The following is a 288,358-nucleotide window of genomic DNA, read 5'->3' as shown; positions in this document are numbered from 1 at the left end:
TGAAAGATAAAGAGAGAATTTTGAAAGCAGCAAGAGAAAACCAATCCATCATATACAAGGGAAGTTCAATAAAACTATAGATTTCCTAGCAGAAACTTTGGAGGTGAGAAGGCAGTGGTATGATATAGTTAAGATTCTGAAAGAGAAAAAATGCCAACCAAGAACTCTATGCCCAGCAAAATGTTCCTTCAAAAACGAGGGGAAGAGTAAAATATTTTCAGATAAACAGTCACTGAGAGAATTTGTGACTAAGAGACTAACTCTACAAGAAATACTAAAGGAACCCCTTCAGGTAGGTAGGAAAATACAGAAGAGAGAAGTCAGGAGAAGAGTGTAGAAATGAAGACTATTAGTAAAAAAGAGGGAAAAAATAAGATATAACATGTAAAATCCAAAAGACAAAATGGTAGAAGAAAGTACTGTCTTTACAGTAATGTTATTAAATGTTAGTGGATTAAACTCCCCAATCAAAAGACATAGACTGAAAAAAAAAGAAAACATAGACTGTCAGAATGGGTTAAAAAAAACAGGACCCATCTGTATACTTTCAAATGGATTGAAAGTGAAAGGTTGGAAAAAAATGTTTCACACACACACACACACACACACACACACACACACACACACACAAAACAACCAGAAAAGAGTGGGGCAGCTATAATATCTGACAAATTAGACTTCAAGTAAAACAAAAGAGACAAAGAAGGACATTATGTATTAATAAAAGGAACAATTCATTGAGAAGACATAACAATCATAAATATTTATGCGCTGAGCCACAGTGCCCTAAAATACATGAGGCAAACACTGACAACACTGAAGGGAGAAGTAGACACCTCTACAAAATAGTTGGAGGCTTCAATACATGGCTCTCACCAATGGGTAGGACATCCAGAGACACAATCAATAAGAAAACAGATTTTGAATATTATGATAAATGAACTAGACTTAACAGACATTTACAACAGCAAGATATACATTTTTCTCAAGTGCTCATGTATCATTCTTGAAGATAGACCATATGGTGGGTCACAAAGCAAGTCGCAATAAATTTAAAAAGATTAAAATTACACAAAGCACTTTCTCAGATCGTAATGAAATGAAGTTGGAAATTAAGAACAAGTGGAAGGCCAGAAAATTCACAAATATTTTGGAAGCTAAACCACACATTCTTAAAGAAACAGGGGTTAAGGAAGAAATTACAAGAGAAGGAAATATCTCAAGGCAAATGATAATGAATATATAACATATCAAAACTTATTGGATGCAGCAAAAGTGGTGCTGAGAGGGAAATTTATTGCCCTAAATGTCTATATTTAAAAAAACAAAAATAAAAACAAAAAAAGCAAGAAAGAGCAATAATCAAACAGTTAAGTTTACCTGGAAGAACTTGAGAAAGAACAGCAAACTAACCCAAAAGCAAACAGAAGGAAAGAAATAATGAAAATTAGAGATGAAATTGATAAAAATTCACACACAATGGAGAAAAATCAATAAAACATAAGTTGATTCTTTAAGAAAATCAACAAAATTGATGGAACCTTAGCTAAGCTGATGAGAGAGAGAGAGAGAGAGAGAGAGAGAAGATGCAAATAAATAAAATAAGAAATGGGAGAGGGAACATTACTGACCCTACAGAAATAAAAATGATGAGAGGATACTATGAGCAACTATATGCTAATAAATCAGACAATGTAGATGAAATGGACAACTTTCCAGAAAAGCATGAACAACAAATACTGACTTGAGAAGAAAGAGATGACTTCAACAAACCAATCACAAGTAAAGAGAGTGAATCAGCCATCAAAAAGCTCCCCCAAAAGAAAAGTCCAGGATCAGATGGCTTCATGTGAATTCTACCAAGCATTCAAGAAGGAATTGGTACCAACCCTGCTCAAACTCTTCCAGAAAAATAAAAGAAGAGGGAAAGCTACCTAACTCGTTCTATGAAGCCAGCATCACTCTCATACCACAGCCAGACAAAGATACTACAAGAAAATAAAATTATGAAGCAATCTCTTTATGGAATATAGATGCAAAAATCCTCAACAAAATACTTGCAAATCGAATCCAGCAGCACATTGAAAGATTTATACACCGTGACCAAGTGTGTTGTATTTCAGGTATGCAAGTCTGGTTCAACACAAAAAAATCAATTAATGTAATACACCATATCAAATAAAAATCAAAGCAGAAAAACCACATGATGATCTTGATTGATGCAGAGAAGGCATTTGACAAAATTCAACATGGAAATTCTTCAAAGGATATGAATAGAAGTTTCTTACTCAACATGATAAAAGGAATATACAAAAAACACACAGCTAACATCATACTCAGTGGGGACAGACTGAAAGCTTTCCCTGGACATTCTAGCTAGAGCAATTAGACAAGAAAAAAGAAATAAAAGGCAACCGAATTTGAAAGGAAGAAGTAAAACTATCACTGTTTGCAGATGACATGGTACTATATGTCAAAAATCCCAAAAAAGCTACAGCAAAAGTACTAGAGTTCATAAATGTGCACAGCAACATGGCAGGGTACAAGATCAACACTCAAAAATCAGTGTTTCTATAAACTAGAAATAAACAATCTGAGGAGGAAATCAAGACAGAATTTCCATTTACAATAGCAACCAAAAGAATCAAATATACAGAAATAAATTTAACCAAGGACACAAAAGACCTATACACAGAAAACTACCAAAAAAAAAAAATGTTAAAAGAAGTCAGAGATGACCTAAATAAATGTAAGGGCATACCATGTTCATGGATTGGAACTATATTTAGTTAAGATGTCAATTCTACCCAAATTGATTTACAGATTCAATGCAATACCAATTAAAATCCCAACAACTTACTTTGCAGAAATAGAAAAACCAACAACCATATTTATTTGGAAGGGAAGGGTACCCCGAATAGCTAAAAATATCTTGAGGAAGAGGAATGCCCCAGATTTTGAAAGTGTTCTTGGCTGATTGCCCTTAACATTCTTTTTTTTTTTAACATGGGCAGACACCAGGAATCGAACCCAGGTCCTCTGGCATCGCAGGCAAGCATTCCTGCCTGCTGAACCACCACAGCCCGGCTGATTGTCTTTAGCTATCAGTCCCTTTAGGGGTTGCTTCAGCTGCAAGGAGCTTCCTTCCCTAAGGATGTATTTCTTCTTGGCGTGACCTTATCCAGAAAGACTGAAGTAGGAATACAAATACCTAGCCATTTCAGCCCAATTTGGGACAAGCTGAATGACCATTCTAGCTCCAGAACTCCCTGTAAGTGTTGGCCAAGCCTTTCATGAGACCTACATTGGAGCTTAACTTATACCTCTGCCACTCCTCCTGTCTCTCCCTCTTTTCAACATGTGCTGATCCCAAGGGCACTCCTTAATAAAACATCCTGCATGCTAAGCTCTGTCTTGGAGTTTGCTTCCCACAAAACCCAACATGCAAAAGTTGGTACCAGGGTTGTCCAAAAAAATAGCCACTCAGTTGGGTTTTGGAGCTGGATCACTCTCTCCTCAGCTTTGGCCAAGAGGACCCCATCACGGTGTAAGGAGAAGCACAAATAGTCTCTGGCACAACCTGGGGCCCAATTCTAGAAGATGATGTAGGAGAATATCTAGGTGATTGTGCTGGCTTGAAGCTGTTATGTACCCCAGAAAAGCCATGTCCTTTAATCTTCATTCAATATTGCGGGGTGGGATCATTTTTATTGTTTCTATGGAGATGTGACCCACCCAATTGTGGGTGGTCATTTTTGGCTAGATGGTCTCCATGGAGATGTGTCTCCACCCATTCAAAGTGGGGATTGCTTACTGCAGCCCTTTAAGAGGGAACCATTTTGGAAAGAGCCACGAGAGCCAACAGAATTGACGGAGTCCCGGGGAAGCCATTGTAGAGAAAGTTAGCAGATGTTGCCATGTGCCTTTCCAGCTGAGAGAGAAACCCTGAATGACACTGGCCTTTTTGAGCCAAGATATCTATCCCTGGATGCCTTAGGTTGGACATTTCTATAGCCTTGCTTTAATTAGGGCATTTTCATAGCCTTAGAATTGTAAACTTGCAACTTAATAAATACCCCTTTTTAAAAGCTATTCTGTTCTGGTATATCACATTCTGGCAGCTTACAAACCAGAACAGTGACCGTAGTCACTTAGATTTGGAAGTGACTTTTTAGATACAAGTCTACAAGCACAATCTATGGGGAAAAAAAGACAAGTTGGACTTCATTAATAATTAAAAACGTCTGCTGCTAAGGTCAGGGACAGGCTAGTACCACTAGGGCAGGCCTCTGCTAATTAAGCTCCATCACTACTGCACCCTTTCTGTGATGTAGCCTGTGGAGCTATGTGCTGTATATCTAAATTCTCCAACAGAAGAAAAAAGGAGAGTAGCAGCAAGAAGAAAAAGAAGCAGGATGAACTAAAATGGGTTGTGAGAGTATTGGCAGAAGACCAAGCTGGCAGCAGATTACATGAGAGATTCTTGGGAGCCTAATTTTCTCCCAAAACAGTAGTGGATTGTAGGAGATAGGATTAACATAAGACCTGCGGAACTACTTGGGAGTAGATGGCGTTAGGGTGGTGGCGGCAGTAAGCTGCTTTATGTTATCTGATTTAAGTAAGACAGTCTAGGAGGAAGAGAATGTTTGTTTACCCCAAATGGTTATTTAAGTATGAAGGAAGAACACTGAAAGATCAGAACTTTGTTCCCTCAGGAAATGCATGCATGCCTATTGTCATCCTGTGGTATATAATCAGGATTTGGTTAAGAATAAAATTGTCTGAAGTCTGTCTGAAGTAAACTCAAGCTTCAGACCCTGTGAGCCCGTCTGTATCTTTCTTTCTTTCTTCCTTTCTTTTTTTCTCATCATTCCTTAATATCCTTCGAGCTCCGTTTCAATAGGAAGCAACAGTGGATGAATAAAGCTTTCCACTATGTGCAGGGGGGTGGGAAGGGATTTTTAAAAATTCTTCTGTGTGAAAGACACTGTTAAGAGAATGAAAAGACAGGCTACAGACTGGGGGGAAAATATTTGCATGATACATCCGACAAAAATGTACAGACAACTGTTAAAACTCAACAATAATCAAACAAGCAACTCAATTTAAAAATGGGCAAAAGATCTGAACAGATACCAAAAAATATATACAGAAGGAATAAACATATAAAAAGATACTCAACATCATTTGTCATTATAGCATCACTAATTAAAGCAATGAGATAGCACTACACACCTATTAGAACGGCTAAAATCCAAAACACTAATACTACCAAAATGCAGGCCAGGATGTGCAGCAACAGGAATGTTCATCCATTGCTGGGGGTAGGCAAAATGGTAGTCACTTTGGAAGACTGTGTGGCAGTTTCTTACATACGTAAATATAGGTTTACCATATGACCCAGCAATCATGCTCCTAAGTATTTACCCAGATGAACTGAAAATGTATGCCCACACAAAACCTGCTTGTGAATGTCTATGGCAGCTCTATTAATAGTCACCAAATACGGTAAGCAACCTAGATTCCCTTTGATACATGAATGGGTAAACAAATTAGAGTGCATCCATACAATGGAATATTATTTAGTGATAAAAAGAAATGAACTATCAAACCACAAAAAGACATGGAGATCTTGGAGTAGCTAGTAATAAAAACCTAAAATTGTGGCATTGTAATCCATACCAAACTCTAAAATCTGTTCTACAATTAATTGTTGAGGTGTGCTTTGACATTTATTGCTTATATATATGTTATTTTTCACAAAAAAGAAAAAAAAGGCTATTGTGATGTTAAATGCACAACTATGATACCATGAACCACTGACTGTACACTTTGGATGATTACATGGTGTTCTAGTTTGCTAACTTCTGGAATGCAATATACCAGAAACAGAATGGCTTTTAAAAAGGGAATTTAATAAGATGCTAGTTTACAGTTCTGCGGCAAGGAAAATGTCCCAATTAAAGCAAGGCTATAAAAATGTCCAAATTAAGGCACCAAGAAGAAGTTACCTTCACTGAAGAAAAGCATTTCTCTCTCAGCTGGGAAGGCATATGGTGAACATGGCGACAGTCTGCTAGCTTCCTCTCCCAGCTTCTTGTTTCATGAAGCTCCCCCAGGGGCGTTCTCTTTCTTCATCTCCAAAGGTCACTGGTTGGTAGGCTCTGTGGTTCTCTCAGTCTTATGGCTCTGCTTGGCTTTGCTGTGGCTTTCCATGGTTCTAAAAAGGGACTCTCTCCAAAATGTTTCCTCTTAAAGGATTAATGGGTGGAGTCACAACTCCATACAAGTCACCACCCACAAGTGGGTGGGTCACATCTCCATGGGAAGAATCAAAATGCTCCCAGACAGCAATATTGAATGAGGATTAAAATACATGGCTTTTCTGGGGTCCACCACAGATTCAAGCTGGAAAGATACAATAGAAAATACTGAAAGATGAAGTAGACGAAATTAGAAATATAGTAGACACACATGATAGCAGATTCAAAGAAGCAGAAGGAAGAATAAATGAGCTAGAAGACAGAACAATTGAACTAGAGTGCACAAAAGAATAAATGGCAAGAAAGATGGAAAAAATGCAACTGGATCTTAAGGAAATGAAAGACAACAAAAGGTACACAAACGTAAGAATCACTGGTGTCCCAGAGAAGAAGAGTAAAGGGCTGGGAAGGTTAGTTGAGGATATAATCAGGGAAAACTTGCCAACCCTTATAAAAGACATAAATATGCAAATCAAAGAGTCCAGCACACTTCAAATAGAATCAATCTGAATACACCTACTCCAAAACACATGCTAATCAAACTGTCAGGTGTTGAAGAGAAATACAAAGTCCTGAAAGCAGCATGAGAAAAGCAATCTACTACACACAAGGGAAACCACAGAAGGCTGAGTTCAGACTACTCAAAAGGCACAATGTAAGCAAGAAGGCAGAGGTATGATATATGTAAGATCCTGAATGTAAAAGACTTTCAACCAAGAAATTTTTTATCCAGTCAAGTTATCCTTCAAATTTGAGGGAGAGAAAAAATTAAATTAAAAATTTAGGGAGAGGTTAAAATCTTCAAACACAAATAAAGATTGAAGAAACTAGTCAACAAGACACCAGCTCTCCAAGAAATACTAAAACAAGTCCTATCAACTGGAAAAAAAAAAAAAGACAGGAGAGAGAGATCTTGAGGAGGGCACAGAATTGGAGGATATGAGCAACAGTAATATAAAGGATAAAAAGAGGGAGAAGGAAGGGAATGTGTAGATATGACAAATAAAAACTAAAGGAAGCAATGGTAGAGTCAAGAACTGCATTTACAATAATTTCTTTGAACATTAATGGACTAAAATTACTAATTAAAAGATACAGACTGGCAGAATGGATAAAAAACATTATCCCTCTATATGCTGTTTACAAGAGATACATCTTACACTCAAGGACACAATTAGATTGAAAATGAAAGGATGAATAAAAGATCTTCTATGCAAGCTGTAACCAAAAGAAAGCAGAAGTAGTTATACTACTATTAGACAAAATAGACTTTAAATGTAAAGGCTTCATAAGAGACAAAGAGGGGCACTATGTTTCAATATATAAAATATTAAATATAAATGTAAAAAAGGACAGTTTACCAAGAGGAAATAACAACCATATGTGTATGCTCCCAATCAAGGAGCTCCGAAGTACATGAGACAAACATTGGTAAAACTGAAGGGAGCTAAAGACATTTCAACGGTAATAGTGGGAGGCTTTAATACACCACTCTCCACTGTAAATAGAATAACCAGACAGAGGATCAACAAGGAAATAGAGAACCTAAACAATGGGATAAATGAATTAGAACAATAGATATATAGAGATCATTACACCCCCCAAAACCAGGATATACGTTCTGCTCTAGTGCTCATGGAACATTCTCCAGGATAGATCATGTGCTGGGACACAAAACAGGTCTTTATAAATTTAATAAGATTGAAATCATCCAAAGCACTTTCTCTGATCACAAAGGAATAAAGCTGGAAATTAATAATATCACCAGAGAACCAGAGCTTTCACAAATATATGGAGAGTAAACAACACACTCTTAAATAATCAGTGGGTCAAGAAAGAAATTGCTAGAGAAATTGGTAAATATCTAGAGACAAATGATAATGAGAAGACAATATACAAAAATTATGGGGACTGTTCTAGTTTGCTAGCTGCCAGAATGCAATATACCAGAAACGGAATGGCTTTTAACAAGGGGAATTTAATGAGTTGCTAGTTTACAGTTCTAAGGCCGAGAAAATGTCCCAATTACAACAAGTCTATAGAAATGTCCAGTCACAGGCATCCAGGGAAAGATACCTTGGTTCAAGAAGGCCGATGAAGTTCAGGGTTTCTCTCTCATCTGGAAAGGCACATGGTGAACACGGTCAGGGCTCCTCTCTCAGCTGGAAGGGCACATGGCAAATACAGCATCATCTGCTAGCTTTCTCTCCTGGCTTCCTATTTCATGAAGCTCCCCGGGAGGCACTTTTCTTCTTCATCTCCAAAGGTTGCTGGCTCGTGGACTCTGCATCGTGGTGGTGCAGTATTCTCTGCCCTCTCTGAGTCTCTCATTCTCCTTTTATAGGACTTCAGAAACTAATCAAGACCCACTCAAATGGGTGGAGACATGTCATCCCCTAATCCAGTTTAACAACCATTCTTAACTAAATCACATCAACTAGGGAGATGATCTCATTACAGTTTCAAATATACAGTACTGAGTAGGGATTATTCTACCTTTACGAAATGGGATTTATAGTAAAACATGACTTTCTTAGGGGGCATATATCCTTTCAAACCAGCACAGGGACCCTTACCTTACACCCTATACAAAAATTAACTCAAAGTGGATCAAACACCTAAATATAAGAACTAGCACCATAAAGCTTCTAGAAGAAAATGTAGGGAAACATTTTCAAGATTTAGCAATAAGAGGTAGCTGCCTAAACTTTATACCCAAAGCACAAGCAACAAAGGAAAAAAAATAGATAAATGGCAACTGCTCAAAATCAAATGCTTCTGCACTTCAAAAGACTTTGTGAAAAAGGTGAAGAGGAAGCCAATACAATGGAAGAAAATATTTGGAAATCACACATTGGACAAAGGTTTGATATCCTGTATACATAAAGAAATCATGCAACTCAACAACAAAAGAACAAACAACCCAATTATAAAATGGGTTAAAGATATGAATAGGCATTTTTCTGAAGAGCAAATACAAATGGCTCAAAAGCACATGAAGCAATGATCATTTTCATTAGCTATAAAGGAAATGCAGATCAAGACTACAATGAGACACCACCTCATACCTATAAGAATGGCTGCTATTAAACAGGAAATTACAAATGTTGGAAAGGATGTAGAAAAACTGGGGCACTTATGCACTGCTGGTGGGAATGTATAATGGTACAGCCACTATGAAGACAATTTGGTGGTTCCTTAGGAAACTAGATATCGAGCTGTACTATGACCCAGCAATAGCACTATTTGGTATATACCCATAAGAGCTGAAAGGAGAGACACAAACAGACATTTGCACACTGATGTTCAAAGCAGCATTATTCACAATTGCCAAAAGATGGAAAAAATCCAAATGGCCATCAACAGATGAGTGGATTAACAAAATGTGGTATATACATACGATGGAATATTATGCAGCAGTAAGAGGAAATGACATCCTGAAGCACATGACAAGATGGATGAGCCTTGAGAACATAACACTGAATGAAATAAGCCAGACACGAAAGCATAGATATTGTATGACTCTGCTTTTATGACCATGGTACAGGTAAAATCAATGACTTATAATACAGAATATAGGGAACTTAGAGATACATAGAAGCTAGAGATGGTGAACAGTTAGCTAATGAGGTTGAACTCAAAGGTAAGGGAATAGAGAGAAGTGAAGGCAGTTCTCTAGTGGGTCTATAAGTAATATTACCATATTGAAGGTGGACATGATTGAAAGGGGTTGTAGAGACCTGTGTCCCACTGATTAACACTAGAAATATTGATAAGTTCTTACAAGAACTACTTCAAAGGTATGATTCATGTACAAAGAGTATTGAAGTCCAGGGTACACGGGGTGTATTAGTTAGGGTTCTCTAGAGAAACAGAATCAGCAGGAGATATCCATACACATAAAATTTATAAAAGTGTCTCATGTAACCATAGGATGTACAGCCCAAGGTCTGTAGGGCAGGCCACAAGCTGGCAACTCCAATGAAGGTCCTCAAAAAACTCTCAGGAGAGGCTGGCTGGACAACCAGGGGAATGGAAGAGTCCAAAATCCACAGGACAGGCTGTAAAGCTGGTGACTCCAATGAAGGGTGTGTATGAATTCCACAGGAGAGACTCACTGGCTGAAGCAGGAAGAGTGACTGTCTCTTCTAAATCCTTCTTAAAAGCCTTCGGGTGATTAGGTTAAGCATCACTCATTGCAGGAGACACTTCCCTTAGCTGATTATAAATGCAATCAGCTATGGATGCAGCCAATGTGATCATGATTTAAGTCCATGAAATGTCCTCATAGCAACAGACATGCTAGAGCTTTCCTGACCAGACAACTGGGCAACACCACCTGGCCAAATTGACACATGAACCTGACCATGACATTCCACCCCTTGTCAACTTGGCAGCTATTCACATCACCTTAAACCATACTTAAACTTTAAATAGAAAATAGCAGACACATTTTTTCCTTGTCTAACAATACTCAACTCTCTCGTGTACAACCAGAAACACATTAAATCTCTCCAGAATAGTGTCCAAGTCCTTGGGTAATATTTAATCGCAAACTTGATGTCTTACAACTTACATACTATAACATGAACAAAACAGTATTACATCCTTGTTTCTGTAACTGATCACGTGGTCGTAGTTCATATTTTTCACTACCTTCTTCCACTACCCATTCCATGTTCCCTTTACCCTCAGCAAGCACTTCAGCTGGCCATGGTTCTTTGCCTGCTGGGGTGACCCAAACCTTCATTGCTGAAATTTCAGAGCCTTTGGTAGTCCTGCCTGGATTGGTTTGTTGCAGTTTTCCACTGATTTTAATCATAGGGCATGGTAGTACTAAGAGACGCCTCAGGGGATCTCCTATATTCCGAGGAAAATTCTTCTTTACCTCCATTGTGTAGTTACAGTCCTACTTCCCCCTTATAGCAGGATCAGTCATCCCAGCCAGTAAAGTAATCCCCTTCTTGGCTTGTTGATCCAGGGGCATGAGTAGCCCAAAGTAACCAGGTGGCAGTTTTAGATTCCAGTTCAAAGGAATCATTGCTGTTTCTCCTGGTGGAAGTGCTCCCCATTCTGGAACTGAAACCTGTAAACCAGAGAGTTCAAGGCCACAGGGACAGGAAGCAAAATTTTCCTAGTGGATCACTAGAGGTAAGAGTAAGTGGTGCCACTCTCATTTCCACCCCTTGGTTCCTGGACCCATGGATCCTGGTTATGGGAGAAACAGTACCATACAGTGGAAGCTGATCCAGAACATACACAGCCTACTGGAGAACATCACCTCAGCCCTGCAAGATACTGCCATCTAGTTGGCACCATAACTGAGTTTTCAAAAGGCCATTCCACCATTCTCCCGATCCAGCTGCCTCTGGATGATGGGGAACATGGTAAGACCAGAGAATTCCATGAGCATGTGCCCATTCCCACACTTCATCTACTGTGAAATGGGTTCCTTGATTAGAAGCAATGCTATGTGGAATACCATGATGATGGATAAGACATTCTGTAAGTCCATGTATGGCTGTTTTGGCAGAAGTATTGCATGCAGCAAAAGCAAATCCATATCCAGAGTGTGTATCTATTCCAGTTAGAACAAATCACTGCCCCTTCCATAATGGAAGTTGTCCAATGTAATCAACCTGCCACCATGAGCCAGCTGATCACCTCGGGGAATGGTGCCATATCAGGGGCTGGGTGTGGGTCTCCGCTGCTGACAGATTGGGCACTCATCAGTGGCTGTAGCCAAGTCAGCCTTGGTGAATGGAAGTCCATGTTACTGAGCCCATGCATAACCTCCATCCCTACCACCATGACCACTTTTGTTCATGAGCCCATTGGGCAATGACAGGAATTGTTGGGGAAAGAGGCTGCCTGGTATCCACAGAACATGTCATTTTATCCTCTTGATTATTAAAACCTTCCTCTACTGAAGTCACCCTCTGGTGTGCATTCACATGGGACACAAATATCTTCAGTTTTTGGCCCACTCAAAAAGGTCTATCCACATACCTCTTCCCCAGACCTCTTTGTCACCAGTTTTCCAATCATGCTGTTTCCAAGTTCCTGACCATTCAGCCAAACCATTAGCAACAGCCCATGAGTCAGTCTACAAATGCACCTCTGGCCAGTTTTCTTTCCAAGCAAAATGAACAACCAGGTGCACTGCTCGAAGTTCTGTCCACTGGGAAGATTTCTCCTCACCACTGTCCTTCAGGAACATCCCAGAAAAGGGTTGTGGTGCTGCAGCTGTCCACTTCTGGTGGTACCTACCTATAGTGTGAACCATCTGTAAACCAGATCCAAGTTTTCTCTTCCTCAATCAATTCACTGTAAGGAAATCCCCAAGAAGCCATAGCTCTGGTCTGGAAAAAAGAAGGTAATGTGTCAGGAGTGCAGACCATGGGCATTTGGGCCACTTCCTCATGTAACTTACCGGTGCCTTCAGGACGTGCTCTTGGCCGTATCTCGTATATACCTGTTCTAGTTTGCTAGCTTCCGGAATGCAATATACCAGGAATGGAATGGCTTTTTAAAAAGGGGAATTTAATAAGTTACAAGTTTACAGTTCTAAGGCTGTGAAATTGTCTAAACCAAAACAAGTCCATGTAAATGTCCAATCTAAGGCATCCAGGGAAAGATTCCTTGGTTTAAGAAGGCCGATAATGTTCAGGGTTTCTCTTGGCTGGAAGGGCACATGGTGAAGTCTGCTAGCTTTCTCTTCTGGGTTCTTGTTTTATGAAGCTCTCCCTGGGGTGGTGTGGGCTCTGGGGCTCAGCATTTTCTTCTCTCTCAGAATCTCCAAAGGTCACTGGCTGTTGGACTCTGTGGTTTTCTTAGCCTCGTGGCTCTGCTCAGCTCTGCTGTGGCTTTCTCTTCATTCTCAAAAGGACACTCTCTCCAAAATGTCTCTTCTTTTATAGGGTTTCAGTAAACTGATCAAGATTCACGCAGAATGGGTGGAGACATGTCTCCGTCTAATCAAGTTTAATAACCACAATTGATTGAGTCGCACCTCCATGGAGATAACCTAATCAAGTTTCCAACCTATAGTGCTGAATAGGGATTATAAGAAACCATTGCTCCCACAAGGATTAAAACGTGGCTTTTTTAGGGTACATAAATCTTTTCAGACCAGCACAATACCATTTCCATTTTATGATGGAGTGGTGCTGTGCACACCCAACTTTATGAACACCCAGCTCATGATAGGTAACTCAGGTCTCATGGTAACTTGGTGGACCATGGTTAAGCTTTCAGTTTCTACTAAGGCCCAGTAGCAGACCAAAGTTGTTTCTCAAAAGGAGAGTGGTTATCTGCAGCAGTCGGTAAGGCTTTATTTCAAAATCCTAAAGGTCTGTGTTGTGATACTCCTATAGGGGCCTGCCAAAGGCTCCAGACAGCATCTCTACTTGCCACTGGCACTTCCAGCACCATTGGATCTGCTGGATTATACGGTCCAAGTGGCAGAACAGCTTGTACAGCAGCCTGGACCTGTCACAAAGCCTCCTCTTGTTCAGGTCCCCACTGAAAATTAGCTGCTTTTCTGGTCACTCAATAAATGAGCCAGAGTAGCACACCCAAATAGGCAATATGTTGTCTCAAAAAATCCAAAGAGACAAACAAAGCATTGTGCCTCTTTTTTGGCTATAGGAGAGGCCAGATGCAGCAAATTGTTCTTCACCTTAGAAGAGATATCTTGCCATGCCCCACACCCACTGGACACCTAGAAATTTCACTGTATTTTTTTTTTATTTATCTCCCATCCTCTGACTTGCAACTGTCTTACCAATAAGTCTGGAGTAGTCACTACTTCTTTCTTACTAGGTCCAATCAACATGATATCATCAATATAATGGACCAGTGTGATGTCTTGTGGGAAGAAGAAATGATCAAGGCCCCTGCAGACAAGATTGTGACATAGGGCTGGAGAGTTTATATACACCTGAGTTAGGACAGTGAAAGTATATTACTAACCTTGCCAGCTGAAAGCAAACTGTTTCTGGTGAACTGGGCCAACATGGCAGCTTAGTAAGGTGTGGGATTTAGTTTGTCCTACAGAGTAGCTAATAAATATCCAGGAACAGTACAGAACAAGTGCTGGGGCCATGCCAGTGACCGGTCTGCACAAGCATACCCCAGTCTGGACAAGCTGAACTGGATGTGAGCCCAACCAGAACCGTGAGTTCCCCAAGCTGTGGTGGCCGGTACCCCTCCCCCACAGGTTGCTTCCCAGAGGGGAAAGGAAAGAGTTTACCAACAGCAGGGGCTGAGCACAACAGAACTCCAATTGTGGAATTAATTAACAAATCTGACTACTAAAAATAGGTCCCCAGCTCAGCTGAACCTTGAATAAAAGCGAAGGTCACTGCTTTTTGCCTGGGCACAGAGGGGGCAGAGCTGACAGAAAAAGAAAAAAAAAGCAGAGGCTTTTTTGAATTTGAAAAGGTCTGGGCCCTGAAGGAAAGGAGGGGACATGTAGGACCTGGAGATACACAGAGCAATGTACCAACTTAATTAAGCTCTTGATTGGCAAACCTGAGGAACAGGGGTCCTGCTCTGAAAATGATTTTTCCCTTTCATTTTGGTGACTGTGTTTCTCCACCTCCACTGCTCTTTGGATACAGCTGCAAGGCTTCTTGGGCTCCAGTGCCCCAGGCATAGGCAGAATTAAGCTTGTTTGAGTGTTTGTCTGGAGCCTGTGCCTTCCCCAAGAGAGGGGTGGGGCGCAGCTCAGGTGGAATCCCTCTCTCAAGGAGTTCGGACCCCAGGGTCTGAAACAGTGAAGCTATTAAAACCAGACTACAACCTCTCCTCTGTCTCCAACATGTCCCCAGCAGGGAGAGTCTGCTGATGTAAAGGTATCACATCACCTTATGCTGGAGGGACCTGCAGGCAGACAAGCACCACGTACTGGGCAGGATAGGAAAAATGCAGAGTCCAGAGACTTCATAAGAAAGCTTTTCAATCTGCTGGGCCTCATCCTCAGGGAAAACTGATGCAGATGACTCTTTCCTCTTGACAGGAGGCTAGTTTGGTCTCATAAAATCTAGCTGGGGTCTATAATACTTGAGTAGACTCTCCTAAGTGGGGGGGAAAAGGCACCATACAGGCAGGGCAGGCAACAAGAAAACAAGAACTGAAAAATTCTGATCTGCTTAAACAAAACCTAAGCTAGAGGTCCAGAATAAGCTGAACTGAATGTCAAAGAACAGATAGACAACAAAGTCATCCAGCAAGAAAATCCTAGGTAAAAAAAGGTGAAAACAATCTCCAGAATAAACTAATTAAGGTAATTAAAAGCCTAGATTCCAGCAAAAAATAACGACTCATACTAGGAAAACTGAAGATATGTCCCAGTCAAAGGAACAAACCAACAATTCAAATGAGATACAGGAGTTGAAACAATTAATTCAGAATTAATTCGAACAGACATGGAAAACCTCATCAAAAATCAAATCAGTGAATTGAGGGAGGATATAAAGAAGGCAAGGAATGAACAAAAAGAAGAAATCAAAAGTCTGAAAAAAATCACAGAACTTATAGGAATGAAAAGCACAGTGGAAGAGATTAAAAAAACAATGGAAACCTACAATGTCATATTTCAAGAGGCAGAAGATAGGATTAGTGAAGTAGGAGGATGGGACATCTGAAATCCAACAAGCAAAAGAAAATATAGGGAAAAGAATGGAAAAATATGAGCAGGGACTTAGGGAATTGAATGACAACATGAAGCGCATGAATATACATGTTGTGGGTATCCCAGAAGGAGAAGAGAAAGGAAAAGGAGGAGAAAAACTAATGGAGGTAATTATTACTGAAAATTTCCCAACTCTTATGAAAGGCTTAAAATTACAGATCCAAGAACTGCAGTGTACGCAAACAGAATAGATCCAAACAGATGTACTCCAAGACACTTAGTAATCAGAATGCCAGATGTCAACGAGAAAGAATCTTGAAAGCAGCAAGAGAAAAGCAATCTATCACATACAAGGGAAGCCTAATAAGACTATGCATAAATTTCTCAGCAGAAACCGTGGAGGCGAGAAGACAGTGGGATGATATATTTAAATTACTAAAAGAGAAAACCTGCCAACGAAAAATTCTATATCCAGCAAAATTGTCCTTCAGAAATGAGGGGGAAATTAAAACATTTTCAGAGAAAAAATCACTGAGAGAATTTGTGACCAAGAGACTGGCTCTGCAAGAAATACTAAAGGGAGCACTGGAGACAGGAGCGAGAGGTATGGAGAAAAGTGTAGAATGAAGACTATCAGTAAAGGTAAAAAGAAGGAAAATTAGACATGACATGTAAAATCCAAAAGGCAAAATGGTACAAGAAAGTACTGCCTGTACAGTAATAACACTAAATGTTAATGGATTAAACTCCCCAATCAAAATAAACTGGCAGAATGGATTAAAAAACAGCATCTATATGCTGTCTACAGGAAACACATCTTAGACCCAAGGATAAACATAGGCTGAAAGTGCAAGGTTGGGAAAAGATATTTCATGCAAAAAATAATCAGAAAATAGCAGGAGTAGCTATACTAATATCCAACAAATTAGACTTCAAATGTAAAACAGTTAAAAGAGACAAAGAAGGACACTATGTATTAATAAAAGGAACGATTCAACAAGACATAACAATTATAAATATTTATATATCGAGCCAGAATGCTCCAAAATACATGAGGCAAACACTGAAAAGAGAAATAGACACATCTACCATAATAGCTGGAGACTTCAATTCCCCCATCTCACCAATGACAGAACATCTAGGCAGAGGACCAATAAAGAAACAGAGAATCTGAATAATACAATAAATGAGCTAGACTTAACAGACATTTATAGAACATTACACCCCACAATAGCAGTTTATACCTTTTTCTCAAGTGCTCATGGATCATTCTCAAGGATAGACCATATGCTGGGTCACAAAGCAAGTCTCAATAAATTTTAAAAGATTGAAATCATACAAAACACTTTCTCAGATCATAAAGGAATGCAGTTGGAAATCAATAATAGACAGAGTGCCAGAAAATTCACAAATATATAAAGGGTCAACAACACACTCTGATACAACCAGTGGGTCAAGGAAGAAATTACAAGAGAAATCAGTAAATATCTCGAGGCAAATGAAAATGAAAACACAACATATCAAAACTTATGGGATGCAGCAAAGGCAGTGCTAAGAGGGAAATTTATTGCCCTAAATGCCTATATCAAAAAAGAAGAAAGGGCAAAAATCGAGGAATTAACTGTCCACTTGGAAGAACTAGAGGAAGAATAGCAAACTAACTCCAAAGCAAGCAAAAGGAAAGAAATAATGAAGATTGGAGCACAAATAAATGATGAGGACATGAGAACAATTGAGAAAATCAACAAATCCAGAAGTTGGTTCTATGAGAAAATCAGTAAGATTGATGGACCATTATTGAGGTTGACAAAAAGAAGAAGAGAGAGGATGCAAATAAATAAAATCAGAACTGGAAGAGGAGACATAACCACTGACCCCACAGAAATAAAGGAAGTAATAAGAGGATACTATGAACAAATTTATGCTAATAAACTCGACAATGTAGATGAAATGGACAACTTCCTAGAAAGGTGTTCTAGTTTGCTAGCTGCCAGAATGCCACACACCAGAGACGGATTGGCTTTTAATAAAAGGGGATTTGTTTTGTTGGTTCTTCAGAGGAAAGGCAGCTAACTTTCAACTGAGGTTCTTACTTACGTGGGAAGGCACAGGGCCGTCTCTGCTGGCCTTCTCTCCAGGCCTCTGGGTTCCAACAACTTTCCCTGGGGTGATTTCTTTCTGCATCTCCAAAGGCCTGGGCTGAGCTGCAAGTGCTGAGATGAGGTATACTGAGTTGCTTGGGCTGTGCTACATTGAGCCCTCTCATTTAAGCACCAGCCAATTAAATCAAACATCATTCATTGCAGCAGGCACGCCTCCTAGCCGACTGCAGATGTAGTCAGCAACAGTTGAGGTTCACATGCCATTGGCTCATGTCCACAGCAATAGAACTAGGTATCTTCGCCTGGCCAAGTTGACACCTGAATCTAACTATCACAAAAGGCATGAACAACCAACATTAACTCGAGAAGAAATAGCGACTTCAACAAACCAATCACAAATAAAGAAATTGAATCAGTCATTAAGAAGCTCCCCAAAAAGAAAAGTCCAGTACCAGATGGCTTCACATGTAAACTGTACCAAACATTAAAGAAAGAATTAGTACCAATTCTGCTCAAACTCTTCAAAAAAATTGAAGAGGAGGGAAAGCTACCTAATTCATTCTATGAAGCCAACATCACTCTAATACCAAAGCCAGACAAAGACATTACAAAAAAAGAAAACTACATGATATAGCTTTCACAATGTGACTGTGTGTTGTGAAAACCTTGTGTCTGATGCTCCTTTTATCTACCTTGTCAACAGATGAGAGGAACATATGGAATAAAAATAAATAATAGGGGGAACAAATGTTAAAATAGATTTAGTTTGAAATGCTAGTGATCAATGAAAGGGATCAGTAAGAGGTATGGCCTGTAAATTTTTTTTTCTGTTTATTATATTTTTCTGTTGTCTTTTTATTTCTTTTTCTGAATTGATGCTAATATTCTGGGAAATGATCATGATGATGAATATGCAACTATGTGATGATATTGTGAATTGCTGAGTGTACGTGTTGGGAATGTTTGTTTCTTGTAATTTTTTTTAATTAATAAAAAATTAAAAAAGAAAACTACAGACCAATCTCTCTTATGAACATAGATGCAAAAATCCTCAACTGAATTCTTGCAAATCAAATCCAGCAGCATATTAAAAGAATTATACACTGTGAACAAGTAGGACTCATTCCAGGTATGCAAGAATGGTTCAACATAAGAAAATCAATTAATGTAATACACCACATCAACAAATCAAAGCAGAAAAACCACATGATCATCTCCATTGATGCAGAAAAGGCATGACAAAATTCAACATTCTTTCCTATTGAAAACACTTTAAAGGATAGGAATAGAAGGGAACTTCCTCAAAATAATAAAGGAAATATATGAAAAACCCACAGTTAACATCATCCTCAATGGGGAAAAACTTTCCCCCTAAGATCAGGAACAACACAAGGATGTCCACTGTCACCATTGTTATTCAACATTGTGTTGGAAGTTCTAGCCAGAGCAATTAGACAAGAAAAAGAAATACAAGGCATTAAAATTGGAGAGAAAGAAGTAAAACTCTCACTATTTGCAGATGATATGATACTATATGTCGAAAACCCCGAAAAATCCACAGCAAAACTACTAGAGCTAATAAATAAATATAGCACAGTGGCAGGTTACAAGATCAACACTCAAAAATCTGTAGTGTTTCTATACACTAGTAATGAACAATCTGAGGGGAAATCATGAAAAAAAATTCATTCACAATTGCAATCAAAAGAATAAAATATTTAGGAATAAATTTAACTAAAGAGACAAAAGACCTATACAGAGAAAACTACAAAGAAATTGTTAAAAGAAATAACAGAAGACCTGAATAAATAGAAGGGCATACCGTGTTCATGGATTGGAAGACTAAATATACTTAAGATGTCAGTTCTACCTAAATCGATTTAAAGATTCAATGCAATACCAATTAAAATCCCAAAAACTTACTTTTCAGAAATAGAAAAATCAATAACCAAATTTATCTGGAATGGCAGGGTGCCCCGAATACCTAAAAGTATCTGAGAAAGAAAAATGAAGTTGGAGGTCTCATGCTACCTGACTTTAAGGCATATTACAAAGCTGCAGTGGTCAAAACAGCATAGTACTGGCATAAAGATAGATATACTAAGCAATGGGATCAAATAGAGTGTTCAGATATAGACACTCTCTTTTATGGACAATTGATCTTTGATAAGGCAGTCAAGCCAATTAACCTGGAACAGAACAGTCTCTTTCAATAAATGGTGCCTAGAGAACTTGATATTCACATGCAAAAGAATGAAAGAGGATCCATATCTCACACCCTATACAAAAATTAACTCAGAATGGATCAAAGATCTAAACACTAGATCTAAGACCATAAAGCTGTTAGAAGAAAATGTAGGGAAATATCTTATAAATCTTATACTAGGAGGTGGTTTCCTAAACCTTACACCCAAAGCACTAGCATTGAAGAAAGAAAGAAATGGGAACTCCTCAAAATTAAACAATTTTGTGCATCAAAGAATTTCATCAAGAAAGTAAAAAAAACAGTCTACACAATGGGAGACAATATTTGGAAACGATATATCAGATAAAGATCTAGTATCCAGAATATATAAAGAGATTGTTCAACTCAACAACAAAAAGACAGACAACCCAATTACAAAATGAGCAAAAGACTTGAACAGACACTTCTCAGAAGAGGAAATACAAATGGCCAAAAGGCACATGAAAAGATGCTCAACTTGCCTCACTATTAGGGAAAGGCAAATCAAAACCACAATGAGATATCATCTCACACCCACCAGAATGGTCATTATCAATAAAACAGAAAATGACAAGTGCTGAAGAGGATATAGAGAAAGAGGCAAACTTATCCACTGTTGGTGGGAATGTCAAATGGTACAACCACTGTGGAAGGTAGTTTGGCGGGTCCTCAGGAAGCTAAGTATAGAATTACCATACGACCCGGCAATACCATTGCTAGGTATCTACTCAGAGGACTCAGCATAATGTCCTTAAGGTCCAGCCATGTTGTTACATACTTCATAACTTTATTCTGTCTTACAGCTGCATAATATTTCATCGTATGTATACACCACAGCTTGTTTAGCCACTCGTCTATTGACAAGTGGGCAAAGACACAAACGGACATTTGCACACCAATGTTTATAGCACTATTATTTACAATTGCCAAGAGATGGAAACAGTCTTTATGTCCATCAACAGACGAGGGGCTAAACAAGCTGTAGTATATACATACAATGAAATATTATGCAGCTGTAAGACAGAATAAAGTTATGAAGTGTGTAACAACATGGCTGGATCTTAAGGACATTATGCTGAGTGAGATAAGCCAGAAACAAAAGGACAAATACTGTATGGTCTCACGGATATGAATGAACATTAATGGATGAACTTGGATAATTTCAGTTAAGAACAGAGGTCATCAGCAGATAGAAATAGAGTAGATATTGGGTAATTGGAACTGAAGGGATACAGATTGTGCAACGGGACTAATTGTAAAAATTCAGAAATGGATAGCACAATACTACCTAACCGTAATACAATTGTTAAAATACTGAATGAAGCTGAATGTGAGAATGATAGGAAGAGGAGGCCTGGGGGCACAAATGAAATCAGAAAGAAAGATATATGACAAAGACTGAGATGATATAATCTAGGACTGCCTAGAGTGTATAATGATAGTGACTAAATGTACAAATTTTAAAATGTTTTGCATGAGGGAGAACAAAGGAATGTCATTACTGCAGGGTGTTGAAAATAAATGATAATTAATATTTTAAAATTTTAACTTACGTGTGAGATTAAAGCAAAAAATGCTTATTTGGTACAAAATTTATATTTTGACTAGTGCATTTCCTAACATAACTTGTGTGGACAGTTTAACTGAACATTGTAAATACATGGAACCTTGGCTAGGGCAGAGTGATGCCCCAATAAAACCCAGAGTGATTTGAACAGTGAGTAAAAAAGTATTTGCAACAGCCTCTTGAGGGAATGGAGAGAAAGGGGGAAAATTCAACTTGCCCATTTGGAGAATTCTTGATATTCGCACAAATACTGGGGACAACCAAAGCAATAGGCTGAGTCCCCAATCTTGGGGTTTGTTCATATGAAATTTAACCCCACAAAGGATAGGTCAAGCCTACTTAAAATTAAGCCTAAGAGTCACCCCTAAGAGAACCTCTTTTGTTGTTCAGATGTGTCCTCTCCCTCCAGTCAACACAACAAGCAAACTCACTGCCCTCCCTCTGTCTACGTGGGACATGACTCCCAGGGGTGTAGATCTTCCTGGCAACGTGGAACAGAAATCCTAGAATGAGCAGGGACTCAGCATCAAGGGATTGAGAAAACCTTGACCAAAAGGGGGAAGAGGAAAATGAGACAAAATAAAGTGTCAATGGCTGAGAGATTCCAAACAGTCGAGAGGTTATCCTGGAGGCTATTCTTACGCATTAAATAGATATCACCTTGTTAGTCAAGATGTGATGGAGAGGCTGGAGGGAAGTGCCTGAGAATGTGAAGCTGTGTTCCAGTAGCCATGTCTCTTGAAGATGATTGAATAATGATATAGCTTTTGCAATGTGACTGTGTGATTGTGAAAACCTTGTGTCTGATGCTCCTTTTATCTACCTTATCAATAGATGAGTAAAACATATGGAATAAAAATAAATAGTAGAGGGAACAAATGTTAAAATAAACTTAGATTGAAATGCTAGTGATCAATGAAAGGGAAGGGTAAGGGTTATGGTATGTACAAACTTTTTTCTGTTGTCTTTATTTCTTTTTCTGAATTGATGCAAATGTTCTAAGAAATTATCATGATGATGAATATACAACTATGTGATGATATTGTAAAGTACTGATTATATATGCAGAACAGAAGGATCGTATGTTAAGAATGTTTATGTTGTTATAGTTTTTAAAAAATTTTAAAATTAATTAAAAAAAAACAAAAAATGGGTGGGCCACGATGGCTCAGCAGGTAAGAATGCTTGCCTGCCAAGCCCGAGGACCCGGGTTCGATTCCTGGTGTCTGCCCATGTAAAAAAAATAAAAAAAACTTTAACTTATATGTGCGACTAAAGCAAAAAATGTCTATTTGATACAAAATTTATATTTTGACTAGTGCATTTCCTAATATAACATATGTGGACAGCTTCATTGAACACCATAAGTACATGGAATCTTGAGAAGGGCATGAGATTTTGTAGGCTTGTCCAGAGTGATGCCTCAATAAATCCTAGGAAGATTTGAACAGTGAAAAAAAGTATTTGCAAAGTCCTCTTGGGGGGAAGGCAAGAAAGGGGTAAAATTCAACTTCCCTAAGTGGAGAATTCTTGATATTCTCACAAGCAGTGGGGACAACCACAGCAATAGGCTGAGTCCCCAATCTTGGGGTTTGTTCATATGAAACTTAACCCCACAAAGGATAGGCTAAGCCTACTTAAAATTAGGTCTAAGAGTCACCCTCAGAGAACCTTTTTTGTTGCTCAGATGTGGCCTCTCTCTCTCAGCCAACACATCAAGCAAACTCACTGCCTTCCCCCTCTCTACACGGGACATGACTCCCAGGGGTGTGGACCTTCCTGGCAACATGGGACAGAAATCTTAGAATGAGCTGGGATTCAGCACCAAGGGATTGAGAAAACCTTTTCGACCGAAAGGGGGAAGAGTGAAATGAGACAAAATAAAGTGTCCCTGGCTGAGAGATTTCAAATAGAATTGAGAGGTTATCCTGGAGGTTATTCTTATGCATTAAATAGATACCACCTTGTTAGTTAAAGTGTAACAGAGAGGCTGGAGGGAACTACCTGAAATTTAGAGCTGTGTTCCAGTAGCCATGTTTCTTGAAGATGACTGTATAATGATACAGCTTTTGCAATGCTGACTGTGTAATTGTGAAAACCTTGTGTCTGATGTTTCTTTTATCTGCTTTATGGACAGATGAGTAAAAATATGGATTAAAAATAAATAAATAATGGGGGAACAAATGTTAAAATAAATTTAGTAGATTGAAATGCTAGTGATCAATGAAAGGGAGTGGTAAGGGGTGGGCATGTACGAATTTTTTCTGTTTTCTTTTTATTTTTTTCTTAATTGATGCAAGTGTTCTAAGAAATGATCATGATGATGAATATACAACTATGTGATTAAAAAAAGAATGTTTTGGGCGGGCCGTGGTGGCTCAGCGGGCAAAGTGCTTGCCTGCTATGCCGGAGGACCTCGGTTCGATTCCCGGCCCCAGCCCATGTAACAAAAACGGAGAAACAGAATACAATAAAAACAAGAAAATGTTTCCCTTTCTTCCTTCCTTCCTTCCTTCTATCCTTCCTTCCTTCTCTCTGTCTTTCCTTTAAAAAAAAAAAAAAAAGAATGTTTTTATGTTAAGTTTTTTCAATAAAAATATTTTTAATAAAAAAACTGTGTCTGGTGGTCTTTACTAACAGCTATTGAGAAAAAAAAGCATTTGCCAGATCAATAACACATGCCAGGTACCGGGGATATATTGATTTGCTCAAGCAATGATACCACATCTGGGATAGCAGCTGTTATTGGAGTTACCACCTGGTTGAGCTTACGATAATCCGCTGTCATCATCCAAGACCCATCTGTTTTCTGCATAGGCCAAATAGAAGGGTTGCATGGGGATGTGGTGGGAATCACCACCCCTGCATCCTTCAAGTCCTTAAGAGTGGCAGTAATCTCTGCAACCCCTCCAGGAATCCAATATTGCTTCTGATTTAGTATTTTGCTAGGTAGGGGCAGTTCTATTGACTTCCACTTGGCCTTTCCTACCATAATAGCCCTCACTCCACAAGTTAGAGAGCCAATGTGGGGATTCTGTCAGTTGCTCAGTATGTCTATTCCAATTATGTATTCTGGAACTGGGGAAATAAGTACAGAATGGGTCCAGGGGCCCACTGGAGCCACTGTGAGATGGACCTGGGCTAAAACTCCATCAATCACCTGACCTCCATAAGCCCACACTCTGACTGGTGGACCAGGGTGACGTTTTGGGTCCCCTGTAATTAATATCACTTCTGAACCAGTGTCTAATAATCCCCAAAATATCTGATCATTTCCTTTTCCCCAATGCACAGTTTCCCTGGTAAAAGGCCATTGGTCTCCTTGGGGAAGGCTTGGAGGAAGATTAACAGCATAAATTTGTGGCAGTGCAACAGGGGTCTCCCCCAAAGGGACCTGGCCTCCCCCTTATTCGAGGGGCTCTGGATCTATAAACTATCTCAAGTCTGGAAATTGATTAAGGGGCTGTGACTCTGTTTTTGTAACTCAAGTTAGACTTCTGCTTGACCTAGAACTCTTCTGCTTATACAGCTCAAACAAGAATTTAGTAGACTGCCCATCTATTGTACTTCTAGGTACCCCGTGATCTACTAGCCAAAGCCACAAGTCTTTGCGAGTCAGATTATTTTGACTCCTACGTTGAGTCTGCTGTCTATTATGATAGCCATGCCCACCCACCTTGTCTTTGGCCATTAAGTGCTGTCACTGGCATCTGCCAACTTGGGATCCAATCATTTCCACTGTGTTTAAGGATTCCAGCTCAGTGACAGCAGTTCCCCCAGTAATAGCTGAGCTACAGAGAAGAGCAACTATAAAGCTCTTCAGGGATGATGGAGCTAGTATCACAAACTTATTTCTCACTGTTCTGGTGAAAGGTGCATATTCTGAACATTCCTGGGGTGTATGAGTAGGCTTTCCATGATAAATCCATTCTAGCATTCCAGTCTCTCTAAGCTGATGGATCCCCTCACCTACATTACACTAGGGCAGTTCTGGCATTTCAACCTCAGGTAATGCCAGCCCCTTTTGATCCGTATTTCAGCCAACCATCCAAAGAAACTGCTAATGCCTTTTCTAACCCTTTGAACTAAAACATTGAATGCAGAATCTCTGCTTAGTGAGCCCATATCAATAAATTCATTCTGATCCAGCTTTATATTCCTCCCATACCCTTAAAATCCATTACCACACATATTCCCCTGATCTCTGTCTATATAAATTGGAAAACTTATGTGGTTCTTTTGAAGTATAACATACCTCCTCATGGGTGACATTTTGTACCTCATCTTTTGAGGCCTGTTGGGACTTTAGTCTAGTTATAGGTCTGGAAGAAAATGAGGGGTGGTGGGGGTGGGTCATGAAAAGAATTAGAATTTCTTCCAAGCCAATTGCTTCAGGGCATTCATTTGCAGTTTCATCTGGTGAAGCAGGATTAATCACTCTAGGGTTAATCCCTTCAGGTGGAGATTGGGTGGCCAACTCATCAGGGCAGGCTAGAGGTGGAGCAGCTATGTTCTCAGGGCTAACTATACAGAGTTATCTAGAAAAGACTCAGCATGAACTAGGGTTTTAACCTCTCCATCGCCATCATTATTGATCCATATGTTGCTATCCCATTTTTCAGCTCCCACTCTTCTCAATCAATGTCCTCACTTTAATGGCAGACACCATGCAAAACTGAGATTTCATTTATGTTGTAAAGTTTCTACTCTAACAATGAGATTCTGAGTCTGATTTTCAGAGATCCAACTCTGCAGCTATAGGAAATGAGATTTTCCTTCAGGACACTCATAGAAACATTTACCCTGTCAGACCATGCATAAGCTTCTCATTTTGAGCCTTCAGCTCATCCCTTTACCTCATCAATGTATACAGTGTACCTAACAACAGCCAGTCAACAACTCTATACCTCCTATTTCCACAAAACTCCATAATAGTGTCAAAACATTATCCCCCAGAGCATGGCTTCATATAAACGAAACATCAGAAGAACCCAGTGGTGATATTTTGACTGTCTCTCTTTTTCCAGCTCACCCCATGGATTGGCAATGTCAGTCTGATTACAGGAACCAGAGTCCTTAGTGCCTTTGAGTCCAGTCAGAGTAGAAAACCCATTGTAAAAACCATTTCTAAGATTCTGTTTCTTAAGAACCATTCCCGGTACCAAGCTATGTTAGCTAGGTTCTCTAGAGAAAGAGAATCATCAGGAGATATCCATAGATATAAAAGTTATAAAAGCATCTCACATAACCATGGGGATGTAGCGTCCAAGGACTGTAGGACAGGCCACAAGCTGGCAGCTCCAGTGACGGTCCTCAGCGAACTCTCAGAAAAGGCTGGCTGGGCAGCCGTGGGGATAAAAGAGTCCAGAATCTGTAGGGAGGCTATGACGCTGGCAGCTCTGATGAAGGGTCTGGACAAACTCCACAGGAGAGGCTGGCTGGCTGAAGCAGGAAGAGTGACTGTCTCTTCTGAATCCTCCTTAAAAGGCTTCCGATGATTAGATTAAGTATCACTCATTGCAGAAGACACTCCACTTAGCTGATTACAAATAGTGGAGTTTGGCTGAGATTCTTCCTCTCACTCACCCTCTGCAATGCAGGAAGAACCGAATCGAGCAGACTGTTCTAATGTGACATGTTGGGACGAGTAGAGAAAGGGCAGTAGAACTGAAGGAAGAAAAATAGGTTTCTCTCTTCAACTTTGAAGAGAAACAGGCTGATGCAGAGGCCAAATAAAGGAAAGGAGTTGAGGGGACAGTGTACACAAGCAGAGTAGGAGAAAGCTAATTCAGAATGCACTGGTTTAATCACCTGAAGCTCATAGTCTTCCTTCATCATAATCATTAGAAGTAAAATAAATATTTTTTTTGAAAAAAAAAAGGAAGAACAAAAAGAAAAAGCTCTTAATGAGGGGGAAAAACCCCACCAGTAACCACGCCCCCCTCCCTGTAAACCCTGGGCTTCATTTCTGAAAGTCAGGAGGGACCATGTGAACTGCACACTGAGAGTGGATGTTGCAGGGACAGGAAAAGAAAAATGAGAGCGAGCATCACAGCGGTGACTCCTCTAATGTACAGCCAAAACCCGAAGTCCATGCTGAGAGGAGGAGCAGGCAGAACTGGGAGAAGTTCAGTAGACTCAGCCCCATGCCAGGAAATAACAGCAGATTTTTAACTTTCTGTGGTAGTTAGATTCAGTTGTCAACTTGGCCAGGTGAAGGCACCTAGTTCTGTTGCTGTGGACATGAGTCAATGGTACTTGAACCTCATCTGTTGCTAATTACATCTGCAGTCGGCTAGGAGGCGTTCCTGCTAGCACCAGGTCAGCAGGTGCCCCTAACCTTCCATGTCCCTTAGCATCAACCACAGGACCATGCAACCCTGCTGGAGGAAATGCAGTCAGGAGTTTCGGGAAACAGACATTCACATCCTCTTACAATTCTAGAGGTCAAAATCAATGCAGAAAGGCAAATACAATTGAGTCTCTTTTCCACTAATTGACCCCCTGTCCTACTCCTAATCCTAGTTTCCCAGACTAAAGCCCTTGGACAGGAGAACCACAGGGTGACCAGCTCATTCCCATTTCCCTGGGTCCCACATCTCAGGAAATCCCAGGCAAATCAGGAAGGTTAAGTCACCCTAGTACTTATCCAATTTCAAGGCTTCAGCTTTATTTTTCTTCTCCTCCTTCTGCTTCTCCTGATGGAAACATAGTCTACGCTCTGAGGCAAAAGACGCCTTGAGAATTCCAAGATGATAACGAGTACAGCCATGAGCAAAGCTGGATAATAGAAATGAATGACGAGCAAGGCCGGGTGGTGAGGATGATGGTGTTTGGTGAGGATGAGTGGTCGAATGAAGATGAGGACCCCGAGGAGGGTTGTTCTAGTTTGCCAGCTGCCAGAATGCAACACACCAGAGACGGATTGGCTTTTTAATAAAAGGGGATTTATTTTTGTTAGTTCTTCAGAGGAAAGGCAGCTAACTTTTTTTTTAGATTTTCCAAGAAACTTGGCATTTTTAAAAATTTATTTATTAATTAAAAAATACAGAAACACTGGGTCGCAGCTCGCATGGGGGAGTCTATCCCGCTGGCCGCCCCGGTCCCGGTGGAGCAGGCGGTGCTGGAGACGTTCTTCTCTCACCTGGGCATCTTCTCTTACGACAAGGCCAAGGACAATGTGGAGAAGGAACGAGAGGCCAACAAGAGCGCAGGGGGCAGCTGGCTGTCGCTGCTGGCGGCTTTGGCCCACCTGGCTGCGGCCGAGAAGGTCTATCACAGCCTCACCTACCTGGGGCAGAAACTAGGGGGCCAGTCTTTCTTCAGCAGGAAGGACTCCATCCGCACCATCTACACGTCCCTGCATAATGAGCTGAAGAAGGTGGTGACTGGCCGTGGTGCCCTGGGCGGAACTGCCCCTCATGTGGAAGAGCTCCTTTCCCACCTGTCAGAGCAGCTCTGCTTCTTTGTTCAGGCTCGGATGGAGATTGCGGACTTCTACGAGAAGATGTACACCCTCAGCACCCAGAAGTTCATCAATGCCGAAGAGCTCGTTGGCCTTTCGGATACCATCCTCAGGAAATATAGCTCCAGATTTCACCACCCAATCCTCAGTCCCTTGGAAAGCAGTTTCCAGCTGGAAGTTGATGTCCTGAGTCATCCCCTGAAGGCCCAGGCTCAGGTCTCGGAATGGAAGTTCCTGCCATCTCTGGTTAACTTACACAGTGCTCACACTAAGCTGCAGACCTGGGGCCAGATCTTTGAAAAGCAGCGAGAGACCAAGAAACATCTATTTGGAGGGCAGTCTCAGAAGGCGGTTCAGCCCCCACACATTTTCCTTTGGCTGATGAAGCTCAAAAACATGCTCCTTGCCAAGTTTAGCTTTTACTTTCATGAGGCACTGAGCCAACAAACGACTGCTTCAGAAATGAAAACACTGACAGCAAAAGCTAATCCAGATCTCTTTGGAAAGATTTCTAGCTTCATCAGGAAATACGATGCTGCCAATGTGTCCTTAATTTTTGACAACCGAGGTTCAGAAAGCTTTCAGGGTCATGGCTATCACCACCCCCATTTGTACAGAGAGGCTCCTAAGGGCGTGGACCAGTATCCAGCGGTGGTGTCTCTGCCCAGCGACAGGCCCATCATGCACTGGCCCAACGTCATCATGATTATGACGGACCGCACATCCGACCTGAACAGCTAGGATAAAGTGGTTCACTTCTATGATGACAAGGTTTAGAGCACCTACTTTCTGACCTGCCCAGAACCTCACTTTACCATTGTCATCATTTTTGAGTCAAAGAAGTCTGAGCGAGACTCCCACTTTATTTCCTTCCTCAATGAGCTCTCACTTGCCCTCAAGAACCCCAAAGTTTTTGCAAGTCTGAAACCTGGGTCCAAAGGCTAGCAGATTCTCTGCATGAAAGAAAGGCTTTCAAAGCTGGCAACCGTATTAATTATTCTAATGATCTACAGTGGTCCATCACTTAGTGTTTGCCTCCATTCGTGCTTTCTGAGCTAAATGAAAGACAAGTTCTCCCTGATTGTGTTGCACACTTTATAAGCAATTAAGGTCAATTGAATTAAGTATCCAACGAGTAATCTAGGAAATGATCATGGCTACTGTGTATTTACGTAGTACAGCAAAATAGTTTCACTATTTTCTCCTTTTCCTGTGTTTCATGTAGATTGAATATTTATTGGTCTTTTTGGATTTTATTTCTAGATGCTTTATATTGTTCTGAGCATTGTGTTATAATGTAATCCCAACCATCCCCTCCCTTCTCCTCCTTCCTGGAAGAGTAATTGGGATAAGATATTAAATGGCTTTTTTAGAATTAAAGACTATATGTTTTCACTCTCAGAAAAAAAAGAAAGAAAGAAACAAAATAAAACAACATACACAATCAGTAATTCACAATATCATCACTTAGCTGCATATTCATCATTTCTTAGAACATTTGCATTAATTCAGAAAAAGAAATTAAAAGACAATAGAAAAAGAAATAAAATGAACACAGGAAAGAAAAAAAAAGAAAAGATTATACCTACCATACCCCTTACCCCTCGCTTTCATTGATCACTAGCATTTAAACTAAATTTATTTTAGCATTTGTTCCCCCTATTATTTATTTTTATTCCATATGTTCTACTGCTTTGTTGACAAGGTAGATAAAAGGAGCATCAGACACAAGGTTTTCACAATCACACAGTCACATTGTGACAGCTGTGTCATTATTCAATCATCCTCAAGAAACATGGCTACTTGAACACAGCTCTACATTTTCAGGCAGTTCCCTCCAGCCTCTCCATTACATCTTGAATAACAAGATGATATCTACTTGATGCATAAGAATAACCTCCAGGATAACCTCCTGACTCTGTTTGGAATCTCTCAGCCATTGACACTCTGTCTGATTTCCCTCTTCCCCCTTTTGGTCGAGAAGGTTTTCTGAATCCCTTGATGCTAAGTCTCAGCTCATTCTAGGGTTTTTCTCAATCCCTTGATGCTGAGTCTCCGTTCATTCCAAGATCTCTGTCCCACGTTGCCAGGAAGGTCCACACCCCTGGGAGTCATGTCCCACGTAGAGAGGGGGAGGGTGGTGAGACCGCTAATTGTATTGGCTGGAGAGAGGGGACACATCTGAGCAACAAAAGAGGTTCTCTTGGCAGTGACTCTTAGGCCTAAATTTTAAGTAGGCTTGACCTATCCTTTGCGGGGTTAAGTTTCATATGAACAAATCCCAAGACTGGGGGCTCTGCCTATAGCTTTGGTTGTCCACACTGCTTGTGAGAATATCAAGAATTCAACTTGGGGAAGTTGAATTTCTCCCCGTTCTCACCACTTCCCGAAGGGGGCTTTGCAGATACTTTTCCACTCACTGATCGATCACTCTGGGGCATCACTCTGGACAAACCAGGAAAATCTCATGTCCTACCTGAGATTCCAAGTACTTATGGCGTTCAATCAAACTATCTACATAAGTTATATTAGGAAATGCACTAGTCAAAATATAAATTTTGTAACTAATAAACATTTTTGGCTTTAGTCTCACACAGAAGGTGACATTTTAAAATATTAATTATCATCTATTTTCAGTACCCTGCAATAATTACATTCCTTTGTTCTTCCTCATGCCAAAACATTTTTAAAATTTGTACATTGTACATTTCACTAATATTATACACTCTAGGCATTCCTAGATTATACCATCTCAATCTTTAACATCTATCTTTCTTTCTGACTTCATTTATGACCCCAGCCCTCCTCCCTCTATCATTCTCCCGTGCAGCTTCATTCAGTGTTTTAACGTAATTGTATTACAGTTAGGTAGTATTGTGCTGTCCATTTCTGAGTTTTTATATTCAGTCCTGTTGCACAATCTGTATCCCTTCAGCTCCAATTACCCAATATCTTACCCTATTTCTGTCTCCTGATGGTCTCTGTTATGAACAAAATATTCCAAGTTTATTCACCAATGTCAGTTCATATCAATGAGACCATACAGTATTTGTCCTTTAGTTTTTGGCTAGTCTCACTAAGCATAATGTTCTCAAGGTCCATCCATGTTGTTACACACTTCATAAGTTTATCCTGTCTTAAAGCTGCATAATATTCCATCGTATGTATATACCACAGTTTGTTTAGCCACTCATCTGTTGATGGACATTTTGGCTGTTTCCATCTCCTTGCAATTGTAAATAATGCTGCTATAAACATTGGTGTGCAAATGTCCGTTTGTGTCTTTGCCCTTAAGTCCTCTGAGTAGATACCTAGCAATGGTATTGCTGGGTCATATGGCAATTCTATATTCAGCTTTTTGAGGAACCACCAAACTGCCTTCCACAGTGGTTGCACCATTTGACATTCCCACCAACAGTGAATAAGTGTGCCTCTTTCTCCACATCCTCTTCAGCACTTGTCATTTTCTGTTTTGTTGATAATGGCCATTCTGGTGGGTGTGAGATGATATCTCATGGTTCTTTTTTAACTTTTTTTTATTACTTAAAAAAAATTAACAAACAAAACATTTGGATATCATTCCATTCTACATATACAATCAGTAATTCTTAATATCATTACATAGTTGCATATTCATCATTTCTTAGCACATTTGCATCGATTTAGAAAAAGAAATAAAAACACAACAGAAAAAGAAATAAAATTATAATAGAGGGAAAAAAAGGGGTACGTACCATACCCCTTACCCCTCGTTTTCATTTACCACTATTTCAAACTGAATTTATTTTAACATTTGTTCCCTCTATTATTTATTTTTATTCCATATGTTCTACTCTTCTGTTGATATAGTAGCTAAAAGGAGCATCAGACATAAGGTTTTCACATTCACAGAGTCTCATTGTGAAAGCTATATCATTGTTCAATCATCATCAAGAAACATGGCTACTGGAACACAGCACTACATTTTCAGGCAATTCCCTCCAGCCTCTCCATTACATCTTGAACAACAAGGTGATATCTATTTAATGTGTAAGAATAACCTCCAGGATAACCTCTCGACTCTGTGTGGAATCTCTCAGCCATTGACACTTTGTCTCATTTTACTCTTCCCCCTTTTGGTTGAGAAGGTTCTCTCAGTCCCCTGATGGTAAGTCTCAGCTCATTCAAGGGTTTTTCTCAGTCCTTTGATGCTGAGTCTCAGCTCATTCCAGGATCTTTGTCCCACGTTGCCAGGAAGGTCCACACCCCTGGGAGTCATGTCCCACGCAGAGAGGGGGAGGGTGGTGAGACTGCTCATCGTGTTGACTGGAGAGAGAGGCCACATCTGAGCAACAAAAGAGGCTCTCTTGGTGGTGACTCTTAGGCCTAAATTTTAAGTAGACTTGACCTATCCTTTGTGGGGTTAAGTTTCATGTGAACAAACCCCAAGACTGGGGGCTCAGCCTATAGCTTTGGTTGTCCACACTGCTTGTGAGAATATCAAGAATTCAACTTGGGGAAGTTGAATTTCTCCCCACTCTCACCATTCCCCAAAGGGGGCTTGCAAATATATTTCCAGTCACTGATCAAATCATTCTGGGATCCATTGGGGGCTCACTCTGGACAAACCAACAAAATCTCATGTGCTACCTGAGATTCCAAGAACTTATGACATTCAATCAAACTATCTACATGAGTTATATTAGGAAATGCTCTAGTCAAAATATAAATTTTGTAACAAATAAACATTTTTTGCTTTAGTCTCACACATAAGGTGACATTTTAAAGTATTAATTATCACCTATTTTCAGCACCCTGCAATAATGACATTCCTTTGTTCTTCCTCATGCCAAAACATTTTTAAAATTTGTACATTGTACATTTCACTATTATTATTCACTCTAGGCATTCCTAGATTATACCATCTCGATCTTTAACATCTATCTTTCTTTCTGATTTCATTTATGTCCCCAGCCCTCCTCCCTCTATCATTCTCATGTGCAGCTTCATTCAGTGTTTTAACATAATTACATTAGTTAGGTAGTATTGTGCTGTCCATTTTTGAGTTTTTGTATCCAGTCCTGCTGCACAGTCTGTATCCCTTCAGCTCCAATTACCCATTATCTTACCCTATTTCTATCTCCTGATGGTCTCTGTTACCAACGACATATTCCAAGTTTACTCACTAATGTCGGTTCATATCAGTGAGACCATACAGTATTTGTCCTTTAGTTTTTGGCTAGTCTCACTCAGCATAATGTTCTCTAGGTCCATCCATGTTATTACATGCTTCATAAGTTTATTCTGTCTTAAAGCTGCATAATATTCCATCGTATGTATATACCACAGTTGTTTAGCCACTCGTCTGTTGATGGACATTTTGGCTGTTTCCATCTCCTTGCAATTGTAAATAATGCTGCTATAAACATTGGTGTGCAAATGTCCGTTTGTGTCTTTGCCCTTAAGTCCTTTGAGTAGATACCTAGCAATGGTATTGCTGGGTCGTATGGCAATTCTATATTCAGTTTTTTGAGGAACCGCCAAACTGCCTTCCACAGTGGTTGCACCATTTGACATTCCCACCAACAGTGGATAAGTGTGCCTCTTTCTCCACATCCTCTCCAGCACTTGTCATTTTCTGTTTTGTTGATAATGGCCATTCTGGCGGGTGTGAGATGATATCTCATTGTGGTTTTGATTTGCATTTCTCTAATGGCCAGGGACATTGAGCATCTCTTCATGTGCCTTTTGGCCATTTGTATTTCCTCTTCTGGTAGGTGTCTGTTCAAGTCTTTTCCCCATTTTGTAATTGGATTGGCTATCTTTTTGTTGTTGAGTTGAACAATCTCTTTATAAATTCTGGATACTGGACCTTTATCTGATATGTCGTTTCCAAATATTGTCTCCCATTGTGTAGGCTGTCTTTTTACTTTTTTGATGAAGTTCTTTGATGCACAAAAGTGTTTAATTTTGAGGAGTTCCCATTTATTTATTTCTTTCTTCAGTGCTCTTGCTTTAGGTGTAAGGTCTATAAAACTGCCTCCAATTATAAGATTTATAAGATATTTCCCTACATTTTCCTCTAACTGTTTTATGGCTTGGCCTGATGTTTAGAACTTTGATCCATTTTGAGTTAACTTTTGTATAGGGTGTGAGATACGGGTCCTCTTTCATTCTTTTGCATATGGATATCCAGTTCTCTAGGCACCATTTATTGAAGAGACTGTTCTGTCCCAGGTGAGTTGGCTTGACTGCCTTATCAAAGATCAAACGTCCATAGATGAGAGGTTCTATATCTGAACACTCTATTCGATTCCATTGGTCAATATATCTATCTTTATACTAGTACCATGCTGTTTTGACCACTGTGGCTTCATAATATGCCTTAAAGTCAGGCAGCGTGAGACCCCTAGCTTCGTTTTTTTCCTCAAGATACTTTTATCAATTCGGGGCACCTTGCCCTTCCAGATAAATTTGCTTATTGGTTTTTCTATTTCCAAAAAATAAGTTGTTGGGATTTTGATTGGTATTGCATTGAATCTGTAAATCAATTTGGGTAGAATTGACATCTTAACTATATTTAGTCTTCCAATCCATGAACACGGTATGCCCTTCCATCTATTTAGGTCTTCTGTGATTTCTTTTAACAGCTTTTTGTAGTTTTCTTTGTATAGGTCTTTTGTCTCTTTAGTTAAATTTATTCCTAAGTATTTTGTTCTTTTAGTTGCAATTGTAAATGGAATTTTTTTCTTGATTCCCCCTCAGATTGTTCATTACTAGTGTATAGAAACACTACAGATTTTTGAATGTTGATCTTGTAACCTGCCACTTTGCTGCACTCGTTTATTAGCTCTAGTAGTTTTGCTGTGGATTCTTCAGGGTTTTTGACATACAGTATCATATCATCTGCAAACAGTGATAGTTTTACTTCTTCCTTTCCAATTTTGATGCCTTGTATTTCTTTATCTTCTCTAATTTCTCTGGCTAGAACTTCCAACACAATGTCAAATAACAGTGGTGATAGTGGACATTCTTGTCTTGTTCCTGATCTTAGGGGGAAAGTTTTCAGTTTTTCCCCATTGAGGACGATATTAGCTGTGGGTTTTTCATATATTCCCTTTATCATTTTAAGGAAATTCCCTTGTATTCCTATCCTTTGAAGTGTTTTCAACAGGAAAGGATGTTGAATCTTGTTAAATGCCCTCTCTGCATCAATTGAGATAATCATGTGATTTTTCTGCTTTGATTTGTTGATATGGTGTATTACATTAATTGATTTTCTTATGTTGAACCATCCTTGCATATCTGGGATGAATCCTACTTGGTCATGATGTATAATTTTTTTTTTTTTTTTAACATGGGCAGGCACCGGGAATCGAACCCGGGTCCTCTGGCATGGCAAGCATCCTTGCCTGCTGAGCCACCGTGGCCTGCCCAATGTATAATTCTTTTAATGTGTTGCTGGATTCGATTTGCCAGAATTTTGTTGAGGATTTTTGCATCTATATTCATTAGAGAGATTGGTCTGTAGTTTTCTTTTTTTGTAATATCTTTGCCTGGTTTTGGTATGAGGGTGATGTTGGCCTCATAGAATGAATTAGGTAGCTTTCCCTCCACTTCAATTTTTTTAAGAGTTTGAGCAGGATTGGTACTAATTGTTTCTGGAATGTTTGGTAGAATTCACATGTGAAGCTGTCTGGTCCTGGACTTTTCTTTTTGGGAAGCTATTTAATGGCTGATTCAGTTTCTTTACTTGTGATTGGTTTGCTGAGGTCATCTATTTCATCTTGAGTCAAAGTTGGTTGTTCATGCCTGTGTTAGTTAGATTCAGTTGTCAACTTGGCCAGGTGAGCATACCTAGTCTTGTTGCCGCGGACATAAGCCAATGGTACGTGAACCTCATCTGTTGCTAATTACATCTGCAGTCGGCTAGGAGGTGTGTCTGCTGCAATGAGTGATGTTTGACTTAATTGGCTAGTGCTTAAATGAGAAAGCGCAAGGTAGCACAGCCTAAGCAGCTCGGCATTCCTCATCTCAGCACTTGCAGCTCAGCCCAGGCCTTTGGAGATGCAGAAAGAAGTCACCCCGGGGAAAGTTGTTGGAACCCAGGGGCCTGGAGAGAAGAGCAGCAGAGACCATCTTGTGCCTTCCACGTAAGAAAGAACCTCAGTGGAAAGTTAACTGCCTTTCCTCTGAAGAACCAACAAAATAAATCCCCTTTTATTAAAAGCCAAACCATCTCTGGTGTGTTGCATTCCAGCAGCTAGCAAACTAGAACAATGCCTTTCTAAGAAGTTGTCCATTTCATCTACATTGTTGTATTTATTAGCATAAAGTTGTTCATAGTATCCTGTTATTACTTCCTTTATTTCTTTGGAGTCAGTGGTTATGTCTCCTCTTCCATTTCTGATCTTATTTATTTGCATCCTCTCTCTTCTTCTTTTTGTCAATCTTGCTAAGGGCCCATCAATCTTATTGATTTTCTCATAGAACCAACTTCTGGTTTTATTGATTTTCTCAATTGTTTTCATGTTCTCAATTTCATTTATTTCTGCTCTAATCTTTGTTATTTCTTTCCTTTTGCTTGCTTTGGGGTTAGTTTGCTGTTCTTTCTCTAGTTCTTCCAAGTGGACAGTTAATTCCTGAATTTTTGCCTTTTCTTCTTTTCTGATATAGGCATTTAGGGCAATAAATTTCCCTCTTAGAACTGCCTTTGCTGCATCCCATAGGTTTTGGTATGTTGTGTTTTCATTTTCATTCGCCTCGAGGTATTTACTAATTTCTCTTGCAATTTCTTCTTTGACCCACTCGTTGTTTAAGAGTGTGTTGTTGAGCCTCCACATATTTGTGAATTTTCTGGTGCTTTGCCTATTATTGATTTCCAACGTTATTCCCTTATGATCTGAGAAAGTGTTTTGTATGATTTCAGTCTTTTTAAATTTGTTGAGACTTGCTTTGTGACCCAGCATATGGTCTATCTTTGAGAATAATCCATGAGCATTTGAGAAAAATGTGTATCCTGCTGTTGTGGGGTGTAATGTCCTATAAATGTCTGTTAAGTCTACCTCATTTATTGTAATATCCAACTTCTCTGTTTCTTTATTGATCCTCTGTCTAGATGTTTTGTCCATCGATGAGAGTGGGGAATTGAAGTCTCCAACTATTATGGTAGATGTGTCTATTTCCCTTTTCAGTGTTTGCAGTGTTTGCCTCATGTATTTTGGGGCATTCCGGTTTGGTGCATAAATATTTATGATTGTTATGACTTCATGCTGAATTGTTCCTTTTATTTGTACATAGTATCCTTCTTTGTCTCTTTTAACTGTTTTACATTTGAAGTCTAATTTGTTGGATATTAGTATAGCTACTCCTGTTCTTTACTGGTTGTTATTTGCATGAAATATCTTTTCCCAACCTTTCACTTTCAACCTATGTTTATCTTTGAGTCTAAGATGTGTTTCCTGTGGACAGCATATAGAAGGATCCTGTTTTTTAATCCATTCTGCCAGTCTATGTCTTTTGATTGGGGAGTTCAATCCATTAACATTTAGTGTTATTACTGTTTGGGTAGTACTTTCCTCTACCATTTTGCCTTTTGTATTTTATATGTCATATCTAATTTTCCTTCTTTCTACACTCTTCTCCACACCTCTCTCTTCTGTCTTTTTGTATCTGTCTCTAGTGCTCCCTTTAGTATTTCTTGCAGAGCTGGTCTCTTGGTCACAAATTCTCTCAGTGATTTTTTGTCTGAAATGTTTTCATTTCTCCCTCATTTTTGAAGGACAATTTTGCTGGGTATAGAATTCTTGGTTGGCAGTTTTTCTCTTTTAGTAATTTGAATATATCATCCCACTGTCTTCTCGCCTCCATGGTTTCTGCTGAGAAATCTACACATAGTCTTATTGGGTTTCCCTTGTATGTGATGGATTGCTTTTCTCTTGCTGCTTTCAAGTTCCTCTCTTTCTCTTTGACCTCTGACATTCTGACTAGAAAGTGTCTTGGAGAACATCTGTTTGGATCTATTCTCTTTGGGGTGTGCTGCACTTCTTGGATCTGTAATTTTAAGTCTTTCATAAGAGTTGGGAAATTTTCAGTGATAATTTCTTCCATTAGTTTTTCTCCTCCTTTTCCCTTCTCTTCTCCTTCCAGGACACCCAGAACACGTATATTTGTGTGCTTCATATTATCATTCAGTTCCCTGAGTCCCTGCTCATATTTTTCCATTTTTTTCTCTATAGTTTCTGTATCTTGTCGGAATTCATAGGTTCCATCCTCCAGTTCACTAATCCTAACCTCTGTCTCTTGAAATCTACCATTGTAGGTTTCCATTGTTCTTTTCATCTCTTGTACTCTACCTTTAATACCCATAAGTCCCGTGATTTGTTTTTTCAGACTTTCCATTTCTTCTTTTTGTTCATTCCTTGCCTTCTTCATATCCTCCCTCAATTCATTGATTTGGTTTTTGATGAGGTTTTCCATGTCTGTCTGTACATTCTCAATTAGTTGTTTCAGCTCTTGTATCTCATTTGAACTATTAGTTTGTTCCTTTGACTGGGCCATATCTTCAATTTTCCTGGTGTGATTTGTTATTTTTTGCTGGCGTCTAGACATTTAATTATCTTAATTAGTTTATTCTGGAGATTGCTTTCACTTCTTTTACCTACGGTTTTCTTGCTAGATGAATTTGTTGTCTATCTGTTCTTTGACCTTCAGTTCAGCTTTTTCTGGACCTCTAGCTTAGGTTTTGTTTAACAGAGGGTAATTTTTCAGTTCTTGTTTTCTTGTTTCTTGCCCTGCTTGTATGGTGCCTTTTCCCTCCCCACCCTTAGGAGGGTCTATGTAGGTATTATAGACTCCAGCTGGGTTTTCCCGGACTATACTGGCCTCCTATCAGGGGGAAGGAGTCACCTGCATCAGTTTTCCCTGAGGGTGAGACCCAGCAGGTTAAAAGACTTTCCTGTGAGGTCTCTGGGTTCTGTTTTTCTTATCTTGCCCAGTATGTGGCACGTCTGCCTGCGGGTCGCACCAGCAAAAGATGATGTGGCACTTTTAACTTTGGAAGACTCTCCCTGCTGGGGGCATGGTGGAGATGGAGGAGAGGTTGTAGGCTGGTTTTAATGGGTTCAAATTGCCAGGCCCTGAGGTCTGAATTCCTTGAGAGAGGGATTCCACCTGAGTTGGGCTTCACCCCTCCCCTGGGGAAGACACAGGTGGGAGACAGCCCTGAACCAGCCCATTTCTGCCTATGCCTGGGGCAGTTGCAGCCCGAGAAGTCCCGCTGCTGAATCCAGAGGCTGCCAAGTCTCCGTAGAAACACAGCCACTAAAACCTCTATTTCCTCCCCTTTCCTCTTTTTCCGTGAGCCCAATGAGCAAACTCTGCCTTGATCGGGTTTCAAGTCTCTTTCCTTTCCCTCTGGGAAGCCACCTGTGGGGGAGGAGCGCCGGCCACCTGCCGCCACGGCTTGGGAAACTCACGGTTTTGGGGAAGCTTGCAGCCGGTCTAGCTAGTCCAGACTGGGGTACGCTGTGTGTTCAGTCACTGACGTGGCTCCGGGAGCTGTTCTGTACTGTTTCTGGTTATTTAGTAGTTGTTCTGGAGGACGAACTAAAATGCGCACATTGCTAAGCTGCCATCTTGGCCCCTCCTCTCCGGCAGCTAACTTTTATTTGAGGTTCTTTCTTACGTGGGAAGGCTCAGGGTAATCTTTGCAGGCCTTCTCTCCAGGCCTCTGGGTTCCAACAACCTTCCCCAGGGTGATTTCTTTCTGCATCTCCAAAGGCCTGGGCTGAGCTGTGAGTGCTGAGATGAGGTATGCCAAGCTGCTTGGGCTCTGCTAGCTTGTGCTCTCTCATTTAAGCACCAGCCAATTAAGTCAAATGTCATTCATTGCAGCAGGCACGCCTCCTAGCCAACTGCAGATATAATCAGCAACAAATGAGGTTCACATACCATTGGCTCATGTCCGCAGCAACAGAACTAGGTACCTTCACCTGGCCAAGTTGACAACTGAATCTAACTACCACAAGGATAAAGAGAAGGGAATGGATAAATCAAGAATGAGGAGGAAGAGGAATAGAAGAAAGGGGAAAGGACAATGGGGAGGAGGCTGAGGAGGGGATAGGATAGAGTAAATAGTAGGATACCCAAGCCTAAGATGGCAAGAGTGAAAAATGATGATCTATCTTCTCCTGGGCCCCCTTTCGTTAAAAAGTTCATTTGCATACTTTTATTATTGAAATTCTGTTGTTGACTCCACAAATATCTATTCTTTTTCTCCGAATAATGAACTAATTTCAATGAGCCCAAATAACTTATCAATTACAAGATGGTTGAACCAGTATTAGAATCCCATTAGACTTTTCAGTAGACCCCTATTCAGCATGTTTTTTCTTCTTCAGGAAACAAGCAAGTTCCAGACTTAAAAGCTGAGCCCTGGATTTTCCAGCCTGAATATTACTGTTTAGTATCATAACCTTCATTTTCTTGGTGGCAATCTTTAGACTGTCTAGGAAATTCCTCTTATTTAGCACCCTAAAACAGAGGGTATTGGCTTGAGGCTCTTTATCTGTTCTCCCCTCCTCACTCCAATACGCTATGACAAGCTAATACCTAGCTACTTCTAAAATCCTGGTGTGCAAAATAAAGAAGGGCTTAAGTGGCTACACATTGGCTAATGCCAGATTGCATGTTACCATTCCCAGATGCCTGGATTGCCAGCCTCTCTCCTCTTGCTAAGGATATTCTAAGAGGCAAAGCCACATGTAAATAAAATTAATAGTAATTAGGGCTGGGGCTTTATGTGGACATATGAACACCACCTTGGAGGATAAAGGGATTGGGGCAGAGGTGGAAAGAGTTTGTGAAGAGGATGATGATGGCAGTCAGATGGGGAAGGCTTGGGTGATAAGTAAAAGCAGTTATGTAATGCACCTGCTGGTCTTATCACCCACTGGTGTGGTCATTACGAACATAGATAAACCACCTGTGGTTGAAACCACATTGCTTCCTGTGCTGGTTTGAAAGGAAATATACCCCCTAGAAAAACCATGTTTTAATCAAAATCCCATTTCATAAAGGTAGAATGATCCTTATTCAATACTGTATGTTTAAAACTGTAATCAGATCATCTCCCCGGATGATGTGATTTAGTCAAGAGTGGTTGTTAAACTGGATTAGGTGATGACATGTCTCCACCCATTTGGGTGAGTCTTGATTGGTTTATTGGAGTCCTATAAAGAGGAAAAAATTTTGGAGAATGAAAGAGATTCAGAGAGAGCAGAGCAGAATGACATAGCCACAAGAAGCAGAGTCCACCAGCCAGCAACCTTTGGAGATGAAGGAACATGCTTCCCAGGGAGCTTCATGAAACAGGAAGCCAGGAGAAGAAGCTTGCAGATGAACCATGTTTGCCATGTGCCCTTCCAAATGAGAGCGGAACCCTGACTGTGTTCACCATGTGCCTTTCCAGATGAGAGAGAAACTCTGACCGTGTTCACCATGTGCCTTTCCAGATGAGTGAGAAACTCTGTGTTCGCCATGTGCCTTCTCACTTGAGAGGAACCCTGAACTTCCTCCGCCTTCTTGAACCAAGGTATCTTTCCCTGGATGCCTTTGATTGGACATTTATATAGACTTGTAATTGGGACATTTTCTTGGCCTTAGAACTGTAAACTAGCAACTTATTAAATTCCCCTTTTTAAAAAGCCATTCCGTTTCTGGTATACTGCATTCCGGCAGCTAGCAAACTAGAACACTTCCCTTGTCCCATCTGTCAGTATCATTGCATAGTGAAGTGGAAAGGGGAGAATTGAGGGGCCATTAGTTTCTTTAAGGATATTGTAGTGGTAATAGGCAGGAGTCTAGGGAAGTTGCTTTTCTTTTAATGTCCTTATCAGGCACAACAAAAATTGGCATCCCGATGTAAACTGGGGGGAAATTGGGAGGAAATTTTGCTGAAATCCCAAAGACTGGGAGCCATCAGTCTAAGACATGACTGCCCCAGAAAGTGGCAAAACAGAAGTGAGCTGGGAGAAAAATGGTGAAGCTAACACATTAAAATGGCCGACAACTTGAACTTTGTAGTTTGGATCATAGACACAAAATGAATCCCCTGGACCTAAGTTAAAAAGAAGTTATGAAGATTTCCCCTAAAGACACAAGTAACAATTAAATCCCGGAAGGCGATAACCTTCCAGTGTGAAACCCCAAGGAGATGATGCGTCTGGAGCCCAAGGAGAATTGGGCTCAGCGGGAACCAAGGCAGTGGCTGCACAGTTATTTCTAACAAGGCCCATGGGAGATGGCAAGACTAGCTCTGCAAATCATCCCCGTGGGAAGGAAGCCCACACACCTTTTCTGAGAGTCAGGGAACAGACCCCTGCTTTCCACGGCCGTGGGGTTGTGTGTGTGGTCTCACCCTGCTTGTGAACTTTCTGCTTCTCCTTAAGAGAGGAGGGCCCCCCAGGACGAGGCAGGTTCTCTAGGTGGTGTTGATGGAAATCAGACCAACTGGACAGGTCAGTGCTCATGTGGATAAGAAGGAGGCGTTTGTCGCCTAAAACTCCAAAATGTACCCACCCAAAGACATCTCCTCCTCCTCTCATTTCTCAAAGATAAGCAGAACTTGAGAGCTTCAAAGGACCTGGGAAGGATCCAGGGTGTGGAACTCCATCATTTTACAGAGAAAGCAGACTGCAGACTTCCTAAAATTAAAAGGATTAGGTCCCTGGACCACCTCTCTCAACCCCTGCCCTCCTACCCTACCGTGGAGGCTCATCCAGCCAATAGGGCAATTCTAATTCTTCTCCCAGCGATTACAACCGCTTTAAATGCCTACCCTGGGCAGGTGCATATGAAACATACTGCTGGTGCTGAGACAGACTTAGAAGCAGAGCAAGTGACTGCCTACACAGGCCTAATCTCATATTTTGATGAATGTCAGAATTTAGCAGAGAAAAAAAAACTGAAATTAAACCCCAAAGTTTCCCCATTACTCTCCAAATTAACTCTTTTTCTTGGTCTATCTACAAACATCCTGGTCATCTACATGTGCTTGCCAGCTTGTGTCCTGCCTTAAAATCCATCTCACAAAATCCAGAAATTGACAAGTCCTTTCATTTTTAATATCTGTATAATATTCCTTCATAGTGACACGTCATAGTTTGCAAAGTTATTCTCCCACTGTTCTGAACGTGTGGTTGTTGCAAAATTTTAAAATTTAGGGACAATGCTGCAACAAAATAGCAGAGAGCATCCATCATTGTTTTTCTAGGGAAAAATTTAAGTCTTCTACAAAAATTATAATGTTGACACACATATATGTAGTTCACCATATTTTTAAAAACACCCCTGATGTCTTCAGAATTTAAATCTGTAAGGAGACGGTAAAATAATCTGCCTGCCTTATCAGGATCTAATTACTTTATTTTAATATTTTGTTTGTGATAAAATAGGTTAATGGGTTTACTAAGTTTAATTGCTAATTCTTTTAATGTGCGGTTCTTGGTTTGTAGATATTTTATTTGGGACATTTGCATCTATGTCTATAAATGAAATTGGCCTAAAATATTCATTATACAACAGGTGAAATTGGAGATTAAAATCCAATTTGCTATGAAAATGAACTGACTAATATAATATAGTAATAATTACAGCCAATGTTTGTTGAGTACTTTCTATGTGCAGGCACATAACATGTTTTTTTTTCCATTTAATCCTCACAATAACACCTTTAAGAAGCTATTATCACTATATCCATTTTAGAAATTAATATGTTATCATTTTCCATTATCCATTGTTTATTACTGAATGAATTATTGGTTCTCAGAAAGTTAGAAAATTTTCCTCATTGGAGTCAGATGCCTTTTAGAAACTATTTAATAACTTCCTATTTCTCTATTAGTATAATATTCATCATATCCCTGTTGTATATTTGAAGGATATTTTATATGTTTTGTAACAGTCATCCATTTGTATTTGATGATAAAATATTAGTATAACACTGAAAATACCATTCAATGTATGAGTTTTTATATCAGCTATTAAGTATATTTTCCAACTCCAGACTTAATTTTAATTTTCTTTTCCATTCATTAAGTTAATTGCTTATTATTTTTTTTCCCAAAGAATCAACTATCAATTTCCCACTTAACTGTTTCTATTTTTCTACTCAGTTTATTTGTGTTTTTGGTTTTGTCATCTCTGTTCTGCCAGCACCATTAAGTTGTTATTTGTTTCCCCTTCTAGATTCTTTAAAAAGAGTTAATTATGGGTCAGTGAGTTGGACAAAATTAAACATGAGGTCCCCAAAGTCAAAGACATGCATTTTTTTCTACCCACCCCCACCCTGGGTTTTCCCGAAGGACGTCCAGTGCTCAGGCTGACACAAGCCCCAGAGATGTGGAGGTCACCAAGAGAGGCGCAGAGCTGCTGGTGGAGCAAGAAAGCAAAGTCAACCCTCTCCTGGGTCTAAGGCTCGGGACCAGAACCCACCCCTGAAAGAAGAGGAGCTCTGGATCGAGGTATATGAGGGTTTGTGGAGTATCTCCAATGGTGTGGAGCCTGTACCAGCGGGGGGTTGAGTTGTCATCAGGTGGCTCACAGTCATGGAGAGAAATAGCATCGAGCAGCATTGGAAGAAAGTTGCTCCCTTTGAGTTCCCTCTCAAACCTTCTGATAACCTCCCAGAAAAATGCTCCACTTTGTGCTCAGGTTTCCCTAACTCCTCTCTAATGCCTTACAGTCTGCTCTTTCAACCAAGAAAAGGTAGATTTCAGAATTAGAACGTTCTGCAGTTAAATGGATTTTAGCTTAAATTTAAATTTAACAAGTGTTACTATTGCTTTCTTATTTATCACAGTGCTATCATTTCTTCTTCTACTTCTTTTTTCTTTTGGCATGGGCAGGCTCCAGAAATCAAACCCAGGTCTCCAGCATGGCAGGCGAGAATTCTGCCACTGAGCCACCATTGCATTGCCTCCATCTCCTTTTTTTTTATAAAAGGATTTCAGTGAACAAAGTTAGTGGGTTAAGTATTAAGAAAATAATAGTACAGGTGATGAGTAAATGTGATTGGAGTTTGGGAATCGCTAGGTTGGTATCATGATAAGGAGAACGATCTCTAAGGTTCTGCCCTTTTTTTTTTTTTTTTTTTTTTTGCCTGGGCAGGCACCGGGAATTGAACCTGGGTCTCCGGCTTGGCAGGTGAGAACTCTGCCTGCTGAGCCACCGTGGCCTGCCCCTCCGCCCATTTTTGAAGACAAAATGTTAGAAAGGGGAATAAGGAGAAGAGTTATTCACTCATTCAACAACAATAAAGCACTAAACGTCTCCTGTAGTCACAGTTTTGGAAACCAGGGATATAGTGATACATAAAACAAACTTCCTACTCTCGTGAGTGTATATTCTAGAGATTCAGAACCATAAATAAATAAATAGTTCTGAGAATAAAAATTAAGCAATATAAGGGATAAAACAGAGACAGGGGTGCTACTTCGAGTAGGTGCTTGGAGGAGACCTGAATAGAGATATAACATCTGAACAGGACTCAGAATGATGGAAAGGACTGAGGAAAGAGAATTCCAGGCAGAAGTGATAGCAGATGCAAAGGCAATGGTATGGGATTGGGCTTGATGTGTCAAGGACCAGTGAGCGGGTCAATGTGGCTGGCAAAAGTGAGCAGGCAGTGAGATCAGGTGAGATCAGGGGGACAGCAGAGGTCCACCACAGGCATGGCCTTACAGGAGCTAGAAATGTGTATGTTATCAGCATTTGGGTGGTATTGAAAGTCTTGGAATGAATAAGAACATTTAAGGAATGAGTGTGACGAGAGGAGAGGTGAGATATGGAGAGTTGCTTGGATAGCCCAGCTGCTGGGGGACAGGGAAATGAGGAGGAACCAGTCCAGCGTACTGAGAATGAGTAACTAATGAGGTAGCAGAAGTGCCAAGACAAAGGGGTGCCCTCAGAATCAAGTGGAGAACAGGTTCAAAGAGGAGTGAGCAAGCAGCTGTGCCAACTCCTGCTCATTAGGGTGGAGTCAGATGAGGCCTGAGGACTAACCATCAGATTTGGCAATGGTGGCTTTGACATGAAAACTTTCTGGATTAGTCGGGAAGGCTGGACAAGGGGGTTCTTGAGGGCATGGGTAGAAGGAATCGGAGAATGAGTTCAGCCCATGTTTTGAGGACACTTGCTACAAAGGGGAGCAGAGAGATGTGCTGATGGCTAGAGGGGAAGGTGTGGCCAAGAGTGGATTTTCACAACTGGAGATGTCTGTATGCGGAAAAGAATGATCCAGTAGGGAGGGGAAAGTTCCTGTTTTTCAGTTAGACTTTCTTAGTTTTGGTTTTCATAAAATAGAAGTGCTTGGAAAGAGTGTTTTCCTAACAATTGGGAAGAAGGATGAGAAAATGTTCTTTTCCTATATCTCTGGGGAAAGGAGGCAGCTGGACAGAAAAACCTGGTTGGGGAGGAGGAGTATTAGTCAAAGAAAGCTTTGTTACCACACACAGCATGGCCCCTGTTCACACATTCTCGCCAGGCTCAGAATGTCCACTGAAGCCACCCAAACAGGTCCCCTCACTAGTTCACACTCTCTCTTTCATCAGGTCCCTTCTCTACCCAACTTGCTCATGGTCCCTTTCTCTCTTCCCAACCCTGGACACTCCAGGACTCCCTAATCCTTTTTTCTTTTTATTTTATCCAGCTGTTCCAAGTTAATTGTACTCAGCAGCACTTGTTCTTCAGTCTATTTGAGAAAATCAAAGCAGCGAATTTGAAAGAACCCTGCTTTGCAATCAGACTGACCTAGAGTCAAACCCAGGTGTCTTTGGGGGAACGGGGCAGGGGGGCCATTATTTAAACCCTCTATATTTCAGTTTACAAATCTGAAATGTGAGAATAATAATGTCCACCTTATATAAATTGTTGTGTATGAAATGAGATGCCTGCAAAAGCTTAGCCCTCACATAGGCACAGAGTAGATGCTCAGTAATGGTCCGTTTCCTGGCCTAAGGGCTGTTTTCCTACATGGAATTTTTACATTAGACTAGAAACTTCCTGGGAATGACATTAATGTCTTTTCTTGTTTTCTCATCTCTTACCCCATCAGGAAAGAGCTCTTTAAATAAAGACTGATCAGATAAAAATCTCAACCATGTTAAAATATGTTTATCTGTATTTGTACTTTTCATTAAATAGATTGCGCTCCTCTTAGCCTCCTGCATTTCTAACTCTTTACCCAAAGAGTCCAATCTTTGGATCCCCAAATGCTTGAATCCTTAAAAAAAAATTAGCAAAACATTAATTTAAAATGAGTCATCTATCTTCCATACTAAGGAATAGCTCTCAACAGAGTCCAAGAATTCCACTGGGCCTGGATAGCTGGAATCTCCACCCCTACTATACCCTGCCCAGTTGCATGGTTAAATTCCTTTACTTCAAGCAGTCCCTGCCTCAGCAAAATGGTGGCATGGACAAAGTCAGCCTCCCAAGACCCCTTTCCCCTTTTCGCCTCCTGCCTGGTTCCTAGGCAAGCCCAGAAACCTACCTCCAGAGCTCTTCCAGACGGATTTCCCCCATCCCCTGTCTCCATCCCCTATCAGCATGCCAACTCCAGTCCTTTCCTTCTCTCATTCCTCTTTATGGACTTACAAATCCCAACCATGTGTTGTGAACCAATAAAAAATAAATTCTGGTATGACTAATGGAACTTCAATTGAGGTCTCATTGAACTAGTATGAATTCAAATTTAGTGGGGTCTCTATTGCCCTACTGCTGTCTCTGTTTCATTGGCCAATGTTACCCTGGAGTTTTTTCTTTGTTACCTGCAGGGGCAACTCTTCTCCATCACCAATCACCCTCCGGAGCAAGCCCCTTCCTGGGTAAGTCCAGATAGAGGGACTGGCTGAGCTGTGGCAGCCAGCAGGCTCTTCTGTCCAGCCTTGCCTTAACCTACTCCATCCCACACAGCATCACCACCAGGACCAAGGCATCCCAGAGTTAGTGATGAGTGGCAGCCTGAGCCCCCTGAGCCCTGGGCTTCTCGTGGTTGGGGGAACCAGGGAGGAAAACCATCTGGAGGGGAAGAAGTTTTATTGGGTGCAAACAATACCTGCTGGTCCTATAGCATGTGCCTCGTAATTCCAGAATCCTGTACAGGAAAGACCTGTGGGTGGCAATCATGTTGGAAGTGGGAGGAGCCACATTTCTATTGTTCTTTATTATTTTGAGATAACATCACTTATTCATATGAAAGAATGGGAGTGTGAAGGAAATTAGGGGGTTTAAGACACCTTAAGTTCCCCCCCTTTGTTGCCACCATTGAGTGCCTGAACATTATGTCACAAGGTCTCTCCTCTGAGGGATGGCAGAGGGAGTTTTGTGAGGATCAGCAGCATTTTGGTGGTGAGAAAATTACAACCCTGACTTTGGGGTCTTTGGGAGCCATAGAACTTCCTAGATGAGGCTTTTCTTTTGATGGCCTTCATTGGGTGTTGTATGAAATGTGAGCAGATATGGGTTAAGAAATGCATGTGAGAAGGAGGGAGGCATGGGAAACCCCACCCTCTCTATAGTGATTGGCCTGGACCTCCCAGCAGGATCAGTGGACCATGGCAATTGGAAACCACACAAGTGCCTCTGAGTTCATCCTTCTAGGGCTCTCCAGCCAGCCAAGAAGTCAGGAGCTGATCTTTGGGCTCTTCCTTGTCATGTACCTGGTTGGCACAGCAGGGAACTTGCTCATCATCTTGGCCATTGGCTCAGACTCCCATCTCCACACGCCCATGTACTTCTTCCTCAGCAACCTCTCCCTGGTGGATTTCTGCTTCATCTCCGCCACAGTCCCCAAGATGCTTGTAAACATCCACACGCAGACCCAGTCCATTTCCTATGGTGGTTGCCTCACTCAGATCTACTTCTGCATTTTGCTTGCCAATCTAGACAACTTCCTCCTGACGGCGATGGCTTATGACCGCTATGTGGCCATTTGTCACCCCCTACACTACTCCACCACGATGAGCCTGCAAATCTGTGCCTTGATGCTGGGGAGCTCCTGGCTCATTGCAAATTTCCACTCCTTGCTGCACACGCTCCTCATGGCCCAACTGGAGTTCTGTGCCAGCAATGTCATCCCTTATTTCTTCTGTGACCTCATTCCCCTGCTCCAGCTGTCCTGTTCCAACACCCAACTCAACCAGCTCATGATTCTGCTGGTGGGGGGGCTGATAGTCCTCATTCCCTTCCTTGGCATTCTCATCTCCTACATCTACATTGTGTCCACTATACTCAAGGTCCCCTCTGCCCGGGGCAAGCAAAAGACTTTTTCCACCTGCAGCTCCCACCTCACGGTAGTCATTCTCTTCTATGGGACCATCACAGGAGTCTATCTGAGTCCTTCATCCTCCCACTCAGCTGAGAAGGATTCATTGGCTTCAGTGATGTACATGGTGGTGACCCCCACGCTGAATCCGTTCATCTACTGCCTGAGGAACAAGGACATGAAAGGAGCTCTGAAGAAACTGTTCAGCCTGAAGATTTCATCTTGTGGGCTGTGACACTGCACAGTCCCCCTCAGGCCTTTATGCTGAGGGGGAGTGAACCTCAGGGGTAGACCCACATACAGGGGGACTCATTGTCCTAGACTTTCAACATGGCAGGGGAACCCCACCATAGCGGAAATAACTAAGGGGAATTTGCAAGTCCAAAACTTCTTGGTCCCTGCACAGAGTATTCCCAGACTACTAAGAAGGAAATGAACCCTCCTTTAAAGACCGAGAATCTTGTATCTGGATGCAAATTAGCTTTGTCTGCAAATCTCCTACATCTGCAGGAAATCTGGTTTGCAAAGGTTTTACATTTCACAGGAAGAAGGCAAACTCATAGAAGCCCCTGACCTGTGCTTCTAGTCTGTGCCAAACAGATGCCTTCTGAGAGTTTCTCACACCCACTCCCTCACAGTTCCTCAAATCCCTAACCCTTATGCATCTCAGTAGCCAAACTGGTGCACGTGACTTCTACTCACATATTACCCCTGCTACACCCCACCTCCCCAACCATCATCTCCACATTCCAGGTTGAAACTGTCTCTGGGGACAGGCTTGATAGGGACCCTTGAAGCTTTTCGACTCTTGGCCTTGGATCCTGCCTGATGGGGTTCAGTGACCCTAGTATTTGTGCATGTCTCACCACTAACCCAGCTGAGCACCTAAGAAGACACCCTGCCCACACTGTCCCTCTTATGTGTTTTATTTTTTCTTAGGAAAGAAAGGTCTGCCATCCACATGGTACAAAGAGAAGGGAGGTGTATTAGTTAGGGTTCTCTAGAGAAACAGATCCAACAGGGAACACTTGCAAATATAAAATTATGAAAGTGTCTCACGTGACCGTAGGAACGCAGAGTCCAAAATCCACAGGGCAGGCTGCGAAGCCGATGACTCCAATGGATGGCCTGGACGAACTCCACAGGAGAGGCTCACCAGCCAAAGCAGGAATGCAACCTGTCTCCTCTGAGTCCTCCTTAAAAGGCTTCCCATGATTGGATTTAGCATCACTAATTGCAGAAGACACTCTCCTTTGGCTGATTACAAGTGGAATCAGCTGTGGATGTAGCTGACGTGATCATGACCTAATCCTATGAAATGTCCTCATTGCAACAGACAGGCCAGCGCTTGCCCAATCAGATGAACAGGTACCACAACTTGGCCAAGTTGACACCTGTCCCTAACCATGACAGGAGGCTAGACCTGGAGTCAGTTCCCTAGATACAAAGAATATAAAGGAGACGGGTCTTCATAACCGTTCTGAACGTACCTCTCTGAAAGTTGATTTAGAGAAGGAGACAAGGGATAAAGCCCTCATAAAAATGAGTTTATGGGTGGGCCACGGGTCGCTACATAGGCAGAGGTAGCACCCGCCATACTGGAGACCCGGATTTGATTGCCCACACAAAACAAACAAAAAAAGTTTATGGCTGGAGAAGTTGTATATGGTAAAATTGTCCAAAAAGATAATATCCTAGGCTGCCTGAGTTATTTGCAGTGGTTGTGGTAGAAGAAACAGCACTCCACAGAAGATCATAACACTGGCTTCTGGATTAGGCCCCTCTAATTACTAGCCATCTGGCCCGAGTCAGTCGGAAACTTACCATTCTATCAAACACGCCATGATTTTAGCCCCTCCTTGTGAGTTTCCAGCAGGCCCAACTTACCCATTTCTTTTGCTCAAAATTCCACTGGTCCTTCAAGGCTTAGATCAACTACCATGTCCTTCATGAAGCCACCCTCAAGTCTCCCTGGTCAAAAGAAGGTATTTTCTCCCCACTGGAACTCCAGAGAACTTGAATTCCGTTTCAGCCCATTTCATACTCTGCTTTGCAATATACATGGTTTACCCCCAAGTTCACCCCATACAGGATTATTAGCCCTTTTAAGTTGTATAAAAGATCCTCTTCATCTAAATAACATTCTTCTTCTCCCCAGAATAATCTAGCACAGTCCCTAGTATAAAACAATGACTCAATAAAACTATGCTGCTATAAAAACAAAAACAAAAACAGAAAAACAAAAAAAACTATGCTGCTATAGATGTTGATGGCGAGAATAATGTTGACAATGGCAGTAATGGTGATGGCAAACATTGGAGAAAACAACAGTTAACCTTTCTCCTCGTGATTCTGCCTTAACCTATTCTTTATATGTCTCCCCAACCCCACCCAAGGAAAAAGAATTACTTATCCAGTTGATCAGAGCCCAAGTAGTTCATTGGCCCACATTTTATGAAAGACAGGGTTACTATGCCCCAAATACAGTATCTTCCAGCCCGGTCCCTTCATCTAATCCCATGTGGCTGGTTGGAGTGCCCACTTGGTAGCCAGTTACCTCCCCAACCCCCTACCCTTTCTCTCTGTCTCTCTCTCCCCACCCTCACATACACATGCCTGACCGTGCAGGTCCTCAGATCAGATTTGGGGTGAGGGTAGGGAGAGGGTGGGCCTAAATTGTTTTCCAGCCCACCTTTTGCCAATGAGCCCAGTGATGGAGGATTTGGGATTTGGCTCAGATCCTTCTAAAGTGGTACCTTGAACCCCAGTCTGCTATTATCCCTTGAGCATATTGTTTCCTTCAGGAGTTGGGATGATTGCCAGGGCAGGACTCAGCTTTTCCTGGGTCTCTAACCATAAAGCCACAGTAATGCTAACAAAATCTCACCTCAAACTTGCAAAAATAATGTGAAAAGGAAGATGACGTCAACGTGGAGAAGAGCTCTTTCTTTAATATGCATTTGCTATAATGGTGAATAATGCAATGGTGTGACCCCAATGTAAAAAAACAAATGGAATTGAACTTGAAGAAAAAGAGAAGCTGCTTGAATAGGCTTGAAACACCTTCAAGTAACCTTGCCCACTGGTGAGTCGAGAAGTTTTCCGGCTCAGGGTCCTCTCTCCCAAGGGGGTGCTTATGGTGGGGAACACTTCCCATAGACTCTGGGCCTGGCCTGGAGCCTGATTGCCGAGGGGTGCAGGAGCTGGAATGTTCTCTCTCATCCTGCACATGGTGCAACTGTAAAAAGCGCAGAAGCTCTAGTCACTCTTACATGCTCAGAAGCTTAAAACCAATCCCACAAATACACCAGAATGGTCATTTCTATTTTACAAATTGATAGTTTTAAAAGAAATAGTTCTATGATCCACATCAAAAGAAAAATAACATTGTTAAGGACTACTAGAAGGGAAGGGGAAACCTCTGCAAGAATAACAAGGATGGTAAAAATATAATAAATATTTTGTGTACGGCGAGCAACAAATCTTGTAACAGTTTCTCTCCCATGCTTTTTCTGTCAACTCTGGATGCATCTTCCACACCGCGGGGCCACAGGTACATTCATTTAACAAAAACAATTTGAACTCAAGGGTCTATTATGTTCCAGGCACTGGAGCTACAGTGGCAAACAAAACGAACACAGCTGACGTTAGGGTGTAAGGAAGGAGAGCAGAAAACTAAATAATGACATAACTAACTATCTAGCATATCAGCTAACAGGTGCCCTAAAGAAGAATAAATCTGGGTACGACAATCAGGGACCGCGCGGAAGTGCTGTGTTCCAGTTACCCCCTGCTGCGTAACAAACCAGCCCAAATTTACTGGCTTAAAACCACGACAGTCACACATTGCAACCCGCACAGTTCTGGGGGTGGCGGGGCTCAGCGAGACAGGTCTCTCTCGGGGTCTCTCACATGGTTGCAGTCACATGGGAGCTGGAGCTCGGCTCATCTCAAAGAGCTCCCCTCTCTGAGTGGGCACCACGGCTAGGACCGGTGCTGGATTGTGTGACCTGCTGATGTAGCTCGGGCTTCCTCGCAGCCTGCTGGTTCTGTGCCCAGGGAGAGCATCCCACATACTTCCCACGAGGATCTGGCCCCAGGAGTAAAACAGCATCACTGCCTTCACGCTTAATTATTAGAAGTGGGACTCAAAAGCTGGGCCACACTCAAGAGAAGGAAAATGAGACTCCATCTCTTGATGACAAGAATGTCAAAGAATTTGCAGGCATGTTTTAGCACCATCACGGGCAGTTAGGGAAAGTCCCTCAGCACAGAAACTCAAATGAAGAGAGGGAGAAAGTTGTGTGAAGTTCTGGAGGAAGAATGCTCTGGGCAAAGAGAAGCACAAAAGCAAAGCTCTGGAGTGGGGGCAAGCTTGGCATGTGCTAGGAAGAATGGTCAGCTAAGTAAGGACTTTGGCTTTTCTTCTGAGAATGGAAGACTTTAGAAAGTTCTAAACAGAAAGGTGACATAATTCTGTTTATATTTTAAAAAGATTATCTGGTTCTAATTAGTGTGATTACATAAGTTAATATCCTTGTTTCTAGGAAGTATACATGGAAGTAATTAATGGTAATGAAGCAGGATGTATGCAACCTACTCTGATATGTTTAGAAAATAGATATATAGAGAGAACAATGACAGTGATCTAACAAATGTGGCAAAAATGTTAAAAGTTATAAACCTGGGTATCTGGGTAGGGGGTATATTGGAGTTTTCTGTATTATTTTTGTATTATATTTTCAAGTTTCCTAGAAGTTTGAAATGATTTCAAAATAGAAACATTTTTAAAAGATTATCTGGTTCTTATATTGAGAAGAGGTAACAGAGGGGAAATTTTAATTAGGAGGTTATTAAAATTGTCCAGGATAGAAGATAGTAGCTTGGACCTGTCTGGAAGTGTTGGAGGTACTGAGAAGTTGCCAGACTCTGTATATATTTTGATATATACAGATATATATGTAGAGCCAACAGAATTTGCTGATGGTTTGGATGTGGGGTATGAGAAAAAGGCATCTGGACTTTGTGGCCTAGGCAACTGGGAGAATGGAATGTCAATTCACTAAGATGTGGATGATGGTAAAATAATGAAGAGTCTGGTTTCATATGTGGTATGGTAAGATTGAGACGCCTATTTCATAGTCCAGTGTAATATCTTCAAGTAGGTAGCTGTGTACATGAGTCAGAATTCAAGGGCGAGATCAACAACCCACTGGAATCTGGCTCCCCCCCATTACCCAACTGTCATTGCTCTTGCCAGTGTCACCAATGGGTTTCCATGTTGATAAAGCCAACGGACATTCTTCAGTCTTTATCTTGTTTGACCTCTCGGCCACATCTGACCCTTGATCACTCTTTCCTTCAGAAAGCATCGTCCTCCTTGGTTCTCTTGACACCACACACTCCTGATTTTCTTCTCTCTCACCGGTCTTTATCAGCCTCCTCAGCAGGCTCTTTCTCTTGCCAGTCCTTATATGGGGGTATGATCTAAGGCTGTGTCACAGATCCTCTTCTCTCCCTAGGCATTCATCCACAAGACTCCAATTTCCATTGTGAAAATAGAAACTATAAACTTCACATTTGTATTCACCTTGGTTGAAAGTAAAGAAAACAAGGCACAGTATAAGTTATAAACATTTTGAGGGAAAAATCCTATTATATGTTACATTGAATTTTGAAAATATGGTTTTGGTAAAATAAGGATATTTATATTATGTGAGTTTAGAAGCACAGTAAGCAAAAGAACTGTTAAGACACCAGAAAGTTGGGGGAAATGGGGAATTCTATCTCTTGTGATTGCTAAGAGCAGCAAAGACCTTCCTGATTGGTATGCCTGCTTCTTAGGCTATTTAATACAATGTCCCTCATTACTCTCCCTGAGAGATAATCTCCAACTGTGCTGCACACAGACCATCATGCAGCCATTTGATCGATGGACTGTGCTTGTTGTGGGAAAAGTTGAGTGTTTCACCTTGCAAGGAAAATAAAATGTTACCTCTAGCAGATTCCAAACTAAACACAGCACAAACCCTGCTTCTTCTATAGTTCTGGTCTTGCAATGAGTTTGAGGGCAAATTCCAAATAAAGGTTAATAAAGCAGACTGTGCAGCACTCGTGGGAAGACAAGGACGCATCATCACATACTTCCTGTTCCGGGCACACAGGAAGGCCGCGATTCCCGGCCTCTCCAGCAGCTGTTTGGCTGGCAGAATGCAAATTGAAAACGGTGTAAGTCACTTGAGGTTTGGCACTGAAAACATCTCGTGCAATTTTCCAGTCCCCTTTCCTTTCTGCAGTAAACTTGGAAAACAGGTGTGTTAGGGTTCTCTAGAGAAACAGAACCAATAGGAGAGATCTGTAAATATGAGATATAAAGGTGTCTCATGCAACCATGGTAATGGAAGAGTCCAAAATCCATAGGGCAGGCTGAGAAGCTGGTGGCTCCGATGAAGGGTCTGGACAAACTTCAGAGGAGAGGCTCGCTGGCTGAAGAAGTGAGTCTATCTTTCTCTTTAAAAGCCTTCAACTGATTAGATCATGTGCCCTTCCAACCAAGAAAGAAATCCTAACTGTGTTCGCCATGTGCCCTTCCACTTGAGAGATAAACCCTGAACATCATCAGCCTTCTTGAACCAAGGTATCTTTCCCTGGATGCCTTAGATTGGACATTTCCATAGACTTGCTTTATTTGGGACATTTCCTCGGCCTTAGAACTGTAAACCAGAAACTTCTTAAAATCCCTTTTTGAAAAGCCATTCCGTTTCTGGTATATTGCATTCTGGCAGTTAGCAAACTAGAACAATGACTAAGGAAATGATGTTAAGCTATGGTGTAAGTGAGTGTTTTCTATATGAATCAAGGTAACTCTGACCAGGACATGGTCTAAGCAAGTTGTAGTAGAGGAACAGGTCTCCCCTTAAATGGCTCCTGGAGTCGATGCCATACAGATAAAGAGTAGGTAGGACAATGGAACATTTTTCGTAGGAGGATGTTGGGAAATAGATATTAAAACTGAGAAAAGATAAAAAGGAATAAGAAAGATAAGGACAGTTATTTTTGCCACCTTTGGCATAATAAAGGACTCATGTCCCTTGTCGTGGCCTCTCCTATCACAAACACAGTGTCCCCTGATCCACAAATGTCCCCCCCCTACACTCACACCATTTCTCCAACCAGGTGCCCTCCTTTATTCTTCCTTTTCATTCAACAAATCATAACAAGCTTTCACGTTAGTTGAGCACAAGAGAATTATCAGCCTTACATTTTTTACTTGGGACCCAAGGTGCAATAAAAGAAAACAACTCACTGAAAAAGAAGCAAAAGGGAGGAAATTTTCCCAAAATAGAGATTCCAAACTATCTAGAACCCAGTCACATCTTCCGTGGAACCCAGCTTCTGGGCTGGGACAGATTTTCAGTCTGCCATGGAGGCTGTTCTCTTTCCCAGACCCTCCTTTGTTATCGCCATGGCTTCCCATCAATGCCCTCGCTACCCAATGTGGCCTCCTCGGTGGTCAGGCAGAGCAACGAGCTATCAGTTAATTACAAAGAACATCGTTAAAGACAAGCTTTTGCTGGCACAGATTTCAGAACAACCTACAGATGTCAGGGTCCTGTTCAAGAGTTTCTAATGACTCACCCATAACACCCGCCTCTCCCAGCTCCGTGACTCCTGCTTTGCTGTGCCCTCCATGCCCACTGCATCAGAACTCAAGCCTTTTCCATAGTGTTGCCCTCCTGGAGTGCCCAAAAGAAGGTGGTTCATCTACTGCCCCCATAACGGGGATGCGAAAGTGGGGTAGAGTAACTGTAACCAGGAAAATTATGGAGGAAGGCAGAGAAGGAGATATTAGAAGCTGTTGCAAAGGCACTGATTCCTTGTAAAACCCTTTGTGAAGCAACTTTGTTAAGCTGGGTGTGCCAGTTTGAAAGGATTTATGCACCCTAGAAAAGCCATGTTTTAATCCTAATCAGTCTTGTGGGAGCAGCCGTTTCTTCAATTCAGTACTATAGGCTGGAAAAATTGATTAGGTTACCTCCACGGAGATGTGACTCAATCAATTGTGGATATGAAACTTGATTAGATGGAGACGTCTCCAACTCATTCTACGTGGGTCTCGATTATTTACTGGAATCATATAAGAGAAGAAGTATTTTGGCAAAAATTTCAGAAAACCACAGAACCACAAAGCAGAGAGTCCACCAGCCAGCGACCTTTGGAGATGAAGAAGGAAAACACCTCCCGGGGAGCTTCAGAAAGCAGGAGGCCTGGAGAGGAAGCTAGCAGATGTTGCCATGTTCGCATGCGCCCTTCCAGCTAAGAGAGAAACCCTGAACATCATCAGCCTTCTTGAACCAAGGTATCTTTCTCTGGATGCCTTAGATAGGACATTTCTATAGACTAGTTTTAATTTGGACAATTTCACAGCCCTAGAACTGTAAACTTGTAACTTATTAAATCCCCCTTTTTAAAAGTCATTCCATTTCTGGTATATTGCATTCTGGCAGCTAGCAAACTAGAACACTGGGCATTGTGCTAAGTGCCGAGACATAGTGGCGAATGGATTTATATCACACACAGACACAGACACACACACACACATACACACCAAAGTCCAGTGAGAGCCCAGGATGTAACTATTCTGTATTGTTGAGGAGACTCATATGTTCCAGCTGCCCATTGGAAGTAGTAAAATAGCCACTGTGCTATGAAGATGACGTCTAGCCCATTTGTAAGGCCACTTCGTTCCTGCTCTGGAAACTTCAGAATTCATTCAAATGTTTGAATTAAGGCTCTGGTGACATTGCAGTGTTCCACCCGATACAGTGATTGTTCTCAAAATTTAGAAACACCATCATCACCTGAGGAGCCGGGTAAAATGAAGCTTCCTAGGTGATTCCTAGATCCCAGTGGAAAATTGCTCCATCTGCAAATATATTTTTTAAAAATTCCCCCCAGGCGATTTTGATGCAACTGCTCTTTGGATGACACTTTGGGAACCTCCATTTAAAAACCTGAAGGACAAAATCTTGGTCAGGAGTATTCTTTTCTTTTTCTTTTTTCTACAAAACTGTCCAGTAAAAGAAAAATATGCTGCTCTTCCCATAAGCGGCCCGAGGTGATCGCTAAAAACGGTTTGCTAAGTCACTTGACCCAGAAAACCCTACAAAATCATGCAAATCAAGAGGTTCAAATCTTCGTGTTCACTTTAAGAACGCCCGAGAAACTGCTCAGGCCATCAAGGGTGTGCATATTTGAAAAGCCACCAAGTATCTGAAAGATGTCACCTTACAGAAGCAATGTGTTCCGTTCCGTCGTTCCAATGGCGGTGTTGGTAGGTGTGCCCAGGCCAAACAGTAGGGCTGGACGCAGCAAAGAGTGCTGAATTTTTGTTGCACATGCTAAAAAATGCAGAGAGCAATGCTGCACTGAAGGGTTTAGATGTAGATTCTCTTGGCATTGAGCACATCCACATGAACAAATCTCTTAAGATGCTCCTCAGGACTTACAGAGTTCATGGTTGGATTAACCCATACAAGAGTTCCCCTTGCCCCATTGAGATGATCCTTTCTGAAAAAAGAACAAATTGTTCCTAAACCAGAAGAGGAGGTTGCACAGAAGAAAAAGATATCCCAGAAGAAACTGAAGAAACAAAAACTTAATGGCTCAGTGTTTCTTGAAGATGATTGTATAATGATATAGCCTTCTCAATGTGACTGTGTGACTGTGACAACCTTGTGTCTGATGCTCCTTTTATCTACCTTTTTGACACATGAGTAAAACATATGGATTAAAAATAAATAATAGGGGGAACAAATGTTAAAATAAATTTAGTAGATTGAAATGCTGGTGATCAATGAAAGGGAGGGGTAAGGGGTATGGTATACATGAATTTTTTTCTGTTTTTTTTCCCTTTTCTGAATTGATACAAACGTTCTAAGAAATGATCATGATGATGAATATACAACTATGTGATGATATTGTGAATTACTGATTATGTAGAATGGAATGATTATGTGGGAAGAATGTTTGTGTTTGTTTATGTTTTTTTAAAAAAATTAAATAATTAAAATAAACTCATGGGTCGGGAATAAATTCAGTTTAAAATAAATGCAAATTAAAATTACAAAAAAAAAAGGAAAATACGCCATATCTGGCAAATGGTACTTTTATTCTGTAGAAGACAAAAGAATACACATATAAGATGGTTGGCACTGTGAAAATCAACATTCTGTAGGTTTTGGGCACCTAAAGTAGCTGCTGAAGTCTGTAACTCTCATATCATCCTCTTTTCCCAGATTTGTGCCTTTTCTGTTCCCAAGTTCTTGTCTGAAGTTATAAGTAAAGAGGTGTGGATCTTCATCACACATTTTTCTATACACATCACAGAAGCTTTTAAAATGGGAGAGAAAGAGCTAATGGGGCCAAAGAGTTGGGTCCTTATCTGCCAACCTGACAGTTTTCTAGTGCTTTCTAAGCACTGAGCTCCAGGGAATAACATTCCAAGCCCTCGGTAGCTGTATTTCCTTTGGATTCTGCACAACTTTTTCCACCAGCTTGAATGGCCGTTTGATCTTGGGTTGGACAACGGAATGAAGTAGACCACTCCCACTTCCGCATCCACCTCTGGTTTGGGGACAGATGCTTCACCTGGAATTGTAAAGATGTTCCAAATATTGCAAAGGTATTGGGCCATGACTGTGCTGTTTGCTTCCTGTGTTGGCAGTGAGCCTCTCTGCTACTTCCTCTTGAAAAGCCAAAGTCACCTGGGTTCTACCATAAGCGAAGGATCCATTTCTACAAGAAACATTTGCAAGCCACTTGATAATCAGCCGAGCTGATAGACTAAAAGGAAGATTTCCAATAATATGTACATTTGAAGGATCGCTTTCCCACAGTCTTTTAAGACTTTCTGGAAAAGCCTTTTCTATTTTATATGTCAACACATCTCCATGGACAATTCTCAGTTTTCCAGGTGCTGCATCAGAAAGCATCTGCAATCCAGGAATAAACTGAGTGTCCTTTTCAAGCACCAGAAGTTCAGCAACATTGGCAGTGAGAACAGGTCTGGTGATTCCCCCTGCACTGGGACCCACTTCATCAACATAAGCATTTGTCAGATTGCCAGCTTTTCTTACAATGTTATCTCAGACAAGTCCCTTATTCTCCCTTCACTTTGGTTCCCATAGGAAGGGTAAATAATAGTACCTAGGGTCTGGAACTACCTCCCATCAGCCTCAAGTCAAGGAGGAAATTCAATGAAGGCTGAGCTGCTTCATTGCTTGTAGTCTGAACAATTTAATAATCTCTCGAATCTTGGGCAAAGGCAGGAGGTGGAAAGTTAGCTGAGTGCACCAGGAGCAGCCATTAGCCCCAGCAGATGCCGTTTAGGCTTTCTGGTCAGGAGTATACAAAGGGCAGCTTCCACCTTGAGCATAAAATAAAACAAGGAACTTGCCAACTCCACCATTAAAAAAAAACTGTTCATACACACAAGGCAAACTGAGAGTGGCTCATCCTACTGGGTATTGGCTTTCTCCCAGAGGCAGCAATATCCTCAGCAGTGTCAAGAAGAGTAGGGGAAAGTCCCAAGACAATGGGGCTGGATCATAGCTGGATCCATTGCATTGAGTCTTGAGTCTGATGCCATTATTCTGGGATGAAAATATCTTCTGAAGTCCACCAGGCATGATCTAATTTCCTGCCCTACTGCTTGCTCGTCAGTTTCCTGAAGTGTAAAGGGCTTCAAAGTAGAGGTGTGATCAGAGTCAGGGGGGATTGACTTGAGAGGTATTTTGGACCCCGTTTGGAGTTGGGGAGGGCTCTGGCTTGGCAGGGAAGCTAGTGACAGGCAAGGACTCCGGGGTGATGTGGGCATCTGGGGAGAGCTCTACTGGAGCTCCTGCAGGTATCCTTAAGGACTGGTGTGTGGGTGTATGCACTCTGTGCATACACTAGGGGTGTTCAGTAGATGCTTTTGTGGTGTCTAATTCCAGCATGTCAGCTGGATTAAAAAACAAAACAAACAAACAAAAAAAACCTGGACTTTCAACCCTGACCTTCCTTTGGAAGATCGGTTCCCGATATTTAACAACCTGTTGGGAATTTTCATATGGACACTTGACTGTCACTTCATATTCAACAATTTTAAAATTAGGCTAACTTTTTAAAAACAATTTTACATGATTTTTATTTAATAAAACCACATATGTACAATTCAGAAAGTCCTAGCTTAGTCCACTTCACTAAATAAAATTAAGGGTTAACTTGATTAGAGCAATTAGAAAATGATAGGTAGCAAGTATTATCAGGAGTTGTCTATCAGCAAACTCTTTAAAATAGTGAAAAACTGAGCAGTTAAAAAGTTCCCTTTAGAGAGAACCTTCTCCACCAAAGGGGGAAGAGTGAAATGAGACAAAATGTCGATGGCTGAGAGATTCCAGAGTGGAGAGGTTATCCTGGAAGTTATTCTTATGCATTAAGTAGATATCACCTTGTTGTTCAAGATGTAGTGGAGAGGCTGGAGGGAACTGCCTGAAAATGTAGAGCTGTGTTCCAGTAGCCATGTTTCTTGAAGATAATTGTATAATGATATAGCTTTCACAATGTGACTCTGTGAATGTGAAAACCTTGTGTCTGATGCTCCTTTTATCTACCACATCAACAAAAGAGTAGAACCTATGGAATAAAAATAAATAATAGGGGGAACAAATGTTAAAATAAATTTAGTTTGAAATGCTAGTGGTAAATGAAAGCAAGGGATAAGGGGTGTGGTATGTATAACTTTTTTTTCTCTATTATCGTTTTATTTCTTTTTCTGTTGTCTTTTTATTTTTTTCTAAATCGATGCAAATGTTCTAAGAAATGATGAATATGCAACTATGTGATGATATTAAGAATTACTGATTGTATATGTAGAATGGAATGATATCTTAATGTTTTGTTAATAAAAAAAATTAACATACCAAGGACAGAAAAAAAAAAAAAAGTCCCCTTTAAGGTGAACCTTGTTTCTAAGAAAGAGTCCAGGGATGTATGGGAGACACAGACCTCCACTGTAAACAGCAAGCTGCACAAAGTTCCCAAGTCTGATGTCTTAGGTTCTGGAAGATCAACGGCATGTGAAAAGTGGAAAATGCAGGCTTCCCAAGGGGTACAGCATTTCCATTTTTGTTTCCGGTTTACCTATCCCCTAGTGCCAAAAAGAGCATCCTGGCCATGACCTCGAGCAGCTGTCTGCAGAAAGGGGAAGAGAGAAATGAGACAAAACAAAGTCTCAGTGGCTGAGAGATTTCAAACGACGAGAATCGGGAGATGTATTAGTTAGGGTCCTCTAGAGAAACTGAGTCAACAGGGAACACTCGCAAATATAAAATTTATAAAAGTGTCTCATGTGACCGGGGGAACGCAGAGTCCAAAATCCACAGGGCAGGCTGTGAAGCCGATGATTCCGATGGAGGGTCTGGACAAACTCCACAGGAGACGCTCGCCGGTTGAAGCAGGAATAGAGCCTGTCTCTTCTGAATCCTCCTTAAAAGGCTTCCCATGATTAGATTGAGCATCACTCATTGCAGAAGACACGCCCCTTTGGATGATTACAAATGGAATCAGCTATGGATGCAGCTGACGTGATCATGATCTAATTCTATGAAATGTCCTCATTGCAACAGACAGGCCAGCGCTTGCCCAACCAGACAAACACTTGACCACCACTTGGCCAAGTTGACACATGAACCTGACCATGACAGGAGGCTATTGTGAAGGTTATTCTTATGCATTATAGAAATATCCCTTTTTAGTTTATGGTGTATTGGAGTGGCTAGAAGGAAGTATTTGAAACTGTTGAATCGTATTCCTGTAGCCTTGATTCTCTTTTCTTTTTTTTTTTTTAATTTTACTAGAGAAGTTTTAGGCTTCCAGGAAAACACATGCAGAAAATACACAGTTCCCACCTTATCCCCCTCCCCACCATGCACCCCCATTATTAACACCTTGACTTAGTGTGATTCATTTGGGGAACAATATTTTTTGAAGATAATTTATATCATAGACAGTATCCCCACCTTACTACTGTTGTGGGGCGCACCGAAAGAGAGACCACATAATTCAAAAACTGCAAGCCAATTTGGAGTCTTTATTAGCCGGCCGGCGACTGCCCCAGAAACTTCTAAGAAGGAAGATTCAGAGAGCAGCCCCTAGAGGTTTTCAAGGTGTGCTTCTAAAGGCTAAAATTGTGTTGTGGTTTTGCAGTTGCTAGCAAGCAAGTGTATCACAGAAGCAGAAAAATGCCGTTAGCTGTTGCCAAAACACATCCCATTCTCTGTTTCTTAACGCTGGTTATTGTTTAACTCTCGGGGACATTCTGCCCCAATGGTGTGGGAACTTTCCCTGCTTGGGCCTGATTGATTGTTCCTGCTTGGGCCTGATTGACAGCTCCTGGCCCTCCACAACTACCTCAGGAGATTAATCTTCAGAGCAGATTTTAGCATAGAAATTTCCACATGACCTCTCGTAGCCAGTTTTCACTGGATAGCTATTTAAACAATCCCTTCTTCTCTTCTTCCTCTTCCACCATTTTTTATTAATTATTTTAAAAAAACAAAAAACACCAAACAAATGAAAACTTTTATAACCTTTGATCATTTCGTTCTACATATATAATCAGTAATTCACAATATCAACACATAGTTGCATATTCATCAGCATGATCATTTCTTGGAACATTTGCATCTATTCAGAAAAAGAAATAAAAAGAAAACAGAAAAAAATTCATACATACCATACCCCCCACCCATCCCCGTCACCGATCATCAGCATTTCACTCTAAATGTATTTTAACATTTGTTCCCCCCATTACTTATTTTTATTCCATACGTTTTACTCATCTGTTATAAGGTAGATAAAAGGAGCATCAGACAGAAGGTTTTCACAATCACACAGTCATATTGTGAAAGCTATATCATTATACAATTATCTTCAAGAAACATGGCTACTGGAACACAGCTCCACATTTTCAGACAGTTTCCTCCAGCCTCTCCATTACATCTTGACTAACAAGGTGATATCTATTTAATGTGTAAGAATAACCTCCAGGATAACCTATCGACTCTGTTTGGAATCTCTCAGCCATTGACACTTATTTTGTCTCATTTCACTCTTCCCCCTTCTGGTCAAGCAGTTTTTCTCAATCCCTTGATGCTCAGTCTCAGCTCATTCTAGGGGTTTTCTCAATCCCTTGATGCCGAGTCTCAGCTCATTCTAGGATTTCTGTCCCACATTGCCAGGAAGGTCCACACCCCTGGGAGTCATGTCCCACGTAGACAGGGGGAGGGTGGTGAGTTTGCTTGTTGTGTTGGCTGGAGAAAGAGAGACCACATCTGAGCAACAAAAGAGGTTCTCTTGCGGGTAACTCTTATGCCTAATTTTAAACAGGCTTGACCTATCCTTTGTGGGGTTAAGGTTCATTTGAACAAACCCCAAGATTGGGGGTTCCACCTACGGCTTTAATTGTCCACACTGCTTGTGAGAATATCAAAAATTCAACTTGGGGAAGTTGAATTTTCCCCCTTTCTCATCATTCCCCACAGGGGAGTTTGCAAATACTTTTTTATTCGCTCTTCAAATCACTCTGGGATTTATTGGGGCATCACTCTGGACAAACCACCAAAATCTCACGTCCTACTCAACGTTCCACGTACTTATGGTGTTCAATTAAGCTGTCTACATAAGTTATATTAGGAAATGCATTAGTCAAAATATAAATTTTGTAACCAAATAAACATTTTTTGCTTTAGTCTCACACATAAGGTAAAATTTTAAAATATTAGTTACCATCTATTTTCAGCACCCTGCAGTAATGACATTCCTTTGTTCTTCCTCATGCAAAAACATTTTTAAATTTGTACATTTAGTCACTATCACTATACACTCTAGGCATTCCTAGATTATACCATCTCAATCCTTATTGTCTCTCTTTCTTTGTGATTTCACTTGTGCCCCCAGCCCTCCTCCCTCCATCATTCTCACATGCAGCTTCATTCAGTGTTTTAACATAATTGTATTACAGTTAGGGAGTATTGTGCTGTCCATTTCTGAGTTTTTACATTCAGTCCTGTTGCACAATCTGTATCCCTTCAGCTCTAGTTACCCAATATCTTACCCTATTTCTACCTCCTGATGGTCTCTGTTACCAATGAAATTCTCCAAGTTTATTGACTAATATCTGTTCATATCAGTGAGACCATACAGTATTTGTCCCTTTGTTTCTTGTAGCCTTGATTCTTGAAGACGGCTGTATAATTATACAGCTTTTACAATGTGAACATGTGATTGTGAAATCCCTGTGTGTGGTGCTCCTTTTATCCAGGGTATGGACAGAAGAGTAAAAACTAATAATAAGGATAAAAATAAGTAATAGGGGGAGATAAAGGGTAAAAATTGGGTCAATTGAAATACTGTGGGTCAATGAGAGGGATGGATAAGGAGTAGGCGATCTATGAGTTCTTTTTTTTTCTTTCCATTTTATTACTTTTTCTGGAGCAATGCAAATGTTCTAAAAATGATCATGATGAAGAATACACAACTACACGACGATATTGTGAGCTCCTGATTGTATAATATGGTTGGACTGGGCATGCGTGTTGGAGGCTAATGGTGGAGACTCGGAAGATTGGCTATGAATCAAGAACTCTAAACACTGGCAGGCCATGCTTATCGGCCAAGTGAACAGACCACTGAGGCCAGGTTCTTGAGGAAGTTTACGTCAAGAGTCTGAAACTGTTTGTCCCTGCAGTTCCCAATAAGATGTTTCTTAAGATATTGTTGTGTTATGAGAACTTGGTTTAAACATCGAGCGCTTACCTATGCAGTAAGCAAAAACAACTCAGAGAATGCTTGGTTAAAATACAACTTTACCTCCTATTGATCTGGAGAATAAATATGTTATGCTGAGGCTATTTGTGGTTCTTGTCTCAATAAAGACTTGAGTCCCCTGACCCCACTTTTCTACTGTGTCTTATTTTTCTTCATCTCATGTGGTGCCCCTCTTCTTTCCCTGCTCTCTGGGAAATCACCCGCACATGTGTGGCTATTTCTCAATAAAAATATATTTTTAAAATTCAGTGCATAACAAATGAAATCAGAAAAAAAGATAGACGATAAAGACTGAGATGGTATAATCTAGGAATGCCTAGAGTGTATAATGATAGTGACTAAATGTACAAAATTAAAAAATGTTTTTGCATGAGGAAGAACACAGGAATGTCATTACTGCAGGGTGCTGAAAACAGATGGTAATTAATATTTAAAAATTTTAACTTATGTGTGAGACTAAAGCAAAAAACGTTTATTTGGTACAAAATTTATATTTTGACTAGTGCATTTCCTAATATAACTTATATAGACAGCTTAATTGAACACCATAAGTACATGGAACCTTGGGTAGGACATGAGATTTTCTTGGTTTATGCAAAGTGATGCCCCAATAAATCCCAGAGTGATTTGAACAGTGAATAAAAAGTATTCACAAAGTCCCCTTAAGGGAATGGTGAGAAAGGGGAAAATTTGTTGAATTTTTGATATTCTCACAAGCAGTGTGGACAATCAAAGCTATAGACTGAGCCCCCAATCTTGAGGTTTCTTCATATGAAACTTAACCCCACAAAGGATAGGTCAAGCCTACTTAAAATTAGGCATAAGAGTCACCCCCAAGAGAACCTCTTTTGTTGCTCAGATGCGGTCTCTCTTTCTCCAGCCAACACAACAAGCAAACCCACCACCCTTCTCCTGTCTACGTGGGACATGAATCCCAGGGGTGTGGACCTTCCTGGCAATGTGGGACAGAAATCCTAGAATGAGCTGAGACTCAGCATCAAGGGATTGAGAAAAACTTCTCAACCAAAAGGGGGAAGAGTGAAATGAGACAAAATAAAGTGCCAATGGCTAAGAGATTCCAAACAGAGTCGAGAGGTTATCCTGAAGGTTACTCTTATGCATTAAATAGATATCACCTTGTTAGTCAACATGTAATGGAGAGGCTGGAGGGAACTGCCTGAAAATGTAGAACTGTGTTCCAGTAGCCACATTTCTTGAAGATAATTGTACGATGATACAGCATTCACAATGTGACTGTGTGATTGTGAAAACCTTGTGTCTGATGCTCCTTTTATCTACCTTATCAACAGATGAGTAAAACATATGGAATAAAAATAAATAATAGGGGGAGCAAATGTTAAAATAAATTTAGTTTGAAATGCTAGTGATCAATGAAAGGGAGGGGTAAGGGGTATGGTATGTATGAATTTTTTTCTGTTGTCTTTTTCTTTTTCTGACTAGATGCAAATGGGTTCCAAGAAATGATCATGATGATGGATATGCAGCTATGCGATGATATTGTGCATTACTGATTATATGTGTAGAATGGAATGATCAAAAGTTAAGAATGTTTGCGTTTGTTTGGTGTTTTGTGGTATTTAAAAATTTTTTTAATTAAAAAAAGAATCAAGTTTGCAAGAAAAAAACATAAAAAATAAAAATATAAAAAAATTCTGTGATAAATGCTGCTATCAGAGAGATTTATGTCAACTGTTTGACTAACGACCTTAAGAGCTGAGTTGTGAATACATGTGAAATCCCACTAATGCACTCTGAACAAACTGCACAAAGCCCCTCGTTGCATCAATTACTGTGATAATTGTAGTAAAAAAATCTATACATCTTTAAAGAACAGAGAGCCTACGTCATAGAACAAAAAATTCGGTACATCCACGAGGAATTGCAGGCCACGCGGTGGGGACTGTGTGGTCCATTCCCGCCTGAGCCCACCGGACCATCAGGGAGGGGCCGAGCTGGACGGCTGCCTGGAGCTGCAGGGAAAGCAGAGACTCCCCAAGGAGGAGGCGAGCCTGCGTCCAAGGCGAGGCAGGAAGTGGTGCGGACATGCTGGGCAGCCTCCCCGGAGAGTTCAGGGCAGGAAAGAAAGGATATTCCAGGGGAAACCACACCTGGTACTGTAACCGAGCAATCAGGATTGAAGGGATGATTTTGATTCCTGAATCATCCTGTAGACATCCCTTTTTTGCTTTCTGGTATACTGGAGTAGACAGAGGGAAATGCCTGAAACCTCAGAACTGTAACCCAGCTGCCTTGGTCTCTGATAGTGATCGTATTGTACTCTGTAGTGATTGTATTGTAGCCTTTATCTTGTGCCCCTGTGATTGTAAAAACCTAGTGACTAACCTTCATTTGTACCCATTTATCAGGTTCTTCAACTTTAGAGTCTTGGAATCACTCAAGACAGCCCCTGACCTTTATTAATGAAGGGTCTTGAGTCAGCCCAGAACTAACCCACCCCAAGTCCAAAGTTATTTTGAAAATCAAGACCCCATTTAACCAAAGGGGGCCCCTGACATGCGCAGTAGTTTAGGCTTTCACCTACAAGCCACTTGTATCTCATTATAGTACTCAAAACCACATCCATCATCACATTAAGGTCATTTTCTTACATTATGTCCTGTGACTAAGCATATAATCATTGTGGTCATGCTCAATAATTAGATCAGCGCCAATTACATCATCTAAAGCCACTGTGCTCATTATCTCAAACTCTGTCCATCATTCTCTCTAATAAAACTATCAGAATTACTGCAGTTCAGGGAATCAGATGTTGGGCCCTATAGGCCATCTGCTCTCTCTCCCACCACATGCCTAAAAATTAATTCTTTCTCTCTTTGAAACCCCAGGAATTGGTTATTGGGCACATCAAGCAAAAAGAATCCCCAGCCTTTGTCTGGTGACAGTATAAAGAGTTGGGGTGGAAGGCGGGAGGAAGACCCCTGACTCTCAGACTTGGTACTGCCCCTGGAAGCGTCATTTCAGGGTCTGGCAGACACAGTCAGGTTTTCTGTGCCGCCCCCACCCCCAGCCCACCTCCTTCCGGGCTACGCTCTCAGAGCATCAGAAACCAGACCGGGCGCCAGCACGTCCCCGAGGGGTGGCTGCAAAGGGCTGTACCCACCCCACTGCCCTGGGCACCCTGGACGATCAGCCCGCGTCCCCTAACACCCCAAAAAGCCGGCACCGCGACGCCTGGTTCCTGGGGACCTTTTCCGCAGACATGCGCCTGTCTTTTTGACTGCTCTGGAAAAAGCCTGGTCATTTCTTTGCGGTTAGCCAAAGCTCTTAATACCAAGTTGTCAAAATCAGTCAGGGAGAAGCTACAGCAGACATTTTCCTAATGAACTTGGGAGGAAAATCAGCCCAAACGGGGACAGGCTGAAGGTTCAGACGTTGGGAATCCCGACGAGCTGGGCCCATTGGGTGCGTGGTGCTTTACCCCTCGGTAGGTAGGGCGGGTTGGGGAGCAATTCCCTAAAGCCGGAAGCCCGAGGAGGGGCTCGCGGCGCGGGGAGGCTGCCGCGGGTGTGCGGGGGGGAAAGAAGAGGGGGACAGTCGTCGGCACGTGGAGGGGCAGCCGCCACGCCGGGCCTCCATGGGGCCGCGCCTCCGCCAGGAGCTCCCACGGGACCGCGCCTCCGCCTGGAGCCCGCACGGGACCGCGCCTCCACCTGGATCCCACACGGGACCGCGCCTCCGCCTGGAGCTCCCACGGGAACGCGCCTCTGCCTGGAGACCGAACGGGACCGCGCCTCCGCCTGGAGCCCGCACGGGACCGCGCCTCCGCCTGGATCCCACACGGGACCGCGCCCCCGCCTGGAGCCCCCACGGGACCGCGCCCCCGCCTGGTTCCCGCACGGGGCCGCGCCTCCGCCTGGAGCCGGCACGGGGCCGCGCCTCCGCCTGGAGCCCGCACGGGACCGCGCCTGCAACAGCCTCGCCTCCACGGGGCCGCGCGTCCTCCTGGAGCCCCCACGGGACCGCGCCTCCACCTGGATCCCACACGGGACCGCGCCTCCGCCTGGAGCTCCCACGGGAACGCGCCTCTGCCTGGAGACCGAACGGGACCGCGCCTCCGCCTGGAGCCCGCACGGGACCGCGCCTCCGCCTGGATCCCACACGGGACCGCGCCCCCGCCTGGAGCCCCCACGGGACCGCGCCCCCGCCTGGTTCCCGCACGGGACCGCGCCTCCGCCTGGAGCCCGCACGGGACCGCGCCTGCAACAGCCTCGCCTCCATGGGGCCGCGCGTCCTCCTGGAGCCCCCACGGGACCGCGCCTCCACTTGAAGCCTCCACCGGACTGCGCCTCCGCCTGGAGCCTCCACAGGGTCGCGTGGGTGCGTGCAGGGGCCGGCCAGCACAGCCCCCTCCCCGCGGCTCCATCAACAGGGGCGCAGTCTGGAGGGGAGCCTGGAGCCCGCCGGGCAGCTCCGGCTTCGCGGGGTGATCCCGCCGAGGCGTCGGCCCCAGGGCGGGCGGCTTCCCGGGGAGTCCCGGGCGCCCACAGCCGCCGGCCGCCCTCAGCCCGTCCTCCCTACGAACCTCCCTAGGTGGGCTTGGAAGACGCGGCCTCAGCTCGGTAGCAGAATCACCAGGCTCTTTCTCACCTCGCATCTGTAAAGATGAGCCGCTAAGGAGCAGCTCTCCGGCATCTTGGCCGAGAAGGACGCGGCGGAACCTCCCAGGATCTGGCGTCCAGGCTGGACCGCGTGATGAGCTTGTGCTGAAGCAGCGCAGGGCCGGGAGCCCCCAGTCCCGCTCCCCGCCCCGCTGAGCTCCTCGAGGCTGAGCCCGTGTGCAAGTCCGCGAGAGGCTGTGTCTGTCAGGATGCTTTAAGGCCAACTCCAGTGCCGGGAAGCCAACAGGAAAGTAGCCCCTGCCCATCTCGGCTGCCGGCGTCTTTGCACGTGGATTGCAGCGATGGGAGCGGAGCCGGGGCCGGCCCATGTGGATGAAATCCACCTTAGCCCAGTCCCCGAGCAGTCCCAGGACCCCCCAGGGCCGGCAGACCAGAAACTCTTTCCTGTCGCAGGTCCCTGGACGGACGGGCCAGATCGAGGGGCAGAGATTTACTGTACAAGGTAGATCAAGTCGATGTCTGGAGTTGTTGTTTTTCTTGAAGTGAGCAAAATAATTTGGGGAAGTTTTCTTCAAGAATACCTCACAGGCAACAAAATAAGTCGTAAGGCCATGGTCCACTCGGGGAAAAAAAAAAAAAAACGCCATTTGACATGGTTTATTCAAAAGATTGGAAAAAGCAATCACTAAGGCATCTGCAGTATCTAAGTTCAAAACCATCGCTGCTGCTTGTAAAGGACATGCCCTGAACACAACCCACATTTGGTCGGGAGTGAGAAGCGCCCAAAACACTGTGCAATGGCAAACAGAGAGATTATGGAATGTTCTAGAATGTCCAATTTAATAGGCTCAAGTCTGGGTTCTCCTGTGTCCCAGTAGCCTTGATTCTTTTTTTTTTTTTTAATTTTTATTAATAAAACCAGTCAACATACAATATGAACATTCTTTTTTTCATCATATAGTTGTGTATTCATCATCATGATCATTTCTTAGAAGATTTGCATCAGTTCAGAAAAAGAAATAAAAAGAAAACAGGAAAAAAAAAAACTCATACATACCATACCCCTTACTCCTCCCTTTCATTGGTTACCAGCATTTCAATCTACTAAATTTATTTTAAATTTTGTTTCCCCTATTATTTATTTATTTTTAAGCCATATGTTTTACTCGTCTGTCTATAAGGTAGATAAAAGAAGCATCAGACACAAGGTTTTCACAGTCACACTGTGAAAGCTACATCATCTTTAAGAAATAATGGCTACTGGAACACAGCTCTACATTTTCAGGCAGTTCCTGCAGCCTCTCCATTACATCTTGAATAACAAGGTGATAGCTACTTAATGCGTTAAGAATAACCTCCAGGATAACCTCTCAACTCTGTTTGGAATCTCTCAGCCATTGACACTTTGTTTCAATTCACTCTTCCCCCTTTTGGTCCAGAAGGTTTTCTCAATTCCTTGATGCTGAGTCTCAGCTCATTCTAGGATTTCTGTCCCAGGTTGCCAGGAAGGTCCACACCCTGGGAGTCATGTGCCACGGAGGCAGGGGGAGGGCGGTGAGTTTGCTTGTTGTGTTGGCTGGAGTGAAACATTTTCCATATGGAAAATGTTCGTTTGTTTATCTTCCTGTGAAAACAACTATTCAGATCCTTTACTCATTATATTTGATGAATTTTTTATACTACTTATATATAAAACATTCAATATATCCGATTTTAACTGCTTTAAGTGTACAATTCTGTGGTATTAATTAAAACCACAGGGACAGATTCTGCGAAGATGGCAGAATGAGACGGGTTAAGTCAGCCCCTGCTCAGAGGAGCAGCTGGAGAAGGGGTGGGAGGGGGACTGAGATGGTGATTTCAGTACGTAGGTGACCAGAGGGTCTTCTACACGGCATGGGGAGGCCCTGGTTGCAGTGTTGAGGTGCAGAGAGCAGGAGACCATCAGTTTAGTGCAAACAGCATAATAAGCTCCATTGCAGGTGGAAACCTGGAGCCCTCAGGAGTGCACGGATGGGTAGATAAGGAATAGGAAGTAAACCAAGCCAAATTCTTTCAGTGCACTACATGTACTGGTGTACCTCATGACTCATGACTCACCAGAACACCACACACCTGAATGCTAAAACTCCCACCCCACACTCCAAGTGCCCCAACACCAACCCCCGCCTCACCAGTACCCATCCCCCACCCCCACCACAAGTGCATACCCACATCTAGGGCCCTGGCTGTGGTTTCCCGCCAAAACGGAGGGGACCAGAACCGCGAGGTGGCCGAGACTGCCAGGCAGACCCGAAGCAAACCGAGCAAAGAGTGTATATTGATTAAATGCGGGGCAGCATGCAAGGTGGGACCTTCAGGCCCCAAGACTAGGTGGCCGGCTGAGTCGCATGAGAGGTCCGAGGCCGGAGCCTGGCACCCGACAGGTGCTGCGCCCAGCCCAGGTGCTCCAGCAGCAGGAACGGCACGCACGCAGCGAGCAGAGGATGGGTGCGGGAGCTGGACGAGATGGGAAGGACACCCGGATCAGAGGGTAGGGGACTGGTGAGACGACGAGCTAGGAGGAGAAAACATGCCTGTGTTGGGTAGTCAAGCATGAGTCAAGCTTCCTCCTTGCCCTCGCCTGGCGCGCTCCTGCCAGTCCATGGCCGGAGGGGACCAGGGAGGAAAAGGCAGCCTTTGGGAAGGTTCCAGAGCAGCTGCGCAGTGGCAGGCTGGACCGACCGGCCGGTAGGGGAGTGCTGGCGGTTTTGAAGAGGGAGTTGGGGAATGCGGGAGGACCCAGGCAGCGGCCAGCGGCATGTGGGATGTGCAGGGTTGGGGAAGGGGCGCGAGCCGGAGTGGTAGGAGGGAGCGTGGGGCCGTCCGGGGCCGAGCTGCGCTGGGCTGCAGGGAGTGTCCCAAGATGACGCACCACCGCAACCCCCGCGGGCTCAGGCTCTTGGAGATAACGGTAGCGGGAACTTGGGTATATGCCGTAGCACCCTGAAATCTCCCCATCTCGTTGATCTCAAAAGCTAAAAGGGTAGTGCCTGGTCAGTATTTGGATGGGAGACCGCTTTGGAATTCCGGGTGTTTATAGTGGTTTGTTTATTTATTTATTTTTTTGCGTGATGATGTTGTGACAGTATATTACAATTACTTTGCTTAGTGGGAAATCAAATGATGAAAAACTTGCAACACCTGTGTCTCTGTGCAGGCTAGGAAGCTGAGTTTTGGAATTAAACCTGGATACATGCACCAAAAAAAAAAAAAAAAAAATTCAAGCTTTCCATGCATTCAGATGTTTGTGTGCCTTGAAGATCTTATTATGGAGGAAAAAATGTTGTAACAACCAGTTATAGAACGTTTAACTGGCCCCCAAGCAAAAGCTCATTGTGCTGTAGAGGCTTTGTGGCAGGTTCTTGCCCAGAGAGGGACTTATGCAGTGGGTTTCCCAAACAAGGGTGCTAGAGCTGGCTGCCTACACCGCAACTACCCCAGTTTGGTATAGCTTTCCAAGCCCCCATCCTGAGATTCTATTTCAATAGCTTCTGTCCCTGTTGGGAAATATTATATTTAACCTAAGTGATCTAGGCTGGGGTTTTATGCTTAGCAAGAAACAGCTTTAGTCCCTGGAATCTGAATCCTTTCTTTCAGTAGCTAAACCATTTAGCTTGCTTTAGGTATTATCCTGTTAGCTAAGAAAACTGGTTCTCAGCCTGGGTCAATTCCCTTCTCCCCACACGCCACCACCCCCCACCCCCAGCCCCCCATCCAGGAGACATTTGACAATGGCTGGAAGCATCTTTGGTTGTCACAGCTGGGGAGAGGGGAGGGGTGCTACTGGCATCTTGTGGGTAGAGGCCAGGGACGCTGCTGAAGATTCTATAATGCACAGACCCCACAACAAAGAATTATCTGGCCCAAAATGTCACCGGTGCTGAGGTTCAGAAATCCTGGCAGAATTTAAAAGAGCAAGTAAATGTGAGAGAAGCATGTTCCTGCCAATTATTTCCCTCCTTTCAGAAGTGGATAAAGTCAACCTTGTATAGCGGGGAGGAGAGGGATGGAACTTGCAACCAGCTTGTTCCTCGGCCGGGGTGAGACACATTAGAGAATAATCAGCCTTTACGCAAGTCATTTTGAGGGGTAATTTTTAAAATAAAAATAGCTCCCCAGGGGACAGCTTGGGCAGAAAGCTTCCTGGTTCTGCCACCATGCAGGAGATAAAAACGGATTTCTCTTTCCTGGGCCATCGCTCAGGGAACGGCAGCCTTTCCCCTTCCCTACTGGGGAACCCGCCCCCCTGGCGACAATAGCAGGCACAGGAAGGGCACAGAACTACTGCTGGCTGAAAAATTGCAGACCCCCAGTCACATCCGAGTGCTACATCCAAGGCCACCAGTTGTCCTGGCTCACCCTGGATAATTCCAGTTTACACCGTTGTCCTGGTATAACTGCGAGCACTCCCTTTCCCTCAGAAAAGGGGCAGGAAATGTACACAATGAGCCTGGAACATCTTGTCAGAGCAGAAAGCAAAGAAGTTATCAAAGACAACTAGGGTTGTGCCAAAAGGAATCACCAACTCCAAGAGGCTCCCACTGGCCAAAAGTGAAATGCTTTGCACTTCAGTAAGAACAGTCACTGCAACAGACTGATTGTTATCAAATGTTTAAATCCATGAGTGCATTATGATTAAAAAAATAATCGTTGCTCACCTTTCCAGGAAGCAAAGCAACCAACTCATGATTGTGAAAACTGACAAACAAAAGGAAAGAAGAATCAAGCATTTCTCCTGCTTTTCCTGTATGAACTGTACCTAAGGAACCCAACAGTAAATGAGGGGAAATTTCTTACAGAAGTATTCCAGCTAATAAATAACCATTCACAGAATTAATGGAATAAGCTGATCCAGGCTCCTATCATATGAAGAGAAACCACCAGACATGTCACCACCTATAACGTGCTCTTGCCAACATGTAAAATGCAAATTTGGGCCCAGACCTATGAGTCTTTAGTTAATTTAGAAGATGGAGAAATATGTCAAACAGTGTCCTGGGAAGGCAATGGCAAAATTCCACAGGATAAATAGTCCTGTTCTTTCCATGAGTAAATTTTAAGTGAAAAAAAAAGGAACTCTAGATTGTGAGAAAAAGCAACAAATTACTATGGATGGATCTTATGTGGATCCTAATTTGAAGAATCTTTTAAAATTAATTTTCAAATAAACATCAATAGGATATTCTGCCATTAAGGAATTATTATTTTAGGTATATAACAGTATTGTGGTTAAAGAGTCCTTGCGTTATGGAGGTATATGCCGAAATGTTCATAAGTGAACAATATCTGGGATTTGCTTCAAAAATACTTCAGTAGGAGAGGTAAGGAGGGAAGGAGTGGGGTAGAGATGAAACAAGATTGGCCAAGAGTTTATAATAAAGTTCAATGATGAATACAGAAGGACTCATTTATATAATGTTGGAAATTTTTCTATTTAAAAAAAAATTTAAGAATAGAAAAATACATTAAACAAATAGTTGTTGACATTTTTATAGCGACCAAAAATAGGGCTTCCACAAGTCCAGGATAAAAATTCCCTTTTAATTGAGGTGTTTCTGAGAAATTGTTCCTAAACTTTGGCCTCAAAGCAGACATAAGAGGCCAAGTGGGAAAGACAGCAAGACCTGGCCCCGACTGCAGCTTCTGTGAAGAGATCCCAACTGGCTGAAAATCCAGAGGCCTGTTTGGCTAAATTTGGGACCAAAGAGAACCTACTATTCCATCCAGGAGCCCACTGATGAGCAGCGCCCCGCCCACAGCACTCCCCCTGCCCCACACTCCCTACCCAGCTATGGAATAGGGACCTCCTCAGAGAAGGCCCCGCTCAGAGCAAGTCAGCCCTATGTGCGGAAGCCCAGGAGCCACTAGCTTAGGGGATACAACCCAGGGGGTTGGCTGGCAGGGGGCTGCAGGCCTTGACTGGCCTCTCTGGGAAGTGGGGACAAAGTAGATTTGGCATCAGGACCTCAGCATCGCCAAGGAGTGACAGAAGCTCTTTGTGGATGGCTAAGATGCAGGAAGGCCCTGGTTCCTGCAGCCTGCTGGGGGCAGCTGATGGACCAGAAGGGTCATTCGCTAAATCAAAGTAACTGTGATGGCTGCTGCCAAGAAATGGGTGGTGAAATCTGAAGTCCCAAAGCAGATCAAGTAATACAACTCTGCGGTAAAGTCATTACTGTTTATCTTACTTACAATGGGAAATGGAAAAAAAAAATCTCAGTAGAAGAATATAATATTAAGAGATATGAGACAAACCACATTGTGCAATTATAGTACATCATCAAGGAAAGATAGAATTATGTACTCAGCAGCCGGTGTCCAAAGGCACACCATTACAATGACACTGCGGCACAGTCCATGCTAGATATGCACTTTCCAAAATTTTAAACAGAAAGGGAGACCCTTTAAGTGGCGGTAAAATAATATAAGGCTTAAACACAGCTACAAATACTGCATCTTCCCAATTTTTAAGAAATGTACTTTTTTAATGGCTGCAAACAGTTTGTTTTTCCTGCAAAACAGGAAAACACTCATGCAAGACAGGATGCTACCACCCCATCATCTCCAGCTGGTGTCCAGGACCTCGAGTGTCTCAGATGATAAAGGGTCCAGATGCACCAAGGAGAGACTATCGAATAACAAGAGGTAGGTGGTGAGTGCATCTCAGGACAAGAAGTTGTCAGGACTAGGGCTACAACTCAGCCCCCAGGTCTGGAGGATTCATGGGAGGGTCCACACGTTCTACCGGGTAGTTCTGGAGATCGAATGCATCTGCTAACGTGGACGCTCCAGGTCAGGGATTTTTCTCCCTGGTTTCTCCACTGATGCATTGTGAGTTACATCACACAATACATCACTAAAAGAGTTCCTGGCACAGAGGAGGGACTCGAGAAATATTTATAGGCTGAAGCAAAGGAAAATACAGAGAAAAGCATTTTATATACCATAAATGCCATAAAATATGGGAAGTTAACATTCGCTCATCTTTCAGACTCACTTGATTAGATCTTTTTTAAAAATTCAGTGTTTTAAATTTTAAAATACTCTCATGTTCATCCAGTGATCAATAGCAAAATATTTACTTGTGTTGACAGGTTACTATAGTACAAGAATAATGGGATAGGGAAATTTTACAGACAAGGATAGAGTGTTATGGTTCAGGATAAAGGGAGCTAAAAATAATGTTAAATAAACAAGGCTGCCCGAGCGAAGATCCCAGCCAGGGAGGGAAGGGTCCAGCGAAGAGCCTGCAGCAGGGCAGAGCGGGTGAGCACAGCCCCACCACAAGAGTTCAGACCCTGCTGGTGACAACGTGCTTCCTGGGTACGGCCACCGTGATGCCAGACACTCCGGGGGAACCAAATCTCGTCAGTATCATTCCCCACCAGACTCCCAGTGCTGGCCCAGAGCAGGTGTTCAATAAACATTTGTTAAAGAAAAAGAGAGTGTGGGAGAAAGGGAGAGAGTCTGAAGCCAATGACGCTGCAGACAGAATACGGCCCTCCGAAAAATGAGGCTCAAGCTGCCAACACGTGACAGAATTCTGCCTCTATTACCAGGGTTCCTCAGGAGGCTCAGGTGAGCATCACACTGAAATTCCAGAAATTGCTGCCCCAAAAGATGGTAAGAAAAACCATTAGCACCACTTGCCGTGAGAAGCTGTGCTCTCCGGAAGCTCTAAATAAATGAGGACGCGCCCCTTTCCTCTGTTGGAGAGTGGGTGGAAAGAAGATGGGTCAAGGTGCCCTTTGCACCCCTTCCTTCCCCAACCCCTTCCAAGCCCTTCAGTGAGGAAGGACGGATGACTTTCCTCCAGTGAGGTTTCCCTCCACTTGATGGTCCTGCCTTCTCCAGTACCTTCCATTAACAAAAAGAAAAAAGAGGGAGGAGGGGGCATTTCAGCAGGGTGCCCTTACTGCAGCTGGGGTCTCCTGGCGATGCTGCGTCTTCTGGTGCCGATTGAGGATGGACCTCTGGTTGAAGCTTCTCCCGCAGGCAGGACAGTGGTAGGGCTTCTCTCCGGTGTGGATCCTCTGGTGTCTGACCAGGCGCTCCCCTTTACTGAAGCGTTTCCCACACACCTGGCACCCATATGGCTTCTCCCCTGTGTGCGCTCGCCGGTGCACGGCCAGGTTAGCATTCCTGCTGAAGCTCTTGCCACACTCGCAGGTGTAGGGTTTCTCCCCCGTGTGAGTTCTCCGATGCACCTGAAGATGCTGCCGCCGACTGAAGCTTTTCCAGCAGTCGCTGCACTTGTAGGGTTTCTCTCCTGTGTGGCTTCGCTGGTGAACCTCAAGGTGGTGTCTCTGACTGAAGGTTTTCCAGCACTCGCTACACACATACGGTCTCTTTCCCAAGTGAGTTCGCTGGTGCTTCATGAGGTACTCTCTCAGGGTGAAGCCCTTCCCACACTCAACACAGCCATAGGATTTCTCTTCTTCATGGGTTCGCTGGTGTCTGACAAGATTCGAACTCCGACTGAAGCCTTTCCCACACTCAGGACACTGGAAAGGCTTCCAGAAGGAGCTGTGGGACTTGAGGTCATCAGGCAGGGGTAGGACGCCATGCTGGGGAGGAGGAAGCCCTGGCATGTTTCCCACAGAGCTACTCGGCTGCTGCTCACAGGTTCTTCCAAGCTCAGGGCTCTGGAGAGCAGCGTCCCCAAACCTCTCTGACGTCATTCCAGCAAGTGCCCCTTTAAGGTCTTCCTGCTGGGCTTTCACCCCCTTCTCCTTGCTCCCAAGGCCTATGGGGAGAAAAGAGATTCGGACTGGAGCTGCAGCTGCTCTGAAAGCAAATCTCTAGGCTAGGACTCTGCTTCTAACCGCGTCCTAGTAATAGTTCCTTCTCATTTCTCCTTTGATCAACGACCTTGATACATTTCACTTTCACTGACCCTAAGCCTGGACTTCCCTTTACTTCCTTCCATTTCTAAGATGTTTTACAGAAGTATCCGCCAAGTTTAATGCTTTCTCACTTCCTACTAATTCAGACTTTTGCTTCCTTCAAAATCTAACTCAATTATTTCCTCCAAGAAAAATCCTCTGGTAATTCTGATTATTCTTTTATCCTGAATCCCTATGGCACTTAAATATCCAACTAGCACATTATTTAGTTTGCTCTTGTTTAAATGCAACCTTGTAAGTGCTAAGTCATATGCATCTAGATGTTCTGCTTTTCCCAACTGATTATAAATCTATTACAGTAATGATGAACTACTTGCAGCTCTCCATATTCTCCATACGCTTTCTCAACTCTCTGTCCCTACCCACACTGCTCCTTCTGCTAACCCACGTTTACTAACTTGGGTAACCTGGGAGCCTCATGCAGGCACTGGCTCAGGACTGATGCTCACTACTCTGAATGAAAGAATAACCCAGTATGTCGCTAAGGTCCCTGCACCATCTGCCTCTGCATTAACATTAGGGCTGCAATGACTGTGAATGCCACTGAAAATACTCCTTCTGTCCCCACTCTGACTCCTCTTATGCACTCTCTAATTTGACAGAACAATTGTTTATAGAAGAACAAGAGAAAGAAGGGGAGGACAGAAGGGGAGAAAGGTATTGGGGAGCACAGAGGCAAGAGGGATAAAAAGAGAAATGATGAGCAGTGCTTAAAGGCGGAGAGGTCTGACTTTCAGACAAGACCAGTTCTCTCAGACAAGATAAAAAGAAAACTGATATGATATATTTCCAGATTTAAGAAAATAGGAAGTATACAGCTATCACTTATCATTTGCTCTTGGGCTTTATAAACTTTTTATGAAAGTAAAAGGGTACAAAACATAAAGAAAGAGCTCAAAGAATTTTCATAGTGAATTCAACCACCTAAACAGCATCTAGTTCAAGAAATAGTCACTACACCCTGCTCCAAAGGGGGACATGCTCTCCTGACTTGTATTGCTGGGAAGTACTTTTGCCTATTCTTGAATTTTATGTAACTGATTCATACATTGTTTCTGGTTTCTGCTGTTCAACATTACTGTGGTGCTTTTGAGTTACATACCCCAGAAAAAACACATTCTTAATCCATTCCTGTGGGTGTGAACCCCGGTAAATAGGATCTTTTAATGGGTCTTACTCTGACTTCTGAAGTCCTTATAGGGAAGGTCATAGAGTGAGAAAAAGCCGCAGAAGGAGCAGCCAGAAGCTTAAAGTTGACACACCAAGGATTGGTGGCCGTCAGCCCCAGGACACCAGTTTTTGGGAAGAAAGCATAGGTTTCGTGATGCTTGATTTGGACTTCTCCTGGCCTCAAAACCATGAGCCACTGAGTTCCGTTATTTAAGATAACCCATTGCATGGTATTTGCTTTAGCAGCGAGGAAACCAATACAACTATCCCTGTAAGATTCATCCATATGGTGTGTAGTTTATTATTTTACACTGATATAAGAATATATCAAAAGCTACTAATTTGATTGATGTTCATTTGAGTAGTACTGTGGTGTTATGAATAGTGAACTTAAAATTAAATGTAATACATGAACCTTAACTGGACCCTGAGGAAATCTAAATATGTGCTAGATATTATACATTATGGAATTCATGTTTATTTCCTTAGGTAGAATTATGGTACTGTGGTTAGGCTGAGAATGACATTTTTAGAGATGCATGAAGTATTTAGGGGTAAAAAATGAAGCTGTTTCCAAGTTTGAAATCATTCAGAAGCGCGTATTAGCAGGAAAAATAAATATGGCAAAATGTTAACAATTGTTGAACCTAGGTAAAGGGATAAGTGTGTTCACTGTATTAGTCTTTTAACTTTTCTGTATGTTTGAAAATGTTTACAATCAATGTTCAAAATATAAAGTTGGGTGGAAATAAATAAAAAAATATCTGGACACAAATAAAGATCCCAGGAGAAAAATGCATTAGTGGAAAGAGAATAGACCCAGCAGTCAAAGATCTGGTTTGGGGTGTGAGATTGCCTATAGACTAGTGTGTGATCAGGGAAAACCCAATTAACCTTTCTGAATCTTAGTTTCTTCATCTTCAATGTGGATTTTACATTCATGTAGATTGCTGTTTGCTCAGAGCAGGCATGCAATGGTAGGTGGCATTATTTTAGCCCTTAGACCAGGGAGCTGATTTCTAGCTACTTCCAGGGGCCCTCTGCTTGGATCTCAAACTCAACAAATGGAACCTTTTATTTTCTCTCTCTCCCTTAGGAAAACATTTCCCTCCCTTTCTGTCAGTAGTACCGTTGTTTTTGCAGTCCCCTAGCCAGAATCTTACACTCCTCTCTGACACCTCTCTTTCCTCTCCTTTGATGAGTCTGTGACCAAATCCTTGGAAACACATTCCGGTTAAGTCCTCTCCACTGCCACCATCCTGTTTCCTGCTCTTACCCGTCATGCCCACATGACTTCAACTCAACACCAAGTCAATCTTCCAACCCTCCAGCCTGACTTGTACCCTGCTGCCAGCCTAATTTATCTAAAGTAATGCTTGCAAATTTTTTTTTTCAAGTTCAAATAGTTTATTTTAGGAGGTACAGAAACACCAGGAGAGGAATAAGGCAGAGAGACAGGGAAGGGATGGCAACCAAAAATGGGATGCTATAAAGCCATTTAGGATGACAGAGCCTAATTCCAGAAACTGAGCAAATCTAGTAGCCTTAGTGGCTGTGGAAAAGCCTCAGCAAAGAGATGCAGATACTGTGTTCTTTGGAAGTTGACCAGAGTGTGCTGGGGCCCCTAAGCTCTTGATGATATTGACAGGAAGATTACACTGCTGAAATTTTTTAAAAGGAGAGAGAGCCCACAGTTTCCGAGGCTGGCCTCACTCTACTGATACCTACTTCTTTCTTATAACAGGTTCTGAAGTCTCTGGGCTATGACAAGAACCTGACCTGCAGCTTTTAAAACCCCTTATTTCTTATCCATGGGGTGAAAAAAACAGTCTTACCTGGAGATGAAGCCCCACAGCCCTCGGGCTCCACGTATTCACCGAAGCAGTCTATCTGGGCTGGGGTCACGTGCCTCCATTCCTCCTCAGGGAAAGCCAGGGCCATGTCCTTAAAAGGCCCAAGTCCCTGCAATGAAAGGAGATTGCTATGGATAAAGAAATAAGCCCTAAGTAGGGCCAGTCCAAATGCAGGAGAACACAGGGGTCAACACTCTAGGAAAGAGCAAAACATGAAGACAGAAGGAACCCGGGTCCCTGGATGGCCTCGGGAGCAGAATACCTCTAGAAAGCTTAACAAGAGAAAAGACTTATTTGAACCTCGTATTTCTGATTCTTTCCCGCAGCAGCTTAGCTCGTACCCAAACTACCACAGCACCCAATTTCCACTTTTTAATCACCCTCACTCAGTCCTCAAGCTCAGTGGAGCCTAGGAGGTGCTATTTCTCTGTCATACATAATTGATTTTCCCTCAAGCTAAATAAAGATGTGGGCAAGCCCTGCCTTAAGAAAGACACCATGTTAAAAAAAAAAATGCATTCTTATTCAAAACACCATGAATAAGAACTATTATGGGAGAAGGGGAGGGTCTGATCAAATTTTAAAAATGCTTGATACTACTGCTATTCTTCATCTCCTCCAAACCACGTACGGGGAAAACAGGAATGGGAAATGACACTGTATCAAACTTTGCCCAAATACTGCTTCAGGACATTCGATTTGACTAATTTCTTTTTTTTTTTTTTTTTTTTTTGCTAAACTGCACCTGTTCTCCTTCAAGGGACTCTTCAGTTTGAGACTGAGCCCCTTCAGAAAGGTGCCCCACTGGGCATCGGTGAGCACTAGCTCTCGGGTTATGGTAGAGATACCTACCCTTCCTCCTTGGTAGCACACTCAGCATCCCATGAGAGAGATTTAGCCTGTGGAGAGAGTGCCCACCTCTGCTTTAGTTACCCCCACTTGTAGCAGGAAGTCAAAGGCTAATAAGGCTGAAACTCCTGGTGAAGCAAGAGTACAGGCCACCCTGCTCAATGTACCCGGGAGCCAACAACCCGGAGTCAGTGCTTTCCTGCTGACACCAGCTGGGGTGGGGTGGGGACATCCAGAGGAAGAGTCACAGCAGAAGTATTCAAAAAGGACATCCAAAAAGGGTTATTTATCTCCTGACCAGCCACCAAAGTGGAGATCATACCTGGGGACTTATCATCAATAGTCTTTCTCCTCTTGGTTAACTAAGAGTAACGTCAATGAGTCAACCTATGGCACAGGGTCCAGGCAAAAGGCTCAATGCAAACTTACAACCAGAGACAGCAAAGTAGAGAAAAAATGGAGCTGTCGTGTCCATCAGAACTAGAAAGGGATAATAACCCCATCATGTGACTGGTGCTTTGTTGTACAGAGTAATCCTGGGAAAGGTGAACCTCACTCAAAGCAATATTGTGATCTTTGGAAGGGCAGACTCACAGCTCACCTGGGATCCAGCTGTAAGGAACCCAGCTGCCATCTCTTGGTCTCTAGTGTTCACAGAGGGGAGGCCAGGACCAGCTTGAAGGAGAGGCAGAGCTGAGCAAGGGAAAAAGCAGGTGAAGGATTAGTTGTGTTTTGCATTTAGCTCATTCAAAGGTGTCCACTGGCTGACACACAGAATCTCAGGGACCATAAGGAAGCATAAGCCTGCAATCACTCTGGGTACATACTTTGCCATACCCAGGGGTTTGGGTGTACCCTAACCTGCACTCAGCTAAGATGGTCCCAACCAATATCTCTATCCCTTCAGGACTAGTCATGCTCCCAAGGCACACTCTGGGGAGAAGGCTTTTGAGATTCAGTATCAAAATAAAGTCACATGTTATCCTTAGGGTTATGGTATGTCTGCCTGCTTTTAAAATTATCCCTTCGTAGGTTAGCATATTTCCTGGTGATTTCTAGAAGTAATGTGAGGGAAGGAGAGGAGGGGAAATGATAAGAGAACATGATCCTAGATATCCTCTCAAGAAACCAGAGTCAAGGGACAGAAAGCTATTTTACTTCATCTGTTCCTACTGAAGTGAAGGGAGTAGCCAGGAACTCATAATTATGCCTTTCAAGTAACTTAGCTTATTGACTGGTAGGTCTCTAAAGGGAAACCAGTGGCAGAGGGCAAAGCAGGGTTCTCGTGCTCTCACTTCCCTACTGTTTGCATCTTACCCTGCTCCTGGAAGGCCTGCGTCCCATCTCCAAGGTTCTGACCGAGCTGCTCCTCAGCGCCTGGGTCTAGGCCTTGAACTCCTTCCCCCTGGGGCATCCCCCACTCGGGCTTGACCTCCACTGGCCCCAGGGGGACATCTGGTTCCCAAGGGCCTCTGCAAAGGGCTGTTTCCTCCTGCTCTCCTGGAACATGGCATGGAACCTAAGAACAGTTCCCAACACTGTTAGAACGAGGTCTGGGTAAGGCTGTTTTAAAGGGAACTGAGTTAACACCTAACACAGAACTGAGAAGAGAACCACTCCAGCTGCAGGGGAGAGGAATGAAAAGCAGGCTCAGCTCCTCCCCAGACATCAGTGAAGAGGGCTCCGAGAAAAGAAGCTAAACTCTCTTGATCAGGCTCTGAGCAGCTTTTCTCTCTCCATGGCACTGTACAAAGGTCCCATCTGCCAGCCTTAGCACTGATCAAATTCCACCACAAATAACATCACAGAGCACAAATAATGTGGAACTTCAGCACAATGCCCACACTGCTGTGGGGGAAATTTCCCAATTAGAGAAGCTAAAAGCAAAAGATACAAAGCACAGATCCTCTACCATGAATTAACAAGTAGAAAAAGGTACTCTGGGGCGGGCAACGGTGGCTCAGTGGCAGAGTTCTCGCCTGCCATGCCCGAGACCCGGGTTTGATTCCCGGTGCCTACCCATGCAAAAAAAAATCATATTCTGAAAGTAGCAAGGAAAATTCAGAGGGCTTTCCCACAGAGACACACTCACATGAACAAAGACCTTTCTGGTCCACTTTTAAACTCCTAAATTGGAAGCTGACAACAACCAAAATCCCTTAGAATTATATAGGAAGTCAGCAGGGGATGCAGTGGGACAGTGAGCAGCGACTACAGATGATGGTCACTTGCAGGGAAAAGGGGACTGAGTCTACGTGAGACCTTGAAAACAATCACAACTGTCTTCCTAGGACCTGAGGCTCCCAAGCAAAACAGGGTCAAGCTCTGACCTAATGACCAAAGATGAGGCTAAACGCCCTTCCAGGGCTCTGCACCTTCCCGGGGAATGGCTTTTCTTCCTGGAAACGCCACTGCCCTCCAAAAAGTACCTCAGGGAGTGTGGGAGCAGAGGAGAGAGATACCTCACCTCAGCTACTCCCAGTGCTTCCCGAAACCTTTCAATGCTTTCAAACACCCTTCCCACATGGACAAAACAAAACCTGGAGACCCCTCCTCACCCACCGCCTTGGCCTCCAGTGCTCTCTCAGTCAAGTCTTCCATCATGGCCACCACGGCCCTGCCGCTCTCCGGGCAGTGCTCACGAATCCAAGCATAGAACTCCCGGGGCAGGATGGTCAGGAACTGCTCCAGCACCAGCAGCTCCAGGATCTGCTCCTTGGTGTGCAGCTCGGGCCTCAGCCACTGGCGGCAAAGCTCCTGGAGCTCCCTGAGGGCTTCCTGGGGCCCAGCTGCCTCCTGGTAGCGGAACTGCCGGAACCTCAGACGAAAAGTCTCAGGACTAGAGGCCTCCCTTCCCCTTCCCCATGGCAGCTCTTTCTCCAGTTTCACTACGGGAATACCCATTTGCTGCTGGGGGTCTTCAGCCATCCCTGGATGCTCTTTAAGCATCTTCAAGCTCCCGCTGAGAAGACTGAGCGTCTATTGGAAGAACGACAACGATACAGCATAAATGACCCTTTTAAGAACACAAAACACATAAAAGGTCAATCCATCCCAGTTCTGTTCTGACATGTATGACTATTCTGCAGGAGAACATGGTAATTACACACTATGAGTTATTTTCAAAAGACTGAACATATATACTGAAAGTCATGTCAATTCAATTCAATTAGTATTTTCTAAGCATCTAATACATGTAGAAGGTAAATTTAAACTGTGTAGGATTTAGTTTAAATCCAAAAGTAGCTTAGGATTTCATTGGGGAAATAACACAACCATCAGAAAACAGTATAAAATGAGTTATAACTTGGTTAGTCCCCAGGGCCCATTCCTCCCACACTAAAGGAAATATATATCCAAAACATATATATATTATCAGGCATGTAGAATCCAGAAATATAATAAGACAATCAGAAAGACACGGTGCTTGTCCTCTCGAAGCTTATAAACAAGTGCAGGAGACAGAGAAAAACAAATGTAAGCAAGTAAGCAAACATCATAGATGGGGATAAGTTTTAGAAAGGAAAAAAGTGGGGTGCTCTGATATTGGGGGATGACTGACTCACAGAATGCTTTTCTGAAGGGATGGCACTGAGGCTGAGACCCAAAGGATGAGAATGAGCCAGGCATTCTAAGAGCATTCCCAGGCAAAAGACTAGAGGCTAGAAATTATTAGGCAGGTCTGAAAACAGGCTGAAGTCCATGTGGCTTCAGCACAGTGGATGAGAGGCAAAGATGCATGAGAAGAGGGAAGAGAAGCAGAAACCAGATTATCCAGGGCCTGGGCTATAGTGAGGGATTATGGGCTTTATTTTCGTTCCTTATGTCAGTGGGAGGCTACATGTTTCACAGACATCAATCTGCCTGCTGAGTGTGAACAGAGAATAGATTCAAGGGAGCAAGAAGGGAAGTGGCAGGGTGCAAGGGTCAGCTCAGTGGTAGAATTCTCACCTAACATGCGGGAGACCCGGATTCAATTCCTGATCCATGCACTTCCCCAAAAAACAAACAAGCAAAAACAAACAGTCAAAAACAAGCAAACAAAAATTCAACAAATGGTGCTGTAATAACAAGACACCCACATGGAAAAATAATGAAATGTGACCCCATCATACAGCATACAAAAAAAGAATAATAACAAAAAAGAAGGGAAGTGGCCCTTACAGTGGTCCAAGCAGGAGATGAAAGGGGTTTAGATAAGGGTGGTGGCAAAGAGGCAAAGTCAGGACGTATTGTGGAGGTGGAATTAACAAACTTGCTAGTAACCTGGATGTGATCGTGTGCATGGCCTAAAGAAAACATACATACCATTATCAGAATTGACTGAAAGACTGTGAACTTGTACAGGCTTGATCATTTAGGAAGCATGAGAACACATACTCTCATTAATAGTTAAAACAACTCCGAATCATGAGTACTACTCCCACTCAAAAAAAATGAATAGCGTAAGAGGTTGGCTGTATGGCTCCCAAAATAAAAGGTATAGATAAGAAACATAGGAAGAGAAAAAGATTAGCACGTGTCTAAGTGTTCAGGAGAAAGAGAAGAGGATTATACTAGACTGAAAGATGAGTACAATCTACTTCGGTGGTAGGGGAAGGAGTACCTAGACTGGTGAGACAGACTGGAAGTTGAAGAGAAGAGCCTGCTAGAAAAGGGAAACATGGTCCTGATGGGAACAGAATGAGAACCAGCAAGAACTAGGCAGACATGTCGAAAGCATTTGCTTAATAGTCTATTGGGGGTGTGTGTGTGTTTACCTACCTATTTTATATTTTTAGTCTGTTCATCCTGTTTGCTGCATCAATTGAGATTTCTATTTCACGCTTTTGCAGCTAAACATATCTTCGCTACCGCATTTATCACATTATAGTGCAAACGTTTACCAACTGTCTCCCTCGACCACATGTCCGGAAGGCAAGAAAGGTCCGCATTCATTTTGTATCTCTGGCCCTTGGCAAAAGAACGGTACTCCAGTTATTCTTTAAAGGAGTGTCCTACGCCTTGTTCTAAAATGACTACTTTCACTTTTCAAAGGCATCCGCTTTGGTCCGAGGCTCCCTCGGGTCTGGGAACACCTGCGTGAAGCCAACCCTGGCCGAACCGGATCAACATCGCTCCTACCTGGGACTGGGGCGGCGCGGCCCCTCCGGTTTCCTGCCACCAAGGGCCTCCGGGCCGCGGGAGGAGCTCCCGGCTCTTCTGCAGGCGGCGCCCCACCCCGTCCCCGCCGCCAGCCCGCCGCAGCCCCGACCCGGCCCTCACCCCGGCCCCCGCAGCCGCGCCCGGCTCGCCAGTGCCCTCGGCGGACCGGAAGTGGGCCAGGACGCTGTCAGACAGGTTTGTCAGGAAAGAGCCCCTTCCGTTTCCTCTCTAGGAACCCCGGAGGGCGGTGCGTCTCGATGGTTGCCCGCGCCGGGAGCGGTCCGCGCGCGGCGGGCGGCGGGGGTCTCTCTAGCGGGTGCGAACAGCCCTCGTCAACACCCGCGGCCGCCGGGCTCCTTCCTGCCTCCGTGCCTCTGCACCTGCTTTCCCGCTGCGGCAGGCACTCGGACACGGCCCCTCCCTCGAGGTGCTCTCGAGTCCAGTCGCTCAAGCGCTTGTTCCGCGCCTCGGGTGCGTGGTGCTGGAGGGAAGCGCCGAGTGATGCCGGGTCTCGTAATCGGGGCCCCGACCCGCGTGGCGTGTAGGTGTGTGTTGTGGGGAAGGGGTCAGCGAAGGCTTCCTGGAGGAGCTGGCACTTGGTCCAGGGTGAACCAAGAAATGAGCTGGGGCAGCGGCCCGAGCGGGCGAGGGAGGAGAGATCGGCGGCGTTTCCCCTCAATTCGAGCCTCCAGAGCCGGCTGCTCGTGGGTTTCGGGTGATACCCTAAGGGCGAGATCTCCGAAAGGCTTGAGGGTGGGAAGTAACATTTCAGAAAGATGCTAAGAAACCTGCCAGAAGGCGTGAGGGAAGAGGGGAGGACGGTGAGGAGATGAGACCGCTGCAGTCCAGGTAAAAGGGGATTAAATAATGCAACCCAGGAGAGAAATGAGAGAACTGAGGCCGTCAGTGAGAAGAGGTTAGATATGAAACGTATTCCGGCAGTAAAAGTGGCCAGGTTTGAGGACTGGTTAGATCAGGATTAGAATAATTAGTGAATAACAAAGGCCATATCTCATATCAGTAGCGTAAGAATGAACTTTTGAAAACAGATAACCAGTTATCTGGGCAGAGAAAGTAGTATGCATACCTTATACCACGTACCAGGGCAAACTACAAATGGATCAAAGATTAAAATGTAAAACATGAAACATTTATTAAAGTGTCAAAAGGGAGAGCCCAGGCGAATTCTTTTACAATGTCGAAATGGCAAAGTTCTAATTATAACAGATCCAGAAGCCATGAAAGAAAAGATACCATATAAAAATTTAAAACTTCTGCATAGAAAAACTATTGTGATCCAATTTTTTAAAAAAATCACAAACTGGGAGAAATGCTTGCAACTCACATCACAAAGGGTTAATTTCCTTGGTAAAGAGCGCGTAGAAATTGTGAAGAAAAAGGCCAAAACCCCAGTAGAAAACAGGTCATAGAAAAAAGAAATATGGCTATTAAGCATGAAAATATGCTGTTTCACTTTAGTAATAGGACACTATATTTTACCTATCCAATTTGCCACACACCAAAAAAAAAATAATAATAATAATCCAAAAGTTTAACACAGAATCTCTAGTTTTGGCAGAAGCATTGTGGGCAGGGAAGGCAATTCCATATCCACAGTGTCAATTCCAGTAGGGTCAAAGCACTGCTCTGTGAAGGAAGAAACTCACCATTCTTTAATCAATTTTCCCAAATATGTTAGTTTGCAGTCTGCAGAATGCAATATATGAGAACTGGAATGGCTTTTAAAAAGGGGAACTTATTAAGTTACAAGTTTACAGTTCTAAGGAAGTGAAAGTGACCAAATTAAAGCACCAAGAGGTTACCTTCACACACAAAAAAGGCCAATGGAGAGTCACACGGCTGGCATCTGCTGGTCCCTTGCTCCTGGGCTCTGTTGCTTTCAGCCTCTGTTCCTGTGGGGGTTCCTCACTTTGCTTCTCCAGAGCTGGCTTTCATCTCTTGGCTTCCCTTGGCTCTCTCCAGATTCTGGTTTGCTTACATCTCATGGTGATGTCTTCTGGGCGCCAAGCATCTCCAAGCATCCATGTCTGTGTTCTCCACGTGTCCACATCTGTGTCAGCTCTGCTGTGAAGTTTCAGTTGGTTCTGAGGCTTCTCTCGTTTCCTGACCTCCAAAAATGTTTCCTCTTTTAAAGAATTCCAGTAAACTGGTCAAGACCTACCTGGAATGGGTGAAGTCATATCTCCATCTAATCAAAAGTTAACACCCACAATTCAGTGAGTGGAGATACTCTCATCAAGAGTTCCTGCCCTACAGTATTTAATCAGGATTAAAAGAAATAGCTGCTGTTGTTGTATCAGGACTAAAAGATGGCTTTTCGGCTACCCGGGAGGCGGGGCGGGCCGCGGCTGCCCCGGTCATGGCGGTGGCTGCAGGGGCAGCAGCGGCTGGGCTGGTCCGGGGGTCTGCGGCCCGTGGGGGTGGGGCTGGTAAGTTCTCGCCCTTGGTGGCGGCAGTGGCTGCCCAGGACCGGAATGGAGCTCCGCAGAGACTTCCATCGAAAACTACCATGAACTCCATCTAGTGGAACCATGTCTTCCGCAGATGATCTAGATGAAAGAGAACCACCTTCTCCTTCAGAAGCTGTTCCCAGCTCCCTTGGAACATTAAGAAAACACTGATGTCAAACACAGCTCTTACTCACAACTTTCGTAAACTGAGATTCCCCAAGAAGTGTAGGGGTTGTGAGAGCATTGTCATATTCCATGGCGCTGAATGTCAGGAGTGTCTCATGGTATGTCACCGCAAATGTTTGGAAAATTTAGTGATCATTTGTGGTCATCAAAAGCTACCTGGGAAAATACACTTATTTGGAGCAGAATTCACCCAAGTTGCAAAGAAGGAACCAGATGGTGTCCCTTTTATACTTAAAATCTATGCCTCCGAGATTGAAAATAGAACTTGGGACTACAGCAAATTTACTGTGTATGTGGTAATAAAGTAAAAACTGAAAAACTGTCAAGCGTTGGAAAACGGAATGCACCTGGTAGACATTTCAGACTTTAGTTCACATGACATCTGTGACGTCTTGAAATTATACCTTCGACAGCTCCCAGAGCCATTCATTTTATTCTGACTGTACAAGGAATTTATAGACCTTGCTAAAGAAATGCAACATGTAAATGAAGACCAAGAGACCAAAAGCAATGGCCCTGAGGACAAAAAATGGACAAGTGTGTGTATAGAAATCAACCGTATTCTTTTAAATAGCAAGGACCTTCTCAGGCAATTGCCAGCATCAAATTTTAACATCCTTCATTATCTCATTGCACATCTTAAGCGGGTAGTAGATCATGCCGAAGAAAACAAGATGAACTCCAAAAATTTGGGGTGATATTTGGACTGAGCCTCCTCAGGCCAAGGCAAACCACTGCTCCTGTCAGCATCTCCTCCCTGGTGGAATATTCAAATCAAGCACGATTGGTGGAATTCCTCATTACCCACTCACATGAGATCTTTGATGGGTCCCTACGGCCACGGGATGGGGTGGTGTGTAGTACAGCTGGGGTTGTACCTCAGCTTGATCAAGGCTGTCTTGCAAAGACTCTTTCATCACCGGAAGAGATAGACTCAGAACAGTCCGTGAAGACATTAGTTTTTTCTTCAAAGGAAGATATCCATACTGAGGGTAATGAAAGCAAAATTTTTTAACAAGCCCCATCATTTGAGGAATCAGAGCATAAGAATAATGCATTGGAAAAATGTGATGATTGTCTCATTGATGACAAAGAACATTTGCTTCTAGATAAAAAAATAGAAGTTTTTCAGCATCTCAAAAAGTAGAGGATGTTTATAAAATCCCGAAGCCACTAACTCTGAAATCTGATAAGGAAGCAGGCAGTGTTGAGAGCCACACTCGAAGGACCAAGGTAATGATTAGACCTGTAAGTTTACCTGTAGAGAGGCTACTCCTTGCCAGCCCTCCTAATGAGAAACATGGCAGAAAGATTGAAAATGTAAGTTCATACAAGTTTTGCAAGTACCCTGCCATCCAAGGAATTAGTAGGAAAGACACCTCAGCTATTGTTTATTCAAAATTTAATGTCTATGACCCACAAACTCTACAAAAAACTTGGGACAAACAGTGTGAATCAAACGACAGAACTGTAAAGACTGCTCTGATTATACCCAATGCACTCCAGGAAAAAGGAGTGACAAGCATCAGGGCTAATGGGGACCATTCAGTCAACGCCACCCATCCCAGTAAGCCATGCATAGAACCTGTCAGGTCTGCAAGAGAGTTATCAGAGAGACGGTCCTCTGATTCAGATACTCTTGCTCCTGTCAGAGCACCGAGAACACTGCAGCCCCAACACTGGACGACATTTTATAAACCATGTACTCCCAGTAGCAGTGTAAGGCGGAGCGAAGAGAAGCCTGCTCAGTCCCCTGCAGCGGAGCCTGCTGGCACAGCTCATGCTCCCCTGGCTGATGTGGTGAAATCAGTTTCAAAAGATGGCTTTTCTGGGTACTTAATACATTCAAACCAGCACACCAAGCAAATATTATTCTTATACTAAAATAGGTAGATTTGGATCTTTTTCTTATTTCAGTAAAGTTTTCTTAGATTATAGTTTTTAATAATCTGTTCCATTATTTCAGTTTTCCTCCTCAGGGACTCCAATTTTACATATATTGGATTCCCTTTGCCTGTCTTTCACCTCTTCTCTAATCCTTGTATTTCATTTTCTTATTATCCCTTATGTCCCTTTCTGTTCCTTAGTATCTACTCTCTCTGGTGCTTCTTGTAATTTAGTCTTCATTTATGTTATTTTGTTCCTGGCTCTTTCCTGAGTTCTTTCAGTACATTTGTATTGATATTGCTATTTTACAACCCTATCTGAGTTTTATTTTCTCATGCCAGTTATTTGCAGGATGATACTGCAGTAGGGGAGTAAGGCATGGGGAGGAGTTGCCTCCCCAACACCCAAACTCCCACCGTATTTGCTCCCTATCCTGTTCACAGCCGTTCCCTCAGGGCAGTAGAGCAGGAAGCCTTCCAAACTTCTAAAGGTTAATATTTGCTAATGATTTCTGGAAATCTTCCACCACTAAAGTCTCTCTATATTCTCTGAAAAACCTCAATATACCCACCAGGCCAACCTGCCAATTGTAGTTTTCCATACTGATTCAGCTGGTTTGGGGTGATCTAGGCAAGAATTACATATTTTTGAGCTGGCAAATTTTACCTGCTCCTAGTTTTTACTGCTGATTATGGCTCCAGGATGTTTCTTAAGGCGGAGGAAGACTTGGAACTAGGCTGTCACTATGTCCTTATAAGAAACTCCCAAGGTATCTTTTGGAGAGAAATGTAACACAAAACAAACGAAAAAATCAACATGAAACACCATGAGTGTTAGTTTTTCAGGTGTATATGTCTTCAGTCCCCAACTTGGGTGTTGTGCCAATTTGAAAGTATCATGTACCCCAGAAAAGCCATATTTTAATCCCGATTCAATCTTGTGGAGGCAGCCATTTTTTAAAATCCTGATCCAATACTGTAGGGCAAAAACTTTTAATCAGATTATCTCCATGAAGATGTGGCAAGCCCACTTGTGGGTGTGGCCTTTTGATTAGATGGAGATGTGACTCCACCCATTCCAGGTGGGTATGAATGAATTTACCAGAATCCTTAAAAAGAGGAAACATTTTGGAGAGAGCCAGAAATGACAGAAGCCTCAGAAGCCTCGGAGCTGACAGTGAGCAGATGTACACACTTGGAGAACAGTTGCTTCAGAGAACAGAGACATGAATGCTTGGAGATGCTTAGAGCCCAGCAGACATCACCAGAGATGCTAAAAGCAAGTCAGAACCTGGAGAGAGCCAAGGGAAGTGAAGAGATGAAAGCCAGCCCCATTAGAAGCAAAGTGAGGAACCTCCACAGGAACAGAAGCTGAATGCAACAGAGCTCAGGAGCAAGGGACCAGCAGATGCCAGCTGTGTAACTTCCCAGCTAATAGAGGTGTTGCTGATCCATTGGCCTTATGTGAGTGACAGTAACCTCTTGTTGGTGCCTTAATTTGGGTACTTCCACCTCCTTAGAACTGTAAACTTGTAACTTATTAAATTCCCATTTAGAAAGCCTTTCCATTTCCAAATGGTATATTGCATTCCAGCAGCTAGCAAACCAACACAAGTGTGAAGCTCTGGACAGCAGGCACTGATTCTGCTCCCTCTGTGTACTCCCAAGGTTCACTGCACAAGTTCAACCTTTAATTAACTAATTAACAGTGATGGCAGAGCCCACTTGACTCTAGCCATACCATGATATCCCTTCTTCTCAGGGCCAATAATGATCTTAGGTTCTAAGAGCTCTTTCCACATATGTAGAAAGAACAAAGTGAGGAACCATTGTTACTAGGTATCTCTGGAATGGGGGCGGGGAGGGTGGATTCTGAGGCCAGGAAACTGCCTGGATCACTTAGTTCTAACATCCCTCACTGCCCCATAAGCATCTGGACTTCTCAGCTACAGTCATCCTGGCTGTCAAGGTGGGTGCTCCCCAGACCATAAGCATCATCCGGACTGTGAAGGGGAGCACTTAAAGGATGGAACACCTACATGCTGACTGGCTAGCTTGCCTATGCTTTCTCCAGAGACATCGGCCATGGGCTCAGCTTTCCAGAACTGGGGTCTCAATCCGGGGGAAACCTTCACCTTTAACCACCCCCAACCCATCCCCCAAACATACATTTAAGAAAAGTTTCCTGCACTGAATCATACTCTTTATCTGGAGGCATCACTTCTTTTTTTGTGTTCTTAATGTTAATTCAAACACTTTTGTGGTGGCTATATCCTGTTCAGTTTTTGTTTACAAGAGCAACCTCATCTGATCATCTCAGAATATTCCTGCATCCTCTCCTGCCTGCATCCTCTCTTGCCTTCCAAGCTGAGTTTTTGAGGTATGAATTTAACAGAGCAACCCTTATTTTACTGAAAACATCAGCCTCCAAAAAATTCACTAAGGAAGCTCAGAAGAGTTCAAAGAATTTTTAACAAATTTCAAAATACAAGCAAGTATGGGGAAGTGGAGAGTTGAGTTGACATTCAAGCTCATCAAAGGTAGAATACACTGGAGGGTAGGAGGAGCTAAAAATACATACACACAGGTACTCACACCACTTGAAGAAGGGTGGAAAGACAGAATATCCTGGACTAAATAACTGTCTCTTCTTTCAGTAGTGTCTCCTTTTGTATTGAGCTCAGTTCTCCTCCCAAACTGTCCTGGTTCTCCAGGTGTGGGATCCCCTGGGTCTCCTCAATCTTCTGGGAAATGGGCAACAGATTGCGGCTAAGGCAGGTTGCTTCTTCAAACAGGCAGATGGTACCTGGGTAACAGCAAAAGTTTAGGTCGGATCAGAGAAAGAGAGTGTTCAGCGCCATATCCTAAAAGCCAGTAAGTGCCCCCTCTAATGTGACGTCCTCTGATTCCGTACCTGCCCTCCTAACTTCTCCCCTCCAAGCTAGGGTACCACAAAGACAGAAGGGAAAAAAGATTGCTACAAAGGATAAAGAATACAAATAGATAAAATCACAGAACCATTGCCAGATTGCATAGCCATTAATAGGTGAGAAAAACAAGGTTTAGAGAGAGGAAGGTTAAATGTAAAATTCAGGTCTCTTTATGCCCAACTCAAGACTCACAATAAAGAAAGAGAAGGCACAAATACCTAGGGAAAAAATCAAACAGAAGGGCACAATTACAAAATTTTTGAAAATTATTAAAGGAGATTTAAAGAAAGTAGAAAATACTATGTCCATGGACAGGAAATTGCAATAATATATATTTTTTTAAGTCAGCTTCTCCCTAAATTGACCATAAATTCATTATAATTCCAAATTCCATCAGATTTTTTTTTAATGAAATGTTACAACCTAATTCCAAAATGTGTATGTAAGAATAAAAGGGCAAGGATAGCCAAGATACTTTTGAAGAACAAGTGAGAAGAGTTTTCCTACCAGGTATCAAAATATGTAATAACAAAATATTACAAAGCTAAAGTAATTGCAAAAATTTGGTGTGGGCACTAGGATAGATAGAAATCACCAAACAGGGAAATTTGTTGGATGACAAAAACGGCACTGCAAATCAGTGCAGAAAGGATAGACTAGTCAATAAATGGTACTAGGACAACTGGAAATTCATTTGAAAACCAAAATAAAAGTGGATCCCTACCTCACACCATAAACAATTCAAGATGGACTGAAAATTTAAATATGGAAGGCAAAACTACAAAATTTTAGAAGATGATTGTGCTGGTTTGAAAGGATATATGTCCCCTAGAAAAGCCATGTTTTAATCAAAATCCCATTTCATAAAGGTAGAATAATCTCTATTCAAAACCATATATTTGAAACTGTAATCAGATCATCTCACTGGAGGTGTGATTTAATCAAGAGTGGTTGTTAAGCTGTATTAGGTGGCGACATGTCTCCACCCATTTGGGTGGGTCTTGATAAGTTTCTGGAGTCCTATAAAAGAGGAAACATTTTGGAGAATGAAAGAGATTTGCAGGGAGCAGAGAATGCTGCAGCACCACGAAGCAAAGAGTCTACGAGTCAGTGACCTTTGGAAATGAAGAAGGAAAATGCCTCCCGGGGAGCTTCATGAAACTGGAAGCCAGGAGAGAAAGCTAGAAGATGACACTGTGTTCGCCCTGTGCCCTTCCAGCTGAGAGAGAAGCCCTGACTGTGTTCACCATGTGCCTTCTCACTTGAGAGAGAAACCCTGAACTTCATTGGCCTTCTTGAACCAAGGTATCTTTCCCTGGATACCTTAGATTGGACATTTCTACAGACCTGCTTCAATTGGGACATTTTCTTGGCCTTAGAACTGTAAACTAGCAACTTATTGAATTTCCCTTTTTAAAAGCCATTCCATTTCTGGTATATTGCATTCTGCAGCTAGCAAACTAGCACAATGATATAAGAAAGTATCTATAAGATCTCAATAGGTTTGCAGATGATATGATACTATATGTCAAAAATCCTGAAAAATCCACAGCAAAACTACTAAAGCTAATAAATGAGTACAGCAAAGTGGCAACTTACAAGATCAACACTCAAAAATCTTTGCTAGTGTATAGAAACACACTAGTAATGAACAATCTGAGGGGCAAATCAAGAAAAAAATTCCATTTACAACTGCAACCAAAAGAATAAAATATTTAGGAATAAATTTAACTAAAGAGACAAAAGACCTATACAAAGAAAACTACAAGAAACTTGTAGTTTGAACAAGAAATTTGTTCAAAGAAATCACAGAAGACCTAAATAAATAGAAGGGCATACCATGTTCATGGATTGCAAGACTAAATATAGTTAAGATGTCAATTCTACCTAAATTGATTTACAGATTCAATGCAATACCAATTAAAATCCCAACAACTTACTTTTCAGAAATAGAAAAACCAAAAACCAAATTTATCTGGAAGGTCAGGGTGCCCTGAATAGCTAAAAGTATCCTGAGGAAAAAAAATGAAGTCAGAGGTCTCACGCTACCTGACTTTAAGGCATATTATGAAGCTACAGTGGTCAAAACAGCATGGTACTGGCATAAAGATAGATATACTGAGCAATGGAACCGAATAGAGTGTTCAGATATAGATCCTCTCATCAATGGACAATTGATCTTTGATAAGGCAGTCAAGCCAACTCACCTGGGACCGAACAGTCTCTTCAATAAATGGTAAAAACTGGATATCCATATGCAAAAGAATGAAAGAGGATCCATATCTCACACCCTATACAAAAATTAACTCAAAATGGATCAAAGATCTAAACATTAAATCTAAGACCATAAAACTGTTAGAAGAAAATGTAGGGAAATACCTTATAAATCTTACACTAGGAGGCGGTTTCCTAAACCTTACACCCAAAGCAAGAGCATTGAAGAAAGAAAGAAATAAATGGGAACTCCTCAAAATTAAACACTTTTGTGCATCAGAGAACTTTGTCAAGAAAGTAAAAAGACAGCCTACACAATGGGAGACAATATTTGGAAATATTTGGAAACAATATATCAGATAAAGGTCTAGTATCCAGAATTTATAAAGAGATTGTTCAACTCAACAACAAAAGACAGACAATCCAATTACAAAATGGGTAAAAGACCTGAACAGACACTTCTCAGAAGAAGGAATACAAATGGCCAAAAGGCACATGAAGAGATGCTCAATGTCCCTGGCTATTAGAGATATGCAAATCAAAACCACAATGAGATATCATCTCACATCCACCAGAATGGCCATTATCAACAAAACAGAAAATGACAAGTGCTGGAGAGGATGTGGAGAAAGAGGCACACTTACCCACTGCTGGTGGGAATGTCAAATGGTACAACTGCTGTGGAAGGTAGTTTGGCGGTTCCTCAAAAAGCTAAATATAGAATTGCCATACGACCCAGCAATACCATTGTTAGGTATCTACTCAGAGGACAAGAGGGCAAGGATACAAACAGACATTTGCACACCAATGTTTACAGCAGCATTATTTACAATTGTGAAGAGATGGAAACAGCCAAAATGTCCATCAACAGACGAGTGGCTAAACAAACTGTGGTATATACATATGATGGAATATTATGCAGCTGTAAGACAGAATAAAGTTATGAAGTACGTAACAACATGGATGGACCTTAAGGACATTATGCTGAGTGAGATTAGCCAGAAACAAAAGGACAAATACTGTATGGTCTCACTGATATGAACTGACATTAGTGAATAAACTTGGAGAATGACACTGGTAACAAAGACCATCAGAAGATAGAAAAAGGGTAAGATATTGGGTAATTGGAGCTGAAGGGATACAGATTGTGCAACAGGACTGATTGTAAAAACTTAGAAATGGGTAGCACAATACTACCTAATTGTAATATAATTGTTAAAATACTGAATGAACTGAATGTGAGAATGATAGAGGGAAGAGGGCTGCGGGCACAAATAAAATCAGAAAGAAAGAAAGATGATAAAGACTGAGATGGTATAATCTAGGAATGCCTAGAGTGTATAGTGATGGTGACAAATTTAAGGGGTGTTTTGCATGAGGAAGAACAAAGGAGTGTCATTGCTGCAGGGTGTTGAAAGTGGATGGTAATTAATATTTTAAAATTTTAACTTATGTTTGAGACTAAAGCAAAAAATGTTTATTTGGTGCCAGATTTGTGTTTTGACTAGTGCATTTCCTAATGTGACTTCTGTAGATGGCTTGATTGAACTGAACACCATGGGCACATGGAGTCTTGGGTAGGGCATGAGATTTTGTTGCTTTGTCCAGAGTGACGCCCCAGTGGGTCCTAGAGTGATTTGAACAGTGAATAAAACAGTATTTGCAAAGTCAAATGACTTTGAATGGTGAGAACGGGGGAAAATTCAACTTCTCCAAGTTGAATTCTTGATATTCTCACAAGCAGTGCAGACAACCAAAGCTATAGGCTGAGCCCCCAATCTTGGGGTTTGTTCATATGAAACTTAACCCCACAAAGGATAGGTCAAGCCTACTTAAAATTAGGCCTAAGAGTTACCCCCAAGAGAACCTCTTTTGTTGCTCAGATATGGCCTCTCTCTCTCCAGCCAACACAACAAGCAAACTCACTGCCCTCCCCCTGTCGACGTGGGACATGACTCCCAGCAGTGTGGATCTTCTTGGCAATGTGGGACAAATCCTACGATGAGCTGAGACTCAGCATCAAGAAATTGAGAAAACCCCTAGAATGAGCTGAGACTGATACTCCTTTTATCTACTTTATCAACAAACAAGTAAAGCATACGGAATAAAAATAAATAATAGGGAGAACAAATGTTAAAATAAATTTAGATTGAAATGCTAGTGATCGATGAATGGGAGGGGTAAGGGGTATGGTATATATGAATTTTATTCCATTGTCTTTTTATTTCTTTTTCTGAATTGATGCAAATGTTCTAAGAAATGATCATGATGATGAATATGCAACTATGTGATGACAGAGAGAGAGGCCACATCTGAGCAACAAAAGAGGTTCTCCTGGGGGTGACTCTTAGGCCTAATTTTAAGTAGGCTTGACCTATCCTTTGTGGGATTAAGTTTCATATGAACAAATCCCAAGATTGGGGGCTCAGCCTATAGCTTTAGTTGCCTGCACTTAACATTATAAAAATACAAAACGTTGTTTATATATTTTTTAAAAATTTAAAAATTAATTAATTTAAAAGTCTGAATAGGGAAATATTTCTTAAATAAGTGAAAGATAAAGATAAAAACATAAATGAAAATATCAATAATTACTACCACAACAAAATTAACAATTTCTATTCATCAAAAGACCACATAAATGACCGCATGATTGTGAAAATGGTGTGTCTGATGTCCCCTTTATTGAGGGTATGGACAAATTATTAAAAAAAAAAAAAAGGACCCAAAACAAAAATAAATAAATAATGGGGGTGGGGAACAGGGGTTAAAAAAATTGGGTAGATTATATTGACTAGTGGTCAATGAGAGGGAGTGGTAAGGGATATGGGATGTATGGGTTTTTTCTTTTGTCTTTTTATTTCTCTTTCTGGAGTAATGTAAATATTCTAAAAATGGTCATGATGATGAATACAGAACTATGTGATATTGTAAGCCACTGATTGTGTACTCTGAATGGACTATATGGTCAAGATATCTCAATAAAAAAATAAAAGAACACATAAAGGAAGTAAGGAAGAAAAGATTAGTATCTAAAATATATAAAAAGTGCCTACAAATCCAACATGAAAAATATCCAAAAAAGTAGAAAAAACACTGAATAGGAACTCCTTAGAAGAGGAAACACAAATGACTAATAAAAATATAAAAAGATGTTCAACCTGACTAATAATCAGAGAAACACATGTAAATCCCAACTATTATTGGCAAAAACTTAAAAGCTGGACAATTTCAGCCGATGACAAGGAGATGGAGCAACAGGAATTCTTTTGCCCTGCCAAGAGGAATGTAAACTGTTAATATCTCTTGGGGAATCCATTTGGCACCATCCAGAAAACTTGAAAAATGTGCTTACTCTAGGAGCCAGCAACACCAGTGCTAGGCATGTGTCATGGACACCCTCTTGCACACGTGTAGTAGGAGACATGTGCAAGAATGCTCATAATGGTATTACTTAAAATAAGAAAAAAAATAGGAAAACTGGTAAGTTGTGAAATAGCTATACAATGAAATACTTAGGTGGAAAACACAATTAAAACCCTGTTTCTCTTTTTAGCATGGAAGAATCTCAGGGATATTATGTTGGTCAAACAGCAAACTCCAGAAGAGTACATACAGTATGATTTCATTTATATAAAGTTCAGAAACATGCAAAACTAAATAATATATTATTTAAAGAAAAGGGGTGTGTGTGTGTGTGTGTGTGTGTGTGTGTGTGTGTGTGTAGTAAAATATGACCAGCATAAATTTCAGAATAACTGGTTATCTCTGGAGGGGAGAAAAGAGGATATAATCAGGGATACAATCATATGAGAAGGAATGGGCTTCAAAGATAGTGGTAATGTTTTAATATATTTCACTGATTTTAAGAAGCCAAATTTGAACTTATGTCTTACAAGCTTTGGCATTTTAGAATTACACCTAGCATCAATTTTTTTTTTCAGTGGCACATAAAATAATGATGTAAGGGACAAACAATGCATTTGACTAAGTATGGCTGGTTCCTAAAGTATATGGTGGAAATATGGGTGTGGAGTTTATTTTTTTAACTGTTTGTATCTCACAGACCTGTTATAAGTATTCCTTTTTATACACTCAGTAAACAATAAAAAATTTCAAATACAGCATGATCATGGTTCAGGTCAAAACAAGGGGGAGAGGATTAGCAGTGAGGACCAAATTAGATGGGATTAAGAATTTAGATGGTGTAAGGTGTATGGGATGTGTGAGTTTTTTCTTTTTATTTCTTTTGCTGGAGTGAAGCAGATGTTCTAAAAAATGATCATGGTGACGAATACACAACTTGTGATGATACTGCGAGCCACGGATTATACATCATGAATGGAATGTATGTGCATGAAGATTTCTCAATAAAATTAAAAAAAAAAAAAAAAGAACTTAGATGGTGATGGTCTTTAAAGATAAAGGGGTCAAGGTGAGGAATAAAGTTGTGGATTTCAAGATAAAAGATAGGGATCGGAAGACCAACGGTGGGAAACAGGACTGGGGCTCTAGAGACATGCTGTTCAATAGAGCTTTTTACAATGACGGAGATTTCTCTATCTGCCCTGTTCAACATGGTAGCCACAGGTCACATGGGGTTATTGAACACCTGAAGTGTGACTAAGGAACTGAATTTTTAATTTTATGTCAACTGGGTTAGCGTGAAGTTAAAAAGCCACACCAGGCTAGCAGCTACACTTTTGGGGAGTGCGGCTCTGGAGAGTCCCTGCAGAAAACCTCACAAGAGAGGCTCTGATTTGACACAGACAGAGGGCACGGAGAGGGGCCCCACCGGACACTCACCAGCCACTACGAACAGAAAGATGCCAACGCCCATGACGTAGTAAGGCCACTGTACCGAGAACTGGGGGGGGCTGGGCTGCGTCCTCAGCTTCCGGATCTCCAGGGCATGCAGCAACAAGGCCAAGAGGGCACAGGCCCCTGTGGGGTCACAGGAGGTGCCCTTGCTCTCCGCCCATGATTTCCACTCTCACTCCCCCCTTCCTCAGGCTTATTTGGACAGAGCCCCTGGACTAGAGCCCCCGAGGCTCCTGCTTGGAGGGACCAGCACCCCTTACCCACTCTGAGCCAGTAACCCCCACCCCCCATGCCTGTCCCTCTCTCCTGCCCAACTCCACTAGAAGCCTATGTGCCCCCATCACCACCCTGGATACCCTGTGGCTGTGGCCTGGGCTCACTTCAGGCTGGGCCTTCTGGGTGTGATGCTCTGGATGAAACTCAACCTGGCTTTCCCTGTGGGGGGGAGTCTCCCAGAGCAGGGCCTCTGTCACCCTCTTACAGTCCAAGGGTTCCAAAGGGCAGGGATGGTTCCCTCCATTCATTCATTCTGGAAGGGTTTACAGTGCACTGGGATAGAGCCATTGTTGGTAGAAAGACTCAGGACCACTGACCACAAGCCAACGTGGTGGGCTGTGCTAGCTGGATGCAGGGGTGCCGAGGAGACCCACCCCCACCCCCACCCCCGAGGAGGGTCCGTGAGCTCGGGGAGGGCACGTGTGCGGTGGGTTCCTGGGGAAGGGCTTCACAGGGGGAGGCGACAGAGAAGGGGCCTGTAAAAAGTGCCTCACGGACAGAGCCAGCCACCCACGGGACCCCGCCAGGGGAGTAGGGCGCCCCAGCCCCCCGACTGGGGCTGCGCACCTGTGAGGAAGCTGACCGAGGCGGACACGATATTGTGCCTCCGGATCCTCGGGAAGAGCCGAGACGCGAAGGACACCATGAGGAAGGTTGTGACGAAGGACAGGACGACTGCGGACAGCAGGAACATCCGGCCAAGTAGGATGTAAACTGCAGGGGAGGGAGGCAGGGCTGCAGCGGGGCGCCCTCCACCCTGCGCCCTCACCTGCCCCCCGCCCGGGAAGTCCTGGCCTCGCCACGCTGCTCCCCACTACCCCACAACTCCCAGAAGTGCACGAGGAGAAACAAGGTAAGTTGATCATTTCAGAGGCTGAAATCGCTGATCAGTTCTTACTAATAATATTAAGTGCCGGCGGTTGTAGGGAACCGTCCGGGAGTGGAAGACGGTGGCTTTTAGGAAGTGGAGAGCCGCGTCCACGCGGGTTACACCAACAAAACTCAGCCACGCAGAACCAGACCTGCGGGAGGTCAACAAGCTCTGGGCTTCTCCGGGAATTTCCCATGCCCCTATTTAAGTTTTCTGGTTAATCAAAGGGATAAAACAGATGGGCCCCAAATAGTAGAGCTACAGCCTGCTGGTGGGGATTTAGTCAAGTTCATCTGCAGGCGCGCCGGAGCACGCAGAGAGGGGCACCTGGGGTGGGGGGGACGGAGGCGAAGATGTGGTTAAAGGGGGAGGCTGTAAGTTCTCAATATATTACTAGAATAAAAAATGTTTTAAGCCATAGGTCTGTACTGTACAAACAGCGAACCCTAATGTAAATTATGGACTTCAGTAAATAGTGCGATTATATTATTTCATCGGTTGTAACAAAGGTACCACACTAACGCAAAGTGTTAATAATAGGGAAAACTGTGGGTGGGGGTCGGGGTGGGAAGGTAATATGGAAATTCTGTATTTTCTACATGATTTTTCTATAAACCTACAATTTTTCTAATAAAAATTTTTTTAGTTAAAAAAAAGGAGTTTGTAGGTCACATGTTGCTGAAGACCCAGATACTCTAGAATCCATCCATCCTTGGATTACACCAGTGGTTCTCATCCAGGGACAGTCTTGGCCCCCACAGGGTCATTTAGCAATGTCTGGAGATATGTTTGGTTGTTGCATCTAGGGGTGGGGTGCTCTTGGCATCTGCTGGGCTGAGGTCAGGGCCGCTGCTAACCATTCTGGAAGGCACAGGACAGCCCCCCACAGCAAAGAATTAGCTGGTCTAGACTATCGGCAGAGCTGGGGATGAGGAACCCAGGATGAAACCACAAGGCCTGGCAACCTCCTCCCCAGGCAGCCTCTCCCAATACTAAGAGACGCCCCCTATGTCTTTTCCAAGACAAACATCCTCATGACCTTCAAAATTTCCTAGTAAGACATGGTTTACAGTGCTGTCACAGTTCTCGGAACTCATGTATTTGTGTACATCCCTCTTAAAATGTGGTACCCAGGTCTGGCACAGTACCTACAGAGCTGACACAGGTAGCTGGACAGGTGTGTGGCCAGGAGGATGAATGGGGGCTGAAATCCAGCCTCTACTCTGCTTACAGGCAGTTCTCCCTGAGGAGGAGCTATGTCCACCCAACAGGTGCTGGCTAGAAGGGAACTTTGCTGCTGACTCCAGCAGTCACTGGCACTATTAACCCCTTGCCAGTCTCCTACTTTCCTCAAACCCCAAGGAGTGGGGTTTTCAGAGGAAAGGCCATCTCGGGCTTGTTCAATTCTTCCCTCTCTGCCCCTGACCTGACCCTGTCATCCCCCAGACACACATCCCCCCGCCAACCCTCCTTACTGGATAAGGGTCGAGGCTTCCAGCACTTGATATGGAAGCAGTTCTCAAACAGGCCACTGAAATACTCTTCCTGCGACTCCTCACTCGTGAGCCGTACCCAGAAGGGAAAGATGGAGACCAACAGGATAAGCAGGTAGCCCAGGGAGGTCAAGGCTGGGGCTATGGCCCAGGTAAACCCCTTCAGGTGCCTGTCGTCTAAGTTCAGCATCACCTGGGTATGGGAAAAGAGGTTATGATTAAGAGAATACAAAGACAAGCCACAGATTAGCAGAAAATATCTGCAAAGCAGAGGACTTGTACCCAAAATATACCAAGGACTCTTAAAACCTAATGATAAGGGATGCACCGGTAGTTCAGTGGTTGAATTCTTGCCTGCCATGTGGGAGACCTAGGTTCGATTCCCAGCTGCGCACTTCCAAAAAAATGAGAGAAAAAACAACAAATGGTGTTGCAATAATGGGATACTCGCATGGAAAAAGAATGAAATGTGACCCCTACCATACAGCATACAAAAAACCACAAAGACCTAATGATAAGAAAACAGACAACCAATGACAAATTGAAGAAGTGCAGATGGCGAGTAAGTATATAATGCTCAACATCATGTGTCATTATGGAATTGCAAATTAAAACAATGAGATACCACTCCAAACCAATGAGAACAGCTAACATCCAAAACACTGGCAATGCCAAATGCTGGCCAGTGTGTGCAGCTGCAGAACCCTCCTTCACTGCTGGGGTGGGGGGATGCAGAAGGGAGCAGCCACACTGGAAGACAGCCTGGGCAGCTAAACAGAGGTTCACCATACAATCCAGCAAGCATGCTCCTAGGTGCTGACCCACATGACTTGAAAGCTTGTGTCCACACAAAAACCTGCATGCAAGTGTTTACAGCAGCTTTATTCATGATTGCCCAAAGTCAGAAGCAACCATGTTGCCCCTGGATAGGTGAACAGGCAAACAAACTGTGGTATGTCCATACACTGGAGTACTGTTTAGCAACAGAACGAAATGAGCTCTCCAGCTATGAAAAGACACGGCAGATTGCTACGTGAAGGGAGCCAGTCTGTTACATATGATTCCAGCCCTGACATTGGAAAAGGTAAAATGATAGAGATGGTAGAAAGTAACTTGGAGAAGTTGTTAAAACTCTCAGGCCCTTGGTTTCCCCATCCCCATGTGGACAAGGGGGAGCTAAACCCTCACAGAGAGGATACATGAAATCATAGTGGGGCTCAGGGGCTCACTTAAAGTTGGGGAGGGGGTTTCTCCCCAGTTTAAGGGCAAATGCATTCAAACACTTGCTTTGCCCTCTCTCTGTGCTGAGTGGGGCAGCCAAGAAATGAGTTTTCTTGGGGGGGAGGTTGTGGAGAGGGGATTTGCAGTTGAACGTGCTGGGTGGAGGGGGAGCCGGTCAAGAGGTATCCGGATGCAGTATGAGACCTGCTGCCTGGCAGTGTCCAGGGAGGTGACAGAGACACGCAGAAAGGCAGGCGAGGGACACCCAAGACTGGAGCCCTGTCCACGTCACCCCCAAGGCCAGGCCTAGGGACTCGCAGTCAGGCCGGGCTGTTCCAGGCAGCACCCAGGTTTTCAAGCTGTGCGTGGTGAGTGCAGAAAACAAGGTGCTGGGGGTGAGAGGGTTGCTCTCTCCTCTCCCAACCCCCTGTAAACACCCTGAGACCTGCAGGGCAGCTAAGGGGAGGGGAGGCTTTGAGGGGAGAGCTGCTGATTACCCAGAAAAGCATCATGGCCCTGGGCAAGAGGTGTGGCTCCCTCTCCTGCGCACCCCGCCCTAAATATGCTATTTACAAATGGGTAGATAATTGTTGCCCTCTAAATGCCACCAGAGTGATTTGGAAATCTATTAATGCCCGTTCTCTTACCTTTCCAGCATTGGCTGGTTTCTTTTTTTCCCACCCGAAGCCTTTTCTCTTTCCCTATCTCTACACCTCCCCTTTCCATCTTTCAGCTCCCTCCAGGCCACGGTGGTGAATCACCCCGACCTCAGGGCCTCAGCTCCCTTAGTTCTGTATTGGCGAAGATGGTTGGCTCAGATGGTGCTCAAGGGCTCCTCTAGCCGGAGGACTTGGGAGTCCCAGTTCCATCTCGGGCCATCCTCTAGGGGGGTGCAGCATGCTGGGCATGCTCAGTCCAAGGGCTGCACCCCATGCTGAGCCCTCCATCTCACCTTGCCCTGAATTGACCTCAGTTCTTTCCCAGTTTTGGACCTTCCCTTGCTCACCCAAACTCTAGCCTTGAGCTGATGCAGGATTCTCTCTTTCTCCGACACTTCCCTTGCATCAGCCTTCTCCATCTGTTTTCCTTTCTTTAAGTTCCCCAACCATCCCTCCTTCCTGTTCCCACAGCCACCACACCTGGAACCCTGCCACAGCCCCCAGCAGCCTCTGCCCCCACAACATGGCTCTTTCTCCTGGAGGGCCCTCGCTGCTCCTCCTGGCCTCTTCAATCCCACCTCTCCTGAAAAGGACAGCCATCCCAAGCCACTGGCCATCATCCACTCCCTTAACCAAAATGAACTGTGCACTTACTGGACGTGCCATGCCTGGAAGATGCTAAACGTGAGGATTCAGGGACGAAAAACCAACAGGAGCGCCCACGTTCTTTTTAACTTCTGGGGATAGGGGAGAGAGACACACAAACATGTCACAATGGAACAGTGGCTCCCATCCTCGCCTGGGGTGACCGCCACCCAGGCATAAACCAGGGCTCCACATCCTGCCTTTGCCACCCGCTCATCACGTCTTTCAGTGATGAGACGCTTGTCCTCTCTTCTCCACACACCAGGCCAGGGGTGGAGCAGCCTCTAGTGAAATAGCCCTTAGGATATGCACAGAAGAGGATTACAGACACTTTCAAATAGAAAGGCATTGAGGGTGGAGTGATGGTGGCACAGTGGCAGAATTCTCGCCTGCCATGCTGGAGACCCAGATTTGATTTCCGATGCCTGCCCATGCAAAAAAAAAAAGGCATTTATAGATCCCTTTATACTGATGAAGAAATGAGGACCCAGAGAGAGGGAGTGGCTGGTCCAGGACACATAATTAGTGAATACCCCCTGCACTGCTGCAGGCACGGCCGCCCTAGCCTCTAGGAGCCAGCAATTCAGTTCAGTGATTCCTAAATGTGGAATTTAGTGGATTTTTGTAATAGATATGTATGTGTGCATGTGTAAGGAAAGGAGACAGAATTGAGGGGAACATAGCATCACTAACTTTATGTCTTGCCAACAGTGTTCAAAACAAAAACAGTAACAATTTCCAGCTACTAACTAATTATTATTTTAAAAGGGATATTTAAGTTCTGGTTGACCAAGACAGCAGTGTAAGATGCTTCAGGGTGCCACTCCCCAAAGAATCTTTCAACAATGAGAAAAAAATGGCAATCATCTTCTTTGTAACTCCAGAGAACAGGTACAGTGTTTCAGTAACTGGGTAAGTGCCAGATTAGGAAAATGCAGCTTTAAAAACAGTAGGAGGAGAAAAAAAGTAAAAGAACAACAACAAAAAACTAAATAAATAAAAAGTGAAACAAAATAAACAACAAAAAGACAGTAGGAGGAGCTCCTGGCACCCTTGCTAGCCCCTTCCTTGTCCTCCCTGGCACAGTGTAGAGACACCCTTTGATCCCACTGTAGGTCCCTGGCCCAGTTCTGCAGGGAGAATAACCTCCGTGCACATACTTGGGGGCCCATATGTCAGTGACAATATAAATGGTGGGAGCCTGAAAGACTGAACCTGGACACTCATCCCAGAACATACCCTGTAGGCAGAGGCCGTGTAAAGATACCGAAAGCAGTATGAGAAACAACTGAGGCAAAGATGCCTAGGTCAAAGGATTGTCAGCTTTATGAAACACGAAAGAGCACCTGGGGTGGGGTGCGGAATCTATCTCACAGGGAGTCGAGGGGACATGTGAATTCCTAAGACCACTAAGGGAGCACAAGCCTAGGATGCGACTAAGGATCATAAAAGACAGAGGACCCTGCCCTTCACTTTCTCCCGGTGCCGATCTTCTTGACAGGAGGGGTAAACTCTGAAGGAACCCACTAGCCAACTCCAGTGTTTGTGTGTGTGTGTGTGTGTGTGTGTATAAAAGGTGTTTTTTTGTGTTGGGTTGTTTGTTTTTGGTAGCTCCTGGCACTCAAGGAACTCTCTCACTAGCTAGATACAAACTTAAGGAATAGACAGCTCAGGGACCAAATCTCAGAGTAAACACTTTAAAATATTAAAGTGTAAGGATGCCACAAAAGATTACAAGACAAAGAAACAGGAAATGATGGCGCATTCAAAGGAACACAAGAAAAACTAAAAAAACATCAGCGAAGAAGAAGACCTAACTCTGAACATACCAGACAAAGATTTTTTTTTAATGATCTTCAAAATGCTAAAGGAGATAAAGGACAACATGTAGAAAGAATAAAGGGCATCAGGAAAATGATGAATGAGCAATATGAGAATCTCAATACAGAGATAGAAATTTTTAGAAGGAACCAAACAGAAATAATGGAGTAGAAGACCACAATAACGGAAATAAAAAATTCTCTACAGAGTTTGAACAGCAGATTGGACTGGTCAGAAGAAAGAATCAGTGAATGTGAAGACAAGATCGTTGAAATGATTCAGGTTAAGGAGGAGAAAGAAAAAAAAAACAAAAAAAAAGTGAACAGAGCCTAAGAGACATATGGGCAACATCTAATGTAGAGTATACACATGATGGGAGTTCCAGAAGGCGAAGCAAAAATAGGAAGTGGGCAGTCCAAAGAAATAATAGCAGGAAACAGTCCAAATTAATGAAAGACACGAATATATACATTTAAGAAGTCCAGTGAAACCAAAACAGGATAAAGTCAAAGAAAACCACGACCAGACATGTAGTACCCAAACTACTGAATGCCATGGACAAGGAGAGAGTTCTGAAAGCTACAAGAGAAAAGCAGCATGTTATGTACAAGTGAGTCCTAATACGATCAAGTGCTGATTTCTCATCAGAAGCTATGGGGGCAAAAAGGCAATGAGGTGAAATAGTTAAAATTCTGAAAGAAAACAGATGTCAGCTAAGAGCTTTCAATCCAATGAGACTGTCTTTAATAAATGAAGGACAGATTAAGTCATTCCCAGATAAACAAAAGTTGAAACTGTCTGCCACTACTAGTTAAGCACTACAAGCAGTGCTTTAGGAAGTTCTCCACACTGGAAGGAAAGGACACTAGACAGTGTGCTAAAGCAGCATAAAGAAATAAAGAGCTCCGGTACAGTAACCAACCATATGGTAATTATAAATACCAGTGCTACTGTATTGCAATTTTTGGTATGTAACTCCACTCTTTACTTCCTACAGGATCTAAAGTGCAAATGCACAAAAAATAATGATAAATCTGTGATTGTGGACATACAATATATAAAGATATAATTTGTAGTAAATACAACAAACAGGTGGAGGGTGGAAGGATATAGGAAAAATGTATGGGTATGCTATTGAAGTTAAGTTGTTATCAAATCAAATGTAATTGTTATAGACTTAGGATGTTAAATTTAAGTCCCATGGTAACAATGAAGAAAATATGTGAAAAATATATATATTTAGAAAGAAATGAAAATGGACTCAAAATGGTACAGTACAAAAAAGGAAATAAATATGAAAGCAGGCATTGGTAGAACTAGGGGACAAAAAAGGTATAAGACTTTACAAAGAACAAATAGAAAAATGGCAGAAAAAGTCCTACATTATCAGTAGTTATTTTAAATTTAAACATTAAATTTTCAAATCAAAAGGCAGACTGGCAAAATGGATTAAAGAAAAAGCATGACCCAACTATATCCTATATACAAGAGGCTCACCTTAAATTCAAAGACACAAACAGGTTGAAAGTGAAAGGATACAAGAAAATACACTATCACATAGCAACCAAAAGACAGCTGGGGTAGCTATACTAATGCCAAATAAAATAGACCTTAAGTCAAAAACAGTTACGAGGGACAAAGAAGGTCACTATATACTAATAATGGGGTCTATTTAATAAGAAGACATAACAATTATAAATATATATGTACCTAATGACAGAACCCACAAATACATGAAGCAAATTTTGACAGATTTGAAGGGAGAAATAGATGGTTTGACATTGATAGTAGGAGACTGCCACACAACACTTTCGATAATACGTAGAACATCTAGTCAGAAGATCAACAAGGAAATAGAAGACTTGAACGACACTCTAAACCAACTAGGATTAACAGAGATATGTAGAATGCTTCACCCAACAGCAGCAGAAAACACATTCTTCTCTAATGCCCATGGGTCATTCTCTAATGCAGAATATATATTAGGTCACAAAACAAGACTCAATCAATTCAGTAATATTGAAATCATACAATGATTCTTCTCCAATCACAATGGAATCAAGTAAGAAATAAAAAAAGAGGGAGAACTGGAAAATTCACAAATACCTAGAAATTGAACAACACATTCTTTTTCTTTTTACATGGGCAGGCACTGGGAATCGAACCCAGGTCCCCTGGCATGGCAGGCGAGCATTCTTGCCTGCTGAGCCACCGTGGCCCGCCCTGAACAACACCTTCTTAAACAACCAATGGATTCAAGAAGAAATCACAAAGGAAATTAGAAAATATCTTGAGGCAAACGAAATCGTAAACACAACATACCAAAATTTATAGGACACAGCAAAGGCAGTGCTGAGAGGGAAATTTATAGCTCTAAATGCTTATATTAAAAAAGAAGATAGAGTTCAAATCAGATACCTAACCTCATGATGGGAGAATCTAGAAGAAGAACTAAATCCAATGTAAGGAGAAGGAAAGAAATAAAGATTACAACAGAGATAAATGAAATAGTGAAAAAAAAATTGAATCAATGAAACTAAAAGTTAATTCTTTGAAAATATCAACAAAATTGACAAATCTTTACCTAGACTGACAAATTTTAAAGAGAGAGAGAAAAAGGATGCAAATATCTAAAATCAGAAATCAAAGGGGGACCAGATGGCTTTGCTGGTGAATTTTACTAGATATTCCAAGAAGAATTAGCACCAATCCTTCTCAAACTTTAAAAAAAAAAAAAAAAAAACTGAAGAAGAAGGAACACTTCCTAACTCATTCTCTGAGGTGAACATCACCATGATACCAAGCCAAACAGAGATACCTGAGAAAAGAAAATTACAGGCCAATATCCCTCATGAATATAGATGCAAAAATCTTCAACAAAATATTACAAGCCAAATCCAAAAGACTTTAAAAGAACTATACACCATGATCGATTTATCCCAGGGATGCAAAGGTGATTCAACACGAGAAAATCAACCAATCTGATAAACCACATTAATAGAACAAAGGGGAAAAAAACACATGATCATCTCAATTGATGCAGAAAAGTCACCTACAGCATCCCTTCTTGATAAAAATACCTAGAAAACTAGGAATAGAAGGAAATTCATCAATGTGATAGAGGCATATATGAAAAATCCATAGTTAACATCATACTCGATGGTGGAAAACTGAAAGCTTTCCTTCGAAGGTTAGGAGCAAGACAAGGATGCCCACTGTCATCATTGTTATTCTACATTTACTGGAAGTACTAGCCAGGGAAAGCAAGTAAAAGAAGAAAACAAAAGCCTTCAAAATTGGAAAGGAAAAAAGTAAAACTATCCCTATTTGCAGATGACATGATCCCATATGCAGAAAATACTGAAAAATTCACCAGAAAGCTCCTAGAGCTAATAAACAAACTCAGCAAAGTGGCAGGGTACAAGACCAACATGCAAAAAATTAGAAGTGTTTCTACACACTAAGAATGACATTCTGAAGAAGAAATTAAGAAAAAATTTCCATTTACAATAGCAACTAAAAGAATCCTAAGAACAAATTTAACCAAGAATGCAAAGGACTTAAACTTGGAAAACTACAATTCATTGCCAAAACAAATTTAAAAGACCTAAGTAAATGGGGGACATTCTATGCTTATGGATTGGAAGACTAAATACTTTTATGATGCCAATTCTACCCAAAATGGTTGATAGATTGAACACAATCCCTATCAAAATTCCAAAAGCCCTCTTTGTAGAAATCAAAAAGCAAATCATCAAATTTATATGGAGCAATAAGGGGCCCTGAATAGCCAAAACTGTCTTTAAAAAGAAAAACAAAGATGGAGAACTCACATCTCCTTATCTTAGAATGGAAAGCTATCATATGTCAAAACAGCATGGTACTGTCAAAAGGACAGATGTAAAGACCCACGGAATAGAACGGATAGCTCAGAAATAGAACTTCACATCTGTGGCCAATGATTTGGACAAGGATGCTAAGTCCATTCTATGGGGAAAGAATAATGTCTTCAAAAAATGGCGCTAGAAGGGTGCACAGGTGGTTCAGTGGTAGAATACCTGCCTTCCATGCAGGAGACCTAAGGTTTGATTCCCAGACCATGCACCACTACCCCCTCACCAACCCCAAAAGTACCTAGGCAGAAAGTTTTACACTCTGTCAGGTAGGGCCTACACTCCCCCTGGGAAGCAGGAAGCAGCTACAAAGGACAGATCCCTCAACGACCCTTAAGATTAAGAGGCTAGAATTCTCGGAGGGGGAAATTGAAGCAGGCTGGAGCAGGGATGCGAGAGGGAAGAGAAGATACCATGAAGAAGCCCTTGAGCAAGTAGTGTTAATCAAGGTCAGGAGTGCCTGTCCTGCAGACAACCTGCCTGGAGCTACCTACCTATGCAAAACATCCAGGAGAAGCTGACCATCTACCACAAGGTGCCACCCTAGAGAGAAGGGAAGAGAGGAGGAAAAGCCCTAAACAGGGAAGGGGGAGGGAGGTAGGTAAAGCTAAGCAATGAAAGCAGCCTACCCCAACATTTGGTGCCTCTTGCCTCTATCCTTTTGTGAGAGTGCCCGAATACTCCTTTCACATGTGTACTTAAGAAACTTTCTACTTGCTGAAAAAAAATAGTGCTAGGAAAACTGGATATCCACATGCAAAAGAATGAAAGTAGACCCCTACCTCACACCGTATACAAAAAGTAACTCAAAATGGATCAAAGACCTATTTTAAGTACCAAAACTATAAAACTTCTAGAAGAAATCACAGGGAAGTATTTTTGGGACCTCGTGCTAAGAATGGTTTAAGATTTTACACCAAAGCAGAGCAACAAAAGAAAAAACAGATAAATGGATCTTCATCAAAATTAAGAACTTTTGTTCCGGGTCAAGATGGCAGCTTAACAATGTGCACATTTTAGCTCATCCTCCAGAACAACTACTAAATAACCAGAAACAGTACAGAACAGCTCCTGGGGCCACATCAGTGACCACACACACAGCATACCCCAGTCTGGACCAGCTGGACCTGCTGTGAGCACCCCCCAGAACTGTGAGTTCCCAAAGCTGCGGCAGCCAGTGCCCCTCCCCCACAGGCCGCTTCCCAGAGGGGAAAGGAAAGGACTTTACCAGCAGCAGGGACTGGGCACAATCAAACACCAATTCTGGAACTAATTAACAAATTCTGACTACTAAAAATAGGCCCCCAGCTTAGGTGAACCTGATCAAAGCAGAGGTTGCTCATTTTTGCCCCAGCGCCAAGGGGGCAGGACTGACAAAAAAAGGGGGAAAAAAAGAGAAGGAAACAGAGGTTTTTGCGGCTGTGTATCTACAAAGGCTTGACTGCCTCTGGATACAGCGGCAGGACTTTTCAGGCTGTAACTGCCCCAGGCTTACGCAGAAGTGAGCTGTTTTGGGGGCTTATCTGGAGCCTGTGCCTTCCCCAGGGGAGGGGTGATGCCCCACCCAGGTGGAATCCCTCCATCAAGGAATTCAGACACCAGGGCTTGGTAATTTGAAGCCATTAAAACCAGCCTACAACCTCTCCTCTGTCTCCACTACGCCCCCAGCAAGGAGAGTCTGCCAGAGTTAAAGGTACCGCATCATCTTATGCTGGTGGGACCTGCAGTCAGACAAGCGCCACATACTGGGCAGGATAAGAAAACCAGAGCCCAGAGACTTCACAGGAAAGTCTTTCAACCTACTGGGTCTCACCCTCAGGGAAAACCAACACAGGCAACTCTTTCCTCCTGATAGGAGGCCAGTTTGGTCTTGGAAAATCAGGCTGGGGACAAAAATATCTAAGTAGACCCTCCTAAGTGTGTGTGTGTGGGGGAGGCACCTCACAAGCAGGGCAAGAAACAAGAAAACAAGAACTGAAAAATTCTCCTCTGTTAAACAAAACTTAAGCTAAAGGTCCAGATAAAGGTGAACGGAATGTCAAAGAACAGATAGACAACAAATTCATCCAGCAAGAAAACCCTAGATAAAAGAAGTGAAAGCAATCTCCAGAATAAATTAATTAAGGTAATTAAATGCCTAGACACCAGCAAAAAATAACAAATCACACTAGGAAAATTGAAAATATGGCCCAGTCAAAGGAACAAACCAACAATTCAAATGACATACAGGAGCTGAAACAATTCAGAATGTACAAACAGGCATGGAAAACCTCATCAAAAAATAAATCAATGAATTGAGGGAGGATATAAAGAAGGCAATGAAAGAACAAAAAGAAACTGGAAGTCTGAAAAAACAAATCACAGAACTTATGGGAATGAAAGACACGGTAGAAGAGATGAAAAAAACGATGGAAACCTACAATGGTAGATTTCGAGAGACAGAACATAGGATTTCTGAACTGGAGGACGGAACATGTGAAATCCAACAAGAAACAGAAACTATAGGGAAAAAAAAGGAAAAATATGAGCAGGGACTCAGGGAACTGAAAGACAATATGAAGCGCATGAATATATGTGTTGTGGGTGTCTCAGAAGGAGAAGAGAAGGGAAAAGGAGGAGGAAAAACTAATGGAGGAAATTATCACTGAAAATTTCCCAACTCTTATGAAAGACTTAAAATTACAAATCCAAGAAGTGCAGCATACCCCAAAGAGAACAGATCCAAATAGACATACTCTAAGACATTTAATAATCAGAATGTCAGAGGTCAAAGAGAAAGAGAGGATCTTGAAAGCAGCAAGAGAAAAGCAATCCATCACATACAAGGGAAGCCCAATAAGATTATGCACAGATCTCTCAGCAGAAACCATGGAGGCGAGAAGACAGTGGGATAATATATTTAAATTATTAAAAGAGAAAAACTGCCAACCAAGAATTCTATATCCAGCAAAGCTGTCCTTCAAAAATGAGGGAGAAATTAAAACATTTTCAGACAAAAAAATCACTGAGAGAATTTGTGACCAAGAGACCAGCTCTGCAAGAAATACTAAAGGGAACACTAGAGACAGATATGAAGACAGAAGAGAGAGGTGTGGAGAAGAGTGTAGAAAGGAAGACTATGAGTAAAGCTAAAAAGAAGGAAAATTAGGTATGACATATAAAATCCAGAAGGCAAAATAGTAGAAGAAAGTACTACCCATGCAGTAGTAACACTGAATGTTAATGGATTAAACTCTGCAATCAAAAGACATAGTCTGGCAGAATGGATTAAAAAACAGGACCCATCTATATGCTGTCTCTACTCAAAGGACACGAGGCCAAGGACACAAATGGACATTTACACACCCATGTTTATAGCAGCATTATTAACAATTACCAAGAGATGGAAACAGCCAAAATGTCCATCAACAGACAGTTGGCTAAACAAACTGTGACATTTACATAAGATGGAATATTATGCAGTTGTAAGACAGAATAAAGTTATGAAGTATGTAACAACATGAATGGACCTTAAGGACATTATGCTGAGTGTGATTAGCCAGAAACAAAAGGACAAATACTGTATGGTCTCACTGATATGAACTGACATTAGTGAATAAACTTGGAATATTTCCTTGGTAACAGAGACCATCAGGAGATAGAAATAGGGTAAGATATTGGGTAATTGGAGCTGAAGGGATACAGATTGTACAACAGGACTGAATATAAAAACTCAGAAATGGACAGCACAATATTACCTAACTGTAATACAATTATGTTAAAATACTGAATGAAGCTGCATATGAGAATGATAGAGGGAGGAGGGCTGGGGCATAAATGAAATCACAAAGAAAGACGATAAAGATTGAGATGGTGTAATCTAGGAATGCCTAGAGTGTATAATGATAGTGACTAAATGTACAAATTAAAAAAATGTTTTTGCATGAGAAAGAACAAGAGAATGTCATTACTGCAGTGTGCTGAAAACAGATGGTACTTAATATTTTAAAATTACAACTAATGTGAGACTAAAGCAAAAAATGTTTATTTGGTATAAATCTATACTTTGCCTAGTGCATCTCCTAATATAACTTATGTAGATAGTTGATTGAACACCTTAAGTACATTGAACTTTGTATAGGACGTGAGATTTTGTTGGTTTGTCCAGGTGATGTCCTAATGAATCCCAGAGTGATTTGATCAGTGAGTGGAAAAGTATTTGCAAAGTACCCTTCGGGGAATGGTGAGAACGGGGGAAAACTCAACTTCCCCAAGTTGAATTCTTGATAGTCTCACAAGCAGTGTGGACAACCAAAGCTATAGGCTGAGCCCCCAGTCTTGGGGTTTGTTCATATGAAACTTAACCCCACAGGGGATAGGGCAAGCCTACTTAAAATTAAACCTAAGAATCACCACAAGAGAACCTCTTTTGTTGCTCAGATGCGGCCTCTCTCCAGCCAACACAGCAAGCAGACTCGCCATCCTCCCCGGTCTACATGGGACATGACTACCAGGGGTGTGGATCTTCCTGGCAGCGTGGGACAGAAACCCCAGAATGAGCTGAGATTCAGCATCAAGGGATTGAGAAAAACTCTAGAATGAGCTGAGACCCAGCATCAAGGAATTGAGAAAACCTTCTCGACCAAAAGGGGGGAAGAGTGAAATGAGACAAAGTGTCAATGGCTGAGATATTCCAAACAGAGTCGAGAGGTTATCCTGGAAGTTATTCTTATGCATTAAGTAGATATCACCTTGTTATCCAAGATGTAATGGAGAGGCTGGAGGGAACTGCCTGAAAATGTAGAAATGTGTTCCAGTAGCCATGTTTCTTGATGATGATTGTATAATGATATAGCTTTCACAATGAGACTATGCGAATGTGAAAACCTTGTGTCTGATGCTCCTTTTATCTACCTTGTCAACAGACAAGAGGGAACATACGGAATAAAATAAATAATAGGGGAAACAAATGTTAAAATAGATTTAGTTTGAAATGCTAGTGATCAATGAAAGGGATTAGTAAGGGGTATGGCCTGTAAATTTTTTCTGTTTGTTATATTTTTCTGTTGTCTTTTTATTTATTTATTTCTTTTTCTGAATTGATGCTAATGTTCTGGGAAATGATCATGATGATGATTATGCAACTATGTGATATTGTGAATTGCTGAGTGTATGTGTTGGGAATATTTGTGTTTCTTGTAATTTTTTTTAGTTAATAAAAAATTAAATAAAAAAAATTAAGAACTTTTGAGCATCAAAGGACTTCATCATGAAAGTAAAAATACAACCTACAGAATGGGAGAAGATATTTGGAAGCCACAAAAAGACAAATGACCCCATTAAAAAATGGGCAAGTTCATTGCCCGGTGCCTGCCCAGGTGAAGAAAAGAAGTAAAAAAAAATGGGCAAAAGACCCGAGTAGACATTTCTCCAAAGAACAAATACAAAGGAACAAAAAACAACATGAAATGATGCACCAACATCAATTAGCCACTAGGGAAATGTAAATCAAAACCAATGATTTCAAATATTTATGAATATCTTTTAAAATTACCACATATTATCAACAAATTCCTGGCATCTGATTTTTTTACTCATTAGCTTTCTAAAATTCATCCATGTTTTCGCAAATAGTTGCAGTTCATTTATTTTCATTTTATAATATTCCATATAGTAACTGAACTACAATTTATTTCCCCCATTGTTGTGCTGACGGGCTTCTCAAAAGTGTTTCAAATAGTGAATTCTGTAGTGATTTTGAGACTAGAAAGTAAGTCAGTACAATGTGTTTGGGCCACATTGGCAGTGGATTGTTTAGAGGACATGACTCCTAGAATGGGCTGTGAATACTATTTCTCTACTCTCCCCAAAGAAGCCCATTAAAATTTTGGAGATATTTATTTGCAGTCGCTTTGGCCATATGGGTGAGTAGTTCGTCTCACATGAGCTAGACTGGACTGGATCAACCCATTCCCTAAGGAGGGAATTGGAGGCAGCATAAGACCAGATTTATTTAGTCTTTCTCTTGAAGTCAGGGATGAGAATGGAATAAAAACTCAGGGCTGGTACCTTTATGTGCTTCCAGTCTCCTAGGAAACAATTCAAGCTCCAATGCCCATGGACCTCATTTGAAGAACTTGAGAGAATGTCTAAGGGTGTACCGCATGGACATCAGCAGTGGAAGTAGGGTGGGGAAGTGGGAAAGAAGTCTGCATTCAGACTGACCTGGGTTGGAATCCTGGCTTTGATTACTAGATTTTTACAATGGTTTACTTACTTAACCTCTTTCATTTTCAGTTTTCTCATCTGTAAAATTGGCATTTCAGTACTTTCTTTACTGAAGACTTCTGAGTGTGATATGCCGCATTGTATTTAAAAATGCTTAGCAGAGTTCCTGACAATGTTGGATGCTCAGTAAAAGATAGCTTTTTGTCATGTCAAAAGAAAAAAAAAACATTAAGATACCATTTCACACCCACTAGAATGGGTATTTAAAATAACAACAAAAACAACAAGCAGTGGAGAAGATGTGGGCAAAAAAGGTACACACTGTTTGTGAGAATGTAAAATGGTGCAGCCACTGTGGAAATCAGTTTGGTGGTTCCTCAGAAAGTTGAGTACAGAATTACCTTATGACCTGGCTCTCTCACCTCTAGATGTATACCCAAAAGAATTGAAAGAGATATCTGAGATTGATGTTCATAATGACATTATTCACAACTGCCAAAAGATGGAAGCAACCCAGGTGCCCATTAACAGTCAAAGGCATAAACAAAATGGAATATTATTTATCTGTAAAAAGGATTGAAGTTCTGATCCATGCAACAACATGGATGAACTTCGAAGACACTGTGTTGAGTGAAATAAGCCAGACAGAAAAGGACAAATATTCTATGAGCTCACTGATATGCGATAATTAGAAAAAGGAAATCCATAGAGTCAGAAACTAGAACACAAGTTACCAAGGTGGGGGAGGGGGAGGGAGTCAGGGGTTAATGCTTAATTGCTACAGAGTTTCTGTTTGGGGTGATGAAAAAAATTTGGTAAGGAATGGTGGAAGCAGTAGTCCAACACTGTGAATGTAATTGTTTACTTGAAAGTGGATAAAATGGGAAATTTTAGGTTATATATATCTGTTACCAGAATACAATTTTTAAAAAAATCATAGGACTGGGGCAGGGTGGGGAGGTGGTACAAAGGTAGTTCAGTGGTAGAATTCTCGCCTGCCATGCCAGAGACCCAGATATGATTCCTGGTCTGTGAACCTCCCCCAAAACAAATAAATAAGCAAAACAAACAAATAAAGGGGGCCACGGTGGCTCAGCAGGCAGAGTTCTCCCCTGTCATGCCAAAGACCCAGGTTCGATTCCTGCTGCTTGCCCATGCAAAAAAAAAATGGCGCTGCAAAAATGGAATACTCACATGGAAAACCAATGAAATGTGACTCCACCACACAGCACACACAAAAAAAATCACAGGACTGTACAACGCAATGAACTCTAATGTAAACTATGGACTATGGTTAATAGTATAAAAATATCCTTCCATCAGTTTTAACAGTTACCACACTAAAGCAAGGTGTTAATAATGGGGTCAGGGGAAGGAATATGCCAACTCTACTTTCTGCAAGAATTTTCTGTAAATCTATAACTTTTCTAATTAAAAAGCAAACCAACATAATTGGACCGTACAACAAAGTGTTTTACATTTACATTAGGGTAAACTGTGGACTATTAATAGTACAATTGTAATGATACTGTTTCATCAATTATAACAAAGGTATCACACTAATACAAAAGGTTAACAATAGGGAAAACTGTGTGTATGAGGGTGGTATATGGGAACTCTGTATTTTCTACATGATTCTTCTGTAATCCTGTAATTTTTCAAACAAAAAAATAAAAGTTTTTTTAAAATAATAATATGCAACTATGTGATGATATTGTGAATTACTGATTAATATGTAGAACGGAACGATCAAAAGTTGAGTGTTTGCGTTTGTTTGGTGTTTTCTGGTATTTAAAAAAAATTAAAAACTAATTAAAAAAATAATAATAAAACACCAAACCTCTAACTAGAGGGAATACAGATGATACCCAGAGCTCAGAAGGTAGTGGCCTGGATGGAGGCTCCTCAACCCCAGGTCCCGCAGCTAGTCTCCTTGAAGTGCCCTTTTGTGCAAGCTGGGCTGCAGCACTGTCACCTCCAGAATCCCTGCGCACCGTCCCTGGGACAGCTGGGAACTGTGCCCGGGGATGAAAGAGGCCGGAGAGAGAAAGGGCTGGAACCCGGGAGAGACCCGGGAGGGAACCGTCGAGGCCCCGGGGGGGTGGGGTCGCTCCTTTCCCACTTTCCTCATCCCAGTGATTTGAGGCACCGTGGGGCGGGGGAACGGTGGTCAGTGGTTCTTTCCCACTGATGACCCACCTCGGCCCTGGTCCCCTGCCCGCCAGGACTCCGACCCTGACATTTTCCAAACTCAAAGTTGAGCCCTAACCTGGCCGCCGGCCGCACCGATCCCAACAGCCGCCAGGTTAAGTTTGGCGTTGGGGGGGGGGACTATCTCCCCGCCCCCACCTGGCGTGTCACCTCCGCTTGCCTTCCCCCCCTTACAGTCCCCAACCCCCCCTACCCCCCCCACCCCCTAAGCCTGGGGCGCCCTCTCTGTCTCCGGGACAGGGTCTCCAGCCCGGCGGGTCCCCTTGGCGGAGGACAGGGGCTGGAGAGCCCCAGCTTGGGACCCCCGGGCCGCCGTCCCTGAGCTTCCGTTGGCCCGGGAGGCGCAGGCAGGGGGGACGCTCCAGCCCCCCCGCAGAGCCAACTCTGCCCGCCCGCTCCCCGGACGCCGAGCTCCCGGCCCTGCGGGAGGGGGGTGGGGGGCTCGCCTCCCCGCGCCCCCCGCCACTCACCCGTCCCCGGCTGCGGTCACCTGGCGTTGGGGCTACCTCGCAGCCCGGCCTCGCTCACACGTGGGCCAACGGGGTGGGGGTGGGGGCGCCCGGCTCGGCCATCGCGGGCAGGCTGACTTCGGGTGAGTTACTTCCTCCCGGGCCTCAGTTTCCTCATCTGTAAAACGGGAACAGTGTCGCTCCTCTGCAGGACTGCCGAGGAAAGGGGGCCCCGAGACGGCGCCGAGGAAACGGCGGCCGCGACCCGAGCTTGGCAGAAGACCCGAGGTTCTGGGAAAACTCCGACTCACGAGGACGCGGCGGGCCCCCTCCCCCTCCCCCATCTCCCCACCACCCCTCCCCCCAGGCCGGCGCGCCCCCTCCCAGGCCGCGCGCATGCGCTCTGCCCCCCTGCGGCCTCCCTCCCGCTCGCCTCGCTCGCCCCTCGGCCGGGCTCCCACCGAAAGGCTGCGGGGCCCCCTCGCCCAGCGCCCGCGCCGCGGTGGGTCTACACTGGGCCCGCGACGGCGGCCCGGGCTGGCTTCCAGTCCCGGGGGCGAGAGCAGCCGCACTTGGAGCTGGACGAGTCGCCAGTCCCCGTCGCTGGCGTCCGAGCTCGCCAAGGAAATGCATTGAGCACGCAGGAAATTTTAAAAGGCCAGGGCCGCGTCTGGCACCTCCCCACACCCCTCTACCACCCAGAACCCCTGGGAAACGCGAGCAAATGTTCAGAGGCAACAGGAAAGGATGCGGGAGGATGGGCCATTCATTGATTGACTCGCCTGCCGTCTGAGAGGCACCCATAGGTTCAGAACAAAAGAGGGCCTCTACCGGCTTGGTGGGGCTGGGCAGGACGGCTGGGGAGGCCAGGAGGAGCCCCCATCCTTCCTCCCTTCTCAGAGATTCCGCTTTGACACCCACCCACCCCGGATTTTCTCCAGGAGGCGGGGGAAATAGTCACCAAGAGCTTGCAGGCGCCCAGCCTCACACCCAGCCACCCGAGGGAAAGAAAATTTCCTTACTCCAAACTTAGTTCAGACTTTCCCAGGGAAGTGTTCAGATTGGGCCCTCTTGGGTCACATGCTCATTCAAGGCGGGCCAAAGAGATAAATTAGGATGATGAGCTCAGCTTGAGTCTGTTGCGCCCCATCACCACCCCCCCACCCCCACCCCCCCCCACCCCCCCGCCTCTGGGCCCAGCCAGGTAGGGTCATCTAATATCTAAGAAACAAGCAACTGGGACTTGTCTGGAGCAAGGTAAGGAAAACTTCCCTAAAAAAGATGATGTACTCTGAGAAGGGAGAAATTATGCAGATCATAGGAGCATTTTCATATATGCTATTTTATATAATATTTTAAAATGTATTAATATAATACTTTTAAATGTACACACAGAAACTGCAAAAGACAGATCATTCCCAAGTGAGATTTAAAAAAAACTCTCACGTTAAGATCTTTCCCAAAGGATCATCTGTGGTTGCTAAAAACATTAGACTGCAGATGAATAGATTATTCCGATGGTACTGGAGTTTATCACCGTCAAATTACTAATTGCAAAAAAGGAAAAATATCTTTATAGTGCAGAGATCTGGCAGCCTCTGCCTTAATGAGCAAATGGCAGTATTTAAGAATGGAATAATCTGAAACATTTGCCTCCTGATGTGATGCAACAGAAAGGAGACATTACCTGTAAAGTCTTCTAGCGAAAGATGTTTAATTAACGCTCTAAATCTCATTCCAGTTTACAGGAAATACAGGGAGCAGAAAATGAAGTTAGCCCTCACCACAGGGAAACAGGAATAGATTTTGTGGAAAATTCCAACACAACTTCTCAACTCTTCCAAAAATCAATGTCATAAAAAGGGGGGGGGGGGGGGGAGGAACTGTTTTAAATTAAAAGAAAATAAAGACACAAAACCAAATGCAATGTTTGACTCGACTTTATTTTGGTTTGAAATAAAAGTTATAAAGTACATTCTTGGGGCTACTGGAAGAGTCTGAGTATGGACTACATTTTAGATGCTACTGTGGAATTATATTCTTTTTCTTATGCATGTTAGCAGTATCATGATTGGGTAGGAGACTAGCCTTATTCATAGAAGAAACATGCCATAGTTTTTAGAGGTGAAAGTTGTATCTGAGCCTACTTTCAAATTACTCTTTAAAAATACGTATAGAAAACCAATTTGGAAAAAATGTTCGCTAAATCTAAGTAGACGATGTATAGGGTGTTCATCATATATTTGTTTCAACTTCTCTATTTGAACTTCTTCAGAATAACAAAGTTGGAAAAATAGAACTTGTCCAAGAATACACACATACACTTGGACCTAAACTCAGTTTTATCATTCGGGTACTCAATATCGTTGTACTTTTGCATTGCTGGATGTGAAGCTGGCTGCCCATTCCCTGCCCTCGCGGAGCTTGCCATCTACCACCAAGGACAGGCAATGCAATTTCAGGGTCTTTTTTTGTTGTTTGTTTGTTTTAATGGCCCCTGGTTAGGGATGGGGGAATGAGAGCAGTGCCTAAAGGAAGTGTAGCGTGCTAGGGGACTCACAGAGTAAGGATAATTTAGAAGACCTGCCGAAGAGGTGCCATTTAAACAGAATTTTGCTCTTGAAAGGAGACTGCATTGTACAAAGTCCTAGAAGAGGCTCACGGTGTATTAAATCCGGGTTTCTCAAAGGTTTTCAACTGCCTCTACAGCCAGACACACACTTTACATCAGCACATCCACACCCCCTGTGTGAACTGGGGGAATCGCTCCCTTTCCTTTATTACGTGCGTTGTATACCATTCTAGTCCTGCTTACTTTCACTTTCCCCCTTAATGCTGGTTGCAACTCATTACGATATATTTTACGCCCCACTAGTGGTTTTTGACCTACATTTGAAAAAGACTGCATTCAAAAGTTCAACATGCCTGGGAAAGGGAATGGCCGTGGGAGGGTAGAGAGGTCAGTGGGCAGCGCTGGGAGGCGGAGGGCCTTTACAAGGATGAAAGCAGTCACTATGGGGTGCTGGTACCGAAATTCACCTTTCTCCTCCCATCTCCACTTTACCCAGCGACTCCTACCTCCTCAGCCAGGACAGAGACTGCCTGGAAGCCAGTGTGGCCCCAAGACTGCTAGGGACTTCCAGGCCAGGCCAGCAGCCCATCCTAGGAGTGAAAATGCTTTAAATGCATGTGTACGTTCAGGTCAGATCTTCGTGTGGAAGCATTTTCCTGTCTTCCCAGCTCTGGGGTAGAGAGATAAGCAAGGAAAAAGGGAGTGACCTACTGGACAAAGGAGTGTCCACGAACAGGGCTGGAGTCTATATAGTTCTGATGTAGAACTATATAGATCTCTGGCTCTGTGCTTCGTGGGTCCAGAGATCCAAACAGAACCCCCAAGTTCCCCCAACCAAGGCTTTACTGAGTACCAGCGCTGGGAAATGAGTAGGTGTCTGCTCCCTTGAGTCCCAGCTTCCCTGCCCACGGGCAATCCGTCCCAAAGCTGCAGGTCCAGTTCTTGCTAGCCCCCAGTGACTATGCCCCCACCCATTTGGCCTCTTTGGGGTCCCCTCTCAGCAGCCGTGATGAGCTGATACCCTCTACTGCACTGATTCTCAACCTTGTGGAGCATCAGAATCACCTGGGGATATCGACGCCATATTCTACCCCAATCACATGAAAGCTCTGAGATCCAGAGTGAGGCATCAGTCGTTTTTAACGCTCCCCAGGTAATTCCAATATGCAGCCAATGTTGAGGTTTCCTGCTTTGCTGGGTCCTGTTGAGGAGAGCTGAGCTAAAGAAATGGCTCTGAGTGTCAAGCGGAGTAGACTGGTACACTAGCTCAGAGCTCAGACTTGACCTAACAGAGTAGGTCCATACCCAGGACACCACAGAGAGCAGGACTGTCCAATGGCAAGTGTGACCCTTATTAAGTGTTGACAGCCATCTCTAGGAATGGTGGAGAAAGGAAGGTCAATAGGTGTAGAGAGAAGAGCTGAGGTTAGCAAGAGACTTTAGTTTCCAGTAAACGGATTCATTCAGCAGGCATCCACCAAGTGCCAGCCCAGACATGGAGAAGGCTACAGGGTAGAGGTAACTTTTCATTTCAAGAGTCCACAAAGAAAATACAATTTGTCACTGACTTTTAGATAATCACTAATCCAGACTAACTGGGAAAAAAAGTCTGTTTTTTTTTTTTAACCAAAAAGATAAGTGTTTGCAACAAATAGAATATTTCTCCCAGACATCTAGAATAAATCCAGCAATGTAACTCAGATATTTGGGGATTTCTTTTAATGATTAAAACATTCATGATATATGGGTATACAAACTCCTTCCTTAAGGGTTAAATGGTAGTGAAGTTCTGCCTCATGTTAGAATGGAATTTTTTTGTTAGTAAAATTTTTACGTTTTGTGTGCATCAAAGAACTTCATCAAGAAAGTAGAAAGACAGCCTACACAATGGGAGACAATATTTGGAAATGATATATCAGATAAAGGTCTAGTATCCAGAATTTATAAAGAGATTGTTCATCTCAACAACAAAAAGACAGCCAACCCAATTACAAAATGGGAAAAAGACTTGAACAGACACCTCTCAGAAGAGGAAATACAAATGGCCAAAAGGCACATGAAGAGATGCTCAATGTCCCTGGCCATTAGAGAAATGCAAATCAAAACCACAATGAGATATCATCTCACACCCACCAGAATGGCCATTATCAACAAAACAGAAAATGACAAGTGCTGGAGAGGATGCGGAGAAAGAGGCACACTTATCCACTGTTGGTGGGAATGTCAAATGGTGCAACCACTGTGGAAGGCAGTTTGGCGGTTCCTCAAAAAGCTGAATATAGAATTGCCATACGACCCAGCAATACCATTGCTGGGAATATACTCAAAGGACTTAAGGGCAAAGACACAAACGGACATTTGCACACCAATGTTTATAGCAGCGTTATTTACAATTGCAAAGAGATGGAAACAGCCAAAATCTCCATCAACAGAAGAGTGGCTAAACAAACTGTGGTATATACATACGATGGAATACTATGCAGCTTTAAGACAGGATAAACTTATGAAGCATGTAATAACGTGGATGGACCTAGAGAACATTATGCTGAGTGAGTCTAGCCAAAAACTAAAGGACAAATACTGTATGGTCCCACTGATGTGAACAGACATTCGAGAATAAATTTGGAATATGTCATTGGTAACAGAGTCCAGCAGGAGGTAGAAACAGGGTAAGATAATGGCCAATTGGAGTTGAAGGGATACAGACGGTGTAACAGGACTAGATACAAAAACTCAAAAATGGACAGCACAATAATACCTAATTGTAAAGTAATCATGTTAAAACACTGAATGAAGCTGCATCTGAGCTATAGGTTTTTGTTTTGTTTTGTTTTGTTTTGATTTTACTATTATTACTTTTATTTTTTTCTCTATATCAACATTCTATATCTTTTTCGGTTATGTTGCTAGTTCTTCTAAACCGATGCAAATGTACTAAGAAATGATGATCATGCATCTATGTGATGCTGTTAAGAATTACTGATTGCATATGTAGAATGGTATGATTTCTAAATGTTGGGTTAATTTCTTTTTTTCATTAATTAAAAAAAAAAAAAAGAGAAGGGGTAATTGGAGCTGAAGGGATACAGACTGTACAACGGGACTGGATATAAAAACTCAGAAATGGACAGCACAATACTACCCAATTGTAATGCAATTAGGTTAAAACACTGAATGAAGCTGCATGTGAGGTATAGGTTTTTCGTTTTGTTTTTTTTTGTCTTTCTATTATTGTTTTAATTCTTATTCTGTTGTCTTATTTCTTTTTCTAAATCGATGCAAATGTACTAAGAAATGATGAATATGCAACTATGTGATGTTATTAAGAATTACTGATTGTACATGTAGAATGGAATGATTTCTAATTGTTTTAATTCTTTTTTTAATAAAAAAAAATTTTTACGTTTTGTGTTAGTAGCTTTTTCTGATAGAAAATCTTGAAAATTACTATTGAGGTTCTTTTAAAAAAAAAACAAAACAGCCAGAAGTCAACAGTTTCCCTTCACTTACAATTGAAATAAACATGTACTTGTCATAACAACAGTAAATGTGTATCCATCAGGGTTTACGTAGAGAAGCAGAACTACTAAGAGGTATATACAGACATGTATGTATAGAGTATATGGACACATACCCACACACATGGATTTGTGACAGGGAATTGGCCTTACACAATGGTTGGAGCTAGTTAAGCAGTTTCTGTAAGGCTGTTTTCTCTGTATCTCATGGAGCTTGAAACTTACAGGGAGGCAGTCAAGCGAAGATCACAAGCAGCTCAGAACCCACAAGCGTGAACTGGAACCTACCAGGACAGACTGAAACCTGTGTCAGTTTTGTTGCCTCTGACCTTGGTGACAAGAGTATCCTGCAGAAGCTGGGGCCCTCCTTCACAGGGCTAAACACACTCACACATACACCTGGCCCAATGGAGGCAAAGGAGGAGCCAGGTAAAGGAAGAACAATTTAATTGGAGGCCCAGCTGCTGCTTCGGGCCAAGGAGGTGAGTCAGCACAGTAATACATGTGGGAGCTGCAAAATCCTGCTGCTTTGCTTCTGCCCCCCAGATCTTCCATTAATCTCTCTTGTAGCTCACTTGAACTGAAACATACGAGAAAGGGAGTTCAGACAAAAGCAGTTCAACCTAGCCAGCCTAACCAAGTCATCACAAAGTGTCATACTGAGAAATCTTTGGTTTAGCAAATGCGTCCATTTATTAAGTGCATTTATGCCATACAAAACAAGATATACAGGAGCCTGCAAGACATTGAGAAGTTAAACATTGTCCAAGGTGACCCAATAGCAACTTCCATTTATAATTACAACAAAACAGACAGATGAGACAGAAGGAAAGCTGTTGGGTTCAAAGGTCACCCTCCTGCTTTTTCTGATCTAATGAGTAGAAGCCAGGATTCCCTGATTTTTTCTCTTTGACCCAAGCAATTCCATTTCTAGAGGATGAATGTGGAGATTTGGAAAGTAAACCACATCTCCCTCTGATATAGATCTTCAATGTCAACTAAACACTAAAGATTTCACTTTGGTCATCACCTTTATACATGAAGGCATTAGACCTCTTTCATGGAGATTCTCTAACATATAACAAGGGTTTCTGAAACAAGGCTTCTGCCCTCTTCACAATTCACCTTCAAAGTGCACTTGATGATGCCAAACAAGGCGTCAACTCCATCTGAATGTTTTTGTGTATTGAACAGGCCCATGAGGTTTGTCCACTGTGTGGATCTGCAGGGGCCTAAACAGAGTTGAGCTAAGGCTAAAGGCCTTCCCACACTCACTTCATCCGTGGGGTTTCTCCCCGGTGTGAATTCTCTGATGCTCAATCCAAGTTGAACTCTGACCAAAGGCTTTACCATATTCACTTGGCTCATGGTTTCTCTCTTACATGAATTCTCAGGCGATCAGTAAGATAAAGTATACTTGAAGGCCCTCCCACCTTCTTTACATTAGTAGGGTTTTACTCCACTGTGAGTTTTCTGATGCTGAATAAGGTGAGAGTTCCGACTAAACGCCTTCCCACATTCAATACATTCATAGGGTCTCTCTCCGGTGTGAATTCTATAATGCTTAATAAGGAGTGAACTCCTACTAAAAGATTTCCCACACTCATTACAATTATAAGGAGTCTCCCCTGTATGAACCCTTTGATGTTCAATAAGGTGTGACTTCCGGCTATAAGTTTTCCCACAATCAATGCACTCGTATGGTCTCTCTCTGGTGTGAACCCGCTGATGTTCTATTAGATTAGAGCTCTGGCTAAAGGCTTTCCCACACTCACTACATTCATAGGGTTTCTCCCTTGTGTGGATTCTCTGATGGCGAATAAGACTTGAGTTCCGACCAAAAGCTTTTCCGCATTCGTTACATATATAAGGCATCTCTCCTGTGTGCGTGATCTGATGTTGAATAAGGTGTGAGCTGCGACGGAAGGTTTTCCCACACTCGCTACATTCGTAGGGCTTCTCTTCAGTGTGTATTCTTTGATGCTGAATAAGGTTTGAACTATGGCCAAAGGCTTTTCCACATTCGTGACACTTGTAAGGTTTCTCTTGCAGGTGAATTCTTTCATGCTGAATAAGGTATGAGTTCCGCCTGAACAGCTTTCCACATATGTTACACATTTGAGATTTCTCCTTAATAAGAATCTGTGGTTGTTGGATAAAGTTTGAGATATTACTGAAGTTTTTTCCATATTCATAAGATTCCTCTCTATTAAGGAGTCCTTCATGTTTCTTTTGTTCACAATTGCCTCCTTCACGTATTTGTATTCCTACTTCAAGAGCTTTCTGATTTACAATTAATTGATCCCCAGTCCAGGTGTCACCATCTGACAGAAAATATAAAAAAAGTAAATGTCACAATAAAAATTCCTGGTGGGAAACAGAATGATCAAAGTATTCCAGAGATATGTGACTCAAAAGTGGCCTTGCCCCACCCCTGCTCCTAATCTTTGGAACCTTGGAAAAGGTTACATTACATGGCAAAAGGGACTTTGCTGATGCAGGTGAGGTCACAGACCTTAAAATAGGGAGACTATCCTGGCTTCTCTAATAGAGTCCAATCTAATCAAATGAGCCTTGAACAGCAGAGAACTTTCTCCAGCTAGAACGAGAGAGACGTGGCAGAAGAGGAACCAAGAGAATTGCTGCAGAAGGGGAAGTTGAAGAGATTCTAAGTATGAGGGGACTTGGTCCACACTGTGGAAAGGTGGGTGCAGGTGGAAAGCATATAAAGGAATGCAGACAGGCTTTAGGAACAAAGACCAGGAGAAAATGGGACCAGCAAGGAAATGAGGACCTCAGACCCACAAAAAGTCAATTACCTCAATGACACTGGAAGTGGGTTCATCCTGAGATCCTCCAGAAAAAGACAGCCCTGCTGACACCTTGATTCAGCCTTGTGAGATGCTCAGCAGGGGACACAGCTGAGCCGCACTATATCCAGTGCTCTCACCTACAGCACTGTGTCATGATAAATGGGTATTGTTTTAAGCTGCTAAGTTTGTGGTCATTTGTTTTAGGAGTGATAGGAAGCTAGTGCAGTATGGAGTAATTAGTGACAAAAACAGGAAACTGAGCAAACAACAAAAACTTCATTACTCCCAAGGAAAGCAACCATGGAATACTACCAGGCAAGGCCATCAATAGGGCTTCTGTGAGCACAAAAATGTAAACACTGAATATTGACCTAACTGAAATGATCATTATTTTGAAATAATAGTAGTTATTTTGAAAGGATTGCATGTGGAGGGGAACAGAAAGTGGATGGACTTGGAAGGGGATGCTGTGGGGCAGGGAGTGAGTGTGAAAGAGACTTCATCTTCATATCCCATTAAGGCAATTCTGTAGATAATGCTAAAAGTAACAAAATAAGGAAATTGCAGTTAATCTTGTTATTTTGGAGTAAATTGCAGAAAGTGGTTGTTTAAAGAAGGAGGATATTGGGAGGGGAATTAGCGATTTTTTTTTTTTAATAACAAGCCTTTGTAGGACTATTTTCCTCTTTTAATTATGTGCATGTTTAGCTTTAAGGGGAATGAAATTTAATGTTTAAGGCAATTGTTAACTCCAGGGAAAACAAACAAAACACTTCTCAAGTGAGAAAATACTACAAAATATAATATAATATAACATGACGTAATATATAAATGACTATATTAGGAGAAGGAAATAGTGGTATATGTTTAAAAGGGTGATTTTAAAGAGCAAAATCTTCTAGTCCACAGTAGGAAGTCAAGAAATAATGCCCAAAATTGAAACCTAAGAGCTGTTTCTTTATTTTTATAGAAATGGCTGCATATGCATATTATTTAGAAGTTAGAGGCAAGTAGCAAAAGAAACAGCTAAATTAATTGAAAATAATTGCCCCTAGTGAGGGGTCATCAAGGAGACAATGGGCCGGGGAACTTTTGTGCCTTTTCCATAATAAAAACAGAATTACTTGAGGAAAAAAAAATGACCTTGCAATACAGGAAAAAGATGGAAGCAAGTCGAGCAGATTTAGAGAAAGTGATGGGGAAGGTAAAGCTAGGGTTGACGTATGAAGTAGCCAACCAAAACAGAAATACTGGAATTTAACAGAACAGGAAAAGCAGATACTCGCTCACATAGACACACTCATAGCTCCATACACCTTTAGAAAGAGCGTAAATTGGGATGATTTGATAAAGGAAGGAGAGGGGAAAGAAGAGGAGGAAAAGTTGTTTAAGATATGAAGACTGGGGTAGAGAGAAAGATTTTCACATCTATTGAAACTCTTAAGAGAACATAAAAAAATAATTCTGTGCCCTAGCTGCATCCATGGGAGACATGGCAGAAAACCATCTCCTGTTTACTGTAATACATTTCTCCTCCAAGTTTTACTTATTAAATATGGCATACTGGAGCTAGAGAACTTGTTTGGCAGTGACTAGTAGAAAAAGTAGGCCCTCTTTAGAGAGATATTCTGGGAAAAATAGGGGCTAAGAGACATCCAATACAGCATTTCCATGAGCAGAGAAAGCCTAAAATTTACAGTGCCCTGATTTTATTAGATCATGACCATCGCCTTCACAGGATTAATAATTAAGTATGGTATCCTACCACAGAACCATATTTACAACTGCTCTCCACCCCCATGTATGCCCTCTTCTGCGCATTCCATGTGGATACTGGTCCAATGTTTTACATCCCATTGCACGTGTTTACCTGGTATCAGATATGGACTGCAAGCTCCCGGAAGGCAGAGGCTAGGTCTGAAAAATTAGGTGTTTAGAATGTCTATAACTGCATCAATCAGGTGTAAAGTCTAATTAGGTAGGCCAGATTTTTTCACCAAGAAGCGATAATAAACTGGTGCTACAAATTCCAAGCGCTTACTCATGCCTAGAACAGCACAGCCCAATAGAACATTCTGTGGCAATGGAAAGAAATGTTCTACAGCTGTGGCTGTTGTGGCTAGCACGATAAGGAGCTGGATTTTTAATTGTATTTCATTTAAATTTAAGTAGCTATTTGGGGCTAGTGGCTACCCTGTTGGACAGCACAACTTTCGAGCTTTCCAGATCTTCCAAATCTGTCCCAGAGGGCTGGAGCACCTAAACTTAGAAGCCCTTCAAAATCGGATTCATTGAATAAGATGAAACACGAGACAGAGAAGACAACAAGGGGAAAACCGATCATCTGGCCATGCCGCTATTTGGGTTCGGATACTTCATAAGCAGTAGACTTTCCTTCTGAGCTGGCTTAGGCAAATATTAAAATGAGGGTTTTCTTCTATCTATCACGAGCTGGCCCTTACCTGTCTTTCTGTCTTATTCCAATCTTCTCTCCTCCACAAAATTTCTTCTACTGTCTGCTGAAGCACTCTATTCATTGTCACCTACAACATCTAAGGCTAAAGTTGTTCCAGTCCATGTGCCTTTCACTTGGGCCACTGACAGATTTAACAGTCTGTCCAACATATTCAAGAAATCCTACTACCCTCAGGTCCTGTTCAAATATCATCTTCTCCGGGAAGCTGAAGGTGATCCTTCTCTTATAACTCTTGGAAATACTTCTCATCATTAGGAGTCATATTTACACTTACATTCACATTTCTCACATTTACATTCATTATGTTTTACTGAGCACCAACAACATGCCAGGCACAGTTCTAGGCTCTGAGCTACATCTGTGAACAAAAACAGACAAAACCCTATTCCCTAAGATCTTTCATTTTAGTGGGGGGGGAGGGGAATGGAAAAGAAATTAAGTAAATTACATGCTATTAAAAGGTGATAAAAGGAGGAGGATCAGTGTTGGGGGAGGGAATGAAGAAAAGAGGTGCAATTTTAAATACCATGGTCAGAGAAGGATTCACTAAGAAAATGACATTTAAGTAGAGACATGAAGGAGACAAGGGTTTAAGCCCTACAGCTATGTTGGCAAAGAGCATCACACATAAAGGAAGTGGCAGGCACAAGGCCCTGGGTGTTCAATGGCGAGCAAGGAGGCAAGTGTGATGGAGCAGCATGAACAGGGAGAGAGTGGTAGGAAACCAGGTTGGAGAAATCATAAGGGGACCAGAAAATGTAGGACCGCGTAGGTTTGCTTTTACTGAGTGAACCGGGAAGTCACCGGAGGGTGTTGAGCAGAGGATTGGCATAATCTAGCATTTTACCAGGTTCACTGTGGCAGCTATTCTGGTTAGAGACCACAGGGAGGCAAAGACAAAGGCAGGGAAAACCTTATTCACAATAACCAGGTGAGAGATGACGGCAGCTTGGACCAAGACACTGACAGAAGGGTTAGTAAGAAATACTTGGAGTCTAGAAGAAATGCTGATGGTTGAGTCAACAGTATCATTGACAATGGATATGGATATGAGAGAAAGACAGGTTTCTCTCTGGGTTGATGACGGGGAAGGGTGCGGTGCCCATCGACTAAGATGGGGCATATTTACAAACCAGCTGTAGCACCCCCAATAACCTGAGAAGAAATTTCTACTTGGCTCTCCTACCAGTCTCAAAATCGACAAGTCCCAAACCTGCTCCTTCTCCTGCTGAATGAGAATTCATTATAATATTCTTGCAGCTCTGAAGTAGCCTGAATATATTAAAAAAAAAAAAAGTGGGTGGGAGAGGGGAGTAATGATCTCTGTCTACCCACTTTGTCCCACACCCACTCAGTAAGCAAGAACTGTTGATTCTACCCATAAGAGACTTTTTGATTTTCTCCCTGCCTTCCTGTTTTGCCCTGTTATTGTCCTAATCCATTTCCTAATCACCTCTCATCAAAGATTCCTAACTATCCTCCATGTGCCAAATGTTTGCCACCCCCATAACACACTGAGCAACTGTGTCAGACTGCTGTTCCTTGATATACAAAGCTTATCTGCTATCCTCCCATTTAAGGAAAGTTAGTGTACCCCAATATGTGCCAAACAAAATCTAAGCTCATTGGTCAGCATCTGTGTTCCACAATTTTCATCTATCTTTATAGCCTCATCTCCCATCACATCTTCTCGATGACACAGTTCAACTGAAGCATCAGTTTCCCAAACATTGATATCCCAGGCTTCTCTTTCTCCACTCAACCTTCTCCTCCTCCACCTGGAGCAGTCCCCCTTCTGACATCACTTATCAACATCCTATTCACCTTCAAGACCCAGCTCAACGCCAGCCACCTTCATGAAACCTAACCTTATTCCAACCTCCAACTGGAAGTGATCTCTTATCTTTGAAACTCACGGCATACAGTTCCTCCCTCCCTCAGAGCATTTAACCGTATAGTCTGTCTTTGGGACCTGCATTAGAAGTATTTTGAGTTTGTGTCTGGGTCTTTGTGTTCCCTTTCATTTATATTGGAAGCATATCTAGAGCAAAAGATGCCTTCCATTTCTTTTCCTCCTACCCCAGCATTCTATAAAGCACTCTGCACACATGAGTAGCTTAAAAATGCTCCCAAACCACTTCACACCCACTAGAATGGCTATTATTAAAAAGACTGTAATCAGCAAGTGCTGATTTAAGCAAGTGAGGATTTGGAGAAATAGGAACCCTCACACCCTGTTGGTGGGAATGTAAAGTGGTGCAGCCACTGTGGAAAACAGTTTGGTGGTTCCTCAGAAAATTAAACAGAGAATTACCATAAGGCCGAACAATTCCATTCCTAGGTAGATATTCAAAAGAACTGAAAGCAGGGACTCAAATAGAAATTTACGCATCGATGTTATCAAGGCTTATCTGCAAAAGCCAAAAGGTGAAGGCAACCCAAGTGTCCATCAACATCTGAATGGATAAACAAAATATGTCTATATACACAATGGAAAATTATTCAATCATATAAAGAAATCAAGTACTGGTACAGCAACATAGATGAACCTTGAAGATATCATGTTGAGAGAAATAAGCCAGACACAAAAGGACAAATATTATATGATTTCTTTTACATGAAATACCTTGAATGAGCGAATTCTTAAAGACAGAAAGCAGAAGAGTGGTGACCAGGGGAGAGGGGAGGAATGGGGAGTTACTACTAAATGAGTTTTGCTTTGGGATAATGGAAATAGATAGTAGGGAAAGTTACACAGTATTGTCAGTGTACTTCATCTGGAAGCATTGTCTGCTTAAAATGGTTACAATCTTTTATATTATGCATATTTTACACAACTAAAAACAATTTTAAAAAATGCTCCTGACTGGTTTCCAGTATTCCATTAAAAGGAAGTTGTACTCCACCAAAAGAAGAATCTATAAATCACTGAGGGTCCCAGATAGACTTATAAAAAATCTACAGGACTGAGACTTAAATGGAACTCAGAGAGGTATATCTCCTTAAGGGTCTGAGCCACTTATGGAAGAAAAATCAGCAACTTGGATACAAACTATGGCAGAGGGCAGGACCCCCTGGAATGCCTAGACAGACAGTGGCCTCCCTAAGACAGGGCTAGAGAAGCCCAGGAGGAGAGCAGCTGCCTTCTGGAATAACAGGCAAAGCAAGTGTGCCCCTATGGATGAAGGTTTTATCTTCTGATTGATCTGCTTGACTGCTCTGCTTCGAATTTAAAGTGAGCAAGGCAAAGGATCTCTGCAGTTCTTCAAGTAGAAAGTTATGTGGTGCCAAGCACATTTACTTCTGTTTTAAGTAAACTTCCTGTTTGGGCTCACCAATCAACAAACATCTATGTGCTGCCTTCTATGGGTAAGATACTGATGGAAGGACTATAACGTATCTATATGAGCAACGTGCTTCAAAGCACAAAATTATGAATGACAATTTCTGCCAAGATGACGGGGGAGGGCTTCCCCCGAGAATGACACTGAGCCAGGTCTTGAACTATAAGCAGGATGGACCAGGTAAACAATATTCCAGGTAAAATAACAGCATACACAAAGGCCCAGAAACCATAAGTGGGGATACCACGTTTGAGGAATAGTTGGAATAAAAAATGCAATGTGACTAAGATGTATTGTCTGTGTGAACAGGAATGAGGAGATATGGCAGAAAAAATAGGGCAGAGCCAGATGATAAAGAGAATTATAAATCACACTAAGGATTTTAGACTTTATTCTTCAGACAGAAAATATTATGATCAAATTTGTTTCCAGGGAAGTTCATTCTGACAGGAGGGTGGAGTATTTCCTAGAGTGGGGGAAAGACTACCAGCACAGAGATGTCCCCACAGTCCAGGAAAAATATAATGAAGGCCTGAAATGAGGAAGTGACAAAAACATGCAACAAAATCAGGCCTTTTGGAAGGAAAATTGACAGGATTTGGTGACCAACTGAATATGGGGGGAAGAATGGTAGAGGATGATTCCAAGTTTCCTAGCTTGGAAAAACCAGTTATTGGAAGGTATGGAGGTGGGTGAGGGCAGAAAATGAGCTCAGAAGTGCACCTGTGAACAACGAGGGTTCGGGCGCCAGCTGGAATCAAGAGCAGCCCATTGTGGCAAGTAAAGTCATGGAAAAGGATCAGGTCAACCACAAGAGTGAACAGATGGGAGGGCTCAGAATAGTCTTGGGAAAAGTCAATGTTTAAGAGACAGGCAGAGAAACAGGAGTGGGTAAAGGCCCTGAAAAGGCAAAGAGACAAGGAGAAAACGATGCTTCCAAAACCAAGAAATGAAAGTTGCAGGCAAGCGTGATCACTCTGGCAAAAGACCAAGAGGTCCAAAAGATAAGGCTGAAAAACATGGGCCCAGTGGATGGTTCTTGAAACCACTGACAACTCCGATAATACCAGTTTTAATGGCACAGAAACAGTGCCCGGGGTTGAGAAGTGAATGGCGACTGGGAAAACGGCATCTGGTGAAGGTGATGTTTTAAGAAGCATGATGGTGAAGGATACAAAGGCGACTGGACCCAACTTCCCCATACTGCCCACCCAGCCACGTCCTGCAGGTTTATGTGAATGTCGCTTGTATCTCTTTGTTCCTTCTTACAGTCACAACAGTCTGCTTCAGAAGCTTCAGGGAGGAGGTGGCCCTGCACTGGACCTTCAGATATGGGGCCTTAGGATGTATGGGGTTTGGGCAAACAGAGAACACAGGGACAGCAATGAATGTGAGAAAAGGGACACAAAGGCAGAGGGGTGGGTGGTGCACAGTGTCTTCAGCATAGGGAGTGCAAAACCAGTCTTGCTGGGTGTGTCTCAGGAAACAATGAATTGCTTTTAGGCCACCCATTTCAGAGGACCCTGAAGGCTGGGCGAGGGACCATCATCTGAACCTGGTGGGCACTGTGAGCATATAAATATGAATAAACACATCCTGAAGACTCAGAGGGGTACTCTGCCTCTTAGAAAGACTAGCAGCAAGGAGCCTGTGGTAAGGGCCTCTCCCCTCTTATTTTATATCCTCATTCTGTTCTTACTCTACACTTACCCAAGGCCAAACTCACAATCTTCTAAGTCTTCCTGGTTGATACCTAGTTCACACCAATCTCCCTTTTTGAACTTCAACTTTGTTTACTGTCCTACAGCCTCTCATACATTACTATTCCAACTCAACTCTAAGCTTGGAGGTGGGTAGAGGATGGATTTTCAAGTTAGTTTCAGCACCTAACAGCCTCATAATAATTACTCAGTAAATACATACGAGTTTCAAACTGGCCTGAAAACATAATTGGATGGGTAACTGTGGGAAAGAAAAATCTCCCAAGTATACGCCACCTCAAAAGCCATGATGTGGAGTAACTAAACCCTTGTCCTCCAATTAAATAATCCAAGCCCATTTTTCTTAATGGCCAGATACAACCAGATAATGGTGGGATGGAAGATTGAAATAATGTTGCTATGAATAATCTAAGCTCACTTTCCAGGAGCAGGTGTTTGGCTTGTTTATTGCACTCCACAAGCAAGGCATCCTCTTGGAGTTTGTACCTTGGGTGGAAAATGCATCTTCCCTGAGGACAAAGAGCTTGGGCAGGGTGAGAGGACACGTCTACACTTCCTGGTACTTAGGTAGGTTAATTCACTTATTTATTCACACACCATTTACCGAGCTTCTCCAAAAGCCAAGCAAGTTAACGGGCTGGAATGACAGATCTACATGATGCACTGCTGTAACTGCATATTTAGATTTAATATGTTTGAGGAATGTAAATGTAAACTGCTGCAGGCTTGCTCCACAAAGTCAGAGGGGAAACTGGTTGTAGGCTTTATTTACCTGTGATGAAGCTTCAGTTAAAAAGAAGTGCAACAGCCTTGCACCTGGACGATTTTACACGGAAGGTTGATCTCATCCATCTCACCTGAGACCAGGGCTGGAAGGAGACGGTTAGACACAGTAAGCCTGTTAGCTCTGTTCCTCACCCTTGCTCTCTCGAGGCTCCGCTTTTGGGGATGGACACACGGACTCAGGGGACATCTGCTCAGGCAACTTCTCCATTGGCTGGGTCCTTGGTCTCCAAGGCCAAGATCTTCTCTAAAAATTCTTCAGGACAGGACTCGAGCGACCAGCAGTCACTTCAAGGAAGGAGGGGAACAGGGATTAGACAGAGGGGAAAAGGTGGGTGAAGCTTTCCCAAGAGAGGACAGAGGGGAAAAGGTGGGTGAAGCTTTCCCAAGAGAGGACAGAGGGGAAAAGGTGGGTGAAGCTTTCCCAAGAGAGGCCTCCAGGCTAGGGGAAAGTTTTAGAGCTTCTTCCTTTCTCCAGATACGGTGGGTGAAAGCCGTGACCGCGCCCGGGGAGCGGCGTCTGGCTCGGCTCCCCGCCCCGCCGCGCAGCCCCAGCCCGACCCAGACCCCGGCTGGAGTCCGGGGCGCGGTGCTCGGCCGCAGCCCCAGCTTCCCACCGCGGACCCCTCCACGCTGCCCCCGGACGGGGAGGCGAGGCCTCCGCTCTTCCTCCAAGCCGGCCGCGGCTACCCCCCGGGCCCCGGCACCCACGGGCCAACCTCCGCGCGGGCTCTCGGGGGGCCGCTGGGGCGCGGGGTCGAGGCTCCCCCTCCGGGCCGTGGGCGGGGCGCCCTGGTCGGCGTCTGCCCTTCTCCAAGGAGCCAGGAGGGAAGAGGGCACAGGGCTCTCCGCTCGCCTCGCCACCTGAAGTCTAATTTGGAGGTTCCCCCCGGCCCCCGCCGAGCCCTGGGCTCCCCAGCCGCGCGCCCCCGCGCCCTGCCCACGCACCGCCGCCGCCCCCCGCAGCCCGGCCCCGCCGAGCCGCCGGCTCGAGCTGCCCCGGGTCCGGCCCGCGCTCCGCTGGTCGCCTCCGCCCCGCCGGCCGCCGCCGGGAGATGCTCGGAGCAAGAAGGCAGAGCCGCCCCAGAGCCGGAGCAGGAAGAAAGCCTCGGAGAAAGGGCCCGCTGCTCCCGGACGACCCGCTTGCCAGGAGGCAGATTTCATTTGTTCAAGACGTGCAGGGGGAAAAGCTGGGCTCGGGAGACCCACGAGGGGAGTCGCCTGCTAAACTCTGAAGCAACAGCTACCAGTTCCCGAGCAATGAAGCTGACACTTCCTCATTAATCCTCACTCACGAGCACTGCACGAAGCAGGCACTTTTTAATAACTTCCAAGGCCCGTTCAACCCACCACTGCCCCCCAGGAAGCAAGAGTGGAGGAAGGTGGTGCCACTTGTGACGTGAGCAACTGAGGAAAAAAGAAAAAAGACACTTGTAATCATGCCCACGTTATAAATTTATAAACATGAATGGAAACACAAATCTTAAGAGGTCAACCATTTTCTAAAAGTGAAGAGAGTGAATGGGAAGTGTCAGCCAAAAAAACAAAAATGTTTTGGGAGTATTTCCTTGTTATCCTCCACACAGCATCATCTAAAACCAGTCTTGGTTCCTTCCTGCACTCACGTTTTGAAGGGAGTGTAAAATGTGATGCCATGGTTATGGGTTAGAATGAAATGAGACAGATGACAGATTCTGATGAGTGGGGAGTGCCTCTCAGGACTGCCCAGAACACCAAATCCTTTCCATAGTCATATTTAAGTTTTCCAAAGCCAGGGAACCCCTCTTTGGACAATGCTATTCCTATACTGCAAAATACTTGCTCATTGATCTATCTTAGGTTTTTATGTTAATTATCTCTCTTCAATTATTATTAGCTTTTGTTATTTTAATATTCACAATAGCTTTTTGAGCCGTTACTATGTGTGCAGAACATTGTTTCATTTAATTTTTTCATAATACGATGATCACATTTTATAGACAAACGAAAAGGTTAGGTAAAATTACCAAGGTCATGCAGCCAGACAACAGCAGAGCACAGCTGAGACACAGGGATGTCCAATTCCAAAGTCAGTGCTGTGGCGACACTCTGATCTGTTTTGTCTTTAGTCAATGGAGTGTAAAGCCAGGATTAGGTTAACTACAACCACTGGCTGCGTGAATGAATGGGGTTACACTTTTTTAGATGGAAGAATCCCACTGTGCTTTGCCGAGATGATGTCCTAGGGACCTGCTTTGAACTTTGTCCTTAAACCACCTAAACTACCCGTGTACTGCTTCCTAGGGTGAAGCTTTTCTCCAGAGAGCTCACCTTCAAATTTCAGGGTATTTGTTACCCTGAAAATGCCATACTCTCCATCCGCAGGCAGACCTTGGGACATACTCTCCCTTTTGTCCAAAATATTCTCCCTGCTCCTTCTCCTGTGTTCCTCATCTCTCCAGTCTACCTCTATCCACTCAAAACAAAAACTTAGAAATCCAAGTTGACTCTTCCCATTACTCACTGCTTTGCTCCACTGCAGCTGTAGAAATAACCAGATGTGACAGTAAATCTTGGTAAGGCTATATGTCCAACAGCAGGTTCTAGTTAGCAGAAAAAAACTAAGAGCCCATTTCGGGCATAATATGTTTGAGGAGTGTAAATGCAGATCTAGGGCCGGGAGTGGTGGTGGTCGTGGTGGGTTTCTTGGCAGGAGACGTGCGTTTGGGAGCTTCATCCTCAAGTCTGTCATAATCTAAGGCCTGTTTCAAGAATGGGGTTTGATCAGCTCTTAAAAAAAAATACCTAGATGTTCTAGCTGTTCTCGCCTGGCAGTCCAAAGAGCTCTGGGAAACTTGGGATCATTTGGCAAATTGATATTGAATCCCTGGGGATATAATATAGGAAATGAAGAGCTGGCAAAACTTCTCTGGGTTCTGGGATGTGTCTAATATCATGATGACGATGGAAAGTTTGGAGTCAAACAAATCTGAATTGGACACATTAATTTGCTTTGTGACCCTAACAAGTTCTTTAACTTCTCTATACTTCAGTTCCTCTGTAAAATGGAGATACCACTCTTGCAGAGCTGTTGTGAGGATTAATTTGAATATGTACTTACATACATGTGGGGGTAGGGAGGTAAACAGATAGGTAAATATATAAAATAGATTAGGCACGTCTCAACTATTAGAATTCTTCTCTCCTACTTCCTGACCAAATGCATTTACTAAGAACACAAACTCACATTATATTGAACCAATTAAATAACAGCTTAAAGAGGAAAGAAACTTGTCCTCAAGGATTATTTTGGCTTTTCATTTTTAAAGATTTTTTTTTTTAAGAAAACACATTCTACCTAGTTCCACTGAAACCTCAAACTATGTATCCCTTCCTATTTCATGTACTGTCAACATTCCAACTGGATAACCCTTTAAATCCTAAACTTTCAGTCTCTGCTCCAGAAGTTTGTGAACAAGTAAACTCTGTATCAGTATGAAGAAGAGTGACCCACTCTTTTGGGGGGAGGTGGGGTGGGAAGGAGTCACAGGCAAAAGGTGATTCTAGGATTCCCAAATGCTTCTGGCTGAGACCTTCAGATTTTGTTTGGGACAGATTCTCAGAATATCAAAGACATATTTATTCAAGTTAAAGTACAAAAGCACATTCTTAAACCAAATGAATACAATGTGATTTTTATGTGTTCTGCTTCTTAGGGATTACTTAATACTTGTTTCATAGATACCAGAGGTGACTGCTGGTATCTGTAATAAGAGTACATATACTGATAGGGAAAAAAAGCAAGCATTTTTCATTTAGAACAGTTTCATTTCGATCCCTACCTTGCTCTCATGAGAGGCTATGCTTTCTGAAGGCAGAGATAAAATATAATGGCAGAACTATCTTTCAGGTTAGCTGCAAAAGGTTTGGGACTCAGCAGCAAATTTTTATATATTTGCAGAGGATTTCTAGTATCATAATAACATGTGAACTGTGAAGGCCTCAGTTGCTGGGATGACAACTAGAATTTCAAGTAATACTTGTCTTAGTCACAAAATGTTATTTAGCTTAAGATGGAAAAAACATAATAAAATGCTTTGACACTACCTAAAGAAGCATGTACTCTTACTAGGTACATGACAGTGACCCTGAATTCTGGAGTCAACATCTCCAATCACGTGTTCTTTTATACGACCTATAGGTTCTAGTAAAAAAAATTTTTTAATGTGATAATGAATGAACAATTATACACAAAGCCTGCACACGTCAAGTACTTGTCCTGGGTTGATAAGAGGAAGATTAGGAGGAAACTTTAAACAGATAATAGAGCAATCCTAATGGTTAAAATATTATCAGCAACCGATGTTGCCACTGTCCTGTAATACTGTTTCTAGAGAATTACACAGGAACAGCAACATCTTTGTTGGAAAGCTGCATTCCCTTATAAAGCTTTCTTGACTTTTTGCATATGTTCTTTACATTTTGCCCCCTCTAAAGCAGACCTGAGCATTCTGCTGGTCTTCAGTAGAAGCATATGAAAGAATTCTGAACTTCAGCATGGAGAACAGGCTCTGAGCCAATGCAACCTGGCCATGAGGCCTCTTGTTGGCTCCTGATGTCCTTATCATCACTTCTGGAAGGCTGTGAATGCAGACAAGGCAGCTAAGAACTTGGGCATCACCTGAAAATGTTTTAGCTGCCAGCTGCAAACTCAGGAGAGACAAAATCCTTCCCATTCATGGATAGACAAGAGGCAGAAACCTTATTCTTTTAAAAATATGACACAGAATAGCCACATCAAGTAGGGATATCATACCTGATGGGGAAAAGTTCAAAGTTAGGAAACCAACTTTAAGAGAATGGTCCAATCAACAAAAACCCAAGTGTTATGGCTATAAAGCAACTGGATGTAGGGTCCTTAGAAAAGAGGAGAACTAAGAGTCATTTTGGAGAAAACCTGGGCAGAGAACAGCAAAAATAAATAAATAAATAATAAACTAAAGGAGCAACTACTTTCCAGAGGTCGATGGGCTTGAATATTAGGGCACTAACGATATTTTAGGGAGACTGTAAACATTAAGAACCAATTTCAGAGAAAAATGCTTACGTGACATATCAACATAAAACAGCTTCAATGAGTTCCATAAATAAAGTAAATACACTAACTTACAACACTTGTTATATTAAATAAGAGAATACCATGAGAAAACAGCATTGCATTTACCGAGTCACTCTTCAGATGAGATTCTTCTGCAATGATTAAAACTGGAACTATATATTATAGATTTCATTCCAAATAACCAACAATTTTCTATCCAATATAAGTTTTTATGTTTATTAATATGAAATATGATGTAAGTTTTTCCACTTGCATTACATCAGATTCTAGTGTGGATATTCTGATGGTTGTAAAAGACAAACTTGTAACCAAGATTTGCCATTTACTATACTCAGATGACTTCTCTTGGTTATAGATTCTTTGATCTTGAATAAAGGTTTCAAATATGGCTGATGCCCTCTGACACATACACATTAATTACATTCAAAGGCTGCCTGTATAGCATGAAGTTGATGCCGAATCAAATAGTTACTCTGACTGAAGGCTTTTTCCACTCAGTCCAGAGATGGAATTTTACTCCAGTATGAATTCTGCAAGTGTCTAAGGAATAACTAAGGTATGAAAATAGCATGATGTATTACCATATTCAGTACATTCACAGATTTTCTCACTGATACGCTGTTGGTTGAAAGTTTCATAGTGATTAAAAGCTTTCCGAATATTAAAAGATTTCTTACTATTGTCACATTAGTAGGGTTTCTCTCTGGGGTGATTTCTCTGGTGCTGAATGAGAGCTGAGCTATGACTGAAGACTACACCACATTCAATGCATAAGAGATTTCTCTCTGATGTGAACTCTCAGATGTTGAGGCCTGAACTTTTGACTAAATGCCTTCCCACATTCATTACGCTAAGGTTTTCCTTTGGTGGGAATTCTTTGCTGTTATAGAAGGTGTGCTCTGACTGAAGTTCTTTCCACGTGTACCACAATCAAAGGCATTTTCTATGGTAAGAACCTTTTGTTGCAGCTAAGACCTGAACTATAACTGAAACATTCCCTGTTATTATTCCATTCACTGGATTTCTCTTTCCTGAGACTTTTGTGATGCTGAATAATGCATGCACTTTCACAGAAGGCTTTTCCACATTCATTATATTCATGTGGTTTCTCATCTGTGGTGAATTCTTTGGCACTGAGTAAGATGTGAACTCAATCTGAAGTCTTTCCCACATTCACTACATGTATAGGGATTTTCGCGGAAATGAATTCCTGATGTTTTAAAATGGTCAACCCACATTCACTGCTTTCACAGGACCTTTATGTTCAACTAGGCATGAGGCAGAAGTCACTGCCACACAGTAGAGAGAGGGGGGGCCTCTGAATTTTCTAATGTTGAGTAAAAGACTCACAGTCTTTACAATTCTGAGATTTCACTCTGGTGTGAATTCTGGTGCTGAATTACATTTAAGCTCTGACTACAGGATTATCACATGCATTACATTTATACGATTTCTCAAGTAGAATGCTCTTACATTTAGCAAGATGGGAGAGATCCATTAAACCCTTCTTATATTCCCCACTCTGAAAATCCTGTGTTAGACTCATTTGTTCATGTTTACTAGCAGCTAAAGTCTGGTTGAGGCTCATGTCTTGTCATTGCCATCAGTATTCTGTAATCTAAAAACTCTCTGGTTTGTATAAAAGTTTTAGAGTCCCTACTGAAGCTTTTTTAGGTTCACTGCATTCATTGTTCTTTTCATTGGTGCAGGTTTTCTTGCTGATTGTTATTTCCCTAAACTCTCAAATTTCTTAGGATTCCCTGAAGCCTTACTATTTTGTCCTCAGGTTTATACACTTCTCTAGTCTCAGGAATTAGAGCAATAACCTGTTTGAGTCTTCCTATTCTCACCTTGTGGTACATCTTCAGAGCTTTTCTGCTTAGGAATCAATTTGTTCTCTTCTCTGGTCGCTCCATCTGATACAATATAGAAATAGAAAATGCAAATGTCATCTGTACCCTGTGCTTAGAAAAAGAAAACTAAATAATTTAGTATCTATCAGGATAAGAGAAGTCAATTTAAACTGATAAACAGAATTTGATATAAACTGATGGGAAAAGGAAGGAGCTCTTCATTCTGTTAAAGGAGCTGTAAGTTGGCTTAACAGTTGGATTTTACTTCCCTACCAATTCCATCTGACTGATTCTGCCTTACTCACCTGAGCAGCCAGCTCTTAAGACTTCTCTATTCTTAGTTTCCAGATCAATGATCTGTATATCTTGTTCCAGCTGGGAGATCCCATCAGGCTTGGAAAGTGGAAATCCTACTCTTAGAGAAGAAAATGGGATGTGGCGATTTATGCCCACCAGCCACTTTTCCTTTACCTAATGGGTAATGGGAGAGAGAAGGTAAATCCTTAGAAGACATGAGGAAGGCCACGAGACAAGGAGGGCACAGATCCTCTACAAAGGGCTCCTATTTGTCCTCTACAAAGAAGTGTGGTTGGGCAAATTGGTGACTCGGGAGCAGAAGTATTCATTTAAACATTACACAAATGGATGGGTACTGCCTTCACAGAAATTTATCAATACCACTCCTCATCTGTTGCTTAAAGATCAACCTTTGTATTAAACCTGGTCTATCAGTATCAAAATGGAGATCATCAAAATATAATTTTGCAGGGCTGGAGAAAGGTGAGTACGCAAACACCTGTTGTATGTATGGCTAAAATGTAACAACAGAAGCAGTGAAGGCTGAATAGATATTCCAAAAAACAATCTCAAGAAACAATTAGCTACAGTGCACTTGAGGAAACAAAGAACATGACACCTCTTTACCCATTAGGAGCTTAGTCCTGTTTACTCAACAAGAATTAATGGAGTAGGAGACCACATGCAAAGCATAAAGGGGATAAAGAACCTAAGCAGACAATGGCCTCCCCCCTCAAGGGCTTTGAGGACCTTTCACTTTGCAGAAACAAATATAACAACTAACTATAATATGATATGGTGAGAAAAGGGCAATCAAAGTGTATCTTCACATTACATGGTCTTTCTATGGCTTGCAGAAAGGATTTAAATTTCTTTGAAAGTAAGGGCAACAGGTTCTCTGATTCTGAGGGGGCAGTACTATTAAAGCATCAAAGCACAGTTTTGTAAGTGTCCAGCCTATGACGCTTCCGGTAGCACACGTATAAAATTTAGCTCAAGCCCCTCATCTCCATAAAACTTTACTGTCCATTTGCTGAATGTCTACAAAATAATAAATTTATTATTTATCCTGACACATCATCATAAAATGGAGTTTTTAGCTTTTTTAAAAGTTGGATGCAGGTATTATTGTCCTTACTTAATTTATAAACTCTTCGATAGCAAGGATTATGTATCTTGCACTTCTCTGATTCTTTGCACTCAACACCTACTTACTGAGTGCCAAATTTGTGCGCAAGTGTCAACATATAATGGCTACCCAATTTTTTTATAAAGAGCATTGGGCTTAGAAAATATGATTAACCAACAGGACCCCATGGTGAGAACCAAGGAGCAAGATGACTTCAACAGATATGCGGGAGCCATTTATTGTTTCTGAATTCCTGCTGGGCATTAATAAAGTCGATTCTTGGACATTCATTTAGTTAAGATCCTCTAAGTCAAAACAGTTTTGCAAGCTTTAAAAAAAAAATTAGCATGCCGTCAAATAGCACGTATTGTGCTCAGAATTGATAACACAATTTGCAACTTTTAATTTTGATATACTTAGGTGTTTCTAGGTATTTTATGACTGAAACAAATTTGGTTATTAATTACTCTATATTTGTACTTAAAACACATATGCACACAAAAAAAGTCTTCATGTAGGATGAGGGGTTGTTTGATTTTAGACTTGTGTTTGAGGTAATATAGGAAGGTGTAAGAGAAAATGCCTAACAGGAAGTCAGAAATATAGGAAGGCATTTAGAAATGAAGAAAGGGTTGAGATAAAGATTTAAAGTCACCTATATTACCGATATCATAAAATATTAAAGTTTACTGGGCACTTGGTAAATGCCAAGTAGCATGCCAAGAGCTTTACAAAGGTTAACTCATTTAATACTCACTGAACTTTATGATACAGAAACTATTATTGTATCCATTTTACAAATGGGAAAACATTCAGAGAGGTTAAGTAACTTGCCCAAGATCACAGTAACTGGTGAAGATCAGTTAGGACTCAAACTCCGTACGTCTTGTTTTAGAATATGGCTTTTAACTACTCTACTGGTAACAAATATCTAAAGATTATGGATGAAATCCCTCCATCCCTCCAAAGAAATGTACAGAAAGAGAACAGAAGGCCAACATGTTGACAACAGAGTAGAAGGTAAAAATTAAATCAACATAGAAAAAGGAGAGGCAAGATCCAAGAGATCTGGAGCCACAGAAGTTTTAACTAAAAGTAATCAAAGAGATTATTTAGTGTCAAAGAATTGAAAATTTCTTTATAATAAAAATCGAAACCCCTCTAGGCAATAGTTCAAGCAATATTCAATTGGAGGAAACCCCAATACAAAGAAATAATTTGGGATACTCTCCAGAAATGTGTTTGTTTTAGAAAACACGGTCTACAGCTCATATGGCCTCTGTCCTTTCTAACATATTTAAGTAACTACCACAAGCTAGGTGCTTAAATGTATAATCTAACTTAATCCCCAGCACAATCCAGAAAAGTAAATACTAGTTTTCACGTTTATAGACAAAGAAAATAAATGCACAACTTGCCCAACGTATCACAGCTGGTAAATGGAACCCAGGTCTGATTTCACAGTCATTATTCTTTCCAGTCTATTATACTACCTTTCAGAGAATGTGTAACTTGTGGATTTTCTTTCCACTGCCCTGTATACCTTTTCCCTAATTTTAATTTAATTCAAGATTCTATGCTTTGAAAATATGCATTTGCTTGAAATTTTTCCTACTTGAAGTTACTTTATTTAAACCTTAACAACTTCCTAGTTAGATGTATTTTTATCTTATCTGATTTTTAAAAATAAGAATTAAAATTTATCTTTGCAAAGATTCATTATTTGGTTTGTGGCTTGTACCAGAGTTGAGCTAAGATTTTTCCCATCTGGACGCTTCATGCCTTTCTCCTGGTCCTTAATAAATTCAACAATAAAATCTCTCCTTAGCAATGCCTTTGTACTATAGATACCTGCTGACTGGAATTTGTAGCTACAGAATTTAATTTCTTCCTGAACATAGGTGCTTTCTGGCCCCAAACCATAAGCAGTGTGCCTTTCTCTCCAATTTTTCATGGCCATTGTGAATTTTTCTTATCAGAGTACAAGGAAAACCCACAAAAGCATAAAAAACACCATAAGTGGCTGGACTAATTGTCCTACAGGCACAAAAATATGAGAAGGAACAAGGGCTTCAGAGTCAGATCTGGGCTCCACCCTCCATGGACCACCTGGCTTCTCTGTGCCTCAGCGTCCTCAGGTATAAAACATGAATAAGAATATCTGCTCAGAAGGTTATGGGAAGGATTAAATGAGAGACATGTAGTGCCTAGGACATACTGGCTACTCGGTAAGTAGTAAACAGACATAGCAGTAAAAGACATTCTGTGTGAAATCACTGTCATCCTCCATGACATCAACTGCAAAGAGCAAGGAATATGTATCAAATATTCTGATTTATCAATTCAGCTATCAATGAGAATTTTGATCAGCATGTTTCTGTTCCATGATCTGAAAGGGCACCTGCCACCCTGACCCATGTAAAATGCAACTTAACATCCACACCCAGCCCCCTTTCCCAGTGCTGCTCACCAGCACTAAGCCACAGGTAACCTCCCTTTGGGTATGACCCACAAGCCAGTTACTCATCAGCAACAGGATATGCTTCCTTTTAAATTCGGTAATGACTATTAAGAATTTTTAAATTCTTTCGTACTCTTTTACTCAGTTGTCCATGGTCTGTATATTTATTACTATAGAGGAGACCAAAACTCCAACGCCTGTGACTAATACTACCCAGAGCTCCTGTCACGGGAAAAAGATGTGAAATGGAGATTGGAGCTGCTAATTCGGGGACTGAATTATAAAATGCAATTTTACAGAAGCAAACAAGCTAAATTGCTAACTGTAAAGCTCAATTTCAGGTGGAGTTTGCTGAACTCACAAATAAGAAAATGACTTCCCAAGTACTATAAAAATAGTAATTGCTAAGGAGATACTGCTGACTTGGTCATAAAAAGCAAATTGACCCAGGTTCGATTCCTGACCCATGCACTTAAAAAATAAAGCAAACTGGGCGGGCCGCGGTGGCTCAGCGGGCAAGAGTGCTTGCCTGCGATGCCGGAGGACCCCGGTTCGATTCCCGGCCCCAGCCCATGTAAAAAACAAACAAACAAACAAAATATAATAAAAAACAAGAAAATGTTTAAAGATGTTTCCCTTTCTTCCTCCCTTCCTTCCTTCCATCCTTCCTTCCTTCTCTGTCTTTCCTCCTTCCCTTCCTCCCTCTCTCTAAAAAAAAAAAAAAAAAAAAAAAAAAAAAATAAAGCAAACTAAGCAGGAGGATTTTGTGTGGGGGGGTGGACGCACACATATGCTTAGTCCGTGTGAGTGTGTGCAGAGATGACAGAGGAAATGGGAAAGTTCAGTCTAATAGAAGGCTGTACTATTAGACTGCAGTAAAGTGCTAAGAGATTTCTTTACTCCAAAAAGTAGACAGGTTAACTGTTGGAAATTCTGTAATTATTAGGTAAAATTAACAGTAATTTACAATTATATATCTCTTTACAGTTTACAAAGTTGCTAAATATACATTCAATTTCATACCCTGAAATAAAGAAATAAAGCAAATTGACACTTTCGCCCTCCCATTTCCCCTCCATCAAGGGCAAAGCTAAGGAATGCTTGATCAGGAAAGGAAATATAAATGCATCAATCTGTATAGCACCACAAAGAATAAAGGGGAGGAAGGCAGGACCTTGGAGAGAGCCATAGGGATTTTAAAGGAAGAAGATGGACGGCTAGACTATTACACATGACAAAAACCCAGGGATTACAGGGGAGTTTGGCAATGTGAGCAGCAGGTCATGCTCACTACAGAAAAGGTGGGGTGCACAGCATATGCTCCACATTCTAAAATAACATGATATGATCGTGATTGAAAGTAGGGTTGAACTTCATGGTTTCTTGGAACCCAAGGTTTCTGAACGAACTGGGTTCAAAACACATCTGGTTGCAACCAAGGGATTCCCCGGCCCTTTATATTAGAACTTAACAAAGGTCATTTGAGGATCTACAATTTTACATAGTGCTGGCACCCTGGGGGTGGGAGTGGGAGGGAGGTATCTATTCCATCAATCAAAATTTAATGTCTTACAATCGTGGCAAAGAAGGTTCCGAGCAGGGATGAGCAATATCGATGGGAAGCCGATACTTGAGCCATCTCTTGGCGATTCCTGCTGAAAGGACTGCAAGTGTTTCTCCAGAGAAAGCACTCGCCTGGGTATGACTCAGGGCCGGGCAGGAATTCACACTATGAATCCGGATGGTGGGAAGGCGGAGAAGTATGCCTACAAAGATCAAAGAGCCAGGGATGGAAAACCCACTAAAAACCTTCCCAGTGGGCAGGCTGCCTCCCCAAGGGTAAGACCTCTTTAACGTTGAATGTAATCAAGGAGCCAGGACAATGCCCTGGATGCCACCAGCACAGGAAATGCAAAAAAAAAAAGGGGGGGGGGTGTTGATTAGATAATTAATTAAGGGAAAATAGCAGAAGCAGAGACAGGCAAAACAAAAAAAAGCAGAAAAGGAGCCATGCTCACATTAAGGGGGCCCACTACAACCCCCACTGATGCTTTTCTACAGCTAGATCATTCAAAATGACAAAGAAAAGGTATAGTTTAAGGCCCTGAGTGTGGGGTGATTGCCTGAGCTTCTGGGGCCCTGGATGGGGTTACTTGGGATTACTGCAGGGGGAATGGCATGAGTGAGGAATGACTCACTCATGGCAAGTTAGGCCTGTGAAGTCTCTCAAATGTGGCCTGCCTGAAGATGAATTTGGGGAGCTGAAGAGGTCAGTGATTATTCAACAAGAAGGATTTCAGCCCATCTTTTAAAAAAGACGTTTTTCTTCCTAGGAAAAAGGGAAATTCTCAGATACAGAGGTACCGAGATACCAGAGAGGAAAGTGGCTGAGGGCTGGGAAGCCCTAGAATCTGTCTTATTAAAAAGGAGAAGACTGAGCAGGTGAGAACTTGGGTAAAGCAAGCAAGTTACCCTTTCCCAAAAGGGAACAGAGACCCCACAAAAGTAGGAAACATTAACTGGGAGTAAGGAGCAGAATATCTCTTCTTCAATCATAGACAGCTTAATCAGCCCACTCCCAGATGAGATGACTCTAAAGATGGAGGATTAGGAGATTCTAAGACCTAAAAGCTGAGCCACCCTCTGACATTCTCAGCGACTTCGTACCTACTCAAAACAAGGAAGTAAAGAAATCCTAATAAGTAAATTGAATAATAAGAAAGATAGTCCTTACCCAGTGAGACCACGTTCCCAAAATTCTCTAACATCACTTCTCTGTAGAGATCCCTCTGAACAGGATCCAGGCATCCCCATTCCTCTCGAGTGAGGTACACAGCCACATCCTCGAATGTCACAAAGTCCTGAAATAATACATCCTGGCTGCTCTGGGAAATGAACCCACTACAGCACCATGGCTAGAGAATGAAGGTGATGATACGGAGAGAGGGAGAGAGGGCGCCCAGTGTGGATTTATGTCGGAGAGGAGGGAGAAGAGATTAGGACCTAGAGAACAAATCCCATAACCCTTTAATTCTAATAAGCAAGTGCCCATCACAACATCATGGATGAAGAGCCGACATAGGGAAGGAATATTGTTGGCTTGTGTTGTTGGGGAGATGGGGAGGTGGTTTGTATGAAGTCCAGGTCTCTGAAGATGATTGGTTCCCAAACTGGTGTCTGCTATTGAAAAAAATTCCAGGCAAGGTTTATGGATGGGATGAGGGAGAGGCCACATTCAATCAGCAGCAAAAATCCTTGAGGAAAAGCAGAGGGATCCTCAGCTCACCTGGTACCTGGCTGTCAGAAGTGCAGCTGCCTGGTCTCCTGGGCTTCCCGCGAGGGGAAGTGCAGGCACCTGGGGAACAGGTGGAGCTGAGAGAGGAGAAAGGAGTCAAGAGTGAGAGTGGCCCTTCCCCAGGGCTCCCTTTCAGAAGAGGCCTCTCCAGCCCCAGGGGAGTTGGTGGGGACCCTTCTTCACGTCTACATTCTAGTTATACCAGTGGACCTTTAGCAAGTATCAGGTGTCTGTACTCTGCTCCTTCACAGCCCTCGCATGTCCTATTTATCTATGTTCAGACCTACCTGTTACACAGAATTTTATTATGAAATCTCATATTTCACTTTATTCTTACGACATGACATTCCTCTAACAGATAGATAAGCAGTATACCTGTTTTGCAGATGGGCAAAGCAAAGCATAACGACTTGCAGTGACTCGTCCAAGGCCATGATTATTTAGTAGATTCCTGACCCCTTCCCATGTTGTTCTCTAAATTTCATTAAGGCTTTCTCTTGTGAGCGACAACTGTCTCTGCAACCAGTCTGGAAGGCCTCTAAGAATAAGGAATGTTCATCTGTTTCCTTACAATCCTTCTCCATACACCCACAACACCCCACAGCACTCAATGCACCGTGACACGAGACCTGCATTGCTGACACATGTTATTTCAAGCTCTAGAGTAGGCCACAAGTAATCTAAGACAAGCTCTTACAAAACAAAGGAGGAAGATGACAGACCAATCTATTTATACAGTACATAAAAATGTGATTATACATTGCACACCTAAAATGTATACATTCATACAGGCACTGGGCTTGATCAAGGAATTAAATGGTTGCTTTCTTGACCAAAATTAGTCACGAACACAGCAGTTAGAATCGAATGGCAGGTGGTAAAGCACACAAGTTCACCAAGGAGAGAGAAACTAAGTGAAGGGAACAGGCCTCAATCCAAGGAGGAAGTAAGGAAAAATTTGACACTGAGGGCCAGGCACAAATTGTGAGATGCGGCAAAAGCAGCATGTCTTAGGAAGTATTCAAGAGAAGGGTGTCTGAAGGAAACAGAGTGAGTTACCACTCTGCTCACTAAAGAAAGATGAGCTGTCCTTAATGGAGGGGCCCAGACTCTTACCGAGGGGTCCATGCAGGGACTGAAACAAATCACATTTGTTCCTCCCATCCAGACCTCCATCGAGGGGCCATCTTCTTACCGAAGCTTCTGACCTTTCTCAAATAAGACCCAGAAGCCCCTCTCCACTCCCATGCTCCTGGACGCAGCTCTCTCTCTGCCTTACCCCCAATGAGTCCCTGTTCCGTGTTGGTCTCCTGCATGACCTGAGGCTCTGGGGACAGACCCTCAGATTGAGTCTCCAAAGACTGCAACTGGACCCTTGGTGATCCTGCTTCTTCCTGGGCAGATATTTCCTCCATCCCTGTTCTGGAGGACAAGGACCATCACTGCAGGATGAGATTAGGAGAAATCACTGTAATACGTTAAAATACCCCTGCACTTATATTCTCAGAACTTTGCACCCTGTAGACTCTTAAAAGATAGTTGATAACGATTAAGCATCCAAAATAAACAAAAGAAATACAAACGGACATTATTCAGTTTCAAATATTTAGGAGCCAAATCATATGGTCCAACTATGAAGGCTTATTTGAACTCCAATTACTCAGAATTCGTGATTTTCAAAAAAAAAAAAAATCACGAGATAATTTAGTAGTGCTAAGATCTCTGCGGAAGGTTTAAAAGCTTCTTTCAAGGCTCAGCAGTGTACCCAGAAATATGCTAATTATGATTACTCATCTATTTTTTTCAAAACAGAGCGCCCCCACCACCACTAGGCATTAATTGGTAACACTGTCGGCCTTACTAAATGTCGAACTTACTAAATGGGCTTGAATATAATAAAACTTCTCTTTTGGGTGACAGCTTTGCTAACTCAGACTGGGTGGGCAAGCCTTTTCCCAGTATCGACAGCAACGGAGAAAAGACCTGCCGTTCGAAAGGTTGTACTGGTGCCCTTCAAACCCAAGCACCGGCCAGGGTTCCAGCCTCCTTCCACAAACTCAAAAAGGGCCTTGGCTCGGCTCTCTGTCCTTGGGGCTCAGAGGGCCTCGCCCGGCGCTGCCCTCCTCCCACTTCCCCTTCGGGAGAAGACACAGTCCCAAGGGGTGAAGTGGACCAGAGACCCAGCTCATCCTGGGGGTACGGTCACGAAGTCCTGACAGCGGGGCGTCAGGTGGACCCGGACTGAAGAGAGACAGGCTTGCTCACCCCGGCTTCCGCGCGCCCCTGAACACAGAACAGCTCTGGTCGGAGGTCGATAATCGACTCCTCTCGAGCGAGGAAAACAAGTGGCAGTCTCCGCAGCGCGCACCCGCCGGGCCGCGGGGGGCGGAGCCTCAGAGCCGCTTCCGGGTGACTCCCCCGCGCAGAGGGCCCCTCTAGCCCTCCTGGAGGCCGGTGCTTCTCGGTGGCATTTCCGGTAGCGGAGACCCGGCAGGCCCGAGGCGGAGGGCCCCGCGGGTGAGGATTCCGCGTGAGGGGTCAGGTCTGCGTGCGGGACCTGCGGCCCTGCCTGGGTCGGTGTCCTAGCAACCTGGGCTGCCGAAGCTCGCTTTTCTTTTCCGCACAGTCCCAGCTGGCCACCTCTCTCTCCAGTGTACGGTAATGGCCGCCACGGCCCCGGGCGCGGGAAAGGAGACCCCTCAGGCTCTACCCTGGCCCAGCCGACCCTCGACGTTCCCCGCGGGGCGGTGTCCAGCCTGAGTGGGTGCGTATCCCGGGCGAGGAGGATGGCAGACCTGGGGTCCGACTTCCTCGGGTCTGCCAGTAGGACACTTAGCACAGTGGTGCCTGCACAATGTGCGAAATACGATTCGTTATGATTATAACATGATAATTATGATTATAAAATGGCTGGTATAGTGATTAAGGACAGCAAGCCCCTTAATCAAGTTGGAATGGAGGGGAGAAAAGGAGCTGAGACTGAAAGAGAGCTGTGTTCCTGGTGGAAGGACTAGACTTTGCCAAAATAGAGATAGGTAAGGCATAGGGCATGGGGATGGAAGACCTTAAGGCATTGTGGCCTCTTGATGTTCTTGGATTCTTAGAGAATGTGATGTCCTGCGGATGGGCAAGACTCTCAAAGAATCAAAACGACAGAAGTGGAAGGGATGTAGTTATTAGTCACCCTCACAGATCAGGTGGAATCCTTTGATGTTATTTCATATTTCAAATTAAAGAAAAACCAAAAATGTGGTATTCCATATGCTTTTTTAAACTACATCAGCCTCGCCAGAGATTCTGATATGCTTTTCCTCTCTTTCCTCCTTGAAAATCATTGTTATAACCAAATTTCCTACTCAGTGAAAGTTCTTATTAGTCTACCCTGCCCCTGTCCCAGTGGAGCCAGCATCAGAGTTAGGAAATGCACTGCCTAGTCCGTTGCTTGCTGGACAGCTCCAGTTAGAAACTTTTTCTTGTGTTGAACAGTATACCCCCATAGTATGGTGATATGTAGCCATTTTTGAGGACCTTATTGAGGTCCCTGGGACAACAGATGACATAGTCCTTCCACCTTTTCATAGCAATTCTGATATGCTAAACTAGCTAAAGGCTTGGGGTTCTTTCCCAAGTTTCCATTCTCCCACATCCCAGGTCCCCACTGGTTGTACCTACCAGCAGAGTGGTGGGAACCCATTTCTGCAGCAGAGGTGAGCAAATTATGGTAGCATTGCACATTGTGTCTAAGTTTTAGCTGACTCAGGCAGTTTGCTCCTTTGGTAAGAAGACTATAGGAGGCACCCATTTAAGACACCAGTTCTGACAAATAGTCATTGTTCTTAACAGAGTGGTAAGAAACAGTAGTTAACTGTTTTGCTTTTGAGCAGAATTTTCTTTAAACTCTTTCGATGACATGCTTGGAAACAATTCATGAAATTTGTGATTTTTAACTTGGACAATATTGCTTTAAAGAAAATGTATTTGTAACTATTCCCAAGGTATTGAACACTCAGTCTCTTCCATATTCCCACGGTTGCTGTAGGCATTGTGACAGATGAAAAAGAAGTGTTCCTATCAACTCTTGGAGGGCTTTGGTTAGGGTAGCCCAAGACCAAAGGACATGTCCGGCACGGAGTTAGACATGAATTTTATTAGGACTTCTGAACAGGAGATCTTCCATGGTGGCTGCCAGCCGTGGAAAATGAAGGCTAGGGCTCTGCAAAGATTGGGGAGTGCCGGGGTGGCATATAAGTGTTCAGGACAAAGAAATTTCACAGGGTATAGCAACAGAGTTTGAACTGGGTCTCATGACACAGCAATTTGTTAGAAGTAATCAGGGGAGGGGAGTTTCAATGCGTTGTTTATGATACCATTTGTACATTCTTACCCCCCTGAGAAAGGCTGATGACCTTTAATATCTGTCCTGGTCATGTAGATGGCTACATGCAATGACCTGCTCTCAATATGGAGGGGAATCTCAGGCCCTGGATCCCCCCAGAAGTAAGATATGCCTCTGCTTACAGGTTCATAGCTCGAGATAGAAGCACAGCATTTGCACATAAAAATCAACTACACAGGTTAAGTGCTGAAGAAATGGGATAATTAGAACAGATTGGGTCAGCTTCGTGGTTGGAAAGGAACGTTTTGAGTTGGAGCCTGAATAAAGTCGTGGATTGCTACTTTAACTGGACCACTGGGGAAGTGAAGAGTGGAGAAGAAATGTCACACAGAGAGAAATAAACCTGGTAGGTATGAGGCTAGCCAAGTGGGATCGCAGTTTGCTGTGAATTAGAATCACCTGAGGATCTTTAAAAAAAAATCCCAAAGTCCAGGAATACACTTCATACAATTAAATTGGAATGTCTGGGAGTGGGAACCAAGCATCAGTATCATTTAAAGATCCCTAGATAAATCCAAAACGCATCAAAGTTTTGGGACCTACAGAGTAATCAGAATGGAAGGTCAGACTGGAGAATTGTGGGTGAAAGCATTTCAAGGAATATGGCAGACAAGGTTATTTGGGCCAGTCCTCACAATGGATAAAGAGATGGTCACATTGGATTAAAAAAAAATAAAAACAACCCACAAACCCAATGATATATCATTTCCGGAAGATGCATTTTAAATATGGAAAGTCCTAAGGAATCTAACTCCCCCCCCAAAAAAAAAATAATAACCTACGAGAATAAGTGGATTCCCTGAGTTGTAAAATACCAGGGTGGGTGATAGAAAAATGGCTCCCCAAAGATGCTTACGTCCTAATCCCCAGAGCCTGTGAATATGTCCCTTCCGTGGCAAAAGGGCCTTTGTAGATAGGACTACGTTGAGACACACAGATTATCTTGGATTATCCAGGTAGACCCAGGTGGGAGGAAAGAATTAAGAAGGAGGAAAAAATGTCATAGATTGAGGGTGCTATGCAGCTGGCTTTAAAGATGAAGGGATCACCAGCTGTTCTAGTTTGCTGGCTGCAGAATGCAATACACCAGAAATGGAATGGCTTTTAAAAGGAGGAATTTATTAAGTTGCTAGTTTACATTCTTAAGCTATGAAAATGTCCAAATTAAAGCACCAACAAGAGGTTACCTTCACTCCAGAAAGGCCCATGATGTTCAGGGTTTCTCTCTCAACTGGAAAGGCACATGGCGAACATGGCAACATCTGCTAGCTTTCTCTCCAGGCTTCTTGTTTCAGGAAGCTCTTCCAGGGGTGATTTCCTTCTTTATCTCCAAAGGTCTCTAGCTGTGTGGGCTCTCGGTTCTTGTGGATCTCTCATGTCTCTCTTGTCATTCTTCAGCTTTCTCTAAAATGCTTCCTATTCTAAAGGATTTCAGTAAACTATTCAAGACCTCACCTGAAATGAGTGGAGTCACATCTCCCTCTAATTAATCCCCACAATTGGGTGAGTCATATCTCCATGGAGATAATCTATTCAAGTCTCCAATCTAAAGTGCTGAATAGGGATTAAAAGAAGCTGCCTCCATGTGATGGGATCAGAATTAAAACATGGCTTTTCTAGGGTACGTAATCCTTTCAAACCATCACTCAAGCCAAGGAATGCAGGCGGCCTCTAGAAGCTGGAAAGGACAAGGTGAAGGATTCTCTCCTAGCCTTCAGAAGGAACACAATCCTGCTGGCCCATTTTAAACTTCTGACTTCCTGAACTGTAAGATAACTAAATTTGTGTTGCCTTAAGCACCTAAGGGTGGTAATTTGTTACAGGATTATAGCAAACTAATACTGTCAAAACAAAAATCAGTCATCTTGCTATATACTAGCCATAAATAACTGGAACATGAAAATTAAAGAATAATGCTATTTATAATAACACCAGAAAATATAAAATACTTAGGAATATAGTTTTTTAAAAGATGTTCAAGACCCTGATGCTAAACATTATAGAGGAATATTGAGAGAAATTGTGAAGGATCTGAGTAAGTGGAGAAATACAATGTGGTCATAGATTGAAAAACTCAATATTGCTAAGATGTTAGCTTCTCCCAAACTGATCTGTACATTTAATGCAATCTCAACCAAATCCCAGCAGACTTTTTTGTTTGTTTGTAGAAACCTTTAGCATTTTTAACTTAAATGCTAAAGGACCTAGAATTGTGAAAACAACCTTGAGAAAGAAGCATAAAATTGGAGTACTTTTTTTACCTGAATTTAAGACAGTATAGTATTGGCATGAAGATAACCAAATAGATCAATGGATAGAAAGTGAAGAAATAGATCCAGATATATACATTAATTTTTGACATATAAGGTACTTTTCCTGTAGCTGGGTAGTCGGCTGAAAATTAGGCCTAAAATCTGTTTATAACTGGCAGAAATGCAAAGGAGGCTAATTGGTAGTCTCAGCAAGTCACTGGAGTCAAAGTCAGGGCCTGTTTAGAGTAAGACTGGGATCCTGAGACACCCCCTCCCCCATCACAATAAAGTCCACAAAGCACTCTATCATCTTAAGTTTTACAGACATCATGTTGTTTAACCATATTGATAAAAAAAAAATACAAATTACACTCAGTAAGCAGCAGGTGGCTGGGATCCTAGATGTCTAAGTAAGACATCTTACTAAGGTAGTTGATAAACCTTATAAAGAATCAGGGCCTTGTCAAATTGATGAAGTTTGAGGGGGATCCAATGGTCTGGGGCTTCTAAAGACATCACCCTAAGGTAAAGGACACATTATGGTACCTTGTATCCTCTTATCCTGAAGAAAACAGCATAGTGCTTGGTGGACCTCTTTGTGTTTGGGAGGCAGCATATGGTACTTGGGAAAACTTCGACTGTCATTGTGATAGTTAGATTCAGTTGTCAACTTGGCCAGGTGAGCATACCTAGTCTTGTTGCCGCGGACATAAGCCAATGGTACGTGAACCTCATCTGTTGCTAATTACATCTGCAGTCGGCTAGGAGGCGTGTCTGCTGCAATGAGTGACGTTTGACTTAATTGGCTGGTGCTTAAATGAGAGAACGCAATGTAGCACAGCCTAGCAGCTCGGCATTCCTCATCTCAGCACTCGCAGCTCAGCCCAGGCCTTTGGAGATGCAGAAAGAAGTCACCCCGGGGAAAGTTGTTGGATCCCAGGGGCCTGGAGAGAAGACCAGCAGAGACCATCCTGTGCCTTCCATTAAGAAAGAACCTCAGTGGAAAGTTAGCTGCCTTTCCTCTGAAGAACCAACAAAATAAATCCCCTTTTTTTAAAAGCCAGTCCATCTCTGGTGTGTTGCATTCCGGCAGCTAGCAAACTAGAACAGTCATATATCAAGTGGCCTGGAAATCTGCAAGTTTTTAGTACGGTACAGAGAAGGGTCAAGACAACAGTGCAAGCTGACTTCCAGATACAATGGTTCCAGAAGTTTTGTGGTAGATACAGATGGAATTTTGTAAGCCCCAATAGGAGAATCACAGCACAGATACCTAAGATTCTGTGCTCCGGTTGAAAAAGAGGCTCTCGTATGCTACTGGACTTCAGAGACACTAAGCACTTGGCTTCGGGATGGTTCCTGACTATGCAAACTGAGTTGCCCATCATGAGCTGTGTATTTTTAGATATACCAAATTCATTGTGTGGTGCATGTAGTATATTTGAGATCTTGTTTAAACAGGTCCAGAAATCACAAATTAATTAGAATAGGTGGCCCAAACTCCCATGTCACTTAGCCCTGCTCCACTGCCACCACACCCAACCTACACCTATGACTTTATGTTCCCTACAACTAATTATTCAGGCAGAATCTTATAAGGGCTTCACGGATGGGTTGGTGCGATATGTTGACATTGACCAGTAACAAATTGTTCCTGCATTACAGCCCCACTCAGGGGTGAAGTAGACTAACGAAGAGAAATTCTCTCAGAGAACAAAGGTGAAAGCAGTACACTTGGTCATCCACATCATATTCTGAGGGAGGTGGCCTAAGGCAAAGTGGTGCACTGATGAATTCCTGGGCAGTGACGAATTGCTTTGCTGCTTGATCACAGGCTTATGCAATAGGTTCATGAAAGAGAGGTGGCCGTGGCAAGGATGGAGGCTATGCGTGGGCCGAACAATATGGGCCACCTCTTAAGGCTGATCCAGCCACTTCCTCAGCTGAGTGTGCCACCTGCCAGCACTAGAGACCAACACTGACCCGTGGGGATATTAGCTGCCTGCTGGTTGAGGACATCAGTACCCTTTTGCATTGGAAGGGACCACAATTTGCTCTGACCTGAACTGATACATGCTCTGAACACGGATCTGTCCTCCCTGACCCCTGTGCCTACACCTGTACCATCATCTGAGCGCTTACAGGATGCCTTAAACATTGGCATACTTTAAACCAAGAGAGCCTATTTTATGGCAAAGGTGTGGCAATAAGGTCGTGACCACAGAGTCCATGGCGCTTACCCACCACCCAGAAGCATCTAGACTGACAGAATCGCCTGTTGAGGACAACCACATTGGGGCTGAGATTAAATCCCTCCCGATCTCCTAGAGAGGACCCCCCCCCCCCCCCCCCCCCCCGTCCCCCAGCGCACCGCAGTCCCGGAAGACATGGTGTGACGCACTTCCGGGTTTTGTGTATGGTTTCGGGTGAGCTGAAGGTCCAGGTCTGAGTCCTCCGCCTTTCTGTCCCCAGTCACCTCCCTATTCTATCCCCGCACCCTGGCCTTCTCCGGGGTTCATGGTGAGACGAGGTCCCGGCTGCGGGACGGGGGTGGGGAGACGGGCGGGGCAGGTGACTGCATGCGGCTGTGTCCCGGGACCCCTTCGCCGCGGCGCCTCGCGCGGGGTGCGCGAGGTCCATGTCCCTGGCCTTGGTCCCCGCCACGGCGGGAGGAGGCGCCGTCTCCCCGGAGAGATATCGTGGACCACAGGGAGGGAACGAAGCGTTGGTGAACGCGCTGGGATGAGGGGCTTCTGGCCCTCCTCTCGGGTTTGACCCTAGGTGAGTTTCTGTGTTCCAGAGTTGTCGCCATTTGCTTTCCTTGTGGTGAAGGCTTTTATCTGTGTTCCTCGGGAACTAATACTTGTCCAGAACGGGGGAGAGCGACTCTGCTCCTGAACTCATCCCAGTCTCTCCTTCTCTATTGAGTCCCTTCGTCTTGATTCATGTTGCCACTATGAGGGAAAACTTCTGGGAACAGTTTCCCCCCTCCCCGCCTTTAAAACGTTGACTCAAATGTCAAGAACTAAGATTTTTTTCCCTTGAGCTTAACATATCTGAGACAATGGAATTTTCAGAAGATACGTCACTAAAAAATGAAGGAAATGAGCAAAGAAAATGTAATAGAAGATGATAGGAATAGCAGCACAAATTATGTCAAATAGAATATAAATATGCTCTAAGATGGGGCACACACAAAAAAAGAGGTTATCAGGAAAGGTTTAATAGGTTTTTAAGAAAGGGTAGACTTTTGAGAAATGGAGTTGGCAAAGGGAATTTGTTACAGACAAACGGATGAAGATGGGAAATCATAAGTTGAGGAACAGTGAGGAGGCCAGTTTGGCTCAAGCATAGAGTCTGTGAAGGAGGTGAGACTTAAAGAATGTTTTGTTATGGAAACCCTTGAATGGGGAGATTGATGCTTTTTTTTTCCACATGGGCAGGCACTGGTAATTGAACCCAGGTCTCAGCATGGCAAGTGAGAACTCTGCCACTGCTCCACCATTGCCCACACTATGCTTAATTTTTGAGGAAAGAGAGTGATCTGATCACAGTTGTGTTTTGGTCATGCTGTTCAGACCCTATTGTATATTTGATTGGGAGAAGTTACAGCTAAGGAAAACAAACAAGCTCATTGCAATAGCCTATTACTAGAGATTATGAGGGCCTGAATTCTATTGAAATGAAAATGAATGGAAGAGTCAGTCTCTCTAGTGCTCCTCAGAGATTAATGAATGAGAGAATGAAATTAAATTTGTTGGAATAAGTATCCTACTCACTGCCTTTGAAATCCGATTCATCCTTGATATAATTGCAGGATTTCTTTTCAGGAATCAACTAAGCCATCTGACTAATTTGTGAGGGTTAGTTTAGCAAAATCAGATAATATAATCTGCAAACCCACTAGTAGGCTCACATAAACTATAAAATACCATATCCTAAAAGCAGGCAGGTGAGTGAGGGTTGAGTGAGGGTGCCACTTTCAAAGCCCATGTGTTGTGGAAATCCCATTCTGCTTCCAGAATAACTTGGAGAACTTTTGTAACATGAGGTGTTCCAATATTCACATCATTTATTGATAAAGCTTAATTTATTTGTTATCCTTAAAGCCTAAGTAGAAGTTACAGTTTTTTCAGCTGTACCCCAGTGGATCATCTTGTACATTCTACTTTGATGATCACTTTTTAAGTGTGGCCAGATCACTTTTTAGAGTGAACAGGAGGCAGTGTAGCAGCATAGTTATGACTTGGGGCCTCAGACTTATATTTAACTCCTGGCTCTACCACATTGACTATAAGTTGTTAATCGGAAAGATAATTGTGTGTACCTCACTAGGTTTCTGCGGCTATGAAATGAGCTGTGTATGGAAGGCACCAAATGTTCCTGATACCCAGCTCACATTAATGGCTGTCACTCAGCATTTACCAGGTCTCATCACTGGGTTTAGCGAATTGTCTTCATCAGCAGTTGTAAAAGGCATTAATCATAGCAGCACAACATTTTTTAATACCACTATTATATTTGTCTACCCTGCAGGGAAACAGAAAGCAATCTCATTAAACATCTAGGACAAAAAAGGACAGTCCTGCAAAAGGACATCCTATTTGGATCAAGTAAGCCAGTTCCTTATAATGGCAGCTTACCCAAGGGATACTAAAGGTTTGTCTCCCCATACTCCCCGGGAGATGGAGGGTCTAGTGATACTGAAGGTGGAAGAAGATGAAGACGAGGAAGACCATTTTCAAAGAGAATATAATAGTGTAGAATTACCACCACAATTTTGTAGTCGTTCTACAACTATGAATGAGAGAGCCTTATTATCATATTTGGTTTCATATCGCATGGCAGAAGAGAAAATGGCTCACACAGCTGCTGAAAAAATTATTCTTCCAGCATGTATGGACATGGTGCGTATGATTTTTGATGACAAATCTGCTGACAAATTAAGAACTATACCTCTTAGTGATAATACAATATCTCGTCGGATCTCTATTGCCAAACATTTAGAAGCAATACTTATTACAAGGTTACAGTCTGGTATAGATTTTGCACTCCAGCTTGATGAGAGTACTGATATTGCAAATGTATTACATTCTTGCTTTATGTCAGATATGTGTGGCAAGATGATTTTATAGAGGATTTGTTGTGTTTAAATTTAAATCCACATATAACTGGATTAGATTTATTTACTGAGTTAGAAAAGTGTATTATTGATCAGTATAAATTAAACTGGAAAAATTGCAAAGGAATTTCAAGTGATGGAGCAGCAGATATGACTGGAAAACATAGTAGAGCTATTGAAAAATTTCTAGAAGCAACTCATAGCAATGCTCTTTGAAATCACTGTTTTATTCATCAAGAAGCTTTAATATCCAAAGAAATTCCACCAAAACTGACAGATGTATTGAAAAATGCACTAAAAATTGTTAATTTTATCAAAGGAAGTTCAATGAACAGTTTACTTCTTGAAATATTCTGTTCAGAGATTGGAGCTAACCACACACACTTATTATTTTCATACAGAAATTCGTTGGTTGTCTCGAGGAAAAGTATTAAGCAGAGTATGTGAGCTCAGGAATGAGATTACATTTTTCTCCTGGAAAAGCAATCTCATTTGGCAAATGTCCTTGAAGATGATCTATGGGTAACAAAATTGGCATATTTAAGTGATATTTTTGCAATCCTTAATGAATTAAATTTGAAGCTACAGGGAAAAAACAATGATATCTTTCAACACCTTGAACATATTCTGGGATTCCAGAAGACATTATTGTTGTGGCAAGCAAGGCTTAAGAGTAGTTGCCCTAGCTACTATATGTTCCCAATGCTGTTGCAACATGTTGAAGAAAACATTATTAATGAAGACTGTTTAAAAGAATTAAAATTAGAGATATTGTTGCATCTTAATTCTTTGTGTCAAGCCTTCGATCATTACTTTCCTAAAGAGAAATTTGAGTCATTAAAGAAAAATGTTTGGATGAAAGATCCATTTGCTTTTCAAAACCCAGAATCAATTCAACTTGGTACCTGAGGAAGAAAATGAATTATTGCACCTCAGTTCATCATTCACACTGAAGAATTATTATAAGACATTAAGTTTATCAACCTTTTGGATTAAGATTAAAGATGAATTTCCATTGCTAAGTAGAAAGAGTATATTGCTTTAGTTACCTTTCACAAGTACCTGTTTGTGCGAATTAGGATTTTCCATCTTGACACGACTGAAAACAAAGAAAAGAAATAGGCTCAATAGTGCCCTGGATATGCGTGTAGCATTATCTTCATGTGTTCCTGACTGGAATGAACTTATGAACAGGCAAGCACACCCATCACATTAAATAAAATCTCTACACGATTTTTGTTTAGTACCTTTTTAGGAATTTTTTTGTATGTTATATTTAAATATTATAAGTCATATTTGGAATTGACTAACTTTTTAATTTTTCTATGTAGTAATAGTTAAGTAGTTTCACAAAACTTTTTCAGGTATATGGACACGTGTGTGTATATATATATGTATACAAGGTTATGACATAGGAGTCATCTCTGAATCGTCAAGAATTTTGAAAAATAGTGTTCTTAACAATGTTAATTTTTTTTATGATCCCATTTATTTATTTTTATTAATTAAAAAAAAATTAACACAACATTTAGAAATCATTCCATTCTACATATGCAATGAGTAATTTTTTTTTTCTTTTTTTTTATTTTAACAATGTTAATTTGATTCACAAATCCATAACCCTTGCCACTGCTGCTGTCTTGCTTCTTCCTTTCTGGCAGAGCTCCGTTCACGTTCAGTTACCCTCTATGTGCCTGTGTGCTCTTCCCTTTTTGTTATAATTCCAGGAAATGAGTCTTGATGCTAATCATGGTTTAATACCATCATCCTTTATTTAGGCATGGGTTATTTAGACATTGGCATGGTTACCATTCTAGCTAATGAGATTCATAGAGCAGTCTACTGGGATATTTCTGTGAGGTTTCCCTTACTTTCAACAAAGGAACACAAAAGAGATGATAGTAATGATAGTGACATAGCTTTTGAATCTCCCCAAGTTCCCCCTTGAAAACACACAGAGCAACTAGGATAGCAAAACCAAAATCTGTGGACAGACAGCATATCCACAGCACAGTTAGGTGACAGGCTATCTGCCAAACCCTAAAATACAATTGGTGAGGACAAATCACCAAGAGCTTCAAAACCAGCATAGTCTCAGCCATTGTGCAAGAGGGAGCAGAGGGAAGCAACAGGCATCTGCCAGACTTGAGTACTGCAAAATAATCAACAGATACTCATGCCATATGTATCAGAGGAGGCTAACATGCTGTAACAAATAGGCCCAAAACGTAAATATAGAAGCCTATTTAATTTTCTTAATAGTCCAGGGCAACTTAGTTGTTCCAAGTTGGGAGGAGGTGGTGGGACCTATTCAAATGCAGTCTGGGGTAATACTACTTCTGTCGACTTCAACATACAGTCTCCAAGGTCACTCTGGCTGTTGAAGATCATTCCAGCTTATGGGAAGGAGAAAAGAACATGGAAGAATGGGCACTGGAAGTTTTGAAGGCTAGAGCTGCAAGCTGCATACAGCCTTTCTGCTTACATTCTATTGAAAAGAAATCACAGGACTTTATGTAACCGAAAGGGAAGCTGAGAAGTGCAATAAAGATGTGCATATAGAAGAAGGGAGAATGGATTGAGAAATCTAGAATTCTCTGCCACAATTCTTTCTTCTGGCCACCAATAGCTGTCTTATATATGGTATAGATTTATTTCTTTCTCAAGAGAGACAACCCAAAGTCCCATCCAGGTACTGCATTCAATTCAAAATCCAGGATCTTTAGGAGACAGTTCTCTCCGGCAGATTACCTTTGGCCCAGTGACCTATGAACTAACTAAAAGGTTGTTAGACATGCTTCCCTTCTCCCACCCCCAACATAAACCCAACTTACAATGTTAAAGCAACACCAGTGTCACTGCGATTAAAACTCCCAAAGAAGATAAGCTTGAGAAACAGTGCTCACTGGTCCATAGCAATAATAGAATCCTGCTAGGCAGAGAAGGAAGCTCCTTCCCTTACATTGAACTTCATGGTCTTCAGGTTTGCCTTCTGGGAGACTCTTGTCCTTTGTCCTCCATGGCCCTTGTGGAGTAGATGTGGGGGAGCGATGCTTTCTTACGGCTTCTCCAGCCTCCTGCTCTTGCAAGTTTGGAAACCTAAGATTGGTGTTACAGGGCTTGGTTTTTCTCAGATCAGACTGATTTCTTGGGCTGTGTAATTTGCCCCCAGATTTAGTAGGCTCTGACCTATTTGCTTCCAGTCATTTCCCCTGTGTCAGTTATTAGACCTAGAGTTCTTTTCTAGATAATAGCTTTTAAGCATGCTTTATTTCTTTCCTTTTCCCCATACCTTTCTCTCAATGGTGACTACCTTAAGAGCAATTAAAACATTAGGTTGGACAAAGGAAGAAAGGTTTATTTGGTTCGGAACCTAAATTTTCTGTAGCACATAATCTAACTCAACCTGTCTGGATAGCTCATTTAACAACTGAAACACAGGGGACCCAAAATAAGAATGAGGGCCTTTAATCTTGTATAATGTAATGCCTGACTATATCCTAGAATATATTAAGCAGATGATGAAAAAATATTGGCAAATTCCCTTGAGGGATGGGAGGAAAAAATATGGAACTATTAAACTGTACCATCAAGGAATCCCCTGATACTGTGTCAAACATGAGAGAGACCCAAATCAACAGGCCATGCCCTTGATCTTTTTTTTTTTTTTAGTTTTTTTTTATTAATTAAAAAAAGAATTAACAAAACAATTAGAAATCATTCCATTCTACATGTACAATCAGTAATTCTTAATAACATCATTGCATATTCATCATTTCTTAGTACATTTGCATCGATTTAGAAAAAGAAATAAAAAGACAACAGAATAAGAATTAAAACATTAATAGAAAGAGAAAAAAAAAAAAAACCCTATACCTCACATGCAGCTTCATTCAGTGTTTTAACATAATTGCATTAAAATTGGGTAGTATTGTGCTGTCCATTTCTGAGTTTTTATATCCAGTCCCGTTGTACAGTCTGTATCCCTTCAGCTCCGATTACCCCTTCTCTCTTTTTTTTTTTTTTAATTAACGGAAAAAAAGAAATTAACCCAACATTTAGAAATCCTACCATTCTACATATGCAATCAGTAATTCTTAACATCATCACATAGATGCATGATCATCAATTCTTAGTACATTTGCATCGGTTTAGAAGAACTAGCAACATAACCGAAAAAGATATAGAATGTTAATATAGAGACAAAAATAAAAGTAATAATAGTAAAGTCAAAACAAAACAAAACAAAACAAAAACCAATAGCTCAGATGCAGCTTCATTCAGTGTTTTAACATGATTACTTTACAATTAGGTATTATTGTGCTGTCCATTTTTGAGTTTTTGTATCTAGTCCTGTTGCAGAGTCTGTATCCCTTCAACTCCAATTGCCCATTATCTTACCCTGTTTCTACCTCCTGCTGGACTCTGTTACCAATGACATATTCCAAATTTATTCTCGAATGTCTGTTCACATCAGTGGGACCATACAGTATTTGTCCTTTAGTTTTTGGCTAGACTCACTCAGCATAATGTTCTCTAGGTCCATCCATGTTATTACATGCTTCGTAAGTTTATCCTGTCTTAAAGCTGCATAGTATTCCATCGTATGTATATACCACAGTTTGTTTAGCCACTCTTCTGTTGATGGAGATTTCGGCTGTTTCCATCTCTTTGCGATTGTAAATAACGCTGCTATAAACATTGGTGTGCAAATGTCCGTTTGTGTCTTTGCCCTTAAGTCCTTTGAGTAGATTCCCAGCAATGGTATTGCTGGGTCGTATGGCAATTCTATGTTCAGCTTTTTGAGGAACCGCCAAACTGCCTTCCACAGTGGTTGCACCCCCCCCCCCATTTGACATTCCCACCAACAGTGGATAAGTGTGCCTCTTTCTCCGCATCCTCTCCAGCACTTGTCATTTTCTGTTTTGTTGATAATGGCCATTCTGGTGGGTCATGCCCTTGATCTTGAGGCTTACTCTTGTGAACCTTATGTAGGTAGTGGAGATGCTTAGCCTACTTATTAGGTATGCCTAAGAGTTACTTCTGGAGGACCTCTTTTGTTTCTCAGATGTGGCCTCACCTTCTCTAAGCCCAACTCTGTAAGTGAAATCATTGCCCTCCCCACTATGTGGGACATGACATTCAGGGATGAAAGTCTCCCTGGCAGTGTGGGAGAGGACTCCCAGGGATGAATCCAGACCTGGCACTGTGGGATCAACAATTCCATCCTGACCAAAAGGGGGAAAAGAAGTGTAACTAATAAAATATCAGTGGCTGAGAGAGTTCAAATAGAATTGAGGGCTACTCTGGAGGTCACTCTTAACACAAGCTTCAGTTAGACATTGCTACTTGTCATAACTTGCCAAATTCCAACCAAAACCATTCCATCCATCCTAAAGAACACTTAGGACAATATATATGATTCCACAAGAGTTCCATGAACTAGGGTAACTTTCCAGAAACTTAAAACCTCCAGATAGGTCCCTGGACCAGGTAAGTCCTGAAACCTAGAGGGCCCAGCCTCTCCACAACAACAGCTAGTTCCATCTCCCTACCCCATATTACTGACAGCCCCTTCCAGCATGAAGAGTTAGAATGGTCATAGCCCAAACACCCCTAAAGAGTGAGAGAAAGATCAAAGGTGATAGTGGAATTATACAGTGTGCTGGTTTGAAAGGATGTAGGTACCCTAGAAAAGCCAAGTTTTAATCCAAATCCTATTTTGTAAAGGCAACCGTTTCTTCAAATTCCTATTCAGTACTGTTTGTTGAAACTGTAATTAGATCATCTCCTGGAGATGTGATTTAATCAAGAGTGGTTGTTAAGCTGGATTAGGTGACAACATGTCTCCACCCATTTGGGTGGGTTGTGGGAAGTTTCTGGAGTCCTATAAAAGAGGAAACATTTTGGAAAATGACAGCTATTTAGAGAGAGCAGAGCAGAATGATGTAGCCAAGAGAAGCAGAGTTCACCAGCCAGCGACCTTTGGAGATGAAGAAGGAAAACGCCTCCCAGGGAGTTTCATGAAACAGGAAGCCAGGAGAGAAAGCTAGCAGATGATGCCATGTTTGCCACGTGCCTTTCCAGATGAGAGGAGAAGCCCTGACTTTGTTCATGTGCCTTCTCACTTGAGAGAGAGCTATCTTTCCCTGGATGCCTTTGACTGGACATTTCCAATCAAAGATTAGACTTGTTTTAATTGGGACATTTTTTTTCTTAGCCTTAGATCTGTAAACTAGCAACTCATTAAATTCCCATTTTTAAAAGCTATTCTGTTTCTGGTATATTGCATTCCAGCAGCTAGCAAACTAGAACATACAGAGAAGGTAGGGTTTGACAAAAGAATATGAATTCTGAATCATTAAATTGGTATTTCATTTAGTCTCCAGTATCTTAGAGCAGCTAGAAGTAAAAACCTAAAACTGTGGAATTGTAACCCATGTCAAACTCTGAAATCTGTTTTATCACTAACCATTGTGCTGTGCTTTGAAATTTAGTGCTTTTTTAAAATTATTTTTAAATTATTTTAGTGCTTTTTAAAAATTATTTTTAAAAAACCTTTTATTGAGAAACCATCACATACATACATTCCATACATGGTGTACAATCAATGTGCTCTTTTGTATATATGTTATTTTTCACAAAAAAGAAAAAAAGTCGATTGTGATAAAATATATTCCTTCTAGCCTCCTATATTCTGGAGCAACTAGAAGGAAAAATCTGAGAGGATGGTGTAGTAGTCCATAGACTCTGGGATCTGTCCTGTAACTACTTGGTGAAGAGTGCTTTGAAAACTATTGCATTTTTCTTTCTTTGCTTTGTATATATATTATACAATAAAAAAGTAATATATATATATATTGGCACTACAGTATATCAACATATGCTTTTCTTTAGTTTATTCATTTATATGTTAACTCTTTTCCTGTAAAGGATTTAACAATTGCCAAAATTAAAAAATTAATTTAAAAAAAATTAGGTTTGCATGGCTAGACAGAAGACTGGGTCACTTGATTTGCCTTAATGGAAAGTCTGTTCCCAACTAATGTTTAGCTGTTTGACTCTAAACAATTAATCTGAAACCTTTCCGTTTCCTTAACTATTACTATTAGTTCTCCAGTGAAGAGTGGTTTTCTTTTCTTTGTAAAGAAGTGCCTCTCCCCGACTCCCAGTCCGTGCAGTTCAGGTGAGGTCAAAAACTTCCATCCAGACTCCTGAGGTGGGTCAGTTACTCAGACCTGGAACATTCCATTCAACTGGCCACAGAAATTAGTTCAGTGATGGATATGTGACTTATGCTATCCCAAAGAAAGCCTCAGAATTTTTGCTGAGGTTATTAAAAAGCGGAACCCTCTTTTCACTGGAGATGCTAGGATTTAAGCCGGGGGCTCTGCAAGGAAAGAGGGAGAGTCACTGCCTGAGATTGAAGCCAACTCAGACGAAAGCACAACCAAGAGATGAAGAGGATTCATTATGACATCTTTTGAGCACCAAGATCCAGACACCTCTAGTCTTCACAGTTACGTAAGCCATTGATTCCACCACACACACACACACACACACACACACACACACACTTTTTTTTTTTTGCTTACAATGTCAGTTCTGTTTTTATTACTGTTAACCAAAAGAACCTTAACAAAAGTTTCCTTTTCCCCTCCCTCTTCCACTCTTACCCTCACATACCCTCTATCCTATGTTTTATTTTTGTGGATGGATCTAGGGAAGAGCTTAGGCATCCCAGATGAAATGAAGCTGTCCAAACGGGCGGACTTGGACTCTGTAATTCACAAAGTACAGGTTGAGAAATCAAGTGATTCAGAGTTGCAGTTTTCAATGCCCCAGATCTTTGCTGCGTCACCTGAGGGTCACAGATGCTTGTGAAGAGGCTAGAGTTGCTTCAACTGCAGCAGCCCTGCCTGAGCAATGCAAACCAATTTAATGCACATTTACTAAAGCCTGCTATGTACAAAGTACTGCACTAGGCTGTGTGGCAAAGATGTATAAGGCATTCCTGTCTTCCAGGATCTTCAAATGAGGTTTATAGTCTAAAATGCCTACAGAGCCAGACAAGAAAATCTAATGAGTGAAGCCCGAGTGTGCTCCCAATGATAACTGGTTATCTGAAATTCAGCCCTTCTGTTAGGGAAGAAATGAAGAGGGAACAAAGTAGGCAGCAACTAAGTAATTCTAGCAGTTTCCATGTGGGAATTCAGGCCCATGCTACCAGAGCTGATTTTTCAAAAGAAGTCAGAAAACCAGATATTTAGGTGAAATCTCCTAATCTTTAAATGTTGCCCAGAGATTTCTAAAACATAATGGGAGCCAAAACAAGCCCATCTGTGGGCCACATCAGACAGAGGCCATCACTTTGCCACCTTAGGTGCTTGCAGGGCTCAATGTGCAACCTGGCTTTTTCTAACCCAAATGTATCTCTCCAATTTAGGGGTTTCATGGATGGAGAAGGGATGTTACCCCAGCCTGGCTGGATATAGCCCAGGTACCCTTTCTCTTCTTCCTCGGCCTCACCCACCACCCCCCACCCTGCCCCACGCTAATGCTCATGCTCGCCAGGCTAGGGGTGCATTGGGCACCCCCGGGGTCCAAGCCTTCCCCTGCCACTGCCCAGGGTGGGGACTCCTGCCCCATGGGCACAACCGCTCACATGCCCCCAGGTGTTAGGTGGCTCCTTCACAGATCATGGACAAGGCCTGGGCCTCAAAATTGTCTCATCCAGCCACCCAACCAGGTGCAGGCTCCCACCAGGACTCCTCTCCGCTGCAGACCCCATGGAGTACAGGGGTCCACGCCTGAGTTCCGCCTGACTCTCTAATTGCCACCGGGCTTCCATGTCCCTAGGCAGGCAACTGTCATGGTGGCTGACAAGCCAGAGCCCAGGTCAATCATTGCAGGGAAAAGACTTGACCCTACCACCCCTATCCCTGGGAACCCTGCCAGAGCGGTTGGTCTAGCTGGGTTTAGGTCACAACTCCTAAATGAGCAAAATAATAACCAAGTTCTCACTCAGTTAAGGTTTCAGGCTTGCCTAGACCATAGCCTGGGGGCTTCTGGTTTGGCATGACCCTCTGGGTCTGAAAGGGAAAGCTGGGTCACTGTTATGGGTTGAGGAAAGAGTGGGCAAGAGATCATTTCTCTATGGTATTTCCTCCTGGGACACGTGGGATTCCCTCTCCCCAACCCCACCCCACCCTACCCCTGCCCCCCAAGACTAGCAATCTCAGTACTGATATCCCATCATCAGGATTCACTCTCCAGATGGCTGAGGTTGAGGGCAGAACAAGGCAGCAGTGGGTGCACCTGTTCCCATATAGGACCAAACCCAGAAACCTAAAGGGGCACAGCCATGGGAGAGACAAGAAGAAGGAAGCAATCTTACATTTACAGAGTACCTTCTATGTGTCTGGCCCTAGAGAGAGATTTTTCATTTTCAGTTCTCACAGGAACACTGTAAGAAGCTGTTATTTTTATATTTTACAGATGAGGAAGGGGCTCAGAAAACTAAGTAACTGGTCCATTGTCATACTTACCAAGTGGCAGAGATAGGATTAGATCAAGGTCTACCTAACAGAAAATCTATCTTGTATAGCAATAAAGCACCTCGATATCGCAGTGTAAAAATTACCAGGGTATACACAGTGATATGTGAAAAATCACATTGCAATCATCTTTTAGACCATAACTTCTCTCCAGGTTTTTGTTCTTAACACAGTTTTGTTTAAGAAAATATTGCTTAGTATTTAAGTGAAAAATCAATTGGGCTTATTACTATTGTTAGTTCTATCATTAAATAAAAATAAGTCACCGAAGATCTGATCTATGCAACTATACTTATTCATAAGCTCAGCCTTTCCTTCAATTGGAAGGGCACATGGTGAACATGGCAATGCCTGCTAGCTTTCTCTCCAGCCTTCTTTTTTCATGAAATTCCTCGGGGGCATATTCCTTCTTGATCTCCAAAGGTCTCTGGCTGTGTGGGCTCTCGTGGCTCTTTTCAAAATGTTTCCTCTTTTAAAGGATTCCAGTAAACTAATCAAGGCCTCACTTGGAGTGGGTGGAGTCACATCTCCCTCTAATCAAAGCTATTACCCATAATTAGGTGAGTCACATCTCTATGGAGATAATCGAATCAAGTTTCCAACCTACAGTGCTGAATAGGGATTAAAAGAAATGGTTGCCTCCACAAGATGGATCAGGATTAAAATATTGCTTTTCTAGGGCATATAATCCTTTCAAATCAGTACAGCTGGGCTCCCAGCCTGGGACTGGCAAAACCAGTATTGTTCCATGGTGCTTGAGTTTGCAGTTTCAGAGAAGAGGAGACCATCTATTCTTCAGCTAGTTTAGAAGATACTGAACTCTTCATCTTAAGTACTTAATACACCACTTTTCTCTAGGGTTTCTGCAAATATATACTTGGGCTCTATGAAGAACTCACAGGAATGAGAGGCATGATATTTGGTCTTCAAAATTTGCTTTCTAAGCCTGAGAGATCAAGCACACCCAAACAAGAAGTTTGAAGAGTACAAACCCTGAAGCCATTCTGCCTGGGATGGAATCCTGGCTCTGCCACAAACCAGCCAGTACTTGAGCAAGATACTTAACTTCTCTGGGCCTCAGTTTTCTCCTCTATGATGTTAATAATAATACCTACCCAATAAGGGTGCTGTAAGAATTAAACGAATTAATATATGCAGTGCATTTACATATAATAAGTGCTATACACTGTTAAATTTTTAAAAGGGGATTACAAATGAGTAATTTCAAGTAAATGAGGGACAATGGAGCACAGGAAGGTGAAATTAGCCAATAAGGTCTTCAGCGAGGAAGTACATACAAAACAGACTGTAAAATGAACATCTAGAACCAGTCCATATAATTAAGCCAATGGAAAGACCTTGTCCAGGCCTTGTTTGGACAGGCATCCACCCCCACATATCCATCTGCTATCACTGCCTTTGAGCTCTGCCAATTCCCTTATTCTGAGGAAGTATACTTTAACTTAATCTACTCTATTGTTCCAATTCCAAGTCCTATGTCAAAATTAATGCTTTCACTTCTCACTTTTCTCTTCAGATTCAAAAGTGAAGAAAAATACTGAAAAGGCTTCAAAGCAGGAAATGGTGGAAAAAGCAAAACTGCTGGACATTATTAGGATAAACCCAGCATACCCATGACGGTGGGTGAGGCCATGAAAGGAAATTTTAGAGCAAGGCAATGTGGAGACACACAGAGACATGCCTGGGAAAATGACCCAAGAAAAATGTTTAAATGAAAGTACTGTCCTTGCTGTTTCCATACACCATACAGGGGCGAATAGAGAAAACCTAGAATAGAAGGCAGAGTTGATCTACCCTTAGAAGACCCATGCAGAGGAAAGTCCTATTAGTGGAAGGAATGTGAGGAAAATCCTCAGCCAGAGCACAGCTGGGGTGCACACCCAGGAGAACCCCAGTGTGAGGCAAGTGCAGGAAAAGCTTTAGCTCTAGCTCAAGCCTCACTATGCACCACATCAAGGAGTGGTTGTATCAATTCCCTGATTCTGAAAAAACCATACATGTGCCACTCGGCTGATGTATCAGTGAATTCACACTGAAACAGCAAAATATAGTGAGTGGGAAAAGCTTCAGGTGGCTCTCAGCCCTCATCACTACCTATAAGGAGGAACTGTCCTGTGATGAGTGTGGGAAAAGCTTCAGGTCAAGCTCAAGCTTCACTGTGCACTAGAGAACCCAAATAGGCAGATATTCTCATAGTGCAGTGGGTGTGTGAAGGTGGGTCTCAGTATGGCCTTTGTGGTGCACAGTAAAGAAGCTCAACAAATCTTCAATGTTGGAAAGTTAGTATTATATTATAGAATTCCCCCAAAAGAGAAACCTAACCAGTGCCATGCATGTGAGATCTTTGGTCACAGCATTTATCTTTTAAGATTCCAGTAATCCACCAGCTCAGAAATGGCTTCACAGGGAGAAGTTCTAGAAGTTTACATTTCCTGGGTGAAAAGCAACTATACCCTGCAGAAAAAGAATCCACTACCCCAAATGTGACTTGTCTCATGAATAAAATACCACAGAAGCAAAGCTCTCTGAGATTTTCCTTTACCCCAGGATTAACTGCATGGGTACCAAATAGACAACCCAGCATAGGGGATAGAAGGTCTTCTTACTTTCAATTTCCTATATTTAAATTTCAGCCAGTGGGGGAGAAAAACACTGAGTGGGGTGAGGGATATTGAGTCCAAGGAAAGAACACAATCCTTGAAATTTATAATAGGGTTATCTTATGCATAACCTCTGATTTTTTTTAAGATGAACTCTGAGAGTTTTCTCTAACCTTCCTTTGCCCTATTTTGGCTTTTTTTGCTGTCCCTGGCTAAGCATGTTTGATCCTTCAGGCAAATATTAGCAAAGTTAACAACCACCCTGAGGTTTTTATGAAGTACAAGTGTTTTGTGTGATATTGCTGAAAGATTATTAGGTATAGAATATATATAGTATTAAACTAAAACAAAGATAAACTCTAACTTCCTCCCATCTTTTGGGTTATTCCTTTTGGCTGCCAAAATACACTCCTCTATCTTCTTACTTTTTATGCTGATCCCATACACTGGACTTTTCTCCAGTGTCTCTACTCACTAGAGTAAATACTTTGGACAAGACACTGAAAGAAAAGGCCCACATAGTATACTTCTAGGGGGACAAAAAAGGTGAAAAGGGGGATAGGAATAGCAATATTGGGAAAGGAGGGTAGAGCACGTGCCATCTCAGTGTCAGCCACTGGGAATCTTTTCCTGTTTTAGGCTCTGAGGAGGGAGAAGGGAAGGATAAAACATCTTTGGTTAGCTCTCTGCCTCAGGGACAAGATAGCATACACAGGCTCACAGGGAAAAAGTGATTCACAAAAGACAATATAAGTAAAATAAGTGCTAGTGTTATAACATACACTACGAACACCTGTGTGAAGACAATTCAGGGGACTGGAGTCAAATTAAGCTAGAAGAGGAATTTTATTAACACTCTATTATCTGTCCCCATTTTGTACCTGAACCTTTTGCAGCACCCTCTTCCCCAGGAAGAGGCTTGTAACTTGGGAAAAAAGAGTTCAGGCAAAATCTGGAAAGTTAAGTTGGCAGAGTAGGGTGGAGATTTGGGGAAAAAAAGAATAGGGTTTCTCATGACCTCTGAGGCTTTTTGACTTTGATGATAACTCCTTTCAAAGTGAAGAGATGGAGACTTTTCTTATGCACACCCACAACTGCAAAACTCACCACTACTGATACTGAGTTTCCAGTTTTTAGAACCTGCTCCCACATCACTATGATGCTGAAAGGAGTTATCTTTGTAGGATGCTTAAGCAGTCTAAATTTGATTCAATTCTCTTGTTAGGTCTGTTCAGTTGCTGGCTGTAAAGCCCTTCAGGAAATAGAGTCAAATTCAAATTTGGACCTTTCCCTAGCAGATTATGATTGCTGAGACAGCCCAGGAAGAAGGGACAGAGGGATCTTTGGGGGCTTTTGTATGGACAGCAGAAATAGATATTAACACCTGTATTAGTTAGGGTTCTCTAGAGAAACAGAATCAACAGGGAACACTCGCAAATACAAAATTTATAAAAGTGTCTCACGTGACCACAGGAACACAGAGTCCAAAATCTGCAGGGCAGGTTGTGAAGTCGATGATTCTGATGGAGGGTCTGGACAAACTCCACAGGAGAGGCTTGCCAGCCGAAGCAGGAATAGATCCTGTCTCTTCTGAATCCTCCTTAAAAGGCTTCCAGTGATTAGATTAACCATCACTCATTGCAGAAGACACTCCCCTTTGGCTGATGACAAATGGAATCAGCTGTGGATGCAGCTGACATGGTCATGATTTAATTCTATGAAATGTTCTCATCGCAACAGACAGGCCAGCACTTGCCCAACCAGACAGACAGATACCACAACTTGGCCAAGTTGACACATGAACCTGACCATGACAGTCCACCCCTTGTCAACTTGGCAGCTATACATACCACCTTAAACGATACCTAATTCTAAATAAAAAACAATAAAACACATTTTTTTGTTTCACCTAATAATACTCAACTGTCCTGCATATAACTGGAAACACATTAAATCTCTCCAGAATAGGGTGCAAATCCTTGGGTAATATTCATTCTTAAACTTGATATCTTACAACTTAAATAGTATAACATGAACAGAACAGCATTACAGTCCTTGTTTCTGTAACTGATCACGTGGTCAAAGTTCATATTTATCACTACCTTCTTCTACTACCCATTCCATGTTCCCTTTACCCTCAGCAAGCACTTCAGCTGGCCATGGTTCTTTGCCTGGTGGGGTGACCCAAACCTTCATTCCTGAAGTTTCAGAGCCATAGGTAGTCCTGCCAATGAACTACCTGGGTTGTTGCAGTTTTCCATTTATTTTAATCACAGGGCATGGGAGTACTAAAAGATGCCCCAGGGGATCTCCTATATTCCAAGAAAACTCTTCTTTACCTCTATTATGTAGTTGTAGTCCTACTACCCCTGACAGTCAGGGTCAATCACCCCAGACAATAATGTAATCCCCTTCTTGTCTTGTTGATCCAGTGGCATAAGTAAGCCAAAGTGACCAGGTGGCAGTCTTAGATTCCAGTTCAATGGAATCATTGTTGTTTCTCCTGGAGGAAGCACTCCCCATTTTGGAACTAAAACCTGTAGACCGGCAGAGCTCAGGGTCGCAGGGACAGGAAGCAAAAATTTTCCTAGTGGATCATTAGGGATAATAGTGAGTGGTACCACTCCCATTTCCACCCCTTGGTTCCTGGACCCATGGATCCTGGCAATGGGAGAAACAGCACCATACAGCGGACACTGATTCAGAGCATATACAGCTTCCTGGAGAACATTACCCCAGCCTTTCAAGGTACTGCCACCTACTTGGCACTATAATTGAGTTTTCAAAAGGCCATTCCAGCATTCTATCAATCCAGCTGCCTCTGGATGATGGGGAACATGGTAAGACCAGAGAATTTCATGAGCATGTGCCCATTCCCGCACTTCATTTGCTGTGAAGTGTGTTCCTTGATCAGAAGCAATGCTACGTGGAATACCATGACAATGTATAAGGAATTCTGTAAGCCCACGGATGGTAGTTTTGGCAGAAGCACTGCATGCAGGGAAAGCAAACCCATATCCAGAGTATGCGTCTATTCCAGTTAGAACAAATCACTGCCCCTTCCATGAAGGGAGTGGTCCAATGTAATCAGCCTGCCACCATGTAGCTGACTGGTCACCTCGGGGAATGGTGCCATATCGGGAGCTGAGGGTAGGTCTCTTCTGTGGCAGATGGGGCACTCAGCAGTGGCTGTAGCCAAATCGGCCTTGGTGGCTGGAAGTCCATGTTGCTGAGCCCATGCATAACCTCCATCCCTACCAACATGACCACTTTGTTCATGAGCCCATTGGGCAATGACAGGAGTTGCTGGGGAAAGAGGCTGACTGCAATCCAGAGAACGGGTCATCTTATCCACTTGATTATTAAAACCTTCCTCTGCTGAAGTCACCCTCTGGTGCGCATTCACACGGGACACAAATATGTTCATGTTTTTAGTTCACTCAGAAAGGTCTATCCACATACTTCTTCCCCAGACCTCTTTGTCACCAATTTTCCAACTATGATCTTTCCAAGTCCCTGACCATCCAGCCAAACCATTAGCAATGGCCCATGAGTCAGTATACAAACATACTTCTGGCCAGTTTTCCTTCCAAGCAAAATGAACAACCAGGTGCAATGCTCGAAGTTCTGCCCACTGGGAGGATTTCCCCTCACCACTGTCCTTCAAGGACACCCCAGAAAGGGGTTGTAGTGCTGCAGCTGTCCACTTTCGGGTGGTACCTGCACATCATGCTGAACCATCTGTAAACCAGGCCCGAGTTTTCTCTTCAGTCAATTCACTATAAGGTACTCCCCAAGAGGCCAGAGCTCTGGTCTGGGAAAGAGAAGATAATGTGGCAGGAGTGGAGACCATGGGTATTTGGGCCACTTCTTCATGTTACTTACTTGTGCCTTCAGGATGTACTCTGGCCGTATCTTGTATATACCATTTTCATTTTACAATAGAGTGCTGCTGCACATGCTCAACGTTATGGCTTGGTGGGTCAGACAACACCCATCTCATGATAGGCAACTCAGGTCTCATGGTAACTTGGTGGCCCATGGCTAAGCATTCAGTCTCTACTAAGGCCCAGTAACAGGCCAAAAGCTGTTTCTCAACAGGAGAGTAGTTATCTGCAGCAGATGGTAAGGTTTTGCTCCAAAATACTAATGGTCTGTGTTGTGATTCTCCTATAGGGGCCCGCCAAAGGCTCCAGACAGCATCTCTTATTTGCCACTGACACTTCCAGCACCGCTGAATCTGCTAGATCATACACCCAAGTGGCAGAGCAGCTTGTACAGCAGCGTGGACCTGTTGCAGAGCCTCCTCTTGTTCAGGTCCCCACTCAAAATTAGCAGCTTTTCTGGTCACTCAATAAATAGGCCGGAGTAGCACACCCAAAAGAGGAATATGTTGTTGCCAAAATCCAAAGAGACCAACTAGGCATTGTGCATTTTTGGTTGTGGGAGGGGCCAGATGCAGCAACTTATCCTTCACCTTAGAAGGTATATCTCAACATGCCCCACACCACTGGACACCTAGAAATTTCACTGAGGTGGAAGTCCCCTGTATTTTTGTTGGATTTATCTCCCATCCTCTGACACGCAAATGCCTTACCAGTAAGTCTAGAGTAGTTGCTACTTCTTGCTCACTAGGTCCGATCAACACGATATCATCAATATAATGGACCAGTGTGATGTCTTGTGGGAGGGAGAAATGATCAAGGTCCCTGCAGACAAGATTATGACATAGGGCTGGAGAGTTGATATACCCCTGAGGTAGGAAAGTGAAAGTATATTGCTGACCTTGCCAGCTGAAAGCAAACTGTTTCTGGTGGTCCTTACTAATAGCTATTGAGAAAAAAAGCATTTGTCAGATCAATAGCTGCACACCAGGTACCAGGGGATGTATTGATTTGATCAAGCAATGATACTACATCTGGAACAGCAACTGCAATTGGAGTTACCACCTGGTTGAGCTTATAATAATTGACTGTCATCCTCCAAGATCCATCTGTTTTCTGTACAGGCCAAATAGGAGAGTTAAATGGGGATGTGTTGGGAATCACCACCCCTGCATCCTTCAAGTCCTTCAGAGTGGCAGTAATTGCTGCAATCCATTCAGGAATCCAGTATTGCTTCTGATTTACTATCTTGCTAGGTAGAGGCAGTTCTAGTGGCTTCCACTTGGCCTTCTCCCACCATAATAGCCCTCACTGCAAGAGTTAGAGAGCCAATGTGGGGATTCTCCCAGTTGCTCAGTATGTCTATACCAATTATACATTCCGGAACTGGGGAAATAACTACAGAATGGGTCCAGGGGCCCACTGGACCCACAGTTAGACAGAACTGAGCTAAAACTCCATTGATCACCTGGCCTCCATAAGCCCCTACTCTGACTGGTGGACCAGAGTGACGTTTTGGGTCCTCTGGAATTAATGTCACTTCCAAACCAGTGTCTAATAATCCCCAAAATATCTGATAATTTCCTTTTCCCCAATGCACAGTTACCCTGGTAAACGGCCATCGGTCTCCTTGGGGAAGGCTTGGAGGAAGATTAACAATATAAATTTGTGGCAGTGCAACAGGGTTCTTCCCCAAAGGGACGCGGCCTCCTCTTCATTCAAGGGGCTCTGGGACTGTAAACTGTCCCAAGTCTGGTAATTGATTAAGGGACCGTGACTCTGTGTTTTTGCAATTCAGGTTAGACTTCTGTTTGCTTGACCTAGAACTCTTTTGTTTATACAGCTCGAACAAGAATTTAGTAGACTGCCCTTCTATTGTATTTCTAGGTATCCCATGATTTACTAGCCAATGCCACAAATCTCTGTGAGTCATATAATTTTGATGCTTGTTTTGAGTTTGCTGTCTATTATAATAGCCACATCTACCCTGTCTTTGGCAATTAAGTGCTGCCACCTGGCTTCTGCCAACTCGGGATCCCATCATCCCCATTGTGTTTAAGGATTCCAGCTCAGTGACAGCAGTTCCTACAGAAATATCTGACCTATAGAGAAATGCAACCACAGAGCTCTTCAGGGATGATGGTGCTAGTTCTCACAAATTTATTTTTCACTATTCTGGTAAAAGATGCATCCTCTGGACATTCCTGGGGTGTAAGAGCAGGCTTTACATGATAAATTCACTCTAACATTCCAATCTCTCTAAGCCTCTGGATCCCCTCATCTACATTATACCAGGGCAGTTCTCGAATTTCAACCTCAGGTAAAGTTGGCCACCTTTTGATCTATGTTTCAACCAACCATCCAAACAAACTGTTAACACCTTTTCTAACCCCTTGAGCTATAACACTGAATGCAGAATCTCTGCTTAGTGGGCCCATGTCAATAAATTCAGCCTGATCCAGCCTAATATTCCTTCCATCATTATCCCACACCCTTAAAATCCATTGCCACACATATTCCCCTGATTTCTGTCTATATAAACTGGAAAACTCACACAGTTCTTTTGGAGTATAACATACCTCCTCATGTGTGATACTTTGTATCTCACCTTTAGGGGCCTTTTGGGACTTTAGTGTAGTTATAGGTCTGGAAGAAATGAGGGGTAGTGGGGGTGGGTCATGAAAAGAATTTAAAAAAATATCTTCCAAGCTATTTGCTTCAGGGCCTTCATTTGTAGTTTCATCTGGTGAGACAGGATTAATCACTCTAGGGCTAATCCCTTCAGGAGGAGGTTTAGTGGCCAACTCCTCAAGGCAGGCTGGAGGTGGGGCAGTTATGTCCTCTGGGCAAACTATTACAGGGTTATCTAGAGAAGACTCAGCATGACCTAGGGTTTCAACCTCACCTCTGACATCATCAATCCATATGTCACCATCCCATTTTTCAGGGTCCCATTCCTTTCCAATCAATGCCCTCACTTTAACGGCAGACACCATGCAACATTGAGATTTCAGTTTATGTTGTAAAGTTGCTACTCTAACAATAAGATTCTAAGTCTGATTTTCAGAGATCTCTCAAGTCTACAGCTACAGAAAATAAGATTTTCCTTCAGGATAATCATAGAAACGTCTACATCTGTTAGACAGTGCTTAAGCTTCTTGTTTGAAGTCTTAAACCCATCCCTTTCACTCCTTAATGTAGCCAGTGTATCTAACAACAACCAGCCAACATCTCCATACCTCTTATTTCCACAAAATTCTGTAAAGGCATCAAAAACATTATCCCCCAGAGCCTGGCTTCGAACAAGCGAAGCATTAGGAGAATTGAACGGTGATATTTTGACTATCTCTTTTGCCAACTCACTCCATGGATTGGGAGTGTCATTCTGATTATGGGAATCAGAGTTCTTAGTGCCTTTGAGTCCAAGTCAGAGTAGAAAAGCATTCATAAAACCCATTTTTAAGATTCTGCTTCTTAAGAACCACTCCTGGTACCAAGATGTATTAGCTAGGGTTCTCTAGAGAAACAGAATCAACAGGAAAAACTCGCAAATACAAAATTTATAGAAGTGTCTCATGTGACCACGGGAACACATAGTCAAAAATCTTCAGGACAGGTTGTGAAGCTGACAATTCCAATGGAGGGTCTGGATGAACTCCACAGGAGAGGCTCAGCAGCCGAAGCAGGAATAGAGCCTGTCTCTTTTGAATCCTCCTTATAAGGCTTTCAGTGATTAGATTAACCATCACTCATTGCAGAAGACACTTCCCTTTGGCTGATGACAAACGGAATCAGCTGTGGATGCAGCTGACATGATCATGATTTAATTCTATGAAATGTCCTCATTGCAACAGACAAGCCAGCACTTGCACAACCAGACAAACAGGTACCACCACTTGGCCAAGATGACCCATGAATCTGACCATGACAACATCCCATGGTATTCCAAGATCCACCTGCATTTCAAAGCCATATTTTCCATAACACCTTCTTGACCTGGCTTGACCTCCAGACGTGTTGGAAGATCTCTAGAACACAAAGAGTATGAGATCATTTGGTCCAATTTCCCATCCAATACAGGACCGTTCCAAGATCCTTGACAGATGGTCATCAGCCCTCCCCTTCCAGGGACAGACAACTTGGTACTATGCTCTCTCCAGATCCCACCGATAACATTCTCTGACCTTTTTAACTTATATAACACATAGTTTAAGACAATTCCCTTATAATGCTTTAAGTATAACTGTACCACAGATCTACATACATCTGTGGTTTATCTCCCACAGAACTGACAGGTCCAATGTATACAGTGAACATTTGCTCGAGTGATTTAGTTGGACAGAAGATGTGAGGTAGCACAAAAATTACCTAATGGGGTATTTTTAAAAGCCTGCTATGGTGTCAGGTGCCCAGATTTATAAGAACAGCAGTTTTATAACAGATAATAATTTCACATAGGGAAGTTCTTAATATCCCCCACCTTCCCTTAATCCCACTTTTAGCAGATGATCTCACCTTGTATTTAAGTTTACTTAACTGAGAAAATTAATTGATAAACTGCACATTCCTACCACCAAATTTATAATTTTTGTATCCACATCCATTTTTTTCCTTTTCCCTCCGATCTGAGATTCCTGGTTCCACTACAGAGTTAACTAGTTATGGCCAAGCCATAATATCTCTGTACCTCCATTTCTTCATCTGTGCTTTCCCTGCAGAGCTTTAGAAGACCATATGGCAATGCTTCAGAAACTTAAAGCACTATCTAAACATAGAGTATAAATATTTATAGAAAAATACAATAAAAGAAGGTACACAGAAGGTAGCATGCTGGGGTGAAAGGACTCAGGCTTTAGAGCTGGGCAGATCAGAGTTTCAATCTTTAATCTAACTCTTACTACCTATCTGACCATGATAAATTTGGTTACCTTTTTTTGGGGGTGGGGGGTGGGGGAAGATGCATGGTCTGGGAATTGAACCCAGGTCTCCGTTTGGTAGGCAAGAATTCTACCACTGAACCAAGCACCGCCCTGGTTACCTTTTTGAGACTCAGACTGTCCAACTGTACAATTGGGGTATACTCTTAAGTAGTTATTGTAAATACATAAGGCAGGTAAAATACTTAATCCAACAATAATTACAGTATCAGGTATACAGCAATACAACTTTTGTTTCTCTTATGTCCAAGTTATACTATTGCCCTGATGCACCAGTATAGGTTTGTTAAGCCTATTTATCTAGGGTTAGCGATGAGTTTGTGTTCATCTAGTCATGCTTTCTCCTGGGCGCCCTTATGATCAGTGATATATATACTTGTAATATTCCTAGCCACAGACAAAACCAAGTAGTTGCCATACTGCATCAGACTCAAGATTTATCATGCTTCATTGCTCTACTTCTGTCAGAGGTACCAAGGGACAAATGTGTCGTGAAGAGGTAAAATTGTCATTGCCATCAATTTAAAAACATTGTAGTTTCTCCATTTTGATGCTCACATTTGCATATCCCTGAGTGAATTTTTTTTTTTATCTGCTATATTTGCTGTATCTCTGTAAGTAGTCCTTCAGTTTACTACCATGAGAGCAAGTATACTCTGATTAGGTTACTACCATCAGAACAAGAATGCTTTGATTATCTTCCCCCTCCTTACATCACTCTGACTTCAAAGAGCCTGTGTCTCTTTTTCACTGTCTTACCTTGGGATTTGGCAGATTCAACTGTAGGTTCACCATAACTTCTGTAGTTTCCTTTATCTGGAACTTTTCTAGGATCTGTTGTTTCTCCATAGGGATAGCCACCAGAGCTGCAGCCTTTGTGGTGAAGTCATACCATTATTTTTTTGTACAAGGGCAGAAAAATGCCTCTGTCTTATGTCTTGTCTCCAATGCCTTTCTTCGTAGATCCATCATTTATGTTCATTAAAAGCACCAAGCAAACTGGCTCACATCTATAAAGCAAAATGAAAATAATATATTTTTGTTTAGTGAGGGGCATAATTGTTCACTAAACTAGATCAACAGTGCACTGTTTCTATGGACCAAGGAAATCGTGGGTTTTTGTTTGGTTGGTTTTTGTTGCTGTTTGGTTTTTTAAATTGATTTTTATTTAGATATCTCATGTAGGTGACATCATACAACAGTGGTTATGTGCTTTGCTTATTTCACACACCTTATTTTAAGTTTCATCTATGTTGTAGCATGTCTCAGACCTTCATTCCTTCTTACAGCCAAATGCTTATCTTTCTTCAAACAGTTGACTATTATTTACTACAATGGGATTTAATTGGCTTCCTAAAAGACATGGCTAGAGTAGGAAGGCATGAAAAGTTTTAATACTACAGTGCATGTTTTGGCTGAAGGAAGGATATGAAGATTGGAAATGAAAAAACTTATTTTGAGTTTTGGAGTTGTGTTTCTGAAAGTTACTGCAGGGAAGATTGTAATACATCACAGCTGAGTCTGGAAGGAGACTGGTAAATAAGGGCTGCTGGTGGCCAAAGGCAGCATCTGAAGCCTATGGAGAAACAGCAATTGTAAATACAAAGACAAACAGAAATCACTGCATTTGGCATCATCCTTATGATGAAACGCAATCTTCAGATAATTAGTCTCTGAGGCTTGCAGTCTTGTAGAAAATAAACCTTCCAACTAAGAACATTTTTGTATCACTCATCTCAATGAAACATAAAAGATCATAAAAGGGCAGTCCTCACACAGAAAGCTCTGGAATAGTGTGCTTAGATACAAGCCATATTGCCAAGAGTCCAACTTTATCTATGTGAAGATGAAAACTGAAATCTCTGTCTGAAACCTGTCACATGCCAAAGGCTGGGTTCTTAATTCACTTTATATCAAATGAAAGTAACTGTTGGCCCCATCATGGGTTTTTTGCATATATGAATTACCTAGGTAAATCAGGATCACTACTACTGTTTGCCTCATATTTATTACATTCAGGAGTCTATACCTGACTAAGAGTCAATGAGAAATGAGCCCTATGTGAAGACTTTCTTTCCTCATCCATTACTTTTCTTGTGTTTCTCTCCAGCGTGCTTTTCAGAATGGCGCAAGGAACTCTCCGGTTTTCCCGAAACTGGTCATACACTCTCCCTCCCAACAGATATCAAGAAGGTTAAAACTCATAAAACACTGCAAAGCTCATTACACCATTAAGGTTTCACAAAATAACAATGTGGCTTTCCGAACTTGACTGGGAGCTCTTTGGCCAAAAGCGCTTCCACACTCGTCCTATTTATTGTCTTTCCCTCCTCACTTTTCAGATGGTAATCACCTGAACTGAAATGTTTCCCTCGAACATTACATTTCTCACGTGCAAGGATGATACGGTTACTGAGATGTGACCTCAGTGTGAAAGCTTTCCCATATTCTGTACACCGAAAGCGTTTCTTCCCGGTGTGGCTTCTCCAATGTTGATTTATGATGACTCTTCATAGCCAGGATACCGTGGACGCTCGGAGCAGAAACCCTCCCCTCGCACCCTCACAGTCCCTTCCCGCGCCGGGCCCCGCGCCGGGTCTCTAGGGTAAGAGTTGAGGTCCGGGGCTGGCCAGGGACAGAGGGAAGCGGGAAAGAGCTTCTCTCCACATCGCCCAGGGCGCAATGGTAGGGCAGCGACTCCGCACCCCGCGTTTCCTGGCTAGGGAATCCTTCTCCCCAACCCCCAAGCCCCTGACCTCAACTCTCAGCCTGAGCCACAAAACCTACAGGGGAGGTTCCGGCAGGCCCCGGGGCCCTCACTAGCCGGAAGTAGTTAGGAAGGGAGCGCCGGAAGTGCGTCACCACGCAGCCCCTGCGGCAACTGTGGCGGCTGAGAATCCCGGAGTTCCGCAGCAGGCAGGGTAGCCGGGCATTCATTCTTTTATAGTCTAAGGAAACGCGTTCCTCAGTTGAGGTGGGAGTACGGGGAGACAACATTTAGAAGCACCTCCTCACGAAGAACTAAGGGACTGGTGAGGAGCTAGCCTCCTGGATGGAAGGTGCAGGAGATACTTTTTTAGAGAATAGCACATGGCATCTAATTGTTCACTCTGTAGCAAAGAGCCGAAACCAGGCCGAAGCCTGGCCACATTCAGGTGGCCCCAGTATTTCTGTAAAAACAAAAGGAACAAAAATTGTTGATAGAGTAAGTCATAGTCCCTGCACCAGGGTCTATAGAATTGGACCAACATGCTCTTTATCCATTTGTTGATGTAATTGGAATGCAGGCTCTTTTTTTTGGCTTTTAATCCTTTTCAATATAATGTCTTAAAAAATGAGAAAGTACCCACCTGAGTAAACAAAATAATCATATATGACCCTAATGTTAGGTTTCCTTGTCTTTTGGGGGAGTTTGGAAGGGAATGATGTGATAGATGTCCTGACTGAAAGGCAGCAAAAAACCTTTCACTCAAATATTCACATCATAAAACTATCTTAATTTTATTCTGTTAAATAGGAGCATTGAGACAAGGACATAAGACTACATATCAGCATCATTCTACTCATGTGCCAGTTTTGAAAGTATTATGTACCCTAGAAAAGCCATGTTTTAATCCTAATTCAATCTTGTGGGAACAGCTGTTTCTTTTAATCCCTATTCAGCACTGTAGGCTGGAGACTTGATTAGATTATCTCCACAAAGATGTGACACCCCCAATTGTGGGTATTAACTTTCGATTAGATGGAGATGTGACTCCACCCATTCCAGGTGGGTCTTGATTAGATTACTAGTCTTTAAGAGTGGAAACATTTTGGAGAAACGCAAGAACCGACAGAGCATACAGAAATGACAGAAGCCTCAGAACCAAGAGAGAGCAGACGGAGACGCTATGGAAAACAGTTGCTTCAGAGAACAGAGACGCAGATGTCTGGAGATGCTTGGATTCCAGCACACATTGCCATGAGATGTTAAGCAATCCAGAACCTGGAGAGAGTCAAGGGAAGCCAAGAAATGAAAGCCAGCCCCATAGGAGCAAAGTAAGGAACTCCCACATGAACAGAGGCTGAAAGCAATGCAGCGCAGGAGCAAGGGACCAGCAGATGCTAGCCACATGACGACCTAGCTGGCAGAGGTGTTCTAGACCCATTGGCCTTTTGTGAGTGAAGGTAACCTGTTGCTGATGCTTTAATTTGGACACCTTCACTTCCTCAGAACTGTAAACTGGTACCTTATTAACTTTCCCTTTATAAAAGCCATTCCAGTTCTGGTTTATTGCATTCTGGCCATTTACAAACTAACACAACTCAAAGGAAGTTTCTCGTAAGTAGATCTGTTTTAAAACGAAAGAGACTGCCTCAAGAGTTATGGGAAGAGTTTCATGCAGAAACTTGGAAATTTTTTCTCCAGTTCAACACAGTAAGCAACATACATGTGCCCACTACATGACTAGGGATGCTAAGATTCTGTAATTGTATGAGTTTTATCATTTCTTCAATTAAAACTGTTTCCCACCCAAGTGATAATAACAGTTTTATTAGTTTATAATTTTTGATGTTTGATCATATAAGAGATACTATAGTTCAGTGCTTAAGAGCTCAGTTTTTGGAGGCAAAGTAATCTAGGTTCAAATGCTAGTTCTGCCACATATTGGCTGTGTGACTTTGGGCAAGTGATTAATTCTTCTAAACATCCGTTTTTCTCAAAGGTAAGATGAGGCTGCTAACAAGAGAAACCACCTCAAAATGATGTGAGGATTAAGTGAGATGATTCACATTAAGCACTTAACATGGTATTTACAACACTGTAATGTTCTACCAACATTTAAAAAGTTAAAGGCTTTAAGAATATACTGCATACTGAAGGATAGCTCCCCAATATTACAGGCTCTCATATTCAAGCTGGTGCCTCAGCTGTCCTGTTAGGGACCATTCCACCATTTCATCGGCTAGAAGCTGCTGGATGTGTGAAATAGGATAGGACCAGTGGATCCCATGGTCACAGACCCACTCCTGTACCTCTTAGTGTAATGTGGGTGGTCTGAAGTGATATTTCATGTGATATCTGTCAGAGAATCAGACATTCTATGAACCCTTAGAGACCTCAGTGGTGTTATTCAAGGTCTTGTAGGTAGAAAAAGCAAAACCATATAAAGTATAAGTCAATTCTAGTTAGGATGAATTGCTGCACTTTCAGGATGAAAGGAGGCTGATGTCATCAACTTGCTACCAAGTGGCAGTCGGTCTTCTCACTGGATGGTACTCTCTCAGGGGCTGTGTTGGTCTTTTTTTTTTGTATGTTTTATGGTGGGGGGGTCAGATTTCATTCTTTTTCCATGTGAGTACCCTGTTATTGCACCACCATTTGTTGAATTTTTGTTTGATTTTTTGTGTGTTTGTTTTTTTGGGGAAGTATATGGGCCAGGAATCAACCTGGGTCTCCCGCATGACAGTCAAGAATTCTACCACTGAACTCCCTTGTGCCCCCCTGTGTTGGTCCTTTTTGAAAGATTACACTCCGGAATGATATTGATATACTGCATATTGATGTTTTCCAAAATATTCAGAAAGACCAGGTCCTTTTGGACTATACAATGACAAAGAGAAGAGTTAACATAACTTTGGGGGCAGCAAAGTGAATGTATCTACTGCTATTCCACCCACCATCAGTGATCTTGACTTGAGTCAAGACTGCAAGAATCCCATCCTTCCAGTCTGCATGCTAGTACCACTCATGGTACCAAGTGTCTTCAATCAGGTTCTCTAGAAGCAGAGCCTGAGACAGAGATTCATGGGATATACTGACGGAGTGCCATGTGATATATTGAGGGAGTGCACTTCAGGAAAAACATTGAGGATGGGAATTAGCTAGGAGAGAGAAAAAAGTCAAGCATGGATGCAGACTCAGGTAAAGATTAGCCTTGGCCACAAAGAGAGGGTTCTGGAGCGTAAGCCACCCGCATACTTTCCTCCCCTTGAACCAAATAAAGCAGCCTTTTGTGCCCCTTACCAATAAATCATTGGCTATGTGTGCGGTAGGATGGGTGGAGTGGTGAGGCTGTTCCTGGGTGAGGCTGTTCCCATTATATAAGGGAAACTGTCTGAAGTCTCTGGAGAAGAGGGACAGCTATGAGCACTTTGTAGCCAAAACTCAAAAAAGCTAGGAGATGGTCATGCCACTTTGGTAAAGGGGGTTTGAACAGAACCCCACAGCTTACAACACATGCATCTGACAAATATCTATTGGGCCTTTATGGTAAATGAGGCAGTCAGCAGAAGCCTGGCTTCAGCAGTGCCCAGAAACTCTCTGTCCCTCTAAAAACAGGCTCAAGTTAACTGTCTTAGACATATTTATCTTTTCCCCTCAAACTCCCAACCAGACCTTCTCACAAGGTAGAACGTAGACCATACCCCCACTCTCTTAATTACTGTTCTTTCCATTCCAGCTGCAGCTTGAACTACAATTCACTGTTCATGCGATTGTCCTATTGTGGAGTCTATCACCAGGGCAACTAGGAATCATGTACACATTGCTTCGGCCAAGGGTCTTAATTCAACTTGGTCCAATTCCTTCCACACACTTAGCTACCCTCACTCTTTTGGGTAATAGAATACAATCCAGTCCAAAGTTTTTGCTTTGTCTGTTTTCTCCTAAGCTCCTCTCCCTTCTTCTTAAGATTTGACTGACCACAGAGTTTCTCCTGAATTTAAAAATCTAACTCCTCTTTCTACTAACCTTGATGCTAATAGAATCAAAAGAAAAACATGGTAGAGTGTTTCTTGGAGAAGTTATAGATTGAATGAAGCAGCATACCATCTGGCCCCTGCACTCCAATTTTGCCAAAATTTAAATACCTTGTCAATTTCTTTTCAAAGGATTTAATACTCAAGTTGAAAACAACTGGAACATTCTAGTGACTGGGATAATCACTTCTAGAAAAGGTTCATTGCTGAGATACCAAATCAGATCTCATGCTGAAGAGTTCACCCTCTCTTTCTCTGTGCTCCTTCCTGAATAGATAAGCTGCTGTCAAGCAAGGCAGAAAATACAAGTGAAACTTATTTCTACAGCATTTACGAGGCTTTTCCCAGTCTCAATTTTCCGAGTTTCAAAGATAAATGAGTGCCATCTAAAGGTTTTCCTTCATTGACTATATTCAGAGGTTCTCTTTCATCTAGATTCTCAAGCATGAAGGTGCCAACCAAAGCATTTCTCAGTGGTGAAAGCAAACAGGCCACTATTTTTTTGTATGTGGATTCTCCAATTTCCTAAAAGGCTGAGTTCTAACTGAAGGATTTCAACACATCTGTAAGTGTGATGGTTAAAGTTGGAGAAAATGCCTGAAGTTGTTTTTACATTCATTATAGGAGTAATGGGTCTCCTTCAGGAAGGCTCCTCTAAAACTGAGTAAGAGCTGTTCCATGACAGAAACATTCATACACTTAAGGTATTTATTGGATCTGTCCTCTCATGGCTTCTCAGATGTTTAAAGAGGCTACAACTCCAACTGAAACTCATTCCACATTCTTTACAATGAAAAGGTTTCTCACCAGTATGGATTCTCTGATGTTGATTAAGATGTGACTTCAGAGTGAAGCCTCTTCCGCATTCATTACATTGATGGGATTTCGTGCTGGAATAGATTTTTTGAGGTTGTTTCAAATGGGAACAGTGGCTGTTTCCTCTACATAGATCACATTCATAGGTTTTCTCTGAAGTATGAGTTCTGTAATGCTGAATAAGATCTGAACCATAACTAAAGGCTTTTCCGCATATATCACACTTAAATGGCTGCTCTTGTAACTCAATTTTCTTATCTTCAATCACTGTTAAGTTCCAACTATATGCTTCCTCACGAATGCCATTTTTGTCATTTTTCTGGCCCACGTGGAGCACCTGATGCTCAATTAAACTAACATATTGGAAAAAGATTTCTCCACATTCATGACACTGATGGGATTTCTCTCTCGAGTGGAGTCTCAGATGGCCAGCAAGGTGTGAACGTCTCCCGAAGCCTTTCCCACATTCGTTACACTTAAAGGGTCTCTCCCCACTGTGGACACTCTGGTGCTGAACAAGATGGGACCTCACTCTAAAAGCTTTCCCACATAAATGACAGCTGTATGGTTTCTCACCAGTGTGCACTCGCTGATGTTGCGTGAGGTGCACACGCTGATTGTAGCTTTTCCCACATTCATCACACCGAAATGGCTTCTCCCCAGTGTGTATTCGCTGATGTTGAATAAGATGTGCACTCTGAATAAAGCTCTTTCCACATTCATTACATTTATGTGGTCTCTCTCCCGTGGAGGGTTTTTTGTGGGCATATGCGATTTCATTGAAATGTATCCTCTTTGAAGGGGGCTGTCCTAGTATCTCTTTCATGGGATTGCTTTGTTTTCTGTCCGGCTTGCCTTGGTGTTCACACCGTTCTCCAAAATCTTGAACTTGAGAAACATTTCTTTGAATTTTTCCTGGTATTTCAGTGTCTGCTGCTGAAAATTCTGAAATTTTCTTCTTAACATTCAATTTTACATTCTTACTTCTTTTGTCATTGCCTGAAAAAAATAAAGAGGAAATGCAAATGTAATATTTTCTTTTTCAGAAAAAATAATTGTCAGGAAAAAGAGGACAAGCAGATGAGACTATTATGTAACAGGAATCTGAAAAGTGGATCCATGTATTTATTTGATTCCAACAGGAAGTAAAGAAAAAAACCCCACAACTTTTGGGATTTACCCAGTGAAAAGAACTAGACAAATAAGAGGTTCACTGGAAGGGCAGAGTGATTGGGTTAGGCAATAATAGGGATAAGTAAAAACCTGTATCATATGCGAGGGAAAGTACAAAAACTGGAAGAATGAGAAGCAAAGAATGAGAAGGGGATATGGAGTTAGGAGAACAGATTAGGAAGGAAAAGAGAGAAATGAACCAGCAAAGAAAATATTGTCAAAAGGGTAGGCAATATGTCAACCTCTACCCTCTTCTTCACCCTTAGCCAACTCTAGCTTCAGGTTCCCTTCTATAGAACATTCTCCTTTGGGAATGTCCATCACTTTTAATATCTGATCCCCACCCAACTGCCCATCAGCTCCATGAAGACAAGAACTATCACTCTTGTGTTCACTGCCATATTCTGAGTACCCAGCACTAGAGACTCAGTAAATATGGCTGGGTGAGCAAATATAGTGTCCCTCCTTTGATCTCCCTCAAAAAAAAGGGAGGGAGATTTCTCTCTAAGCCGAACTCTGCAAGTAAAATCACTACCCTTCCCCTACATTGGGCATGACGTCCAGGGGCGTAAGTCTCCCTGGCAACACGGGATCGAAAATGCCTTCTTGACCAAAAGGGGAAAAGCAATGTAAAAAATATAAGGTATCAGTAGCTAAGAAAGTCCAAATAGAACCAAGAGGCTATTCTGGAAGCTACTGTTATACAAGCCTCAGCTAGATATTAATTGTCATGGTTTGCCAAGCCCCAACCAATATGATTCCTGTTAACCCTAAAGAATACCGGGCTTTATCTGAGATCCTACAAAAGTTGCACACATTAAGTTTACTTTTCAGAAAAGCCTTCAGATGGTTCCTAGGCCAAATAAGTCCTGAAACCCAGAGGTGTCAGTTTCTCCAAGAACATCAACCAGTTCTATCCTATATTGTCAAAATCCCTTTCCAACATGTAAAAAGTTAGAATATGCATAACCCAAATATCCCTAAAGACTGGAAAAAGGACCAAAGGAGGAGTTTTAACAGAGAAGTTAGGATTTAACAAATGAGTATAACTACAAAATCATTATATTGATATTTCTTGTTAGTCTCCAGTGTCTCAGAGCAGCTAGAAGGGAAAACCTGAAATTGTGGAACTGTAACCATACTAAAGTTTGAAATCTGTTCTATAACTAATTGTTAAAATGTATTTTGAAATGTATTGCTTTATATATATATAATTTTCACAATAAAAAATGAAAAAAGGGAGGGAGGTAGTAACTTGGAAACTAGTCATAAGAACAATTGGGAGAGGATATCAAAGAAAATATACTATGTTAAAGTAATTGCTTTCCTAGTTCAAGTATCACCAGAGGGTTTTCCCCAGTAAGGCTGTCACCAAGTAGAACAGGACAGAACTAGCTAAGGAGGTAGCTCTGTTCAACTCAGAACTTCAGAAACACCTATTCCATGATGGGAGAGGTGGCAGTGTTGTTACTCTAAATGACAGGTATCTGAGTTTGGGGACTTGAAAGGCACAATTAAGAAAAAAAAAATCTCAGGCCAGTCTGAGTTGTTGGAAGAATATTAACAAGAGCCTTAAGTTCACAGCCCAGTTTATGGTGACCCCACCGTAGTGTTTAATGCCACCTGAACAGGTAAGAAAAAAAACAGAAATAGACAAACAAGAAAATTATTTGACCCTATTCATAACCAAATTAGCAAAAATGGATACAATAAAAAACATCTTCTGCTTTGTCAATTTGTTAAGAGTTTTTTTTAAGAAGTCCTGACAAAAATTTAATACAATCAATACTCTCATATGTGGGACAATTTGCTTGTATGTATCAACAGTCATAAAAAATATTTGTATACTTTCATCCATTAATTCCACTTCTGGGACTCAAGAAAGCAATCCTAAAAAGTCATAGGCACAAAAGAACAAAAACCAGACAAGAGCAAAAGAGCAAAAATTGAGTAAACTATGATGCCTCCACACCATGGCAGGTGACATAGTAAAACTGGGGAACACTGGCAAACGTGTACGTCTAATTTTAATTGTGCCCCATGACTACAACTACATAAAAACTGGCAAATGAAAAAATACACTAAATAATAATAGATTAGATAGGGTGGGGGGATTATGGGTAATTTTTTTCTTCCTCTTTCCCTGTTTCATTGTTATTTAATTATTTTAAAATTAAAATAGTGAAGTAACTAAATTGGGGAAGAGGGGGGAAAAAAGCATGTGAGAGAGCCCAAAATCCCCATTTACTATAACAGAAAGTCAACAGACAATGTCTAAATTGGATCAGTCAAGAAACTGCATATGTTTTTAAACTGTGGAATTGCCAGAAGAAACAGTAATAGGCAAGAGCTAAAGAGGTACCTCTAGGGAAAGGGAAGTTCTGTGTGTGTGGTGGGGGGTATGGACGTCGGGTTTTGTTTTATTAATTTCACAATTAGTTAAAGCATAAATAAGAACAAAATAAGCTGTTATCTCTGCCCCTCTCTACAGCCCCCCAATATCACAACCCATCTTGTGAAATAAAACAAATTTTTGCCTCCACTTATCCCCAAATACAAACTCCTCATGCATACATCTTTGGGATTTTTCTCTGACGTGGCGTTTCAGATGTTCAATCAGGTGTGAATGCCGACCAAAGTTTTTCCCACATTCAGGACATCCGTAGGGCCTCTCTCCACTGTGCACGCTGTGATGCTGAACAAGATGGGAGCTCACCCGGAAAGCTTTTCCACACACCTGACATTTATAGGGTTTCTCACCAGTGTGGACTCGCTGATGTTGAGTGAGGTGCACACGTTGGTTATAGCTTTTCCCACATTCACCACATTTAAATGGCTTTTCGCCAGTGTGGATCCGCCGATGTTGAATAAAGTTTGAGGCTTGAAGGAAAATTTTACCACAATCGTCACATTTGTGACCTCTCTCAACATTTGTGTTTTGCTTATGGTTATTGTCTGTGATATCACCAAGATCCCTTTTCTGCGACGGGTTCTGCCTTGATTTGCCCATAGTGGGGTTGACCTGCCACCTTTCTGCCATGCCCCCAAGATCATTAACTTCTGCAAACTCTTGACTCCTTTCATTGCTTCCTGATGTCATCCAGTGTGATTCACCTGCATCAGAAATCTGCTTTACTATGAGCTCCATATTGTCATTCCTGGGTTCATAATCTGAAATAACAGAAGGAAAATTAAAAGTCAGCTTTTCCTTGCATAAGATGAAAGAACATGATTGAGGAATACATGAGGATTAAATGAAACTAATGTGCTAGGAATGCATGACTTTGTAAAGTCATCTACAAAATGACTTTACAATGCAGGGATGGGATAAAGAGTATTCAAGCAGAAAACTGAGACAGGCTTTAAAGAAGGAAAGCTGGCAAGAATGGTTCAAAGGAATGAGACTGGGAGAGCAGTCATCCTATTTCCTGAAGATGCCATCCTCTTGATATGGTTCTTATATACAGTACCTGTTAGTAACACCTGTGCAGTGTTAAAGATTCTTAATCAAATGCGATAGTGGGTGTGCTGGTTTGAAAGAATGTATGTACCCTAGAAAAGCCATGTTTTAATCCCTATCCCATCTTGTAGAGGAAGCCGTTTCTTCTAATCCCTATTCGGTACTGTGTGTTTGAAAATGTCATTAGATCATCTCCCTGGAGGTGTGACTCAATCAAGAGTGGTAGCTAAACTGGATTAAGTGGAGATGTGTTTCCACCCATTTGTGTGGGTCTTGATTAGTTTACTGGAATTCTATAAAAGAGAACAATAGAGAAAGCCAAGAGACTCTGAGAGAGCAGAACAACATAGCCACAAGAAGCACAGGGTCCACCAGACAGCGACCTTTGGAAATGAAGAAGGAAAACGCCTCCCGGGGAGCAGCATGAAACAGGAAGCCAGGAGAGAAAGCTAGCAGATGATGCCATGCTCGCCACATGCCTGCCCGGATGAGAGAGAACTGTTTCCCATTTGCCCTCTCACTTGAGAAAGAAACCCTGAACTTCATCTGCCTCCCTGAACCAAGGTATCTTTTCCTGGATGTCTTTGGGCATTTTTATAGACTTGTTTTAACTGGGACATTTTCTTGGCCTTAGAACTATAAACTAGCAACTTATTAAACTCCCCTTTTTAAAAGCCATCCCGTTTCTGGTATATTGCATTCTGGCAGATAGCAGACAAGAACAGTGGGTTATACAGCTAACCCAATCTGCACCTTCCTCTTCCTGTTTATTCGCAGTTTAGAGAAGAAAGATGGTCTTTCTAGCTTTTTCAATTCCCAAAGGATCTCAATTTCGTATGAATTAGTCTAAAGAGAAAAAAACATTCGTTTTATGCCCAGGAAAGAACCTACTGCTGTCAAGAGTTAGTCATTCAAAGTGTCAATGGCTGAGAGATGCCAAACAAGAGTTGAGAGGTTATCCTGGAGGTTATTCTTACGCATTAAGTAGATACCACCTTGTCATTCAAGATGTAATGGAGAGGCTGGAGGGAACTGTCTGAAAATGTAGAGCTGTGTTCCAGTAGCCATGTTTCTTGAGGATGACTGAATAATGACATAGCTTTCACAGTGTAACTGCATGATTGTGAAAACCTTGTGTCTGATGCTCCTTTTATCTATCATGTCAACAGACGAGCAGAACATATGGAATAAAAATAAGGAATGGGGGAACAAATGTTAAAATAAATTTAGTTTGAAATGCTAGTGATAAATGAAAGCGAGGGGTAAGGGGTATGGTACATATAATCTTTTTTTTTCTGTTATCATTTTATTTCTTTTTCGGCTATCTTTTTATTTCTTTTTCTGAATTGATGCAAATGTTCTAAGAAATGATGAATACGCAACTATGTGATGATATTGAGAATTACTGATTATATATGTAGAACGGAATGATATGTTAATGTTTTTTTTTATTCTTAATTTTTTAATTAATAAATTTAAAAAAAAGAGTTAGTCATTGATGAATACAGGCGTTTCAATGTTTGCAAACAGTTCCCTTGTACACCCCTATTAGCAACCTATATTTCACCCACAGCACTGAAGTACTGCACAGTTTATAGAGACAAATTATCAGGAGGTATCAAAAAATAGGAATATTATTATTTAAATGCTAGAGGGTCTCATAAGATTGATTTGATTAAAAGAAAAATAATTCTCAAATACTACATGATAATGGTAGTAAGAGTTAACATGTGCTTAGGTCTTATTATGTGCCAGGCACTCTGCTAAGTGCTTTACCTCTTTATGGCATTTAATACCTACAGTGACCCTTTGAAGTAGACACTATCCTTTTTGACAACATACTATCCTTTTTGACAAACTCAGACATTATAATTCTTATAGTGTGAAGACAACTTTAATCATAGTTTACCTTATAAATATTTTTACTGAACTTTCCTCTTCCTAGAAATAACTTTTAGTAGCAGAAACAGACATATAAATAAAACAAAACAACAAGAAAAAAACAATCACAAAACCAGACATTTTACATTTTTCTCTCCCCCATCTAACTAGGCAGGGAATTCCTATATCACACTTGATTTATTTTTCCTCTTTTATTCATACCTACTTAGGCTCACACAGTTTATTCTTAATAGAATTCTCTCCCATTCAATGAATCAAACAAGCGAGTGGCTTTCTTCTTCTAGGGGTGAATTTAAAAAAATCAGATTAATCCAATGCACCTCTTTAGGGCTATTAACAATTATCATTTTTCCAGGGAACTATCCAGCTTATACTAACTGGCTCATAGATGGCGATGCCTGGGCCACAGAGCAATGCAGCAGGGGGAACAAAATTCTCAATCAGGCAGATCTGATGCTTTACAAATTTATAATCTTCAACTTCACTGGTATCCATCTGGCAATTCTATTTCTGAGGTTGGCTCTTTATTTTCATTCACTTTTCTTGGCAGTTATATGAAAACACCTCCATCATAGAAGAGTGTGGACAGTATGCCACCATTTTCATACAAACTTGTGTATACACTGACTGTCTATAAATGCCATCAGGAACTGCTAACAGTCTCTATGAGGAAGGCAAGGGGCCTGAGGATCAGGGACAGGTGACCAACTCTGCATTTTATGCCCTTTTGTACTTCTGGGATATTTTTCACCACATGCATATATAACCAACGCTTTCCACTGCACTCAAGCTTCTACTCTGCCACCTAGGTGTTCTTCATGGGTGACTCTGTATCTCTTCAGGGAAAGTCAAGGCTATACAGCCAAGAACTCTGCATGTTCTACAGCCATACCTATACACTCACTGGCAGCCTTATTCTTTCATCCTCCCCTCTCACAATGGAAGATATGTCTCTTCCTACTCAAGATTCATCTTTCCCTTCCTCCTGTACCTGGGATTCTATCAGGTCTCCCTGCATTACTTATCTACTCTTCCCTGACCCAATGTTCCAAATTCACTCTCTACTTTCTCTATTAGCAATGACACTTATTTAAGCCTTTCCCATTTAAAAAAAAAATCTATCCATCCAACCCACATACTTTCTCAATGATCAGCCCTCTCTCTCTCTTCCCTTTCACAAAGTTCTTGAAAGTTTATCTGCAATAACTTTCTCAAATTCCTCTCCTATATAGTCCTTCAAAGAAATTGGATCTTGTTTCCCAGAGCTCCAACCACTCCATGGAAACCACTGTCTCCACGATTCATTCATTTTTTAAATCTTGTTTATAAATCTGATGGATATTTTTAAATTATTTACCTTCTATGATGTTAGTGGGAATCCACAGGCATGAAAATAGTGTAGCGTGGCCTTCCCAGAGAAGTTAAGGAGGCAGTAGCCACTGAACATGTTCTTAATGTAGGATAGTATACAGAAGTTGTAAAGATGTTGTAATGAGGAGATGGACAATGAGGAAAAGAAAAATCAGCAAGTGAGAATTTTAAACTGCTTGGAGAATTGTATAGAAAAGAAGTGTGCCAAAACATCTACTCTGAAGTCCATGAAACATCTGTAAAATGATTGAAAAGATAAAGCAATACTAATAGACTTAAATTAGATAAGAGTTACCTGAAATTAATTTTAAAAGAGAATGAAAAGAATACTTGCATTTAATGTGATAATATGTAACTTCTACAAATAATTCCTTGCAATAAAGGATCACCACTAAGGTCCCAATAGCTAAATGAGCAAAGGGCATGTAAAAATAAATTATAGAAAAGGAAATATAAATATCAATAGTAATAAAAATGGAAGATTTAAAAGGGCAGAGGTCAGTTATGAACCTTTTAAATAGAAACAGTGAATGAACTAACACACACAGACAATATAAATTAGTGTATTTTTCAAAAGCAATTTGGCACTTCTCAAAGAATTAGTTCAAAAGAAGCTAAAAGTCATAAGCTCCAAAATGTTTGCTACAGCACGAAGATTCTGAAAATTCCTTCAGAAAGCACAATCAATGATTAGCTTCCAGGAATAACTTAGTTGGAATAAGAGGTTCCAAACTTCATCTGGTTTTGGTAATCCAAGAGCAGTAAGAGACAGTGACAAAAAGCAACCATCCATGCTTCAGAATGAAGGAAAATTATAATTAATGCTACTAAGATAGAGGAATAACTCTAACAATAAACAGTTACTCAGCCAAGTCTGGGATGTTTTCATAAATCAGAATTATTCAATAAGAATTATCAGAGTAGAATACAATGACCACTAAAAATTTGTTTAAAAAACAAAAACCCATTTTTAAGCTCTCTCTTTTATTTTAAAATTTTTTCTCTCTTTTATTTTAAAACAATAAAAGACATGATTTGCTGGACTGCAAACAATTGTGCCCCAGGTACCATCGGGCTTTCCAGCATACCCTCATTACGATGGAATAAGGATAAAAAGGTTGCTTTATTCTTTTGCAGGAAAAAAGTCCTAACAATTAAAACATACATGTCTTTGTGATTGTGAAAACCTTGTGTCTGATGCTCCTTTTATCTAACAGTATGGACAGATGAGTAAAACATATGGATCAAAAATAAATAAATAATAGGAGGAACAAATGTTAAAAAAAAATTAGTAGATGGATACATGGGGGAAAATGTACCTATTGCAAACTATGGACTATGGTTAACAGTAATATTTTAATATTCTTTCATTAACAGTTAACGAATGTACCACACCAATACTATGAGGCAGTGGGGGTGGGGGTGGAGGGACAAAGAGTATGGGAGGAGTTGGGTTTTACTTTTTATTTTCATTTCCTTTCTGAAATAATAAAAATGTTCCAAAACTGATCATGGGGATGTCTGCACAACTATGTGATGACACTGTGAGCCACTGATTGTGTATTAAAACTGTATTAAAAACAAAAAACATACATGCCTTTTTAAGATGTGCTAGGAAAATAGCCTTTACAGGATAACAAATTAAGATGTACTAATTCATGCAGACAGATAATTCTTACCCATGGAAGTAATACTCCCATAATCCTCCTTCCTGTCATCCCTATAAAGGTTCTTCTGGGACTGGCCCAAGTGTCCCCACTCCTCCAGGATGAAGGATACAGCCACATCAGCCACATCTTCAATTTTCACCAACTTCTGAAACATGAGATCTCCACTAAGTTCTCATTCCCTATACCCAAGTACGTAGTGACGGTAAGAAGAGGGAACGCTAAGCAGAGAAATAAGGAGAGGGCCTATGCCTCAAAGGAAACAGGGAGGTATCAGATGGAAAGGAAAAAGACAAAAAGGGAATTTAGTAAAAACTCAAACCAGGTCTGGTCTCCAGTTAAAGAAACTGAGAACTCCTTATAAAGGTCCAGGATTAAGGCAGGTCACTGTCAGAGGATAGACACGGGTCCTCGCTGGGGGCTAAGGGACGCCAGCTCACCTGGGACCCAGCCGAGAGAAGTGAAGATGTCAGTTCCTGGTCTCTAAGGCTGTCTTTCAGGGGAAGGGGAGGAACTTGGAGAACAGGAAGGGCTGAAGGAGGAGAAAAAGAGGTTAAAGTAAGAAAAACTTTGGCCAGTTCTTATTGCCATCATGCCCCTCTTTTGTTCAGTAATCTACAATGGCTCCTGGCTGCATCAAGGCCACATCCTTCTGCTTGGCAAGCAAGGCTCTCTACATCCTATCCTATCCTAGTATCTCCCTCTTCCTGCCAAGGACTTCCTGCTTTGGTCAGGATAAGCTCTGCAGATGAGTCTTAGATAGCACCATACCCATACATTTACTACACTTTGCTCTGCCAAAATAAATTCTCATCTTCTCAAAGAACCAAAGCACCCCCTCTTCCCAGTAGCAGCATTCTCATTGCCAGGGCTTCTTAGGCTTTAATATGCAAATACCTGCAGATCTTGTTAGAGGGCATATTCTGACTCAGTAGGTCTGGGCATCATTCACATTTCTAACAAGCTCCCAGGTGACGTCCAGGTGTCACCATTGTGTGCCCAAGATCACACTTTGATTAGCATGATCTTAATTCACATTTTCTCCCTTCAAGGAATTACAATGATGGTCTCATAGTCAAGAAGTGTGTATTAAATCTGCTCAGTGTGTTATAGGAAGAGGGAGATTAAATAATTCATGTCTTTAAAAACTTTACTGTTTAATGGCGAGGGCAGAAATGTAAAGATGGAACTTCACAATTGAACTCCAGCAAGTTCCAACAGGAACACAGAGGAAGGAACACCACAGAGCGGAGAGGGCGAGGGGTGCATGGGGGTGGTGGGATGAGGATGTTTTCCAGGCAGAGTGACCAGCAAGTGGAATGCCTGAGGTTCTGACTTCTGGATGCTGATGACCATCTGACCCTCTGACATCACCTCCTCTAGTTCTTTATCTAAATTTGGGGCTCATCAGATCTCATTGCCTATGTATGCTTTACTTGGACAGACCTTGAACCCCGACCATTGTAGACCTTGCTATGGCTTCCTCAGTCCTGGAGATATACGTAGTTTGTTTATTTTTGGTGACTAGGAAATAACCAGCAATGACACAAAAAGGAGATGGTTAAGAGAAGGGATCTGAAACCAGGAATGGTTAAAGAGACAAAAAGGATTTGAAGAAAGGGTTGATCACAGTCTATATGTGAGCAGACACTAATTTGGTTGGGATAAAGAAACTGGCTGGTGTCTGGCTAACAGGGCAGAGAAGAGAAGAAGCACTTAGGAAAACAGAAGAAAAGAGTAGCTTGATCTGATGAGACTCTGAAAATGAGTGATTACAGAAGGACAGGATTTTGAGCTTAGGAGAAACTGGTGGCAAAGCAAAGGGAGGACAGTTCAGAATGGGTTAAAGTATAAATTTAGAGTCAAACTGCTTGGGTTAAAATCCCTGCTCTGTGACTAAGGAGACAATGATGATTAAATTCAAAACATCATCCTGGAGTGGATCAAATAATGGAGAAAAGGCTCAAAAGAACATTACTGGGACATAGGAAAGAGCTGGAATATAGACTGTTAACCTTTATATCAATAAATTCATTGAACTTGAGAACTGTAAGGTGGTTATAAGGGAACATCCTTGCTCTTAAGAAATGTACCAAGAAGTATTAAGTGATCAAGGAGCATGATATGTACAACCTACTCTCAAGTGTTTAGAAAACAGATAAATAGATAAATGGATAAATGAGTGGATGGATGGATGGATGGACAGATAGATGGATAAAATGATATGGCAAATGTGGAAAATCTGGATGGGGATATATATATATATATATGTTGACATTGTCTGTATGGGTTTTATACTAACCTTTCTAGGCCTAAGCTTCCAAATTCCTAACATGGGGATAATAACATTTCATTGGGTTACTGTGGGGATTAATCTGTTACACCAACAAGGTCTACTGGATATAAGTTTAGTTTTTGAGTTTCTTCTTTGAGCAGTTTTGGCTATTTTTTAAGGATGGCTATTTCACAACTTTTATTCTTTTAGAGGTTTTCTGAAGAATAAAATGAAAATTTATTTCATTATTTTTATAAAGTAGAACAAAACTCATTCTATCTTGTAATTTCTATATGGGTCCACTGGACCCTTTAATAATCTAAGATACATTTCAGGATCTCAGGGATCTTATTTTTCCCGTATCTTGAAATATTTTTCTATTTCATCATTACAGAACTTATTGCTAGTCAGGTTTTCATGAACTATTCCCAACTATGCCCAAAAAAGACTAAAATAATAAACAATTGAAGAATAATAGAAATATTTAGGGATTATACAATAGTGAAATAATCATCATTCTTCACTATTATTATTGCATTGCTCAAAGTACTGTATTATCCTCCAAGAAGGTATAAAGGAAGACTGCTGACAGCTGCTTTTAGCTTCCATTAAACACAGCTGAGGATTCTTCATTGCCCGCCCACATGGGCAAAGAGAAGAAAATTTGCAGAGGAAGACATTTCACTATTAGACAAATCAGGAGATGAATGCAGAGAGACAGACAGCAGCACTCTCCCTAATGATAATGGTGAAACTGAAAGTATAAGTGAAACCTTAGAAGAAGAGTCTTCAAATGATAATATCCCAGATGAATTTTCTCAAACTCAAGAATCGATGAATAAGGTATTTTTAATTTCAAAATGAAAATATGGCATTCTCTCATTCAGTGAGTCATTCAACTGGAAGGGCTTCATTATGCAATTTTTTGTGACAATATCCTGGACGTGAGACAGTATTCCTTCATCTTTTATGGTGTTTGTGCCCCAAAATGTGCTTGACACAAAGAGATTATTTGTTATAACAATGTCTAAAAAAGGTTGTTTTTCACTATATTTTGATTCTTACTTCTGTAAATTATTCATAAAATAACAAAAATACAAAAAATAAGAATGATGATTTGGACACAGATGGTAAATGGTCAGGACTATTTTTCCTGAGACACCAAAGGTTAAATGAGTTTATATAGGTAAAACACCTAGAGCAGCTCCTGACACACACTGAGCAGTGTATCAGTAACAGTGGTTGCTGCTATCATTTTTACTATCATGAAAGGAAAACTGAAAAAGGTTAGGGCGATGGGGCATGTCAAAGGAAAGCCCTGACCACTAAAAGGAGTCTAGAAGAAAGTATGGGGCAAAAGAAAGGCAATACAAGCCTTCAATCCCTTACCCACAATTCTGAAAAGCTCTAAATAACCAAAACTTTTTTGTTGTCGTTAAATTTGGCACTGAACTAATTTTATAGTAAAAGGTGACCTGACCTGATGAGAAGTTATTTAAACTTTTATTTAACCCACTACTGTAAACATGCCTTCATTTCACAGGAGAAATATAAAGGGATTGATCATAGTTTTATATTACTTTACTAAATCTAAAAAATTCTTTACCAAATCTGAAAAATTCTGGATTTTAAAATATATCTGATACCAAGGGTTTCTGATTAGAGATTGTGGACCTGTGGACATATATCATAATAAGTATGATCATCAGTTGTTTTCTTCCTTGAGGTACTTAATTCTGGTTCATAAAATTTTAAAAACTAGAAAAGAGAGAGAATAAATATTGTCAAGGTCACTGGGAAGCACTGCTTCAAATAAGATTTCACGGGGAATGGCGGATGAGCTAGAAATGAATGCAACTAGGGATTGGACAGCTTTTTTTTTTTTACATAAGCATTAAGACAAGATAATCTATGCGGTAGAAATGAAAGAATGTTGCAAAACAAGTGTGACATTTTGTAGATCTGTTAATAGCCCCTGTATCCAGAGCTGTCATAATCTGCATTATTGCTTTTGAAGAACAGCTACAGCACAGTTCTCAGCCACCCTATAAGCTGACTTCTCTTTTAACACCGCAACCTCAGCTCCAGGTCCCCAGCCCTTCCCAGCTGCAGAGAAGCTGCCCCAGCCTAAAGGCTCTTCTGCAGGCACCTCTTCCCACATGGCCATGGCCCTGGCTCTCGAGCCACACTGTTTCACAGAACCACGGGTTCTCACCATTCTCCTCCAGAAGACGAGGTTTCTGTGGCTCTTGGTCAGGCTGGGTGTCCGTAGGGAGGAGTTGGTCACTGAAGAACTCCTGCACAGTTCCAGGTGGCACCATCTTCTGAGGGAGCACATCAGGACACGCCACAATCTAACAACCACAACCACAACAAACCAATCACAGGTTACACAGAGGAGGCTATGAATGAATTTAGTAGATTTGACATTCTTCTTTCATTCATTCCTTTGTCAGATATTTAATGTGCATCTACAACGAGCTAGATGCTGATTATGCAGGAGGTTAATAAACGTGGTTATGTCTAGTTAGTGAAGACTTTCATTAGACACATCAATATACAAATAAATACATAAATACAAACAGTGTTATATGTTAGAAAGGAGAAGGTGGGGCTGTGAGACTGAACCACACGCACAACCAGCTTTAGATTGGGTGGTTAGAGAAAGCTTTTCTGTGGAAGCGTCACTTAAATAAATGCCTAAATGATGACAGGAAGCCAGTTAGGAGAAAAGTAGCAAGCAGAGTTCTGGGCAAAGAGGACAGGAGCAAAGACACTCAGGCAGGAAAAGTTTGGTGCAATTAAGGGACTTTAAGGTCAATGTGAGCAACATTTAGTGAAGGGGGAAGAGAGGTGAGAAATAAGATTGGACAAAAAGTTATAGGACTGACAAAGTCCCACCTGGTTCCCTAGTGGACCAGGTACAAGTAGAACATACCAACACTGAGAGTGAAGTTAGTCCACACCTAGAGTTCCACCAGCCTCCATCTTTCTGTTCTTAGCTGTTGCTCAACTCTAGGGTACACACAATTGCTCTGCCACAGCCATTCTCTATAGTCTGCCTATTCTGGAAGGTACTAGGCTTAGTGGCAACTGGCAGGTAATGAGAATCTGCATTAAGAAAGAGCTGCCAGGACCCCCCCTACTCCCACCTTATGTTTAAATTTTATCCCTCCCAGCATTGGTAAAAATGTGGAATAGGAGTTACATTAAGAGGCAGCTGCAAAATAGTTTTGGCACATAACACTCTGTATGAACATTTGTGTGTGTCTGTGTCCTTGTGGGAGCACTCAGAAAAAGGGTTAAGATGATTCCAAGTATGACAAAGGACACCTGGGCACCAAAGCAGCAAAAAAGCCCTTGAAGCCCACTGAGATCAGAAGAAAGAAACCCAGGGGGGATAAAAGATAAGACTTGAGAAAAGACGTGGAACAGGTAAGAGCTGCTCGGAGATAAAGCTAAGGAAAAATGTAAGGGGTACCAGAAGGCAGCCAGGGAGAAAAGCAAGCAAAGCGAGCTGTGGGAGGCACTTGGGAAAACCCTCTATATGTGCCTGAAATCCCTGACTCCCACCAGGAAATGATCTTTCTCTGCGCCCTCTGCAAAGAGGGGCTGCATTTCACAACGAGGTAAGTAAATGAGTAATAAGTGCTAGAAATCCTCAGTTAAAAAATCTCTCATTTTAAACTAAGCTTTGGAAAATTTATTTCTGTAAAACGGTACGGAAAAGTTTGTCCGTTAGTGTCCCAAATTAAGGTTAAAAAATAATTAACTGGGGACTTCTGGAGAAGATGGCAACTTAGTAAGACGCGCGGGTCTTAGTTCCTCCTCCAGAACAGCTACTAGGGGAGTAGAAACGATACAGAACAGCTCCCGGAGCCACGACAGATATCAAGAAGACAGCGTACCCCATTCTGGAACGGCTGACTGGCTGGGAGAACCCGCTCCAGTGAGATCACCGAGCGGCACGGGCTTCCCCGGGCCGGGGCGGCAGGTGGCCGGAGTCCCTCCTTCCCTCCTTCCCGGGCCAGCTGGGAGATTGGACAGGCGGTCCCCTCAAGCCGCGGCGGCTGGCGCCCCCCCCCCCCCCAAGCACAGCCCCCCGGACCAGCTGGGAGAATTGGATCGGAGATCCCAGGCCACGGAAAACGGTGACCGGGGTCCCCTTCAAACACGTGGCTTCCCGGTCTGGCTGGGAACGGTACACTCCCCCGGGCCGCGGTGGCTGGCGCCCTCCCGCCACGCTTGGCACCCCGGGTCGCCAAGGAGACTCGGACGGGCGCTCTCCCAGGCTGCAGGGGCCGGCGACCCTCCCCGCATTCAGATCCCCGGACCGGCTGGGAGATTCGGATTGGCACTCTTCCAAGCCGCTTCGGCTGGCGAACCTCCCCCATGGCAAGAGTTCTCCAAAGTTAAAGGACCCACAGCACCTTTTACTGGTGGGACCCACAGACAAATGAGTGCCACGAGCGCCACCTACTGGGCAGGATAAGAAAAACAGAACCCAGAGATTTCACAGAAAAATCTTTCAACTTGTTGGGTCCAACACCCAGGGAAATCTGACTAAATGCCCAGACGCCAGCAGAAGATAACGGATCACGCTCAGAAAATTGAAAATATGGCCCAGTCAAAGGAGCAAACCAATAGTTCAAATGAGATACAGGAGCTGAGACAACTAATGCTGAATATACAAACAGAAATGGAAAACCTCTTCAAAAACGAAATCGATAAATTGAGGGAGGACATGAAGAAGACATGGGCTGAACAAAAAGAAGAAATAGAAAAACTGAAAAAACAAATCACAGAACTCATGGAAGTAAAGGACAAAGTAGAAAAGACGGAAAAAACAATGGATACCTACAATGATAGATTTCAAGAGACAGAAGATAGAATTAGTGATTTGGAGGATGGAACATCTGAATTCCAAAAAGAAACAGAAACTATAGGGAAAAGAATGGAAAAATTTGAACAGGGGATCAGGGAACTGAAGGACAATATGAAGCGCATAAATATACGCGTTGTGGGTGTCCCAGAAGGAGAAGAGAAGGGAAAGGGAAGAGAAAAACTAATAGAAGAAATTATCACTGAAAATTTCCCAACTCTTATGAAAGACCTAAAATTACAGATCCAAGAAGTGCAGCGTACCCCAAAGAGAATAGACCCAAATAGGCGTTCTCCAAGACACTTACTAGTTAGAATGTCAGAGGTCAAAGAGAAAGAGAGGATCTTGAAAGCAGCAAGAGAAAAACAATCCATCACATACAAGGGAAACCCAATAAGACTATGTGTAGATTTCTCAGCAGAAACCATGGAAGCTACAAGACAGTGGGATGACATATTTAAATTACTAAAAGAGAAAAACTGCCAACCAAGACTTCTATATCCAGCAAAATTGTCCTTCAAAAATGAGGGAGAAATTAAAACATTCTCACACAAAAAGTCACTGAGAGAATTTGTGACCAAGAAACCAGCTCTGCAAGAAATACTAAAGGGAGCATTAGAGTCAGATACGAAAAGACAGAAGAGAGAAGTATGGAGAAGAGTGTAGAAAGAAGGAAAATCAGATAAGATGCACATAATACAAAAGGCAAAATGATAGAGGAAAGCACTACCCAAACAGTAATAACACTAAATGTTAATGGACTGAATTCCCCAATCAAAAGACATAGACTGGCAGAATGGATTAAGAAACAGGATCCTTCTATACGCTGTCTACAGGAAACACATCTTAGACCCAAAGATAAACATAGGTTGAAAGTGAAAGGTTGGGAAAAGATATTTCATGCAAATAACAACCAGCAAAGAGCAGGAGTAGCTATACTAATATCCACAAATTAGACTTCAAATGTAAAACAGTTAAAAGAGACAAAGAAGGACACTATCTACTAATAAAAGGAACAATTAAACAAGAAGACATAACAATCATAAATATTTATCCACCGAACTGGAATGCCCCTAAACACGTGAGGAATACACTGCAAACACTGAAAAGGGAAATCGACATATATACCATAATAGTTGGAGACTTCAATTCACCACTCTCATCAATGGACAGAACATCTAGACAGAGGATCAATAAAGAAATAGAGAATCTGAATATTACTATAAATGAGCTAGACTTGACAGACATTTATAGGACATTACATCCCACAACAGCAGGATACACCTTTTTCTCAAGTGCTCATGGATCATTCTCAAAGACAGACCATATGCTGGGTCACAAAGCAAGTCTTAACAAATTTAAAAAGACTGAAATCATACACAATACTTTCTCAGATCATAAAGGAATGAAGTTGGAAATCAATAATAGGCCGAGTGCCAGAAAATTCACAAATACGTGGAGGTTCAACAACACACTCTTTAACAACGAGTGGGTCAAAGAAGAAATTGCAAGAGAAATTAGTAAATACCTCGAGGCGAATGAAAATGAAAACACAACATATGAAAACTTATGGGACGCAGCAAAGGCAGTGCTAAGAGGGAAATTTATTGCCCTAAATGCCTATATCAGAAAAGAAGAAAAGGCAAAAATGCAGGAATTAACTGTCCACTTGGAAGAACTGGAGAAAGAACAGCAAACTAATCCCAAAGCAAGCAAAAAGAACGAAATAACAAAGATTAGAGCAGAAATAAATGAAATTGAAAACATGAAAACAATAGAGAAAATCAATAAGACCAGAAGTTGGTTCTATGAGAAAATCAATAAGATTGAAGGGCCCTTAGCAAGACTGACAAAAAGAAGAAGAGAGAGGATGCAAATAAATAAGATCAGAAATGGAAGAGGAGACATAACTACTGACCTCACAGAAATAAAGGAGGTAATAACAGGATACTATGAACAACTTTACGCTAATAAATACAACAATTTAGATGAAATGGACGGGTTCCTGGAAGGACATGAACAACCAACTTTGACTCAAGAAGAAATAGATGACCTCAACAAACCAATCACAAGTAAAGAAATTGAATCAGTCATTCAAAAGCTTCCTAAAAAGAAAAGTCCAGGACCAGACAGCTTCACATGTGAATTCTATCAAACATTCCAGAAAGAATTAGTACCAACTCTCCTCAAACTCTTCAAAAAAATCGAAGTGGAGGGAAAGCTATCTAATTCATTCTATGAAGCCAACATCACCCTCATACCAAAACCAGGCAAAGATATTACAAAAAAAGAAAACTACAGACCAATCTCTCTAATGAATATAGATGCAAAAATCCTCAATAAAATTCTAGCAAATCGTATCCAACAACACATTAAAAGAATTATACATCATGACCAAGTAGGATTCATCCCAGGTATGCAAGGATGGTTCAACATAAGAAAATCAATTAATGTAATACACCATATCAACAAATCAAAGCAGAAAAATCACATGATCATCTCAATTGATGCAGAGAAGGCATTTGACAAGATTCAACATCCTTTCCTGTTGAAAACACTTCAAAAGATAGGAACACAAGGGAACTTCCTTAAAATGATAGAGGGAATATATGAAAAACCCACAGCTAATATCATCCTCAATGGGGAAAAATTGAAAACTTTCCCCCTAAGATCAGGAACAAGACAAGGATGTCCATTATCACCACTATTATTCAATATCGTGTTGGAGGTTCTAGCCAGAGCAATTAGACAAGAAAAAGAAATACAAGGCATCAAAATTGGAAAGGAAGAAGTAAAACTATCACTGTTTGCAGACGATATGATACTATACGTCGAAAACCCAGAAAAATCCACAACAAAACTACTAGAGCTAATAAATGAGTACAGCAAAGTAGCAGGTTACAAGATCAACATTCAAAAATCTATAGCATTTCTATACACTAGTAATGAACAAGCTGAAGGGGAAATCAAGAAACGAATCGCATTTACAATAGCAACTAAAAGAATAAAATACCTAGGAATAAATTTAACTAAAGAGACAAAAAAAACCTATATAAAGAAAACTACAAAAAACTGTTAAAAGAAATCACAGAAGACCTAAATAGATGGAACGGCATACCGTGTTCATGGATTGGAAGACTAAATATAGTTAAGATGTCAATCCTACCTAAACTGATTTACAGATTCAATGCAATACCAATCAAAATCCCAACAACTTATTTTTCAGAAATAGAAAAACCAATAACCAAATTTATCTGGAAGGGCAGGGTGCCCCGAATTGCTAAAAACATCTTGAGGAAAAAAAACGAAGCTGGAGGTCTCACGCTGCCTGACTTTAAGGCATATTATGAAGCCACAGTGGTCAAAACAGCATGGTATTGGCATAAAGACAGATATATCGACCAATGGAATCAAATAGAGTGCTCAGATATAGACCCTCTCATCTATGGACATTTGATCTTTGATAAGGCAGTCAAGCCAACTCACCTGGGACAGAACAGTCTCTTCAATAAATGGTGCCTAGAAAACTGGATATTCATATGCAAAAGAATGAAAGAAGACCCATATCTCACACCCTATACAAAAGTTAACTCAAAATGGATCAAAGATCTAAACATTAGGTCTAAGACCATAAAACAGTTAGAGGAAAATGTAGGGAGATATCTTATGAAACTTACGATTGGAGGCAGTTTTATGGACCTTAAACCTAAAGCAAGAGCACTGAAGAAGGAAATAAATAAATGGGAGCTCCTCAAAATTAAACACTTTTGTGCATCAAAGAACTTCATCAAGAAAGTAGAAAGACAACCTACACAATGGGAGACAATATTTGGAAATGACATATCAGATAAAGGTCTAGTATCCAGAATTTATAAAGAGATTGTCCAACTCAACAACAAAAAGACAGCCAACCCAATTACAAAATGGGAAAAAGACTTGAACACACACCTCTCAGAAGAGGAAATACAAATGGCCAAAAGGCACAAGAAGAGATGCACAATGTCCCTGGCCATTAGAGAAATGCAAATCAAAACCACAATGAGATATCATCTCACACCCACCAGAATGGCCATTATCAATAAAACAGAAAATGACAAGTGCTGGAGAGGATGCGGAGAAAGAGGCACACTTATCCACTGTTGGTGGGAATGTCAAATGGGGGGGGGGGTGCAACCACTGTGGAAGGCAGTTTGGCGGTTCCTCAAAAAGCTGAATATAGAATTGCCATATGACCCAGCAATACCATTGCTAGGTATCTACTCAAAGGACTTAAGGGCAAAGACACAAACGGACATTTGCACACCAATGTTTATAGCAGCATTATTTGCAATTGCAAAGAGATGGAAACAGCCAAAATGTCCATCAACAGACGAGTGGCTAAACAAACTGTGGTATATACATACGATACAATATTATGCAGCTTTAAGACAGAATAAACTTATGAAGCATGTAATAACATGGATGAACCTAGAGAACATTATGCTGAGTGAGTCTAGCCAAAAACTAAAGGACAAATACTGTATGGTCCCACTAATGTGAACCGACATCCGAGAATAAACTTGGAATATGTCATTGGTAACAGAGTCCAGCAGGAGTTAGAAACAGGGTAAGATAATGGGTAATTGGAGCTGAAGGGATACAGACTGTGCAACAGGACCAGATAGAAAAACTCAAAAATGGACAGCACAATAATACCTAATTGTAAAGTAATCATGTTAAAACACTGAATGAAGCTGCATCTGAGCTATAGGTTTTTTTTTTTTGTCTGTGTGTTGGTTTGTTTTTTTGTTTGTTTTTTTTTACTATTATTATTTTTATTCTTTTTCTCTATATTAACATTCTATATCTTTTTCTGTTGTTTTGCTAGTTCTTTTCCTAAATCCATGCAAATGTACTAAGAAATGATGATCATGCATCTATGTGATGATGTTAAGAATTACTGATTGCATATGTAGAATGGAATGATTTCTAAATGTTGTGTTAATTTCTTTTTTTTCTTTAATTAATAAAAAAATAAATAAAGAGTACACCCTTAAGCCTGAAAATAAATAAATAAATAAATAAAATAATTAACTGGGGCAGGCCACGGTGGCTCAGTGGCAGAGTTCTCACCTGCCATGCCGGAGACCTGGGTTCGATTCCTGGTGCCTGCCCATGCAAAAAAAATAAATAAATAAAATAGTAATAATAATAACTGGTTATCACTACAATTCTGCCCTGATGGAAGTGACTCAAAGGTTCAAACATTCCCGTCTTTAGGAGAACCAGGTCTTCAGGAGACCCTGACCATACAGCTTCAGAGTTAGAAGCAGCCTCCTCTGTGTTCTACTTGCATCAGAGAGTGATCTAGACCAGTATAAGAGCCTGACGTTGGTCTGGAATATTGAAGTATCCTTCACTCAAAGAGCAGGAATGAGAGACTACTGCCTTACATGGCAATGCAATGGGGTTCTAAAGAATTTGGAAAATTCTCTAACCAGCTTCGAATTCTAGTAGTCCTAGAATCTCATGATTTTTGTTTCTTTGCTATAAAAAAAATTGAGGTTTAGGAGAGCGTGAGGCTAGCAGGAAGAAGGCAGAAAGCCCAGCTATCAATGCGTATAAGAAAGGCTTTGAAAAAGACTTTCAGAAGTTTTTCTCCTTTTAATATTTTAAGCTTCAGAATCCATTTTATTAAAAAAAATTAAAACAGTACATGGAAACATGAAACTTCTGCAGAGTAATTCAATTAACTTTAGTTCCTCCATTAACCTACTTTTTTGTTTTGTATATTAAAATTTTATTGTGGAGCATATATAAAACATAGAAGTTCCCATTTTAGCAATTACATTCACAGTGTTGTGCGCTCATCACTACCATCCATTTTACCAAACTTTTCACAATGCATTTCTTTTTTTTCATCACATAGTTGTGTATTCACCGTCATGGTCATTTTTAGAACAGGTGCATCACTCCAGAAAAAGAAATAAAAAGACAAAAGAAAAAGCCCATACATCCCATATCCCCTACCCCTCCCTCTTGACCACTAGTATTGCAATCTACCCAGTTGTTTTTTTTAACCCTTTATACCCTTCTGTTCTGTCCTTATTTTTTAACTCATTTGTCCATACCCTGGAAAACAGGGCATCAGACACAAGGTATTAACCCACTTTCACATGTATCTCTATAACCACGGAGTTGATTATGTTTATAGCTGGAATCTATTTAATAAGGTGTTTGTTTCTTGCTGTCAACAAGAAGCCATATTCATTATAAAGTTGCAGATAGGCTGAAACATGAAACGATGGAAAAGATACCGTGAAATCTCTAATGACAAACACTGGAGTGGTACACAAATATCACTGGTGATAGAATTCAAAACCTCATTAAGGCTTTGACAGAATTTTTGATTAGTAAACTGATGAAGCAGCTAAACAGAAACAGAGTCAGAGGAAAAGAAAAACAATGAGCATAAGAACACATCAGGCTCCCCAAACCATTCACTAAAATACAGCTGGGCCTCAGGTACACTGCTTGGATTAAACCAAAGCCATTTTGAATTTTGAAAGTTGAAACAAGATAAGGTTATTGGGAACCTTAACCTAAGGCCTCGGAAAGTCCTGTTACACGATTTTGTATAAATCTGCAGGAAGTATATGAAAAAGGAGGAAAAGAACTTGGGAAAGAAGCCCAAAGATCCTTCCACTGGTCAGAGGCTCACAGTGGCCTATGCATGTGATGAATACCATGGGTTAATTTACTTAGCACCCACTAACTGGCTCCCTGGAGTGAAATGCCGAGGTGCAAAGGTGGCTCAGTGGCAGAATTCTCGCCTGCCATGCCGAAGACCTGGGTTCAATTCCCGGTGCCTAACCATGCAAAAAAAGCTAAGGAGGGCGAAACAGAACCCCAGAAGGAACCTGGTTCCCTCCTGACTTCGGAAGAGCTGCATCAGACCTCAGACTCTGAAGAGGGGAGTGGGGACTCCCTGTTACTCCCATCTGAAAGCAGTCCTATTTGAACAATATTATCTCATTCGGTATCTTCTACCAATCCTATGAAGTATGCATAAATTCTATTTTATAGGAGAGGAACTGAGGCTGGAGAGAAAACCTGACTTGCCTGTGGTCACACACACACAGTAAGTGGGTATCATGCTGCCATCCTCAACCACGGCTCGGAAAGTACTCTACAAAGCTGGAAAAACTTAGGATCTATTCCCAAGAGCTGAAAAAGCTACATACGAAAAACTTCAAATGGCCAGGAAAATCAACTGAAAGACTATTCTAAACCATGGGATAATTCACTAGCGGGGCTGCGTAGAAATTAAATATTCATAAAATAGCCTTCAAATATAAAAACAAAAAAGGGAATAATGGAAGGAAAGACCCCACTTAAGATAGCAACAATAACTACAGAAAAAGTTTAAAAGCTTAGGAATAAAAATAACAAAATATGCAAGATCTCTACGCATAAAAGTCAAAATGCTTCAGAGGGACACCACAAAAAAGACAAATGGAAAGGTATACAGTAATAAGAAGATGCAACAACATAAAGATATTGAGCCTCTTAAATTAACATATGACAATGCAATGTCAACAAAAATACCAACAGAATTTTGGGGGCAGGAGAAACTAAATAAGTAATTCTAATGTTCTTATGAGAAAATGCTGGAAACATAATTGGAGGGGTAGAGGGAGAGATACCAAAACATCTGACAGAGCTCAAATAATTAATACACCGATATATAAACATAATAAGATGGACAAAACGGAACAGAAATAGACACAAGTACATACTATAGAAGCTGCTGGGGCAACTGGGTAGACATTTACAAAAAAAAAAAAAAAGTTGTAAGCACACCAAACGTCTAACACCAAAATAAATTCCAGATGGACCAACTGCTTAAAAGTGTAAAGAAATTAGAGAAGAAACTATGAAAAAAATTTCTGTAATATTATACTAGAGAAGTACTTTCTAAGTATGGTATAAAACCCAGAGCCCTAACATAAAAGATCTAAACTGAATGCACACACAAAAAATTGCAAAACAACAATCTCCATAAGCAAAGACAAGCAACAAATTGGAAAAGTAATATTTGTAACTCATATGACAGACATAGGGCTTATTTTTTTCTAATAGGTAAAGAATATAAACATAATTCACACAAAAAAAGGATAATACAAATAGCTCTTAAAAATATGTACTGTGCAGAGAAAGTAGGGTTTAACAAGTGAGTATGTTGTTGAATCATTATATTGATACTTCTTTTAGCCTCCAGTATCTTAGAGCAGTTAGAAGTAAAAACCTAAAATTGTGGAATTGCAACCCATACCAAACTCTGAAATCTGTTCTACAACTAATTGTTGTGCTGTGCTTTGAAATGCATTGCTTTTTTATATGTGTGTTATTTTTCACAAAAGAGAAAAAAAAAGTACATAGTGATGATTAAAAAAAAAAAGACACTCCTTGATGGAATGGCAGCCCATGACAAACTCTGGAATCTGTCCTGTAATTATTTATTGAAGAGTGCTTTGAAACTATTGCTTTTTTCTTTCTTTGCTTTGTATTTATGTTATATTGTACCATAAAAAAATTAAAAATAAATATAAGCCAATATACTGTGATCAAACTCACGCATGCTTAAATTAAATTAAAATTAGACAGAAATGGAATATTTAATCTTTCAGAATGGCAACAATCAAAAAGTTTGATACCAAAATGTGTTATAAGGCAGAGGGCAAATGCAACAAATAAAAAACCCTCTTACTACCTTGCTGTTGAGAATGTAAATGGGTCCAACCTCCAGAGAGGGCAACCTGTCAACAGCTGTTGAAATTACAAATGCATGTGGTTCTTAGCCAGCAATCGGACTTCTAATAACTCATTCTACAATTAATGACATATATAAAGGATATTCATGGCAGCCAAGTTTGTTGTGGTAAAAATTTAGGAACAATTTAAAGGAACAATCTAAAAGTTCTCCTATAAAAGTTAAAGAATATGGTACATCCATAAATGGAATATAACAGTTTCAAAGAGTGAGGCACCTCTATTTGCATTGATGTGGGACAAATCAAGATATAGTGTAAGAAAAAAGCATCTGGTGGGATAAAAACATTTGTGTGTGCTTCTAAGCCTGTCACAGACATAAGCTTGTATTTACTGAATATAGTGTACCGTTATATAAGGATACAAAAGTATTAACATAAGAGTGGTTGCTTCTGCATGGGACATGACTCCCAGGGGTGTGGACCTTCCTGGCAATGTGGGACAGAGATCCTGGAATGAGCTGAGACTCAGCATCAAGGGACTGAGAAAAACCCTAGAATGAGCTGAGAATTAACATCAAGGGATTGAGAGAACCTTCTTGCCCAAAAGGGGGAAGAGTGAAATGAGACAAAGTGTCAATGGCTGAGAGATTCCAAACAGAGTGAGAGGTTATCCTGGAGGTTATTCTTACACATTAAGTAGATATCACCCTGTTATCCAAGATGTAATGGAGAGGCTGGAGGGAACTGCCTGAAAATGTGGAGCTGTGTTCCAGTAGCCATGTTTCTTGATGATGACTGTATAATGACATAGCATTTACAATGTAACTGTGTGATTGTGAAAACCTTGTGTCTGATGCTCCTTTTATCTACCATATCAACAGACGAGTAGAACATATGGAATAAAAATAAATAATAGGGGGAACAAATGTTAAAATAAATTTAGTTTGAAATGCTAGTGATAGATGAAAGCGAGGAGTGAGGGGTATGGTATGTATAATCTTTTTTTTTTCTGTTATCACTTTATTTCTTTTTCTGTTGTCTTTTTATTTCTTTTTCTAAATCGATGCAAATGTACTAAGAAATTATGAATATGCAACTATGTGATGATATTGAGAATTGCTGACTGTATATATAGAATGGAATGATATGTTAATATTTTTGTTTGTTAATTTTTTAAATTAATAAATAAAAAGAATTTTAAAAAGAATTAAAAAAGCAGGGAAAAAAAGAGTGGTTGCTTCTGGTGAGGAGAAGTAGGCAGTTGGGGGATTAAGGGTGGGAGGCAAATTTACTTTACACTCTTAGGTACCTTTTGAATTTTGTATCAGGTCATCCAAATAAATAATAATAAATAAAATTGCAGAGTGTCTTCTCCAAGTTGACACACTGGATAGTGCTTCCTTTGCTGGAGTGGCAAGAAATCTCCACAGTGTACCAGGAGAACAAAGGAATATGAATGAAGCACCCACAAGGCTAAGGATCTCATCCCTGCCCACCAGCACCTTAACTCTCCTTCCTGTTTCCTCACTGCTCATGTGTCTTCGACTCACCTGCTGTCCGCGTTCCTCCAGCTCTCTCTGGATGTTTTCAACCACAGCCACAGCCTCTTCCCCGCTTTCTGGGTGATGTTCTCTCACCCAGGTCTGAAACTCTTCAGGCAGGATGGTCAGGAACTGCTCCAGCACCAACAGCTCCAGAATCTGCTCCTTGGTGTGCAGCTCGGGTCTCAGCCACTCACAGCAGAGCACACGGAGTTGGCTGAGGGCCTCCCGGGGTCCTGACGCCTCATGGTACTGGAAATGCTTGAAGCGCTGGTAAAAAGTCTCAAATGTTGATGGATTATACTCCTGCATCCAGGTGCAGTCTTCTTCTTCCACCTTCACTATGAGGAGGTCTTCCTGCTCCTGCGAAGTCTGAGCTGGAGGATCTAAGTCTATAACTTCCTGGGAGTCTGTCATTATCATTCCAACTCAGAGGGAAGTCTCTCCAGGGTAGCTCTGACCAAATTCTTTTCAGCTCTTTAAGATCTTATGGACACCTTTGATTATGTACAACCTACTGATATAATGGAAAACATTTTTAGCAAAGCGAGATGACAAGAGTCATCTATACACTATCGATGACCACTCAACAGTATAGTTTACTTAAAAACACGGGCTACAAGGCAGTCATCACTGCACCCACAAAATGATTACTAATAGAGGATACTGTCGACATTTACAAAACGTAAAGGAGAGCTATAAACATCTGACATCGGGCCAAACACAATTTTAGAGATGAAGAACGTTTACACTTCATACAAATAATAGGGCAAGACTTACTAACTAGTTCAGACGCAGCTGTTCCTTTTCTCTACCGCAAGGCAAACTTAAGTCAGAATAGGGACTAGAAACCTTGCAATGGTCAAAACTGGACCTGTATTTCAAGCCACAAGGGCCTGTCAGACCAATGGGATACTTCATTGGTCCCGAAGAGGAGCAGGGTAATGGGTACAGATTTGGACCTAGATTGCTTGGAATCGCCCTTGACCAATACCCCGAGACTGGCCGGGTCAAGGTTAGGGACAGGACCCCCGCCCAGACACAATGCCCCCGCCCCTCTCCCCCTCAAGGCCCCGGTCCCGGGTAGCTCTCCTGGAAGATCATGCGCCCCATAGCCGAGGCTGGGAAGATGGGTTTCTTCTTACAAACGGAGAGAAAACCGAAGCCAACACTCGCCAACACTTCCTCGCCGGAAGTAAGCAAGTCCAAGCCTGCCTAACTGGGTTGTGCCATAATTCCCACGTCCGAGTCCTCTCTAGGAATCCCGGAGGTCTTCGCCTCACAGCAGGCGGAGGCCCCGGCCCCGCCCCGGAAGGGGGCGCGGTCCAATCGGCGAGGAGGGGGTGTGGCCCTGGGTCCCGCGTCTACCTGCCGTAACGGTGTCGTTCCTCGGTCAGCCAAAGCCGCAGCTACAGCATCACTGGAGTTGGAAAGAACTAAGCCACCCTCCTCCAAAATGCCTTTTAAACAGCCCGAGTTCCTTTCTCCTTCTTGGTTGGGGCCCTCAAGGGTCGGAGTGGTTGCTAAGGCAACAGATACTCGCGTCTGATTGGTCCCGCCACTCGCTCCTCCCCTGCGCTGGAATTTAGGAAGACGCTCTTCGAAGCTAAGTCCCTACTTTTTTGCGAATCCCGGGACCGTCACCTATGTTTAGCTTTGAACCCCTAGGTTCTTCACCCCAGCCCTTACCAATCCCTTCACGCTCCCTCCAAACACGCCCACCTCTTTACCCCGCAGTCGGTGGGAGCAGCCGAAATCTCCAACATCAGAGCAGCGAGTCGCGGGCGCCGCCTGGCTCCGGAACTACATCTCCCAGGAAACCCCGCGCGGGCCCAGCCTGTCAGCCAATAGTGTAGCGGGTCTCTTTGCCGCCTTGCTCCCGTGAGCCAATCAGAATGTGGCAGGGCAGGGAGGCGTTTCCTCGGGCACCTCGGGGTGGAAGGTCGGGGTGGAAGGTTGGTGTGTCGGAGCGGGTGGTCGCTCCCCGCGGGCAGGATCTGGCCGAGTTGGGCAGCCACTCCGCCTCCGAGTCCTGCACAGCTTCCCCGCGCCCCAGAAAGGTCATGCCCCTGGACACTCCTCCAGCCATGTGTGAGAGACCCATTCTCATGGGCACTAGCATTACGCGTCCATTCAATTTAGCTAGGCTCTTAGCTGTTAAGTGGTATCCCCAGTGAGCGTTTTTCCTCCTCATTTTCTTCTTCTTTTAAACCATTATTATGTGTTGCCTGAGTTTCCTGTTCATATCTGTTGACCACTTTTCAATTCTCTGGGCTTTAAAATTTTAGAGTTTTTGGGAACCTTTTGTGTATATTGATAGCATATCCTACAGGTGTTTTTTCCTTCAGCCTGCCACATCACTTTTTTTTTTAATGAAATCTTTAGCTGAACTGAAGTTTTAGTTTTAAGTGGCTTTGTTTGTTAATAGTTTTCTTTATGCTTCCCAGGTTGTGTATCTTGTTTTTAGAAAGACCATTCCAACCCCGAGATTATAGATTTAAAAAAAAAAGTTTTCTTGAATTTTCTTCTAATATTTCAAACGTATATAGTTGTTAATCTTTAGTTCTATAGTTCATCTGGAGATAGAGAATGTGTGTGTTGTTAGGTATGTGTGCTGATTTGAAGGATTTATGTACCCTAGAAAAGCCATGTTTTATCCTCTTCAGTTTTGTGGGAGCAACCATTTCTCTTAATCCCTATTCAATACTGTATGTTGGAAACTTGAATAGGTTATCTCTAGGGAGATGTGACTCACCTAGTTGTGGGTATTGACTTTTTTTAATTTTTTAATTTTTCTATGCTCTTTGGTGGGGCCACATTTCATTATTTTTCTATGTGAGTATCCCATTATTGCAGCATCATTTGTTGAATTTGTTTGTTTGTTTGGGGAAAGCACACGGACCTGGAATTGAACCCTGGTCTCCCACACGGCAGGCATGAATTCTGCCACAGAACTACCCTTTCACCCCGGTATTAACTTTTGAATAGAAGGAGATGTGACTCCACCCATTCCAGGTGGATCTTGATTACTTTACTGGAATCCTTTAAAAGAGGAAGCATTTTGGAAAAGGTTTGAGATTCTGAGAGAGCAGAGAATGATGACAGAACAACAAGAGAGCCAGAGTCCACCAGCCAGCGAATCTTTGGAGATGGAGAAGGAGAATACCCCTGGGGAAGCTTCATGAAGCAAGAGGCCTGGAGAGGAAGCCAGCAGATGTTGCCATGTTCACCATGTGCCTTTCCAGTTGAGAGAGAAACCCTGAACTTCATTGGCCTTTCTTGAGTGACAGTAACATCTTGTTGGAGCCTTAATTTGGACATTTTTATAGACTTGCTTTAATTTGGACATTCTCATGCCCTTAGAACTATAAACTTGCAACTTAATTCCCCTTTTTAAAAAGCTGTTCTGTTTCTTGTATGTTGTATTCTGGTAGCTAACAAACTAGAACAGTACAGCTTTAACTTTTTTCTATTTAAATGGAATGATTGAATAAACCATCCTTTTTTTTTCTCACTGACTTTAAGCCACTATCATCATACATTGGATTACCATATGTATACAGATCATCCCTGTTCCTTGATAAAATTACTTTAAGTCGAGCAGCCTCACCACCCTCCCCCTCTCTGCGTGGGACATGATTCCCAGGGGTGTGGACCTTCCTGGCAACGTGGGACAGAGATCCTGGAATGAGCTGAGACTCAGCATCAAGGGACTGAGAAAAACCCTAGAATGAGCTGAGAATTAACATCAAGGGATTGAGAGAAACTTCTCGACCAAAAGGGGGAAGATTAAAATGAGACAAAGTGTCAATGGCTGAGAGATTCCAGAGTCGAGAGGTTATCCTGGAGGTTATTCTTACGCATTAAGTAGATATCACCTTGTTGTTTAAGTAGATATCACCTTGTTGTTCAAGATGTAGCGGAGAGAGTGGAGGGAAATGCCTGAAAATATAGTGCTATGTTCCAGTAGCCATGTTTCTTGATGATTATTGAACAATGATATAGCTTTCACAATGAGACTCTGTGAATGCGAAAACCTTATGTCTGATGCTCCTTTTAGCTACTATATCAACAGAAGAGTAGAACATATGGAATAAAAATAAATAATAGGGGGAACAAATGTTAAAATAAATTCAGTTTGAAATGCTAGTGGTAAGTGAAAGCAAGGGGTAAGGAGTGTGGTACGTATAGTCTTTTTTTCTCTATTATCATTTTATTTCTTTTTCTGTTGTCTTTATTTCTTTTTCTAAATCAATGCAAATGTACTAAGAAATGATGAATATGCAACTATGTGATGATATTAAGAATTACTGATTGTATATGTAGAATGGAATGATATCTAAATGTTTTGTTTGTTAATTTTTTTTATTAATAAAAAAAAGTTTTAAAAAAATTACTTTAAGTCAGTCTGAACCATGCCTAGGTGGGGAAGTATATATCAAATACAAGACGTCAACCATGAAAAGCAAGACAGATATTTATTTGGAGTCTCAGAATTGTAATTCAGGAGCACAGATTTAGTAGCAACCCAAATCATGTCCTGTCTTGGCATTTCCAGGCAGGTTTTTTTTTTTAATTGACAAATCTTCACATACATACAGTCCATACATCGTGTACAATCATGGCTCAAGATATTATCACATAGTTGTGTATCCATCATCATGATCATTTGCATCACTACAGAAAAAGAAAGAAATAAAAAAACATACATCCCATACCCCTTACCCCTCCCTCTCATTGACCACTAGTATTTCAATCTGCACAATGTTTTGTATCCCTTATCCCCCTATTATTTATTTATTTTATCCATATTTTTTTACTCATCTGTCCATATCCCGATAAAAGGAGCATTAGAAACAAGGTTTTCACAATCACACAGTCACACTGTAAAAGCTATATAGTTATAGTCTCCAAGAATGAAGGCTACTGGAACACAGTTCAACAGTTTCAGGTACTTCCCTTCAGCCACTCCAATACAACATAAGGTAAAAAGAGGTATCTATATAATGCATAAGAATAACTTCCAGGATAACCTCTCAACAATGAAATCTCTCAGCCACTGAAACTTTATTTTGTTTCATTTCTCTCTTCCCCTTTTGGTCAAGAAGACTTTCTCAATGGATGCCAGATCCTGGTTTGCCCCGGGATTACTGTCCCACGTTGCCAGAGAGAATTTACATGTCCCACCTAGAGAGGAGGGCAATAAGTTCACCTCAGGCTGGGGTTTTTAAAGGGAAAAGAAGATTAGACAACTTGTTAATAGTCGGATACATTTGGACTGCAGTAACTGGTCCCGGACAGGCCACCACCTGCGAATGAACCACCGAGATGGAGCTCATGCCTCCGGGTCAACTAGAGAGGCCCCAGAACTGCCTATGATTGGGCAGCGCTGGGTGTCGGTGACGCATTTCCGGCCGCGGATTTTTTTTTCTTTCCTTTCCTTTTTTTTTTTTTCAGAATACCTCCGGAAAGGAGGGAGTCCGGGACCCTGGCCAGGCGCGGTGGGGCCGTGTGTGTGAGACCGGATAGTCATGCGTGTATGCTTTGGGGAGCGCCGATGAGTTGCTTTGCATTTTGCGGGGTTTACTCTTGTCCCACCTAAGAGCAAGACTCCCGGCAAGTCGGCGCATGCCCGGAAGAGATGAGCTCGCTGCCGCGCGTCCCCGGGCGCGGGAGTGACGCGGGGCCTGGAGACTGTAGGATGGCCGGGAGGTCCCGCGCTCCGCCCTGCCTGTCCGACGGACTTCTCATAGTGAAAGTGGAGGAAGGCTTCCCCAGAGGTCAGGAATCCGACCTTCCCGGGGACTGTCAGGACCCAGAAACTTTTCGCCGGCATTTTAGGCAGTTCCGTTACCAGGAGGTGGCTGGGCCGGAGGAGGCGCTGAGCCGCCTCAGGGAACTTTGTCGTCGGTGGCTGAGGCCGGAGCTGCGCACCAAGGAGCAGATCCTGGAGCTGCTGGTGCTGGAGCAGTTCCTGACCATCCTGCCCGAGGAGCTGCAGGCCTGGGTGCGGGAGCATTGCCCGGAGAGCGGGGAGGAGGCCGCGGCCGTGGTCCAGGCTTTTCGGAGTGCGCTGGTTGGGGCCACCCCGCAGGTGAGAAGTGGGAGGCTTGGTCAGGGCGTGAGAATGTGGAGCATAGGGGTGAAAGGTATGCTGTGGGTTTCAGACGTTTTTTCCTTTCTTACTGCATTTTGCGTGAACTTTACGATGTGCATGCAAATTTCCTTTCTGTAGGAAACATTGGCAAATAAATCCATCCAGGAAGTGAGACCTCTCAGCACAAAACCAACACAGGCTCACTGTTTACTCACTGCAAGACAACCTCATGTTTTACTGGACTTTTGGAAAAGAAAGATGTCAGGAGATCTGTACTCTGGAAAGCAGGTTAATCTCCTTTTTCTAGTTTGCTAGCTGCCGGAATACAACACACCAGGGATGGATTGGCTTTCAATAACAGGGTATTTATTTAATTGACGTATAGTTCTTCAGAGGAAAGGCAGCTAACTCTCATTGAGGTTCTTTCTTACGTGGGAAGGCTCAGGGTAATCTCTGCTGGCCTTCTCTCCAGGCCTCTGGGTTAGGACTACTTTCCCTGGGGTGATTCCTTTATGCATCTCCAAAGGCCAGGGCCGAGCTGCTTGGGTTGTGTTACATTGAGTGCTCTCATTTAAGCACCAGCCAATTAAATCAAAGTCATTCATTGCAGCAGGCACGCCTCCTCGCTGAGTGCGGATGTAATCAACAACAGATGAGGTTCACATGCCATAGGCTCATGTCCTCAGCAGTAGAGCTAGGTACCTTCACCTAACCAAGTTGACACCTGAATCTAACTACCACACTCCTTAAATTACTTTTGCTAGCACAGTAATTCCCTACCACTTTGTGAGAATTCTTTTTTAGTTTTTAACAGTTTGACTAGTCCCTCCTTATACAATGACAACGATTATACTTTTAAATTTTTCAGTCTGCAAACATTATCCAGTGTTCCATGGAGAGTTTGCAGCACTGGTGGGCTTTCAGCAAAAGTAGATTCAGTATAATGCTGTAAACTTGAAATAAACTATGTCTTAGTTGCATACCTCATTTCATCCCGTTTAGCTGCTGCTGGACTAAACAAAGCCAAAGCTAACTAATTTTAGCCATCAAAAACAGTCTAGGGCGGGCCACAGTGGCTCACCAGGCCAAGTTCTCGCTTGCCATGCTGGAGACCCGGGTTCAATTCCCAGTGCCAGCCTATGCAAAACAAAAAACAAACAAACAAAAATAGTCTAGCAATCAAAAGAATTAAATATTTAGTGATATGGTGTTAAGACATCAGCAGAAATATGTAATCTTGGTTCATTGTGTTATGTAACTTGCTCAGACTTTTCATGGATGCCTTGTCAAACATTTCCATTTAACTGCACGTCACCATTAAACAGCTGATCAGAGGTCTCAACTTTGGTTTCAAAGTAGGGAAGAGGAAGGATAGTGGGGTTAAGCAGCCGATTGATTTGATCACACAGCCGTAAGTTTTCCACACCTAACTACTGAGGATTCCCAGAACTGTTTGAAATGCATTTTTTCTGACAGTTGCTTTTGTGTATTACCTAGTTTTTAAATACTGACGAAGTTGTAAATGTGTTTGTTGATGTCATCACAGCATGTCGTTAGGTTTTTAGATTTAATTCTCTATAAGAGTGAAAATGAGCAGTAGCGTTTGTAATCCATAAGTCACGAGTATTTGGCATTAGAATCTGACCTTTCACAGCAATCTTAGACCAATAAAATCTTGTAGCTGAAAAATATCTTAGTGATGCCATCCTCTCTCATTTTAAAGATAAACATCAGTCACAAAAGGGCTGAGGGTCACACAACTAAAGACAGAAAAAGCACTAAAGCATTTGGTCTGGGAATTAGGAAATCCCAGTTCAAGTAACTATCTCTTCTTCTCCTAGCTGTGACTTAGTCTCCCTGGACATCTGTTTCCTCTCTGATTCAGTCAAATAATAATGAATACAGCCTCTTCCTTTGAGTCCCTGTCCAGTGCCACACATCTTATTTATGGTTCTAGTTATATTAGATTTTGCAGATATTAAAATACAGAGGCCTGGGACACCCTTCAGAGGGATACTGAAAAATAGAGTAACACTCTGAAGGGCTCTCCCTTACTAGTTTTGAAATGTAATTTGGATGTGCAGTTTGTGAGATACAATTCAAAATCGTGAAAAGTCAACATTTTCTAGACAGAAATTACTTTGGCTATGATTTAACTCAAGGTTTCTCACTTTCTGTACTATTGACATTTCGGGTTGGATAATTCTTTGTTGAGGGAGATTGTCTTATGCATTATAGAAAGTTTAGAACTATCCTTGGTGTCTACCTGCTAGTTACCTGTCACAACCGCCCCCCACACACACACAAAGAAAGAAAAAGAATGTCTCCAGACATTGCCAGTGTCCCTTGAGGGGCTGGGGTGTACCACCTGTTGTTGAGAACCACTAATCTAAGGCAGATAATTTTTTAGGTTTTGATCCTTTATTTATTTCTGTGTTAGAATGGACCAGGTCTTATCCCTACCTAAAGGTACTGGGTCAACTACCCTCCTTCCATGCCCTGGTGATAGGAGGCCTTCCAGTTAAGCACTTCAAGTAGGATGTCAGCATATTCATTTGAGTCTACACTTAGTTTCTCCTTTCCAGGAACTTCCTTTAACTACAGTTACAAACTACTGGCCAGTGTTTTTGAAAGCCCTGTTGCGAGAAGTAATATTTGTAGAGGATGGATATATAATCCATCCATTCCTCTGGAGTCCTGGCACTTCTAAAATAAGGGAGGTGGGGCAGGTAAAGGAAGAGTAAAGTGTCAGAATAACCTAGAAGGCTTTTAAAACTTGTCTAAAGTCCTTTGGTTAGTAAGTAGAGAACTAGGATTCAGACCAGTGGGCTGGTTCCAGAATCCATGCACTTTACTACAATGCCATATTGTCGAGCTGGGAGAGGTCTGAGAGAAGCAACCAGGAGATTCAGGTATGGTTGACGCTTGGTTTCCGGCCACATTCTTACTGCCATAGTCATAATCTAACTGGCAGCAAGGGCAGGATGTCACTTAAGCTAAAACTAAGGAAGGAGTGGCACAAAGCCAAATGCTAAGGGTGTATAGGTTACTGAAGCCACTGGAACCCAGGCAGAGTGCTGGCCATCTCATTCCTCTGATGCTTAGGAGGGAGCCAGGGAGGGCTTTTTACTTATATGAGCTCTCTTCATGATCCCTGGAATCATGCCTCAGACATTGTAGTGGGTGTTGGGTATTGTCTGCGGATTTTAGTGCAATGTGATGGGCCCTGCTATTTGAGGGAGAGAAGAAACCACTGAAAGAGGGAAGGTGCCTTCACAGTCCTCTACCTTATCCATGAGCAAGTGACTTATGACCCTATCCCTGAAACCTGGACAACCATCACACCTTACCAGTTTTTTAAATTTTCCCATTAAGAATTGTGACTTGATATTCTGTAAATGGTTAATCTATATTTAAATAAGCCACTCAGAAGACCACCTTGTTAGATAATTATCTTATGAAGTGCTCAGTGGAAGGGGAAGAAAATAAGAATTCCTGAGCGGCTGTTCTGTGTGTTCTGTCATCTTAAAGTAGGCATGCTCTAGGAAACAGCATCTTAAGAGACCCAGAATTGGAACTCAGGACTCTCTGCTTATGGGTATATCTTTAATCTATATCAGTTTTCCATTTGGATAAGTTACAGTGGTACAAGGCAGATATTTTATTCCTACTGCAAATTTGTGTAGACAGTCCACAGAAAGACTTTTCAGAATTGCAGATGAATATCAGCCTCTGTCTTTGGTCACTTCAAAACTCCCCGGTCAATATGAGACTCCACATCCCTGATTGCTCTTCATTTCTCAGCCCTTGCTCTTTTACTTGCTGGAGTTTGGCCTCGTTCTGAGACTAGTGGCAGCACGATCCGGGGACAGCGGTACTAAGTGGGAATCTCATGTCGTTTCAGGGGTTGGTGACGTTCCAGGATGTGGCCATATCCTTAACCAGGGAAGAGTGGGAGCGGCTGGACCCAGCTCAGAGGGACTTCTGCATGGAGACCGTGCAGAAGGATTGTGGGAACGCGGTCTCAACGCGTAAGGACTGTCCATTTACCTGTTCGTAGCTGTGTGTGAATTGTGAAGCGTTTGTTTCAGTATTTTGGAGTTTGATCCCTGAGCCCATCTGACATTATCAGACATAGCTTAAAAAGAGTCTGAGTCTCTTTTGTGATCCAAACAGGACCTTTCTTTTCTCTAGTGCTAGGTGATAGATTCAGCTTTTCATTTTAGTGCATTTTTAAGAAAATATGTTACATATATAGAAAAGCATAAAGATAACATAATGATCAACTGAGTGTTGGTTATCCTGGTTTATCAAATTTAATATTCGGCCATATTGGCTCTGTTCTTTCCCCCGAAGAACATCATATTACGTTACAACTGTTACGTGAAGCCTTTATCCGCCCTCTCTTAAGTCTTCTCCTTCCTTCTCTAGAAGTAACAATTATCCTGATTGTGCTATTTATCATTCCCGTGCATATTTTTATTTTCTTACTACAGATATATGTAGCCCACACACACATATATAAATTATTTTTATGTTTTTATGGTATATAAGTTGTTTCATTACTATATGATTCTTTTCCATCTTGCCTTTTCAAGTCAGCATTACATTTTTGAGATTTATTTAAGACGTAGTTCTTGTTTATTCATTGTAACATTTGTATATTTCATTGGATGGATATTTCAAAATTCATTCGTCTTTTCTCCTGTTGATGGGCATGTGGGCTTCTAATTTTCAGCAGTACAGTGTTGTACTGAACATACAAGAATGTCCTGTGTTCACATGGAAAAGATTCTCAGAAGAATATATTAGTCATGTGCCCATCATGCTGTCCAAAGGAAGTGTAACCAATTTATTCTTCTACCAGCAATCCATGAGAATTTTTTCTTTGCATCCTTTTCAACATTTGGTGTAACAGTTGATGGTATCGTGCCCTATCCAGAGTTTTTTCTTAACATAGTAGCTAGAGTTTTTCTTTTAAATTGTTGGGCAGATCACTCCTCCCTCCTCTGCTCAGAACCCATAATAACTCCCTGTTTCACATAAATGGCTCCCTATTTCATGTAGAGTAAAAGCCTCCGCCTCGGGTGCCTGCTGAGGCATGGCCCCCATTACCTCACTGTCCCATCCCCCCTTGTCCCCTCTGTTTCAGCCAAAGCTGTGCTTTGGACACATGCTGCCTCATTGTCTCTGCCGAAATTGCTCTCTCTCTGCCTGGGACATTGTTCCTCTGGATCTCCACTAAGTGAACTCACTGGCCTGCTTCATGTCTCTTTTACCTTGGTAAAGGTACCGAGATGCAATATACCAGAAATGGAATGGCTTTTAAAAAGGAAATTTATTAAGGTGCACGCTTACAGTTCTAAGGCAATGGAAATGTCCAAATTAAGGCACCAACAAGAGGTTACCTTCACTCAAAAAAGGCTGATGCCATCCAGAACACTTCTGCAGCTGGGAAACACATGGCAGTTGCTGGCATTTGCCGGGGTCTTTGGCTTCTTGTCAACTCTGTCAGCTGGGAAGGCACATGGCAATGTCTGCTAGCTTTCTCTCCTGGCTTCTCATTTCATGGAGATCCCCCAGGGGTGTTTTCCTTCTGCATCTCCAAAGGTCTCTGGCTGTGTGGCTGTGTGGGCTCTAAAGCTTTTTCCAAAATGGTCCCCTCTTAAAGGACTCCAATAAGAAACCCCATCTTGAATGGGTGGAAACATATTTGCATGGAAACCCCCTAGTCGAAAGGTACCACCCATATTTGGGTGGGTCACATCTCCATGGAAACAATCCAAAAGATCCCCCTCCTACTGCCTGTAGTCCGGCCCCCAGCTCTGCCCTCTACTGGCCGGTGACCACAGGGATCTCCTCCAGCTTGTCAAGCTGCAGGCTTCTCACCTGTAAGATGGGGGTAATGAGAACAGTAACTGCCTTGCAGAATAGGCGAGAGGATCAAATGAGTTCATAAGAACAACAGTGTCTGCCGCTTTTCACTTGATTTGCAGAACTGTAGCAGAATATGTTTGTCTTTTATATTCTATATTTACCATTTCTTTTACTTTTGCAGTCTTTGATTTCTATAAAAGAAAGAACAGGTAGAATATATATTTGTATATTCATGTCAACGCAATATTTTAAATACCTGTGGCCAACCTTATTTAATCCAACATATGACTTAATTTACAGGTGGAAATTGCTTGAAGATACTTTGCAAAGTACCAGCTGCTCTTTATTTCTTTAGAGAAAGTTTATAGCTATTAGTTAAATAGCTCTGGTCATGATTCATTTTTGTCTTTAATAAGTCCTTTTACATCCCTTTCCTGTAAATTCATGACAACTAGTTAAAACTTGCTGATTTGGAAGAGTTTCCTATTCCATCATATCTGGAATGATGTAAAGAAATCAGATGCAGGGTACTGTGATTACAAAATAAAGTATGAAATAACTTAAAAAAAAAAAGATCCCACCCAATAGTATTGAATGAGGATTAAAGAACATGGCTTTTCTGGGGTACAGAACAGTATCAAACCAGTACAGTGTCTTTGCTCAAATCTTACATTTTCCATGAGGCCTAACCTCAGTGCCACATTTAATACTTCACCTTACCCTCCTTATCTCCTCCTCCCATATCTCTGATCCTCCTTACTTTGCTCAACTCTGTCCATAGCATTTATCAACACCTCGCAGCCTGTGGAGTTTATGTACTACCTTCCCACCCCTTCTAGAATGTAAGCTCCACAAAGGGAGGGATCCTTGTCTGTTTCATTCATTGATAGATATCCCAAGCACCTGAGACAGTGCTTCTGCGTAGTAGGTGCTCGGTAATACTAGTTGGGATGAGGGATGAATTGTGACTTGTTTCAACTTGCAGTGCCCTGAGTTTTACTAGTTAAACATCTCTTCAGGTACATTCTGGCTTCCTTTCCTATGAATTGCCTGTCTGTATCCTTTTTCTCTCCTCCCCATTATCTTTTTCTCATAATTCATGGTAGTTCTATATATTTTTTATACCAATCCTTTATTTTATTGGGTTTACAGGTGGCTTATTTTTTCATTGTAGTGTCTTTTGTTATATAGAATTTTAAAATTTTAATACACTTAACTTTCTCAAATTTTTACTCTTTGGTTTATGTTTTTTTAGTTTTCTTAGGAAAGTATCAGATCCTTTTTGATTCTCATGCCAACTTTGCATAAACATCAACTTTAAAATATTTTAGCTGTTTAGAAATATGATATATTTCTCAATAAGATGCTGATTCTGTTTTTCCCCCATTTTCAGTTATCCCTTGGCTGCCTACTGTGTAAGACAGAGAATTCTGTTCTTCCCACATGCACACATTTAGCAGTCTCCAATTCTTTCACACTAGTTATATCACCTTTTTTATTAATAGCGTTTCAGTTTTTTTTTATTCTTGAATATAACATATATACAAAGAAAAGAAAGAAAAGGCCATGATTTAAAACTACACTTCAACAAGTAGTTACAGAACAGATTTCAGAGTTTGTTATGGGTTACCATTCCACTATTTAGTATTTTGACTATATAATTATTAAGATTCATTCACATAATGTACATGATTATATTTCTCTTCTTTATTTGACTTTTAGTTTTCCCTGGAATTAATAATACCTATCTTTGCTGTTGTCTTCTTTTCTAACTACCAATATTCTTGGTTAGAAGCATAAAATTCCTCTTAGTATGCTCTCATAGATCAGAAACACCCATCGGTTTCCGTTTTTGTTTTTTTTTTTTTTTCCCCTTGGAGCAATCCTTCCCAGAACATCTGCTCCGGTGAGAATGGGCCTGTTCTCCAGGCCCATTATCCAGTCATTATCCAGCTGTTGTCCTATGACTTCCCTTCACTATCATCTTGGGATATCCTTTTCTCTTTATTAGATCCCACAACATTTTCTTCTTTGATCTATTTCTTGATTTGGTAGACTGTCATCTTCCAGTAGCATCCAGAGAACATATATTAGGGAGCTAAATTTTTGGAAACTTTGTATGCTAAAAATGACTTTCTTCCTTGCTCACGTTTGGATGATAGTATGGCTGAATGTAACATTCTAGGTTAAAAATGATTTTACCGGGCGGGCCACGGTGGCTCAGCAGGTAAGAGTGCTTGCCTGCCATGCCTGAGGACCCAGGTTCGATTCCCGGTGCCTGCCCATGTTAAAAAAAAAGAAATATAAAAAAAAAAATGATTTTACCTTTTAATTTTGAAGACTGAATTTTCTAGCTCACTTGCCAGGTAGCTGAAAAGAAATCTATTATCATTGTAGTGTTCTATCCTTGGTGTATGATATGTTTGTTTTGTCAAGAAGCTTTCAGGATCTATTGCTGGTAGTCTGAAAATTCTTTTTGGATATGTTTTACTGTGGGGTTTTTAACTTTTTTTTCATTCACTGTTCTGAGCAGTTGGTGGGCCCTTTGACTATAGACACTCATGTCTTTGAGTTGTGAGAAATTTTCTCTAATATTTTATTTATATAATTTCTTATCTCCACTTTTTCTATTCTTTTTCTGGAATTCCTTTCAGTTGGGTGCTGGAACTCATGGACCGATCCTTTTAAGATCCCCACCGCCCAACCTCCTATATTCCGCTATTTTTTTAGTGTGTGTCTTATTGTTTCACATTCTAGGAGATTCTCAGAGATACAGTATATATGCAATATTGTATCTCTCTGAGAATATTAATTTTAGATTATTAAAAGTTTTTCTGTGTTTCATGTAAAGGCTTTTTCAGCATTTATATTAGAGGTTCTTCTGAAATGTTAGTAACCTTTCACTTTCCATTTGTATCTAAAAGTCGAACATAAGAGTTCTGACACGAAACTCTGTCTGTTGGGGTAGAACTTGTGGATTGGCGATCTTCAGTGTAGCATTGGTAATCTGCTCCAATATGTCAGGGTCTGTAGGTATTTCACTGAGTCTTGATCATTTTGGCCTGGTTTGATAATTTTCATCAGGAGAGATTCATTCACAAATATTTATTGAGTGTTTATAATAAGCCAGGAACTGTTGTAGATGCTGAGGATACAATAGTGAATAAATCATATGAACAAATGTGAAAATCCCTGTCTTTTTTGCCAAGCCAGTGGAAGCTTTAGAAATAACAATTCATAGATTGAACAAAGGAAAGTGCATAAGTAGAGGTGCTGCCAATTAGAGTGTCAGTTTCCATTTAATTCCTTGATTTGAATATGGTACCTGTCCTCTGTTCTTAGCTGTACTTGATGTCCTTGACCCAGAATTGATCTGATTCACATTTCCTGGAGACCAAACTGAAAACTACTGTATTGAGGGATTTTGGTGGTTTGACTGTTCCTTTTATGAACATTCAACCAGACCTATCATCTCCCCACCCCAACCCTGCCTACAGACCTTGGAAGCATCAGCTACATCTATTATAACTCATCAAATGAATAGAATTTCTTTTGTTAAATTATCCTTCATTCATGAGTTAAACTGCTTGGTCGTGATATACTGTTATTATATTTTAAAAATACACTGCAGAATTCAATTTGCTAACATTTTATTTAGGGTGCTTGCATCCATATTCCTGAGATTGGCCTATAATTTTATTGTCTTGTATAGTTCTTATTAGGTTATATATTAAGACAATGAATTGGATGAGTTGGGGAACCTCAGAATTTTAGTTAAATGGAAAGAGAACATCCATGTCCTCTTTCACTTCTAGAGCCATTACCAATTAGCTGCCAGTTAACGCCGCCCCTCTGCATTGCCCAAGGTCTCACTACTAGTCTTTCATTGTACCAAGCCCAAGCTTTTAAAAGCTCTAGGCTGTACTGCCTTTCTGGATATCCCTTCCAAATTTACCTTTCATAATGTAGTGACTTGTGAGACAGTGGAGTGGGGCAAAGGGAGAAGAGGTAGGTAGGTGGAAATAGGCCAAGTATAAAGGAAAAGGGGATTTGTGCTGTTAAATTTGAGCATATGTGTCAAGTTAATGAAAAAACTTTAACTTCTGGAGGTTTAATGGAGAATATAAAAAGCTTATTTGGTGTTTTTTCTGCTAGCACTTGCTTATGTCTTTCTTGGACATGAAGGAAATGTCTTCATCTTCTATTTTATTGTTTCAGGTTTGGAAACTAAAACTGAGAACAAAGAGTTGATTCCAAAGCAAGAAACTTTAGAAGAAACAGGACAACAAGGGCAGCTACTGGGAGGATCTCCAATAAAGTCTCCCTTATTTTCAGATTGTGGTGATACCCACGAGGACAGGGTGGAAAAGCAGAAAAGAAACCCCTCCACATTGAAAGTTGAAAATTCTGAAGAGCAAGGATTCACCAGAGTGTCGAATCTCAGCAAGAATGGTTCCACCGAAGAGGGATATTGTAAAAAGAGTGAATTTGGAAATGGGGCCAAAAGTTCAAACACTGTTCTTTACCATCACAGCCAGACAATAGAGGGGCCAGTTAATGGTGCTGCAAGTGGGAACAATTGCAAACAGAGCTTAAATGTGGTGAAACATCAGATGGTGAAACCTCACACATCTGTTGACAGTGAGGAAAATTTCCCTAGCTCTGGCCTTTTTGGAACCCAGAGGCGGTTCCGTGAAGAAAGACCTTATAAGTGTGATGACTGTGAGAAGAGTTTCAAACAGCGTTCCGACCTCTTTAAACACCGGAGAATCCACACTGGTGAGAAACCCTATGAATGTCAAGAATGTGGGAAAAGCTTCAGTCAGAGTGCTGCCCTGATTAAACACCAGAGAACTCACACAGGTGAAAAGCCATATATGTGTCCTAAATGTGGGGAAAGTTTCAGACAGAGCTCCCATCTAAATCGGCATCAAAGAATCCACTCAGGAGAGAAGTACTGTAAATGTGATGAATGTGGGGAAACCTGCCATATTTCCAACCTTTTTAGACATCAGAGAATACATAAAGGGGAGAGACCCTATAAATGTGAAGAATGTGAGAAGAGCTTCAAACAGCGCTCCGACCTCTTTAAGCATCAGAGAATCCACACGGGAGAGAAACCTTACGGATGTTCTGTCTGTGGGAAAAACTTCAGTCAGAGTGCAACCCTCATTAAACACCAGAGAACTCATACTGGAGAGAAACCTTATAAATGTCCTGAATGTGGGGAAAGCTTTAGACAAAGTTCACACCTTATCCGACATCAAAGAATCCATAGAAATAAAGTCTCATCATTTTGACATGCTTCTGTATGATCTATATTGTTTGTTGTTTTCAGTGTCCAGAACTACATCTTTTGGTATTTGAAGTATTTGAGCCAGTCATGGATCATATTTCCTTGGGTTTCCACCAAAAATAGAGTGAGTCTGACTTCAGTCTCCCAACATATATTATTGTAATGAAAGAAGAATGTAAGTAGGGAGTCCCTCCCATACACACACAAGATGAGGTGGTTCCTTTCAAGAGACTTGTGATTATAAGAGCAAAGATTGACATGTATGCAGAATTCTGTTCTGGTCATCATTTCACTTTTCTGCTTTTGGGCCAAATCTTGCCTACTCCAAGTACTTCCCTAAGGATTTATTTTTAGTCACTTGATGTCTTTCTACCTAGATGGAAGAGAGGACTTTATTTCATAAGTCTTATAGCCACTTGTAAGATTCAGTGTCTACAAGAGGCATTCTGGTTTTTTATTTAAAAAAAAAAAAAAGGAATTATGTACCCTTCCTGTCTTTTCTATCTTAGGAGTCTAGGGGTTCAGTTTTATAACTCTTTTGATTTCTTTAAAAACAAGAAAGGCAAAGCAAATCTTCCCCCTACACACATGTAATTCCTGTCATATCCTTATCATAACTTATGAAATAGGGTACTTTATTCATAACTTTTAGTTCCTGAAAAAGATCAAAACTAAACCTTTCAACTAAGAGTTTTTGTGGATTCTTGTTATATCAGATAGTCTAAAATATGTTTGCTATTTTCCATAGAGGCTTCTTCATGTTGGGACATGAGGTCTTCCCACAGGATTTCCTTGGGGGCCACTCCAGAAAGGAAAGACTCAGGGGCAGAAGCTCCTTCAGTTCTTGCTTGTTAACAGCAGTGGTTGTTGGTATTAAGATTGTTCAGAAAGTGCATTCATAGACATTTTTCTATTTGGTTTTCAGGCAATCCTATGAAATATGTAAGAACCCCTGTCATCCCTACTTAAAAAGAAAGACACTTGAGCCTCATACTTGATGTTTTAAGATTTCAGGTGATTAGACTGTTCAACCACTATGCCTCCCACACTTGCTTTAGTGAATGGCCCCCTCCCCACAATTCAGTTACTGTATCTCACCCTCTCTGCCCATCATCTCTGCATGGCTGAGACTCCAGTAGAGGGGATGGAGGCTGTGGAGGAGCAGTGGGCACAGATGTACACACGCATGTCAGAACCCAAGATACAAGCTCTCAGTGAGGTTTGAACGTGATCATTCTTCTACTTCCTAGTACTGTCTTTTTTCCACCCATGTAACCAGGTGATGAAAGGATGTGGGATTGGCTTTATTGTACCTGTTGGGTTTAACTGTAGTCATATGACTATTTTGTGAAAGAACTCAGATTATAACCTAGTTCTATCCTGTCATCTTTCCAATTCTACATTCTGGTCACATGTCTTACATCCAAATTCTTCTAGAACCTTTATTTTTTTTAAAAAAGAAAAGGGATATAAGTACATTATTGGAAATATGAGAAAACAGAAGAGGAAAAATTACTCAAATTTCAACACCTTGATCCACCTGTTACTGGCATTTTGGTGGTTTTTCCCTTCTGATTTTTTACTATGTATATTTTACAGAATAAAGACCATAGCATATACATACTGTTCTAGTTTGCTAGCTGCGGGAACGCAATATACCAGAAACGGAATGGCTTTTAAAAAAGGGGAATTTAATGAGTTGCTAGTTTACAGTTCTAAGGCCGAGAAAATGTCCCAGTTAAAACAAGTCTAAAGAAATGTCCAATCAAAGACATCTAGGGAAAGATACCTTGGTTCAAGAAGGCCGATGAAGTTCAGGGTTTCTCTCTCAAGTGAGAAGGCACATGGCGAACACAGTCAGGGCTTCTCTCTCAGCTGGAAGGGCACATGGCGAACATGGTGTCATCTGCTAGCTTTCTCTCCTGGCTTCCTATTTCATGAAGCTCCCCGCGAGGTGTCTTCCATCTTAGTCTCCAAAGGTCGCTGGCTGGTGGACTCTCTGCTTTGTGGTGTTGCTCTCTCTGAAGCTCTCTGAATCTCTCATTCTCCAAAATGTTTCCTCTTTTATAGGACTTCAGAAACTAATCAAGACCCACTCAAATGGGTGGAGACATGTCATCCCCTAATCCAGTTTAACAACCATTCTTAACTAAATCACATCAACCAGGGAGATGATCTCATTACAGTTTCAAATATACAGTATTGAATAGGGATTATTCTATCTTTAAGAAATGGGATTTATATTAAAACATGGCTTTTCTTAGGGGGCATACTTCCTTTCAAACCAGTACACATACTTTACATCTTTAAATTTTATATTATGCTTAAGGATTTTACATCATCTTTTTAACCATCCTGCCTTAATGACTGTATCATTCCCATCAAGTGGATGTAACAATGGAACCTTTTTCCTTTAATTGGACATTTCAGGCATTTTAGATATTTTATTGTTACAAACAATGCTGTAATGACTGTAATCCTAGAATACTTTGAATTGTTCCTGAGAATCTAAGGTTGGATTACCAGAAGTTGAATTCCTGGATCTGTGTGACTGTTTAACATTTTATGGCTCTTCCCAGTTGCTAGCCCCCAAAGGGAGTGCCTAATTTACTCCCTTATGAGATATTCGCACTATCCTTGTCATCCTTACCTAGTTAATTTTTTTCCCCTAAATGGACAAAAATAAAGTCAAAATCACCTTTTATAAGTCCCCTCAGCTGTAGATACCATAGAATAATGTGTTCTCTCCTTTGACCCTCATAACCAACTGGAGGGAGTTGTGCAAAAGCTGGCGTAGGTGCATTAAAGGCTTTGGGGTGTCATGCTGAGAAATTAACTTTTATTTCAGTGAGATTTAGTATTAAGAGTACTGGGCCAAGTAACCTAGCAAGATGGTGGCTTAGCAAGGTGTGGGATTTAGTCCGTCCTCCAGAGCAGCTAGTAAATAGCCAGGAACAATACAGAACAACTGCTGGGGCCATGTCAGTGACCAGAAACACAGTGTACCCCAGTCTGGACCAGCTGGACCGGCTGTGAGCCCCCCCAGAACCATGAGTTTCCCAAGCCACAGCGGCTAGCGCCCCTCCCCCACAGACTGCTTCCCAGAGGGGAAAGGAAAGAGAGTTTACCAACAGCAGGGGCTGAGCACAACAAAACTCCAATTGTGGAATTAATTTAAAAATTCTGACTACTAAAAATAGCCCCAAGCTCAGTTGAATCTTGAGTAAAAGCTGAGGTCACTGTTTTTTGCCCTTGTGCAGAAGGGGCAGGGCTGATGGAAAAAGAAAAAAAACAAAAAAACGGGCTTTTTGGATTTGAAAAGGTATGGACCCTGAAGGAAAGGAGGGGGCACATAGGACCTGGAGATACACAGAGCAAGGTACCACCTTAATTAAGCTCTTGATTGGCAAACCTGAGGAATGGGGTCCTGCTCTGAAAAGGATTTTTCTCTTTTATTTTGCTGGCTGTGTTTCTATGGCTTCACTGCTCTTTGGATACAGCTGCAAGGCTTCTCGGGCTCCAATGCCCCAGGGATAGGCAGAATTAAGCTTGTCTGAGTGTCTGGAGCCTGTGCCTTCCCCAGGAGAGGAGTGGGGCCCAGCTCAGGTGGAATCCCTCCCTCAAGGAGTTCAGACCCCAGGGTCTGGAAAAGTGAAGCAATTAAAACCACACTACAACTTTTCCTCTGTCTCCACCACGCCCCAGCAGGGAGAGTCTGCTGAAGTTCAAGATACAACATCACCTTATACTGTGGGACCTGCAGGCAGACAAGTACCACATACTGGGCAGGATAAGAAAAATGGACACTCCAGAACAACTACTTAATAACCAGAAACAGTACAGAACAGCTCCTGGGGCCACATCAGTGACCAGACACACAGCATACCCCAGTCTGGACCAGCAGGACCAGCTGCGAGCACCCCCCAGAACCGTGACTTCCCAAAGCTGCAATGGCCAGTGCCCCTCCCCCACGGACCGCTTCCCAGAGGGGAAAGGAAAGGACTTTACCAGCAGCAGGGACTGGGCACAATCAAACGCCAATTCTGGAACTAATTAACAAATTCTGACTACTAAAAATAGGCCCCCAGCTTAGGTGAACCTGATCAAAGCAGAGGTTGCTCATTTTTGCCCCAGCGCCAAGGGGGCAGGACTGACAGAAAAAGGGGGCGGGGGAGAAGGAAACAGAGGTTTTTGTGGCTGTGTATCTACAAAGGCTTGACTGCCTCTGGATACAGCAGCAGGACTTTTCAGGCTGCAACTGCCCCAGGCATAGGCAGAAGTGAGCTCTTTTGGGGGCTTGTCTGGAGCCTGTGCCTTCCTCAGGGGAGGGCTGAAGCCCATCTCAGGTGGAATCCCTCCATCAAGGAATTCAGACCCCAGGGCTTGGTAATTTGAAGCCATTAAAACCAGCCTACAACCTCTCCTCTGTCTCCACCACACCCCCAGCAGGGAGAGTCTGCCAAAGTTAAAGGTACCGCATCATCTTATGCTGGTGGGACCTGCAGTCAGACAAGCGCCACACACAGGGCAGGATAAGAAAAACAGAGTCCAGAGACTTCACAGGAAAGTCTTTCAAATTGCTGGGTCTCATCCTCAGGGAAAACTGACGCAGGTGACTCTTTCCTCCTGATAGGAGGCCAGTTTGGTCTGAGAAAATCAGGCTGGTGACAAAAATATCTAAGTAGACCCTCCTAAGTGTGTGTGTGGGAAAGGCACCTCACAAACAGGGCAAGAAACAAGAAAACAAGAACTGAAAAATTCTCCTCTGTTAAACAAAACTTAAGCTAAAGGTCCAGATAAAGGTGAACGGAATGTCAAAGAACAGATAGACAACAAATTCATCCAGCAAGAAAACCCTAGATAAAAGAAGTAAAAGCAATCTCCAGAATAAACTAATTAAGGTAATTAAATGCCTAGACACCAGCAAAAAATAACAAATCACACTAGGAAAATTGAAAATATGGCCCAGTCAAAGGAACAAACCAACAATTCAAATGAGAGACAGGAGCTGAAACAATTAATTCAGAATGTATGAACAGACATGGAAAACCCCATCAAAAACCAAATCAATGAATTGAGGGAGGATATAAAGAAGGCAAGGAAAGAACAAGAAGAAGAAACTGGAAGTCTGAAAAAACAAATCACAGAACTTATGGGAATGAAAGACAGTAGAAGAGATGAAAAAAAAAAAACAATGGAAACCTACAATGGTAGATTTCGAGAGACAGAACATAGGATTTCAAAACTGGAGGATGGAACATCTGAAATCCGACAAGACACAGAAACTACAGGGAAAAAAAATGGAAAAATATGAGCAGGGACTCAGGGAATTGAAAGACAATATGAAGTGTATGAATATACGTGTTGTGGGTGTCCCAGAAGGAGAAGAGAAGGGAAAAGGAGGAGAAAAACTAATGGAGGAAATTATCGCTGAAAATTTCCCAACTCTTATGAAAGACTTAAAATTACAGATCCAAGAAGTGCGGCGTACCCCAAAGAGAATAGATCCAAATAGACATACTCCAAGACATTTAATAATCAAAATGTCAGAGGTCAGAGAGAAAGAGAGGATCTTGAAAGCAGCAAGAGAAAAGCAATCCATCACATACAAGGGAAACCCGAAGAGACTATGTGTAGATTTCTCAGCAGAAACCATGGAGGCGAGAAGACAGTGGGATGATATATTTAAATTGCTAAAAGAGAAAAACTGCCAACCAAGAATTCTATACCCAGCAAAATTGTCCTTCAAAAAATGAGGGAGAAATTAAAACATTTTCAGACAAAAAATCACTGAGAGAATTTGTGACCAAGAGACCAGCTCTGCAAGAAATACTAAAGGGAATGCTAGAGACAGATACGAAGACAGAAGAGAGAGGTGTGGAGAAGAGTGTAGAAAGGAAGACTATGAGTAAAGCTAAAAAGAAGGAAAATTAGATATGACATATAAAATCCAGAAGGCAAAATAGTAGAAGAAAGTACTACCCATGCAGTAATAACACTGAATGTTAATGGTTTAAACTCTCCAATCAGAAGACATAGTCTGGCAGAATGGATTAAAAAACAGGACCCATCTATATGCTGTCTCTACTCAAAGGACACGAGGCCAAGGACACAAATGGACAATTACACACCAATGTTTATAGCAGCATTATTAACAATTACCAAGAGATGGAAAGAGCCAAAATGCCCATCAACAGTCAGTTGACTAAACAAACTGTGGCATTTACATAAGATGGAATATTATGCAACTGTAAGACAGAATAAAGTTATGAAGTATGTAACAACATGAATGGACCTTAAGGACATTATGCTGAGTGTGATAGCCAGAAACAAAAGGACAAATACTGCATGGTCTCACTGATATGAACTGACATTAGTGAATAAACTTGGAATATTTCCTTGGTAACAGAAACCATCAGGAGATAGAAATAGGGTGAGATATTGAGTAATTGGAGCTGAAGGGATACAGATTGTGCAACAGGACTGAATATAAAAACTCAGAAATGGGGCGGGCCGCGGTGGCTCAGCGGGCAAGAGTGCTTGCCTGCCATGCCGGAGGACCTCGGTTCGATTCCCGGCCCCAGCCCATGTAAAAAACAAACAAACAAACAAAATATAATAAAACAAGAAAATGTTTAAAGATGTTTCCCTTTCTTCCTCCCTTCCTTCCTTCCATCCTTCCTTCCTTCTCTCTGTCTTTCCTTCCCTTCCTCCCTTAAAAAAAAAAAAAAAAAAAAAAAAAAAAAAAAAAAAAAAAAACTCAGAAATGGACAGCACAATACTACCTAGCTGTAATGTAATTATGTTAAAACACTGAATGAACCTGCATGTGAGAATGATAGAGGGAGGAGGGCTGGGGACATAAATGAAATCAGAAAGATAGATGGTAAAGATAGAGATGGTATAATCTAGGAATGCCTAGAGTGTATGATAATAGTGAAATGTACAATGTACAAATTTTTAAAATGTTTTTGCATGAGGAAGAACAAAGGAATGTCATTATTGCAGGGTGCTGAAAATAGATGATAATTAATACTTTAAAATGTCACCTTATGTGTGAGACTAAAGCAAAAAATGTTTGTTACAAAATTTATATTTTGACTAGAGCATTTCCTAATATAACTCATGTAGATAGTTTGATTGAATGTCATAAGTACTTGGAATCTCAGGTAGGACATGAGATTTTGTTGGTTTGTCCAGAGTGATGCCCCGATGAATCCCAGAGTGATTTGATCAGTGACTGGAAAAGTATTTGCAAGCCCCCCTTCGGGGAATGGTGAGAATGGGGAGAAATTCAACTTCCCCAAGTTGAATTCTTGATATTCTCACAAGCAGTGTGGACAACCAAAGCTATAGGCTGAGCCCCCAGTCTTGGGGTTTGTTCATATGAAACTTAACCCCACAAAAGATAGGTCAAGTCTACTTAAAATTTAGGCCTAAGAGTCACCCCCAAGAGAGCCTCTTTTGTTGCTCAGATGTGGCCTCTCTCTCCATCCAACATGACGAGCAGTCTCACCACCCTCCCCCTGTCTGCGTGGCACATGACTCCCAGGTCTCCCAGGTGTGGACCCTCCTGGCAATGTGGGACAGAGATCCTGAAATGAGCTGAGACTCAGCATCAAGGGACTGAGAAAAACCCTAGAATGAGCTGAGAATTAACATCAAAGGATTCAGAGAACCTTCTCGACCAAAGGGGGAAGAGTGAAATGAGACTAAGTGTCAATGGCTGAGAGATTCCAAACATAGTTGAGAGGTTATCCTGGAGGTTATTCTTATGCATTAAGTAGATATCACCTTGTTGTTCAAGATGTAGTGGAGAGGCTGGAGGGAACTGCCTGAAAATGTAGAGCTGTGTTCCAGTAGCCATGTTTCTTGATGATGATTGAACAATGATAAAGGTTTCACAATGAGACTCTGCAAATGTGAAAACCTTGTGTCTGATGCTCCTTTTAGCTACTATATCAACAGAAGAGTAGAACATATGGGATAAAAATAAATAATAGGGGGAACAAATGTTAAAATAAATTTAGTTTGAAATGCTAGTGGTAAATGAAAGCGAGGGGTAAGGGGTATGGTATGTATAATCTTTTTTTTCCTCTGTTATCGTTTTATTTCTTTTTCTGTTGTCTTTATTTCTTTTTCTAAATCAATGCAAATGTTCTAAGAACTGATGAATATGCAACTATGTGAGGATATTAAGAATTACTGATTGTATATGTAGAATGGAATGATATCCTAATGTTTTATTTGATAATTTTTTTAATTAATAAAAAAAGTTAAAAAAAAAAAAAAGAAAAATGGAGAGCCCAGAGGCTTCATAGGAAAGCCTTTCAATCTTCTGAGTCTCACCCACAGGGAAAACTGACATAGGTGACTGCTCCTAACAGGAGGCCACTTTGGTCTGGGGAAATCTGGCTAGGGTCTATATTACCTAAGTAGACCCTTCTGAGGGGGCGGGGGGTGGCAGTAAAAAGGCACCATACAGGCAAGGCAAGAAACAAGAAAACAAGAACTGAAAAATTCTGATCTGTTAAACAAAACCTAAGCTAGAGGTCCAGAATAAGCTGAGCTGAATGTCAAAGAACGGATAGACAACAAAGTCATCCAATAGGAAAATCCTAGGTACAAAAAAGTGAAAACAATCTCTTAATTAGAATAAACTAATTAAGGTAATTAAATGCCTAGATGCCAGCAAAAAATAACGACTCACACTAGGAAAATTAAAGATATGGCCCATTCAAAGGAACAAACCAACAATTCAAATGAGATACAGAAACTGAAGCAATTTATTCAGAATGTTCGAACAGACATGGGAAACCCCATCAAAAATCAAATCAGTGAATTGAGGGAGGATATAAAGAAGGCAAGGAATGAACAAAAAGAAGAAACCAAAAATCTGAAAAAACATCACAGAACTTATGGGAATGAAAGACACAGTAGAAGAGATGAAAAAAAACAATGGAAACCTACAATGTCAGATTTCAAGAGGCAGAAGACAGGATTAGTGAACTGGGGGATAGGACATCTGAAATCTGACAAACAAAAGAAAATATAGGGAAAAGAATGGAAAAATATGAGCAGGGACTCAGGGAATTGAATGACAACATGAAGCACATGAATATACATATTGTGGGTATCCCAGAAGGAGAAGAGAAGGGAAAAGAAGGAGAAAAACTAATGGAGGAAATTATTACTGAAAATTTCCCAAATCTTATAGATTTAAAATTACAGATCCAAGAAGTGCAGCATACCCCAAACAGAATTGATCCAAACAGACGTACTCCAAGACACTTACTAATCAGGATGTCAGATGTTAAAGAAAAAGAATCTTGAAAGCAGCAAGAGAAGAGCAATCCATCACATACAAGGAAAGCCCAATAAGACTATGAGTAGATTTCTTAGTAGAAACCATGGAGGCAAGAAGACAGTGGGATGATAAATTTAAATTACTAAAAGAGAAAAACTGCCAAATAAGAATTCTATAACCAGCAAAATTGTTCTTCAAAAATGAGGGAGATATTAAAACATTCTCAGACAAAAAAAAATCACTGAGAGAAGTTGTGACCAAGAGACCAGCTCTGCAAGGTAGTGCTAGAAACAGATACGAAGAGTACTGGGCTGAAAGTAAAAAGATGTGTCCTAGGTTTTAGCTTAAGCACACCATCAGCTGTGTCACTTAATGAAAGAGGACAGTGACCCAATAAACAGTTATATGATTTTTTTTCCTATGCATCATTTTCTTTGCTCTACTTCTATTTTATCTACAGGTTTTCTCATGCAGAATCAAAGGAGAAAGCCTTAAAAGGTATACCAGTGTGTTCTCCAGGCTCTTCATTGTTATTTAACCCAGTTTCATAGAGCTAGTAAGGGATCAAGCCATAATATAATCTGGTAAAGTCTTTTGATCCTAGTCTAGTATTATTTTTAACATACAAACTGCTAACTCACAGCATGCTGTCCTCTCTGCATTTTTAGTTTTTCCTCCATTCTTCTCTTCTTCTGCCTTCTGCTATAGACATTACTGTTGCTTAAATGTTACTTGAATTTTCAACAGATATGCCTTTGTCTAAGATGTTTCTTCTGCTTAAAATTCCAGCTCTTAATTCCCCAGTCCCCAAACCAGTTCCCCAGTCCCTAAACGATCAAATTAGTAAAGGAAGTTAAAGTCCCTAATCTCATAAAAACAACTTAAAAATGTCTCTTCTCAAAGATCCTACCCCAAAACATTTCCTTTACTATAATACTATCTGTAAATTTAGTTTTGCACTTACCCTGCAAACTGATACATACCCTAAGTTAAGGTGTGCATGCCAGCTCTGATCACTGGATTGTAAAGGGTAAGAAACAATCTTATTACTCTGTATATTCTCCCAAAGCCCCCATCACAGAGTTCTGTATCTAGATTCTTGTTAAAAGAGAAGACCTGGCTTTTCCACATTACCCAGAGACAAGTCCATATGGCGTTGTCCTTGTAACTTAAAGGGAAACATAATCCAGAGCCATTGATGTCTTGCAGATGAAAGAGGAGGATGTCCTCAAATTCCTTGGAGCAGGAACCCACTTAAGTGCCACCAACCTTGAATTCCAAATGGAGCAGTACATCTACAAAAGGAAAAGTGATGATGGCATCTACTTCATAAATCTGAAGAGGACTGGGAGAAGTTTCTGCTGATGGCTCATGCTGTTGTTGCCATTGAAAACCTGAAAATCCTGCTGATGTCAGTATCATATCCTTCAGGAATACTGGTCAGCGGGCTGTGATAAAGTTTGCTGCTGCCACTGGAGCAACTCCTATTGTTGGGCGCTTCACTCCTGGAACCTTCAGCCAGATTCATGCAGCTTTTCAGGAGCCACATCTTCTGGTGTGACCACTTCCGGGGCTGACCACCAGCCTATCACAGAGGCATCCTAGGTTAACCTACCCACCATGGCACTGTGTAACACAGATTTTCATCTGTGCTATGTAGACATTGCCATCCCATGCAACAAGGGAGCTCACACGGTGGGTCTGATGTGGTGGATGCTGCCCTGGGAAGTTCGGCACATGCATGGCACCATATCCTGTGAGCACCCATGGGAAGTCATGTCTGATCTCTCCTTCTGCAGAGATCTTGAAGAGACTGAAAAGGAAGAGCAGACTGCTGTGAAAAGGCTGTGACCAAGGAGGAATTTCAGGGCAAATGGACTGCTCCAGCTCCTGACTTTTAAAACACATTTTCTATTGTTAAATATAACATATACACAAAGGAAAGAATGAAAAAGCAATGATTTTCAAAGTACACTTCAAAAAGGAGCTACAGAATAGATTTCAGAGTTCGTTATGGATTATTATTCCACTATTTCATATTTTTAATTCTAGCTGCTCCAAAACACTGGCAGCTAGAAGTTTTTTTTTTGCATGTGGAAAATAGCATATATATTAAAAATCAATACATTTCAAAGCACATTGCAGCAGTTAGCTGTAGAATAGATTTCAGAGTTTGGTAAGGGTTACAATCCCACAATTTCAGGTTTTTACTTATAGCTGCTCTGAAATACTGGAGACTAAAAGAATATCAATATAATGATTATGCAGTTATACTCATTTGTTAAACCCTACCTTCTCCATAAAACTCCACCATCACCTTTGATCTTTCTCCCACTCTTTAGGGGTATGTGGGCTATGCCCATTTTAACTTTTTCATGTTGGAAGGGGCTGTTGATAATATGGGATTGGGGGGATGGAACTAGTTTATGTTCTGTAGAGTTTGGGCCCTCTACACTTCAAGACTTACCTGGTCCAGAGACCCATCTGGACCAGCTCCTGAATTTACTTCTACTCAACGCAAGGTTGCAGACTGTCTGAAGAGTTGCGGGTCCCCTTTGTGCCTGTACAGCAGTTCCCTACTGAAGACTGGTCTGCAGCTCCCACTGCTCAGGGCACTGAGTGGGTAGGAACAACCACTACCATTGAGTGATCATAAGCTGTTCTGCCACAAGCTCTTAAACGAAAGTGGAAATAAGGTTGCTGGAAAATAAATACGTTTCTATAAATTAAAAAATAGAGAGAGAGTAATGAAGCCCTTTAAGCCTGTTGTCATAGTATGCCTTCCTTTAAAAATGTTCCCAGTTCTATTCTGGCCGGCCCTTCCCCTGGAGTTAAAAGCCAGGCTCAGGGGTCAAGGGGGCGGGCCCGGTTTGGGCAGTCACGTGAGCCTCAGTCTGCCGAGTCCCCGCCCCTCTTCGGCTTTGATTGACTTGGACCAGGGCGGGGCTGGCGGGGCAGACGCCAGTCTTCAGCATTCACGGACCAGACCAGAGAGTTGCGAAGCCTCCGCGGTTCCTAGAGAGTACGGGGCGGGGTAGGCCGACGGGAAGCACGGGGATATGCGGAGGACGTCTTCTCGCCCGGAGGTTGAGCAGGTGCGCTGCTTCTCGCCATTCCACTTTCCGGCAGGTTTCTGAACAGTCTATGCCAACCATTTTTGCCGTGGCAGGTGTGTCACTGGAATGAGGGTTCCTGTATGACCCAGAGGCCTTCTTGGCCACTCATCTTGGGTACCCAAAGTCCACGTTTCCATTTTGAATGTTTGGGCATCTGTCTTGGTGTTCCTCTTCCACCTCAGAACCCACGGCGGGACTCTTGGTGAGCAGAGCCTACCGTAATCCGGCTGCACATACTGATTATTTTTAATCGTCCAGTTGTCCAAGACCCACTTGCCGGTATGGCTTAGCCATTGACCACAGCCCAAGAATCTATAAGGATCCTCACGCAGTCTTGAGGGTAAGTTGTTGGTTTTCCTGTAACTAAATGTACTGCCTGTAATACAACCCATTGTCTTTCAGTCTTCTGTCACGCCAAACTGCAGGTTTCCATGTCAGTTCTCATCCGTACAAGTGAAAGGTTTGAAGTTCCTTCTCTGGCTGGGAGTTCTAGAGGTGGCTGCTCGTTTTCTGTGGGCAGACCCCTCTGCATCTGGCAGGGTCTCTGCGGTCCAAAGGATTAGGGACAGTTCTCCTTTGCACCATCTTTAAACACGAGGAATAATCTGGTGAGTTCCTGAATGCTTTAACTGAGAATCATAAATCCTCACTGTCTTTATCAACCAGGATACTTTTCATGGTCAGATGGTTGTGCTTTATTATCATTTTTTTTTAATGTTTTAAGGCTGTGCTGATAAATGCTTTCATTTTCCCATATTTTTTGACACACTTAGGGTAATGTCACATTTTGGAATGGGTCTTATTATGCGTGACTAGGATGCCATGCACACCTTATTCTAGCTATGCTTTTCTCACCTGCACAAAGACATATTTTTCGGGTTCAGGTCTTCTCAGGCCTTCTTGGGATATAAGTTTAGCCGAATGTTCAATATTTTTTTTGGTCTTTGCATTTTTTAAGGTACTTTTTAAATTGATTTTTAATTAAAAAATATATATAAAGCAATAGACAAATGCAAACATTCTTAACTTATGATCATTCCGTTCTACATATATAATCAGTAATTCACAATATCATCACATGGTTGCATATTCATCATCATGATCATTTCTTAGAACATCTGCATCAATTCAGAAAAAAAAAGACAACAGAAAATACTTTTTTTTTTTAATTGAGCGAATGCCTTAGTGACTTGTTTCACTTTGTATTTTCAGGTTCTCTAGAGAAACAGAACCAACAGGAGAGATCTAGTAAATATGAGATTTATGAAAGTGTCTCACGCAATTGTGGGAATGGAAGAGTCGAAAATTCGTAGGGCAGGCTGTAAACTGGCGGCTTGGATGAAGGGTCTGGATGAACTCCGCAGGAGAGGCTTGCTGGCTGAAGAAGCAGTAAGAGTCTCTCTTCTTCCTTAAAAGCCTTCAACTGATTGGATTGTCTCAATGTGGGAGACACACCTTAGTTGATCACAGATGTAATCAGGCACAGATGTGATCACCTGACTGATGATTTAATCAACCAGCAACGAAATAGCCATACAGCAATGGTCAGGCTCATGCTTGCCTGACCAGACAGCTGGGCATACTTATTTGGCCAAGCTGACACCAGAACCTAACCAGCACACCTTGTATATTCGTGAAAGTATTAGTGTGACTAGTGATAATGGCTTCCCATAAGAAAACAAAAGAGCAAGGTTTTGAATTTGGTCCTCTGCTTGAGGGAGTTTCGGAGCTGGTTGGGTTGGAATGTGTCCCAAGCTCACTGGATGTTGGTTGTGGTCCTTCCTGTTCGCTCACAAGGATGGGCAGGCTCTAACGATGAAGGCAAAGTTATGGCGAGGCTGGGAGCAGAAATCTGTGGAGGAAATGACTCTCCTGACCAGGACTTCTACTGGCTGTTCATGTAGTTCCACCATCTGACCTCAGCTGGACCCCCAGAGGATCTGCACAGCCTCTGGGCTCTTTCCCCTCAGTGGCAGAGGCTGGTGTGCACACAAGAGGAATATGGCTTAGAACTGCTGGTGCTGAGCTAGGGAGCTCCAGGCTTGGGTGCAGGAGCATTGTGACTGGGATCACCATGAGAAATTGACAAGAAAAGAGAATTGTGCTGTTTTATAAGGAGAACTGGCTAAACCAACGGATATTCTCTTGCTTCTGTTTATATCTAGTTTGGAATTTTTGTTTATAACCCATAACAAATAATATGATAGACAATTATCCTTTTTTTTCCAGCAAAGGGTGTCTTCTATTCAGGCCAGGGATTCCAAAGGTGTGTATATGCTGATTTCTGTCATAAATGTACTCTTTCAGTTCTTGTTCCCCCAGTGAAATGGACATTTCTTTTAAGAGTAATTTTGCTTCTGCAGTCCCCAGCACCATTTTCCTCCATCATTTTCCACTTTGAGTTTCAATGTATTTGGACAAGTAATCCATTTTTCCTACCTGTTCCATACTTCTGTGTTGATCACATCGAACTAGGATGCAGCCCCATTTGAGGAACTGACTGTGGACTTCACATGGAAGGAGACACCACTCAGAAAAACATGTAGGACCAAGTGGCCTGGCATGAGTTGGCCTCACAGCGCCCAGTGGACTGGATAGCTGACGTGGTAATGGAGGATACCGTGAAGAGTGCATGAAACCTGGGCTGGGACAAAAGAACTATGGCTGCACAGGACCTGGGCACCTTCTGCCTGTTGCTGCTATAAGTTATCGGGGCTGTGACTGCCAGGCAATGTTCCTATAAGATTTTGGGGTTGCCTCAAAGTGCTTCTACAAAGGATGTTAAAATGTCTATGGGAAACTATTCCTGCAGCTTCATCCAGATTGGAACCCGGTGATCCATGAGCCCAAGAGAAATTCCAGGACTGGGTGCTGTTTATGAGGATCTGTCAGATAGTGAAATGGAAGCAATATGGTACTTCTGGTGAAGAGGGATTAAAAGCTGGTCATCAGAGCTCCCATGGAGACATTTTTTCACACTTTGTAGATTCTGATATCATGTTTGGAAAAGCCCCACATCAGCAAGACAGAAATATTCTAAGAAGAAGTGATAGTATTGTAGATCTACAAGTTACCTTGGAAGGGTATGCCGGAAATGTTGTGGAAGTAGTTAGAAAAAGACTTCTGGCAAGACAGGCATCTGGCAAACGAAAATGCAACTTCCAGCACAAGATGCAGACCACGCGACTAGGCCCAGGGCACTTTCAAATGACCCACGAGGTGATCTGTGATGAGTGCCCTCATGTCAAACTAGTGAATGAAGAAAAAACACGGGAGATAGAAATAGAAGCTGGGGTGAGAGATGGCACGGAGTATTCCTTTATTGGAGAAGGTGAACCTTACATGAATGGGGAACTGGGTGACGTACAGTTCTGAATCAAGGTTGTCAGGCACCCAATGTTTGAAAGGAGAGGGAATGATTTATATACAAATGTGGCAATCTTCTAGTTGAATCTTTCTTTGGTTGACTTTGAGATGGATATTACTCACTTCGATGGTCACAAGGTATTATATTTTCTGGGATAAGATCACCAGGCCAGTAGCCAAGCTATGGAAGAAAGAGGAGGGGCTCTCCAGTTTGAGATCATGATCAAGGGCTCTTTGGTCATCACTGCTGATGTGGATTTTCCAAAAGAACAATTAACAGAGTCTGCTGGTTTGTATCTATTATGTACCCCAGAAAAGGCATGTTTTAATCGTGAACCAGTCTTGTGGGGCAGCTGTTTCTTTTAATCCTGATTCAATACCGCAGTGCAGAAAATTTTGATTAGATTCTCTCTACGCATGTGGCGTGCCCAACTGTGGGTGTGTTCTTTTGATTAGATGAAGATGCGACTCTACCCTTTCCAGGTAGGTCTTGATTAGTTTACTGGAACCCTTTAAAAGAGAAATCATTTTGGAGAGAACACAGAACACAGACACGGATGTTTGGAGATGCTTGGAGTCCAACAGATGTCACCATGAGATGTTAAGCAAAACAAAACCTGGAAAGAGCCAAAGGACAGCAAGAGATGAAAGCCAGCCCTAGAGAAGCAAAGTGAGGAACCCCCACAGGAACAGAAGCTGAAAGCAGTGGAGCCCAGGAGCAAGGGGCTAGCAGATGCCAGCCACATGAGTTCCCAGCTGACAAAGGTGTTCAGACCCATCAGTCTTTCTTCTCTTTTTTTTTTTTGCATGGGCAGGCACCAGGAATCAAACCTGGTTTCTGGCATGGCAGGTGATAATTCTGCCACTGTGCCACGGTTGCACTGCCCCAGCCTTTCTTGAATTAAGGTATCTTTCCCTGGATGCCTTCGTTTGAATATTTTTATAGGCTTAGAACTATAAACTTGCAACTTATTAAATTCCCCCTTTAAAGGCCATTCTATTTCTGGTATATTGCATTCTGGCAGCTTAGCACACTAATACACAGAGCAAGCAAGAGGAGTTATCAAACAGCTATTGAAACAAGGTTCAGTGCAAAAGGTATACGATAGACTGCAAGGATATTAAGAAGAAATAAAATTGGACTTTGTTTAAAGAAAAACATGTAAAGAGCAATGATGCTGAGAAGATGAGATGGCCTTGCTTATTTTGCTGTATAAGGATGGTTTCCACGTAACTTAAGCTCTACACTTTGGCATTTTTTGTTGCGAGTTCTCTTATTAAGGCCAATTCTACTCCAACATCCTTTATGGAAGGTTTTTAATGTTTTCTTCTGGATCTTTGTAACATTTCCCAGCCTGCTCCACTTTGCTCCTCTGAAGGGTGCGTGACTTTGTGTTGTCTAACCAGTTTGAATCACAAGTCCCTTTTGCTTTCCCATGAACATGATTCTCATTCTATATTCCATACCTGCTGTTTCGGTTTGTTAAAACTGCCAAAATGCAATAATCCAAAAATGGATTGGTGTTTACAAAGGGGATTTATTAACTTATAAGTTACAATTCTAAGGACATGAAATGTCTAAATTTAGGCTTCAAATAAACAAAAATAAATAAAAAACAAACAAAAAAGAAAATAAAAACAAAAAAATCCAGCAAATAAATTTAGGCTTCAACAAGAAGATACCTTCACTGAAGAAAGGCTAATGGCATTCAGGTTCCTCTGTAACATGGGAAGACACGTGGTGATGTATGCTGGCCCTTCTCTCCATGGCTCCCTTGGCTTAAGTATCCTCTTGTATTTTCTTTGTAGTTTCCAGGGAGCTTAAATGTAACAACCTAAATCTATAAATAACTCTTATTTGCTTAGACACTAACTTAACTTCAGTGGTATACAGGTACTATATTCCTAAAGCCTCAGTGCCTCTACCTTTATGTGGCTCTTATCATAAAAATTATGAGTCCAAAACCACTGATTTATTGTTACATTTTATGCCTTAGCCTTTTAGATTCTGTAAGAGTAAAAAGTGGACTTCCAAACCAAAAATACAATAGTACCAGTATTTATATTTACTCATGTAATTATCTTTACTGGAGATCCTTACTTCTTCTTGTAGCTTTCACCTGTTGTCTTTTCAATCTGTAGAACTCCCTTAGCATCTCTTATAGGGTGGTCTAGTGATGATGAACTTCCTCAGTTTCTCTTTATCTGGGTGTATTAGTTAGGGTTCTCTAGATAAACAGAATCAACAGGGAACACTTGCAAATATAAAATTTATAAAAGTGTCTCACGTGACCGCTGGAACGCAGAGTCCAAATCCGCAGGGCAGGCTGTGAAGCCGACAACTCCACTGGAGTGTCTGGATGAACTCTGCAGGAGAGGCTCACCAGCTGGAGCAGGAATGGGGCCTGTCTCCTCTGAGTCCTCCTTAAAAGGCTTCCCTGATTAGATTTAGCATCACTAATTGTAGAAGACACTCCCCTTTGGCTGATTACAAATGGAATCAGCTGTGGATGGAGCTGACCTGATCATGACCTAATCCTATGAAATGTCTTCATTGCAACAGACAGGCCAGTTCTTGCCCCGCAGATAAACAGGTACCACAACTTGGCCAAGTTGACACATGTCCCTAACCATGACACTGGGAATGTCTTTTTTTCTACCTCATTTCAACACCCTCCCCCATTATGGGGGAAAATTTCTCCTTTTAAGAATTCCTGATATTCTTGCAAGTGGGGGTGGGGGTGGGGTAGGACAATCAAATAAATAGACTAAGCCCTCGATCTTGGGGTTTACCCCTATGAAACTTATCCTTGAAAAGGACAGGATAAACCTATTTAAAATTAGTCCTAAGAGTCACCCCGAGAACCTCTTTTGTTGCCCAGATGTGGCCTTTCTCTCTAAGCTGAGCTGTCAAGTGAACTCACCGCCTTCCCCCCTCTACGTGGCACATGACTCCCAGAGGTGGTAAACCTCCCTGGTAATGTGGGAAAGAAATCCTGGAATGATCTGGGACTCAGCATCAAAGGATTGAGAAAACCTTCTTGACCAAAAGGAAGAAAGAAATGAGACAAAATAAAGTATCAGTGGCTGAGAGATTTCAAACAGAGTCGAAAGGTTATCCTGGAGGTTTTTCTTATGCATTATATAAATATCACCTTTTTAGTTTATGGTGTATTAGAGTGGCCAGAGGAAAGTACCTGAAACTGGAGAGCTGTGTTCTAGTAGCCATGTTTCTTGAAGATGATTGTATTATGATATGGCTTTTCAATGTGAATGTGTGATTGTGAAAACCTTGTGTCTGATGCTCCTTTTATCTACAGTATAGACAGATGAGTAAAAAATATGGATAAAAATAAAATACTAGGGGGAACAACGGTTAAAATAAATTGAGTAGATTGAAATACTAGTGGTCAATGAAAAGGAGGGGTAAGGTATGATATGTATGAGTTTTTTCCTTTTTTTTTTTTCTTTTTTGCCGGAGAAATGCAAGTTTTCAAAAAAATGATCACGGTGAAGAATACACAACAATGATGATATTGCATTGATTATTCACCAAGTGTAGAATGTTTGTATGTCAGGAATGTTTGTATGTTTGTTAAGGTTTACAACAAAAATATTTTAAAATTTCCCCTATTAACCACATTCCAAATATATAATTCAGTGCTGTTAATCACGTTCACAGTGTTGTGCTACCATCACCACCACCCATTACCAAAACTTTTCCATTGTCCCAAGTACCAAAATAATGCCACTAAGACATCAGTGTGTACACATCTGTTTGAGTCTTTCAATTCTTTTGGGCAAATACCTAGAAGAGAGACTGTCAGGTCATATGGTAATTCTATACTTAACTTTCTGAGGAACTGCCAAACTGTCTTACACAGGAGCTTCACCATTTTGCGTTCTGGCCAGCAATGAATGAGTATTCCTATTTCTCCATATGTTCTCTGATACTTATAATTTTCTGTTTTTTTAATAGTAGCCATTCCATAGTGAAAGGGTATCTCATTTTGGTTTTGATTTATGTTTCCCTAATGGTTAACAATGTAGAACATTTTTTTCATGTGCTTTTTCACTATTTGTATATCTTCTTTGGAGAAATGTCTATTCAAGTCTTCTGCGCATTTTTAAATTGGTTGTCTATTGTTTCATAGAAGGATTTCTTTGAATATCCTGGATATTAAACCCTTATTGGATATGTAGTTTCCAAATACATATTGGGGAGGTGGTCATTTTACTTTCATGATAAAGTCCTTTGATATGGAAAAGTTTTAAATTTTGATGAGATCCTGTTTATCCATTTTTTCATTTTTTCCTTGTGCTTTGGGTGTAAAGCCTAAGAAACCATTGTGTAAAGCAAGGTCCTGAAGATGCTTCCCTTCAGTTTTTTTTTTTTTAGGAGGTTTTTTTTTTTAATCATTCTGGATTTTATATTTAGGTCTTTTATCTATTTTGTGTTATTTGGTGTGAATAGGGGTCCACTTTCATTCTTTTTCAAGTGAAGATCCGGTTTTCCCAGCACCATTTGTTGAAGAGGCTATTTTCTTCCCAATTGAGTGGCTTTGGGCCCTTTTCAGATATCAGTTAGTCATAGATGGATGTGAGTGTTGATTTCTGAGCTCTCAATCCAATTCCATTGGTCTATATGTCTGTCTTTGTGCCAAAACCATACTGTTTTGATTACCATGGCTTTGTGTTCTAGTTTGCTAGCTGCCAGAATGCAACACACCAGAGATGGATTTGCTTTTAATAAAAGGGGATTTATTTCATTAGTTCTTCAGACGAAAGGCAGCTAATTTTCAACTGAGTTTCTTACATGGGAAGGCACAGGATAATCTCTGCTGGCCTTCTCTCCAGGCCTCTGGGCTCCAATAGCTTTCCCTGGGGTGGTTTCTTTCTGCATCTCCAAAGACCTGGGCTGAGCTGTGAGTGCTGACATGAGGTATGCTGAGCTGCTTGGGCTGTGCCACATTGCGCTCTCTCATTTAAGCACCAGCCAATTAAGTCAAACATCATTCATTACAGCAGGCACGCCTCTTAGCCAACTGCAGATGTAATCAGCAACAGATGAGGTTGGCTTATGTCCATAGAAATAGATCTAGGCACCTTCAACTGGCCAAATTGACAACTGAATCTAACTACCACACTTTGTAATAAGTTTTACAATTGAGAAGTATGAGTCCTCCAAATTTGTTCTGTATTCAAGACACTTATTCTTACATGTATATTGGGTGGTTGGCTTTACCATTTCTGCACAGAAGGCTATTGGTATTTTGTTGGGATTGCATTGGGTAGAATTGATATCTTAACAATGTTCGATCTCCTAATCCATGAGCATGGAATGTCTATTTATTTAGGTCCTTGATTTCTTTCTTTCTCTTTTATTCTCTTTCATTTGTTATGTCTTTGATTTCTTTTAACAATGTTTTGTAGTTTTTAGTGTACTAGTCCTTTCCATCCTTAGTCAGATTTATTCCTAGATATTTGATTCTTTTAGTTTTTATTGTAAATCGAATTCTCTTGACTCCTTCTTCGAATTGTTCATTACTAGTGTATATAAATAGTACTGATTGTGGGGTGACCTTGTATCTTGGTCACTTTGCTGAATTCCTTTATTATCTCTAGGAACTTTGTTGTGAATTTTTCAGGAGTTTCTGATTATAGGATCATGCCATCTACAAACAAAGTTTTACTTCTTCTGTTCCAATTTGGATGTCTTTTATTTCTTTTTCTTATCTAAATACTCTGGCTAGAACTTTTGGTACAATGTTGAGTAACGGTGGTGACCGTGGGCATTCTTGTCTTGTTCCTGGTCTTAGATGGAAAGCTTTTAGACGCTCGGACTTTCACCATTGGGCATAATGTTAGTGGTGGGTTTACATATATGCCCTCTATTTTGTGGAAGAGGTTTCCTTCTATTCCTAGTTTGCTGAGTGTATTTAACAATTGATTTTCTTATGTTGAATTATGCTTGCCTCCCTGGGATATATCCCTCTTGATTATGTATAATTCTTTTAATATGCCGCTAATTCCATTTGCTAGTATTTTGCTGAGGATTTCTGCATCTATGTTCATAACTACTATTGGTGTGTTATTTTCTTTTCTTGTTATATTCATAACAAATATCTGGCTTTGGAATGAGACTAGTGTTGGCCTTTAAGAATGAATTAGGGAGTGGTCCTTCCTCTTCAGTTTTTTGGAAGAGTCCAAGCAAGATTGTTTCTTCTTTGAATATTTGGTAAAATTCCCCTATGATGCCATCCAGTCCTGGGCTTTTCTTTGTTAGGAAGTTTTGATTACTGATTCAGTCTCTTTATTAGTTTTGGTTTGTTGAGATCTTTTATTTCTTCTGAAGACAGTGTAGGTAGTTTGTGTGTTTCCAGGAATATGTCCATTCATTTTGGCTATCTAATTTGTTCCATCTAGTTGTTCATTGTATCCTCCTATAGTACTTCTTCTTTCTCCATCATTTTTAAAACATTTTTATTGTGAAATATAACATATACACAAAAAAGTAATAAATTGCAAAGTACATTGTAAAATAAGTAGTCATAGAACAAATTTCAGAGTTTGGTGTGGGTTACAGTTCCATAATTTTAGGTTTTTCCTTCTAGTTGCTCCAGGACACTAGAGACTAAAAGAAGTACCAATATAATGATCAGCATATTCATTTGTTAAATCCTATCTTTTCTGTTATAACTCCTCTTGTCCTTTGATCCTTCTCCCAATCTTTAGAGGTATTTGGACTATGCCCATTCTGGGTTTTCATGTTGGGAGGGGGTGTTGATAATATGAGATAGGGGGATTGAACTAGCAGATGTTCTTGGAGAGGCTGGTCCCTCTGGGTTTCAGGACTTATCTGGCCTAGGAGGTTGTAGGTTTCTGGAAATTAATCTTAGTGCTGAAACCTTTGTAGAATTTCAGATTGAGCCCCGGGGGGTTTTAGGGTTGATAGGAATGGTTTTGTTGGGGTTTGGCAAACCATGGTAAATGGTAATATCTAGCTGAAGCTAGCATAAGGGTAGCCTCCAGAATAACTTCTCAACTCTATTTGAACTCTCTTAGCCACTGAAACCTTGTTTTGTTACATTTCTTTCCCCTGTTTTGGTCAGGAAGGTATTGTTGATCCCACGTTTCCAGGGCCAGGCTCATCCCTAAGAATCATGTCCCACATTGCCAGGGAGACTTTTACCCCTGGATGTCAGGTCCCACATTGGGGGGTGGGGGAGGGCAATTATTTTCCTTGCAGAGTTGGGCTTAGAGAGAGGCCATGTTTGAGGAATAAAAGAGGTTTTCTGAAAGTAACTTGTAGGCATAATTACAGGTAGGCTTAGCTTCTGTGCTACAAAAATAAGCTTCACCCGAGCAGCCTTGTGGTAGTTAGATTCAGGTGTCAGCTTGGCCAGGTGAAGGTGCCTAGTTCTATTGCTGTGGAAACGAGCCAACGGCATGTGAGCCTCATCTGTTGCTGATTACATCTGCAGTCAGCTAGGAGGCGTGCCTGCTGCAATGAATGATATTTGATTTAATTGGCTGGTGCTTAAATGAGAGAACTCAATGCAGCACAGCCAAAGCAGCTCAGCCCAGGCCTTTGGAGATGCAGAAAGGAATCACCCCGGGGAAAGATGTTGGAACCCAGAGACCTGGAGAGAAGGCCAGCAGAGATCACCCTGTGTAAGAAAAAACCTCAATTGAAAGTTAGCTGCCTTTCCTCTGAAGAACTATACGTTAACTAAATAAATCCCCTTTTATTTGAAAGCCAATCCATCTCTGGTGTGTTGCATTCCAGCAGCTAGCAAACTAGAACAAGCCTTGATATCAATGATTTGACCTATTGACTTGGGAGTCCCTAATGTCTGACACAGTATCAGGGATTTCCCTAGTGATAAAGCTTAATAGTTCCATATTTTGTCTCCCATCCCACCAGGGACTCTGCCAATACTTTTAAATTATCTGCTTAACATACTCTGGGATGTATCTGGGTCTTCCGTTAAGCTACACAGAATTGCAAGCCTTTGTTCTTATTATGGGCTCCAGGTGTTTGGGTTGTTTAAATGAGCTATCCCCACAGATTGAGTTAGAGTATATGCAACAGAAAATTTTGCTTTTGGACAAACTAAACCTCTCTTCCTTTGGCCTTATACAGTACGTAAAGTTCTACAATAAAAACTTTGTCCTCCTTACCCCTGTATTCTGATTTACCTTAGTCCTGACCCAGTCAGTTTTTCTTATTTCTAACTGAAGCCTGATATCTTTTTTTTTTTTTAAACAGTTGTTGTATGTAGCAATGCTGACCTTCAGAGCTGCAGAACTCCAGCTCTGAGTCTTAGGTGTCACACAGGTACCCAAAGTTCCAGGGAAAAATAGGTTATACTTATATAGCATAGTGTCTCAAAATCTAGAAATAATATTTATAGCTCTGAATTAAGTGTGACTGCTGTAGGAGTTTACAATCCAGACCCCAGTTTTCTTATAAGTATTTTCTAAAAGAGGCCATACATTATTTGTTCAGTTCTTTCTGGCTTATTTTGCATCACATATTGTCCCTGAGGGTTCATTCACTTCATTGCATGCCTCACAACTTTGTTTCTTTCTGTAGTTGCACAATGTTGCATCATATGTATATTTGACAGTTCACCATTCTACTTATCAGTGTATCCTTCAGCCACCTGTGTCCATTAGGCATGTGTGTAATTGTCCAAAGTCAACAATCCATGTCTCACGGTATCCTCATTTAGTTGTACAATCAACACTGTCAATTTTAAACACTCTTCACTGCTCCAAAGAGAAAAATAACCAATAAATACACCCTCACCAAATAGAAAATCCAAATCTCCCCTTAACTCTTGTCCCCCCTCGCCCTGTGCCCCCCCCACCACCAATTATTTACCCCCGGTATTTCTGTGGTACTGTTGATGTCATCCTGTTAAATGTAGACCATAGCATGCAATAGTAGTTTCCCCCCATACCTGTATTATTTACTTTTTCTACAAGATTCATATTTTTTAATAGATCATGCAAGAACTTTATCTTTGTAGTGTTCATTGGTGGGATACTTGGCTTGATACAACCCTTTCAATCATGTTCACCTATAATATGGCAATATTATTTATAGACCCAGTAATGAACTGCCTTTACTTCTATCTATTCTTTTACATTTAAGCTCAATCTTATGAGCTAACCATTCACCCATCTCTAGGTTCTGTGTACCTCTAGGTCCCCTATGTTCTAGGTCCCCTCTGTTTATATGCCTCTGAGTTTACCAGGGTCATGAGAGCAAAATCATATTGTGTCAGGCTTATTTTACTCAGCATTATGTTCTCAAGGTTCATCTATGTTGTCACATGCTTCAGGACCTCATTTCATCTCACTGCTGCATAATGTTGCATCATATGTGTATACTACATTTTGTTTATCCATTTGCCTGTTGATGGGCACTTGGATTGTTTCTGTCTTTTGGCAATTATGAATAATGCTGCTATGAACATCGATATACAAATACATTTTTGTGTCACTGCCTTTAGCTCTTCTGGGGATATACCAAGTAGTGGTATTGCCAGATCCTTAGGGCAACTCAATATTTAGTTTCCTAAGGTTGGAACCACCAGACTGTCTTCCATTGAGGCTGTACCATTGAACCAGCAGTGAATAAATGTTCCAGTTTCTCCACATCTTTTCCAATATTTGTAGTTTCATTTGTTTAATAACAGTCATTCTTATAGGTGTGAGGTGATATCTCATTGGAGTCTTTTTTTTTTTGGTGCATAGTCCAGGATTTGAATCCGGGTCTCCCACATGGAAGGCAGGTACTCTAACCACTGAACTACCCGTGTACTTTCTTAGTGTAGTCTTGATCTGCATTTCCCTTACAGCTAATGAAAATGAGCATCTCTTCATGTACTTTTTGCCTATCTGATTTGTGCTTTGGAAAAATATTTATCCATATTTTTAGCTGATTTTATAATTGAGTTGTTTGTTCTTTTGTTGTTGAGTTGTATGATTTCTTTATGTATACAGGATATCAAACCTTTATCCAACACGTAATTTCCAAATATCTTCTCCCACTGAGTTGGCTGCCTCTTCAGCTTTTTGACAAAGTATTTTGAGGCAGAGAAGCATTTGATTTTTGAGGAGTTCCCATTTATGTTTTCTTTCATTGCTTGTGCTTTGGGTATAAAGTTTCTCCCTCCTATTACTAGGTCTTGAAGACGTTGCCCCACATTTTTTTCTAGGAGTTTTATGGTACTGGCTTTTGTATTTAGGTCTTTGATTTACTTTGAGTTCATTTTTGTATAGGGTGTAAGGTAAGGGTTGTCTTTCATTCTTTGGTTGTTGATATCCAGTTCTCCCATTCCCATTTATAGAAAAGAGTATTCTCTCTCAGTTTAGTGGATTTGGGGACCTTGTTGAAGATCAGTTCACCAAAATTTGGTGGCCTATTCATGCACTTTTGATTTGATTCCATTGGTCATTATTTCTTTGTGCCAGTACCATGCTGTTTTGACAACTGTGACTTTGTAATAAGCTTTAAAATTAGGAGGTGTTAATCCTCCCACTTCATTCTTCTTTTTAATCAATATGGCTAATGGCTGCCACCTTCAGCAGGGAAGCTCTGGATAATCTTACCCTTGGGACAGATATGGCTCATGGTAGGCGTGTTTCATCTTATTTGTAGGTCCTAACTTAGCTGGGCCCCTCCTTGTCTTTCTAGAAAGCTGGAGGCTTGGGCATCATCTAAACAGAGAATAGGTAGCACAGCCTGAGGCAGACTTCTGCGTACTTAGGCCTGGACCCATCTCCCAAGGTTGTTTTAAGCGGGGCTTCTCTCTCTCTGTGGCTTACTTCCTTCTCAGTCAGAAGTTTCAACTTCTGTATTTTCCTTAGGGAAATATAACTCGCAACCCTTTCTTCTAGCCAATTCATACTGACCAGTACATAAATGCAGATTTTGTATTTTGAGCCCCATTTACAATACAACACTCATCATGTTCTCTCCCCATGCAAGGCATAAGATTCCCCAATTATATGGGCTGCCACTTGCTTTCTTCTCATTCTCAATAGAACTGATTTAAACCCTTTATATATACCAGCTAAGAAGTCACGGTAAGACATGAAAAGAATAAAATAGAGAGGATTTGAGTACTATGCGAGGTCTAAATAGCAGCAGTTTATAAATGTAGATCCAAGATGCCATCTACAATGTTAGATATGGTAGAATAATTTCAAATGGATTTCCTGTTTTGGTGAGTTGTAGGGAGAGTAATATAATCAGCTCAGCTTATTTAACCTGAACCTAAGAGTTAGAATAAATGTGGAAACAAAAGGGCTCCTTAAAGACCAGAAAAAACTTTTGAATAGAAATTTTATTTGAGAGAGGGAGTTGTGGAAACAGTGGTAGCGGGACTGGAGAAGAGACACAGAAGGGGAGGCAGCCAATAAAGCATCTATCATCGGGTGAATGCGTATATCCCATGGAAAGCTGTAAAACAGAAGCTTCAAAAATGCTGTACACAAGCAAAGATGGTGATCTTGTATTTAAATTTGAATTGTCATCAACCAGTGGTTGAAGGCTACACAGCAGGAGCAGTGGGCTTCCATGGTTTTAGAAAAGCCTGCAGTCAGAGGGAGACAAATACTGCCAATCGGAAGAAGCACACAGAAGGGGGTTAGCTAGAGGGACATGGCCAGGGTACCAACAGCATCTGCTAAAAATATTGACTTAGAACTCTCAAAGAACCTATAAAATACTGTTATTATTTTGAAAACATTTTGCTGGTTGCTAGCATGAAGCCTTCGTATTGTTTTTACAAGTCTATGCTGTATCAGATCTTTTCTACATGAACCAAAGAGAGGCATCATAAACCACTCACTGTCCATCAACTGGTTCCCAGCCTGGGAGGAACCACAGGGCAAAGCTGCTGGCCCCCCTTCTGCTTGAACTAGACTGGAGACAATCAGACTATGGGGGTTCAAGGGATTCTGGACACAACAGAACAGTCTATTACATTTTCCGTGAAGTAATTCTTGACCACAGCGGGAAGGTTAGGTACAAAAAGAGGGTCCCCACAGAGACACCACTTCAGTTTTTACTACATTTTAGGAAACAAGTAAGTTAAATATACTTGCAGTGGAGGTAAAGTTCTGATATTTAAGAGGTAGCTTTCCCCGTCAGTATCACGTAGCCATCTGTCCTCTGTGAGTCCCCTGATGCTTTATAAAGCTTGTGCGCCAACTGAAAGATTTCCCACAATTGTCACATTTATAGGGTCTCTCTCCAGTATGAAGGACCTCATGTCGGTGAAGGTTTGTTTTAAAACTAAAAGTTTTCCCACATTCTTTACACTGGAAGAATTTCTCCTTGGTGTGGGTTCTCTGATGCTGAATGAGGTCTACGTGCCGACCAAAGCACTGCCCGCACTCACTGCATTTATGGGTGTTCTGTTTCGTGTGAGTTTGTTGGTGGCTCATAAGGGTTGAATGCCGACCAAAGGCTTTTCCACATTTCAGGCATTTATGGGGTTTTTCTCCACTGTGGGTGAACTGATGTCGAATAAGAGTTGAATTCTGACTAAAAGTCTTCTCACATGCACTACATTTATAGGGCTTTTCTTTGGTGTGAGTCCTCTTATGCTCAACAAGGTAGGAGAGCTGGCGGAAAAACTTTCCACAGTCATGACATTTATATGGGTTTTTTTGTGGGTGACACTGTTTATGGGCATTAAGAACCGACTTCTGTTTGAAGGCTTGCCCACATATGTTACATTCAAAGGGGTTCTCTGAAGTATGAATTCTTTGATGGCGTATAAAATTGGCCTTTCGCCTCATGACTCTTCCACATTCACTGCATTTGTAACATTTGGTAAGAATTGGCTTATGCCTCACAAGCAGGAGTCTCTGATTGAAAGGTCTCCTGTACTCGTCATATCTGCCCCATTTCTCCCTGGTTTGAGGATTCTGGGCTTGAGGTAGGTTGTGGTTTTGAAGGAAGCCCTTGTTACATTCAGCACCACCAGCAGGGAACACAAGCCTAGAGTTATCCACAAGTTCCTGCCATGTATATATTTTTTCTGAAGAGTTCTTGGCCCTTTTTTGTTTCACCACTGCTATCTTATATAACTCCATTTCTTCGGAAATTTTCTGCTCTGGGGTTAGCTTTTTCATTTTGCATCTGGCTTCAGATCCTGACCAAATAAAAAGAAAATAGATAAACAATCTGTGCACTACAGAAGGAAAAAAGGCAAAACCAATTGTTTGTGACATCAGACAATCAAATGAAACTTAAGGTGTGCTCGCTTTATTACATCATTAATCTAAAGAGGCCAAAATAGTGAATTTAATAGTACTCTTAGCTTCACAACAGAAAGAACTCTTGACATCAACTGATCGACCAAAGAATGCATGAGAACGTGTGCTAAGGAATGTGAAAACAGAAGAGATCCATTCCATTACTGGAAAAACAACTCATTCTCAGGTTGTGCCTGCTGATCTGCATCAGCAGTGTTACATAAATGTAGGAGAAGTAGTATCTTATACTTTCCAGATAAATATTTTTAAATAATTCTGGGTGAAAAAGTTCATTAAAAATGAAGAACAGAAGAGAAAAAGTATAGGATAGAACCAAAGAAGTAGGTGAATAGAGCAGTGTTTCTCAACCAGGGAGGCTTTGCCTACCCAGGGGACATTTGGCAAAGTCTGGAAACATTTTGATTGTTACAAGTTGGGGGCATGCTACTGGCACCTAGTGGGTAGAGGTCGGTGATGCTGCTAAACATCCTACAATGCATAGAACAGTTCCTCACAAAAAAAAAATTATCCAGCCCCAAATATCAGTACTGCTAAGGCTAAGAAACCTGGAGTAGAGGGATGTAAAGAGGGTAGGAGGGGCAAGGAGGACATAATCAGTAGAAGAAAATAAGAATACCAAGGGAACATGACGACCACAATGAAAGTAAGGGAGGAAGAAATAGTATGTAGGAAGGATAAGTAATGCATGTAAAGGAGTTCCTAGAGTACCGTGAGAGCCGTCACCCAGAAAACACCAGACCCACTACTTCAGAGAAGCAGTTTACTGCAGGACAAAGAGGATGAGCTTTGGAAAGACTTAAATTAAATCCCAATCTATCAGCCTAACTGTGTACCAGCTATGTTACCCTTGTAGTTTCTTCCCCTGGAGAATGGGGTCACGATCACACCTGCTACCTTCCTGGAGAGAAGGATGGCTAAGCGATAGAATACATGCCCCATGCCTGGTGCAGTGCCTGGTGCACAGAACGGGCTCCACGGGCATGACTTCCCTTCCTCACCGTGTCCATATGGCCCTCCTCCTCACCCACCTGGGCAAGCACTACTGGAAGCCTTCCTATTCCCGGCTCTCGGCAGGTCCAGCATCCATGGCTCTTCCCAGTGCTGCAGCTGAGAGATGACCTCAGGTTTGGGAAACCTAAATCCTACTCGTAGGGAAGTAAATGGGATGTGGCAGTTAGTGAGTCGCAAAGAGATGTCCCAGAGCTCAGTCTAAACCCCTTCGGTCCTAGTGACAAGCAGAGAGATAGGACAGCGTGCAAAAGGGCTGGAGAGCCTAGCAACGGGCACCATGTCTGCAGACTCGTGAGAACTTTTACTCAAAGCCTGGATGATATTTGTACCCTTGGACCTGGTACTTTCTCTTTTTTTTTTTTTTTTTTTTTTTTTTTTTTTTTTTTAAGGAAAGACAGAGAGAAGGAAGGAAGGATAGAAGGAAGGAAGGGAGGAAGAAAGGGAAACATCTTTTTAAACATTTTCTTGTTTTATTGTATTTTGTTTCTCCGTTTTTGTTACATGGGCTGGGGCCGGGAATCGAACCGAGGTCCTCCGGCATAGCAGGCAAGCACTTTGCCCGCTGAGCCACCGCGGCCCGCCCAGACCTGGTACTTTCATTATTAGAAATATATCCTGAGGAAAATTGAGGACAGAAATTAGCATACCAGAGATGTTCTGCGCGGTGTTCTAGCAATGCCAAAGTAGAAGTCAACTAAATGTCAACAGGGGGTGACTAAATGTAGGATAGCAAGTTAAAATAGGGAAGGCATATGTGTTAGGTAGATATTAAAAATTAAGGGGTTCATTGAATAGTTTTTAAAATAGAAGAGTGCTCCCAGTATATTAGAAGGCAGAATGTAAAACTCATGTATAGCATGATCCAAATTTTGTTTAAAAAATTGTATCTATAGGAAAAAGTAAACCAAAATATTAATAGTGGTGATTTCTGGGCAGAGGTCCTGCAGATGAGTTTTCATTTCTTCTTTATTCATTGATATATTTTCCAAATTTCTAAAGTAAGAATGTATAATCTTCATAAAAAAATAATAGAGTAAAACATGTGATCTCAAATTCAGAAATCTGAGATACAGAGTACACAGGCAGTTCAGTGGTAGAATGTTCAGCTTCCATGTGGAGACCTGGGTTTGATTCCCGGACCATACACCCCCCCCCCCCCAAAGAAAAGAGAAGCTTCAAATACAGATATTTAAGATATAGTACAAGTTTTCTTGAAAAATCATGCATTAATTCCTTAAAGTGCCCATACTCTTTAACTCCAAAATTTCAGTTCTGGGAATATAGTTTAGCGAATAATCAGAAATGCATGTAAAAATGTATAGTAAGAAACATCCATTGGAACATTATAAAATAGAAATGATAAACCTACTGGCAAGCCAACCAACAAAAACAAAGCCAAATTAAATGTCCCCAAATGGGAAAATGATGAATTACTATGGATCATACAAAAGAATCATACTATGGTCACTGTTTCAGATTGCTAAAGCTGCCAGAATGCAACACACTAGAGATGGATTGGCTTTCTATAAGGGGGTTTATTTAGTTAAAAATTTATAGTTTTTCAGAGGAAAAACAGCTAGCTTTCATCTGAGTTTCTCTGGCACATGTGAAGGCACACGGTGACATCTGCTGGCCTTCTCTCCTGGCTTCTGGGTTCCAGTGGCTTTCCCCAGAGCGATTCCTTTCTGCATCTCCAAGTGTCTGAGCTAAGCTGCTGAGCTCTCTTCTGACCTCTCTCTTTTAAGCCTAATTAAATTAAATTGAGGTTTAATTTAATTTAATTAAACCTCATTCCCCGTGGAAGGCACTCCCCTTAGCCACCTGCAAATGCAATCAGCCACAGATGAATTTCATATACTGATGATTTAAGTCCATAGAAACAGAACAATGGGGCATCGTCACCTGGCCAAGTTGATATCTGAACCTGACTACCACAATCACTATTTATGGCAGATTTTAATAACCTATGGAAAATGCTGATGCCTCAGTATTAAATTTAAAAGGGATTAAAGAATTATACATAGAATATGCTCAGCTATATTTTTAAAAAGCACTGAACCAAAGACTAGAAGAAAATATTCTAGAAAATCAACAGTGTTACCCGGGCATGTTTTCCCCACCTTGTATACTATTTTATACTTCCAAGTATTCAATTATGTTCTTTTAAGGCCTCTAAAAAGACAACGAACAGGGCAGGTCACAGTGGCTCAGCAGGCAGAGTACTTGCCTGCCATGCCAGAGACCTGGGTTCGATTCCTGGTGCCTGCCCACACACACACACACACACACACACAAAAGACAATGCACAGTACAAAAACCACAGGTGAGCAGACAATCTTATAAGAGGTGGTCAAGACTAGACTGTGCAAAATAGCCAGTGAGAGGAGAGACAGAGGACGAGGAAACCCCCACAGTAGGGGTCAATGCTTGGAATAAGACAAAGGAAGGTTCCTGAGAAGATGGAAGCACTGAAGGATCAGAAATGACATTACAATTAAGAATGAATTCCTGGTTCCCACTGGTGTTGCAAATAAAGAAGTTGCTCATTTCCAGAGAGAAGAAAGCAAAAGAGACTTTTTAAGAGAATAAGCTAGCCTTTGGAAGTCAAATTGGCCATCATCTTTTCAAGTGCTAGAGATCTTATAGATGTGGAGGATGGGGGTTAGGGTGACGCTGGAGAATGAATTATCTCTGAACTCTAAAACAAAATGCAACTGTCGGGGTGCACCGGTGGTTCAGTGGTAGAATGCTTGCCTTCCATGTGGGAGACCTGGGTTCGATTCCTGGATCTTGCACCACCAACCCCCCCACCAAAAACATGCAACCACTCATAACTGAAGTCCGTAGCCCCTTATCTGAAACCTTGGGTCCAGATTTCATAATTCAGAACTTTTTAGATTTTAAAAAGGTGACGGCATATATATTTTATACTCCATAATTCCCCAAATTCTGGAGCTGCATCCATCCCTAATTACACTATTTGTGAAACTAAATATATAGGTACACATACCAAGTGAGAAGAATAGGGACCTTTCTGTCCAGGTGAAATCAGAGTTTGACGTTCTGTAGCCACATGAGTTATAAAACTAGTTCTAGTCTTCCGACCTTTTTCTGATTTTGGAATTGCAGGCAAGGGACTGAGATTATGCGTCAGAACACACAAAGCCAAGACACAAAGACCTGGTCGTTACCCAGCAAGACCATGTTTCTGTAATTCTCCAGCATCACGTCTCGGTAGAGGTCCTTCTGACCCCAGTCAAGGTCTTCCCACTCGTCTCTGGTGAAGTACAGAGCCACGTCCTCAAAGGACGGCAACTCCTGGAAAACACAAAAACACAAAAAGCTCCTCATTACAGCGTTCATTCTTATAATAACTGCGTGGGTTATTATCCTACAGGTGATGAAGCTGAAGTTTGATGAGGTAAGGGACTTGGCCAAAGTCCCCTGAGACTTTGTAGGAGGTTCAGGGATCAACTTTTTCTTTTGACTCTAAAGCCAGGCACATTCTACCTTCTATACCTCAGGTTGACAAACTTTTTCTGAAAAGGGCCAGGTTTTGCGGGCCATTTGGTTTCTGCTGCAGCTACTCAGCTCTGTTGTAACTGCAAAGAAGCAGCCGCGGGCAAACAAACGGGCATGGCTGTTCCAATAAAACCTCAGGAACAGGTGCAGGTCACTCCGCCCACTCCCGCGCTATGCACTACTACTTCTCACAAATCATATACTTCTGTTACATATACAGAGAATGGGGAAGTGGGTTGAGAGTAATAAAATCTGCAGTTGGAGGGGTACAGACTGCATATACTAATCAGGTTACCCTTAGGAAACAGACTGCACACTCAAATGAGGTAGCTGAGAAGAGGTTAGCATGAGACTATGTACAAAGGAATAGGCAAGCTTCAAGGAACTGCCAAGGTGTGTTGAAGCATGCAGGTTGTGGCTCTCTGGAGAATGATGACCCACTAGGTCTAAAGGAGTAGGGTAGAGGAGGGGGAGTGGCATCCAGAAAGTCATGGGAAAGGGTGCAGAGCTAGAGCTGGGGCCCTGGATAGTGGAATGTAGCTGCTGCCGTCCTGCAGCCTCAGGGAAAGCAGCCTTGTGGAGGCCAGCCCCTGGGCCCCCTGCCTCTGTCCTTCTACCTGCTCCATCCCATGGCCAAAAGCCAATCAAAAGCTGACAGCAAGGGAGCCCATGGATGCTGGATCTCAAGATCCAGGGTGAAGGGTAGAGACTGGATCTGGAGAGGCAAAGAGAGCATTTCAGCACAACAGGGGTGCCAGAAGTGGACACTGACAATTGTGCTTCCAATCTTGTGGGCTGAGTTGGGGGTGCCACACTCGGGCTCCTGCAGCCCCTGGGGCAGAGGCCTGGTGCCCAGCACCCTCCCTCCTCTTGTAGTATACTGCCTGGGTTCAGAGGTTATTTGAGCAGAAAAAGGGCAAAAATTCTCCAACATCTAACTTGAGTAGTCATCGGAAACACCCACCCCCATCCGAAGAAGCTTCAAGTAGCTCCCCCCTGGAGACAGAAGCCAGAATCTCCCAATCTATCAGGCTTGTCTTTCCTTCCTCTCCAACCTGACTTCCACACCTGTGCTTTCCAGCCCCTCCTGCCACCATCCTGAATGTCCCTCCCCTGACCAGGCTTGCCCACCACCTCCTCAGCCTGCCCCTGTCACCCACCTACATTCTCTGCACCTACAGGGTTAATGAGCGCAGGGGCCAGAATTCTTCATCACCACTCGAGGTAGCTCCGCTAAGTTGCCCTTTGCTTACCACTTCTTGCTCTCCACAGTCCTCAGAACTGCTTTTTCCCTCAATAAGCATTTACCGAGCACTAGTAAGTACCAGTCTTTGTGCCATGTGCCTGTAGTGAATATAAATAAATAAAGCCGGCAGCTCATGCCAGAAGAGGGACAGAGTGGTTCAGACTGGGCCCCGCCTAGGCCTACGAGATGGGTACCGTAGTGCTAAGTGCACGGCCCCCACACCCACATCAGCTCTGCTCCCTGCTGCAGGGCTGGATCTGGTTGGAGGACAGAGGTAATGGGGGCTAGAAGGACACTGTAATGTCAGGTTACTCAGCCCCCACCCCTCCCTCTCAGAAGGCACTGCCAGTTGCTTCCCAGGAAACAGCCCCTTGGATTTCACCCACAGTTTTACCCACGCCCCCCTCCCTCCGTCTCACAGGAAAGCATTCCCCTCTCCCAGGACTCCTTCCTCCTCTCTTTGATTCCACTCTTTCAGATCGCCAGGCTTTGATCCAAAGACAATTTTTCCTTTCCTACATCTTCCCTCCTCCTCCACTGTTCCCTGAACCTATGAAAATGCTCAGATCTTACATATACTTTGGATAAATGTTCTGTGTCTTTATTCCAGAGCAGTAATTGTTATTTCTGGATTTTGAGAGGCTGTGCTATATATGAATAATCTGGTATTTAGAGATAAGAACGAAGCCAATCAGGTCGGGATTAAGGTAACTCAGAATACAAGGGTAAGGAAGACATTGTCTGTATTTTAGAACCTCATCTACTTTTTGACACCAAAGGAAGAAAGGTTTATTTTGTCCAGAACCTATACTCTGTAGCACATAACGTAACTCAACCTGTCTGGACAGATCATTTAAACAATCCAAACACAGGGAGCCCAGAATAAGAATGAGGGCCTTTAATCCTGTATAGCTTAATGTAATCCCTGGATAAATCCCAGAATATATTAAGCTGATAATCGAAAAGTATTGGCAAAGTCCTTTGAGGGATGGGGAAAAAATATGGAACTATTGCATGTTACCATCACAGAAACCCCCTATAAAGTGTCAACCATTAGGGACACCAAGTAAATAGGCCAATTCTTTAATCTTGAGGCTTGCTCTTGTGAAGCTTATGTATATAGTGGAAAAGCTTAGACTACCTACAGGTATGCCTTAGAGTTACTTCAGAAGACCTCTTTTGTTGCTCAGATGTGGCCTCTCTCTCTCTCTTTCTAAGCCCAACTCTGCAAGTGAAACCATTGCCCTCCCCCCTATATGGGACATGACATCCAGGGAGGTGTGGGAGAGGATTCTCAGGGATAAGCCTGGCCCTGGCACTGTGGGATCAACAATTCCATCCTGACCAAAAAGGGGAAAAGAAGTGTAACAAATAAGGTATCAATAGCTGCGAGAGTTCAAACAGAATCAAGAGGCTACTGTGGAGGTCACTCTTAGACAAGCTTCAGTTAGAAATTGCTACCTATCATAGCCTGCCAACCCCCAACCAAAACCATTCCTGCCAATCCTAAGGAATATCTAGGGCACTTTATAAGATTCTACAAAGGCTTCACGCACTAGGGTAACTTTCCAGAAACCTACAACCTCCAGATGGGTCCCTGGACCAGATAAATTCTCAACTGCAGAGGGCCCAGCCTCTCCAGAACATCACCTAGTTCCATCCCCCTATCCCATATTATTGACAGTCCCTTCCAACATGAAAAGATGTTAGAATGGGTATAGCCCAAATACTCCTAAAGAGTAGGAGAAAGATCAAAGGTGATGGTGAAGTTATACAGAGAAGGTAGGGTTTAACAAATGAATGTGATGCTGAATCGGTATATTGATACTTCTTTTAGTCTCCAGTATCTTAGAGCAGCTAGGAGTAAAAACCTAAAGTTGTGGAATTGTAACCCATACCAAACTCTGAAATCGGTTCTACAACTAATTGTGATGTGCTTTGAAATTTATTGCTTTTTTGTATATGTTATTTTTTACACACACATACAAAACGTCGATTGTGATGATAAATGCACGGCTATATGATGATATTGTGAACCACTGATTGTACACTTTGGATGATTTTATGATATGTGAATATATAATATATATCAATAAAAAATAATAACCATCAAAAAAAAGAAGTTTGTGCTGGATTGAAACTGTTGTGTACCCTAGAAAAGCCATGTTCTTTAATCAATACTGTTGGGTGGGATCTTTTTTATTAAATTGTATGCAGATGTGAAAAAAATCAATTTTCTCACCCAATTAAACCCAATTGTGAGTGGCACCTTTTGATTAGATGGTTTCCATGGAGATGTTTTTCCACCTGTTCAAAGTGGGTTCACTTACTGGAGTACTTTAAGAGGGAACCATTTTAGAAAAAGCTTCAGAGCTGACACAGACTTTGAAGATGCAGAGAGAAAACACTCCCCCCACCTCACCCCCGGAAGCCATATGAAACAAGAAGCTGGGAGAGAAATCTTGCAAATATCCTATGCGCCCTTCCAGCTGACAGAGAAACCCCAAACATCATCAGCCGCTTCTTGAGTCAAGGTATCTGTTCTAGTTTGCTAGCTGCCAGGATGCGATATAGCAGAAATGGAATGGCTTTTAAAAAGGGGAATTTATGAAGTTGCTAGTTTACAGTTCTAAGGCTGTGAAAATGTTCAAATTAAAGCAAGGCTGTAGAAATGCCCAATCTAAGGCATCCAGAGAAAGATACCTTAGTTCCAAAAGGCTGATGATGTTCAGGGTTTCTCTCTCAACTGGAAAGGCACAAGGCAAACATGGCAACGTCTGCTTGCTTCCTCTCCAGGCTTCTTGTTTCATGAAGCTCCCCCAGGTGCATTTTCCTTCTCCATCTCCAAAGGTCTCTGGCTGTGTTGGCTCTCATGGTTCTGTCCTCTCTGGCTCTGTTGCTCTCTCCAAAATGCTTCCTATTTTTAGGATTCCCGTAAACTAATCAAGACCCACCTGGAATAGGTGGGGTCATATCTCCATCTAATCAAAAAGTTAATACCCACAATTGGCCACATCATATGTCCATGGAGATAATCTAATCAAAAGATCCCAACCTACATTATCAAATAGGGATTAAAAAGAAAAGGCTGTTCTCACAAGATTGGATCAGGATTAAAACATGGCTTTTCCAGGGCTTTCCAAACCAGCACAGTATCTGTCCCTGGATGCCTTAGTTTGGACACTTTTATGGCCTTAGAACTGTAAACTTGCAACTTAATAAATTTCCTTTTTAAAAGCCATTATTTCTGGTATATTGCATTTCGGCAGCATTAATAAACTAAAACACATTCCTTGCTGCTTCTTTCCCTCTTGTTACCACTCTTTCCCTTCCCTCACTGAACAGGCCTCTGAAGCAGCACTGCACCTGCCCACCTCCCCAGCTATTCCTCTGGAGCTATTTTCTAAGGTTCCCAGTGACTGCCCACTTGGGAGCACAGGAAGGAGTAATCTAGTCAACTCTACCCAAGAAAGTCAGAGATTATTTTTTAACTGAGTCTTAAAATATGAGCAGATGAGTTTGCCTGAGGACAGGGAGAACAACGGTGGAACAAAAGAGCACTGTATGCTGCTGTGTGTGAAGTCTTTGGCTGTCAGGGAGAAAAGGAGGCAGAGCTTTGCGATCTCCCAGAAAACAAGGACACACTGGGGCAACATGGTCTCGCTGCTGCAACTCAGACTCTCTCCAGACCAAGACAGTTCTTTCAAAACCCTTGCAATGGCTTCCTAAATTATCTCTGCTACTTTTAAACTCAGTTTCTTCAGATTACCCTCCATAATGTAACAAATGTTACAAAAATAACTGAGCTTCCACTGTACCTTTTAATAACAACAGTTCAGAATTTACTCCTGTACTGTAAGAATTTATTTACATATCTGCCTCTCCAAATATACCATCACCTCCAGCAAGTAAAAGCTTATCTCCCTGACAATAAGTGGTCTCCATCTCCCAGCACAAGGGACAGTTGTCTGGTATGAAGTAGGTTTAGAGTAACTCTAGTTCATAGTAACAAAAAGTAACATGAAAAGTTAAAATTTAGAGACTGCTTAAAATGTAACTAGATACTATGCTAAGTGTTTCACATGCCCCATTTCATTTAATCCCCTAACTCTCTGTGGTAAGGACTAGTTTATTCCATTTTACAAACAAGGAAACTGTGCCCCAAAGGCTTTTTGTAACTTGTTGAAGGTAACACATCTAAAAAGTAACAGAACCTGGATCTGAAACTAACTTCAGATGAAGTTTTTGGAACATGGTTCCAAAAGAGAAAAACTCTCCAATTGAGAAAGGTGGTTCCACCCGAGCTATGGGGCTCTCCAGCCTTACCCTGGCAGCAGTGATTGTATGGGAGGAAGCAGAGAAGGAACCACAGCTCACCTTCCACCTGGCTGTCAGGAGCCTGGCTTCCATGCCCTGGCCTTTTGAGGTGGGACGCAGCGACTAAGCTGAAGGAGAAAAGACAGGGAATAAGGCCAGCCCTGATTTGAAGCTCTCTCACTAGGCAGACCTGGGACAGGGGATTCCAGAAGGGTCATCAAGCAGTCCCTCTCAAAGACCTGAGCAGGCAGGAAGTCACCATGCTAGGTGTTGGAATATATGATAAAATGAAATGAACTGCAAAAGTAAAAAAGAATTCCTCTTAGGAATTGCTGAAGTTATTTCAACTTTGAAAGCTTTGTGCACCCATGGCACTGCCCTCCCCATAGTGTCAGCCGAGGGTATAAAAGTGATTTTAGTACTGCTATCAAGGTGTCAGGTTGTGTATTATGGAGGTCAATATATGCTCAATATCATCACTCTCAGGGACTCTATACAGACAGTGGAATACGGTGATCTTCAGTATCTTTGTGTGCTTTCCTGTATTTTCCAAATTCTACAATGAAGTTATTTTTGCTGTCACCAGTTATACACAGTAAATAGGTTTTCTCTTTTCCCCCTTGTCCTTTGAAAATAAAATAAACCATCAATTTGGTGAGATGTGGAGACACTAATCTCTAACTTGGCCTTTTAGCTCTTCAGGAATTAAGGTCATTTCAGCTAATGCCACAGGGCTACTTCTTTGTATAAAAGCTTTAAAGGCCAATCTTTATGCAACCCTTCTCCTGCTGCCTGCCCCACCCACTGACAAGCATAATTGGGAGGCGTGGGGAGTAGAGACTCATTGGGTTCAACAGTAACTATAACAGATGTGCTTTCTGGCCACCTGCACACTGCAGGGACACAGGTCTCAGGCTCCAGAGATATTACAGGACACTGGTACCATTGGTACATTCTGCCACTTAGGTCCCCAACATAAAAATAGATGCCATGTACAAATAATAAATCTTGATATTTATGCTAAGCAATTCTCACAAGCTGGCATGTCACCCCCACTGCCCCCAGGGAACAGAATAGCACCTTTAATCAACACATTTATGAACACCAGCTCTCATGGGTCTGTACCAGGACTCCAGGCTCCCCTGGAGAGCAGTAACTTTTTTTTTTCTTTTTAATTTTTTTTTGTTTGTTTTGCATGGGCAGGCACCGGGAATCGAACCTGGGTCTCTGGCATGGCAGGCAAGAATTCTGCCTGCTAAGCCACCATGGCCTGCCCGAGAGCAGTAACTTTCAGTAGACTAGGCCTGCTGCCTTAACTCTTTCCTTGCAGGAGGTTTTAGATTATATTCAGATTTCCTGGGGTTATCACAAATTCAGCTTAAGAAAAAAAATTTTTTTAAGTTGTTTGCTTGCAATAAAAATTGCATGTAACATTAGAGAATTTTTTAAAAATCATTCTTAGTCCTAACACACAGAGATAAATACTGTTAACATATCTGTGGGTTTCACTCCATTTCTTAAAAACTTACAGATAAATTCCAAATACATTTTGTTATATGGCATCAATAACTCATTCCACATATCACCTCAGGGCAGAAAAGAGACCATTAGTCTCAACTCAGTAAAGAGCTATCAAAAGAAAGAAAGTTACCAATATAATCAAAGATGTAGGTTTACTGAAAGTGAAAACTGCTGGAACAAGGAGAGGAGACCTGAGGAAGTTCAGTGAGAGTCTCAAAATGGTGAGCAGGTTTCAGCAGCTTATAAAGACAATTAGGGGAGTTACAATGATTAGTTGACATTGAAGTCCTCACTATAGAGGAGGGTCTTATAAGGCAGAAAACCATACATTATCTCTATTGAAATGAAACTGGCTCAATCCCAAGTGTTGCTTAAACTGCAGCTTTGCCTGACACATCCCATTTTTTATTCCAGAAGAGCCTTGTAGTCAATTGTTTTTATCTTTCGGAAAGTCCCTGTCTCACCCGCAACGCCCAAAGCAGGTGGCTATTTTATTCTATTTATCTTAGAAGGAACCTAAGTTGAAAGAAGGCTTAACGTCAATTATTTTCTTTCTTTGGCTGGTGGAGGGACATCAGAATAGATCCATTCAAAGTATTCCCTTTCCACAGACTGTAAAATTTAAATTTCATTTACCCATATAGGTACAGGGCGGGGTCTCTAAGAGTCCTGATGAAAATTCAGGAAAGAGGCAGACACTTTTGAAAAGAAAAAGAAAACAAAATAAATGGCCCTCAAGCACATCATCGCAGCTGAAGCCATTGCACCTTAGCTGAACCCTGTACTGAACCACAGACCAGATGAGTGGGGGACGGGCTGATCAGACTGAAAGGGGGGCCTTTCTTTTTGAAGGTGCATGTTATGAAAGCTCCTCACATATAATATGGTCCGGATTCCCTAAAAACATCACTTGGAAGATCCACTGCCTCTAAAGCAAGGAGACACCACAAAAAATATCTTGACCGGTGGCTCAATGGTTGGGGCAGAAGCTTCAACCCTTTTATCATCTCAGCTATACTGAATAGCTATTGTGCGTTTGGAAGTCGGCACCCAGCATAATCTGAAATGCTACTGCAGAATGTGAGCAGCTTAAACTTCCATCTCGTTTTCCCCCCGTGAGAAGAGATAAAGACAAAATGGAGTTACTGTCGCTGACAGATTTAAAATAAGAGTTGGGAGGCCATGAAGGAAGTAACTCCTGTGCATTGTGGCAGTTATCACAAACTATGAAATAAGCAAACCATAAGCAGCAACGTTTCCGGGAATTCTGAGCGCACCCGGGCACCGGAAACCAACCGCAAGATAAAGAACTAATAAGCTGTCTGGCCTAAGGAACACCTGGGCAGCCTCAAATAACCACCAATCATCATTCTGAACAATTACGTAATCTTCCTTTTTTTTTCCTTTGAAAACCCCAAAACGGGACACCATTTGGGTTGCTACCTAAATTTATACTTCCCGAATTGCCATTCTAGGACCTCAAATAAATGCTTCTTTTGCCTTGCAGCTCAGTCCGTAATTTCTCGGTTGCCATATAACTAAACCAAACCATACTATTAACCAGCCTTTAATTCCTCTTTTACCTCCTCCGTGCTGAAGACGTGACATCGCAGATAAGATTCAAAAGAGCGTGCCACCGGCCCGCCAGAGCCCACCGGCCCGCCAGAGCCCATCGATCCCATCACACAGTTCCCTTCTCCCCAGGCCTGCTCGGCGCCGCCGCCGCGCCGCCGCCTCCGGGGAGCCCTCCGCCTGGCCCTTTGCGTCACCTCGGTGGCTCCGGGTCCTGGGCGCCCTCTCGCGGCTCTCGGGCTCTCCGCCCGGCTCGCCCCATGTCCAGCCGGTTGGCCGGAGACTACGAATCGGGAGGACTCACCCAGGGAGCCTCAGGTCACCTCCCGCCGGCACGGCCCACGCGTCCTCTCTAGGCTGCGCGGAGGCTTCACTACTCTCTGATCCGGTGGGTGAGAGCCGCGGCCTTGCATGGCCGCCCCGCCCACTCCCGGCCCGGGCCAATCAAGGCCGCCGAAAGGAGGGGGGCTCGGCCTGCTGGGGCTCACGTGACTGCAAGGCCCCACCCACCCTGGCAGGCTGGCATTCGCGTAAAGCCGTGGTTTCCCAGCGCGGGGAAGACCCCACCTCCGCGCCAAGTGTTTTATTAAACTCTCTAGAGGAGGTGGGCGCCGGCACGTTGGGTATTTTTAAAAGCTCTTCCTGTGATTCTGCTGTAGGACTACCAACTCTTTAGAGCGCCATCCCAGACCAGGAAGCATAACAACATAATATGTAATGAACTATTATACACGTGCTATTACTTTACCATCAAAATATGATACAGGTTTTTATTTGAAATTATGTATTTTCCTGTGTTGCTAACTTTTCTCTTACATGAATGCTTAAACGTTATTTAAACAATAAGACACGTTAACAATGACAATTAGTTGTAATTAATAGGACTAATTGAACATAATATGTATGATGAAACATAATAGTTTAAAATGTTTTTATCTGCTATTACAACAACTTATTTTAACACTTTTAACCTCGTTATCGGACACTTACGTTTTATAGGCTTTATTATCGTGCATATTCAAGATACATAAATGAAAGGTTTTAGAAAATGAGACCGTAAATATAATAGTACTAATTAAAGAGATATTGCTTACATTTAGTAAAAAATAGCGATGACGTATTTCTTGTTATCCCATGATACATAACGATGTTTTTACTCTTTTTGTTTCCTTTCCCAATAACACTTTTCTGAATTAATGGCAAGCCTTTGAGATATCCTTCTCTATGTAGACAAAAAACTGAAAACTGACATAAGTAAAATTCACTTTGACTGGGAGCTCTGCTCATAAAACACCGTCATCACACTGATTCCTGCTATCAGTCCGATGTGATAACATCAACTAAGCATCTTCTTGTCAACCAAGAAATAACAAACTAAGCTGCAAGAAACAAAGGCATGTATTTGAGGTCTTAGAATTGTAATTTGGGGGCACAGATTCAGGTAGTAACCCAAATAGTATCACATCTTGGCATTTCCAGGCAAGGATTTTTAAAGGAAAAGAAGATTTAATCAAGCTGTTTGTGGATGGTGGTTATCTGTGGTACTCTAATAGTCCTTCAGTTTAGATCGTTAAGGGAGTTTTTTATCTTGTGGTTTGTTCTATGGTCCACATATCATTGGGGTTTTTGAGGAACACTGTTGCTTGAGGCTTTGCACAGTTTGGTTGTTTGTGATATCTGGCTGAGACCTGCATAAGAGTAACCTCCAGGATGTTACTCCATTTCAAATGTCAGCCCTAGTAACTTTATTTTGTTTTATTTATTTTAAATTCCCCCCTTTTGGTTAAGATCTTTCTCTGAAAGCGTTGCTGATCGACATTTGGTGTTGTCAACAGAAGAAATAACTGGGAGACTGTCTGTAAAACAAAAAGAAAGTTTGATTGAGCAGGAAGAGCATGCATGCAGATTTATGCTTAAAAGGCTAGGGTGAGGGAGCAGCTTATATGGCTGTTCAAGAAGGGAGGGCAGTGAGGGAGTGCATGGGTCAGTCTGGGGGGAATGTCCTTGGACAGTGGTGGACTAATCAGTGAACTGCAGCAACAGGATGTTTGTACACGATCTGGCCATCTGGTAACTGTAGCAAACTCTCTGTCTCCAGCTTTGGCTTGTTAGACGAAAATTCCTACTTTATAGGGGCAGGACTCTGTCATCACTGCAGAAGATTATTGGTATGTCAGCTTAGCTCAGTTGGCTTTTCTTCTTTATAGTTCTCTGCATAAAATGGGAGCTCAGACAAACCAAGGTGGTTAGTAAAGTCATTTATCATCCCATTTTCATAGTATTAATCCCCTGACTTTGGGGGGGGTCATCCCTGGGAGTCCTGTGCTATGTAGGGGGGGACAGTAGTGAGTTTAATTACAGAGTTTGGCTTAGAGAGGGGCCTTATTTGAGCAGCAAGGTTTTCAGGGGTTGGTTCTTAGACATTAATTATGATTAGGCCTAGTTTTGTCATTATAGAAATAAATTTTATAAATGTAAGCGTCAATATCAAGGGTTTGGGTCATTAGCATACCTCAGGAAGTAGTTGTAGCTGTTATTCTGGAGATGAGACATTGTACTGACTATAAAATAAAAAGGATTAGCAAGGTTTGAAATATGTTACGAATCTAGCCTCTCCAAAATCTAACATTTAGCAACTAAGTAATTGCCGCTGAAAGAGCTAGCAGATGATGCCTGTTCACCATGTGCCCTTCCAGCCGAGAGAGAAGCCCTGACTGTGTACGCCATGTGCCTTTTCACTTGAGAGAGAAACTCTGAACTTCTTCGGCCTCCTTGAACCAAGGTATCTTTCCCTGAATGGATGCTTTAGATCGAACATTTCTATAGACTTGCTTTAACTGGGATGTTTTCTTGGCCTTAGAACTATAAAGTAGCAACTTATTAAATTTCCCCTTTTAAAAGCCACTCTGTTTCTTGTATGTTACATTCCAGCAGCTACCAAACTAAAACAATATGTTATATTATAATAAAATAAACAATAAAAAAGTAAAGAAAAAAACAACAAAAAACAAAACTTCAGGTATAGCATTATGATCTAATGAAGTTCCTTAGCTAGCTTAAATGCTTCAGTTTTGTCACTAGCTCTTTATTTTGAAAAGTCATTTAAGAGATTTTTTCCAATTAGCTTTGTTTATTCAGACTTTGGCATGATCTTCATCAGGTTCTTAATTAGTTAAGGTCTGAGTGTCCAGGCTTTTAAGTCTAAGTGATAAGATTGAATACTCTTACGAAACCTATTGGGTCTTCAGTAGGATTTGGAAAAAAAAATTTTTTTTTTTTATTAACAGAAAAAAAAAAAGAAATTAACACAGCATTTAGAAATCATACCATTCTACATATGCACTCAGTAATTCTTAACATCATCACATAGATGCATGATCATTGTTTCTTAGTACATTTGCATCGGTTTAGAGGAACTAGCAACACAACAGAAAAAGATATAAAATGTTAATATACAGAAAAGAAATAAAAGTAGTAATAATAGTAAAAAAAAAAAAAAAACCCTATAGCTCAGATGCAGCTTCATTCAGTGTTTTAACATGATTACTTTACAATTAGGTATTATTGTGCTGTCCATTTTTGAGTTTTTCTATCTAGTCCTGTTGCACAGTCTGTATCCCTTCAGCTTCAATTACCCATTATCTTACCCTGTTTCTAACTCCTGCTGGACGCTGTTACCAATGACATATTTCAAGTTTATTCTCGAATGTCCGTTCACATCAGTGGGACCATACAGTATTTGTCCTTTAGTTTTGGCTGGACTCACTCAGCATAATATTCTCTAGGTCCATCCATGTTATTACATGCTTCATAAGTTTATCTTGTCTTAGGGCTGCATAATATTCCATCGTATGTATATACCACAGTTTGTTTAGCCATTCTTCTGTTGATGGACATTTTGGCTGTTTCCATCTCTTTGCAATTGTAAATAACGCTGCTATAAACATTGGTGTGCAAATGTCCATTTGTGTCTTTGCCCTTAAGTCCTTTGAGTAGATACCTAGCAATGGTATTGCTGGGTCGTATGGCAATTCTATATTCAGCTTTTTGAGGAACTGGCAAACTGCCTTCCACAGTGGTTGCACCATTTGACATTCCCACCAACAGTGGATAAGTGTGCCTCTTTCTCCGCATCCTCTCCAGCACTTGTCATTTTCTGTTTTGTTGATAATGGCCATTCTGGTGGGTGTGAGATGATATCTCATTGTGGTTTTGATTTGCATTTCTCTAATGGCCAGGGACATTGAGCATCTCTTCATGTGCCTCTTGGCCATCCGTATTTCCTCTTCTGGTAGGTGTCTGTTCAAGTCTTTTTCCCATTTTGTAATTGGGTTGGCTGTCTTTTTGTTGTTGAGTTGAACAATCTCTTTATAAATTCTAGATACTAGACCTTTATCTGATATGTCATTTCCAAATATTATCTCCCATTGTGTAGGCTGTCTTTCTACTTTCTTGATGAAGTTCTTTGATGCACAAAAGTGTTTAATTTTGAGGAGCTCCCATTTATTTCTTTCCTTCTTCAGTGCTCTTGCTTTAGGTTTAAGGTCCATAAAACCGCCTCCAGTTGTAAGATTCATAAGATATCTCCCTACATTTTCCTCTAACTGTTTTATGGTCTTAGACCTAATGTTTAGATCTTTGATCCATTTTGAGTTAACTTTTGTATAAGGTGTGAGATACGGGTCTTCTTTCATTCTTTTACATATGGATATCCAGTTCTCTAGGCACAATTTATTGAAGAGACTGTTCTGTCCCAGGTGAGTTGGCTTGACTGCCTTATCAAAGATCAAATGTCCATAGATGAGAGGGTCTATATCTGAGCACTCTATTCTATTCCATTGGTCAATATATCTATCTTTATGCCAGTACCATGCTGTTTTGACCACTGTGGCTTCATAATATGCCTTAAAGTCCGGCATCGCGAGACCTCCAGCTTCGTTTTTTTTCCTCAAGATGTTTTTAGCAATTCGGGGCAACCTGCCTTTCCAGATAAATTTGCTTACTGGTTTTTCTAATTCTGAAAAATAAGTTGTTGGGATTTTGATCGGTATTGCATTGAATCTGTAGATCAATTTAGGTAGGATTGACATCTTAATTATATTTAGTCTTCCAATCCATGAACACGGTATGCCCTTCCATCTATTTAGGTCTTCTGTGATTTCTTTTAACAGTTTTTTGTAGTTTTCTTTATATAGGTTTTTAGTCTCTTTGGTTAAATTTATTCCTAGGTATTTTATTCTTTTAGTTGCAATTGTAAATGCGATTCGTTTCTTGATTTCCCCCTCAGCTTGTTCATTACTCGTGTATAGAAAAGCTACAGATTTTTGAATGTTGATCTTGTAGCCTGCTACTTTGCTGTACTCATTTATTAGCTCTAGTAATTTTGTTGTGGATTTTTCTGGGTTTTCTACGTATAGTATCATATTGTCTGCAAACAGTGATAGTTTTACTTCTTCCTTTCCAATTTTGATGCCTTGTATTTCTTTTTCTTGTCTAATTGCTTTGGCTAGAACTTCCAACACAATGTTGAATAATAGTGGTGATAGTGGACATCCTTGTCTTGTTCCTGATCTTAGGGGGAAAGTTTTCAATTTTTCCCCATTGAGGATGATATTAGCTGTGGGTTTTTCATATATTCCCTCTATCATTTTAAGGAAGTTCCCTTGTATTCCTATCTTTTGAAGTGTTTTCAACAGGAAAGGATGTTGAATCTTGTCAAATGCCTTCTCTGCATCAATTGAGATGGTCATGTGATTTTTCTGCTTTGATTAGTTGATGTGGTGTATGACATTAATTGATTTTCTTATGTTGAACCATCCTTGCATACCTGGGATGAATCCT

The 288,358-nt window shown here is 41.8% G+C and overlaps 8 protein-coding genes, 2 long non-coding RNA genes and 5 pseudogenes across 46 annotated transcripts; 7 read left to right on the top strand and 8 right to left on the bottom strand.

The window, feature by feature from the left end:
• The first annotated feature begins 28,857 nt into the window (after positions 1 to 28,857).
• Positions 28,858 to 30,222, top strand: LOC143666996 (KICSTOR subunit 2 pseudogene; annotated as a pseudogene).
• A 19,630-nt stretch (positions 30,223 to 49,852) lies between these two features.
• On the top strand, positions 49,853 to 50,797 carry LOC143666657 (putative olfactory receptor 1F12P). The gene has a single exon (XM_077140273.1). The coding sequence runs from the start codon at positions 49,853 to 49,855 to the stop codon at positions 50,795 to 50,797; it is 945 nt and encodes a 314-aa protein (XP_076996388.1).
• A 2,711-nt stretch (positions 50,798 to 53,508) lies between these two features.
• Positions 53,509 to 90,107, bottom strand: LOC143666991 (zinc finger and SCAN domain-containing protein 25-like). 4 transcript variants are annotated; one of them, XM_077140688.1, is made up of 7 exons: positions 89,980 to 90,107; positions 89,620 to 89,808; positions 87,418 to 87,834; positions 86,173 to 86,374; positions 85,457 to 85,548; positions 83,989 to 84,115; positions 75,297 to 80,823 (listed from the first exon to the last, which is right to left on the bottom strand). In XM_077140688.1, the coding sequence occupies exons 3-7, from the start codon at positions 87,802 to 87,804 to the stop codon at positions 79,976 to 79,978; spliced, it is 1,656 nt and encodes a 551-aa protein (XP_076996803.1). In that variant the 5' UTR covers positions 87,805 to 87,834; positions 89,620 to 89,808; positions 89,980 to 90,107; the 3' UTR covers positions 75,297 to 79,975. The 4 variants fall into 4 exon arrangements, with proteins under 4 accessions (XP_076996807.1, XP_076996803.1, XP_076996804.1 ...); XM_077140689.1 differs by lacking the exon at positions 89,980 to 90,107 and adding an exon at positions 88,807 to 88,847 and having other exon boundaries at positions 89,620 to 89,973; XM_077140692.1 differs by lacking the exons at positions 75,297 to 80,823; positions 89,980 to 90,107 and adding an exon at positions 53,509 to 53,800 and having other exon boundaries at positions 89,620 to 89,973.
• On the bottom strand, positions 60,896 to 61,930 carry LOC143667001 (dimethyladenosine transferase 1, mitochondrial-like; annotated as a pseudogene).
• A 2,223-nt stretch (positions 90,108 to 92,330) lies between the features above and the next one.
• On the top strand, positions 92,331 to 94,541 carry LOC143666656 (rho GTPase-activating protein 29 pseudogene; annotated as a pseudogene).
• Positions 93,200 to 125,277, bottom strand: TMEM225B (transmembrane protein 225B). 7 transcript variants are annotated; one of them, XM_077140706.1, is made up of 7 exons: positions 125,216 to 125,277; positions 124,276 to 124,432; positions 109,683 to 109,765; positions 107,131 to 107,341; positions 105,352 to 105,498; positions 104,494 to 104,631; positions 93,200 to 97,349 (listed from the first exon to the last, which is right to left on the bottom strand). In XM_077140706.1, the coding sequence occupies exons 3-7, from the start codon at positions 109,692 to 109,694 to the stop codon at positions 97,177 to 97,179; spliced, it is 681 nt and encodes a 226-aa protein (XP_076996821.1). In that variant the 5' UTR covers positions 109,695 to 109,765; positions 124,276 to 124,432; positions 125,216 to 125,277; the 3' UTR covers positions 93,200 to 97,176. The 7 variants fall into 7 exon arrangements, with proteins under 7 accessions (XP_076996821.1, XP_076996824.1, XP_076996825.1 ...); XM_077140709.1 differs by lacking the exons at positions 124,276 to 124,432; positions 125,216 to 125,277 and adding exons at positions 123,435 to 123,609; positions 123,864 to 123,975; XM_077140710.1 differs by lacking the exons at positions 124,276 to 124,432; positions 125,216 to 125,277 and adding exons at positions 123,463 to 123,609; positions 123,864 to 123,975.
• A 5,354-nt stretch (positions 125,278 to 130,631) lies between these two features.
• LOC143666998 (uncharacterized) lies at positions 130,632 to 148,844 on the bottom strand. Of its 2 annotated transcripts, none has more exons than XM_077140701.1 (4): positions 148,738 to 148,844; positions 148,430 to 148,495; positions 141,617 to 141,769; positions 130,632 to 132,668 (listed from the first exon to the last, which is right to left on the bottom strand). In XM_077140701.1, exons 3-4 carry the CDS (start codon positions 141,690 to 141,692, stop codon positions 131,788 to 131,790), a joined length of 957 nt encoding a protein of 318 aa, XP_076996816.1. In that variant the 5' UTR covers positions 141,693 to 141,769; positions 148,430 to 148,495; positions 148,738 to 148,844; the 3' UTR covers positions 130,632 to 131,787. The 2 variants fall into 2 exon arrangements, 1 of the variants encoding a protein (XP_076996816.1); XR_013167806.1 differs by having other exon boundaries at positions 132,564 to 132,668; positions 141,471 to 141,769.
• Positions 148,845 to 153,060: 4,216 nt separating this feature from the next.
• ZNF655 (zinc finger protein 655) lies at positions 153,061 to 158,006 on the bottom strand. 2 transcript variants are annotated; one of them, XM_077140712.1, is made up of 5 exons: positions 157,880 to 158,006; positions 156,894 to 157,056; positions 155,606 to 155,691; positions 155,054 to 155,180; positions 153,062 to 154,085 (listed from the first exon to the last, which is right to left on the bottom strand). In XM_077140712.1, the coding sequence occupies exons 2-5, from the start codon at positions 157,027 to 157,029 to the stop codon at positions 153,889 to 153,891; spliced, it is 546 nt and encodes a 181-aa protein (XP_076996827.1). In that variant the 5' UTR covers positions 157,030 to 157,056; positions 157,880 to 158,006; the 3' UTR covers positions 153,062 to 153,888. The 2 variants fall into 2 exon arrangements, with proteins under 2 accessions (XP_076996828.1, XP_076996827.1); XM_077140713.1 differs by lacking the exons at positions 155,054 to 155,180; positions 155,606 to 155,691 and having other exon boundaries at positions 153,061 to 154,085.
• A 94-nt stretch (positions 158,007 to 158,100) lies between these two features.
• Positions 158,101 to 179,497, top strand: LOC143667010 (uncharacterized). 2 transcript variants are annotated; one of them, XR_013167813.1, is made up of 3 exons: positions 158,101 to 158,378; positions 160,135 to 160,356; positions 178,479 to 179,497. It is a non-coding gene; the product is annotated as an uncharacterized LOC143667010 (long non-coding RNA). The 2 variants fall into 2 exon arrangements; XR_013167814.1 differs by lacking the exons at positions 158,101 to 158,378; positions 160,135 to 160,356 and adding exons at positions 164,688 to 165,043; positions 175,831 to 175,884.
• LOC143667011 (uncharacterized) lies at positions 167,441 to 191,199 on the bottom strand. 2 transcript variants are annotated; one of them, XR_013167816.1, is made up of 3 exons: positions 190,737 to 191,199; positions 189,143 to 189,393; positions 167,441 to 167,900 (listed from the first exon to the last, which is right to left on the bottom strand). It is a non-coding gene; the product is annotated as an uncharacterized LOC143667011 (long non-coding RNA). The 2 variants fall into 2 exon arrangements; XR_013167815.1 differs by lacking the exon at positions 167,441 to 167,900 and adding an exon at positions 176,912 to 181,223.
• Positions 191,200 to 191,868: 669 nt separating this feature from the next.
• On the bottom strand, positions 191,869 to 224,791 carry ZKSCAN5 (zinc finger with KRAB and SCAN domains 5). Of its 14 annotated transcripts, XM_077140666.1 has the most exons (8): positions 224,695 to 224,778; positions 224,337 to 224,542; positions 222,974 to 223,478; positions 210,004 to 210,142; positions 205,954 to 206,045; positions 205,526 to 205,661; positions 199,688 to 200,284; positions 191,875 to 196,939 (listed from the first exon to the last, which is right to left on the bottom strand). In XM_077140666.1, the coding sequence occupies exons 3-8, from the start codon at positions 223,385 to 223,387 to the stop codon at positions 195,816 to 195,818; spliced, it is 2,502 nt and encodes an 833-aa protein (XP_076996781.1). In that variant the 5' UTR covers positions 223,388 to 223,478; positions 224,337 to 224,542; positions 224,695 to 224,778; the 3' UTR covers positions 191,875 to 195,815. The 14 variants fall into 14 exon arrangements, with proteins under 14 accessions (XP_076996787.1, XP_076996789.1, XP_076996788.1 ...); XM_077140669.1 differs by lacking the exon at positions 224,337 to 224,542 and having other exon boundaries at positions 224,695 to 224,791; XM_077140663.1 differs by lacking the exon at positions 224,337 to 224,542 and having other exon boundaries at positions 224,687 to 224,780.
• Positions 224,792 to 224,844: 53 nt separating this feature from the next.
• Positions 224,845 to 240,242, top strand: ZNF394 (zinc finger protein 394). Of its 2 annotated transcripts, none has more exons than XM_077140687.1 (3): positions 224,845 to 225,024; positions 232,966 to 233,092; positions 239,157 to 240,242. In XM_077140687.1, exons 1-3 carry the CDS (start codon positions 224,860 to 224,862, stop codon positions 240,236 to 240,238), a joined length of 1,374 nt encoding a protein of 457 aa, XP_076996802.1. In that variant the 5' UTR covers positions 224,845 to 224,859; the 3' UTR covers positions 240,239 to 240,242. The 2 variants fall into 2 exon arrangements, with proteins under 2 accessions (XP_076996802.1, XP_076996801.1); XM_077140686.1 differs by lacking the exon at positions 224,845 to 225,024 and adding an exon at positions 228,404 to 229,058.
• A 1,136-nt stretch (positions 240,243 to 241,378) lies between these two features.
• On the top strand, positions 241,379 to 252,191 carry LOC143666655 (small ribosomal subunit protein uS2 pseudogene; annotated as a pseudogene).
• A 1,029-nt stretch (positions 252,192 to 253,220) lies between these two features.
• On the top strand, positions 253,221 to 258,733 carry LOC143666986 (dnaJ homolog subfamily B member 11-like; annotated as a pseudogene). Its single transcript, XR_013167801.1, has 3 exons — positions 253,221 to 253,265; positions 253,870 to 256,312; positions 257,075 to 258,733. The product of XR_013167801.1 is annotated as a dnaJ homolog subfamily B member 11-like (transcript).
• A 7,478-nt stretch (positions 258,734 to 266,211) lies between these two features.
• Positions 266,212 to 282,921, bottom strand: ZNF789 (zinc finger protein 789). 9 transcript variants are annotated; one of them, XM_077140653.1, is made up of 5 exons: positions 282,822 to 282,872; positions 279,485 to 279,552; positions 273,531 to 273,657; positions 270,357 to 270,470; positions 266,212 to 269,204 (listed from the first exon to the last, which is right to left on the bottom strand). In XM_077140653.1, exons 2-5 carry the CDS (start codon positions 279,515 to 279,517, stop codon positions 268,198 to 268,200), a joined length of 1,281 nt encoding a protein of 426 aa, XP_076996768.1. In that variant the 5' UTR covers positions 279,518 to 279,552; positions 282,822 to 282,872; the 3' UTR covers positions 266,212 to 268,197. The 9 variants fall into 9 exon arrangements, with proteins under 9 accessions (XP_076996768.1, XP_076996766.1, XP_076996769.1 ...); XM_077140651.1 differs by lacking the exon at positions 282,822 to 282,872 and adding an exon at positions 282,529 to 282,645; XM_077140654.1 differs by lacking the exon at positions 279,485 to 279,552 and having other exon boundaries at positions 282,822 to 282,921.
• Positions 282,922 to 288,358: the final 5,437 nt, after the last annotated feature.

Source organism: Tamandua tetradactyla, chromosome 23 (genome assembly GCF_023851605.1).
Source record: "Tamandua tetradactyla isolate mTamTet1 chromosome 23, mTamTet1.pri, whole genome shotgun sequence".
NCBI lineage: Eukaryota > Metazoa > Chordata > Mammalia > Pilosa > Myrmecophagidae > Tamandua > Tamandua tetradactyla.
This window is presented reverse-complemented; position numbering and strand designations above follow the sequence as displayed.

Bases quoted from the DNA above. Each gene is read 5' to 3' on its own strand.
- LOC143666657 (XM_077140273.1), top strand. From the start codon at position 49,853: ATGGCAATTGGAAACCACACAAGTGCCTCTGAGTTCATCCTTCTAGGG.
- LOC143666991 (XM_077140688.1), bottom strand. From the start codon at position 87,804: ATGCTTAAAGAGCATCCAGGGATGGCTGAAGACCCCCAGCAGCAAATG. The intron at 84,116-85,456 runs GTGAGCTGTGAG...CTTTCATTGCAG, and splicing joins TCCTTACAGCTGGATCCCAG to GGACTTGGGCCTTTTAAGGA. The intron at 80,824-83,988 runs GTAAGACTGTTT...TTCTCCCCATAG, and splicing joins CTGTGGGGCTTCATCTCCAG to GCCTTGGGAGCAAGGAGAAG.
- TMEM225B (XM_077140706.1), bottom strand. The intron at 105,499-107,130 runs GTAAGGAGGGTT...CCTCCCCTGCAG, and splicing joins GAAGCCTCGACCCTTATCCA to TTTACATCCTACTTGGCCGG. The intron at 97,350-104,493 runs GTGAGTGTCCGG...GCTGTTACCCAG, and splicing joins CTTTCTGTTCGTAGTGGCTG to GTACCATCTGCCTGTTTGAA.
- LOC143666998 (XM_077140701.1), bottom strand. From the start codon at position 141,692: ATGGAGAAGTTGCCTGAGCAGATGTCCCCTGAGTCCGTGTGTCCATCC. The intron at 132,669-141,616 runs GTGAGGAACAGA...ATTTTCTGTCAG, and splicing joins GGAGCCTCGAGAGAGCAAGG to ATGGTGACACCTGGACTGGG.
- ZNF655 (XM_077140712.1), bottom strand. From the start codon at position 157,029: ATGGAGGAAATATCTGCCCAGGAAGAAGCAGGATCACCAAGGGTCCAG. The intron at 155,692-156,893 runs GTAAGGCAGAGA...CTCCTCTCTCAG, and splicing joins GGAACAGGGACTCATTGGGG to CTCCACCTGTTCCCCAGGTG. The intron at 154,086-155,053 runs GTAAGGACTATC...TGATCTTTGTAG, and splicing joins TGGGAACGTGGTCTCACTGG to GCATACTTCTCCGCCTTCCC.
- ZKSCAN5 (XM_077140669.1), bottom strand. From the start codon at position 223,387: ATGATAATGACAGACTCCCAGGAAGTTATAGACTTAGATCCTCCAGCT. The intron at 200,285-205,525 runs GTAAGAATTATC...CTGTTATTTCAG, and splicing joins TGGGAGTATTACTTCCATGG to ATTATGAACCCAGGAATGAC. The intron at 196,940-199,687 runs GTATGCATGAGG...TATTTTTTTCAG, and splicing joins CAGAGAAAAATCCCAAAGAT to GCAATGACAAAAGAAGTAAG.
- ZNF394 (XM_077140686.1), top strand. From the start codon at position 228,606: ATGAGCTCGCTGCCGCGCGTCCCCGGGCGCGGGAGTGACGCGGGGCCT. The intron at 229,059-232,965 runs GTGAGAAGTGGG...ATGTCGTTTCAG, and splicing joins TGGTTGGGGCCACCCCGCAG to GGGTTGGTGACGTTCCAGGA. The intron at 233,093-239,156 runs GTAAGGACTGTC...TTATTGTTTCAG, and splicing joins TGGGAACGCGGTCTCAACGC to GTTTGGAAACTAAAACTGAG.
- ZNF789 (XM_077140650.1), bottom strand. From the start codon at position 282,627: ATGGGATCGATGGGCTCTGGCGGGCCGGTGGGCTCTGGCGGGCCGGTG. The intron at 273,658-282,528 runs GTAAAAGAGGAA...TGTGTTTTCCAG, and splicing joins ACGTCTTCAGCACGGAGGAG to GAGTTGCCGTCCTTTGAGGA. The intron at 270,471-273,530 runs GTAACGACCAGG...CCCTACGAGTAG, and splicing joins CAGAAACATGGTCTTGCTGG to GATTTAGGTTTCCCAAACCT.